This window comes from Vigna umbellata, chromosome 1, assembly GCF_029865625.1.
Source record: "Vigna umbellata cultivar VRB3 chromosome 1, Vumbellata_1.0, whole genome shotgun sequence".
NCBI classification, from domain to species: domain Eukaryota; kingdom Viridiplantae; phylum Streptophyta; class Magnoliopsida; order Fabales; family Fabaceae; genus Vigna; species Vigna umbellata.
In genome coordinates, this window is record NC_142165.1 from 7,348,183 (window position 1) to 7,607,432 (window position 259,250).

General features: G+C 33.2%; 21 protein-coding genes, 2 long non-coding RNA genes, 3 other non-coding genes and 4 pseudogenes across 33 annotated transcripts; 19 read left to right on the forward strand and 11 right to left on the reverse strand.

The window, feature by feature from the left end:
• The first annotated feature begins 3,349 nt into the window (after nucleotides 1-3,349).
• LOC124847796 (senescence-associated family protein) lies at nucleotides 3,350-10,278 on the forward strand. Its single transcript, XM_047325368.2, has 13 exons — nucleotides 3,350-3,575; nucleotides 4,700-5,093; nucleotides 5,284-5,382; nucleotides 5,702-5,775; nucleotides 6,214-6,290; nucleotides 6,385-6,456; nucleotides 7,735-7,803; nucleotides 8,019-8,065; nucleotides 8,142-8,271; nucleotides 8,385-8,453; nucleotides 8,532-8,635; nucleotides 9,460-9,535; nucleotides 9,618-10,278. The coding sequence occupies exons 2-13, from the start codon at nucleotides 4,762-4,764 to the stop codon at nucleotides 9,792-9,794; spliced, it is 1,326 nt and encodes a 441-aa protein (XP_047181324.1). The 5' UTR covers nucleotides 3,350-3,575; nucleotides 4,700-4,761; the 3' UTR covers nucleotides 9,795-10,278.
• A 2,297-nt stretch (nucleotides 10,279-12,575) lies between these two features.
• On the forward strand, nucleotides 12,576-17,759 carry LOC124847795 (myosin-binding protein 3-like). 2 transcript variants are annotated; one of them, XM_088092917.1, is made up of 6 exons: nucleotides 12,576-14,153; nucleotides 14,345-14,548; nucleotides 14,722-14,925; nucleotides 15,072-15,200; nucleotides 15,446-16,872; nucleotides 17,277-17,759. In XM_088092917.1, the coding sequence occupies exons 1-5, from the start codon at nucleotides 12,887-12,889 to the stop codon at nucleotides 16,813-16,815; spliced, it is 3,174 nt and encodes a 1,057-aa protein (XP_087949043.1). In that variant the 5' UTR covers nucleotides 12,576-12,886; the 3' UTR covers nucleotides 16,816-16,872; nucleotides 17,277-17,759. The 2 variants fall into 2 exon arrangements, with proteins under 2 accessions (XP_087949043.1, XP_047181323.2); XM_047325367.2 differs by having other exon boundaries at nucleotides 12,577-14,153; nucleotides 15,440-16,872.
• Nucleotides 17,760-26,147: 8,388 nt separating this feature from the next.
• LOC124847797 (HMG-Y-related protein A-like) lies at nucleotides 26,148-27,351 on the forward strand. The gene is made up of 2 exons (XM_047325370.2): nucleotides 26,148-26,346; nucleotides 26,688-27,351. Exons 1-2 carry the CDS (start codon nucleotides 26,296-26,298, stop codon nucleotides 27,168-27,170), a joined length of 534 nt encoding a protein of 177 aa, XP_047181326.1. The 5' UTR covers nucleotides 26,148-26,295; the 3' UTR covers nucleotides 27,171-27,351.
• A 13,497-nt stretch (nucleotides 27,352-40,848) lies between these two features.
• On the reverse strand, nucleotides 40,849-43,239 carry LOC124822406 (DELLA protein 1-like). Its single transcript, XM_047294434.2, has one exon. The coding sequence runs from the start codon at nucleotides 42,681-42,683 to the stop codon at nucleotides 41,028-41,030; it is 1,656 nt and encodes a 551-aa protein (XP_047150390.1). The 5' UTR covers nucleotides 42,684-43,239; the 3' UTR covers nucleotides 40,849-41,027.
• Nucleotides 42,919-56,143, forward strand: LOC148204499 (uncharacterized; annotated as a pseudogene).
• A 1,299-nt stretch (nucleotides 56,144-57,442) lies between these two features.
• On the forward strand, nucleotides 57,443-66,001 carry LOC148204500 (uncharacterized). Its single transcript, XM_088092936.1, has 10 exons — nucleotides 57,443-58,095; nucleotides 58,188-58,325; nucleotides 58,646-58,834; nucleotides 59,783-59,920; nucleotides 60,009-60,130; nucleotides 60,252-60,384; nucleotides 60,485-60,614; nucleotides 61,388-61,467; nucleotides 61,583-61,717; nucleotides 65,422-66,001. Exons 1-10 carry the CDS (start codon nucleotides 57,586-57,588, stop codon nucleotides 65,644-65,646), a joined length of 1,800 nt encoding a protein of 599 aa, XP_087949062.1. The 5' UTR covers nucleotides 57,443-57,585; the 3' UTR covers nucleotides 65,647-66,001.
• Nucleotides 66,002-69,205: 3,204 nt separating this feature from the next.
• TRNAN-GUU (transfer RNA asparagine (anticodon GUU)) lies at nucleotides 69,206-69,279 on the forward strand. Its single transcript has one exon. It is a non-coding gene; the product is annotated as a tRNA-Asn (tRNA).
• Nucleotides 69,280-70,621: 1,342 nt separating this feature from the next.
• Nucleotides 70,622-71,371, forward strand: LOC148204501 (protein RSI-1-like). Its single transcript, XM_088092976.1, has 3 exons — nucleotides 70,622-70,741; nucleotides 70,818-70,851; nucleotides 70,951-71,371. The coding sequence occupies exons 1-3, from the start codon at nucleotides 70,658-70,660 to the stop codon at nucleotides 71,130-71,132; spliced, it is 300 nt and encodes a 99-aa protein (XP_087949102.1). The 5' UTR covers nucleotides 70,622-70,657; the 3' UTR covers nucleotides 71,133-71,371.
• A 4,192-nt stretch (nucleotides 71,372-75,563) lies between these two features.
• On the forward strand, nucleotides 75,564-77,927 carry LOC148204502 (protein neprosin-like). The gene is made up of 7 exons (XM_088109028.1): nucleotides 75,564-75,707; nucleotides 75,811-75,897; nucleotides 76,027-76,221; nucleotides 76,310-76,483; nucleotides 76,929-76,982; nucleotides 77,086-77,232; nucleotides 77,403-77,927. The coding sequence occupies exons 1-7, from the start codon at nucleotides 75,564-75,566 to the stop codon at nucleotides 77,772-77,774; spliced, it is 1,173 nt and encodes a 390-aa protein (XP_087965154.1). The 3' UTR covers nucleotides 77,775-77,927.
• Nucleotides 77,928-79,075: 1,148 nt separating this feature from the next.
• Nucleotides 79,076-80,505, forward strand: LOC148204503 (nuclear transcription factor Y subunit C-3-like; annotated as a pseudogene).
• A 10,460-nt stretch (nucleotides 80,506-90,965) lies between these two features.
• On the reverse strand, nucleotides 90,966-93,376 carry LOC148204504 (protein neprosin-like). The gene is made up of 7 exons (XM_088110996.1): nucleotides 93,227-93,376; nucleotides 93,029-93,115; nucleotides 92,731-92,919; nucleotides 92,473-92,640; nucleotides 92,080-92,133; nucleotides 91,762-91,908; nucleotides 90,966-91,337 (listed from the first exon to the last, which is right to left on the reverse strand). Exons 1-7 carry the CDS (start codon nucleotides 93,374-93,376, stop codon nucleotides 90,966-90,968), a joined length of 1,167 nt encoding a protein of 388 aa, XP_087967122.1.
• Nucleotides 93,377-96,315: 2,939 nt separating this feature from the next.
• On the forward strand, nucleotides 96,316-101,858 carry LOC124824533 (protein virilizer homolog). Of its 3 annotated transcripts, XM_088092945.1 has the most exons (11): nucleotides 96,316-96,715; nucleotides 97,507-97,573; nucleotides 98,567-98,640; nucleotides 98,714-98,941; nucleotides 99,028-99,093; nucleotides 99,346-99,507; nucleotides 99,644-99,729; nucleotides 99,812-99,845; nucleotides 100,884-100,982; nucleotides 101,216-101,264; nucleotides 101,594-101,858. In XM_088092945.1, the coding sequence occupies exons 3-11, from the start codon at nucleotides 98,635-98,637 to the stop codon at nucleotides 101,599-101,601; spliced, it is 738 nt and encodes a 245-aa protein (XP_087949071.1). In that variant the 5' UTR covers nucleotides 96,316-96,715; nucleotides 97,507-97,573; nucleotides 98,567-98,634; the 3' UTR covers nucleotides 101,602-101,858. The 3 variants fall into 3 exon arrangements, with proteins under 3 accessions (XP_087949071.1, XP_087949076.1, XP_087949068.1); XM_088092950.1 differs by lacking the exon at nucleotides 97,507-97,573 and having other exon boundaries at nucleotides 100,884-100,993; XM_088092942.1 differs by lacking the exon at nucleotides 97,507-97,573.
• Nucleotides 101,859-106,297: 4,439 nt separating this feature from the next.
• LOC148204505 (protein neprosin-like) lies at nucleotides 106,298-108,813 on the reverse strand. Its single transcript, XM_088093839.1, has 7 exons — nucleotides 108,616-108,813; nucleotides 108,414-108,500; nucleotides 108,140-108,310; nucleotides 107,885-108,049; nucleotides 107,371-107,424; nucleotides 107,091-107,237; nucleotides 106,298-106,729 (listed from the first exon to the last, which is right to left on the reverse strand). Exons 1-7 carry the CDS (start codon nucleotides 108,784-108,786, stop codon nucleotides 106,358-106,360), a joined length of 1,167 nt encoding a protein of 388 aa, XP_087949965.1. The 5' UTR covers nucleotides 108,787-108,813; the 3' UTR covers nucleotides 106,298-106,357.
• An 11,270-nt stretch (nucleotides 108,814-120,083) lies between these two features.
• On the reverse strand, nucleotides 120,084-122,432 carry LOC148204506 (protein neprosin-like). Its single transcript, XM_088109995.1, has 7 exons — nucleotides 122,289-122,432; nucleotides 122,088-122,174; nucleotides 121,784-121,954; nucleotides 121,528-121,692; nucleotides 121,159-121,212; nucleotides 120,919-121,065; nucleotides 120,084-120,495 (listed from the first exon to the last, which is right to left on the reverse strand). The coding sequence occupies exons 1-7, from the start codon at nucleotides 122,430-122,432 to the stop codon at nucleotides 120,124-120,126; spliced, it is 1,140 nt and encodes a 379-aa protein (XP_087966121.1). The 3' UTR covers nucleotides 120,084-120,123.
• Nucleotides 122,433-127,465: 5,033 nt separating this feature from the next.
• LOC124824535 (protein neprosin-like) lies at nucleotides 127,466-129,651 on the forward strand. Its single transcript, XM_047296968.2, has 7 exons — nucleotides 127,466-127,609; nucleotides 127,712-127,798; nucleotides 127,924-128,115; nucleotides 128,196-128,363; nucleotides 128,801-128,854; nucleotides 128,982-129,128; nucleotides 129,277-129,651. The coding sequence occupies exons 1-7, from the start codon at nucleotides 127,466-127,468 to the stop codon at nucleotides 129,649-129,651; spliced, it is 1,167 nt and encodes a 388-aa protein (XP_047152924.2).
• Nucleotides 129,652-135,817: 6,166 nt separating this feature from the next.
• LOC148204507 (protein RSI-1-like) lies at nucleotides 135,818-136,495 on the reverse strand. Its single transcript, XM_088092955.1, has 3 exons — nucleotides 136,394-136,495; nucleotides 136,284-136,317; nucleotides 135,818-136,184 (listed from the first exon to the last, which is right to left on the reverse strand). Exons 1-3 carry the CDS (start codon nucleotides 136,475-136,477, stop codon nucleotides 136,003-136,005), a joined length of 300 nt encoding a protein of 99 aa, XP_087949081.1. The 5' UTR covers nucleotides 136,478-136,495; the 3' UTR covers nucleotides 135,818-136,002.
• A 2,949-nt stretch (nucleotides 136,496-139,444) lies between these two features.
• On the reverse strand, nucleotides 139,445-145,999 carry LOC148204508 (uncharacterized). The gene is made up of 3 exons (XR_015780286.1): nucleotides 145,858-145,999; nucleotides 144,293-144,394; nucleotides 139,445-139,650 (listed from the first exon to the last, which is right to left on the reverse strand). It is a non-coding gene; the product is annotated as an uncharacterized LOC148204508 (long non-coding RNA).
• On the forward strand, nucleotides 145,745-148,004 carry LOC124824545 (transcription termination factor MTEF18, mitochondrial-like; annotated as a pseudogene). Its single transcript, XR_015780277.1, has 2 exons — nucleotides 145,745-147,075; nucleotides 147,178-148,004. The product of XR_015780277.1 is annotated as a transcription termination factor MTEF18, mitochondrial-like (transcript).
• Nucleotides 148,005-157,992: 9,988 nt separating this feature from the next.
• On the forward strand, nucleotides 157,993-158,967 carry LOC148204509 (uncharacterized). The gene has a single exon (XM_088111095.1). It carries the CDS (start codon nucleotides 157,993-157,995, stop codon nucleotides 158,965-158,967), a length of 975 nt encoding a protein of 324 aa, XP_087967221.1.
• Nucleotides 158,968-160,485: 1,518 nt separating this feature from the next.
• On the reverse strand, nucleotides 160,486-162,075 carry LOC148204510 (uncharacterized; annotated as a pseudogene).
• Nucleotides 162,076-166,328: 4,253 nt separating this feature from the next.
• Nucleotides 166,329-168,849, reverse strand: LOC124824544 (uncharacterized). Of its 3 annotated transcripts, none has more exons than XM_088092965.1 (2): nucleotides 168,201-168,849; nucleotides 166,329-166,649 (listed from the first exon to the last, which is right to left on the reverse strand). In XM_088092965.1, exon 1 carries the CDS (start codon nucleotides 168,647-168,649, stop codon nucleotides 168,227-168,229), a length of 423 nt encoding a protein of 140 aa, XP_087949091.1. In that variant the 5' UTR covers nucleotides 168,650-168,849; the 3' UTR covers nucleotides 166,329-166,649; nucleotides 168,201-168,226. The 3 variants fall into 3 exon arrangements, with proteins under 3 accessions (XP_087949091.1, XP_087949088.1, XP_047152933.1); XM_088092962.1 differs by having other exon boundaries at nucleotides 166,329-166,655; XM_047296977.2 differs by lacking the exon at nucleotides 166,329-166,649 and adding an exon at nucleotides 167,866-168,078 and having other exon boundaries at nucleotides 168,201-168,848.
• A 3,030-nt stretch (nucleotides 168,850-171,879) lies between these two features.
• On the reverse strand, nucleotides 171,880-173,915 carry LOC148204511 (uncharacterized). The gene is made up of 4 exons (XM_088111203.1): nucleotides 173,085-173,915; nucleotides 172,770-172,993; nucleotides 172,436-172,693; nucleotides 171,880-172,279 (listed from the first exon to the last, which is right to left on the reverse strand). Exons 1-4 carry the CDS (start codon nucleotides 173,913-173,915, stop codon nucleotides 171,880-171,882), a joined length of 1,713 nt encoding a protein of 570 aa, XP_087967329.1.
• Nucleotides 173,916-182,492: 8,577 nt separating this feature from the next.
• Nucleotides 182,493-200,117, forward strand: LOC124824541 (putative fructokinase-6, chloroplastic). Of its 2 annotated transcripts, none has more exons than XM_088092984.1 (7): nucleotides 182,493-182,933; nucleotides 183,488-183,696; nucleotides 192,101-192,313; nucleotides 192,628-192,825; nucleotides 192,918-193,055; nucleotides 198,990-199,106; nucleotides 199,661-199,797. In XM_088092984.1, the coding sequence occupies exons 1-7, from the start codon at nucleotides 182,792-182,794 to the stop codon at nucleotides 199,700-199,702; spliced, it is 1,059 nt and encodes a 352-aa protein (XP_087949110.1). In that variant the 5' UTR covers nucleotides 182,493-182,791; the 3' UTR covers nucleotides 199,703-199,797. The 2 variants fall into 2 exon arrangements, with proteins under 2 accessions (XP_087949110.1, XP_047152931.2); XM_047296975.2 differs by having other exon boundaries at nucleotides 182,501-182,933; nucleotides 199,709-200,117.
• Nucleotides 200,118-201,427: 1,310 nt separating this feature from the next.
• On the forward strand, nucleotides 201,428-202,138 carry LOC124824542 (polcalcin Nic t 1). Its single transcript, XM_047296976.2, has one exon. It carries the CDS (start codon nucleotides 201,634-201,636, stop codon nucleotides 201,886-201,888), a length of 255 nt encoding a protein of 84 aa, XP_047152932.1. The 5' UTR covers nucleotides 201,428-201,633; the 3' UTR covers nucleotides 201,889-202,138.
• Nucleotides 202,139-202,497: 359 nt separating this feature from the next.
• On the reverse strand, nucleotides 202,498-205,205 carry LOC124824540 (putative serine/threonine-protein kinase PBL7). The gene is made up of 6 exons (XM_047296974.2): nucleotides 204,434-205,205; nucleotides 204,099-204,356; nucleotides 203,824-203,996; nucleotides 203,635-203,714; nucleotides 203,363-203,510; nucleotides 202,498-203,109 (listed from the first exon to the last, which is right to left on the reverse strand). The coding sequence occupies exons 1-6, from the start codon at nucleotides 204,945-204,947 to the stop codon at nucleotides 202,756-202,758; spliced, it is 1,527 nt and encodes a 508-aa protein (XP_047152930.1). The 5' UTR covers nucleotides 204,948-205,205; the 3' UTR covers nucleotides 202,498-202,755.
• Nucleotides 205,206-217,555: 12,350 nt separating this feature from the next.
• On the forward strand, nucleotides 217,556-217,637 carry TRNAS-AGA (transfer RNA serine (anticodon AGA)). The gene has a single exon. It is a non-coding gene; the product is annotated as a tRNA-Ser (tRNA).
• A 67-nt stretch (nucleotides 217,638-217,704) lies between these two features.
• On the reverse strand, nucleotides 217,705-217,778 carry TRNAN-GUU (transfer RNA asparagine (anticodon GUU)). The gene has a single exon. It is a non-coding gene; the product is annotated as a tRNA-Asn (tRNA).
• A 5,675-nt stretch (nucleotides 217,779-223,453) lies between these two features.
• On the forward strand, nucleotides 223,454-224,583 carry LOC148204512 (uncharacterized). Its single transcript, XR_015780291.1, has 5 exons — nucleotides 223,454-223,580; nucleotides 223,761-223,881; nucleotides 223,989-224,037; nucleotides 224,123-224,202; nucleotides 224,278-224,583. It is a non-coding gene; the product is annotated as an uncharacterized LOC148204512 (long non-coding RNA).
• A 1,410-nt stretch (nucleotides 224,584-225,993) lies between these two features.
• LOC124824539 (double-stranded RNA-binding protein 4-like) lies at nucleotides 225,994-229,896 on the forward strand. The gene is made up of 5 exons (XM_047296973.2): nucleotides 225,994-226,174; nucleotides 227,101-227,354; nucleotides 228,136-228,352; nucleotides 228,439-228,895; nucleotides 229,486-229,896. The coding sequence occupies exons 1-5, from the start codon at nucleotides 226,096-226,098 to the stop codon at nucleotides 229,541-229,543; spliced, it is 1,065 nt and encodes a 354-aa protein (XP_047152929.1). The 5' UTR covers nucleotides 225,994-226,095; the 3' UTR covers nucleotides 229,544-229,896.
• Nucleotides 229,897-249,796: 19,900 nt separating this feature from the next.
• LOC148204513 (transcription factor RHD6-like) lies at nucleotides 249,797-251,287 on the forward strand. Its single transcript, XM_088095055.1, has 5 exons — nucleotides 249,797-250,309; nucleotides 250,401-250,511; nucleotides 250,642-250,707; nucleotides 250,806-250,871; nucleotides 250,987-251,287. Exons 1-5 carry the CDS (start codon nucleotides 249,839-249,841, stop codon nucleotides 251,086-251,088), a joined length of 816 nt encoding a protein of 271 aa, XP_087951181.1. The 5' UTR covers nucleotides 249,797-249,838; the 3' UTR covers nucleotides 251,089-251,287.
• The last annotated feature ends 7,963 nt before the right edge of the window (nucleotides 251,288-259,250 follow it).

A 259,250-nucleotide genomic window follows, 5' to 3' on the forward strand; every position in this document is an offset into this window, starting at 1 on the left:
GACCATTAGAGTGTTAGGATAACCCCCAAGGCTGAGTTTCTTGCATTCATACTAATGATACTTGAAACAACCAACAAGGAATTTCACCTTAGAAACTCCTTTCAACCATACTTCAAATACATACATAACCTTAAGAATAAAGCATCATGTAATATAATAGATACTTCTACTCCATCCTCAAAGTCCTAACATAGTTCAAAGTTACAGAAAACAAAAGAGCGAAAGACTCAAAACATGTTCTCGACTGGTTGTTCAACGCCCATACTCGCTCAGCTATATATGGTCCTACTCGCTCAGCGCCCACACTCGCTTAGCAAAAAGAAAACTTTCTCGCTCAGCTGAGACTCTCGCCCATCCACTACTACAACCAACTTCTTCCCTAAACTAATTCGCTCAGCCTCATATCTCGCTATGCGACACAAAAATAGTGGGTTTTGCTCGCTTAACGACTACACTCACTCAGTTAGACATAGTTTTACTCGCTCAGTGGCTACACTCACTCAGTGAGACTGCATAATTCTGCAACATCAAAACTGCATAATTTGCACCCTTAGCCCCTCATGACTTATCTTAAACACTTTTACCAATTTCTAACACTCCTAAATTGGATTCTAAACGACTATAGACCTAAACAACTTAAACTAGTTCTTAATTGTTTTACAACAAGATTTTAACTTATAAACAACAAAAACCTCACCTTAGAGACCAAAATTGAATTCTATAAGTTCTAGCTCATTTTTGCTCAACTTAGGGACTCTAACAAATCAAAAATGACTGACCAACAACCTTCAAAATGACTATTTTGATATAAAACCTAAAATTCAAAATCTCACTAGTCAAAACCCCTAAAATAAACTTAAAAACCCTCTAAAATCAACATATTAACTACTCACACTTTATTCTATAGATTATTATCAACTAACAACCCCAACAAGTCTTAATTGATTCCAAATTACCTTAGAAAACTCAATTTTCTCTTTTCACTCCTAATTCAAAATTTCACCTATCAACACCTCTATTTTAGACCAAAAATACCTTGTAACTTAGTCTAGTTCATTCCTTATCAACTTTATACCAATTTGACACCATCAATATTCAACTAACAATCAGAGTTAATTTAATCTTTATAGCACTACTGGAAAAAATGGTGGTTAAAGTGTTATTCGAGTTTGACAAGATTGTAATGACAAAAAATAATGTTTTTATGGGAAATGGATATTGTGAGCAATGTTTCTTTGTACTCAATATTTCTGAAAATATTATTGAATCTTGTCCTTTTGCTTATATTATTGATTCATATGATATGTTGCATGCTGAATTATGACATGTGAATTCCTCATATGTTATCAAATTACAACGATCAAGATTAATTAATATGCATGATATACAAAGTACTAAATGTGATATATGTATAAAATCTAAAATAACAAAGAAATTTTGTTATCATGTAGATCATCAATCTGAATTGTTATGGTTAATTCACATTGATCTAGTTGATTTAAAACAAACCATATCTAGAGACGATAAAAATTACTTTATAACCTTTATAAATGATCATTCTAGATACACCAAAGTATACTTAATGAAACATAAAAATGAAGTTTTTGATGTATTTCTAATCTATAAATCAGAAGGAGACAATTAACTAAATAAAAAAAATAAGAGAATTGGATCAAAGGTGATGAATATATATTGTTTAATAAATTTTATGCTAGACAATATATTGTCCAGGAAATAAGTCATCATAATGAGTCTAATGAAGTAGTTGGAAGAAAAAATAAAACTATTAAAAAAATAATAAATGTCATGCTTATTAATTCTAGTGTACATTTATATCACATAATAAAAAATAACTTATTATTATTATCATTATAAATTTAAAGATAAAAGAATTTTTTAGTGGTAGGTACAGAATAACTTGTTTTTTTATGCAATTAATAAAGCAGGACAATTACTTCTTGTGCGATTGGATAAGGACGTTGAGTATAAAAAAAACGTCGGTCCAAAATGTTTTGACTTTCCTCACTCATTTTTTTTACCAATATCCGAACACAATAATACAGGGTTAAAAAAATTTAACCAGTATAAACTTGAATAAACAAAAAATGAAAACTGATTCAAATTTGATTGAATTTCCTGTTGAATTCTTTTTCTATTCAAACTTAATTTAATAAACTTTAAATGATGTGATGATTTAATAAATGATTAACAAGATAAACTTTAAATTCATTTTTATATATTATAAATCTAAGTAGTTTGATGGATTTTACATAAAGCTAAATCTTTTAAAATATATTTTAAACAAATTTAATATTGTAAAAAATAATTTTTAAATATAACTTAATCTTATCAAATTGATTAAGGTTTAATCTTTTTGACGTCCCTATTTGTGTAGGAATGTCTCAGATAGGTCCTCGTTTTCTAAAGTGTATCAAAATGGTCCTTAATTTTGAAAATTGATATCAATTGAGTCCTTTCCGTTAAGTTGGCTGGACGACATTAAAAAAATTGATGAGTGGGATGCTGAGATGACGAACGAACTCTCGTTCACCACCGAACGAACGCTCGTCCACCAGCGAACGAACGCTCGGCGACCACCGAACGAACGGTCGTCCAGTGTGGAACGAACGGTCGTCCAGCGGTAAGAGGTCGACGAGCGTTCGTTCGCTGGTGGACGAGCGTTCGTTCGTCATCTCAGCATCTCACTCATCAATTTTTTTAACGCCGTCCAGCCAACTTAACGGAAAGGACTCAATTGATATAAATTTTCAAAATTAAGAACCATTTTGATACACTTCAGAAAACGAGAACCTATTTGAGACATTCCTACAGGACGTAAAAAAGGATTAAACCATTCATTAACAAATGTAACTTACGGTTCTTTATATATTTAACAGTGAAAACACATACAGTACATTTCGTGTTTATGTATTTACTGTTTTTATAACTGTAAAAAAAACAAAATTATAATTATAAAAATAAATAAATAAATTTAATAATTCAATCCTAAATAACTTTTATTTATTTAATTTAAAAAATAATTAAATAAAAATGGTTATAAAATTAAAAAAGAATACATGCAGACACTACAGGAAGGGATGAATCCATATAGAATAGTATAGATATAATATAATAGTATCAATTATCCTTATGTAAAACAATTTTTTCACCTTCCTTTCCTTCTTAGGAAATCTAAATTCCACACAGCATTCATCTGTGATGGATAGGGTTGTTGCGTCGTTGTCCGAAGAAACAGGGCAATTATGAAAAATGTCTGAACCCAAATGACGTGGAGCTTCATTTCACTTCTCTCTCTCTCTCAAACACTCTTTGCTCCATCCCTTGTTGTCTCTATAACACCATTCTCAGTTATTGTCTGTTTCTTCGTTGTTGGCGTTTAAAGGACCACAACCTCACTTTGTGGTTCTCATGCCTCCTCTATTTTTTCTATGGCTTTTCGCCCTTCCTTCACTCCCTAGTCTCCATCACTCACTCTGATATCATACATATATGATGGTTCGCCTTAACCCACTATAATTCTTGCTTCCTGTTCCCCCTTTGTCTTTCTCACACAAGTAAGTTACTACCTTTCCACGCATTCTACCATTTTTATCAATTGGGTATTGTCATTTACCCTTCTTCTTGGGGATGTGTTCAACAGTGAGTGCTTCTTTGTGTTTTGAAAACTTTAGGGCATCATAGGGGGACGAGTACGATGGTGTCGGAAATTTCCCTATATTTTGGTGATCTGTCTGATTTTTTGATGTTGAAATGTTGAGGTTCCTCTTGCTATGATGAAAATTGTTGTTGGGCATGTCAATTTTGGGCTAATTTCATTGAAGAGTGTGGGATTTGTATTTATGAAAATTAGTGATATAATCTGCATCTGTAGTTTTGAACTTTATACCTTAATTCTTTGTAATCACATTAGTGTTGATATTGTTCAAGTATCAATATTTAGTACCGGATATTGAAAAAGGGACGAACAACACTTTCATCTGCTGCAGGGTTTTGGTTATCAATTGACTTCAGTAGTTATATAATTATATAAAAAATGGAAATTGCTCATCCAATTGTTTAGATCCTTGTATTTCAAACATTTGAGTTTTCTTTCCTACTTTAAATATGCAAATATGTTTAAATAATGGTATTTGTGATCAGAACCAAAACTCTCTATCAATATGAAACAAGACGATTGATTAATGGGAATTGAGACTTTACCGTTAATTAAGCCGTGCCTCTTTATCGAATAGATGTGTTTATGGGAGTATAGGGTGCAGAGTGGTGCATAAATTTTGATATTATCGTGTTTGAAATAACTCATGCTTAGTCTTGATTACTCTTTATTGAACTATTATTTCTATAAATAATCCACTAGAAGGTGATATAGACTTCACCAATACTTTAACCTATCCAACATACTCTTAAGTATGTATGAAATGAAACTCTTTAATTTATACCAGTCTTGATTTGATGATCATGATGATCCAGTCATGATTGACGCTAATGGACTTCCGATTATTTTGTCTTTTTTGTTAATCAATCCTCAATTGCATTTTTTTAAAAGACAAAGCATACCTATTTTCCTTTTTCTTTTGATATTCCTACTTGAGTGAAATTTTTGGTAAGGTGAGTACTCATTGTAAAATCCTCTACTTCTATTTAAATTCTGACTTTTTTCTCTCAATGTTTGTTACAGAATTGAAATATTTCAAGTGAAATGAACGCCGGGCCTATCTCATTCTTCCCTTGATCTTTCCAATGGCACTTGCTGCAAACAAAGTTTCAAGCAGTCCTATTGTGACTAAAAGAACAGCTCTCTGTAAATCACATGAAAAACATTATTTTTCCTCATCAACAAGGATCAATAGAATACAGTTTTCAAAGCATAGAGTGGAACTTAGACATCTGAATCATAGATGTCTCCACACACAGAGATCAACCATATTCAGTGACTGGTTTTGGTTCATTAATGGAAAACCAGTTGGTTTAATCTCCAAGAAATCTTCTATCTCATGTAAATCAACAGGAGCAAATAATACTGAAGAGAAAGAATGTATTAGAACATATGATGACATTACTGATTTAACTAGGTAAGAAAATTAGATAAAGATGGTACATCTGTTGCAGTTTTTTCTGCTTCCTAATTCTGAACATGTACCCCTTTATTAATGTCTTTCAGTTGCCAATTTTATTTTGTCAAACTAGAATATATCTTTTATACCCTCACAATGAAATTTCTGAGATCTAATTTACATATTAGAGATCCTTTCATGTGTACAGGGCACATACCAAAGGCGACAAAAATGATCACACTCTTGTTGTTCATGGCTTGGCTGATGCATGTAGATTTGTTTGTAACGATGCAAAGTTTCTCTCACGGTATTGCCACTAACCTGTTTTTGGTCATCTACAAAAAATATTATTTTTATTGGAAATTTGCTTCCACTACTTCTCATGATTCTGCTTTTTATGAACCATCACTATACATTCAATTACTCAAAAAAAAGAATTTGTTTTAATTGGTTTAGACATTTTATTTTAGTAATCAAGACATGAGGAATTGTAACATGGGCTCTCATGTCATTGTCGGTTCCTGTATTTGTATAATTTACACCATTAACTATTTCTCATTCAAGAAATAACAGTAAAAATTAATGTCTTGATGCAAAAAATAACTGTTAAATACTTGCTTCGTCAGAGGCATAATGAGGCTTGATGCTCGTGCACGCCAAGATGTTGCTTTTCTTGGAACCGAATTTCTCAAACTGGATGGTTAGCTCTCTACCCAAACAATGTATTATTGTACTTTAACTTTTTATTCACTTATTCCATGCAATGAAACAATTTTTCATAGTTAGTAATGATAATTTTCAAATTATCTGCACTACAAGTCAGTCATTGCATTTAATATACAAGGACAGTAATATCCTCCCAGTCCTTCCTCTCTTTCCAACAAAAAGGAAGTGACAAAGAAGTCAAACGATATAGGCAGTTTATCAAACAAACATCTGTAGTTCAAGTATATAATTTGATCGTAGTGAAGGGTGATTACTTATTGTAATTCTTCTTTCACTGGATATGTGTTGAATTTGTCTTCCAACGATTTCCTTTTCTTAAGTGGAAGGTTCAAGAGATGCAACTTTGTATTTAATTTATTCACATGTACCCATTATAAGGTCCACTAACATTTACTTTTCTTTTGATGCACAGCTCGTGCTAGAGAGGATACTGAAAAAATTGACCGTAATGTGAAGGAAAAAGCTAGTTGGCTTAGTCGTATTGCTACTGTCTGTATCATCTAGATCTTTAAATTTGCTAGTTGAAGATGAGAGTACAGACATGTGGTAAAATTATTTTTTAATCTATAAATTTACTCTGCAGTTGTTGAAGGATAAAGCTCAGTCCAGATTGAAAAATGCTGCTGATGAGCATTGGAGCGATGGGGCTTTAGAGGTAAATTTGTTCATTTAATCGCATAGTTTTCAACTATAAGATGCTATTTGTGATTAGTTTGGTAGTATAAAATCATTAATGGTAAAACTTGCATAATTTGATATTTTTCTTTTCTATTATCTTGTTTGGACCATACAAGATAAGATTAAGAATAAAGGTAATAAAGAGAAAGTTAGACGGCACCTATTGTGGGAAAAAAATAGTTGAAGTATGTTTTGGGAAGATTTGTAAAATTATTTGTCATGATTTTCATTAAAACATTTTGGTGCCGATAAAAAGAATATTTTGGCGTTGTTTGATCTATGTAGTGTGTGTATTGTATTGTACTCCATTGTTATTGTTTCCCTGGCACTATCATTGTTGTTTTTGAAGCACGTATAGGGTTTGTGATTGTCAATGTTTTTTCTTGAACTATTATTTGTTAGTTATCATTTAGCATTATGGTTGAATTTTTTTTGCTAAATATCTTAAACATGGACCTGTTTTTCTCTTCCGTTGACATTAGTATCTTTATTTAACAAAGAACTAAAGTCATTTGTGAACATAAATGATAATGTAAGACAAGGTTTTTTGCTATATGATAAATGTGGACATAAAATATGTTGATATTGTGCATAATATATTAACATCCATAGCAGTTATAGTAACTCGAGCAACTATAACCTGTTTCCATGCTCTCAACTTATAGTTCAAAATATTTTGGACCACATCAAGGTACAAAATTGAGTACATAATGCACCTTTTGAAAAGAGGAACAGCAAACCATTTGATCCCTAGCATATTTTTATTTTTAACTTACGTATGCACTATCTACACGGAGTTACTTTTAGTTCTTGTCGGATTGACCAAAATCAATTTTTGAGGAGATTGGGCCCAAATGTTTTAAAGTTGGCTAGAATTTTTTTATTGGAGTAACTTTAAAACATTGAATGTAATTTAGATGTGTGCCCGAATTTTTTATGGGATTAATTTTAATGTCAAGCATAGTCTTTACATTGGAAGGGGTGGAAGAGTGGGAGGAATTGATTGGGGCGTTAAAACAAGCAGGCCCTTAGAGGAGAATTTATCTTAAATGAAATGATGCTTTTATCTTTTTTAACTGAATATAGCAGAGCTGCTTACTATAGAAACTCAGTTTAGTTTCCTTCCTATTGTATGAATTGCTGGATCCTTTTGCAAGTTTACATCATGAAAATTCAAGAGTGTTTAATTACACAAAATATGTATGAATAGCCAGGAAATACTAGACTTCTATTGACATAACTCTTGAACTGTCAGGCTGATTTACGTCTCGCTGACTTCCGTGCTAAGCAGCGCGCAATGGAAGATGCCTTTATGGCCTTGGAGGTGATAGTTTATGCTCTCCAAATGTTTTGTGTTGAACTTTCTTGTGTTTAAATTTCCCAATTACGAGTTTGTGAATATGCTATAGTAGTTTATTAACTGCATATGCTATAGTAGTTAATAAACGTTCTAATTCTTTACTTATTTCTAAATATCATGCTCATTTTTTTATGCTCCAAAGGAATAACTCTACTTTCTACTTTTTGTAAATTTTGCAGCTTATAAAAAACATCCATGACAGGATGGTGAGCAAGATGTATAACTTGTAAGTCCAGAAACTTCGAATGCTTGCTTATATGCATAATAAGCTCTAAAATGTTTCACATGATGTTGGCATGTAGTCCACTTCGCAGAGATAAAGGCTCACTTTCGGAAAACAGTGTAAGAGGTCGAATAATGCTTGAAAAGAATGGAAAAACCACAAATTCCTTTCCAGGGGATGTGACCACAGAAAGGATTGCTGCTCTTCAGGTATTTGTCTTTTCCATTTTGTTCTAGTTCTGTTTATATGTAACCTGGTCCGCATACATCAATTGAATCAGGAAAAATACATCAATCATATTCTAAAATTTTAAGGCGTGCAGGAAGCATACTGGAGTATGGCATCAGCACTTTCTGAAGCAGATGGAATAGATTACACTGATCCTGAAGAGGTTTGATTCTCCATTAAATTGCTTCTCTGATCTCAATCATTATTTAAGTAATTACATACTCTTTTGTACTGGGAGCAGCTTGAGTTGTTGATCAGAACTCTTATAGATCTGGATGCAATGGACGGTAAACAAAGTGTATCTTTGTTGGTAGAGTGCTCCAGTTCCCCTGATGTCAGCACTAGGTATGCTTAACATGATATTACAATCTTTCTAGGAATTGGATTGAATTCTTTAATGTGCAGACTTAAAAGTGAAAAGCCATGTTTTTCTGTGTCAAATTCTGTTTTTATGGTATTTTTGGAAGGCATGAAAGTGGAAGAAATGAAAAGGGGATGGGAGGGAAATAACCAATTTTTCTTTTCTTCCATTGTTTGGTAGTACTTACAAGGGTAATGATGAAAAAAGTTGTCGGACCCACCTATATATTCAATCCTTTGAAATTGGAAGTAGAAACAACTTTTGTAATTAAAGGATCAATTTTCCATATCTATACACATTCTATTCTTTTGTTAGGGATGCTTATTCCATTTTACACACACATACACCTTTAACCTTCGATCCCACTAATCAATATACAAAATCATTTCACTTTCTACTCCTTTTTTGTCTTTCTTCTTGGATTTCTGGCAATGTATAACTAATAGGAAGGTTATTTTATTTGTGGTTCCATACGCCGTGATGATTTGGTTGGCTTCATGATTGGTTTTGTATTCTTCATGTTTAGCATATTTTCACCGTTCTATCTTAGCTGCAAACATTCACAAATATTGAACTAAAATTTCCTTCACATTAAGTTATGCAATATTGGATTTAAATAAAATTGTAGTGGTAAAAAAAGATGAATATAGGGTAATAAAATTCACTTGCAAAAATAAAACTACCAAAGAAAAGAAATGCAAGAATGCAATCTTAATCAATGCCTTAATTATGCTCTTCCTTGTTTATTTTCATTTTCCTGTTGGCTTTTTTATTGAATATGTGCATGTGTGTCATGTGCATTTTCTAGGCGTGCTTTAGCCAATGCACTGGCAGCCGCACCATCCATGTGGACTCTTGGAAATGCAGGGATGGGGGCCCTACAGGTAAGTGATTATAATTTAATTGCAACAAGTACTTTTCACAGCCAATATGGCTTCATTTTATTCCCTTTGGTTTCAATTGCAGAGACTGGCAGAAGATAGCAACCCAGCCATTGCTGTTGCAGCATCCAAAGCTATCTATGAACTGAAAAAACAATGGGAAATAGATGAAGGTGATAGCTGGAGGTTTATGATGGATGAAAACACCACCATGGAAGAAAAAGGAAGCAGAGAATCTGATAATAAAGAAGATAACAAATGAGAAATAATTGAAACACTGCACTGTACAGCATAGTTGCCTCCCATATATACTAACTAGTATAGGATTAACCCTCGCAATCACTAGAAACAAAACTATTGCTAGTGTAAGATGGCAATGTGTTGGGTATGTGCATCATAAAATGAAGAGCTTTCTTCATATATTCAAAGATCATAGATGCATATTTGTGATTATACTTGTTTGTATGAAGGAGCTTTCCGTACACTACACAATGCTCAGTTGCTCTTTCGTCTGCTACAGCACTGGGGTTGGGCCGTTCATTGTCATAATATACATGATGGAGGCACCTTAAACGCTGCATAGTGGACATTATTAGTAGTACAACAGTACCAAGGTTGTTTGAGCATTGCAGAGCAATTTCTTCCCTTGATGTTAGATTATTTGAACATTATTAGATTGATGCTTGGGACAATCATTCTTGAAATAAGTGTCTGCCAAAAAATGGGGTTGTTTCACCCCTTCATTATGTTACTGAGCATTTTATAATCATTGACTTGGATATTTTGATGCCATCTTTGGCACCATAGGGAACCAGAACAAGAATATTGAACATAATTCCCAAGAAAATTGTTGATCATAAATAACCATTACCCTGAGCTGACTGCCACCGTTGCTGATAAATCATAACCAGACACTTCGGCTGATAGGGTAACAATGATATCAGGTTTTTGAGAATCTCTTCAACAAAATTCTGCAGCCTAGAAAGAATAGTTTCTGAAAAGATCACGAATAACACCAGTAGGATACACTTTTTACTATTACTTGAAAGACAGCGTGAACAGTTGACCACAAAAGATTACACATTCTGTGAATGTTATGCACTTATCATTGATTTCTATTACTTAGAGTAACTTAATTCATCTTACCCCTGAATGAGTTGCTCTGGGTTCATGTGGGGCAGGCCTTGTTCTGCTATGTCACGGTTTTAACAAAGTCCTAATCATGGTTCCGGGCAAGTAAACGTGGCCTAAAGTTGTCTTCACCATGCTTTAATTTCATTAAGGTATCAGTTGGTGAGATATGATTTGATTATTTCACTAACAATGTCTTTGCATCTTAAATCCAGGAATGAACTTTTCAAAAGCTAAAGAAAACCGGGACCTAAAAAGCAAAAGCTGTGTGAGGCAAGACCGTGATCCCACATTACATTATTTTCAATCTTTATTCATACAAAAGACCTTAAATCACTGTCACAGCCCCCCAATTTGATTCAATCCCTTCCCTCCTTTCAACTCACTTTTTCTTTTCATTTTAGCCTTTTTATCATGCCAACCACTGTTGCACCCTAGTTCCATCATTTCTGCCCTTCACTTTAAAATTTTCAATAGAAGAATCCCAAGTTACCCACGATTCTTTATGATGTTTTCTTCCTTTTCTCATTAGAGAGAGTATTATGTATATTATCCTTAATGCTTACATAATCTTTCTTATATAACTTCCTTATTGATAAAAAAAACATCGATCAACTTTGTCAATGACTAATTCTTATTTAAAAAAATTTACTGATAATTTTTATTGCATCTCTACCTCCTAACCATGTTTTTCCTTCTATACTATTTGTTTATCTTAACTTAATAATTTGAATTAAAAGTTGAATGAGTGTGAAGAGAGCCTAAACTGAAGAAACCTCATTAGAGCAATGATAGCAACATGAAAAGGATGAAACATTAAGGAGAAAACAGCATACATTTTGTATAGAAAATGATATTGAATAATGAATTGTAGAAGTTTATGCCGTTGGTAAGAGCGTATGTTTTATGATTAGCAACGGTTGTGGGGGCAAAGTAACACATCACATATGTGTATGACCTACCAGCCATTTTCATGGATGGTGGTGGGGACCATCTTGCGCGTGGTGTGGCCCAACCCAAATTCATCCAACAACAACCTCTGTCATTGGTTTGTTTAGTGTTTCTCTTTCTTCTCTTTTGCTTTTTGCAGTAATTAGTCGTGTCTTAAGAGACTGCGTGGACAACCAAAACATCCACGTACGTTGGATGATCAGATAGAAGCAAATACCTTTCATCAGAATATTAGATTAATCTAATTCTCCCTTTTAATTCATACAATTTTCTTAAAAATTACTTTTAGTATAACTATTTTCTTTACATAGAGATATTAAGTTTATTTTTTACTCGTTTCAGTTAATTTTATTTTTCAATGAATAATGTTGATAGTTTAGGTGAGGATCTCGAAGTTTAACTTTAATGTTTACCATAATGTAAAATAAATTGCTGATTTTTATAAAAGCTGTTATAAAACTCGTACACAAGATGATTTTTAATTTGCATACATGTTTACATAGCATTGTACGAGTCCATAGTTATTATAAGTTTAATTAAAAATACACTAACAGTGTCAAATTGTTTTATATTATCATTTACAGAAAAACCATTTTAAAAATTATGATTAAAGGGATAATTTTTTTTATACCCAGTGAATCAAAACCAGGATCTTGTTAAAGGAGGATTTTTTTTTTTGTTGAAAGTGCATTTAAAAAACATGAAGAACATATAGTTCCAACAATTTTAATAAAATCCAAAACCGACAAAGTGAAACACTGATTAACGTTTGCATTAAATCTAAATTGTATAGTTATTGTGGAAAGAGGCGTCATTACTGTAATCTCAAATCATATCTGCAATTTCAGCAATGGGAAAGAGTGCATTAATTTTGGATGGATAAATGAGCATAATAGAATATGGTGCTGACAGATGAAAAAGAGTATTTTTTTTTATACATAACAGGTTATTATATCATGTCGGGTTGCCACTGAAACAACCTCAGATAATAAAATATAATATTACGATCAAAGTCACTGCGAAGATCCACTTTAACGGTGCATATTACTGATACAATGTGACAGAATCAATCCACTACTTGCACGTTTATCAGAGTCTGTTTCTCTTGCCAATTACTCATTCCTTGTTCTTCTCCAAACCAGAGAAGCATACCCTTTTTTTTATCTCAATCTTTTTTCGCTTCTATTTTGTACTTTTCATTCCCAATATCTGAATCTCTCAGTGTCACAAACCACACAAGTCACAAGGAAAACAAAGGTTGGAAAAATAACTATGGCTACAACCAGCAAGTTTGCAACCATGCTGCACAGAAACACCAACAAGATGGTGGTGATTCTAGTGTATGCAGTGCTTGAATGGGTCTTGATTGCACTCCTTCTTCTTAACTCTTTGTTCAGTTATCTCATCACAAAGTTTGCCAAATGGGTTGGCCTCCAACCACCATGTGTTTGGTGTTCAAGGGTTGATCACGTGCTGCAGCAAGAAAATGGCGCGCATGTGCACAAGGATCTCGTATGTGAGGCTCATGCAGCTGAGATTTCAAAGCTTGGTTACTGCTCAAATCATCAAAGACTGGCGGAAACGAACAGCATGTGTGAGGATTGTTTGGCCTCTCGGCCAAACTATCATGAAAATTCCTTTGGAATGAGGCACAGAATCGCTTTCATTTCGTGGGTGAGTAGTCACGGCAGACATGAAAGTGGAGATAGCTTGATAAGAAGGTGCTCTTGCTGCAATGAGAGCTTGAGCAGCCAGCTTTACCCTCCTTATTTGCTGTTGAAGCCTTCATGGGGCGATGAGAATTACACGAGCAAAGGGTCCCTGATTGTGGAAGAGGCAATAGATGATGAAAAAAGTGATAAAGACCTCGACTTTGAGAGAAACAACGAGGTGGGTCATGATGATGAAGGGGTGGCAGATGAGCATCAGATACTTTCTGATATTGATAGTTTTATCCTCAGAGAGGTTGCTGAGGATCGTTCTAGTTCTGTTTCAAACTTGAACTCGGATGAAAAGGATGCGGATAAAGATGAGAAGGAAGATGATCTCACCATTACTGAGCTGGATCCAAATGGTGATGACAATTTTGCTTGTCAATTCACTTCCACCATGCAGGGTTCAGTCTGGGAAGATAGATCACTTGAAGTCATCAATCTGCATTTTGAGAATTATATGGCTTGTGATAGCCACCGCTTGGTGCCTGTCAAGTTAATAGACTCTGTTACCTCTTTGAATTTTGAAACATGCAAACTGGATGAGGATTTGGGGGAGAGGGAACAAAAGATTCAGACTCAGACCTTTGTTGACTATTCACCAATTGAAGCACAATCAAGTATCTTGGAAAGGGAAGGATTACTCACATTGGATGAGAATGCAGAGAAAAAAAGTATGAGAGAAATTGAAAGCTCGGAAAATTCTGTAACTTGGGAATTTGAAGGGTTGAAACCGAATTCAGAGATTACCAATATGGAAGTTCAGACTTCGCTGAATGATGACAACAGTGTTGAAGCAGCTACTGAAGAACTAGATGATACACAAGGTACAAGGAAGTGCATGATTTAGGATTTCTGCTTCTTTACTTATTAACACTAGTGTTGTTCACGTTTCCCGTTTCTTCTTTTTCTTATTATTAAAGTCAGTCCTAGAAAACAAAAGGCACAGTATGCTTCTGTTGAGTGAGCTTATTATGTACACTGTGACTTTAAAAAATAACATTTTTTTGTCATGCAGTCGATCTGCCTCGATCTCAGGAACCAGTCTGCTCTAGTGATTGCACACAAGAAGATGAATCCTCATCAAGTGAAGATGATGCTGAAATTCAAAATGCCTTTGATGAATTCATTTCTCAGAATCATCTTAGTGAGACTCAAAGTTTATCTAATGATGACAACAATGTGGAAGCAGCTATGCAAGGATCAGAAAGTCCACCAGGAGGTACAAGGAAGTGAAGTACATGAATTTTAAAGATCAAACATTGTCTCTTTGCAATTGTTTTGCTTCTTTCTCATAGTTGGCTTGTTTATTAATAATGATAGCATATTTAGAAGAAAAAAACTTAGCATACTTAATCACAAGTGTTTATGTGACTTCAATATTTTCTCACACAGTTAAGTTGCCTCCTTCTCAAGAACCAGCCTGCTCTCTTCAATGCATATCAGAAGACGAATCTTCTTCATCAAGTGATGATGATACTGAAGTTCAAAATGCCTTTGATGCATTTATTGCTCAGAATCATCTAATTCAGCCTCAAAGTTTGTCCAGTGATTATAAAAGCATAGAAGAAGATATGGAAGAACCAGAAAATACACGAGGTACATGAATGAATCTTGTTTCATGTCTTCTAGTTGGCTAGGTCGATAATTATAACCTCATATGCAGTGGGAAAAAAAGGAAATTAGTTTAGAATACTTGAGAGACAATGTCTAAAAATTAATGTTTTCAGTATTTTCTTACACAGCTAATCATCCTCCATCTGAAGAACCAGCTAGCTCATCTCAATCCATACCAGAAGATCAATCTACCACAAGTGAGGATAACCCTGACGCTCCAAATGCCTTTGATGAATTCATTACCCAGAATAATCCCTGTAAGTTTTGCATCTAGCACCTCGTTTATTATTATAATGGTGATGGTAATGCTTTCAGTTTTGATATCTATTGGCAACAAAAGAACTTTCTATTTATTCATTCTTTGGCGAGCAACGGTTAGCATAGCAGTTTTCTTTTTACCTTGTCTAGGTGTGTAGCACTTAATTCTATAAGAAATGCAAAGATTTCCTTTTTCAGTTCAGTGTCTTTAAACTCTAATTGTACTGTGACATTGTAGGTACAGATAAAACAGGTGCAAATGATAACGAGAATGCTAAGATGAATGAGAAAACAACAGCAGTTGTGAAAAATCATGAAGAAACAAGCAATGAATCTTCCAAGTTCTCAGAGCCATATGAAGTAGAAGAAGATAAACTTCCTGAGACTCCTAGATCTGTAGATGGCCTTCAGTACCTGCTTAAAAGAGAACCAGTACCAGATGATTCTATGGATGGTAGTGTTGCAAGTGAGGTAGAATGTGGCGATCCAGCATCCACAGTTGATCGGCTAAAAACGGTTCTAAAAGCTGAAAGAAGGGCCCTAACAGCTGTATATCAAGAACTAGAAGAAGAGAGAAGTGCATCAGCAATAGCTGCCAACCAGACAATGGCAATGATTACAAGGCTGCAGGAAGAAAAGGCCGCAATGAAGATGGAAGCATTGCAATACCAGAGAATGATGGAAGAACAATCAGAGTATGATCAGGAAGCTTTACAGCTTTTGAATGAGTTGATGATGAAAAGGGAGAAAGAGAAGCAGGAGCTTGAGAAGGAGTTGGAAGAGTATAGGCAGAAGGTAATGGAATACGAAGCAAAAGAGAAACTGAGGGTGCTGAGAAGAATGAAAGATGGAAGTGTAAGAAGTAGAGACACCTCTTCTTCTTGCAGCAACATGAACTACAGTGATGATCTATCCATTGATCTTAACCGCGAGGTGCGTGACGAAGATAATGTTTTATTCAACCATCAGGAAAGCAGTCACAATAATGCATCTGAAGATACAGTTTCTAATTTGGAGGAGATGGCACTAGACTGTGTAAAGCATGTGAGTACTCTTGATGACACATTAGCAGAATTTGAGGAAGAGAGAGCTTCCATTCTAGAACAGCTCAAAGCATTAGAGGAAAAAATTATTTCATTGGGAGATAACGAGGAACTCCTTGATGATATCAAACTGATTGAGCATTCATCAATGTATGGTGGAGACAGAGACTTGAATGAGAATGGATATTTTAATGGGTTTTCAGATGATAAACAATCTCCAATAGGTTCCTTGGCAAAGAAGCTACTGCCATATTTAGATGCAGCTGAAAATGAGACTGAGGAAGCTTACACACTTGAGAGACAATTGGAGTCTGAATCATCTGATTTGCAAAACTCAGTTACTCTGCTTGAAATGGATAGCATGAAGACGTCCATTGAAGAGGAGGTTGATCGCGTTTATGAGAGGCTACAAGCTCTTGAAACTGATAAGGAGTTTCTGCAACACTGCATGGGTTCCATACAAAATGGTGGGGAGAAAGGAGTTGATTTGCTTCAAGAAATCTTACAGCATCTTCGTGATCTTAAGGATGTGGAACTCCGATTGAAGACCTTGGGAAATGATCCACTATAGTGAACATTGCATTCACCAACAAAAACAAGGAGGCATAATATGCACATAAAAAAAAAGGTAAGCTTTTATACTGCCTACACTTTGACTCAAAAGTGAAATTCGTCCTCGCTTCAAACTTTCATACAATTTGGTTTCCAAATTTTGAAAATGGATAAGTATAGCTTTTATAAGTTAAATTTTTTTACCTGATAACATTTGAATTATTTACATTCACTCGTTACAGCTCAAATATTAACTTAAACATTATTTAATAAATCCAAAAAAATTATAGTAATTGGATTAATAAAAGTATATTTATTCACTTTTTAAGTTGAAGAACCAATATGTCAAAGTTTGGAATATAGATAAATTTTAATTTTACTACCCAAACTAAAAACATATTCAATAAAAAAAACATCATCCTAACTCCCCAACATCAATGTTGCAAAATACTGAAATGTTTCACTCCTTGTTCAATGCAGATGTTGCTTCATGATGAATGTTCACATTTAGGATTTGTGAGAAGCCATTGCTCACTCTGCACTGTGTAGACCTACCTTAACCAAATTTTCTTGCAAGAAGTCAGAAAATTTCTCCAAAGGAGGGAGGAATTTCTGGTATCAAATGATGGCTTGTTAATTTGGTAAGAAGAGAGTTGAAGTCTGTTCATACATAAGGTGTCAGTTTGATGGGCTATCTGCAAAAAGTTGTGTGGCCCAAAATTTTGCAGGACTAAGGAGAACATAATTTGGTATCCTCAACTTGGTCCTATTTCTCAAACATCATATCTGCATATTTTGTTTTTCTTTCATTTCCTTACCCTATATTAGGTTTATTAGGTGGGAAAAGGAAAGTAGTAAAGTTGTAGGTGAAGAATGGGGTGTTAAAAGTTTGGGTTTGTAAACTTCAAAGCAAAATCATGTATCCATCATGATGTATAATCTGTATCTATTTCTTATCTTGTCTATGGTTTTTTTATTTGTTTTTGGTGTACATTTGTGGTTTGTGGTAAGCCATGTTTCATATTCTCAGATAAGTCATACTACTATAGAATAATTTGAATTATTGGCACTAGCTTATCCAGTTAATTTAAATCCAAACCTGATATGATTAAGACCCTGAATAAGTAAGAAGAAATTAGGTATGCCAATTGTATTCTTAGATATTATGTGGTTGAACTGGAGAATAAAATAAATATAAGAACTTATATTTTATGAAAAGAAACATGATTAAGAAGGCCTAACTAAGAAATGCACAAAAGTCTACACTCTGTATTTCTAATTTTTTTATTCCCATCATGGACTATTTTTAAAACTTCTATTCAATCTAAATTAGGGATGAAAAAGTTAATGGGACTTGATTGAGTTAGCTTTTCATTAATTTGGCGAAGCATATTAGTAACTTTAACTCAGTAATCATTCTTGACTGGTTGTCTCGTTTGTTAAAAATTAAAATTAATTTAAATAATTAAAATTTTTGGATTATATTGTTTGAAAGATATAAGTATACACTAATATTATAATTTAAATCATAAATAATTACAATTTTTATAATTAAATTTTAATGATTAATTATAACTAAATAATTTAATATATAGAAGTGTCATCTTAATTGAAAATATTAATGAACTAGTTAAAGACTAATAAAATATTACTTTATAAAATTTATATATATATATATATATATATATATATATATATATTTTAGGAAAATAAAAAATTTAGTAAGTTGACAACTATGCTGAGCCAGCCTCTTGTAACCATTTTTGTGGAGTCAAACTTGACAGGTTTACCTATTTTTATCATCTTTAATTTAAATTTCTTCTACATCTAAGCCACATGCCAACATTACCAATTCATCTTTTAGAAGTCCATTACATTAGAATAATAATTTCATCTATTAAAATTCCCTTTTTTAAGAGTTGTACATATCTACCCATTCTAGAACCAAAAATCCTTTATTCATAATCATGTATTAACACGATGATAAAGCCTAATTAATGATATTTTGTCTCTTTTATTTTCAAATACACATATTAACAACAGCATAATTCAACTATTTTATTTTATTTTAATGATACAAGATAGAAACAATCTATTCATATTAATATAAATATATTTTAAATTCAATTAGAATATATCATATTAGAGTCTTATTTGTAAGCTATCTCTTTTGTCCCGTCCTTTTCTTTTTCTCTTTTGCTTCATTTTTTTTCTTTTTTCCACTTCTCTTTAAACATTTATTTTTAATAAAACTGTTAAATGGGTTAAAATTAATGAATCAACTTGATCTACCATGGATTTAAGTCGAGTTGTGTTAAAAGAAATGACTTAATACCTTTTTTGGTCCCTTGAAAGGGGAGAATATTCAAATGCGTCCTACATTTTTTAAAAAGTTAAATAGGGTCCCAACTTGTGAAAAAACTGTTCAATTTACTCCTTTTTGGTCACAGCGTTAATTTTTTAACGGTGTAGCTGACAGCATGGACTGAACAAAACAACGTGTCTATTATAGGTGAATATGTGGCTGTCTGAGGGTAAATTTATGAAAATAAATAAAGAGGTTAAAAAAATAGGGGTTATAGTTTGGGTTGCAGAGAACTTGGTCTTTGAGGTGAGGAAAGTGTTTAGGGTGAGATAGGAATGGCTTCTTCCCAAGGGTGTTGTTCGTTTTCGAAAAGTTGGGCCAAAGGATCTTCTCGTTCGTCCCATGGTGGTGGTTGGAGGGGAGGTGGGATAATCCCTACTTGTTACTGTGGTGATATTGCTGTAACCAAAGTCGCGAGAACTACGAAGAATGCTGGGAGAAATTTTTGGGGATGTTCACATTACAAGGTTTGAAGTATACCCTTCTGAGTTTATGTTTTCTTCACTTGATGGATTTGTTCATAGATTCCCTGACTTGGTGAATAACAGGGTGGATCTTCAATTGGGAGCTCCTATAAATTTTTCAAGTGGTGTTCTGAAGAGAACGTTGATGAAAAAGATTGCACAATTGTGAGGAGGATAAGTGAGCTGGAAAATGCAGTGAAGGATTTGCATAAAAGGATGAAGTTGTTAGTTGTAGCTTTATGTGTGTGTATTGCGCTATACCTTGTGATATCCATGGGTACTTACCTTGGCCACCCATGCATCTCACCCTCACCCTATGGTTATCATTTTTCACAAATTTTAGACCCCTCCCAGCATGAACAACATACCTTCTAATGACATCCTTAAAGTCTTCCTTGCGCTAAAAATGGTGCCCACTTCCCACTTGTAATCTGCCATGGACTTATGTTTTGCATATTTTGAAAAAGACCTACAAATACTCTATCCTCGTTGTCATCCTCCTCACTTCCACTGTTTTTAGGAGTTAAAAGCACATCAGACTCCCAATCTGAATCTGACAAACCCCTACATTATTGTTGGGTTTCATTATCACTGTCTTCAATCACGTATTCATCACCACTCATATCATCCATTCCTGGTTCATCATCACTGTCCACTTCCACTTCTTCTTGACTATCAACCTCAACTCCATCCTCAATGTCCACTTCCACTAATTCTTCACTTTCAACCTCAACTTCATCCTCAATCTGAACCTCCACCACAGCCTCATTGACAACCTCCACTGCATCCTCGTTCTCAACCTCAACTCCATCCTCATTCTCAACCTCCACTACAGTCTCATTAACAACCTCCACTGTATCCTCCTTCTCAACCTCCACTGCATCCTCATTCTCAACCTCCACTGCATCCTCGTTCTCAACCTCCACTATCCTCATTCTCAACATCCACTAAATACTCATTCTCAACCTCCACTGCACCCTCCACTACGTTCCCAATTCCTTGATCACCACCCTCAACATGTGCTTCTCCTCTGATGCCACTACCCCCACCACTCTCTGCAGTACCTTCACATAGGTAAAGAATCTCATTCTCATCATTTTCTACAATAGCCGGTTCGTCCACCCCATGCACAACATAGAGGTTCACTTTCCCCAAATAATTAGCCACCTTCATCATGTTCACAGCTCCTTTATCATCATCAAGCTTATGTAAAACATGTTGGGTATTGTAATATAATTCTTTTACTTCCATGTAACCCAAATGTTTAAGTGAACCTAATACTCAAAAATAACACCATTTATCGGGGTCTACGTCCCAATAAACTATCTCCCCGCCTATATACTTAAAGGGAACTTCTTTGATCAAGGTCCCACCGTGGTAGACCACTACCTGAAACATGTCATCAGACATCCCTACCCGAACCTTGCAAATGCAAACGGAGACCACTAAATTAAGTTAAACTAAGACCTATGGGACCACTATCAACCATCAAAAGAAGACAACTTTTCACACACAATAATTTAACCTGTAGTTAAACCCCCCAAAACGCGACAATGACACATATACCATATCCAATAACACAATTTCATAAATTATAAAACATAAACACTAACCTGATTTACGTTTTTCAATTCATTCTGCAGATTTCAGCTTCTAGAACACCCCAATTTGAACACAATTCCTCCACAATGCTTAATCCCAATTCACGAATACTTTGTAACACAAACCCTAACCCCTATATTTTTAACCACAACCACTTTATCTCTATTTATTTTCACAAATTTACCCTCTGACAACCACGTATTCACCTATAATAGACACGTCGTTCTGTTCAGTCCACGTTGTCAGCAACACCGTTAAAAAATTAACACCGTGACCGAAAAGGATTAAATTGAACAGTTTTTTCACAAGTTGGGACCCTATTTAACTTTTTAAAAAAGGTAGGACACATTTGAACATTCCCCCTTTTGAGGGACCAAAAGAGGTATTAAGCCAAAAGAAATATACAAATTTAAGTATGGATTAAAAATGAACATGACTCGAATTGAATCCATGATGAACCGAGTTGGTGCATATAAAAAAACTCATCTCAAAAACTAATTTGTAAAAATGACAAGCAACAATGTAATAGAAACTACACAATACTCACAGTGAATCAAATCACACATCAACTATTTATAAAATAGAAACAACACCTCGATCATTCCATTTATCAATTAATAATATTCTCATTAAAATTCCACTTCACAATCCATACCAATCATATATCCAATCTCGAGGGTCTGCATTGAGCAAACTAAAACACAAAACAATCCTCCCGTTAGCACTAACATGCATAAACTCATTGCGAACAAAACCTTCCTCATCCCCTTCATTAACAAAAACCTTAACAAAGATCTCAGCCAAATTGATAGTAATTAATTAATTAATAAATAATAAAATATTTGAAGACGAAAAAAGTGTGAGAAATAGAGTGAAGAAAGGACCTAGAATGAATGAGAGGATCACTTAGACATAGATAATGAGTCATTTGATTCTAGGTTTTGTGTTTCGCATAGCTTTGGAGTCAATTTATGGCATAGAGGTTTATGTGTTTTCTTCTATGAGTTTTGAAGTTGATGGAGAATCAGAGATTTCAGCCATTATTGATCTAGGTTTTGCGAATTCAAAATTAAGAGGTTGAAAAAAAATAATTTTTTAATTAATTAAGCCAACCCGTTTAACCCACCAACTAGTGATGGGTCAAGTTGGACTCGAATTCTTGAGCTCATTAATAAGTCAGTCGAGTTGGATTGTCTCGCTAAGTGGTCAACCCTTGATGGGTAAGGTAGGATCGAGCCAAGTGACTCGTTTTGACAACTCTAACTTTTAATCCCCATCTCTTTCAAAATTTGATCACACTTCATAATAGGTTGAGAAGTTAAAGAACATTTCTACTATCAGATTTTCAAACAAAGTAAGTTTTTATTTATTTTATAGATTTTTTTCTTCTCTTATTTTTCTTTTTATGATTTTTTTCATCAATCTTTGTAGAGTTCGTTAAGAAAAGTGAACATCTCAACTTGTTTTTATCAAATATTGAAATTTTGTTATATTTAGGTACTTTGTTGTAAGTGTTGGGTACAAACAAAGTCCCACATCGGATAAAATAAGATATGGACATGAGTTTATATACACATAAGATATCTCCCTTGGTAAGAGGCCTTTTGGAGTGGTACCAAAAGCAAATCCATGAGGGCTTGGCCCAAAGCGGACAATATGGTTAGAAAACTATTTGTGTTTTTAATAGAATTATAAGATAAATGATCTAGATTTGAAGGTGACATAGTCGCAACATCTTGAGTTGTGTGAATGTTGTGTGTTGTTTGAACTTTTCTTAATGTTTGAGATGAAATGTGTATAGTTGAACAAATTAAACTTGTTGTAAGTTGTCAATTGTGTGTTACATTACTACTTTTGAGACAAACTAGTTTACGTTGTGGTTATTTGTAACAAAACCTAATTACTCCTTTGGTCCCAAGTTTTGGTTGAAAAATTTCTAGTAACTCCCCACTTATATTCTTGTTTCAAATACTATTAAGACGCTTCAATCAGGATCTTTCTGTTATATTTCCAAAAATGGCGTTTAGAGGATTGTGATGTGGCAAAGTGTAATAGATACATGTCAAAAATTTTAAATTTGATGTGCAATGTAGCAGGTTACGTGTCAACTTTGGCCTTTTTAGGAAGAATACGTTGTTTTCCCTAATGAATAGTGTGGGATCTCCATCAACGCCTTCTTCTTCCCAATTGTTGGTTGTTGAAATATGGCCCTCTCAATTTCTTGGTTGTTGAAGTTTGCTATGTCTTGTAGTTAGTCATGTTCATTCTATTCATGGGGAATACAAAACCACTACATATCCTCTCATGGTGGTGGATCTACGGGGTGGGTGTAACATCGATTTTCCACTTTGGGGAGGTTGCAATGTTAAGAATGGTTAGAATTGTTAAGAATGACTAAGAATAGTTTTGAGGTTTGCCTAACTACAAGGTTAGATTCATGGTTTTTTTTTGTTTAGTTTATGTTTTTAAAATAAAAAAGAGTTGTTGGTAGCAAATTTTAATTGTTTTTTTATTGTTTTTAAGATCAAAGTGGAAGTGGAGATTTAAAATGGTGCAGTGAAGATAATAGGGATGAAAAGGATGTTACTATTGTGAGATAAAGGAGAAAGATATACAATCTAGAGAAATCCCTTAAGGTTTTAGAAAAAAAATGGATAAAGTTGTTAATATGGATGATTTGTTTTGTTGGTTTGATTAACATAAACCTTAAGTCAATGTTGTTGAAAATTTCATAATATGTTGTAAAAGTTAGATGGGTTGTAATTAACTTGGTATGTAGTATGTGTGTTGAAGTGTATAGGATTTTTATGTTGTGATGTAAAGGTTGTAGTGTTTTGTTATGTAATCTTATGAAATTAATGAAAATTTTGAGTTATATGCAAAGAAACAATATATGTTCAAATTTTATGCAAATACATATGAAATATTATGCAAATGCATTGAAAAAGAAAATGTTGTTCTTCAAAATTACACGACAAAACGACTTGGTTAAAGACAACATTGTTCGACGTCCTAAACAAAAATAAGCTAGAAAATACATAATTAAGTTCCAAATTATATTTTCAAATGTCTATTGTAAACAAAGGTTGAAACTCCAAAATGTAGATAATTCAAGTGTCATAACTTTCAAATTGGGTCTTTCATATATGTCAATTTTTGCCTAATATTGGGTCTGCCTTGTGATGCGTGATGTGATGTAGAAGGGTGTGATGGTTCATTTGGTGGATGGCATGGTTTAAGAGAATATGTTGTAGTTGGTGGTAGTTGTGATGTGGGTGTAATCTAACCTCTTTGAGGTGATATTGTTGGGTCTGTTGAAGTTGGTTCAGGTTGTAGAGTTGGTGTGCTTAAAGGTTGTTCTACGTGAGTGGCTTATGGGCAACAATTTATTTTATGTCCAAGTTCTTTGCAGATCCTACATGTTTTGCGTGAACCACCTTACCATTGTGTTTCATCCTTCATTAAGTCCCAAGGCTATAGTTTTCTTTTCTTTTTTGGTCTTCTAGGAAATACCTTGTTAGTTGGAGGCAAAACATTAAGGTAAGAAGTAATTTCCCACACATGTTGATCGCTCATAGGGTATATCATTGAAATGTATGGGTATATAATTGAAATGTATGTTTCTTCATATGTTAATCTCCTAAACTAGTGAGGGGTAAAGTCTTCTTCATTCATATTCAAAAAATTCTTAACACCTAGTGAATGATAGTATTGAATTCCTGTTATACTCCATTTTTACAGTTGCATTCCCTATTGTCCATGTTCACCACAAAATTCTTCTCAATTACTGAGGTGTGTCTGACTTGAAACAATTTGTGTCTTGCCCAACTATCATATGAAACAAAACTCATAATCAATAAATCACAAACAATCCCAATTATATACAATTACTTGATATGAAATAACTATGATAGCTGCAAAAATAAATCACTATCATATGTAATTGTTACCTTGATGTTCAATATTTTGTTTTTTATGATTCCTTTTACAATTTACTCTTAATTTTGGAGTAAATAACGCCTTAGTGTGAATTTATCTTCTTTCTATTTTTTGTCCATTTTTTCATTATGTAAAGTCGAATGTCATCCATCATGGTTTATTATAGGCTTAGTCCTTGCACTAACAATTACATTGTTAAAAGTCTTGCACATACCATTTTTACTATTTTGTATGTCACTATTAATCTTTAAATAATATAAGTTTGTAAAAAAAATTTATTAAGTAGTCATTAAATAAATTAATCTAAATAAAATGTTTTTTAAATAAAAAAATAATATTAAAAAATAAATAAATTCTAACACCTAAAGGTTAATAAAATTTTAATTATTTATAATAATCTAAAATTTAGATGATAGAATGATAGGTTTTTTCTAAAAAAATATAAATTTATTTATATAGTAAAACCTACAGAGTTAACTCTATAAAACATCTTTAATCAATAAGTTAGTGAAAATTATTATATATATATATATATATATATATATATATATATATATTTTACAACGGATGTAAAATATTAAATTTAAAATATAAATACTGTAAACAGAAAAAAAAAATTCTGGTAGACTTTCAATTCTCAACCCTCCTAAAATTTAAATAAAAAAATGAAAAAGAGTTAAAAGTTGGGATGGTCTCCATCATAAAACCTAATGGGTAACAAGAAGGAAGCAAGAGACAACGGGCTACCTTCAAATGTTTCTGCGAACTAGCACATTCCTGCCACGTCATCGATCCGAGTGACCTTCAGCATAATATATCATCAGCCGTCGGATAATCATCTTTTTCGTTATTCCTAACCGTCCATTTTCTAAAAAAGATGAACAAAGGGAGTTGTAAAAGAGGCATGAAATTTTTTCCTTTATCTTTTTAATTAAATTTCTTTCCAATTTTTAATTTATTTATCTTCCTTTAAATTCAATTCTCAGATCTTTGAAAGAGTCATCCATATCATACTCTTCACTTTCCTTAAATTTTTTTAACCATCCTCTGTTAAAGTTTGCAGATTTTTGGTGGGGTTCGTTGAGGGTACTGTGCAAACTTTTCAACATCTTCACAGCCTGCACCATCAATGGCCACTGAAGAGGTTAATAAGCCTCAGTCACTTCCTCCATACCCCGAGGTAATTTTACACCAAAATTCAGATTCTACTTTTCAGTTTTTTCTTACCTAAATGAAATTTTCGAACAAATTTCCTAGCAAACCAGGTAGATTTCTCACTGATCTAACTGATCTATACATTTTAACCGACTTGGGTTTCTTGTTTTGTCTACCCTGCTCCATTTTTAGCACTTTTGGAAAAGAAATTAAGTGTTTGAGGAACTTAACAAATCAGGAAAAAAAGGGTTTTTAATTTATTTGGTTTGTATTATTGCAAAGTCAAGACACGAGCTATGATTTACAGATAGAGACTTGGTGTTTATGACAATTGTATTTTCTTAACTTTGGGTGGTGTTGATGTAGCTCATACTGAAAGCGCTTGAAGCTCTGAACGAACCAAGTGGATCCAGCAAATCAGCAATATCCAAGTACATAGAATCGACCTATGGTGAGTTGCCAGACTCAACTGTTTTGGGGAATCAACTGAACAAGATGAAAGACAGTGGAGAAGTTGTGTTCAGTAAGAACAACTACCTAAAGGCTGACCCAAGTGCCCCACCAAAGAGGGGCCGTGGAAGGCCACCAAAGCCAAAGGCCCCTGTGTCACCAGGCACCGTTGTGTCCCCTCCACGGCCAAGGGGTCGTCCCCCAAAGGACCCGAATGCTCCTCCAAAGTCCCCGAAGCCTAAGCCCACCCCGGGAAGTGGCAGGCCAAGGGGCAGGCCCAGGAAAATTCCTCGCTCACCAGCAACGACGGTGGCGCCGGCCACCGTCTCCAGCGGAAGGCCTAGGGGTAGGCCTCCTAAGGTAAAGCCTCAGTTGAGAGAAGTGAGTGTTGACTTATAGGATTGTTTCTTTATTTGGGTGGCAAATGTAGTGTTCCTACTCTGTATAAGTGGTGGGTGTGATTTTAGATTCTGTGTTGATGTAATCTCGTTGTAAAATTATGTAGTGTAGCTGACTTACTACGAGGCTTTCTTGTTTGTTTTCCTTTCTAATTATCAAAGAGAACAGTGACTTGGACTAATTCTTATGTTGTGGTGTCATCTTTCTAACTTGCAAACCGTGACGGAGGAAGGAAAGAAAAAAAAAACAGGCTTTTATTTCAGACATTAATTTTGTTCATTATCCTCGGTGGATCTCAGTAAAATTTTAATGGAAAATGGTAGAATTACACTATGATATAGAAGGAACCTAAAATTTATAATAGATATTTTTGGAAAGTAGGTTTATATGTATCATTCTAAAATTTGATAACCCATCAGTAGATTTTAAACAAGGGAATGGAGAGGGTAACCTGTGGTGGTGTCCCAGAGACAGAAAAAAGGGTGAAGCTAACAGTGATGATGTAATAAATTTGACTCTATGCTTGATATCTGGACACCAACCTATGGAGAACCTCGTACGACACAATCTATATTCCCACGTCTGTGTTGATAAGACATCTCCCAGTGTTGTGTGAAGTCGTTGTTGTTTCCTTGAGGGGGGTAATAGGCTGGCATGGTTTGACCACTAGCCTAGTGCGTGTTATCTTTCCATCAGCTTTAACCGTAAATTGGTAATATCAGCAATGTAATGGATCTGCTCAGTCACATTTTGGAATTAAAACTTGGGGTCACGAAAGGCCAAACCATGTTAAGGTTTTATTACTAGTTTTATTGTTATGGTTATTGATGTTCTTTTGACGAGCTTTTACAGGATTAGTTTGTGTTTTGTGTTGCGTTTGGGATGTGACACAATTTCATCTCTTAACCCGAGACTATGTTATATGTCATCTACGTATGTCAATGACTATTTCTTGAATTGTCTTGTCTTCGATTACAAAAAAATAATGATAAGTTGACCATTTTAAACTAGAATTATTATTAGATAATAATTTACGCAGTAAGAAATTCATTTATTTGTATGCAGGTTTTTTTGAGTAATATTTTACAGGAAATTATTATATGTAACGAATGAATTTTATAATGACCTATTTATTTAAAATTTTTTAATTAAGGATGTAGTTAAGCCAGGACATGGAGAAAGGGATGTAGTTTGTACTATAACACCAGTAATTTTGTTGATTTGCCTATACTATGTATTATTAGGTCACTAAATTATTGTGGTCAGTTAGCTTGTGTTCCCATGAACAGATTGAACTGTTCATGCGAATTTGAGAGCGACAATTTACCAATGCATGATTGTTTCTTTGAGCTGAAATGAACGGATCATCGAGGACAGATTTGCGGGACGTACTTCGTTTTCATCACTCGCAAAATTGAAGAGATTTGCGTGGATTGTTGATGAAAAGTCGTGTGTGCCCTCCACTTGATACGCAACACAAGGGTGGCGTAACCGGTTATAGGAGAATCGTAACCGGTTATAGGGGTATGAAGCACATGTAATGGGAGGGTGGCGTAACCGGTTACAGAAGCATGTAACCGGTTACAGGAGCATATGAAATTTTGGTGGCACGCGTAACCGGTTACAGGTTTTTTTTTTTTTATATTTATTATGCAAACTTATTTTTCAGTTTTTTTATAATTATTTAATATTATAATTTAAAAAAATCTACATCTTAATAAAATTAGGTATATTATATTTTTTAATTTATTAAAAATAAGTTGATTATTTAATTTTTATAATTTTTAAACATTAATTTTATAAATTATTCATAATTTTTTTTATAAACATTTTTACAATTAAATATAACATTTATAAATAACATTTTATATTATTTTTATAACTAGGGGCATTTTGGTAATCTTTAATTTCTACTAATTAAACTCATTTTTAAAATCTATCACATCAATCAAATCCTATACTAATTCTTACAAATTTTACTTCCAAATCCACTCTCAATTACCCACAAATCCACTCAAAAAAACAACAGAAAAATTACCCTCAAATTCATTCAAATCATCTCCCCCAAATCATCTCCCCCAAATCACTCTAAACGAACAAAGCCTTAAACTCGAATGTAAAACAAATTTTGAGAACAATTACAATTCTTAAATACTATTTCAATTATAGTAGTAATCATATAAATGTAGCTGCTGTTAGAATTAATTATGTGACTCATGATAAGAACAAGTGTGATTTAATGAAAATACAAGGACCTATTAGTAAATATAAGAAATCATAATAAAAATGAAATAAAAACAAACAGTAATCAACCTGATGTACTTGTTTAATAAAAGAAATTATGGTCATTTTAAACTATAAGGTTCTTTTATAGTTAATCATGAATAAAATTAGTATCTCATTGCTATGATTTATATTAATATACGAGGATAACAAATCTTAATATCCTAAAGTAATTTTGTGGAATAAAATTAAAAAAATTATAACTTTATGTTTATCATGGCATATGTTATTAAATTTATAATTATCTTGTTATGAGGTTTCTTCTAAATTAAGTTTTTTACTAAATTAGTATGAAACCTAAGAAATTTAGAGACTCTTTTACGAAATTGATATGAACCCTGATTTATGTTTTTTTCTAATTAAGATAAATCTCAATTATGAATTTAGGAATTTTATATCTTTCCGCTGCATTTCTAATGTGTGAGATACAACCAATTGAAATTTAATTGCAAATCATGTTAATTTCGCTGGGTTGAGAATGCGTATGCTTGAATCGTAAAATATTTGTAAGTGTGACAGGAATCCAAAACTAAATGCTTTGAAGGATAAATAATTTTCCAGTTACGTTTATCCGATTTTCCGTGAATTGAAAATATTGAATGTATTGATAATATTGAAAATATCCGATTTACGATAGGTGAAAGTTTAACGCATCACGTTTGAAGTTTAAATTCTTGAATTGGAAATTGGAAGGCAATTTCACTGAATAAAAGTTTGATATGACGTGGTTGCAAATTAATGGCATAATTGGAAAAGTGAAAACTCCTGTTACGTGATGAACATGTGCTTGGAATTGAATGAAAAGCTTTTTTAATGTTAGATGAGACATTAGTATGCATAGAATAGAATGAATATTTATGTTTGAATTTGTATTTATATTTAATTTTATAACTCAAAGTATTAATATTAAATGTGTTAATTGTAGTATATGTTATGGTGTTATTACTAGAAATGACAAAAAAAAATCGACAGATGCACTATTCGTGAATAAAATTAGGGATAGATAGTTATTATCGATAAATATTTATTATTTGTGGATAATGAATATGAGGTATTTTAATATCATTTTTAAACGGGTTGAGTGTGTATTATACTATCTGTGTCACGTCTCATTAATTAGGTGATGACTCACCTGTCAGCTTCCATTAATGCACTATGACACGTGAGCAGTGCCATCATGAAACGCACACACACCACTCTGCATGCAGTTGCCAAATGTCATGTTTAGAACATTCTAAAACGTTAATGGAAGACATGTGGCAGCAGAAGAATGGACTCACGTCCTGCCTGGGAAGAGAAAATTGATTTCTGGAAAACTCTTCCCCTTTCTCTGCACACTTCATCTTCTTCCTCAAGCTCTCTGATCTTCCAAATTCTCTCCCTTCTCTCTAAAAACCACTATCCTTCTCTCTTCTGCAACTCACCATTCTCTGTTCCGTTCACGTTTCAGCACCGTGAGGACGTCCCTTGCATCGTGAGCTTTCCATCAAATCGAACGGTTTTGGATTCTGAAACGGGTAAGTTTCACGTCCTTAACTAATCTTCATTATCATCATGCAAGCCTCATTCTGAATTGCATGTACCTTCTCTGAACCAATATTGGTTTTCTGTAATTTTAGTTTAAGAAGTTTTGGGTTGAACGTTAAGGGTAGAAGAGTGCACTGGAATCTAGTTTTCCTTCTGAAGAACGAACGCACAATCCAGGTAAGGGAAGCTTATTAGATTTAATTCATGTGATTGTGTTGTACTGCATGTGCGTTTAAGTGTTGCTTGAATGTATGATTCATGATATTGTATTTTGGTATGCGAATATGATTCTGAAATGATGTGTGTAAATGATGAAATGTGCTATGGTTGGATTAAATTGAAAAATGAGTTGTATGATGAGATGATGTATGAAGAAGTATGAATTTGTGCCATGATATGAGTGATTAAATGCATGAAAGTTTATACTGAAAAATATGGTTACTGAATGTTGAAATTGAATATGAAAATCATATGAAAATGAACGTTCGTTATCGAAACGGTCTTTGACCGTTCGGTAGTCCTAAGTAAATTCTTTGTAGTAGTTGAACCCTTTCATTTGGGAAGGATTCTCTTTGAGGACGAACGCCCTCTTATATTAGCCTTACGTTTGCGCGTTCGGCCAAACGTAAATACCCTGAGTGTTTGTGAGAAATTTGAGAAGCCTGAGAATATATTTAAACACTTAGTCATATTGTTCCAAATGTAACTTCAACATTATAACTTATGAAAAATCTTATTTCAAATGTATTGAATTAGCTATGGGTCTCGACCCAAAGCGTACGTCCTAAGTAGCGCTCGGTCTTATACCGAACGCTCGTCCAAATTCGTATGTGGTAAAGAACGCTCGGTCCTATACCGAACGTTCGTTCCTTCCGTAATTATCAACGAGCGGTAATAGCGTTCGTCCTGAATTGAAATAGCGTTCGTCCATAAACTTAAAATAGCGTTCGTCCTAAAATTCAGTAAATTGCGTATCGCGTTCGGTCATTTACTGGCAAGCGGTTATTCCAACTAAATGGTACTTAGTACATTTAGTACTCATATTTTATCTGCTTTCAGTTGAATTGAATCTGAAATTTTGTCAAGTGAAATCTTCTAAGTATAATTTGAATTGTTCTAGGATCAGTTCATTTAACTGATTCAACTTTAATAATGTTCGTCATGAAAGATGAGTTAGCTTTATTCCTTTGTAAATGAAGTCCTTTCGGTCTCGCTTTTGACGTTCGTCCTCGTTATGAAGAGGATTGAACGTTCTTCTTTTTATGAAAGTGGAACATAGAATGAAAATGTATTTAAGAGGAAGAATTAAGATGTGTGAACACTATGAAAACTGGAATTGTGATTGTGGAATTTGAACGAGCGTTCCAGGGAGGAACGACTCTTGGTTGGAAATTGAGATTTGTAAGTATGAACGTGGTAAGCTTAGATGGTGGTTCATCCTGATATTCCGTGAGTGCTCGTTCTCAAGTAGAGAGGAGTATGTCATGCGTGGGAATGGCAGGAGGTCTAGTCCATAACTGTAACTTGGACAGAAAAGACTAACCTCAGGTGGCTACTGATGAGCATTCCAGTTACCCCACCTGGGTGCACGGACGCCTTAGCTACACAGGATTCATACAGTCCGGACGGTCAGTCTAGTATCAGGATTTGGATGGAATTTATGTATGAATTGAATGTATATGTTGTGAATGTACTTGCTGAATTTGATAAGTATGAAATATCTGTTTGACTTGAATTAAATTCAATAAGCTTACCCTTGCATTTCCATTGTGTTGTCTGGTTATGTACATCCGTCTTGTCAAATGCAATGATCATCCGTGTGGATGTGAGCAGAGGGAGATGTGTCTCTGGAGCAAACACTGGAAGATGGGATCCCTGCTGAAGAAAATTTAGTTGAGGTTGAAGTGAAGGCCGAACAGTAGCGCGTTCGGTTTTTAGTTAGAATATTTAGGATATTGGGCCGCTGTGAGCGAGCGCCCTTTTACTGATTGTAAATATTAGGACGTTCGGTAATTGTTTTGTAAACCGTTCGTCCTCATTCTTTTGTAAACGCTCGCGAATTCATATGTGTTTATATATATTAGGCCGTTCGGCCACTTTTGAATCTCTGATTCCCTTTTTCTTTAAGACTGTTTTGCTTTATTGATACATGTGATTATTCGAAATATATAGTTTGATGACTGTATAATTTTGGGATGTTACAATCTGTTACTCAAAAACAAATTAATTTATATTTTTCAAAATTAAATTTAATTAAAAATAAAATTAATTTATGTTTTATTAGGTTAAATTTAATTAAAATTAAATTTTAATTTATATTTAATTTAATTTATTTTATATTATGTATGTATGTATGTATATATATATATATATATATATATATATATATATATATATTTTGTAATTTTATTTTTAACATGTATAAAATATTTTTTTTAAAATTTTTGCGGGTATTCACAGACTTTAAACTACCTACGAATATTTTTTAAATAGGTACCCATGTAGATAATGGACAGGTTGTGGATCGGATTTAACTTTGCTGGTCGGGTTGCGGGTATGTACTATTTGTATCCGACCTGACCCATTGTCATCCCTAATCATTACATTCTCTCACTATATTTGTTTTGCTAATTTTGGCAAATATAGATACCTAATTTTTCCACATGGTTATTGTGGAAACCAACACTCTCTTTCACAATCAATATTTTCTTCCAAGATACACCGCACGTGTTTGTGTAAGGGCCTGTAAATGAATAAGGGGCCATTGGGTCTTATGTGGGGCAGCCAAGCCCATCAGCCTAAGGCCAGCTTAACCTTAGGAAGGGCTTCTCAGAGTTCTTTTTCACTTTCCTGAGCTCTTTCCCTTTCTCTCTCTAAGACCCTTGCCCTAAAGGTTTTCTCTGACTTCTCTCTAGATTCTCAGCTCCTTGAACCATAGGAATTCGATTTTGGTGCTACCCAACCGTCCGTGGAGTAGAGGGCCTCATTTCTACCGAACGTCCTCTTCATTCTGATCGGTAAGTCATTTATTCCCTTCTCCTTCACTGTCCTTGAACCTAGGGCATGCAACGTTACTGTTTGCATGTTACTAGTAGATTTCGTTTTCGTACGTTCCGCCTAATCAAACTCTAAAAGCTGCTACGGTCACCACTTTGGTGGTTTGTAGGGGCAGGTTGAGTTCTTGTGTTGTCAAGGGTACTGCTAGGGCAGTTTCAGTAGTTGTGCTTGGAGAAACCCAGGTAAGGGGAGCTAGTGATATTTGTTTGAATTATATGATGTGCATGTTTGATCAGTTGTGATTTTTCTTACTGTTATGTGATATTTTTGGTGGTGAGCATGTTGAGCTGCATTTGTTGAATGTGTGAAAGTTGTGTAACCATGGTATACTGAATATTCTCTGACTTGGATGAGCTTGTTGGCTGTACTGGATTACTAGTTTGGAGTAAGAATGCTGTAAAATAGTCAATATGGATGGTGAGTGGGTGTACAAATACTGTTTTCGGTTACTAAGAAGGGAAGTGAAGTATTGTAATTGGGCAATCGGAGTCTAGAACACCATAGGACAGTTTTAATGACTTAGATAAATAAATTGTGACTTATTGAGAGTACTGTGTTGGTAGGATAGAGGAATCTTAAAAACCTGAGGCACATCCCTGATTATAGAGCAGCTCTGGTCTGATCCAATCAGTTGTAACTAGTCATATGTGTTAGCGCCGAAGGTGAGACTGATGCGTTCAGACATTTGATTCTTCTCCGATGACCAATTGGGTTAGTAAGGAGTGATTGAGGTGGAAATCATGTGTTAGTCGCGTTAGAAGGGTAAATAGTTAAGGGAGTACTGTTTTGGGTCTTTTGAAAGGAACTGAGGTAGAGAATTTGAGCATAGGTAGTCCTGAATGCAATTGGGCAGTTTGGCTAGCTTGGATGAGGCAATTAGAACAGGTTAGGGTCATAAAACTGAGTGAAGTCATGTTCAAAATGGTAGAATCGAAATTGGGTCCTTGGATTAATGAAAATTGGAAGTTTAAGTTAAAATTTGGTAGTGATCACTTTAGAATCATGCTAAGAACATTTATGATCATTTAGACAAGTTTAATTAGGTGTGGAATAAGAATTAGGAGGGTTGGAAGTTAGGGAAAATAACTAAAAATGGTAAAGGGAGTGTGAATTGCAGACTTATGCAGAATCTGCGTAATGCAGATTATGCAGACTCGCTATGCAAGCTGTCTCGAATAGCGAGACCCTGCAGAGAGTGCTCACTGTTTGAGTCACTCGCTGTGCGAGTGACCAGATGGGGTTGCTCTCTATTTATGAAATTCGCCTAGCGAATCCTGTCGCTATGCGACTAGTGGTGGTCTGGGATCACTGCCCATTTAATTCGAAGGGCGAGTGGGGCGCATAGCGAGAACTTTGGGGAGGTTGGTCTTTGTCTGGGTTCTCGCATAGCGACCTGGGTGCGCTATGCGAGAGGTTTGAAGTCTGATGTATGCTGCGACTTAATTCGCTATGCGAATTAAGGTGTGCACTGTGCGAGATCCTCCTGTCTCGCCTTGTGAATAGGATGCGCTGTGCGAATTCTTTTGGGTTAAGTCTCTTCTTTTGCTCTCTCTCTCTCTCTTGATTGATTCTAGTGTGTGCACTGTTTGGGATGCATAAAATGATATGATCATGTGATTTATGTGGGAAGTATGTGAATGTAAGGGATGTGTATGGATTCACTGTGATAATATGATGGTATTTGGTTATTCATATCTTGGGTTAAGTTTCAAAGTGACAGTATGGTTCATGGACGTAATTCCTTGATCCTCAAGGAGAGGATACATGGTGGTGCCCTGGTGGTGTGTAGAATGATTGCATGGTAGCTCAGTTTTAGGGATTTTCCTAAAACTACAATGATCAATCATTCTCAAGTAGAGAGGATTGAATCATGTGGTGAGCAGTAGCATGAGGTCCTAGTCTTGGAGGCTTCCAGTATGCTCCAGGGCGCGAAACGGACTAACCTCGTGAGTGTGGTAGGGTGGAACCCATTGGCAACGACTTTGCAAAGCAGTAGAGGCCACCACGAGTGCATAACCCGCCATAGCTTGGTAATCATTCTAGTTCGGACGAGTCGGTTTATAAAGTAACAAGTCTTGTGATGTCATTTTACCATGTTTGAGTGACTTTTGCATGTCGTGTGAGGTTGAATAACATGCTTTTTATATTTAGCTTACCCTTGCTTGCTTGTGTTTGTGCATGTTGTATGTGTTTCCTTTTGCGATGATCATCCACTTGGGTGGGAGCAGATGGCGAGGAGGATACTTTTGGAAACAACTCTTGACGGGGACGACAGTGCTGCAGCTTAGATTTGCTAGCTTTTATTCCATGAACTCATATTATTTTGAAGAACTTTAGTGCATTTAAAGTTTTAAATTCTCTGTAATTTTCAGGGAGAAACTCTAATACTCTAGTTTTCAATTCCACACTACTCTAAGGATGACTATAATCCTAATTACTCTTGACTGCTTTCCTATATTATGCATGATGACGTCTTTATTATATGTATGCCTTTTCTATATATTTTGGAACGTCAGAGTTTGAATCACTAGTTAAATCATCTAAGCATAAGATTTTGCAATTAAAAAATTAATCTAGTGCAATTATATAATTTAGTAGTGTTATTTAATAATAATGATAATTTTTTTTTAAAATTTGGAATAATTTATTAGTTGAATATGGTTGCAGCATATATTTCAAACACGTAAATGCATTTGCATTTATTGTGAAAAAAAAGGAAAAAAAATGAAGTTGTATAAGAAGTTTTGAAATTCCAAACCAGAATAGCCTTTTGTCTTTCCGCCTTAGTGGCCATCATAGTACTCTAAAAAATCTCATGCATTTTTACTCCTTTGTTCTTTTATAGCAATGCAACCTAAAACTGAAACAAAAAACTAATCGATCCTCCATATTATTAATTGCACCAAACGTCATTCTCGGGCCTCACTGTTTCCTCCGATCGCCACCACAAAACAATACCACATTGCTTTCAATTGAATTGACCTATCTGGATCGAGAATAATGAATGCCTATATTTTCGGTATCGTTGTTCCTCTCCTCGCCGCGGTTCCACCAAGCGCGGCGGACTCCCAGCCGACGTTGGCGGCAAGCGCGGCCTCGCGCTACGAAACCACCGCTTCACTTCGCCACTCAGTTCTGCTTGGGAGGGCGTCACCACGCTGGCGGAGCTCTTCGAGTGCGCATGCAGGGAGCATCATGACTGTGTGCTACACGACACGAGCGTGGAGATCGCGTGTGAACTGGACTACTCTTACGGTAGAAGACTCGAGAAGCTTCACTTGGGGGACTAGCACTAGCTTACTTACGGGAGAGTCTTCGAATCCGTCACGAGTTTCGCTTCCGGTTTGGTGTTGCTCGTTCATCGCAAGGAAGAGCGTGTGGCTATATTCGCTGAAACCAGAGATCGTTGGTTTATTGCATTGTAGGTTTTTGCTTCTCTGATTCGGACGAGTTTTCGTTCGATATTTGTGTTTCTCTGAAACCAGAGGAAGCTTTGTGTCACTCGTTGAATGAGGTTCGTTCTTTGTTTATCTTAATCGTTACAAAGAGTGAAGTGTTACCAAAACAGAACCAAGTAAATTAGTTTCTTCAAGCGGACACGCAGAAGACTGAACCTTCATGGAAAAAGCAATTAAATGAAAAATGAGAGGAGGGAAATGGAAGTATGATACTTTAAACTGAGAAGAGAAAGTGCAATTTATGGTACTTAATGGTGGCACGAAGAGCATAAGTTAATGGTGGAAGATAGAGAAAAAGGTGGCATGTAGTTAATGGTGAGAGAAATAGAAAAGAGAGAGAAAAAGGTGACACGAAGAGTAGAGGAGAGAGAGAAAAAAAGTGCAGCCATGTAAGCATGAAGTTAACGTTGTTTCTACCAACTTAACAGATAGGAATGGATTGATACAAATTTGAAAACATAGGAACCAAATGTCTACATTTTAAAACTGGGTACTAAACAAAAATTCACCTCTTAACATGGAGAAGAAGTAAGAATTTAAGCCTTAAATAAAATATATTCTCTTTTATTATTAGATAAAATTGCAATCACATATTCAAGGACACCTATGACCTAGGGTCTTACAAATCACGAAGCGTTTAACGCCTCTTTTCCAATGGTCATTTTTACAATAGGATGAACGACCTCTAGTACCATTCATGCCCACCAAATCGAGCAGACGCCATCACCCATTCACAAACCCCATCGCCAGTTGTTTCAAGCTTGGGCTTAGGAGGCCTGTGTACCGTATGACTGCTCAGTCAGTAGTTGATTGAGCAATCAATTTCTTTATACCCTAAGTTAGCTCCAAAAACTGGACTACTATTATTGAAAAATCATTTACTGATTGGTAGTTACCCTAATGATTGATCAGACTTGTAAATTAAACATGTTTACATGTAAAGTATGTTTATCAACTCTTGAGTCATTATTAAGTCAATGTTAATTAAAAACATATTTCGAAACCTATAAATACAGGTTTAAGGTAAGGATGTAAGTGATCACATTTATTGTATGGTTAAAAATGAACTCTGATCACAGTATGATCATCTACTAATTTAAGCATTGGAATACCAAATAACCCCTATAGTATTACGGAGTCCTGGACTGAAGATTTGGATTACTAAACAGTTTAAAAATTATTTGAAATTTGGTGTTGAAGACAGTTAATCTCTCGACCCACTATAAAACAGATAAATTTCAAGTAATTTTTTTAATAAATTAAGTAAATTTTAAAAATAATATATAGTTGATTATATCTTTTGTATTATGTATATAAATAATAATAAAGTATTTAACAACCCAGCGAAAAAGCAAAAGTGTATAAATGTGTTATGTTTGGGTCCATTTTTATCCTTGAAGCATCATTTATTGCATTCGTAAACAGGTAAAGTAACAATTAATAAAACTTTTAAGGCTTAACTTGAACCTAGCTGTGCCATTAATTGCCTTATTTTGTGGGCTACATTAAACTCATTTATAACGATTTGAGATTTACGTACATGTTGGTGAATTTTGAAATGATTAAACATAAAAAGCTGGTGATACTTTGTACTGAAACATTACTCTTTTGAAGTTATTATTTGACCACACTGTACCTTCAGTATGCAAAAATACTTTGAAGAGAAAGAGACATTAGTAAGAAAAATATTAAATATGAAATTCATTTGGTTGAAAAATAAGTTGATTAAAAAAATAAATAAGAAGTAATATTCAATATGAAACATATTTGATTGAATAGAAATAAAAAAGAAATGAAACGGCGAGATGATTTCAAAATGATGTGATTTGATTGATTTAAGAATAAAAGTATCGTAGAAACAAAATTACAATTTTTACTAAACGTTGCGATTTCTTAGGAAAACGCAGAACCTCACCCAACTTGAATCATGGTCTGACCAAAATTTTCATTTACCAAACTACTCTGACCAAAAGCAAAAGCCGAAAGGAGTACACAGCCCGTGACTTGGAGGGTAGGACAGTAATTTTCTTCAAAAGTTACACAGTAATTTTTGGGTTTAATATTTTTATACTTCTTATTTATTTTGGGTTTTTTTTTCAAATAGATCATTTTTTTTATTTTTCTTTTCAAATGATATCAAAATATGTTACGTGAAATAGGTTAGATTAAAAAATTAAATAAAAATGTTTTTGAAAATTAAATTTTAAATATCGAAATTAGGATTCTTGAAAACCAAATTGGAAATGAGATTTACAAAAATCAAATTAGGGTTCTTGAAATTGGGAACGAGATTCCTGAAAACCAAATTGAGAACGAGATTTATGTGATTACGGTTGTTGCGATTTGAAGCTTTCTATGTTTTTGGACTTTCTCTTTGCAGGTACGCGAAGAACGCAAAGGGATTTGGGTTTCCATTGAGTCCACGATTTGAATGGTGAATTAGAAAACACAATTAGGGTGCATGATTTCGCTTTCTGGTGTGCTTTTCTTGCTGGTGTGCATCACGATGAAGTGCGAGTTACCCGTGGTGGAGAATAAATGAGGCTCGCGAAGGTGTTTATGCTCATGGTTACGTTTGACCTGAGTTTTGGACTCATGGGTTCGCCATGGTTGTTGCGAGTGGTTCGATCTCGTGCAATGATGGATAGACTCGTTATTACGGCGTCGCGATTGAGTTTTTGCTATATGAGCTTTTGTTTTTTTGGATTGGGGTTCGCGATGATGATGATCGCAACTAAGGCTTGCCGTTGTTTTTGAGTTTTTTGAATCTAGTTTCTTCGCAGGTTTTCATGGTGGCGTGAGATGGTTGATGCAATGGAAACATGGAAGAACTTGCAATTTCTGATTAGCTCAAGAAAGAAGATGATTTTGCAATGGTAATGGTTGTGTGGCGGCGCATGGAGGCTAGTGGTGACATTTTTCGGTGGCTCCCATGGATTGTTAGGGTTTTTTTTAGGAGAAAGGTTGAAAATGATGACTTGACAGAATGTGGTGACAACTCAGCTTAATGTGATGATCATGTATCTGTCAGGTCAATTAATGATTTCACCTCACCTTTATTTTAACTGTGTTAATCCAATTTAACACAGAGATTCAATTGTATTGATTTTTCACTAAGGGATCAAATTTAGAAAAAGAAGAAAAAGAACTTTAGAAAAAATCCAACATAAATATGAATGATATGAATGATTAAATATAGTTTTTTGTAGTCTTCAATTTCGGTCATGATAATAGCAAAATTTTTACTTTTACAAAATGGGTAAAATGATTGTTTTTTGAATTTTAATGGATTTTATTTTTCTGTTCCTATTGTTGTAACTTCAAATAAATTATATTTGGGAACGCTTTAAGAGTGAATAAAAAATATTGAAAGTCTTTCATTAACTTAAGAGGTAAACAAAAAAAATATACTAGGAAGGGTAACCTATGGCAGAGTAATTATAATTAAGATCTTTTAGTTGGTTTTTTACCTTTCTATTTACCCTTCCTGTGTCTCTGGAACTCACTTACGATTCAGTCACTCTACTTTGACTTAACAGTATCGGGAATCTTGGTTCATCTCATTCTGATCTCTAACTGGGTGCAAACCATTGGGCGCGAGTCTCCACGCGGACGAGGCAACGAGTGGCCTCGTGTGCCACCCGAGCAAGAGGCACCCATTGTTTTCTTCCACTCTGTACCCTTCTCCCGCCTCAGGGTATAGACCAAGCAACATCCTCGCCTGTCTAAACGCGTTCGAACCCATGCGAACCGGTTCCAACCCGCCCAAACCGAGCCGCGCTCTCCACTGACCCAGCGTTTCGTGCCTCTCCACTCGTTCATCTCCCTCACACGCCACAACGTTACATATCTGCCTCCCCAAGTACATCTCCGCCATCACCAACGCCTGTTCATTCGGCGCCGCCACCGATCCCTCCATCGAGTCAAACAAACTAGAGTAATAGTACAATGCCTCCGTGAACCGCTCCAGAAAAACCGGACCGTTGTGATTCGCTTCTTGCTCCACCACGGTAACAATCTCCGGTTTAATCCTCTTAACCGTGGCTAACACCTTTTCAATGTCAACAGGTCGCGCCAGCAAGCGGTGAAGCTCGAAGATAGAGTTAACCGCGACGAATTCTCCTGCTCGGATGTCGAGAACGGACGGATCTAGATCAGCTAAACTGTTACACACGAATCCGCGGAACTGAAATTGAATCCTAATTTTTCGAGCGAGTTCCGCCAGTTTCAAACCGACCTGACTAAGCGTGTCGGAATCGGGGTCGTCGAGCCGCGGCGGTCCGATCCCGCTGAGGCGGAACGCTGGCGGACCCCCCGGACGGACCGCTAGTGCTTGCATGAACGCCGGCCACTGCAACCCCTGCTTCAGGCCAAAATCGATGACATGCACCGTGTCCGCGGTGGCGAATGCTTCGAGGATTGCGTGGTTCGCCGTGAAGTGCGCGAATTTCAGGTACGGGCTCGATTCGTAGAAATGTGTGTGAAGCATGTCGGAGTAGGAAGAGTCTAGAGTTTCGTAAGGATAGAATCCATAGATTCTTCGAGCCAGAGCTTGAGCGAAGAACGATGCAACCTTCCCCATTGAACCTCCTTGCGACACAGCGAGGGTTCCTGCATGCTTCACAAGGCTTGAAGCGAGGCTCGCGTTTCCTAATTGAACGGCCTCCGCGCAGGCCATGAGTGCATGGACGAGATACACGCCGGCTTCCTCCACCAGAACCACCGGAAGAATGTTGTCCGATGAAATCGCGGGCCACAACGGAGATGAAGAACTCTTGAATCGCTTGTGGCAATTCTGATTTTCTGTTTGTGGATAATCTTCGACGTATGGCAATGGAATCGCTGTTAGATCGTTCTCGGGGACAGTGATTAACGGCGATGGAATGACAGCGTTGTTGCTGTTGGTGGTGATGGTGTGATTGGGCGCGTTGTTGAGAATGTTCTGGACCCAACCGTAAAGATCGGTCGGGTCGTAATGCACAGTGTTGGAGGCGAGATGGGAAATCCCATCTTCCTCCATTACCATCTCCAATTGGTCGAGCTTGTGTGCCACGTCAACCATGTCCGAGGAACACACTTTGTATCCTACGCCTGCCAACAACTTGTCTTCATTTTCTTCTTCCTCAAACATCTTCTTCCCCTTCCCACTGCCTGAACATTCCCCTTTCACTTCACTTGCGTCTCCCATTCCTTCCCACTTCGTCTTACTAAGCGGGCTTCAGGAAAACAAGAAAACAACAAAAACAGAGAAACTGTTGCTGATGCTGTTTTTTTCTTGGCTCTCCAGATCTTAAATACTGTTACTTTTGGGCGGTGTATGTGCGAATAATAACATAATGTGATGATACGTGTATGCTAGAAATGAAGCTTTGTTTTAGGGTTATACAAGAGCCGTGACAGCACCGCAATGCTAAGAACGAAAGATGCTGGCTGATGGAGATGACACAGTATCTGTTCACATTACGTTCTATTTCAATCTTTCAATCACGCTCTACTTCACGCGCGTGCTTTAACGTTCCTATGTGTAAGTGATTGATTGTCTTTGATAATTTTTGTGGATTAGGCCAATCAACAATGTCCTAATAGCAACACCAACATTTATGATGGTGAGAGAGAATCTCTTCTCTCGCTCAACATTTGATTGGGCATAGTCATAATCTTTTATTAGTATTGAATTTGAGCAATAAGTGCTCTTAATATCCTCTTCATTCATTATATACTCTCTTTTGGCATATGATAGCATACATCATTGGATCAGCCGCTAACATTTAATAGATGTGAATGCTACTACGTGTAGGGACAGCCTGCCTGATAATACAGTGTAATGAGCTCGGTAGGATTTGGAGAATAAATCGACATCAGTTTGATAGGCCAAACGGTTTTTCTCTTTAATGTTGCTGTTGCCGAACAATAAATCTCGAGAATATGCCAGTTCCATCACAGGCATGGAGTCCAACATCAATTCTAACTCACCGTGAACTAATCATGTAAGATTTTCTGTTTTTTACGACTCTAATTCATTTTAAGCCTTCGTTCATTCATTCTCCACGCAAATATATTATTATGTTTGCTTATTCTCTTCACTTTTTCAAACTTACTTTTCTTGGTTTTTTTTTTTCTATCCGATTCTTAAGCTTTTTAATTTTATTTTGTTAAAAATTAAATATGAAACTACTCATTTTAAAATTAAAAACTAAGTAATTTAATATTTTGAAAAAACAAAAAATATTTTGAGAAAAAATGGATGATTGTGCTTCCTTAAAATCAGTGAATATATATATATATATATATATATATATATATATATATATATATATATATATATATATATATATATATATATATATATATATGGGTTTCTTAACGCGTCTACGCCTGTGTTTTTCAGTTGCTACATTTTAGCAATGTGTACTGAATTTTAGTAGATAAAAATACTCTTATATATCATTGATTCTAAGTTTTAAGGTTAAGGGTATTTTAATTAAATTTCATTTTTAAATTAAGTCACAGAAGGGATGAGAGAGGTGAGTAAGGGTTTGAGTTTTTTTAGTTTTGATGATGAAAATTATTAAAATACCCTTAACCTTAAAACTTAGAATCCATCATATATATATATATATATATATATATATATATATATATATATATTCATTAAATTTGTTTGTTTGTGAATGAATGAGTTAATAAATTTAATTGAAATGTTAGAGTACATTTAATGCAAGATATTCTCTTGAGTTGTTATAAGATATCGTTTTTACAAGATTTCCTATGGAAGCGACATTCAAGGAGAAAAAGAGTTCTTGTAGAAGGACTCTCAACATCTGAAGAAAAATATTTTTGTGTATTGTTATACTAGCAAATATTAAATTGTAAGACTAATAAAAATGTAATTAAAAGTCAGAGAGAGATTTACTATTGGAGATCAAATTACATGAAATTTTGTATACTATCTTGCACAATAAGACTCAATAAAAACTAATATAAGATTTCAAAATATAAAACTTTGTATCAAAATATTTCAGCACCTTGTTTAAAGATATTCTAAGATATCCACGATAACAACAAATATTATGAATAAGTGTTACTAAATTATGTAAGTAATAAAAAATATTTTGTCATACTTCAATTATCTGATTATTCTATTTTCTAAGGATGTTGTCTCTATTTCACAAATTTACTCAGTTCAATTATAATTCAGTTTATTTAAATTTAATTTAATTGGATGGAATGTTAACAATTTACCTATAATTACGTATATTCATTATTTTCTATTACACATTATAAAAGCAGGATAAACATGCCCAAAAAAGAGAAATAACACGAACACATCATAATATACAGAAAAAGAAAATAAGAAATAATGTATCAAACTTTTATAGAACTGCCAATCACTTAAAAAAACTGATTTTTTTACTAGGAAACTTCCCGTAATCTTCTAGTACTACTAGTGATGGATTTATTTGATCCCCAAATATTGTATGATTAATGATAAAATTTATTTATGGCAATTAAAATTTAATCTAAAAATGTCTTGCATGTGGGGGTCGCTTGCATTAAAGTTTAACATAATTTACAGAACGGGACTATAAATAAGAACAGCACAATACCTTAAAAATTTGTTTCGATGTTCTATTCTCAGATTTTATAACCTTATGTTTTACATAATTCTTTCTAATATCACGGTAATGAGTCGTGGGAGGATTTAGTGGAAGTTTCCAAAGAGTAAGCAAGATAATGCACAAAATTATACTTAAGCTTTGGTTGGATTCCAACATAACTAATCCAAATTTAATATTTTAACTTTTATATTTCAGTATTTGATTTATTGGGTCAATCGAATATGAATTAATTTTGATGGATTATTTGAGTTACAGGTTGATATTAGATCAGTTTTCTTAAAACTTCTATTTTAATTTTAAATAAATGAAATAAATATATATATTTTTTTTAAAAAAAACTTGTTTGATTTTAATAACGATATATAGTTTATTATTAAATTTTAATAACAAACATCATCCTAAAAATAAAATTTAAAATTTAAAATATACTTTCAAATTTTAAATATTGAAGCTTTACTTTTAAATTAAATTAAATACTCAAAATTATAATTCACTCAAATTCAACTATTATTGTGTATTTTACCAACTTTATTAATTCAATATTGCCTTTTTATTTATCCCAAATCAGCCGAGTGATCAGTTTTTTGGATTTATTGGAATACATAATATGATTTTTATTTATTCATGATACAATAAATACACTTGTGCAGGACACCAATTGAAATTAGGTTTAATCATTCACTAAGTCCCTATTTTCGCATGAAATCTCAATTTCGTCCCTTTCTTTCTGAAAATATCAATTGGGTCCCAATTTTATGAAAATTGCAACAAATCGATCCTTTCCGTTAAATAGTGTCAAACGACGTTAAAAAAATTTATGAATGGATGCTGAGATGACGAACGAACGCTCGTCCACCAGTGAACGAACGCTCGTTCACCAGCGAACGAACGCTCGTCCACTAGCGAAAGAACGCTCGTCGACCACCGAACGAACGGTCGTCCAGTGTGGAACGAACGGTCGTCCAGCACTAAGAGGTCCACGAGCGTTCGCTCGCTGGTGGACGAACGTTCGTTCGCTGGTGAACGAGCGTTCGTTCGCTGGTGGACGAGCGTTCGTTAGCTGGTGGACGAGCGTTCGTTCGCTGGTGGACGAGCGTTCGTTCGTCATCACAGCATCCACTCATCAATTTTTTTAACGCCGTCCAGCCAATTTAACGGAAAGGATCGATTTGTTGCAATTTTCATAAAATTGAGACCCAATTGATATTTTCAGAAAGAAAGGGACGAAATTGAGATTCCATGCGAAAATAGGGACTTAGTGAATGATTAAACCTTGAAATTAAGTATAGGCCAGTCATATTCCTCGTGTTTCACGAAATATTATTCCTTTTAGTCATCACCCTCCTCTTGACAAACTAAAGGATGAGTTATTTCTTTATATTTAGTTTCTGACTAATGCTAATGACATATTTTCCTACTCTCTCTCAAATTAGAAAATTATATAACTCACTTCTTATTTGATAAATTCCATTAATATATAGTTTTTAATTTTTGAAAATTTTTAATCAATGATAAAAAAATATTTAGAAAAGAAAAAGGATCAAAAGAGTGACAGATCTCTTGTCTTCTTATCGTGAGAAGGTAGTGTCATACCGACGAACTTGTTTCTCATGTTATAAACGAACAATTTTTTTTAGAAAAATATCCACTTTTTTTAGTGTTTTAATGCTTTAGAGATAATTAAGAAAAAAAAAAGTAATTTATCGTTTAAATTTTTTTTAGTTATTTTTTATATTTTTAAGAAAGAGTTATTGTTTTCTTGAATTAGAAAAAAGGTATGCAATTTTTTTAGGAAAATTACAATATTGTCTATGTCTATTGCCAATTTTATCTCATTTATTTTAGTTGTTAGTACTTGTATTGTTACTTTAGTAGTCAATAATTAATAATGGTATCAAAACTTGATGAGTTTGATTTCAGATTATATTTTGTTAATATTATCACTAAAATGTTGTAAAAAATTTAAGTATGTGATCAGAATTAGTATGATCCTTCACATAAAAAAAGTTATTTTTGTTAGTGGATGTAATATGGTAGGATGAGAATGCAAGTCTAGCAAAGTTATGACGGAAATAATTGGTATTTAAGTCTAGAAAAGTTATGACTAAAAAATAATTGATATCTAAGCTTGTCTGTTAGTGATCCATATATTTTTCTTAATGTCACTATATGGGTAGACTCATCCAGTAAGGCATGACAGTGTACCGAGTCTAATTGACCGAACGATCGGGTTAAAGTGTAATCAATACGGTAATGATTATTAATGACTGGTTAAGATAGATATTAACGATCATTAAGAGGTAAATTAGTTGGTCATATTTTTATAAACTTTATAAACATATATTTGATTTCGAGGTAATGTTTACGCTTTCATAATCGCATTACTTTAGACCTCAAGAGAAAAATTCTGACTTGAGCGTCAAAGTATATTCTGCATGTCTCTCCCTCTCCAAACCAATCGGTCACCCGAAGCATAAAGGAGAGCAGATGTTCGTCCAGGTACGAGGTTGAGAAGGAGTCATCCTCGTCCCATTCAGCAAAAGCACTTAAGAATTTACCTATTGCATTATTGGTTTATGATTTACTTTTTGTTGTTCCAATATATAATACTTTAATAGTGAGAAATGCACAAGATAATTTTAAATTTATGCCGACAAAATATGATATAGAAAAGTTTAATGTGAATAATTTTTCGTTCTGACAATTTTATCCAACATTGTGAAAAGACTATAGTAAAGAATATTTAGAACACTTTTATCAAAGTCTATGATTTGAAGTCACTTTGCACAAGAATATTATTGGAGAGAAAACTTTATACTCTTTGAATATATTATTTGCACAATGTACAATGACAAATTTCAACATAGTTGAAATGAACATGTGGAGCTTCTACGTTAGAGTTTACTTGATTCTTACTATCAACTTATCATCAATATAACAAATAATATATTGACACTTACACTGTGAGGATGTTGTCGAAGTTATTCTTGAAGAAGAATCTAGAAAAAAAAAAAGGTGAAAAAGGGTGGGATGTTTAAAACAAGCAAGAGTTTTGATGACGATTAGAGGTAAGTCCACAAAATATGAATATAGTGGGAGTCAAACTCATGATAGATCAAAGTCTCAAAATCTAGTAGGAGACAATGAGAAGCATAAACCAATCATTAATGCTTATGCTTAAAAGATTCTCAAGGTAAATAAAGCGATCATAACATGACCGACTTCACCATAGCAAATCACATTAGCACAAACTCAATTATGATGCAGAAGGATTCGAGTACTACCTTAAAGGAGTCTAATAAATAAGAGATTCGAGTACGCGATCCATATAATATATTAACTACATTAAAATAAAGGAAATACAATATTCAAGAGGACGATAATGACTAAAATATTGAGTTCATTCTTCTGTTGAGTTGATTCTCAACTTCAACCTTAAATGATTTAAACATGTCAAAAGATTAAGATTTTTCATGTATAAGATATAGGTATACATATATAGAATAATCATCTATGAATGATATAAAATCTTGTTAACCATTCCATGATGGTGTATGGAACACAAATGTTTGTATGTATTAATTTTAAGACGTTTGTAGCTCTATACGTACCTAATTTCTTTGTTTTGGTCTGTTTATCTTTAACGCATTCAACAAAAATATCAAAATTTATGAAGTCAATGAAATTCAATATCCCATCTGACACAAGTCGTTCAACTCTATTTCTAGATATATGACCTAAACACATGTGTCATAATGCTCCTAAGCTAGTATTGTCAATTTTACATTTAGTATCACATGATTTCGTATCTAAGGATTCATCATAGGAAGTGACAATGTCAAGCATATATAAATTATCATAAGTCAAAAGTGAACTAGTTTTAACAACAATTGAATTAAAAGACAAATTGAACTTATTCTCTCGAAATGAACTTAAATAACTCAATTTGTCCAAATAAGAAACTAAAACAAAATTTTATCTAAATGACGACACAACAAAAGTGTCTTTCAAATTCAAATAAAAACTAAGGTATAATAATAATCTAAAATGTTCTACAACTTCCATCTGCACTGATTTTCCATCTCCAACATATATCCATATTTTAGAATCAATTGTCTTTTGATAGCTTAAACAATCCTTTATTGAAACACTGAGGTTAGTAGTGACACTATAATCTAACCATCAAGAGATTTTAAGTATTGAAACTAAATTGACCTTAGAGTAGACCAAAAGAAACATGCCTTTCTTTGCAAGAAATTTTCAATTTCAGTAAGGAAATATCTGACACTTATCTCTTCAGATATAACACCCCTAAAGACCTCAAGAATGTCACACTTAATGATCATAAGACTTATGTGATTTTAGCAATCTCACTTCTCATAATCTTTCCTCTTTTTAGGGGTACTAGAGTCCGTAAGAGAAATGAGTTTCTCACTCCTTAATATAAGGCCAAGATCCATTTAGGCAAAAACAATTTACATGTTGTCTTTTCAATCCATAAAATTTTTTCCATTAAGAACTAGAACCGAATTCAGATTAACATATATTAAATCAATAGTAGCTAAATTTAGAACAAAACAAATAATGTAATTAAGCTCACATAATAATAATTATTAATAATCAATATATTCAAATAATATCGTAACCCATCTCATGATATCTAGTACACCATTAATATCAAGACTCTAGACTAATATTAATTGTTAGGGTATCTTATTACAATGATCAAACATTGATAATACAACATGTTCAACCATAAACCCATCTTTAGCTTGATTTATCTTTGACAAATAAAACTTTACAATTATCACACATTTACCATCATATGTGTGTATGCAATCTGACCAAACATTAATCTTCCTTTGGATAGATCAATACTCATTTAGATATACATAAATATTTAACATTTCTCACTACCAAGATACTAAAAAAAGTCACTTTGATGACTTCTTGATTCTATTAGCTCATTTAAAAATGCTAAACTTTAAAAATTTGAATTTATGTATATATATATATATATATATATATATATATATATATATATATATATATATATATATATATATATATATATATACTCTTTATTTTGGTAGTTTTCAAGGTACCAAATATCAAAATATCCATTTCCATTTATCATTAAACTCACATAAAACATCAAAATCACAAATTGTACAAATTAATTTAGCTAGAACACTAAAATTTTCGTGCAAGCCACATGCAATCAAATGATCAAAATGATACTAATTACACTTAACTCTATTTAGTTCTTACAATCATCAAGTTTTTCTTCTTCTATAAACTTCAATTTGTGAGTTTTGGATGAATATCAACAAAATCAAACTAATGATATGAACCTATCGTGTAATAAAAACATGTAGAGAGGTAAGAAGAGAGAAATTGATTCTCATACACTTAATTTTTGTTCACATGCAAAACATCTCCATAAATTTTGACCCAAAAAGGAGAAAAGGAAGACTTATCTTAACTATGATTTTGTTTGATTGGATTTTGTAGTGCTTTACGCCACAAATGCAATGATGGTTCCTAATAAAAGATTTGGTGAAAGTGAAATGAGATGATAAAGAGATAATGAAAAAAAGTTTGTGACTAGAATTTTGTACATGTAAAAAAGGAGGAAAAATTACTAGTTTTGTTTTAAGGTTTTCACAATTAATATATTCTTAATAATAATTTTAATTAGATATTCTTAGTATTATAAGTTTAAAAATATTTTCTAATAATCAAAATTCAATTGAAGAAGTAAAAAATATCAAATTTATTATACATACATTTAGTAGAAATCAACAATAACCTTTCATCTAATCAAATAAAGTGTACACGAGTTTGTTTATGGTTACATTCAAACCAAAAAAAATTCATCATCATAATCATCAAACTTATGTTAATAATGATGATGAAAAATAGTAACAGTGGTAATAATGATAATAATAATTACTGTTACTACAACTATAGGTAAAATGATTAATAAGATATTTTTAAAATTATTAAAATACTATTGTTATAAATAAAATATTTTTTATCACTAAATAATAACGAAGATAAAGAAGTTATTTTAAAGTTTAAATAGTCACCTTAAAAATCACAATTATTGAAAACGAAAGATATTCATGTTCACTTTTACATTTTTCTAATAAATTAAAACATTAGTTCATCCACCGAGAATAAGGCGAACTTTTTTTATTGTCGTATTTCGTCAACCGAAAAGAAAGTTAATTTTTTTCACTTTCCATCAAAGTATTCTTTATGAAAAATATAAAAAAAATTCGAAAACAGTTTTTCAGGGTGTTAGTTTCTAAATGTTCTTCTCTAAATAAATATTTTAACATTTAAAAAATTATTTTGATGTACCTTTATTTCTTTAACTAATAAAATTATTTAGATGTACCTTTATTTCTTTAAATAGTGGAATAATTGAAATCGTAATAAAATTTGTTTAGCTTTATTTGCGAAAAGTGGCAATCTGTTTAAAAAAAACAAAAAATAAAAATAATATTGATAATGATAATTTGATAACATAGTTGAGAACCGTTTCCTGAGCATATTTAAAAATTGGTTAAAAATTTATCAAAAACTCAAATACTTAATCAAATATTTAAAGAATAAAGATAAATAACTTTTAATTATCATATTTAAAAAGTTTCAATTATCACTTACTTTTCAAAGATGGAAATAAGTGATTCAAAGATAAAATAAATATAATAGATTACAATTGATTGGGTGTTAAAAAAGTACCAATATATAAATATAAATAATGATAAAAGATAAGTAACCATACATTTTCTAAACAATTAAATTTAAAAAAACTATAATATTCTAAATTATTATTATTCTTTTAATTTTTTTATTAACGTGACTAACATATACAAATTTATTAATTTTTCAAATAATTATGTTTAACATTCTAATTTTCACAAATTACAATTGATAAAATAAGAAATTAAAATATTAACAGACAAAGCAAGTTATCTAAAATTATAAATATATATTATTAATATAATTATCTAAAATAAATAACACAGTAATAAAATATATCTAAGATAACTTAGAAAAATTGCATCATCTCCTTTTCAAGGAATGTTTACATATCATCTGCTTACACCAATAAGGTAATTATTGCAAAAGAAACAAAAAAAAACACACAAGAAACACCAAAAAAAATGACATGGTAAGCTAATATGCAAAATAATTATTTAAGATAATTAAATCATATCAAATATAAGCTAAACATAGATTAAATACCATAAATAATATAGACACATAAACTATTGACACTAGACTCAATTATCTAGATACATGCCTTTGACATTGAAGTTCACGTAGGAGCACACTTGTAGTAGTATCTATGCTCTGAAGAGTCTATCACCCTGTCATTCATAAGGTTAATCCTCTTCGCACTTAGGACCAAAACAGTCCAATGACTAGGACCTCCTACCATTCTCCTCCCACCACTTCTCTTTCATGTGAGTTGAATAGTTGGTCGAATATAAAGATACATCCTTAGTGAACCCCAATGTCCATACATACACTGAGATCATCACCATAAAGAATATCTCCTTGAAATTCTCTCAACACCATCACCATACTTATCCACAACCATAATCATCACCAAAATATTCACAATCAATATTATAAACACACATCAGTTCCTTGAAATTCTCTCAACACCATCACCATACTTATCCACAACCATAATCATCACCAAAATATTAATAATCAATACTATAAACATACACCAGTTCCATCACAAATTTATTTCAAACAACCAAAAGAGAAGGGAATAACAAACATACACATTAACACTCAAAGGTGGCGTCCAATGTCAAACTTATCGCAAAAGGTGACGCTCAACGACAATGGCGCTCAACACCATTCTTCTTGCAAAAGGTTGTGCTTAGTGACACACTTCTAGCGCCCGACGTTCTGGAAAACAATTGCTTTAGACCTATAGTGCATGATGGTGCTCAACGAAGCTCTACTACCACTCAACGCCAAAGCATTCGCAAAACTGAACCTTCAATGGTGAAAAAGGACGATCAACAGTCTAAAGCTAAAATACTTCCAAATTTGTACAAATAAACTTGTGCTTAATGCCCAAGTAGTATTGCTTAACGCTATATCAGTTGACAACAAACACATTTTGTGATTTAAATGAACTTGGACTTGATCAATTGTTCAAATTGGTACCTTTTATTTTCAATGAGTTGGTTCAAAACAATTTTTACACATTAAAACTTATACCAATATGTGCAATTGCTCAGATCCTAAGTTTTTTTTGTCACACAGACCCAAACAACAATCAAACACATTTCAATCCTCAAACCATACAATTCAGTTCAGACATACATAGCAATCATATTCAATCAACATGCAAACACATCATATTTATTAAACTCACGCACACTAAAGCAACTACCTTCTCTTACCTGACCAACCGCTTACAAGACCTAACTAGCGAAATTCCTCACAATTTGCAAGATGTTCTATCTACACATAGAAACATCACATGAACGATAATGACATAATCATTGATCAGTAGAAACTTATATGAACAACTAAAAAGACATATTTAAATGAAAAAAAAAACTCACATGCAATAAATAATAAAAAAAGACTAAAAATATAAATAAAATTCAACTTACCCAAATAAAGAAATTAATTAATCAGATATCAAATAATTCTAAAAACATGATATATTTTAAAATAATAAATCATGTTGATAAAAAAACTATTTATATATATTTATTTTAATATTAAATTTTTTTAATATTCAAATAATAAAATCCCACTACAGCTTATTTTTTCTTGTAAAATGTCTTTTTCTTTTGGCTTAATATATTTTTTTATCCCCACTTGTTTGAATTTTCTCAATTAGGTCTCTCCTTTTAAAAGTGTGTCAAATTGGTTCTCACTTACTAAATTTTGCGTCAACGTCGTCCATCCCGTTAAATGCACACAAACAACATTAACTTTTTTTCTCTCTCTTCTGCTCCTCTTTCCCAAACTCTTTCCCAAACTCTTTCCCAAAGCAGACTTTTCTCTTTCTTTTGTCAGAAGCTTAAAACATTACTTGGATCCTGTGCAATGTGTCTTTTAATCATGCTAAAAGTTAAAACACGTTGCAACTTGTTATAGGTATAGGGCCTGACAGTGAGCAGTAAGAAAATATAGAAATATGGAAAGGTTTTCCTCTTCCTATAAAGCAAAAAAAAAAAAAAAACACGAGCAACAAGAAAACTCTACCCACAAAATATAACAAATTGAGTTTATGGATACAAAGAGAGTTTATGAAAGATTCAAAATACTTAAACTTGTATAATTGATTGCAGCTATTGAGCCTGAACACAAGAACAAAAACGCAAATTAATTAACAGAGTACTGAGTTTACCCTCATATTTCTCTCAAATTCTTCATAAACCATGAAAAATTATCATTTATTTAATTAATTAAAAGATACTTAACCAAAATTGTTCGAAAACTGTGGAACCAAATTGGTATACACTTGAAACAAATAAATTCAATTGCAAAATGAAAAAACAAAAGCTTTAAAAGATATAGTCAGTTGAATAGAGGCACCTGCAAAAGCCAAGAGTAAACACTATAAATTCATAGAGAGAGAAAATATAACACGCAAATTCTACAACCATAAGTCATATTGCATTAGAAAATGTGATAAAAAAAAGAGAGCTAAACACCAGGTATCATAATATGCAGAGAAGTCAAACTAATTATTCCTTACTGGTGGTGCACCCCCTGCAACATTAAGAAAAAAACCTAATTTTCTGATAGCATATACAAAAAGAGTAAAAGGGTATGGGCATAGAAATCAAACCTGATGGATTTTGGTTTATGGGCATAGACATCAAACCTAATTATACATGAATTTTGGTTTATGGGCATAGAAATCAAACCTGACAAATTAATTTTGCAGTGCATGCACATGTTGGAAATGTTGGAAATTCAATCGTGACGAAATTTAAATTTATTTTTACAAAATAAATTGGAAAAAAGGGTTGCAGGAGTAGTTCCTACACTACTACAAATTCATTGATTACCGAAGGATTATTACCGAAGGCCTCTTACCCCTCGGTAAAAATGACAATACCGAAGGATTTCCCGACGGTCATTAAAATTGGTCATTACCGAAGGCTTTTGCCCTTCGGTAATACACAGACGATTTACCGAAGGCTTTTGGCCGTCGGTATATGCATTCACTTAATAAAATCTGAATTTGGGATTTCCCTCCACCATTTTCCCAAATGCTTTTTGGGAAAGCTTCTCCCAAATTTTCACTCCCGTCCCCGCGCCACCGCCACCCTTCCTGGGATTTCCCTCTTCCATTCACCGGAACCGGACGTCCATGCGCCACCGCCACCCTTCTTGCTCCAGTGCCCACTGCTCCTGCAGTCCGCACCGCCGCTCTTCAAGCAGCGATCATGGTCGCCGGACGCCTACCGTGATGAAGCCTGGCTCCGCCGCAAGGGAAACTGGAAGAACCGTCCCCAAGACCACGACCACCACGACCACGCCGTCTTCCTCTGCCGCATCTGACTGCGAAGACACTCCTTCCCCGCATGGCCCACTCTGCCATCTTCACCACAGGTACTTAACACTTAGCTGATCTCTTGTTTGCTTTCTATAATAATGGCAGAATTATAAAGTTTGCATAAATAAACTCAGGTTATCAAATTCTTTGAGAAATATAGATAAGGACATTTAAATCTTGGTCTTTCTATGCTTAATTTGTGTTGATTGTGATTGAAGTAGATTAAGATGTGATGATATTTTTTCTGAATTATTGGGTTGTTTGATGTGAATTAATTATGAAGGTGATAACCCTCAGACCGTGAAGACAAGACTGAGGCAGTGGGCTCAGGTTGTTGGATGTGCAGTGCGTCAAAGAAGCTGTGTGATGAGATGATAATTGTTTATTCGAGTTGTTAAACCTAAACCATTGCAATAGAAGCTGTGTGTGATTGATATAAATGACAACCATTGCAATAGGCCCTCGGTAATTACCGAAGGCTTTTGACCCTCGGTAATTACCGAAGGCTTTAGGCCCTCGGTAATTACCGAAGGTCAAAAGCCCTCGGTAATTGTTAGCGACAAGGGATTTACCGAGGGCTGATTGGCCGTCGATAAGTCGTCTGTAAATGGCATTTTCCGAGGGCTTTTGGCATTTTCCGAGGGCTTTTGGCCTTCGGTAATGCCCTTTTTTTTTGTAGTGCTAATCCCATGATAGAGTGTCTTTTTTTCCTGAAAAGAAGCTTAAGGTTGGAAGAGTCAGAGACATGTCTTTGCTTCTGAAAAAGCTACAAATACCTTTGGCTTTGACAGATTTAAGAAAAAGTTTGATTTTTTCTGAGATTGTGATAGAAGAAAGAAACCCTTAGGTTTAGGCTTGGCCTAATATGCGTTCCACTGTCCAGAAATCGTTCATCTGCATGTGGGTTTTCTTCTCCATCCATTTCTTCTATGTACAAACACCGTCAGGGCAAGCTTCCTCTTGCCACCACCCCTCTATAATCGGCGATGTCGTTGACGTCGTGGCTCTTACAGACCCTAGCACTACCATTCAACCATTTTTCTCCCAATCAATTTCTTGTTCCCATTTTTTTCTCTCTGATTTGTGTGTATTGTGTTAATTGATGGCAACGATGTTGAGAATAAAAGATATTGATGGATGAATTAATTGTTGAAAATGGAGGTGGAGAATGAGTGGAAAAGAATAGAAGAGTCTTTGGGATTGGATAATCAACCGAATGTGATATAATGGAGGTGGAAAAATGGAGATTGTGCATTTTGCTTTGGATTGGAATTGGAAGTATTTTTGGATTGAAATTGGAAATATCACTGCATAAAAGGACGAAAAGATAGCACTGACAGAAAAGTCTGCTGCGTTGCAGAGAAACAGAAGAGAGAGAATAAAAAGTTAACGCAGTTATGAGTATTTAACGGAAGGGACTTGATTAAGGCAAAATTTAACAAGTGAGGATACAATTGACACTTTTTTAAAAAGAGAGACTTTATTGACGCAACTCACAAAAACTAGGGACAAAATAAGCTATTAAGCTTTTTTTTTTTTTTTAGTTTTAGGACGCTATTAACTATATTAAAATTTTTACAATTGGGTAAAAATTAAACTCTTTTCTGTTTTTTGTGTTATCTGTTAATTTTGTTTTTTAACTTCTACCAAAAAAAAAGTGACAACAAGACAACGGATAATGCAAATACAGTGTTATAATTGAGTGATGAAGTGATGCCAGACTTAAAAAGAAGAAGGAAACACCCACGTGTATTTTTTTTTTCACACATGAGAGTCCCTCTGTATGTGTTCTCTGTCATCATCTTCTACTTAATTACCCCTCTCTCTATATATTTGTCTCTCTCTGCTCCAATCTGTCTCCAACGACGCCGTCTCGATCTTCTTCCTCTGCATCGTAACAGAGCACGATGGATGAGACTTCAGCTCTCATCGAAGCCATTCTCAGGGAGCAAGAGGAAGAAGAAGAAGCTCACAGAAGAAGAACCCGCACCACGCAAAACACCGCCGCTAAAAACAACACTAACGAATGGCAAACTGTATCGTATCAGAAGCGAAACCGCAACAACAAGAAGTCCTCCTCCAAGCAGCCCCTCGTCAACGACAATTTTGCCGTCGATCATTCCTCCGACGTCTTTAGCTCCGTCGAGCGGCATTCCGAAGAGCGCCGCCGCCGCCTCCTCGAGTCTCAGATAGCTGCCGCTGCTGTGGATGCGGAAGCCACTTCGAGCAGATCGAAGCGGCATTCCGACGACGAAGACGACGGCGATGCAGAGCCGGATGCCGGCGTCGTCGAGAACGGTTCTTCTGAAGTGAAGAAGGCGAAGCAGAAGAAGCCGAAGAAGCCGAAGGTGACTGTGGCTGAAGCTGCTTCCAGAATCAGCGCCGATGAACTCGACGCGTTTCTCGCTGAAATTACCGTGAGTGTTTTGATTTCACTACTGATCTGCTGTAATTGCGTTTCGTTTTTGTTAGCTGTATGTGATAGGTAAGATGAATCCTGTTTCCGTAGGCTTCGTATGAATCGCAACAAGATATTATGATGATGCGATTTGCTGATTACTTCGGTCGCGCTTTCTCGTCGGTGAGTGGAGCTCAATTCCCGTGGCTGAAGACGTTCAAAGAGTCCACCGTTGCGAAGATTGTTGATGTGAGTTGTTTCTGTTCCTTTTTATTTTTTAATCCGGATTAAAAATTTGGAACCTAAAGTTATATTGTTTTGTGATGCGCGTGATATATGGTAGTATGGTTATAGAATTTTGAATTGCGCGAATGAATTCGATCTGATCATTGTTGTTTTGTGTTGCTTGTGAAAAATGTCGCTGATTTATGTGTCTTGAATTTCTGTAATGATTATCCTAATGCGTCACCTTTTTATAGTCATTGTTGTTTTTGATGGTTTGGATGCTTTGTGGTCCTTGGTCGGTGATAATTGTTAGTGTTTCTTATCATTTTTTCCTTTCTCAACAGATCCCTCTTTTGCATATTTCTGAGGATATTTACAAAATATCAACTGATTGGATCAGTCATCGATCATATGAAGCCCTTGGTTCCTTTGTGATATGGTCGTTAGACAGCATTCTTGCAGACATTACAAGTCATCAGGGAACTGTTAAGGGATCTAAGAAGGTCGTCCAAATATCATCATCGAAATCTCAGGTATCCCTTGAAATCACATCATGACTTTATGACAATTTGTCGTAGTTCTGTAAAAGATTTGCATTTCTTAAATTTTTGTGTTGATGAGGACATCACTACATTTTTCTGCATTTTTATAGTACAGAAATAAACTTTGCATCTTTGTTGATTTGTGACTCCATATGGGCAAGTATCTCTATATGAGAGATGGTATCTGCATTGCTGGCACTATTTAGTGACTTAAAGCTTGGTTGGATATTGTTGTTCTAACCTTTTTAGATGTCATCGATAATGATAACTTTTTCTGAATGTTGATGAATTTCAAAACTTCTTATTTTAATTACCATTGAATTTTTCTTAGTTTCTTTACCAAATTGTTTTCTATTTAATATGAAATATGGAAATATTCAAAATAAAATGACCATTTGTCGAACTGAATTAGATTTGATATTTTTCTTATGGTTCCTTAGCTTAGTGAATGACTAGTTTTTCAAACAGCACAAATGTTGGTTAATTATTTAATTCTCCTATGAGTCTGAAATGCATTGAGATTTAAGGATGGCAAAGATGTAGGGGGACAAGTTTGGACGTGGGGTATACCTTCTCAGACAGTGATCTATTACAGTCTGATCCTTAGCTTTGAATGGTTGTGCATCTGATTTTCTGTAAATGTAGCCAGATATCCATCTTAATAAGGAGATTTCGTAAATGTGGACCTTTCAATAAATTTATTGGTGTTCTAGGATCAACTTGGCTCATGTCAGACTTTTACAACGAAATTTGTATACTTTTTTTTAGTTTTTCTACTTATTGATGATTGCAGTATGCCCTCTAAATTTGATTGAATATTTATAAACTTGTTGAAATATCAGTTAAAAAATATTATAATGTTAATTTAATTCTGTAACTTGTTTACATATAATTCATTGAATATTTGGTGTGAATATTGTATATCTACTTGAACTACAGGTTGCCATATTTTTGGTTTTAGCAATGGTGCTTCGACGAAAACCTGATGTAATGATTAGTTTATTGCCAATAATCAAGGAGAGTCAAAAATATCAAGGACAGGATAAACTCCCTGTGTTGGTTTGGGTGATAACTCAGGTAGCCTTTTTCAACATGATATAGTGCCCCCACCCTGAACACATAAAATTTGTTATATGGATTTGTAACTGGATTAGGATTTGTGTAGGCTTCTCAAGGAGATCTAGTCATGGGGTTGTACTTGTGGGTATCCCTTCTTTTACCAATGCTGAGTGTGAAGTCTGGTGGCAATCCACATTCAAGAGACTTGATATTACAGTTGGTTGAGAGGTTAGGAACCTCTGATTCCACACCAACTTCCTGTGATTTATTGATTGTAACTAGTGCAGAATTCCTAGCTGCTCATTCTTGTCTTTACTGATTTATCTTCATCGTTCTTTATTTTTAACAGAATTATCACATTTCCTAAAGCTCGTTCTATTTTACTAAATGGGGCTGTCAGAAAAGGGGAGCGTGTTGTGCCCCCCTGGGCACTTGATTCACTATTGAGAGTTACTTTCCCTCTTCCTTCAGCCCGGATCAAGGTAGAATTTTAAGAGAATCCTGTATATTTTCTAATCACTTGCATTGCAATCATTGGTTTAGCTAAGATACTCATCTGGTATTTCTGTATATTTTATTTAGGCCACTGAAAGATTTGAAGCCGTTTATCCAACATTAAAGGAAGTTGCCCTTGCTGGTTCCCCTGGAAGTAAAGCACTAAAGCATCTTGCGCAGCAGATGCTTAGTTTAGCAATTAAAGCTGCGGGAGAAGGTAGCTTCTAGTTAATCTTAGTGACCATAGGACACGTTTAAAGATTTCACAAAAGCATTGTTTTCAGCTGGTTCGGTAACTGGAAAAACAAAGTATCCACATACCGCTATTCTTCTAAAACATTCCATAGTATTACATACATAAATACTGTACTAATATATCTTTGCTAATAAATGTAATTTAACACAAAGCATCATAGTAATTGTGTTAAACAATCTGACTTTTATATGACAAGCCCACATTACATACAACCACTTAGGCAATGAGACCCATTGCCCTCTCTATTCACAAAGATAGTTTGCTACCCTCGTTTCTGAAGGTGGTAGTGCTGTGTAAAAATGGGTTGCAATTCGTGAGTGGGCCTGGCTTATCTAACTGGACTAGGTTGAAAAAGCTAAGAATTTTTATTGTGGGTCATGGGTCTCAATCAACATAGCTCGCTTAACCTGTGAGCCAAACAGGTTTGAGCTGAGTTGTAAGTGAGTGACCAATTTCAATTTTATAAAAAAAATGCAATTTGAAATCATTTTATTTGCAGAAATAATTTGTTATTCCAGAACCTCGGAAATATCCTATAATTGATTGTTTCAAAACAAAGAAACACCCTATTTCAGAGCAAACACTAATATATATATATATATATATATATACAATTTACTAGTTATTTGCTTTCTTTGCTGTCTCTCGAATATTTTTAAGTATTTATTACTAAAAGTTGAAGGTGCTGGTGTTGTACTTCTGTTTGAAAACTTAAATGCTTGAATCTTTTACAGCTAATCCGGACCTATCAAAGGAGGCAAGTGACATCTTTATTTGGTGCTTGACTCAGAATCCTGAGTGTTACAAGCAATGGGTGAGTAAAAGGGAATGCTATTTGACAATTTATTTCATTCCTTTCCTACACTTTTTTCCCTTGGGACTCCTTTTGTACTTACTAACATAAACATGTGCTTTATTCTGGGAAGCAGGATTTGCTATATATGGATAACCTTGAAGCAAGTATTGTTGTATTGAGAAGACTTTCTGGTGAAAGGAAGGAATACTTTGTCAAACATACTACACTTGATCCTTTGAGGGAAACTCTTGAGAGCTTTTGTAAAAAGGTAAACTATTTTCATTTTTAGTAAATACAGTGGCACCCTTGCACAATGTTTTGATACACTTAACCTTTCAAACTGTACTGCTGCTTTTTATGTAAACTTTAATGAACACATTGTTATGCACATTGAAGCTTCTGTATATTGTACAGTATGTTATTGTATGATCGAGGTTGGTTTTGGATAAATGACTTAGTTGAGTGCTTAATAAATACGAGCTTGTCACCAAGAGAGTCACAAACCACCTTCTGTTCTTTTGTCCACTTCCGTCTTCTGTTTTTCCTTAGATATACTAGCAGTGGTTTTGGGTTAGCTTGTGGCTGACGTTGATCATCTTTCCTAACAATATGTACCCCCCCAAACAGAACTTTATCCTCAAGGTTGAATTTCGGAGATTGTTGTTGTATATTAGTTCTGTCTTCCTACGTTGCCTCTTCTGGTGATGTCTCTTGCTATTCAATCAACAATTGATGTGCCGATTGTAGTCCTAGTTCCTAGTACTTGATATGATCGTAATCCCGTGAAATGGTCTTGTAATCCTATTGGCAATTCTGCTTCTACTGTCTTGTAATCCTATTGGCAATTCTGCTTCTACTGGATCATCTTCTATTGCCAACTTGAGTTGAGAAACATGAAAAATTAGGTGAATTCTCGCCTGCACTAGAATCTATAACTGAAAAGCCACTAGTCCTATTTGCCTGATCACTTTATAGTGCCCATAGTACCTGGTTGCTAGTGTTGGATGCAGTCTTGTAGGCATTGAACTTGGTCAGTGAGGACGAATTGTTAAATACACCGAATCTCCCACCTTTATTTTAGATGTTACTCGATGAGCATTAGTAATCTTATTATGTGATCCTGAACCCTTAAATGATATTTCAACTGTTTTAAAGCTTCACCCCTTTCCATTAGGTATGGTGCTATTGCTTCTACCAAAATCTCTCCTGGAATAAATCTGGCTCTTAGTGTTCCATATACCACCTGAATCGTGTACACTTTTGCCCCCTTGGTAACTTGTGTTTTACCAATATTTTTCCCATGAACTCCATCCAAGCCTTTGGTTGTTCGAAGTGAAACATTGGAAATATGTTTCCAATGTTCTATTTAGTACCTAAGTTTGTCCATATTCTGGATGATAAGATGTACTCATCCTTGATGTAGTGCCTTGTCTTCTACAGAGTTCCTGCCAAAAAAGACTAAGAAATACAAATTCTCTATCACTTACTATAGAAGTTGGAATCTTGACAAGGATAATTGGCCCATTTAATTGGTTTAGTAACTCCTCAATAACAGGAGTATGAAACTTATTTGGTGTAATCACTTTGTTGAGAACTCGATCATTGTAATAACGCAACTGCCCCTTTCATTTTAATTAGAATAACTGATCTTGAATAAGGACTATTGCCAGGCGTAATAATTTCTGGGACCAACGTATCTTTAACTTGTTTTTCAATCTCATTCTTTTTACTGTAAGGATATATGCAGGGTCAAAAATTCGCTGGACCAACCCTTGTCTTTATGAGAACTTTATGGTCAATTTCTGTACTTGGCGGCAAACCTTGGGGTTCCGCAAAAGCATGTTGATACTTAATATTTGTTGTAGTTGCTTTCTCTTCATTTTCAATCTGTCTCGGTATATTTGAATTTGTGTCATCCTCGATTTCCACCACCTACAATAATGGCGTTACCTCCACCTCTGTTACCTTCATTAATGCTTGAGAAGAAGCCAAGGTTCTAGATAAGCCTGGGTCTCCTGTTGGGTATCCAAGTGTGAGTCTAAGTCCCACATTGAATAGAAATAAGAAAGTAGAGCAGTATATAAAGATGAAAGACCCATTAACCCATTGTCTTAAGGTTTTGGGTAAAGAGTGGTGTCGATCCCTTATATGGTTGGCTCTTTGCTAAAGTTTTCCAATTCACCTTAACTTACTCGTAGCTGATCATGCATTTCCTAAAATCAAGTCCACCCTTGTCATCATGTTTGCAACAACCTTGTGCTCTTTTTCTATTCCCATCTCCTAGCCGCTACTAAGTTGGCTCCACCCTCAATCCCAAACATTGTACTAATCTAGAAGAAAACAAATTGTGACTCACGCCACTGTCAACTAACACCTTTTTTCCTTGAATTATTCCTTCCAATTTCATATGTCGAGGTTATGTCAAACCAGCAGAAAACAAGTTAACTTTCGGAACCGCCTTCTTCATCGTCACTAGTTAATTTTGTAATTTTGCCTTCTTCATAAACATGCTCATCCTTTGCTAAAATTACAATTCTCGGACTATTCTTTGGACATCTGCGTCCTGTTACATATGGTGCTCCACACCGGAAACATAACTTCTGATCCCTCCTTCTAACATATTATAGATATGGTAAATTTTGCATAATGCGACTTTGTTGTTTTCATTAATTTCTGTCTTCTGGTTATGAACGGCAATCATGGTTGTAGTTCCTCTTAGTGAACCTTTACTTTGATAAGTCAAGTGTGTATACCACTTGCAAGAGCTATCACTCGTCCACCATCATGGTATCTCGAATTTGCCAGTTATGATTTTGAGCCTTCCCAAAAATCTTCGCTTATTCCAAGTCACAAGCTAATTCCTTAGCTGTCTCCAATTCCTTTGGATCATGACGGCTTGACTCTAATATCTTGTCACCAATTCTTGTCGTATCACTACTGATTGGTCCAATAATAGAACCGATGAACAGCGTTTCTGATACTTTTAATCTTCTATCATTTTTCCATCCAATCTAAAGGTTTGTTTCCCTCAAACATGGGTAATTTCACCTTCTTCTAATGGCGATCACTGTCTCCCTCTGCTTCGAGCATTTCATTCCCACTGCAGTTTCATGGCCGATTTGTTATCCAATATGAGTGATGCCTTGCCTTTGCATCCAGTCTTTAAGCAAATCTTTGATCCCGTCGATGTCTTCTTGCTTTTCTTTATTTTGGCGATTGTTCACCGGTTGTCTACTTCAACATTTTTGCCCTTGATTTCAAAGTAGATAACCTTGTTTCTTGTTTATCCATTATTTTTCTTTCGAACTCGGCAGGCTGGACCAATTGTTAGAAACTTTAATGGAATGAATATATAGTACAGAGGCTCTACAAAGGAAGCTGCTCTCCTTTTGGACAAGGGCCTATCCTTGTCACAACAATGTAATCTTTTCCTATCCCCAGAAACCCTTAAGTGCTCTATCCATACCCTTCCTCTCTAGCTGTCATAACTGACTCAACTGTCCCAACCATCTTCTGTTATTTTTCCCACCACCGTCTTCTATTTTTCCTTTAATATGCTAAAAAAGGTTGTGGCTGACCTTGATCCTCTTTCCTCATCATAACTCATTAAAAGAAGCTAACACAGGGGGGTCATTAGCCACTTTCATATGATTAATCCAACACCTTAAAATTTTCCACCTAAGTATTTCAATGATAAGTCCAAAATGCTCTGAAAAGTTTCTTCAAAAGGCTCCCAAAATGAGTTAATGAATTTGTGGACAATGGTATATTTAGGCTGTTTAATCTCTTGCAGCATATCCTAATGTTTCTTAACACGTTCTCAAAATCCTTAGGCGAGAGTAGAATCTAAATAACGTAGTTATCTTAGGTGTGACATTGTTCCAGCATCATTGTAGAGAATGCACTTTATCTTGAACCTAATTTAACTACATTTTTTTATCTTATGACATGTCACTCAATCTGTCTTTGTAGAATGAGAAGGCGTTTGCTAATATGGATGATGGTTCTCGCCATGCATTATTAAAGGATGCAGACAAATACTGCAAGGTCATTTTGGGACGATTGTCACAAGGCCATGGATGCTTGAAGAGCATGGCAGTTTTTTCTGTCGTACTTGCTGTTGGTGCCGTTTACATGTGCCAGAACATGCATCTATGGGATTATAATAAACTGACAGAAATGTTGAACCTGTCCTAGGTTGCCAGAGTTATCCTGTGGCTTAGTCGGTGCTTACTCCCGGCGTGAATCACTTAAGCCAATAGTGAGGTGTGAGGAATATTTAATTTATTTTAGTCTTCAACTTAGTGAAATCAAACCAAAATAGAAACAAAAGCATGGAAGCTTGTGCTGGCCATTTATATAGGCATTGATGTGTGTTCTCAAATTTTAGGTCAATTTGACAATTTTTTATTAAGAAATTTTATAGTGGCTTGTTATATATTGATTTTTAGATAAAGTGCCAAATGGCTTTATAGAAATGCAAATGAAGGTGAAATTAAGCTGTGCTTGAATGCTAATTTTGAAATATTATAATTCTCATATATTCTGACTTTATTTCTTTACATTTCTTGCTGTTATTTCATTACTTTTAAACTAATTTTGCAGAACCAATTATAAATTAAAATTATTTAGAAATTTTGTTTTAATATGCATGTGAATAAGTTGTCAATCAATATCAATTAAATTATTTAAAAAAATTCTTTAAAGACAAAACCTACCCAGTCAGTTAGGGTAAACATCTTCATCTTAAAAATTATATTAGTAGACGGACACAAGATTTGACCTGTTGTATATTTTAAATTATGTGCAATTAAAAATAACTTGTAAGAAGAAAATAGTCACACAGTTCATTAAGGGCATTGATTTAATATACATCTAGCAAAATCAATATAATAAAAAGTAAAAAAAAACAATATATTACTATTATAACAATACTTATATACGACCTGAATAAACTAATTTCATAATTTTTGGTTTTAAAGGTTTTTTAATCACAATTTTGCATATTATCTTATTCATCAAGTATTATATTATAGGGTTAAATATGTTTTTAGTTCCTATATTATCAAGCGATTTTGATTTTAGTCCCTCTTTCAAAGTAAGTACATTTTAGTCCTCCTTCTTAACGAAACTTTGATTTTAGTCCTCCAAAACTAACACCATTAAAAACTAGCTGATGTGGCTAACGGTAGACTGACACGATTTTTTTTTGTCAGAGTTTATCAGCTTTTCTTCCTCTCTCTCTCCCTTGTCTCTTCCTTCAATCCCAAAACACAAAACAGTAAAATCTTTCGGTCAAGCTTTTCTCTCGCATCTCCCATCACCGGTTAGACAACCATCATCATCAAAATCACGAACGCGAGCCCCGAGAGAAGAACCCACACCGAGAGAAGAGAAGAACCCACACCGAGAGAAGGGCTCTGATCTCCTAATGCCAACTGAAAACTTAATGTATGACTTGGATAATGCCAACTGAAAACTGTGTACATCTTGATACCCTCTAAATCTACCAGCCAAACCAACTGTTCTTTGTTTGGTGTTCTTTGCGTGGTGAAAGGTTTAAAATGGCATTCTCGAACCAGTGTACGAAATGCTTAACTTGTCTCTCTGTTGATTTGGAGTTCTGTAGCACAAATACAGACCACAAATGAAATAAAAACATGAATGTTATCGCTCTTAAAAGTTGTTCATAAAAATAGGATTCTAACTAACCACTTATCATATTTATAGAACCCTTGACCTCAATTTCGAAGCTGAGAGTAAAAGGATCAGCAGACACAACACTGTTATGTAAATTCATAAAATTAAGTGTGTTTCCTACTAACAAAAGCGAAAAACCTATTCTCATTCTTCCCTTTCATTCCAGTAGCCAAGTATGATACTATATGATTACAGTTTTAGGGCTGATTAAACTAAACAAGATAGAGATGAAATTGATCCTCAGAAGAAACCTGGCGTCTAGGTGTTATTACAATCACTGATCTCGTACTTGTCCTGATAATTGGGCCTGTAAATCAACCCCTACTCTGCATCAGCAGCAACATCTTCCTGCATCAACAAAAATTCCATGTCAAAAAACATTTCCGAAAAGTGACATACTCTATATTATTTTGAAAGAGAAGACATGTCAGCCATGCTTTATCTAAACTTGATAAAAGAAAGTGAAGACAAGTAGTAATTAACTTACCCAGCGGATCTCTTTCGGTTTGAATTCTTTTCTCCATTTCAGACTTTGTTTTAACATTTGAGCTGCTTTCTTAACATTCGAATTTCGTGACATTAAATACCTTGAAATGGATGCATCAGAATAGTACACAGATTCCTTATCTGATAACTGCCCTATCAACTCTCTCACCTCAGTGATTTGAGAGAAAACAATTCATCAAGAGCTACATCCTTTGGAATACATGGAAATTTCACATTGTGTCGTGATATTACTCAAGACATTGTGTCGTGATATTTTCACATTGAAAACTTTGGAATACATGGACAATTTCACGTCACGTTCTGATCTCCTGTTGACCATATTGGAACTACCTTGACTAGTGCCTTCAGATCTTCCACTTCCTCCACTGTGCAAAGATTCCATGGATTCCTAGCTCTTCCCTCTGGTGTTAAATCTTGTGAGGGATTTCTAACTGTGCATGCTTTGTTCAGAAACCTGGCAAACAAAGTCATTGCTTCATTAAGCCTTTTCTCTCAAAAGCATTTTACAAGACCATTCAAGTGAACTACATATCGAACAAATGAACCAAAGAAACAAAACATACCTTAAGTTTTCAGTTGGCATTAGGAGATCAGAACCCTTCTCTTGGTGGTATGTGCCATTCTCGGTCTCCTGGGATAACTGAAGAAACCTGTGCTATACCACGAGAGTGGGGGAGACCGTAATGGTGACAGCAGTGTTCAATGACGTGGTCACATGGATTCTGCTCGCGTTGGCAATGGCTTTGGCGGAGAATGGCAGTGGGTCCCAGAAGAGTCCTCTAGTATCGGTGTGGGTTCTTCTCTCGGGGCTGGCGTTCGTGTTTTTGATGATGGTGGTTGTGTGACCGGTGATGGGAGATGCGAGAGAAAAGCTTGACCGGAAGATTTTACTGTTTTGTGTTTTGGGATTGAAGGAAGAGACGAGGGAAAGAGAGAGGAAGAAAAGCTGATAAACTCTGACAAAAAAAAAATTGTGTCAGTCTACCATTAGCCACATCAGTTGGTTTTTAACGGTGTTAGTTTTGGAGAACTAAAATCAAAGTTTCCTTAAGAAGGAGGACTAAAATGTCCCTTACTTTGAAAAAAGGGACTAAAACAAAAACCGCTTGATAGTATAGGGACTAAAAACATATTTAAGCCTATATTATATTATCTAATCTTTCTTTTAATTTGTAGTATAAAGAGTGTTCTATATAACTCGTAACTTGTAAACACTTGACGAATTCATTAAACTCTTACTTTATAAAAGTGATTAATCTTGTTTCTTATTTATTTCATTCTCAAATATAAGGAAAAAAAAACTTTTTGTTTTAAAATTAGAAAGAAAATATTTGTTCATAAGATACAAAATCTATATAAATACTTTTTCATGAATAATTACAAGAATTGAAACTAGTTTGTTTTTTTCAAATGATTTACTTATAACGTTGTTTAATTGTAAATACTATCTTCTTATCAATATTCCACATAGACTATTCAAATCTTTTAAGAATCCAGTCATATTTTCAGTTATATTTGTATTGATATGGATATTTCCTTCTATTAACCAGCTGGAATAGCTCAGTTGGTTAGAGCGTGTGGCTGTTATCCACAAGGTCGGAGGTTCAACCCCTCCTTCTAGCGATTTTTATATGTTTTTTGTTAGATTTCCCATGTCAAGTTGTTAAAATGTAAACTGATTCTAATGATTCATTGTTTTGCTTACTTTTACTATAGATTTTGGAATTATATTTGACCGAGTTTAATTTCATGATTAAATTAATTGTTGTAAATAGGGATTTATTTGATTGAGATTACTTATGGTTAAATTAACGGTTGTCAATAGAAGATTAATAGGATAAAAATACTTTTAATATTCTTATAGTAATTAGAAAAATTATTTATATATTTTTATTTTTTTACAGTGTTGATTATTACAAGCAGAGAAGACAAGAATGTAAACTGTATGATTGATATTAAGTAAATAACCCTATCTTTTTATGTTGGTATCATATTTTCTGAGATTTTGATATCTCTGTTTCGTTGCTTTGTTAATTATCTTCATTGCTTTGTTAATTAAATGAGTAAGTTTTCATTTAATTTTATTCGCTCTGATTTTTAAGGACCTATTTTAGAATCTATTTTTAGATAAAATTGTTTTGTTATTTTTATTAATGTTTGTATATTATCAAAAGAATTAGCCAGAAAACAAAATATTTAGAGTTTTTTTTTTGTATTAATTCGTTTGTTTTCTATAAATGGCCTGTCTCCTTTAACACAAGATTTTGAGATGGGTGAGGTTATTTCAGCCGAACTTATTTAATTCAAATATTCTAAATTCTTATAGTTTTTTTTTTCATCCTAACACAAATGTAATAGTGTCAACTACTTTGAAATGAAAACTTGACAAAATTAAGAATTAATATGCGTGTGTTTATAATATATAGTGTATTCTGTTTTTCTTTAGGGTACTTTATTATTGAATACTGGTAGATAATATCTCAAAATAAATTTTTATCTCTTTTAAAAGCTTCGATTAACTTAACTCATTGCAAGTAAGGTCAATTTTAATTTTATCTCTAGTGAAGAACAAAAATAACATTTATCTTTGCATAAAGCACTAGCCCATATGATATACATATTAGTGTACAATTTCCATGATTTAGTGCTAAGTTTTGCATTTTGGTTTAGAAGAATCCTGGCTTTTAGCATATGTAATATTATTCTTTAGTTATGGGATACAAATATCCATTAATTATTGTCGCTGAATTAATGCATTCGGTAATAGTAAAGTGCATGTTCAGTCACATGTTGGTGAGTTGAAAAAAGAGAATAAAAACAAACAGAAGAAAAGATATGGCGCTGTTTTCGCTCACTTTATCATAAAACTTTTTCCAATCAGCCTTTTCAACGCCTTAAACAACGGGATTCATTATTAGGTTTCGTATTCGGTGGTGTTATTCCTATAAATATCCCTCCAATTCCTAACAAAGAAATAAGAAAAGCTTACATTCGTATAGCCATGGCAGCAGCTTCCTCTTACAGCCCCATGATGCTTGCCCTCTCTCTGCTTCTTCTGTTGGTATCATTCTCGAGTGTAGCTCAGGTACATTAGATTACATAATGTAGATAAGCAGAATGATTAAATCTCTGACAAGTGTGTATGTGATGTTTGAATTCAGGCTTATACGCGCAGCGGAACACTTGGGCCTTCAGGTATGGAGTGGTGAAAAAGGATGATGTTGGTTTTGGGTTAATTTGTATGATGATGATGATGATGAATATGATGATGATGAATATGCGATTGAATAACAGATTGTAAACCCAAGTGCACATACCGTTGCTCGGCAACTTCACACAAGAAGCCATGCATGTTTTTCTGTCAGAAGTGTTGTGCCAAATGCCTATGCGTTCCTCCTGGTACATACGGCAACAAGCAACTTTGCCCTTGTTACAACTCCTGGAAGACCAAGGAAGGACGACCCAAATGCCCTTAAACCCATCATACCTTCTTTCGTAGATTCTACTTTCTGTTCCTACAAAAATTATACATATATATATGTATAACTCTATAGTTTTAACTCTCCCTTCAGGGTTGAGGGAGTCAACGAGATCTTCTCTTTGATTGTCTTCATTGATATTTTTGTCAACTTCAACAGGAACACACTGTTTAGAAGACAAATCATTTTCATTTTTTTTTTTTATCAATCAAGCACTCAAGGTAATTGGTTTTTCACACCACTTTCTTAACAAATAAACCTTTATGTGAATATAAGTATCTATCAAAAGACAATTTTTATCTAATAACGAATACAATAAACTCATTGTCCTTACATTTTAAAAGTCATCCTAAACAATTAATTAACCATAAAACAACTTATTTAATTTTGTTACATTTAAATTTCACTAACAAATATAAAATTTATTTGTATACTATAAGTAAATTTTATTTAACATTTTTAATACCTTCAACAATCATTCGTAAAGTCTATTATTATTCTTTCAGCATTTAAAATTTTGTAGTTATTTTTTCTTATTATAAATACAACATCCACCTAATATAAAACTTAGTAATATAATGACTAAATTTATGATATGTAAGATGTAACATCCTAAATTATAATTTTAATACTATAATAGAAATTATTACACATTTCATAGTTGAGAAGAGTCAACTAACAAAGGACATATAAAAATATTAGAGTCATTCAAAATATAATCATACTAAAAAATAATAGTTCTGCATATAAGACTTGAACTGAAAAAAATAATGTTTGACAAAAAAAAAAGTAAAAACTTTACAAATGAAAGAAAAAAAATCTTACTAAAATAAAGAAACTTGGTAATTAAATGCCTCGTATCCATGAAAAATCGGAATAGAAACAAATTTGGAAAAGAATCTTAATCAAAACACCTTAAAACATTTCAAACGATGATGAACTTAACCAAAAAAGCATTGTAGAAAAAAGTTGAAGAAGGAATGCATTATATTGTGCGCTTCGGTAACAAAAGAAACTTAACAAAGAAAGAAAGAAAAATAAGACCTTACCAATTAAAATAAATTTAAGGACTCTTTAGAATTTAAGTTTCAGTTGGCGCTTAGTGGCACAAAGCAAGCACAAAGCTCACAACCAGCAGTCCCAGTGTGTCCATCGACACCCGGTTCGCACCCAACAACCTAAACTCCTAGAGCTTAGTAGAATAGCCTATCCAACGATAGTCAGCATTTTAGAACACTGATGTGTGTATCATATTGGCCCATTGAGTCTTTATGAGTCATTTTACTCTATTCTTATACCAAAATAAGTCTAATTCCATTCAAAATCTTCTTAGGTAACACCACAGTTTAGAAATAACATTTAATGTCACACGTTTAGCGTCTAACGAAAGAAAAAAAAATTCAACATAAAAAATGATCGGTGACAGTTGGGTGTTGCTCTCTCCACCATCCCAAGTGCTCTTACACCTTCCCACTATTTTCTTTTATTCCAAAAATACTGTACACCTCCCCACTATTTTCTTTTATTTTAAAAATGCTCTACACTTCCCCACTATATTCAACAATCTTTCTCTTTTTCTCTCCACATTAATGGAGCATTCACATGGCTCAGATTTAAACTTGTGATATATTGCAAAATTTTATTTACATTTTTCCTTAAATAAGTTTGATTCAATCTTATTTTCACTGTTCAATATATTTTTTTTTCTTCAAATTACTTAATAAATGGTAAAATTTTATTCTAAATTTCTAGAAAAATGTTTATATATATGTGTTTTTTTTACATTTAATATCTATAATTTTTAACATTATATTATGTTTTAACTTACCGACATGTTTGACTCAAATAACTTGAATAAAATATTTAATTTATTAGATAAATAATATAAAAATATTATTAAATACTTAAAATATAAAAGAAAAGTTATTTGTTAAAGCTTTGAATTTATTTAATTCTTTCGTCATTATAAAGTTAGTATATAATAATAATATATTATTTACTATTAATATTATTATGTTTATTATTTTGTATTTGTATCTAACTTTTTAAGTTTATAAAATGAAAGTGGTAGAAACACTAATATTGAAGTTTCCTCTAAATTTTATATTTTACAATATATCACAAGTTTAAATCTAAGCAATAAAAGAAAATAGTGGAGAGGTGTAAAGTATTTTTGGAATAAAAGAAAATAGTGGAGAGATGCAGAACCACTTGGGGTGGTGGAGGGAGCAACACCCGTGACAGTTTTGTAAATAAAATGACATTATAAAAGTCGGTTAAATGGGTCCCTAACGTCAAATAAGGTATAGACGTCGGCTTCTCCAGGGTCAGACGTCAAATGGTTTGCATACAAGATTGAAAAGTCACTATTTATTTCCTTTAGACGTCAACTACAAGCCCCTCGACGTCTAATTTCCCCTACGTAAAAAATCTTCGAAAATATCTCATTTGAGCGCCAATATTAATTTTTCTTGCCACTTAGACGTCGGCCCCCTTCCCCACAAACGTCAAAAAGGTTTGAAATTACCTCATTTTGGGTATCAATATTAATTTTTTTTACCACTTAGACGTCGGCTGGGAAGGGGGCCAACGCCTTAGAGCACTTAGACGTTGACTTGGAAGGGGGGCTGAAGTCAAATACTCTGCATTTTTACCCACTCCAGAATGCGATCACTAGTTAAGCGTTTTCTCTCTCTTTGCGTTCAACTTCTTCCTTTGCTTTCTTTAGTTTGGCATTAACGTCCAGGTAAGTTTTCTTCCACTTTGCACCGTTTAAATCATTTTACATCGATTATATTATGTTTGGAACCATTATCTTTCATTTACACCGATTAAAATTCGTTTTCATTGACTTTTGGTGCAGTTCTTGGGCGAGTTCTAGGATAACTACGGTGGCGATTTTTGGTTCGTTGTTGTGTGTGTTTTTCTCTCGTCACCCTCACAACGAGACCTGTCTACTTCCTCACCTTCACAATTAGTTTCATTTTTGGGTTTTTATGTATATTAGTTGTTGCATTTTCATTGGTTGTTGGACTTTTAATTGGTTCTTTACTACCTCTAAAATTCTAAAAAAAATTGTGGTGTATTCTTGTGTTTAATATTGATTTTTCATGGTTTCAGTGGAAGAAAATATTGGCAAATTTTTCTTAAAAAATAGCCCAAAAGTTGACGTTTGTTGACAACGAACGTCAATTTAACGTCTCCCGCTATGACATCGGAAATTTAACAAACGTCAAAAGCCTAAAATAACAGAAGGTAAAGGATTCAGAGAGGACAAAAAGGAAAATAAAGATTTGTTACCAGTAATGTGATATGTGGCTCCCGAGTCAAGAACCAAAGAGCCAAAAGAAAAAGGTGGACTTAGACCAATAAAAGATATGTTATAAGGTTGTTGATCCTTATAGCATTTGAGAAATTTACTGAAAATAATAGAGTCATCAATAATATCAGATGAAGGATGATCCCTAGTAAGTGATTATGACAGAGAAGCAGTCTGAACAATAACAAAAAATCTAGGAAGACGACCATATAATGCATAACACCTTTAAATTATGTGGCCTAGCTTGCAATAATAGTTACACTTGAGATTCAACATACGTGTTGTTTCTCTTATATTAGATCTTCTGTATAACTATCTTTTGAAAAAGATATTATTTATATTCTTAGTTGTTCTTTTGGTTTTGTAAATATATAATAATTTCATGGTTAGTTTAGATAACTGTATAAATATTTTATATTTTCTTTAAGTTTAACTGTTGTATTTTATTTGGAAAGGTGTTTCCTATTAGTAGCAATACTAATCTAAATGAGATATTTATTAATTATTACCAATATTAATAAAACACATAAAAATAATACCTTATATTTTTAATTAAAATAAATACAAATTTAAATATACTTTTATTATATTTCTGATCTGTTTAAAATGTACTAAAAAAATTCATGCTTGTATTAAAATTACATTTATAATAAATTTCTAAATATAGTTAATTTATTTAAAATGTATGGTAAAAAAATAAACTTGTTCGTTTAAAAATTAATTGTCAAACTGTATGTTTTATTATTTATTATATAATTATCTATAATATTGAATTAATATTTTAAATAATTAAAATTTATATTACTAAAAAATTAAATTTTGATATTATAAAGTTAATTAAAATATGAATGAGCGCTATCAAAGTTATTAATTTTAATAAAATAAGGTAAGATTTTTATTAAAATGCTTATTTGTGTGAAGTGCTCATTTAGGATTTTCATAATATTCTTCCTTATAAAAAAATAATTATTAAATACAAAGATGATAGAGAAAAATTGTAGAGAAATATTAATAATTTTCTCAAAAGGAGGTAATTGCTTTCATTATCCAAGTAATTTTCTCACTATATATATGATAGATCATCAAGTCATTTTTGTTATGAGAAGAGAATGATGAATATGTTATTCTTTATTATGTGCTTGTGTTTAGTGATTAGTCATAATGTTGATGGTATTCAAGATACATTGAAGAAAGATTTGGAGTTTGAGAGACATCCAAAACTCAGAGATAGGTCTCCATTCAAGACTATTAATGTATTTCATAATCTTCTTAAATCTTTTCATATCATTTTTCTTTTGCCTTCATATCATATTTCATGGATTACTAATCATATTATTTTTATTTTGGATTTGATAGTCAGAGTTTGAAGATATTATTGATTGTATTGACATTTATAAACAACCGGCCTTCGACCATCCTTTATTAAAGAACCATAAATTACAGGTAAATGATAAAAAACCTTAAATTATATAAAAAAAAAGTTCAAGTTTAAAATTTTAAGAGTTTTAGTTTAAAGTTTCAATTTTTCTTTGTTTTTTATTCTAAACTTTAATTTTTCTTCTTTGTTTACAGATGCAACCCAACTTTGAAAATTTAATTGAGAAAACAAGTGTGAATAGTTCACAAATTGAATCCATGTTTGGGATTCACAGAAAAAAATGCCCACAAGGAACTGTTCCTATCAAGAAAGAGCAAAAGATGATCTCACTAAAAAAGGAATATTTAGTAAATAATAATATATTGGTTAAAGACATTCCTGGTGTTCATGTAAGATATCTTAATGTTTAGTTTTTTTTTTTTATAAATTATATTTATTTGAAGTTGATTATTTCTTTTAATATGTTGAATTTTATAGATTGCAGAAACAACTGTCATATATGACGATGTAGTAGGTCCTTATTATAAAGTTAGCGCAATAAATAGCGTTTATAATCCAAAAATGACAGAGAAAAATCAACTCTCTTCGTCTCATGTATGGGTTGAAAATGGACCTATAGAATCTGTCAACAAAATATCTGCTGGATGGCATGTGAGTTATAATAATTACATTCATTATTTCTTTGAAGTCATTTAATCTGTGTCTTAAATATCAATAAAAAAATTAAGTATTTTTAATTATGTTCTTATTAAAGATTTTTATTCTATACATGAAGTATTTAAAATATTTTTTTGTTCAATACCTGTTTTATTTAAAATAATAGTTTTATTTTCATTAAATTTATGAGATATTTAAAATTTAATTAAGCCTGTGATTTTTTTATCTATCATTCTATAAATTTTAAAATATATTTTTTTTCCTTTTTATTATACCCATATATTTACTATGTTAGATGTAAAGAAAAATAAGTAAAATAAAAACAATACAATTATTTTATTACAGTAAAGAAAGTTTATCGTATTTATGAAAATAATTTTAAAGCATAGATAAAATAGAGCATAAAAAATTTGTAATTGACCTCATTCTTTGATATCAGGTGTATCCTGAATTATATGGTGATACAAAGACTCATTTTTATGCAGCATGGACGGTGAGAAGAGATAGCATTATATTTAATCTTAATTTAATTATAGAAATGAAAGATGGGAGAGAATGCATTATATGAAATTTAAGTGAATGTCAAAACATTACAGAAAGATAATTTCAAGACGACAGGATGCCACAACCTTCAATGTCCAGGTTTTGTTCAGACCGATAGACAGTATTCGCTCGGTTTCTCTTTCCCTAAAACATCTACCTATGGTGGACCAATCATTGAGGGTCTCATTTCTATTGCCCAGGTAAAAATTTTACTTTAATTAAAATTGAATATGCTTGATTAGTATCATTTTACCTTTTTTAATTACATTTTTAAGTAAATAAGACTATGGATTTGTAATATTTGATGATACATGCAGCAACATATAGGTTAATGATATGTTATTCACAAAAAGGTCTTGTATGTTGTCAGGATCCAAAGACAAAAAATTGGTGGATAAATGCAGGAGAGATAAACATTGGTTATTATCCAGCAGCATTGTTTTCGAACTTAGGATCAGCAGCGATGGTTGGATGGGGTGGAAGAACACAAGGTAAAGCTAATGGTCCTAGTCCTCCAATGGGATCTGGTTATTTTCCTGATGGAAAGGGTATCCATTCTGGTTATTTTAGAGCTTTAAAGATTCGAGATAATTCAGGAGAGGAGTATACACCCAATCCTATTATAACTAAAACCTCCACTGACAATAGCGATTGTTATCATATTGAGTACTATGGACCACAAGTAGGGTTTCCTGGTGTTATCCAGTATGGAGGACCTGGAGGAGCTAATTGTGGAGATTAATTTTTTATAATCAAATATTATATCAAGTTTATAAAATAGCACTCAATTTACTTCTATTTATTAAAGTTAAAGTGAAATTGTTTAACTCTTAATATAAGTAATTTATCACAATACTTATCTATACGTTTTAATTGAATGAATTGAATTAGTTACTTCAGAAGTTATTACATTAATTAAAAAGTTATAATTTTCTTGTTATCTTTGTTTCTTAGTTTTCAATTTTTTTTTTCTTAGATGGTTAACTACTTTATAATGTTTTCCATTTTGTAACGTGTCGATTCTAAAAGTAAAAGTTCTTGTAAGACCGAAATGTATTTAGAAGCACACAAATCTTATCATTATATCGAGATATCACATTGGTTGCACATGTTCGTCTTTCTTTCTTCACAAGAACTTTCCACTATGCTATGTTATTATATCCTATTCTTATATAGTCGGAGAGTCTCAAAGTATCTCTCAGAGTGTCTGCAAACAGAAAGAATAAGACATTATGTTACAAAAACTTTTTATACTAATTTTAGAATCAGTACAAAAGTTTTCATTTTTAAACTGGTTATTGATAGAATATATAAAAAATCTTATTTTTTATAATGGTTATGACTTTAATAAGTATAAAAAGTCTCACTTTTTATACCTATTCTAACAATAACTAGTATAAAAAGGACATTTTTTTCTGATACCAAATATGTATGTGCCACCATCTACATGGAGACATACATAAAATTCAATTTCAGAATACAATCCATATATATACAACGAGCAAAATAATCAATATTGTTTCTACTATTTATGCATCAAAATAATTCATAAACTCAATGTATAATGAATACATCTAATATATTACCTAACATCATCTACAAACACTTAAAAGAAATGCAACCCGCTGCTCCCAAACATCTTTTATGACTGGACGCAACATAGGAGGCATATTACCCAATATCTACTCAAGGAACAATTTGAGTTAAGTTATAATATTAATGATTTAAGATATTAGTTATAAAATGTTTACATTACCAAATCTCACGAGTCAACGACATTTGCAGATATAATTTTTGCATGTACCACATGACATAATATCCGCACTCAAAGCTCTCCGATTGACGCAAGCATTATAAGTTAAATTCATAAAGTTTCATAAAATTTATAATTATATTTTAATATTATGAATGATTAGTTACTTACATTTGGTACAATAAACTATAATTTTTTTTTTTGAAAGTGATATGTGTTCCTTGCAACCTTGAATATGTGGCAACCAATGCTAGAATGAAACTCTTGCAATCAAATAATCTAATTAAGAATTCATCATAATTATTTATTAAAATTCCAATTTGTAAGCTAAAGCAAACTTGGCCAACCATGTTATTAGAGTGAAACTATGAAAGATTCAATGAAAATGGTGTATATATAACATTGAAGCTACAATTAAAAGAGTATATCAAAGACCATTGAAGTTGAAGTTAACTTAGAAGCACAAAGGAGTGAAGTAGAACAGATATGAGACAAGCTGGTGTATATTCAAGGTTACTGTGTGGAGGGGTATTAGGAAGGACAGGGCCTCACTCTTTTCCCTTGACAAGGATCGAGAAGATCATGAAGAAGTCAGGGATGATGCTAAAATGATATCTGGGGAGGCTCCAATTATCTTCTCCAATGCTTGTGAGCTCTTCATTTAGGAACTTACTAGAAGGTCCTGAATCATGGCCATCCAAGGCAAAAGAAGGACTTTGCACAAAGAGGACTTGATCTCTGCAGTTATAGCCACTAATAATTTGACTTTTTTATCACTTTGGTTTCCAATTCTGACAGCATCCACTTGGTGGCACCACCACTACCACGGAGGTAGAAACTATATATTAGCCTTAAGCAACCTAAACACAACAGCAGCTATAGAATTTGAGTTCATGTAATTATTTTAATATACATATGTGTGTGTGACTTTATCTGTTGGTTATCCATCACTATACATAAATCCATTGCATTCATCTAAGATGTTGATTCAAGTGTAATTCAATAAAATGGTTTACCCTTTTTTCTGTGCGGTAGCTGAGATTCCAAGATCCATTTCTGGCCAAACAAAATAGTGCCCTACAAAGTTTACCTAACAACTATGGAAGTATTTGCAGTTGGAACGCCCAACACAGCATGCGACAACGACCAAACACTACAACACACCATTGGAGAAGAGCCCAACACACACCACACACTACAACTTACAAACCCATCACAACAGTGTAGCATTGGAGGACCAACCACGACGAGGGATTCATCCACCATTGACGAGAGCTTCAACCACGGTGACAAAACAAAGATAACTTCACTTATCCACCATGGCGATAACTTCAACCAATAATGGCAACCAGCGACTAGGAATAAAAGGTTGACCCATCCATCATGGTGAGAGGCTAGGAATAAAAGGTTGACCCATCCATCATGGTGAGAGCTTGAACCAACAATGGCAACCAGTGGCGGTGAACAACAACTTCACCCAACCACCATAGCAACAACTTCAACAATAACAACTAGTAATGACAAAGAACGAAAGCAAAGAGTGAACGAGAGCAATGGTAAGAAGCGTAGAAGAGAATGGATGTGAAGTGCGAGAACAAGAATGAGAATAAAGGAGAAGAATCTCAAAACAGATAAAGTGAAGTGTGAAAGGAGATTTGGGGCAAAATGTTAAATAATCTATATCGATTATAGAGTCTAACCGATATAAAAAAAGTTCTCCAATATATTATAAATTTTGAATATAATATTGCAAAATATCTATTTTTGAACGTTGATATTGTTCCACAAGTCTCTTGCAGCGTAAATGTTGCTGCCAACGTTCTTTGCCAATGTTCTTTCTTCATTTGCAACGTTCTTATTTATTAAAATAATTTTTTTCTCAAAAAGATATTTTGGAAGATATTTTGGATCATGGGTCTGGTTCGCCAACTCTACAAATAGAGTACATCATTCACTAAAAAACATAACATCATAAATCACTCTTCTCTCATTCTCTCTTCTTTTAGTTTCATTCTTTCTCTTTTCTTTCTTTCCTAAAAATATTCTGGGTTTATAATATTATCTCTTTAGAGATCCTTGATAGTTCTTTGCGTAATACACTGCAGATAAGTCCTTAAGGATAATGATCTACACAGGAAATCATTGTTCTTGATCTTTATTGTTTTATTGTCAGCTCTTACAACAATCTTAAAGACTTATAATTGACATCAACAACTCAATCTTAAAGGATTAAAACTTTGTTTATAGAACTCAAATGGTATTTGCGAAACCAATTACATAGACACATGCTGTCAAAAGTAAAAAAGGTATGGAAGCTTACTATAATTGTATGATGATGTGAATATATTCTTGAAAATTTTAGGAATATGGAAAGCTAATTTTATTTATTTATTAATTGATAATTTAGCTATGGATGTTTCGTTAGATATTTGTGTTTTGTTTGAATGATTAGTGATATTTTTAATATTCTCTGTAATCAATGAAAAATTGTTCGAAAGTTGTTGATTATTACCTGCGGATAAAACATGGACGGATAATTACTATTCGCGGATATTTATTACCTGCGGGTAGCGGGTATTTTAATACTCGCTTCTAAACGGGTAGAATACAAGTACTATACTATCCAACCCGGAGATATCCGTTACCCGAAAAAAACATAATAAAAATTTAATTAATATTTTTTAAAATTAATTTTTTTATTACTCTTAAAAAAGGAAATTTTAATAACAATGACTTAGGATTCCTTTCAATTACCTTTTTTTAAAAGATAAAAAAGAAAAAAAAGGGTTACATTACTTTTGACCTAACTCTAATAGAGATATCAGACATATACATTGAATCCCATCAGAAAATTCTCTCTTAACGGAGGACTCTTCTTCCTTCTGGTTCAGCTCGCACAGGGAGTAGGCTTCATTCCCTCTTCCCCTCTCTCTTGGTTCTGATTGGGGTTTTATTCCAATTTGGGATTTGAAATTAGGATTTTATTGTTCTCTGATTTTGGGGGTTTCTTTTGTACATTTTGATTTGCGTTTTCAGAGTTCGTTTCTTGATTTCTTCCCTATTTATTGGTGACGCGATTTTGGGGTTATTATTCAAATCAGTGTTTTGAGTTTTTTTGGATTTTAGTTCATTGATGCAGATTGAATTTTTGAAGACCCTGGTGGTTATCGCGGTTTGGAGATTTCTGTGATTGCGTTCATTTTCGGAATTTGGGTTTAAGGTTCCTGTTTGCGTTCTCTTGGAAATTCTTTATCTCTCTGTTTCATACATTAATAGATATTTGTGGGTTAATCCTCTGAATAAATTGAGACTTCAATTACTGGGTGTTTCTTCCTCATATCTTTTTTTTTTCAAAAGTTGTTACATTGTGTCTTTTTAATATGTAGCAAATATATTAAATTGTTCTCTTTAACTTGTAATTTAATTTAAACCTTATTTAAAAATTCACAAAATATATTTTTTAAATATTTGTGTGTTGAAACGGGTATCCAACGGGTATCCGCGGGTTAAAAAAAATCTGTGAATTTTTTTTATGCGGATATCCAGTGGGTAGTGGATCGGGTTGCGGGTACGATTTTTTGCATGCGGGTCGGGTTGCGGGTAAGCACTATCCGTGCCCGACCCAACCTGTTGCCATCCCTAGTGCGGACAATGTTGGGGTGGCAGGCGAAGGCGCCGGTGACGTGTTGCGAGGAAGGTCGACGCGACAATGAAGTGAATCGCGTTTCGTTTTGTTTTTTTAGGGTTTCTGAAATTGAGAACTGGGGAATTAGGTTTTCGATTCAAAAATTGGGTTTTCTTTTCTTTGTGCGTTTTGATTCACAATTGGGGTAAATTCTTTCCTATTGATTCCTAGCGTATTTTGGGGTCTGTGTTGATTAGCAGAGGGTCGTTCCTTTCCTTACGACGGTGAGAGTTCACGATGGCCACCTAGCCACGTGTTCTGAGGACTTTGGGTTGCTTCAGGTTAAACCTATCGGACCTAGAGGTCCAGTATCGAATTGGAACTAGAAATTAATTTGGTTTAAAAGGGAAGGAATGAAAGTTTAAAGGAATGTAATGAGATGATTAATTAAAATAATAAATGATTGATTTATTATTTTGAATTAATATTGAATTATATTTAGTTATATTTTGTCATTATTGTTTGAGTAGAATATATTCAGTACATTATATTTTTGAATGAGATAATGGTGAATGAATAGTGTTAGACAGAAAATGAGAATAATTCTTGTTAGAACTAAACAAACTTTGAAATGAAAAGCATGACTGAAGTATTTTAGGTGTTAGAATTATAAGGAAGGAAAATAGTATATTACTATCTGAAGAACAATATATTGAGAAACTTCTTGAAAAGTTTGGGCATTATGATTTCAAACTCGTGAGTATTTCTTATGATGCTAACTCTAAATTAATGAAAAAAAAAGGAGAATCTATATCTCAACCTCAGTATGCCCAGATAATTGGGAGCTTACTGTACTTGATGAACTTTTTTAGACCTAATATTGCTTATGTAGTAGGTAGACTGAGTATGTACACTCAATGTCCAAATCAAGAACATTGGGATGCACTTGCTAGGCTTATGAGATACTTAAGAGGTTCAATGGATTATGCCATTGAATATAATGGATTTTCCACTGTACTAGAAGGGTATAGTGATGCTAACTGGATCTTTGATTCAGATGAGACAAAATCCACTAGTGGTTATGTATTCACACTTGGGGGTGGTGCGATTACATGGAGATCAACCAGGCAAACAATTATTGCAAGATCAACAATGGAATCTGAGTTTGTCGCTCTTGAGATGGTTGGTAGTGAGGCTGAGTGGTTGAAAAGCTTCTTAGCAAACATTCCACTACGAAATTAAACCAACCCTATCGGTGTCAATACAGTGTGATTGCACATCGACAATAGTTATAGCTAAAAAAAAATTACAATGGAAAGAATAGACATATCCAATTGAGACACAATTTGGTGAAGCAACTACTAAAGAGTGAGACTATTTCCGTTGACTATGTGAAGTCAGAACGAAATCTAGCAGATCCTTTGACAAAACCCTTGGGAAGAAATATTATCTTAGAAACATCGAGGGGAATGAGACTTAAGCCACTGGCAAACAAACAAGTGATGGTAACCCAACCTTTGTGATTGGAGATGCCATGAATAAGGTTCATATGAGTAAAAATAAGTTATTTGTTAGTTCTGATATCACTAATTTGATTTTAAATCAAATATGTTCATTCCTATGGTGTATGTGTGAAAGTGCTAGAGACTACATTATTGAGAGGTTAAACTTTGTAATCAAACAAAGTTTTTAATGATCTTTATATCCCTTATGGGTGGTGTATGATTTGCAGCATACACTTGATGAAATCACCTATATGAGTGTCAAGTGGGGTCGCTTGCATGAAATCTTGGCATGATCTCTAGAGCACTCATGAATACCGGGCACGCGCATGGCTTAGTAAGCGTATCAAACCGATGACAACAAGGATTGTGGGGGTGTACTGTGATTGATAAACCTCTAACACACTCAAGTGTCTTTGGTTTATATAGCTTGCTAAACCAACTACACTGTGTGTTAAGTTTCTTTATCTAAGATTGGTTCATATAGCTTGTTATACCAGTTCTGATGCATTACATCTTGTGAAACCCAGAATAATTTCTTTTCTCTTTTGTTTATACATATTTGGCAATATGTGGGGGATTGTTATAAATTTTGAATATAATATTGCAAAATATCTATTTTTGAGCGTTGATATTGTTCCACAAGTCTCGTACAGCGTAAATGTTGCTGCCAACGTTCTTTCTTCATTTGCAACATTCTTATTTATTAAAATAATCTTTTTCTCAAAAAGATATTTTGGAAGATATTTTGGATCTTTTGGATCATGGGCCTGATTCACCAACTTTATAAATAGAGTACTTCATTCACTCCAAAACATAACATCAGAAATCACTCTTCTCTCATTCTCTCTTGTCTTAGTTTCATTCTTTCTCTTTTCTTTCTTTCCTAAAAATATTGTGGGTTTATAATATTCTCTCTTTAGAGATCCTTGCTAGTTCTAAGATCGTCAGAAATTATGAGAAGTTCTTGTTGTATCCTAGGGGATTTGCGCAATACACCACGGATAAGTCCTTAAAGATAGTGATCTACACGCCTCAGGAAATCCTTGTTCATGATCTTTATTGTTTTATTGTCAACTTTTACAGCACAAATTACATTTTTTTCACTACACTAATTCTATATCAGTTCTAGGTCTAACAGGTATAGAAAAACAACTTTCTATACCTATTCTGATGACAATGGTTATAGAAATCTTTCTATACCTATTCTAAATGCAACTGGTATAGAAAAGTTTCTCATATTTATGATATTGTCATTGCATCACTTTCTATAACTAGTGAATTTCAACACATATAAAAAGTTGCTATAAAAAGTACATTTTGCACTAGTGAGGTAACAATAATCACTAACATATGTCAAAAGTGATTGTTTATAATACTTGTATGGATGTGTCCTTCTTACGCCTAGGGTTAGTAGGTTTACTCCTTTTTAGGGTTTCCTAAGCATGATTATCCCTAACTCATTCTAATTTAAAGATTGTTTATACCTTATGTTGATGTTGCTTACGAGGACACTTATTCAAACACCTTTGCATTTACGTTATAGGCGATGCGTATTCATCCCTAGGTCTTCAGTGTTCATTGGTTGAGGTGTCTTCATCTCTAGGTCTTCAGTGTGCATTAGCTAAGGTGTCTTCATCCCTAAGTCTACAATGTGTATTGGCTATCGTGTCCTCATTCAACCACTACACAGTCTTTCATAATCGATGTCTTTCACTTAAAAAAAAAAACTAGAATTATCAACGGATATAACTTATCGGTAGTGTCCAAAATCCATTGATAATTCAAGTTTTTTCATGAATTATTGACCGGTTAAGATTTGTCGGTAATGCCTTTGTCAAGAATTATTACCGACGGCCTATATGCACTAATAACTACTGACGAGAATCATTTGTTGATAATTACCGCTGGATAGTAGATATATGGCATAACAGTTTCAAGTGTAGTGGGTAGCATTTGCTACCCACCACATTGGACCCAGACGTAATTAAAGACAATAAAAAAAATCAGAGAATGCAGATATATCCAAACATAAAGCAACCAATACCATGATAATGAAATTCATATCATTAAAAACATAATTATAATGTTAATAATACAAACGTATAAGTGTTTTTAAACTAAATGTACATAAACTAACAAAGTTCCTAATAATCATCATATTCATGAAAATTATTTCCTTCTTCTTCTTCATTCTTCTACTGTTAGGGAAATGGCTGGACTAGGGTGGGTTGCACTAGAGAGCGTCGTTGCTGGGACGATGCTGGGTGGACTGAGGCGGTTAGACCATATGTTATGTGTTTAGAGGCAATAATTTCATGACCAAATTTTGGAGATTCTCAAATCATTGCTTGAGATCATCATAAGCTTGTAGTTGTTGTCTTAATCATCATAGCCCTGGTCACCACTACTGGATGTAAATGGTTGATGCTTTAATGTACCTTTTCAATGTATCACTGTTGGACCATAGGTTTACGACAAAGGATATGCGAATAGCTCTAAGCGAATGAGAGAGACGAGGAACAAGGCTCTGACACTACGAAAGAAGGAATGCCAATCTGAAGAATGGAGAATGCTCTGAAGAAACAAGGTTTCCAAGAGAGAAAAGGAAAGGGAAATATAGGAAAAGGGAAAACTGATTGTTCAAATCCCTAATCAATTTCACGTTTACCAACATATCTTAGCCGTCAATTAGATTTTACCAACAACTTACAATAGATATTTACCCGTACGTGCATTTACCAATAGATCCATATGTTAGTAACTGAACGTCCATAATCTAACGGTAAATATACATTAACTACATATGTCGGTAATTTTATTAATTTTTATTGTATTTGGACTTAATATCTTACGGTCTTTAACTGGTATTGATGATGTCTTCTACGTATTGACCTAAGTGTTCTCCTCTAATCACTATAATATTCTCTCAAAGATGAAACCTTTAATTTGAAAGTCTTACCGTCTTTCGATAATATTACCCGAAGTATCCTAAGTAATGGTGTAGATGTCTTCATCTAACCATAGTAAATATCATTCTAAAAGATTTTACAAGAAAAAAACTACACGTGAGCAAAGGAGCTTGGTATTTATAATAACAAACGATTAATGAATATTTATCTAATGATTGTATTCAAATTTCTCGTACTCTATTTAATCATATCAGAGAGGCTTTATGTACCAGAGGTGCCGGATGCCGTACGGAAGGACGCCCACATAGACGGCGCCATATGTACCGATAGAGGACGTCTACCCAAAGTAGAACGTCCGCCCGAGGCTTGACGTCCGCGCAAGGTAAAATGTCCGCCCCGGAGGCTGGACCGAACGAGCGGCCAGCCATTTGAGAAGTGGACGTCCGCCTAAGATGGCGTGCCCGCCCAATAATCCGGACGTCCGCCAAACAGTCTGGACCGAGCGTCCTTAGGAACCGGACGTCCGTCCAAGGACGTCCGTCATCCGCCAGTCCGCCCAATAATCTGGTACGCATTCACGAGCCGGACGCCCGCCCAAGGATTGTACGTCCGCCCAAGAGCTGGACGTCCGCCCAAGGAGTGGACGACCGCCCAAGAGCTGGACGTCCGCCCAAAGAGTGGACGACCGCCCAAGAGCTGGACGTCCGCCCAAGAAGTGGACGTCCGCCTAAGTTGGCGTGTCCGCCCAATAATCCGGACGTCCGCCAAACAGTCTGGACCGAGCGTCCTTAGGAACCGGACGTCCGTCATCCGCCAGTCCGCCCAATAATCTGGTACGCATTCACGAGCCGGACACCCGCCCAAGGATTGTACGTCCGCCCAAGAGCTGGACGTCCGCCCAAGGAGTGGACGATCGCCCAAGAGCTGGACGTCCGCCCAAAGAATGGACGACCGCCCAAGAGCTGGACGTCCGCCCAAGGAGTGGACGACCGCCCAAGGAGTGGACGACCGCCCAAGGAGTGGACGACCGCCCAAGAGTTGGACGTCCGCCCAAGGATTGGACGTCCGCCCGAGAGCTGGACGCCCACCTAGGGTAACATCCCTGACCGACCATCATTCCCAACCGACGCACGTTGCTGATTACACGGTTAAATGCTAATGACACATTAAAGTCCTTAACGAAGATTAAGGTATTATTGGGCCGTCCCCAGGCCCCCAAAAGGTAAAAGCCCATTACAACTCACTATAAATAAAGGTCTCAGGTATGAACTCTGACCAACTTGAATAACGATGCATACACGCATCACAATCGCTCTGTCATATTACTGACTTGAGCGTCGGAGTGCCTTTAGCAGGTACCCGGCCCCTCCCCAACTGGGAGCGTGGAGCAGCGCTAAGTACGGAAGGACGCCCGTCCAGCTTGGAGCAGAGAACGAAGGATCATCCGCCAGGAGAGGAGGCCGTCCGCCCGGTTTGGAGCGCCATGGAACATCGATCGTCCATCTTGGTGCCGCCCGTCAATGCAGCTAGCTCCGGTTCGTAGGATTCAGCAGTGTCCGCCCGGTCCATGTATCTTCGCCGCCCGCCCGTTCGTCTTCGACAGTAAGTTTGTGTGTTTTTACAGGGTCCGCCCGGACTCAGCCGAAACACTTTCTATTCATTCTTCAACTATTCTCAATTATAAAAAACATAAATTTTAAAAATATAAATAAATTTTAATTTTTGTTATTTCATTTTGTAATATTTTTCTTAAAAATACTGTAGCTTTATATAATATATGATAGCTATTTACATTATTTAATATTTACTTTCAGCAAAAAATACATTTAAAGAATAATATCAATATATTAGTAAATTTGAATATAATTAATTGATATTTTTATATAAGTAAAAATGGAGTAGTTGGTAACGCTGGAATTAAGAAAATTAATAGTGCATTGATTGACAGGTTCATTGTGATATATACGGAATGTTGTTCACAAGACATGATTTTAATTGGGAATTTAGGGTGTGTTCTTTTGGGTGTATTTGGGGAAGATGATTTGGGGGAGATGATTTGAATGGATTTGAGTGGATTTGAAGGTAATTTTTTAGTTGTTTTTTTGAGTGGATTTGTGGTTAATTGAGAGTGGATTTGGAAGTAAAGTTTGTGAGAATTAGTGTAGGATTTGATTGATGTGATAGATTTTAAAAATTAGTTTAATTGGTAAAAAATAAAGATGACCAAAATGCTCCTAGTTATAAAAGTATTATAAAATGTTATTTTGTAATGTTATATTTAATTGTAGAGATGTTTATAAAGAGAAAAAAATTATGAATAATTTATAAAATTAATGTTTAAGCTAATGTGGAATAAGCTGTAACCGGTTACGTGAACCTGTAACCGAATACGCCATTAAGGCAAATTCTTCATGAAATTGTAACCAGTTACGCCTCCGTGTAACCGAATACGCCTCCCAACCTGCAACTCTATACGTACGTAATTCAGAAAATACGTGCAGGGCATATCAGTCTTTCTATGTCATTTCATCGCAAATCCACACACCTAAGGCGAGATGACTTGAACAGTGTATTCTCGCAAATCAGCGCTTTTACATCTGACCAAATCCTCGCAAGTCGGCCCAAAAGAACAACGCTGTTCTTCTAAATCAATCCTCGCTAATGCACCTGAACAGAGAAATCAGTCCAAACGAGCACAACCTTATTGATGAACTTATTAACGGACAAATTTATCGATAATGTAATCCATTTTGTCACGTTATTTATGGTGAATCATGGCCTTCGATAATTACAAAAGATCTATGATCATTGGTAATTACTGATGACTTAGACTGTTCAGTAATTACCGATGACCTATGTCTGTGAGTAATTATCGGCAAACTAATTCTTGGTAATTATTGACCATTGTGATCTGTCAATAAATATTTTTGACAAGGCATTTACTGATGGAATTTTCACTTGTCGATAATTCGTCAGAAAAATCACACTACGATTATGATATTTATCGATGGATATATTTTGTCGATAAATCAATTATTTTTGTAATGTAAATATTAAGAGTTTTTTTTTCTTTTAACAAATCAAAATGACGGGGATTACGTTTTTATTACCTATTTATTTGTGTGTCTTTTAATATTGTGTAAGAGTTTTTTAAAAAAATGGTTAAATCATTTTACTCATAAAATATAAAGGTATATTTACTAAATCTTTTTTTTCAGGTTGGGAATGTAAATATAAGATTTGGATTTGAAACTTAATTTGGAGAAGACCTATAATTAGAGCTGTCAGAATGTGTCACTTTGTTCGGCTTAACTTGGCTTGACTTACCATGCGTTGGCTACTTAGTGAGTCAACCCAATCCAACTCACTTATTAGCAAGCTCAAAAATTCAAACTTGATTTGTACCACTACCGGTTGATAGATTAAACGGATTGACTCACTTCATTACAATTTTTTTTCTTTAATTCCAAGAGAAAATATATATATATATTTTTTAATCGAGATCTAAATAAAGTTTAATCCAAATACAATCCAAAATGATATTAAACTCCAAATACAATCTACAATAAAAAAATACAATACAAACCAAATAAATTTAAAGATAGGAGAGCATTTAGGATTTTCGTTCTTTTAATATAATTTAATATTTAAAATTTATGGGTGCATTGGTGAGCCAAGTTCTTAATAAATCGAGTTCACTTTTAGCCTATGATGAAATTTGCAATTTTTCTTAGTCTATCCTAACTCAAACGTATGGTAGGTCGGATTGACTTGCGAGTTTAATTCATTTTGACAACTCACGTAAAATGGTGTGGGAAAGAACTGAGGAACAAGAACATAATGTTAGTTGGACAAAAAATTGAAAGAGATTGCGTGGATTGTTGGTGGGGACAGAGGAATAGGAAAGATTATTGCAGGTACTAATGTAAAATGAAGGATGTGAAAATGTGAAAATGTGAAAATGAAGGAAGATGACTAATGTAAAACTTGTACTCATTGGAAGCACAACATTCTAAGTGGATGCATACAGATGAAGAACAGAAGAAAAATAAACAAAAGAAAAGAGAGAAGAACAGAGAAATAAATTGTACTAAGTAAAGATGCTTATTCTTAAAGTGGATATAAAACATAATTATAAAGATTATTTTCCACAATCACCTCCAGGTCCTCCAAATTGGAGAACACTTCCACCAAACTCTCTTTGATCTCCATAGTAAGTAACACCATAACATTTATTGTTGTCAGTGAAGGATACGGTTTGATCAGGTTTAGGTCCGTAAATGTCTCTTGATGAATCTTGAATAAATACTGATCTAAAATAACATGAATTGAGACTATGTCCATCAGGAAAATGTCCAGATCCCATTGGAGGACTAGGACTACCAATATTAGCTTTTGTTCTCCCACCCCATCCTACTATGGCTGCTGAACCCAAGTTCACAAACAATGCTGCTGGAAAATAACCAATGTTTTTATCTCCCAAAGTTAACCACCAATTTTTTGTCTCTGCATCCTAAAAACACATGTCACCTTTAGTAAATAACATACCATACCCTTATGCATTTAAGACTATTATAATTAAATTGAAATTTAATAAGATAACAATTTTTCAAATTAAATATATTTTTAGTTCTTAAATTATCATAAAAAATTGTACTTGATTTTTAAATTAGATTATCAAATATTTAGCATCTTTATTTTATAAAATTTAATGAAAAATATTCTTTCCAAAAAATAACATATGAATATTATATTTTATTTCGTTATAAAACTCTTTTTATCACATGAAATATACTTCATACGTTGATCGTTGGAAAAAATAGTTTACAAACACTCTTATAAAATATAAAAACTACATATTATATAATTTAATTTAAAAAGCAAACATATATTTTTATAATAATTTAGAAATAAAAAATTATTTAACCATTATTTACCTGGGTAATAGAAATGTAAATCTCATAACTTGATACACCGTATACCGATACGTGAGGAAAACGAGAACCAAGGTAAATATTTCTGTCAGTCTGAACGAAACCTGGACATCTAACGTTGTAGCATCCTGTTTTCCTGAAATTATCTGACTGTAGTATACAAAAATTGAAATGAGGCTTAGTTATATTCTTCTATCATAAAATTCAGAAAAGCTAATACAATAAAGAGGAAAGAGAATATTATATCTGAAAATATATTCTCTTCCATGTCTAGTTTCTATAAATTAAGGTAAAACAAAATGTAATGATATCTCTTCTTACCGTCCATGTAGAATAAAAATGGGTTGCATAATCACTGTTTAATTCTGGATGCACCTGATATCAAAGTACAAGAATAATTAGAAACTTTTTATGTTCGTTTTCTCTTTTTGTTTATAATTATTTTCCAAAAACCAACAAATATGATATGTTTTCTTGATTATAATAAATAAATTATTATTTATTTATCTTTATTTGCTTCTAACAAAACATATGTATGTATGTATGTATATAATAAGAAATAAATAATAGATTAAAAAAGGACAGAAATAATTAATTTTTAATTACTTTTAATTAACTTTTAATAATTAAAAGAAGTATTTCATCCCCTAATCATTATATTCTCATTAAATAGCTTGATTTGGTAGGAAAATAAAAAATGCAATTGTAACTCACATGCCATCCTGCAGAGATTTTGTTGGTGGTGTCTACAGAACCTTTTTCAACCCAAATATGAGACATAGAAATTTGACTTTTCTGATCAACTTTCGGATTATAAATGTTCATTATTCCACTAACTTTATAATAAGGACCAGAACGTCGCTTGAGAGATACTTCTGCAAGCTACAAAATTAAATACGTTTAAATAATCAATAAACTTCAAAATTAAATAGTATATAATTTTGAGTTATAACATTATATAAAATATCTTACATGAACTCCTGGAATGTCTTGAACCAACATATGATCATTTGATATCAAATTTTCTTGAGTAAGATTATATTTCCTTGTTCTAAGAATAGGGACGGTTCCTTCTGGACAATTCTCCTCCTCAAGTCCAAACATAAATTCAATTTCTGAACTATTTTCAATTGTTTTTTCTATTTCAAAATTGGGTTTTAGCTGTAAAGAAATAAACAAACAAATTAAAATTTATTGTGAATATAATCAAAGTAAGATAGAAAGTTAAAACCAAAGCATTAATATATCATCAAAAGTTTTTATTATATACCTGCAATTTGTGATCTGCTAATAACGGATGTTCAAAAGCTGGTTGTTTGTTGATGTCAACACAATCAACAATGTCTCCAAACTTTGTCTATAAATTCCAAAATAGAAAAATAAAAATAATATCAGTAATTCATGTAATGTGATATGTTCAATGAAAGAAAAAGAAAGCATATAAAAAATATTAAATATTATGAAATACATGAATAGTTTTGAGAGGAGAATTAATAGTAAAACTTTGTTTTATCTCAAGCTTCACATCTTCCTTCAATGTATCTTCAATGCCATCAACAATATTATGACTAATATGACTGGTCACCAAACAAAAGATGAAAAACAATATATTCATCATCTTTTGAAACTGTATTACCCAGCAAAATCATCTATTATCTACCTATCAAAAAGACTTTATATATATATATATATATATATATATATATATATATATATATATATATATATATATATATATTAAGGTGATTAAAAATGTTATAAATATAATTTAAAAGTAATTAACGTACAAAAAATACCTTATAGTAAAATATATTAACATAATAAATTAATTAAATTGTGAAACCTTCTAATTAATATATTATTAAACTCCTTTTTTCATTATATGGAAACTAATTATTTCATGGTTTTACTGTATAGTATTGAATGTCCTATATTTTTATTTATGGTTTCTGTTGTCTATCATTTTTTTAATCGTTGAACAATTATGGCTAATCATTTTAAAATTAGATATTCTTATTAAAAAAATTAAAATACTTCTAGTATATGAGAAAAATTAATTAATTTTATTTTCAATGTTTTTAAATAAATTTTGAGATTTTAAAGATTTTAAGTTGAAGGATATGAACAAAATAAATAAATATGTTTGATTTAAAAATTAACTAAACTAACATCCTTTAAGAATTAGAAAATAATTGCATTTACACACTAATAGGTATAAAAATATTGCAAAATTATGTGCACGGAATGTGGACCAGGAATATGAGAACAAGCCTTAAATGAGTAACAGTAATCTACTGTTCTCAATTAAGAAAATAATAATAACATTTAAAAAAATAAATTTTTATTTCATTTAATAATATTTTCCTAAAATAATATAATTTTAATTAATATATGATATTCATTTACATTATCATAATATTTACTTTCAGTTTTAAAATACAATTTAATAATAATATCAATATTAGTAAAACTGAATACAATTAATTGATCTTTTTATACAAATGAAAATACAGGTAGTAGCTGATAAAGCTAGAATTAATGTTGTGTTATGTAATTTAGAATGTAATTCATTTATCAAAGAATTTAAATCTTTTTCATAATAGAATAATTTATTTTTGATGGAATAATAGGAAAAAAATTAAAATTTAAGAAATTTTGGAAGATATTTTTATAATATCTCAAATTTATAATACAATCTGTTTAATATGTATTGACCCGTACTCAACCTATACATAAGAGAGATAAAAATTTGACTTTTCTAAAAATGTGTGGATTATAAACACTATTTATTCCACTAAGTAAGATGGACCAAAATGTGTTTGAAGATATACTTTTACAAGCTACAAAGTTTAATATATTCAAATAATTATTCAACTTCAAGTATAATTTAGAGGTAACTTTGTATAATATATCTTACGGGAATATTGGATGTCTGTAAATAATATATAATAATTTAATAATAATTTTTCTTCAATAACATCATTTTCATCTTTTGTTATTCTCTGAATAAAAACCATTCTTATCGAACCCAAATAGGGATTCAATTTGTGAATTATTTTATAAATATAAAAAAAATTAAAGCTTAGAAAATATATAATAAAAAAATCAAAAATTAAAACATTGAAATATTTTAAACTGGAACTTTTTTCTATATAGTTAAATATTTTCTATTATTTTATCTGCAACTTATAGTTTTTTTAAAAAAAATGATCGTTGCTTGTAAATTTCAACGCAATCAACCATGTCTACAAACCTGATTTATGAAATCTAAAATAAATTAAAAAGTTAAATTAAAATAAATAATTTTCTCAAACTGTCCAATCGGACAATTCAAAATTTAATACAAACGATTAAAAGATTAATCGTTTGTGTTAAATTTCAAACGGAACTAAGTTTTACTCAATGATTTGATACTTATAATCTAACATGTGAATTATAATAACACAACTATCACATGCATATTCAAAAACCAATAACACATGCAGAGCTTAAAGTAAAAAACATGCATACGCAAAAGTCAATAACATGTATACGCAAAAGCCAATAACATGCATACAAAAAAATTATCAACAAAGAAGCTAACCTTTTTAGCAGATTCAAAAAGCAATGCAGAGAAATGGAGTAATGCAGGCCCAAAAACGTATACCAAAAACAGTCAAAAGCTCTGCCCAAGTTAACAAGCCAGAAATTGCACCAAAACGTAACGGAAACAAATTTTAATCGGTTCAAATGGAAGATATTTCATGAAAGAGTAATTTAATCGGAGTAAAAGTAAATTAAAACGTTCCAAAAGACAGGAAACGCACCTGGAAATGCAATGTGTAATAGAGAAAACGCGGGGAAGACGATGAACAATGAGCGTAACTCCTTGCGGGTTCACGTTTTCAATATAAATGACTGTAGATGTGGGGGGGTTAGGGGCCCCGACTATACTATTATAGACGTCGGGCCCCCCCTAACGACGGACATGTAAATAGCTGGAAAAAAAAACTTTTCACCTACCCTGTTAGCCATTTAGACATCCATTGGAGGGGCCCGATGTCTATAAAAATAAAAATGATTAAAAAAATATTTATAACATTCAATTGCTTCAAGGACCTAATTGCTTCAATTTTCAAAAAATAAAGATCCAATTGAGAGAGAAAAACAAGTAAGGGACCTATTTGAGTAAAATCACCAAAAATAGAAACTATTTGTATGATTAAACCTGTTATTAAATAATAATTTGCATATAATACTGCATTGGTAAAATATATTTTAAAAAAGATATTTGTACCATACACCTGTAGAGACAAGTGGGAGACCGCCTACTAGTGTAAAATAGGCTTTTTATAGCTATTGTTTATATTTGTTGAAATTTATAAGGTATAGAAAATAATGAAATGATAATATTATAAATAAGATAAATCTTTTCACACCGGTTATACTGAAAATAAGTATAAAAATTAATATAATAGCAACATCGTAATAAATGATAAATAATTCTAAACTGGTTAGATTGAAAATAGGTATAAAAGTTCATTTTTTATATCAACTACATCTACAACCAGTACGAAATATTTTTCATTTTCACGCTTCACTTCCTCTACGCGCGTTTTCACTCTCATGTTGCATTTCTAATTCGTCTGCAACACTGCGGCCCTTGCGCGCGTCTTCACTCTCACGTTGCATTTCTAATTCGTTTGCAACACTACGGCCCTTTCCAGTTAGCCAAATCACTGCTTCACTTCCTCTGTGCGTGTCTTCACTTTCATGCTACACTTCTTCTCCTTTGCTTCTAAATCGCCAAATCACTCATCAAAACCCTCGTGCTCTTGGACCGCGACTTCCTAGAAGGGCTAGATCCTCTCTTTTGCTATATTTGGGCGATTAGGGTTCTGCGACAACACAAGAACGAAGAAGGTGCGTGATTAAGAGGATGAAATGTGTTTTGGAAGGGTCTTTCATTGAAACTCAGGTACCAAAGCTCACCTCATAACTCACTTTTACATTGAATAAAAGATTATTGATCCACTAGGGTGTTTATAACCATCGTTTGGCTTTGTTGCCATCATCATTTTGATTTCAATGTTTCTTATAATTGCCAACATTTGTTCAAACCGACCGCACAATTCTCCAACCAGAATCTATGATTACTTAATGAAACTTAAAGAAATTATGAGGAAACCAGAATAAAACAGAGGAGAGAAAGAGAAACGTAAGAAAACCAATGCGGTTGGTGTGCGTTTCCTTTCTAAGAAAAACATAAAAACAACATAGAAGGGAGGAAAGCATGTAAGAGTGTGCTATAGAAATTTTCTGAACCTCTAAGAAAGTGAGAGCAATCAAGGGAGGAGGCTTGGGATTTAGAGCACCAAGAGTAGAGTTTTCTTTGCTGGAAAATGAGGTAGGGGAGCATTAAAATATTTTATTTTTATTTATGTTAGTATTATCATACAATAAAATGATACTGGTTAAATCACATCACAACTGATTAAAAACATGTTGTTGCTGATTTTAGCTTGAACAAGTGGCTCTTAGATTGTAGTTAGTTTTTATAAAAATTGTTTCTAGGCTCTTTTGTTTGTTTGAATGTGTTTAGAAAGTAGCCATTGGCCATGGTAGTTGTAGGTTTTTGTGAAACATCACCACCAGCTTAGTAGATGAAAATAAAAGTTAAATTGAGTTCTTTGAACAAGTGGCCATCTGCCTTCTGTCATTTAGAATTTCGTTATAAATCTTTGCATGAAAGGTTGGGTTCTTGTGCAGGGCAAGATGCCTCAAGATTACATGTGAATGCTTGAAAGAAAGCAATCTAAGCATTATCTGTATCATGGTACAATTTTGTATGCCAGAATTTGCGATTTAATTATACCATAATCAAATTTAGGCAACTTTAAAACCAATGTACTTTTGTATCATTCATTGAATTTTCTGTTTTAATGCTTTAAAAAAATTGACCATATATGTAGTTGCGTTTGCCTATAATTTTTTTAGCTACCATGGATCCACAACTTAAACCATGAAAGCAGTAATCTTAAATATTGTCCCTGCTATCGCGAACTGTTTGGTGGTCTGGACTAATATAATTGAATATTTTTTCGAGTGCAACTCACAAAAGTGCATTAGCTCTTCACAATGGTCAAGGAGAACCAAGTATGAGACCATTTATTGGAAAGACGTGAGAACTTCTATTTCAAGCATTATACCTTATTCAAATTTAAACTTTAACTTTAGTTCATTATATTCTTAGTTTCTCATCTTAGTTAATCAGGTTTTATATATAAAATATGTGCAAGTTATCAAACACTATTATCCAAAAGTTGTTATATAAAAAGCAAGTAGAGCTACAATTACTTATTTTGTCCTTATATGAATGAAATGGTGCAGAGATAATAAGGAGTTTAATCCAAAAGGGTTCTTCATTTTGTATTTTCTTTGTGCCGATTTTATCCCAAGTCTTTCGTTAAGTATGATGAAGAAAAAGTGGAGAGCAATTTTAGACCTTTTTCCTATAAGGAAAAAATAAATTGAAATTCAAATAGATAATATATTTACACATAAATAAGATAATTCTTAAAATTATACTAAAAAAAGTTATATAAGTTAACTATGTATAATTACATTCGCTCAATGTTCTTACTATAATTAATTACTTTTATTTTTTTATCAATGAAATTAATATATAATTACAGAGATTTCTAAGCGAATTAACGGAACAAGTAATTGTCTCTTTATTTATGCTTGTGAAGATTTTTAAATTTTATGGTTCATGTTAACTTTCTGTTCCCATTATACTAATAAAAAGTTGGACATGAGCACATGACAGGGTATCATTTACGAAGAAACAAGCAGATCTTTTCTTCCCCCTGATTTACTGATGATTTTCCAGTTTCCATGCAGGTACAGAAGTTGCTAGTACTTGTTCATTTTATAAACAGTGTAGATATTTGATCCCTACTTTGTTTTTTGGCAGATATCTCACAAATACAATTTGATTTATGTGATTACGAAACTTGGGCTACTATTTGTGTATGATTTGGAGACAGCTACAGCTGTATACAGGAACAGAATCAGTCCTGATCCTATATTTTTGACCTCAGAGGCTACATCTGTGGGAGGCTTTTATGCCATCAACAGGAGAGGCCAGGTCTTATTGGTTACTGTTAATGAACAAAACATTGTGAATTTTGTCAGTGGTCAAGTATGTTTCTGACCTTGTTATTTTTTTTGTTGTAAATTGGAGTATTAAGTGGTAATTTTACAAATTACATATTGTTATTGTAACAGTTAAACAATTTGGAGCTAGCAGTTAGTCTTGCCAGAAGAGGAACTCTACCTGGTGCTGAGAAACTGGTATGTCAATTGTGTAGAACTCACTTTTAGTAATACTATATTTCTTCAAGGATTTGAGTGGCCATGTCTTGTAACTCTTCATGGATGTCACATCATCAGTTGAGGCTGTGATCCTGTCTTTCCTTTTTAGTCATGCAGGTTGGTTACAAATAACACTCACATCAGTTTCATCGATTATTAGACAGTTGTAAGTGAGATGTCGAGTAATTTGATTAACTCTCTACCGTTTTAGGCTTGATATTCCTTTTGCAGGATGCTGAACTTTCGAGTACACTAATACTTGCTCTTAGGGGTGGTCACCGAGGCAATAAGGAAAATTGTATTCCTCTTCAATATGCTTCCATTTTGATTTCAAAGGGTTTCTTTTGTAGTCCACTGGAGATAGGAATGATAATTGAGATGCATTTAAAAATGGTTAGTTGTGGAACAAAATTATAATTTCACGCCCACTGTTTGCTTTGTTACTACTCTTTCTGTTGTTTTTTTCTCTGGAGTTTTAACTTTGTTTCAGGTTTGTATCTAATTGAGATGATTTTTGTGCTTGCTCTAGGCCAATGTCACTGACAGTCTGCTTTCATCGAATCCACAGTCAGAAGAGTTCCTATGGATTGTCTGGGAACTCTCTATACTTTCACGGTGCCAATTGCCTTATTTGAATTGAATCTTAAATATTCTTACACAGTTTAAGTTCTAAATTAAACTTGCGGATGATTTGTAGATCTGATTGTGGGCGTCAGACATTATTTCCTGAGGTATGCACCTAAATAATTAGCTGTTATAACACTGCATAAGGAGGCTTATGCTATATGATTGTATTTGTATGGTCTGTTGGCTTACTCACTGGATGGCTGGATTATTATTAAGTGACATGCTCATATGTTGTGAATTTTCGGCAGAATTCTTCAATGTCTGAGGAGTTTGAGTGAACAACTTTATTAAGCACTTAGGTAGCTCTTATCACATTAGAGATTATCTCAAATTTGACTGTTAAAAGGTGCTTATAAGGGTAGAGGCCCACATAATATTTGTGGAAGCTCTTACAAATACCTCCTAACATGTGTTGAAATTTTATTCTTTTGTCCATAATAAATTCATTGCTAATCTGCAGTTACAGAAATTAGATGTAAATGCTACAAAGATAGTTTGGGTTCCAGAACTTTTGTTTCATTTTTACCAAAGCCTTTAGACATAACCCGTAGAAACTATCTGAAAATGGAACATTTGGATTTACTAATTTGTTACTCAAAAATGTCTGGTGGGGAGAGAGGGAGGAATTGGAATGAAAATGTACAAGGGAAAAGTTGAAAAATCCGAAGTCCAAACTTGGCGAGATATTTTGAGAAGTTTCAGATTTGATTTCTATTGTTTTTAATTCTGTATGTTGGCTATATCTTGATTTTATTAATAGCATATCAATCCCACAATGTCAGGCATTTGTTTCCTAGAATAGGCAGTGCTTGTTTCCAAATTTATCCAATTAATGTATATATGTATATCATATGTATGTAATGAGACTATAAATTATTTTCTTCTAAACTTGAGAAAACTTTCTTATCTTGAATGGTAGTAAGCTGGGTTGAAAATAGGATCAGTAAAACCATATGGAGTTTAGTTTTACCAGCTTCCCTATATTTCAAGCTCTCATTGTACTGTCTATGTTCATATTTTCATTTTATTTCTGCTGACATATTTTCTAATGCTAAAAAATGGAATTTATTTCTGACTTGCTAGAAAGTTCTGTTTAATCTTGTTGAAAGGATGTTCTAATTAGCTTATATCATTGTTCCTAGATGACAATTGATGAGGTGAAGCGCACTGCACAACAACAAATGAACAGAACATTAAAGGATCATGCCGGGTTATATTCTCTGTCTTGCTCTATTATATATGTGAGCCACAAGTAAGAAACTGTTCTATCACTCATTTATAGGTGCTGATTGGATCCTCTTAGAACTAACTATGTACAAATATTCATTCGCTATTATAATTAGTACTTTTAACTACCTAAAATACTTTTTTTTTCTGGGGTAAATAAGTTCCACATTTAGTGTTAATTTCTTTATGATTCTTTTGTACTATTCATGCACATAAAAAGATTAAACAAGATATTTTCTGGTGACAGGATCAAATCAAGGTAGCAAAATTTGACTTTGAGAGGGTGGCCACTCACTGTGAGTAATTCTGTTTAATTTGTTTTTTTTATGTGAATTAATATTACTTATCCTAGTGAAGGCCATATTATGTCCTGTTGAATGTGATATCATATTTTGACAATTATTTTCTATTAAAATCACATGATTATAAATTTATGTCCCTGAATTTGACCGACCTGATTTTTGTACCATACAAAGAGTAGTAAATAGGTTCCTAACATGATTATTTGAATGCACCTTCAGGTTTAGAAAAAACAAATTGGTAACTTATTATTAAGCCATTAATATTATAATTAAGATATTAAGCCATTAATATTATAACTTGACTCAAAGTATTCATTGTGTAGATATTTGATGACACATTTCCAATGGAGCAACATGTCATAAAGGATGTTTGGGAGCAGTGGACTGCATTTTTTTTAACCATTTGTAAATGATTAGATGTTTCAATATTACATTTTGAATTTAGGAACTATTTTATATGTAATTATATTAAGTAACTATGTTAGGTAAATATATTTAGAAACTTTGTTAGGTAAATATTACATTTTGATGTGTTATTAATTGATATAATATTGATTATTTTAATCGTTATTGATTATTTAAACTGTATTCTGGGATTGAATTTTATGCAGGTCTGAATATGGATAGTAGTACATACAAATAAAATATTTTAAAAAAAACGTCACTTTTTACACTGGTTAAATCTATATCAGATATAAAAAGTCTTGTTTTTTCACACCGGTTATAGTACTAGCAGGTATAAAAGTGAGATTTTTATACCTATTCTAGCACCTGGTGTAAATATTAGACTTTTATACCTATTATAAACAGAATAGGTATAAAAGTAAAACTTTCTACATCGGTTCTAGAGTAGGTATAAAAATCGAAAACTTTCTATATCCTCTACTTCTATACCTACTCAAAAATAGGTATAAAAAGCCTTTTTAAGAGGTATAAAAAACCTTTTTTGCACTAGTCCCGACCATAGAATAAGGTGGCCAAGCGGCCCCAACACTTATGCAACCTTAAGCACAATCTTTGATCAAGTTTACTGGTAAGTTTAACTTATTAGGTATTGGATCGTGATTACAGTTCTGCTAATCATAAGCTCATCCTTAAACCTATAAATACAAGTCTAAGGTTGGAGGTAGGTGATTGCATTTATTGTGAATTTAAGATTTTATTGTAACCTTCGATCGATTAAATTACTGACTTGAGCATCAGAGTGCCTTTGACAGGTACCTGTCCACACTGTTTGTAGCGTAGACATTGAGGACATAGAAGAATTAGATTAAGTATACTCAAGATAACCTAAGTGGATCAGGAGAAAAGTGTAAAGGAGTGTTTGACAGTGATTCTCGACCCCACACTAGAAACATTTTAGCACCCACCAAAGGGAACGGTTTGTAGAGGATAAGGGCGATTAGGCTTGCTAGGAACGTGGACTGCCTAGCTGGAAGATGCCGAGAGGGGGTCCCGAGACTTTGGAGCCTCAATGGTTTTCTTAAACTTGGCGGTGGCAGCCACTTCTTCGAAGAGGCTCTTCTTCTTCGGTGGAGGGGCGATTATGATGCCTGAAAGAAAACCAAAAACCTAGCCAACTTAAGATTAATCACCTAATAAAATTAATAAAAAACAAAGACATCATATCAAACGCCTCAGCACTAAAGTCCTCATGGTCGAGGCACTCAATAAGATGGTGGGTGGGAAGGCGGTGTGGTAGGCTATTGATGATCCCGATCGCTTCAATCTCGACCATTGTCGTAGAGGTTCGGGACCAAGAGGTCATCTTCCGGGGACACTTCGTCCAACAAAGACGAAATTTTGAACACCTAACATCATAAAAAAAAAACTCTAAGCGCCTAGTCTCCTTTATTGCGACTTTGAAGTATTTGGTCTTAAACCCTTTGAAAAATCTCAAACAATTTAAACAACACTTCTTCTCCATTGAGATAAGAGATAACCAACCTCGCTTGACGATCGAACACAAACAAAAGTAATGGAGGAAGATGGCGGGGGTGAGAGTTAAGTCCAAAGTGGAGCATATAACCGTAAACACTTGCATACACACCTAACCGTTCGGATGTAATTGGGTGGGAGCCACATTTAACTCCCTCAACACAGCCGCCTAAAAAATGGTAAAGGGAACTCGAACGAATATTTGAGTGAAGAGATAGGTGTACACGAAGAAAAAATCTTCAACTTTATTCCCTTTACCATGATATACCCGCTTATTCCCCTTACAAACTGTGATCTTAATTAAAGCAATGTCCTCCATGTTCCGCATGATGCAGACTCATTCGGCCCATTCCTCCAGGTCTTACTTCAAGCTAAAGCAAGTGACATAGTCACCTAATTCACGAGACGTCTAGTCATAATTCGAGATCACTGGCAAGGTTTGCTGAAACTCATTCCCTTCATTTTGCCCATCAATCTCCACCCTTCCATAATGAAGATCAATCGCTATGCCAGAAAAGAACATATCACTATATACATCGGTCGAGCCGTCAGCCGAGCTGCTATCCTGCTCGGTTGTCTTAAAGATAGAAGAAGACATAAAGCTCAAAGACGAGGATCGCGAGTCATTGCCAATAAACCCTCTATTGCCCTTTCCTAACGACTCCTCAAATGAAGATAGTTGAACGATAGACATTTTATTACCTAAAATTAAGAATGAACCGAGCGGTAGGTAAAGGAAATGAGAGGAATTGGTGAAAATGATAGCCAAAGTTCACTCTTATATATAAGAGAATCCTACGTAACTACCAGTACTCATCCATCGCTGGATTTAACCATGATCAATGGTAGATCAAGTGCCTCTGCCACTTCTTCGAGGTGCAAACCACGAGGCAAGGTACACGTTCTCCCGCCAGTGCCCATCCACAACCAGGATTCAACATCAATTCGAGAGGTAGAACATCTATCCGAGCGAAAAGCGAACACCCACGAGCATGGTCTAGTACCCTGAAGGGCCTTTGTAACAAACCCCAATGCTAGGGCTTGGGGGACCTATGTATCGTACACCCGTACAGGTAAGTGGGAGACCGACTGACCATAGAATAAGGCGCCTAAGCAGCCCCAACTCCCATGTAACCTTAAGCACAACCTCTAATAAAGTTTACTAGCAAGTCTCGCTTATTATATATTGGGCCGTGATTACAGCTCTACTAATCATAAGCCCATCCTAAAACCTATAAATACAAGTCTGAGATTAGGAGGTAGGTGATTGCATTTATTGCGAATTTAAGATTTTATTGTGATCCCCAATCGATTAGATACTGATTTAAGTATCAGAATGTCTTTGACAAGTACCTACCCGTACAGTTTCGAGTATAGACATTAAAAACGTAGAAGACTTGGATTAAGTATACTCAATAATCTAAGTGCATTAGGAGAAAAGTGTAAAGAAGTGTTTGACCATTATTTTTGATTCCATATACAAAACAATATTCAAATATATTAGCATAAAAATAATAAATTAATTAAAATGTAAAAGTTATGTGAGCAATGGTTTTTAATTAATGTATAGTAAGAAACCTTCTGCGTTTATTCATTAAACTCGGTTTTGAAAGTTTACGTTTATTCTTTTGTTAGTTTACATTTCTTCTGCCAAACCTAAGAAATACATATATTGGCATTTATTACAAAGTAATTATTTTACAGTTTTATTCTATGTCTTTAACGTCCAATATTTATTTATAGCATTTACCGTATAGCATTTACTAATCATTGAAGAGTTATGATTATCTTTCTTAAAATTCTATATTTTTATTGATAAGTTTTCAGCATATTTCTGGTACATTAAAAATTAATTAATTATATCTGCAAAGCTTTTGAAATAAAATTTGAGATTCTAAAGATTTTAAGTGAAAGGATATAAAAGAAAGATATAAATATGTTCGATTTCATTATTTTTTAAATAGTACTTATGTTATTGATATAAATGAGTAATAAAATATTTATATTAGTAAATTAAGTGCTCCATCTAGTTATAATCACAAATAGAATCGTCGAAATCTCTTAAATATTAAGATTTTTTTAACAAATGAAAATAATGGGGATTACAATTTTATTACCTATTTATTTATGTGTTTTTCAATATTTTGTGTAAGAGTTTGTTAAAGAAGAACTAAATTGTTTATAAACAATGATGAGATTTTACTCATAAAAGATAAGATTATATTTACCGGCTCTTTTTCTTAATATGTTGGGAATGTGAGTACAATATAGGGTTTGGAACTTAAGTTGAAAACAACCTAAAATTAGAATTATCATCACGAGGACTTAGTAACGCATATTTCACCTATCGATGACTAAAAAAAATCCGTTAATAAAAATTACTAATTGTATTGTATGATATATTGACGGTTATCAAATATGACCGATCGGTTTATCAATCATTGGTCAATCTGGTCAAATGATTTTCAAGAACATTGACTGTAATTGGGCCCACAACGTTAATCAGCTGCTTCAAATGATATTTGAACCAACGTTTTAGTTTTTACTGGGTCAATGGCCATCACAAATTAAAATGATCAAAGAATAATCAAGAATATCTGATTAAAGATATTAGTCAGATTTTTTGGTAAGTTTGTTAATATTTTATTCTATTTATATTTTATTGGGCTTATGTCATTTTAAGGTCCATGAGATCACCTATAAATACAAGGTCAGGACCAAAAGTCAGAAAGCAAAGAAGACACGTCAGAAAATGTTAGTCTCTCGATCCTATAAATTTCTACCAAAACACTAATAATGATTTTTATAACGAATTTTATTATCTATAATTTTAATTTATTGGCAAATTTTATGCATTATCGATAAATTTTAACTATTGATAATATTGTTTTTTTGTAATGATTTTACTTATTCTTTTAATAGTTATATATTTATTTATATATACAAAACTAGGTATTTATGTTGTTTTTCACAATAAAAAGGTAAACCATTTTCTTGTTAACTTCAAAATTTAAGTATTATATATAAATCATTTGTTGAACTTGATTTAAAGAAAAATTAAGAAGAGAAAAGAGAGAAGAACATAGTAATAAATTGTACTAAATAAAGATGGTTATTCTTAAAGTTGATAGAAAACATAATTATAAAGATTAAATACCACAATCACCCCCAGGTCCTCCAAACTGGAGAACACATCCAAGATTATTTCCTTGATCTCCATAGTAAGTAACACCATAACATTTATTGTTGTCATTGAAGGTTACGATTTGAGAAGATTTAGGTCCATAAATGTCTCTTGATGAATCTTGAATCTCTACTGATCTAAAATAGCATGCATGGAGACTCTTCCCATCAGGAAAATGTCCAGATCCCATGGGAGGACTAGGACTACCAACTTTACCTCCTGCTCTTCCACCCCACCCTACTATGCTTGCTGAACTCAAGTCGCTGAACAATGCTGCTGGAAAATAACCAACGCTTTTATTTCCCAAAGTTAACCACCAATTTTTTGTCTCTGGATCCTGAAAACACATGTTAAATTTAATAACATAACAATTTATCAGACTAAATATATTTTAATTCTTAATTTATCGTAAAAAATTGTATTTAACTTTTAAATTAAATTATAAAATATTTAGTATCTTTATTTTTATAAAAGTTAAGGAAAGAATAATCCTTCCAAGAAATAACATACCAAGATTATATTTTATTTCATTATAAAACTTTTTTATCACATGAAATATACTTGATCGATTGTTGGAAAAAATAGTTTACAAACACTCTTATAAACTATGAAAACTACATATTTTATAATTTAATATAAAAAGAAAACATATATTTTTATAATAATTTAGAAATAAAAAATATTTAATCTTTATTTACCTGTGTAATAGAAATGTAGATCACATAACTTATTACATCGTATACCGATATACGGCCAAAAGGTGCACCAAGGAAAACAGTTCTGTCAGTCTGAACGAAACCTCGACATTGAAGGTTGTAGCATCCTGTATGTTTGTAATTATCTGTCTGTAGTATCCAAAAATTAGAAAAGCTAATACAATAAGGAGGAAAGAGAACATTATATCCTAAACTATATTCTCTTCCGTCTTTAGTTTCAATAAATTAAGGAAAAACAAGATCTCATGATATCTCTTCTTACCGTCCATGTAGAATAAAAATGGCTTCGATTATCGTTATATAATTGTGGAAGCACCTGATATCAAAGTAAAAGAATAATTAGAAACTTTTTATGTTCGTTTTCTCTTTTTATTTAAAACTATTTTCTAAAAACCAACAAATATCATATGTTTTCTTGGTTATAATAAATAAATAATTAATTATATTTTTTATTTGCCTCTAATAAGAAATAAATAATAGATAAAAAAAGGACAGAGTTAATTAATTTTTATTAATAAAAAGAAGTATTTTATCCCCTAATCATTATATTCTCATTTTTTTCATCTTGATTTTGACCATTAATCTTTTTTTTTTCTAACTCAAATCACTGTTAAAAGAAGAATGAGAAAGTTGACATAGGAGTTAGAATGAAAACTACCAATTGATTGATTACTTGAAAAAGATTTAAAAGTTATTAACATTTTTGTTCAAATTTAAAATATAAATTAAATGGCTTGATATATGGTAGGAAAATAAAAAATGCAATTGTAACTCACATGCCATCCTGCAGATATTTTGTTCATGGTTGCGGCGGTTCCTTTCTCAACCCAAATATGAGCCATTGAAACTTGACCCTTATTAACTTGTGGATCATAAATGCTCATTGTTCCAGCAACTTTATAATATGGACCCAAACGTGGTTTGAGAGATACTTCTGCAAGCTACAAAATCAAATATGTTAAATAATTAATAAACTTAAAAATTTAAATATCATATAATTTTGAGTTATAACATTATATAAGATATCTTACATGAAGACCAGGAATTTCTTTACTCAACATATGATCATTTAATAAAACAATTTCTTCTGTTCTAAGAATTGGGACAGTTCCTTCTGGACAATTCTCCTCGTCAAATTCAAACATGAATTCAATTTGTGAACTATTCGCAGCTGTCTTTTCAATTTCAAAGTTGGGTTTTTGCTGTAAATAAAGAAACAAATATAGAAAGTTAAAACCAAAAACATTGAAATATTATAAAGTTGAACAGATTCTATACTATAAAAAAAAAATAATTATTATATACCTGCAATTTGTGATTCTTTAATAACGGATGGTCAAAAGCTGGTTGTTTGTAGATGTCATAACAATCAATAACGTTTCCTAACTTTGTCTACAAAATTCAAAATAAAAAAATAAAAATAATATTAGTAGTTCATGTAATATGATATCATGTTCAATGAAAAAAACAAAATATATAATAAAAGAATTCAAATATTATGAAATACATGAATAGTCTTGACGGAAGAATTAATTGTAAGATTTTGTTTTATCTCAAACTTCACATCTTCCTGCACATCTTCCTGCACATCTTCCTTCAATATATCTTGAATACCATCAACATTATGATTAATATGACTGATCACCAAACAAAAGATAAAGAACAATATATTCATCATCTTTTCTTCAACTCTATTCTCTAAGAAAATGACTTGACTATACATACACACACATATATATATATATATACTAAGGTGATTAAAAATGTTATAAAAATAACTTAAAAGTAATTAAAATATATTAATGTAATAACTTAATTAAAATGTGAAACCTTTTAAAAACTATAGTCAAATATATTAACATAATAAATTAATTAAAATGTGAAACCTTTTAAAAACTATAGTCAAATATATTAATGTAATAAATTAATTAAAATGTGAAACCTTTCTAATTAATATATTATTAAAATCAATTTGTGATTGTGGTATTTATTATCACTAGTGGAGTCAGGAAAAACAACAACGATTATTTTCGTTCATAGACAGCGGTTCTTGAACTGAGACATATAAAGACGAGGCAAAAAATATATACTTGTATGTCTCGCGGTTGTGATTTCGATTGATTAGATTACTGATTTAAGCGTCAGAATGTCTTTGACATTAAGAACATAGAAGAATGGGATTAAGTATACTCAAAATACCCTAAGTGTATTGGGAGAAAAGTGTAAAGAAGTGTTTGACCATTATTCTTGATTCCATATACAAAACAATATTCAAATATATTAGCATAAAAATAATAAATTAATTAAAATGTAAAAGTTATGTGAGCAATGGTTTTTAATTAATATATAGTAAGAAGCCTTATGCGTTTATTCATTAAACTCGTTTTTGAAAGTTTACGTTTATTCTTTTGTTAGTTTACGTTTCTTCTGGCAAACCTAAGAAATACATTTATTGGCATTTATTACAAATTAATTATTTTGCAGTTTTATTCTATGTCTTTAACGTCCAATATTTATTTATAGCATTTACCGTATAGCATTTACTAATCATTGAAGAGTTATGATTATCTTTCTTAAAATTCTATATTTTTATTGATAAGTTTTCAGCATATTTCTGGTACATTAAAAATTAATTAATTATATCTGCAAAGCTTTTGAAATAAAATTTGAGATTCTAAAGATTTTAAGTGAAAGGATATAAAAGAAAGATATAAATATGTTCGATTTCATTATTTTTTAAATAGTACTTATGTTATTGATATAAATGAGTAATAAAATATTTATATTAGTAAATTAAGTGCTCCATCTAGTTATAATCACAAATAGAATCGTCGAAATCTCTTAAATATTAAGATTTTTTTAACAAATGAAAATAATGGGGATTACAATTTTATTACCTATTTATTTATGTGTTTTTCAATATTTTGTGTAAGAGTTTGTTAAAGAAGAACTAAATTGTTTATAAACAATGATGAGATTTTACTCATAAAAGATAAGATTATATTTACCGGATCTTTTTCTTAATATGTTGGGAATGTGAGTACAATATAGGGTTTGGAACTTAAGTTGAAAACGACCTAAAATTAGAATTATCATAACGAGGAGGTACTAACACATATTTCACCTATCGATGAATGAAAAAAATCCGTTAATAAAAATTACTAATTGTATTGTATGACATATTGACCGAATGGTCATCAAATATGACCGATTATCAGTCATTGGTCAACCTGGTCAAATGATTTTTAAGAGCATTAGATCGTAGTTGGGCTCATAACATTAATCAGTTGCTTCAAATGGTATTTGAACCAGCGTTTTAGTTTTTACTAGGCCAAAGGCCCAGCATAAATTAAAATGATCAAAGAATAATCAAGAATATCTTATTAAAGATATTAGTCAGATTTTTTGGTAAGTTTGTTAATATTTTATTCTATTTATATTTTATTGGGCTTATGTCATTTTAAGGTCCATGAGATCACCTATAAATACAAGGTCAGGGCCAAAAGTCAGGTACGCTTTGCTCACACTCTACTACTCTAAAATACTCACATAGTAAAAACTCTTCACTAGCGGTCAAAGCTTGAAGTCCACCGAATGAACAAGACTGAAGGTAACTGAGCGGTCCACACTGAAGGCCGAGCGGTCCAGGCTGAAGGAAGGCAGGCGATCCAAGCATTCGGAAGCAAGGAAGACACGTTAGAAAATGTTAGTCCCTTGGTCCTACCAAAGCATATATTTTGAATAAAAAATATATTAAAACATAAATGCATTCAATCTAATCATAAATCAACTTCCTTGAAGCATAAATCAATCCAATGTAATCATAAATCATATTTGAAGCATAAATTAATCCAATGTACAAAGTTAAACTAATAATAATGTACAAAAGAATAAAACAACTTAGAAGCATAAACTTATAACTTACTATATCTTAATATCTACTACATACTATTATATAGTTGAATTATATTTAGCCAGTGTTTTCCTCACGAGTTTAAGTGACTTCTTTGGAATTGGAGTAGTCATATTGAATCTCTACATAAAACACACTGATTTCAATTAGTGTATATGAAATCTAAACTATAGAGAAAATAAAATTCAAACCTAAATATTACCGTTTCCCATCCACTGGTGTAACGTGCACGAATAGTGGTCATCATCCAATACATGACGTAGTAACCACACTCATATGACCTGGTTTGTCTATTACAATATAATATATCATCATAATTATAAAATGTTAAGTAACATCATTGGAATGGTACAAAATGTAACAAAGTATAGACTAAAATACCAAACCTTAAGGGGAACCTATGCAAGCTTTTTAGCTGTAGCAGTAGATCTCCTAGACAACATCATATGTGTTGCAAGGGAACTATTAAAAAAAATGGCTTTAGCATACATTTATATAATAAAGAAAGTTGAAACATTGAGGTTCTTACCAATCTACTACATGTCTAAGAGGGCTGGGAGGAGACTTGTGCAATGAACAAAACCAGACAACAGTTTTCTCTGGTATGGAGATCACAAGTAGTTGTCAATGACGCTTGAAATTGGTAATAACTTAATTGTCATATACCAAAATTCATAAATGAAACTTTAAAGTTAACAAACTTCACTTACCCAAGTATATAAGGGAGAAAATATATGGTGTTCCCCATTCCAAAGCAGGTGGTGATGTATGTTTGAATTTCATCAAATTTATTTCTTTCATGAGTCATATAGGGGTCAATGAACCCATATACATCATTGAATCCCCTCTTGTTACTGACACCAAACATATACCTGAAATGAAGAAATGATATGATATAAGTAACTTGATAAAAAAAATTTATATAAAAAAGTTCTCATAAACTTACATCATCCACAGTTGAATGATTGTAATATTAATTTATTCTCTCTCCGAAACAAGCTCCCTAACATCTTGGGCATGCAAGTACAATGGGATCTCAATATCTCTTCCAAATGTAGTAGAATCCCATGGTACAATCATCGACATATCTGAAATGAAGTTAACAAGCTCGTCTAACGCTCCAAGAGGGTCATCCTCAAATAAATGAGTCTTCTTCGGTGTGGAACTTCCCTCTTGACCTGTATGTTGTAACATGAAAAAATGGTTATATTCTAACGTCAATAAGAAGTAAATATTAAAATTTAGAAGTATATAGTAGGAGTGTTTATCGGGGGTCAGATACATCACCAACCAAATGCTAGGTCAGGCGACGAAGGACTTTAATGCCTCTTCCACAGTGAAAAACTCCTCTGTAGGCATAAGAACAAGGGCATCTGGTACGACAAATTCATCCACCGTGACCTTGACCTCATCTTCTGCTAGCTGTACACCATGCACTATAGTGGCCGTCTCATAAACTGTGCCACGAGCCACTAGCATGGTCCCGGTAGGAGAGATAATATATATATAAGGCAATTGTTGACATAAAATTGATACCAAAACAGAGACAACAATTGTACTCATTGTTTGCAAATTTCATTTCATTAAACAGCTGAAAGTGATACATCTGAAAGTGATACACTACAACTAATACATTAAACAGAACTACATTAACATTATCAAGCCTACAATACCAAAACAGACCTACATTAAACCTACACATACATTATCAAGCCCTTCCCATCAAACATTGCAAATATAATGATGTTCATTACACATAGAACACTAACAACCCCAAAAAATTTCATTGACCTTTGAACATCCATCACAGCTTTATGCACACCAACTATCTTCTTATCACGTTCATTTTCAAAACTCTTCAGTAGCCTCTCGTCATTTGCTTCCAACACCTCACAGCTAACACTTTCGTCAATTCCCCAATTACTGGACCATCTAAAGTAGTTGCATCCAGCATTTTCACTTCTACCCTTATACCTAGGGCAACCCCAAAATTGCTTGCCTCGATTCTTACTAGTTTTCGCAGTCCTCAACACAGACTTCTCTCCACAATAGCAAATCAGCGAAGTGTCATTCCTGTTCCACCCTCCATCTCCATGAGAGCTCACAGACCATAGTTGCTTTCTTCGACACTCATTGCAAGTGGAAGATGAACACGAATGACCCATCGACATTGTTGCGTCTTCTGCTTTCGCAGTTTCCTGTTTCGAAACTTCAAGTTCTTTCCAATCTTCAACAACAACGAATCCTAATGGGTCTCCACTAAAGACTTCGCGCAACGTTCACAAGCACATTCCTCTCACAAGCACATTCCTCTCATATTTTTAATCATGAATGAAATCTCACTTTTAATATCCTTGAAGCCTAAATCCCATTTCAGAAATCCATATTATTAAAAGCTAACAAGTTGCCAAATTCCATGGATTCAACTCTCAGCATGCCACATTTAAAAAAATTGACATGTCAACCTCCAACCTCAGCAAAAACTTAACTCTGTTAAGCCAATTTAATGGCACCTCCAACCTCAGCAAAAACTTAACCTCGTTAAGCCAATTTAATGGCAGGAGCTCAATTGTTTCAAATTAGCACTATTTATGACCCAATTGGAGATTTAAAAAAAAAAGAAATCAAAATAGAAAAATCCTACATAAATATGGACAACTCTTTAACCTAAAACATAATTATAAACAAATTAATTAGCATCTCACCTATCATTTATTATGTTAAATAAATTATTATCGATATAATAAATTATATTAAAAAATTATTTTTTCACTAGTGTTCTTATTAAATAATATTTTACATATAATTCATGTATAAAATATATTTTAAAAACAATATTCAAATATATTAACATAAAAATAATAAATTAATTAAAGTGTAAAAGTTATGTGAGCAATGTGTTTTAATTAATTTATAGTAAGAAATCTTTTGTAGTTTACGTTTCTTCTGACCAAACCTAAGAAATACATTTACTGGCATTTATTACAAAGTAATTATTTTACAGTTTTATTCTATGGTCTTTAACGTCCAATATTTATTTATAGCATTTACCGTATAGCATTTATTAATCATCGAAGAGTTATGATTTTCTTTCTTTAAATTCCATATTTTTATTGATAATTTTTCAGCATACTTCTGGTACATGAGAAAAAATAATTAATTATATCTGCAAAGTTTTTGAAATAAAATTTGAGATTCTAAAGATTTTAAGTGAAAGGATATCAAAAAAATAAATATGTTCGATTTCAATTTTTTTTTAATAAATCAAAATAATGGGAATTACATTTTTAAATCTCTTAAATATCAAGAGTTTTTTTTTAATAAATCAAAATAATGGGAATTACATTTTTATTACCTATTTATCTGTGTGTTTTTCAATAGTTTGTGTAAGAGTTGTTAAAGAAGAATTAAATTGTTTGAAAACAATGATGAAATGATTTTAGTCATAAAATATGAGTATATTTACTAGATTTCTTTAGATATTGGGAATGTGATAATAGAATTGGGTTTGGAATTTAACTTGGAGAAGACTTAGAATTAGAATCGAGTCACCTAGTTCAGTCCAACTCGGTTTGATCCACACGCGTTGATCACTTAGTGAATCAATTTAACTTGGCTCACTTATTAGCAATTTTAAAAAATTCAAATTTGATTTGTGTCATTACGAGTTAGTAAGTTAAACGAATTGACTCACTTAATTACAATTTTTTTTCTTTAATTCTAGCAAAAGATATTATTTTTTTTTCTAATTAAATATAAATAAAGTTGAATCCAAATATAATCCAATATGATGTTACACTCCAAATACAATCCACGATATAAAAAAATACAATAAAATCCAAATACATGAAAGCATTGAGGGTTTTCATTCTTTTAATATAATATAATATTTAAATATTATGGATTGACTGGTGAGCCAAGTTCATTTTTGGGCCATGTCGAAATTTTCAATTCTTTTAACCCAACTCGAATCAAATCTATCGTGGATTGGGTTGGCTTGCAAGTTTTAACCCATTTTAACAACCCTACCTAAAATAGTTTGGGAAACAATTGAAGAACAAGACTTATTGCAACTCATAACTGGGCAAAAATTTAAAGGAGATTATGTTAATTGTTGAGTGTGGACAGAGGAACAGGAAAGGTCATTTACGGTTAGATTTGCATATAATATTGATAGGTAATCTAAGTAGGGAAGATATTACTGTATTCAAATCCTTTTGGAGTGTGAAAAGCTATCTCAAAAGCACAAATTGTAGGATAGAGGGTGTTGTTGGAAAAGCTGACAACTAAGAAAAAGCTATCACATATAGGTGTTCAACAAGGAAGTATTGTTAGTGAGTTGTGCACCGAGAATGAGGATGGTACCAAACATCTGTTCTTTGTATGCAAAATAACTCAAATTGTCTAGCATATGAATGACAAAAATACTCATGCCTGCAGGTTCTCACGGAAAAGCTTTGCGACTAATAGTTGGTATCAATGGATATTTTTTAATATTGTTTATAAACTAGTCAATTATGGGTATCATACTACCTAATGTTGTTAAAATGGGTTCGAACTCGTGAGTCAACTCGATCCACAATGGGTTTGGGTCCATGTCGAAATTTTCAATTTTTTTAACTGGTGAGTCAAGTTTATTTTTGGCCCATGTCAAAATTTTCAATTTTTTTTAACCCAACCCGACTCAAATCTGTCGTAGGTCAATTTTCAAATTGACTGGTGAGCCAAGTTCATTTTTGGCCCATGTCGAAATTTTCAATTTTTTTAACTCAACTCAACTCAAATTTCTCGTGAGTAGGGTTGGCTTGCAAGTTTTAACATATTTTAACAACTCTACCTAAAATGAGATATGGCCAAGCTCACTAAGAACCCGATTCACATAGGTTGAAATCATGGTGAGCTAGGTTGGCTCACTAATGCACCTAATTTTTCTAATAAGTACTTTTTGTTGGGTTAGTCATTTTACAAAATATTCAAACGGAGACTCACGTGGAATTATTTTTATATGGAATAATTAGACAACATGAAAAATCCACAAATCTATACTTAATAACTCAATTTATATGTAAAAACAAATTTGAATCGCTATGAAACTACTAAAAATTTTGTTCAGAAGATTTTGTGATTTATGTGTTAATGAAATCTTCTTATGATTAATTAATCATAAATATAATTTAAGACCCTTCTCCTTTATTTAGATTTTAATTAGAAAATATTTATTATTTTTTAATTAAAAAAAACTTGTAATTATGCTAGTGATTCAATCTGTTTAACGCATTAATCCATGGTGGATTGAGCAGGATTCAAATTTTTTCGGCTGACTAATATCTTTTTGTAAATAACTATGGAAATCTATGAATACTCACGAATTTAAAAATACTCGCGTATACTTTTTAAACAGGTATCTGAATGGTAAGAGAGTGGGTAACAGGTACATTTTTTTGTTACGGATCAAATAGCAAATAGACTGTATTCGTACCTGATCTGAATATCATCCCTTAGCTGGGATATGTGTGATAAGTGAGTTGGAGTGAATGTAATTAATGGATCATGGTAACTCTAAAGTCAACTTTTAACACTCACCTTATGCAATCAAATGGAAAACAAAATCAAATTCGGAAAACTGGTTAGCTATTATTTGAAGAATTTGGAAACATAGAAACATGGTGATTTTTATTCCTGGGAGGAATAGACCTAGAGTAAATTTTTTGCATGACACAAGTGAATGATGATTTTGGATGAAACATAAACTACCAAATGCTATTTTCCTACAATAATTGGTATCAATGCCTAAGCCAATGCTTAATGTCATTGTGAATTATGATCAATGTTATAGAGTACGGAATTGTTTTGGAGTATGCAAAGCTAGTGGGAGGGGAGGCTCCGCTGGAGCAAGTCTTATTATTACATGTACTACAAGTATATAGGTATTCTAGTGTAGAAGGGAGCAGGTTGTTTGCGACTTCAGAAAGAATGTGAAAATGAAGGAAGATGTTTAGTGAAACATTTGTAGCTTCCTCATAGGAGTACAACATACTAATAGGATGCGTATTGTTGAATAGTGCAGGAAAAATAATAGTTAATTAAGATTATACAGTTTACCATAACAAACCTTATATGTCATCGTTTCCAATCTTTTTAATAAGATGAATTTTGTAAGATCCATGGAAAATATTTACCTTAATAGTAACAATTTTATTACTAGTTGTAATAAATTTCATTGTGAATGGAAAATATAATAAATTTATAAAATGTGAAAAGCTAAATAAGAAATTTTGGTAGCTTAAATGGTAAAAAATTGTGGAGATTTCAAGAAGTTCAAACTCTTTTCTACCTTTTTCTAAAAAAAAAATAAAAATAAATAAAAATAAATAAAAATAAAATAAAAATAAATAAAATAAAAATATTGATAGTGGATAAAACACTCAGATTTTAAGGCATTATTGAGAGATCCAATATGTCAAGTGGTGATTAAAATATTAATATAATAAATAATATTAAAATAATAAAGGTTTAATGTCTCAATAGGTTCCTATTTTTGCTCAGAATTTGCAATAGGTCCCTTTATTTTTTGGCGTCTCAATTGGGTCCTTATTTTTGTTAATTTAATGCAAATAAATCCTTTCCGTCAATTTCATCAAACGACGTTAATGAATGTGTGACGTGGCCTTACACGTGTCAATACTGTCCTCAGGCAACGTCACACATTCATTAACGTCGTTTGATGAAATTGACGGAAAAGATTTATTTGCATCAAATTAACAAAAATAAGGACCCAATTGAGACGCCAAAAAATAAAGGGACCTATTTCAAATTCTGAACAAAAATAGGGACCTATTGAGACACTAAACCAAATAATAAATAATATTAAAAAATTTGTGAATAGTAAAATTTTTGGACTATAAATAGCCATGAGAGAGGAGGTTATTCTGCATAAAGAGAGGAAGAATCAAGTGAGAAAGCTTGAGAAATAGAGAAGAAAGAGTTAGAAAGAAATTTTTAGTTGCAAGAAGAGTAGAGATTCTAGAGGGTTTTCGGGGAAACAAATTCTGAGCAAGAGATTAGGTATGGAATAGAGGTAGGGGAGCTAACCTTTCTAAGCTTTTATATTATGATATTGTTTTATTAATATTCATGTCTTGAAATTCTGTGTGAATACTGTTAATGAAAAACATAGGTGTTTGTTATATATCTATCTATATTGAATTTCTGTATTAATATTATATGTTGTTGTTTTGAATCTGTAAAATAAGAAATTTGTTAAAACTAGTTGAGGAACACTTTGGCTAAGGAAAGACTTAGTACTTAAGTTGTCCATTGTGACACGCCTCTCTTTCCTAGAAGTCTACTCGACAAGTTTTTAACTTAAATATTGTTGAACAGATTATGTACTATTAAATTATTGTGCAATATATCTTGTTGGAATAAAAATTTCTGATGAATTCATGTTATTGTGGTAGATATGAAATTATGAATTATAATTTTGATGGTATGATAGAGGAATCTTAAAAACCGGAGTTGGTATATCCCTGATCATAGAGCAGTCCTAGTCAAATCCAGTAAGTTGTGACTAGTCATATGTACTGGCGTTTATGGTGAGTTTGATTCGTCAAACATTTGATTCTTCTCCGGTGACCATATTTGTGGTGATGTTTTAGTATTGTTAATTTATTTTGTGATATATTCATTTTGTATGATTTTTGCGATGATTGGACTTTATTGAATTTGAATTTATGCATATGAACATGATATGAGTATTATGGGGAGATTTTGTAAGGGTATAATGTGAGTTGGGGAATATGAGCATGGTATGAGTCTCGTGGAGAGATTCAGTAATGATGTGGTATTTGTGTATATGTTGATGTTGAGGGTTCTGTAGTTGGAGGTTATCCTGATACTCTAATAGTCATCCAGTCTCAAGTAGAGAAGGATGAATTATGTGGTGAGAGGGGCAAGAGGTCCTGGTCTATGTGTCGATTTTGGACATAGTGTTGAGGACTAACCTTGTGGATGATATGGAGTATTTTGGAAATGTATTTGTAAGAGGAAGTAGAAGTCATCACAAGTGCATAACCTCCCGTGACCGCTCATCAACGTATCATCCGGATTAGTGTCTATTGGGTATTGTGGGATGAGTGTCCATTGGGTATTGTGGAATGAGTGTCTATTGAGTATTGTGGAACGAGTGTCTATTAAGTATTGTGGGATGAGTGTCTATTAGTAATTGGGTATTGTGGAATGAGTGTCTATGATGCGATTGTTGTATGATGGTATAAGTATCTATGATGTGATTGTTGTATGATGGTATGAGGGTGTCTGACATAATTATTATATGAGGTTTGTTGAGTGTGTCAAAGTAATGAATGAATATCTATGATGCGATTGTTGTATGATGGTATGAGGGTATGACATAATTATTATATGAGGTTTGTTGAGTGTATCAAAGTAATTATGCATGTTTTATAAATTATTGGTTCCATGTTAGCTCACCCTACTTGTTTGTGTTTGTGTATGTGCAATGATCATATAATTCGTTATACGGGAGCAGATGAAAGAATGTCGTCTGATTCAGTGCTAGTGAAAAAAAAGATAAAAATGTGAAATTACGAGATGTTACGACTTTTGATTTTGAGTATGCTTTTCATCCACTCTTAATAGTCGGGGTCTCCTTTAGGTTCAATATAAGCAAATGGTGATTTTCATCAAAACATTCAATACTTATATCCATATGCAGGTATCTTAAACTTATACGGGTTAGAACACTCCTATGACTCTATTTTTTATATTATTTTATTTTTTGCTGATAAAAAAATCAATTAAAACAAATACATAGTTTTTTTTAACACAACACTATTTATTCTTCTTATTCTTCTAAGAGTTATATATTTATTTATATATACAAAACTAGGTATTTATGCTGTTTTTACACAATAAAAAGCTAAACAATTTCATGTTAACTTCAATAACTAACTATTATATATAAATCATTTGTTGAACTTGATTTAAAAGAAAAATTAACAAGAGAAAAGAGGAACAGATAAATAAATTGTACTAAATAAAGATCTTTATTCTTAAAGTTGATACAAAACATAATTATAAAGATTAATTACCACAAATACCCCCAGGTCCTCCAAATTGGAGAACACTTCCAAGATTCTCTCCTTGATCTCCAAAGTATTTAACACCGTAACATTTATCGTTGTCAGTGAAGGATTTGGTCTCATCAGGTTTAGGTCCATAAATGTTTTTTGATGAATCTTGAGCCAATACAGATCTAAAATAACATGAATGGAGACTATGTCCGTCAGGAAAATGTCCAGATCCCATTGGAGGACTAGGACTACCAATATTAGCTTTTGTTCTTCCACCCCATCCTACAATCGCTGCTGAACCCAAGTTGTTGAATAATTTTGCTGGAAAATAACCAATGTTTTTCTTTCCCAAAGTTAACCACCAATTTTTTGTCTCTGGATCCTAAAAACACACAGTTACCTTTTGTAAATAACATATCATATCCTTGTGCATTTAAGACTACTAATTAAATTTAAATTTAATAACATAACAATTTATCAAATTAAATATATTTTCAGTTCTTAATTTATCATAAAAAATTATATTTAATTTTTAACTTAAATTAAAAAATATTCAGTGTCTTTATTATATAAAAGTTAAAAGATAAATATTCTTTCCAAAAAATCGTATATGAAGAATATTATATTTTATTTCATCATAAAACTTTTTTCGTCAAATGAAATATACTTCATACGATTGTTGGAAAAAAATAGTTTACATACACTCTTATAAAGTATAAAAACTACATATTTATAATTTAATTTAAAAAGAACACATATATTTTTATAATAATTTAGAAATAAAAAGTATTTAACCTTTATTTACCTGGGTAATAGAAACGTGAATCACATAACTTGCTACACCATATACCGATAGGCGGGGGAAACGAGCACCAAGGTAAACATTTGTGCTAGTCTGAACGAAACCTTGACATTTAAGGTTGGTGCATCCTGTCTTCTCGAAATTATCTGACTGTATTATACAAAAAAAATTGAAAGAAAGATTAATTATAATTTGGTTTCTATAAATTAAGGTAAAACAAAATGTAATGATATCTCTTCTTACCGTCCATGTAGAATAAAAATGTGTTCCATAATCATTATATAATCCTGGATCCACCTGATATCAAAGTACAAGAATAATTAGAAACCTTTTATGTTCGTTTTCTCTTTTTGTTTAAAATTATTTTCTAAAAACCAACAAATATGATATGTTTTCTTGATTATAATAAATAAATAATTATTTATTTATTTTTATTTGCCTCTAACACAACGTATGTATGTATATAATAACAAATAAATAATAGATAAAAAAGAACAGAATTAATTAAATTTTAATTACTTTTAATTAACTTTCAATAATAAAAAGAAGTATTTGATCCACTAATCATTATATTCTCAATTTTTTAATAATAAAAATGTAATTGTGACTCACATGCCATCCTGCAGAGATTTTGTTGGTGGTGTCTGAGACTCCTCTCTCAACCCAAATATGAGCCAAAGAAATTTGACTCTTATTAACTTGTGGATTATAAATGCTCACTGTTCCACTAACTTTATAATAAGGACCAAAATGTGGTTTGAGAGATACTTCTGCAAGCTACAAAATTAAATATATTCAAATAATTAATAAATTTTAAAAATTAAATATCATATATTTTGAGTTATAAAATATATAAAAAATATCTTACATGAACACCAGGAATTTCTTTACTCAACATATGATCATTTGATAATAAATTTTCATTTGTTCTAAGAACAGGGACGGTCCCTTCTGGACAATTTTCCTCATCAAATTCAAACATGAATTCAATTTGTGAACTATTCTCAGTTGTCTTTTCAATTTCAAAGCTGGGTTTTTGCTGTAAATAAAGAAACAAACAAATTAAAGTTTATTGAACATATAATCAAAGTAATATAGAAAGTTCAAACCAAAAGCATTGAAATATTATAAAGTTGAACATATTCTATATTATCAAAAAAAATATTATATACCTGCAATTTATGATCTTTCAACAAGGGATGGTCAAAAGCTGGTTGTTTATAGATGTCAACACAGTCAACAATGTTTCCAAACTTTGTCTATAAAATTCAAAATAAAAAAATTAAAATAATATTAATAATTCATGTAATATCATATATGTTCAATGAAAAAAAAAGAAAATATATATAAAAAATTCAAATATTATGAAATACATGAATAGTCTTGATAGATGAATTAATTGTAAGATTTTGTTTTATCTCAAATTTCACATCTTCCTTCAATATATCTTGAATACCATCAACATTATAAACATCACTGATCACCAAACAAAAGATAAAGAACAATATATTCATCATCTTTTTTTCAACTCTATTCTCTAACAAAATGACTTGATGATATATATATATACACACACACTAAGTGATTAAAAATGTTATAAAAATAATTTAAAAGTAATTAAGGTACAAAAAGATATCTTAAAAACTATAGTCAAATATAGTAAGATAATAAATTAATTAAAATGTAAAACATTCTAAGCAATATATTATTAAACTCATTTTGTCATTATATGGTATTTATTACATAGTAATTATTTTATGATTTTACTGAATATTTTTAATTTCCTATATTTTTTATTTATAGTTTTTGTTGTATATCATTTATTAATCTTTCAACAGTTATGATTATCAATTTAAAAAGTATATCAATTTTAAGTTGCAGGATATAAAAATAAATAAATAAATATGTTCGATTTAAGAAAATAAATTTTTTAAATGAACTAAAATATATGAAATATTAATAAACATTTATAACATCGTTTTAGAATTAGAAAATAATTGCGTTGACTCATGGTACTAATAGGTATAAAAATATTGCAAAAAATGTGGACCATGAATATGAGAACAAGCCTTAAATGAGTAACAGTAATCTATTATTCTCAATTAAAAAATAATAATAACATTTAAAAAGAATTATTTCTTTTAGTAATATTTTTCCTAAAATAAGATAATTTTAATTAATACATGATATTAAGTTATATTATCGTAACTTTTACTTTCAAATTTAAACATCATTTTAATAATAATATTCAGAAATGATAATGGATCGGCTCACACGGATAATGTTTATTCGACCCGCAACAAAAAAATTTGTCTATTATTTACATATACATTCGTTTAAAAAATACTAGGTATTTTAAAATTCATGAATATTCGTAATACTTGTGATTATTTAAAAAATATTTTATAAACTTTAAAATAAAATTATAAAAAGTATAAAATATAATATAAATTAAATTAAATAAAAATTTAAATTTAATTTTAATTAAATTTAACTTAATAAAATATAAATTAAATTTTTATTTTTATTTTTAGGAGTAATATATACTCACGAACGTGTATAGTATGACGCTCGAATCCAATCAATTAATAAGAAAGTATTAAAATATCGACCGTTACTCGCGGATTTTGTACGAATATTTTTTCATCCTAATAATATCATAAAAACTCAATATAATTTATTTATATTTTTATATAAATAAAAATAGAGGTAGTAGCCGATAGAGTAAAATTAATATTGTGTTATGTAATTTAAAAAGTTATTCATTTATTAAAAAATTTAAAAACTTTTATGTTAAAATGATTTACTTTTAATAAAATAATCGGAAAGAAATTGAAATTTAAGAAGTTTGGGAGATATTTTTGTAATATCTCAAATTTATAATACAATCTTTTTAATATATAGCGTATTAGAGTTATATCATAAATAAATTATAAAATTTTCATTTGTTATATATATATATATATATATATATATATATATATATATATATATATATATATATATATATATATATATATATGGGTTTGCTAACGCGCGTACGCCTGTTTTTCAGTTGGTACATTTTAGCAATGTGTACCAGATTTTAGTAGACAAAAATACCCTTATATATATGGATTCTAAGTTTTAAGGTTAAGGGTATTTTAATAGTTTTCATTCTCAAAACTAAAAAAAAAAAAAAAAGAAACCCCGAAACCCATACTCACCTCTCTCATTCCTCTCAACGCTTTCTCTTTCATCTTTCTCACTCCAATCTTTTCTCTGTCATCCCTACTGTAACCCCAATTGAAAAAATTTGAAACACTTGCAGTTAAACAATCTTACAAAAAAATGATTTTATAATGAGTTTTCATCTTATAATTTTTGTCTTATATAATTTTATTCAATTTTCACAAGCATAAAGGAATTGGTAATTGACCTGGAAAAAATCAGAAATACCTGCTGTTAAACAATTTCTTACAAACAATGATTTTATAATGAGTTTTTATTTTATAATTTTCGTCTTATCTAATTTTGTCTAATTTTCACAAGCATAATGACATCAAAGGAATTGGTAATTGGCTTGGAAAAAATCAGAAACACTCGTTGTTAAACAATTTCTTACAAAAAATGACTTTAGAATGAGTTTTCATTTTATAATTTTTGTTGTATATAATTTTATCTAATTTTTACAAGCATAATGACATCGGAAAAAATTGGTAATTGGCCTGGAGGGTTATTTTTAGAGATGATGATTCAACATATGCAGATGTTGAAATTAGAGAGGTTAGTGAAGATGGTGAAATTGAAGAGATTTTGAATGAACCTTTGCCTGAAGGTGAATATGTCAATGACTCAACTCTTTACAAAGGCAAATTGTTTAACAACAAGTGTTTTAGATTTTTTTCAATTGGGGTTATAGTAGGGATGACAGAGAAAAGATTGGAGTGAGAAAGATGAAAGAGAAAGGGTTGAGAGAGGTGAGTAAGGGTTTGGGTGGTTTTTTTTTTTTTTTTTAGTTTTGAGAATGAAAATTATTAAAATACCCTTAACCTTAAAACTTAGAATTCATTATATATAAGGATATTTTTGTCTATTAAAACCCGGTACACATTGCTAAAATGTACCAACTGAAAAACATGCGTACGCGCGTTAGCAAACCTCATATATTTATATATATATATATATATATATATATATATATATATATATATATATATATATATATATATATATATATACTATCGAGTTTGACATGATTTATTATTTTAATTATAACTTTTTTTATAAAATATGAATTGAGTTGATTCTTTTTTTATATGATAGTAGACTCAAAGAGCTTCGATTTGAGCATTCATGAGCGTATTTTCGACTTCGGGAAGGGGGTCAACCGGACTGTCAAAGTTGTGACAGTTGTGTTGCTGGGGGACTTGCGCCCAGCGCCCTATCTCCAGAGGCACCCCAGCGCGAGCGTGGTCAGTTTTCACGTTTTCAGATCTGAAATAAGTGGGGATTGCGTGGAAAGTTGGAGAATATGCTTCAGACATATAATGTTGGTCCCTTGGGCCAGAGAGGAGCGTGGGCATACCTCCTTTCCAATTATTAAGTGCTTCTTAGTGGATTAAGGGGCCATGGTGTCTCTTGGACGGATCTACAAGTGTGAGAAAAGGAGAAATGGGTTCTGCACTTGTGGGAGTGAAGTCCTTGCTGCAAAATCTGTGAGAGAGATGAAGTTTAGAGTTTCTGGAATTGCAAGGAGGCCAAGGTGCTGCAAGTCTTGTGAAGATTGATTCAAGGTTTACAAAGAAAGTCTTCAAGAGGTAAGGGGAGCTACATTCTTTTCTATGGATTGTATGAACAATACATGTGCTGAAATCTGTAATATTCTGTTATTTGATTAATAAGTTTGTATTTATAGTGATTTTGTTTTGTATGGATCTGTATAAGTGAATGTGGAACTGAAAATTTCTGTTGTAAATGGGTCTAACTACATCAAAAGTCGAATTTCGTGATTGCTGTCAACTGGTATAGGGCTAGACGTCTCCCGGGACGCCCAGGCCAAGGTCTTCACAAAAAGTCGCGCCCAGTGCCTCTACTGGGGCGCCCGGGCGCGAGGTGTTCGCAAAAAGTGGCTTTGTCTTTGTTTTTGATAATTTTTGGGGTTCCTGATGTCCGTTTTGGACGTTCCTTAGGTCGTTTTGGAGGTTTTGGACCTGCCTAGAACTGTTGATGATGGTTTCAAAGCCATTTTCTTTGTCTAAGTATGAGTTACGGGGTTTTGTGTTGTTTAGTGGTTCTCTTGGGACTATTATTGTCTGGTAATGTTTATTGGATTGATTAATGTTGTTTGCTTAACAGATTGTCATGTACGTTTATGTATGAGACTTGGGTGATTGGAAAAAACATGGTTGTGAACTATAATGATGTATTTGAGTATGAATTGGACATCTCAGGGTGAGATGATTAGAAGTGGTTGTGCGAGGTGTTGTTGTTGTTCTGTATAACTGTATGGAGCTTTGAACTGCTATGTCTAGCCCTACACTCAAAGCATTGTTCATGTTCAAATAGAGAAGAACAATGTGAGTGGTGAGAGTAGAGGGAGGTCCTCGTCTATAGTCTTAGAGTTTAGACATAGATAGATTGGGGGATTTACCTTGCATAGTGCTGGGGAGGGCCAGCTGAACTATGCAAGTGCAAAAACGACCAATAGTTCGACAGTTATACCAATCTGGATGAGTCTTTTTGAGTGTTTGAGTCATGGTTTAAAGGTTATGCTTTAATTGTTCTTTTATATGTAACTAAGCATGATGACATCGATTAGTTGTACTATATGTTTATTGCTTGTTTATCTAGCTCACCCTTGCTTCTATGTTGTGTGCTACTTGTGTATGTTTTTCCTTTACGATGATCATCCACTTGGATGGGAGCAGATGTTGTCGAGGAGGTTCCCTTGGAGCAAGAGTTGGAAGATGCTGATGCTGCAGTATAGTTTTTTTTTTAGGATTTCTAAATTTAAGTTGGTGTTATTTTGAAATACTCCAAATTGTTTAAGTTTTAAGTTTTGTCCTTTATGTGGATGATTGTGATGTCAACTACGAAACTACTATTCTACTCTGACTGTTCTCTTTATTTGAATGATGACGTCTTTATTATATAAGTTTATATATTTGAGGATGTCACATATATTATTAAAACAATACATTTTTTGTATTAATAAGTTAATTAAAATAAATATAATTGTTATCAAAGTTATTAATTTTAATGAAATAAAGTAAGAATTTTATTAAAAGTGATTTTTTTTGTGAATTATTCGTTAAATTTTCATAATACTTTTCCTTATAAAAAAATAAGTATTAAATACAAAGAGAAAATTTGTTGAAAAATACTAATGATTTTGTCAAAAAGAAGTAAATGCATTTATTATCCAATTAATTTCATGGGTTATTTCAAAATAAAATGAAATATTAGGATAAAGAGTATTTAATTTACCTTATTCTCAGAATAGGGGAATCGTTAATCTGTCTCTATATATAGATAGATCATTGAGTCATTTGTGATATAGGAGAAAAGAATGATGAATATATTGTTCTTTATATTTTGCTTGTGTTTGGTGATTAATCACAATGTTGATGGTATTCATGATATTTTGAATGAAGATTTGGAGTTTGAGAGAAATTCCAAGCTAAGTGATAAGTCTCCACTCAAGACTATTCATGTATTTCACAATTTTCTTAAATCTCTTCATATAATTTTCTTTAACTTCATTTTCATATTACATGGATTATTAATTTTATTATTTTTATTTTGGATTATATAGACAAAGTTTAGAGATATTATTGACTGCATTGACATTTATAAACAACCGGCCTTCGACCATCCTTTACTAAAGAACCATAAGTTACAGGTAATTAATAAAAAACATTTAATTATATAGAAAGTGAGAAGCTTTAAAATATTTCAATGTTTTGGTTTTAAGTGTTAATCTCTTTTTCATTTTATTTTTATTCTGAATTTTTTTTTATTTTGCAGATAAAACCCAACTTTGAAAATTTAATTGAAAAATCAAGTGTAAATAATTCGCGATTTGAATCTATGTTTGGGCTTCAGAAAGTAAAATGTCCAGAAGGAACAGTTCCTATACAAAGAGCAAAAGATGATTTCACTAAAAAAAGATTATTATTAAATAATCATACATTGGTTCAAGACATCCCTGGAGTTCACGTAAGATATCTCATTGGTTGTTTATTTTTGTAAATTATATTTGAAGTTGATTAGTTTCTTTAATATATTGAATTTTATAGATTGCAGAAATATCTATTCCCACAAATTATGCTCCTTTGTATAAAGTTAGCGGAATAAATAGCGTTTATAATCCAAGAGTTACTGGAAAAGGTCAAAGTTCTATCTCACATATATGGGTTGAAAATGGACCTCTGGAATCTACCAACAAAATAACTGCGGGATGGCATGTGAGTTATAGTGATTACATTTATGATTTTTTTGTCAATTTAAGTTATTTAATTTGTATCTTAAATATCAATAAAAAGAATTAAATATTTTTAATTATGTTTTTATTAAATATTTGTATTTATATATGAAATAGTTAAAATATTTTCTGTTTCTTTCAATGCCTGTTTTATTTATATTAAATTTATGAGATATTTAAAATTTAATTGAGTCTATCATTTTTTATCTATCATTCTATAAATTTAAAATATACTTATTTTTTCCTTCTTATTATACTCATACATTTACTATGTTAGACGTAAAGAAAAATAAATAAAACAAGAACAATATAATTGTGAAGAAAATTTATCACAGTTATTATTTTTTATGAAAATAATTTCAAAACTTGATAAAACAGAACATAAAATAGTTTCTAATCCTTCTCATTCTTTGATATCAGGTGGATCCAGAATTATACGGTGATACAAAGACCCATTTTTATGCAGTATGGACGGTAAGAAGAGATACCATTATATAAATAAAAATGAATCTTATTTATTTATTAATGCCATTATTCATTTTCTTTTTATGCTACACACGTTCCATTTCTTTAAATTTAAAATAATGTTAAAAAATTGCAGAGAGATAATTTTAAGAAGACAGGATGCTACAATGTTCGGTGTTCAGGTTTTGTTCAGGTTGATAAAAATAATTTCCTTGGGTCATATTTTCCCAAGACATCCACCTATGGGGAACGAAGTTACGAGGTTTTCATTTCTATTACTCAGGTAAAAGTTATGCAATTAAATTTCACTGTAATTGAAATTAAGTTATGCATTATCAATGTCCATTTTACCTTTTTAAATACATTTTGAAAGTAAACATAATTATAGATTTGTAATATTTGATGTTATTGAGAGTGTGATGTGTTTTCAGGATCCAGATACAAAAAATTGGTGGATAGCCTTGGGACATTCAGATATAGGATATTATCCAGCAGCATTGTTCTCGAATTTGGAATCAGCATCGATTGTTGGGTGGGGTGGAAGAACAGAAGCTAAGGTTGGAGATCCTAGTCCTCCAATGGGATCTGGGCATTTTCCTGATGGAAACGAACAACATGCATGTTATTTTAGATCTCCCATGATTGAAGACGCATCAAGAGAAATTTATGTACCTAAATCTATTATGACCAGACCCTTTTCTGACAACACTAATTGTTATGGTGTTAATTACTATAAAGATGACCAAGAGGTTTCTGATGAAGGTGTTGTCCAGTTTGGAGGACCTGGAGACAAATGTGGAAGTTAATTTTCTTTATAATTATATTTTATATCATTTTATATTTTATTTATTTTTCTATCATTTTTTCCATTGTCTTGGTAGTTTAAAATATCTTTTATTTCTGTTTAATGTCTATAGTTTTATTATCAATATCACTAAGATGATATGTTTCTTACTTCAACTCACTCATTAACTGGTTTATTTTTCAGTCCTTTCAACTTGTCAATTAACTCGTTCCTTCCCTTGAGTTAGTTGAAAGAGACTAGATAAAATAAACGAATTCATAAGTGAATTAGAAACAACAAAACAGAAGTAACTATTTGTAACATCCCAAAAATACAGTAATAAACCATATAATAGAATAATTACATTTAATAATAAACAGTTCAGTCTTACACTAAAATAGCGTACGCTTGCGGTCGAACGACCTTACATAAAGATTTAAAAGTAAGCTGTACAATATTTAGGGAAAAACATAACCGAACGGTTTACAAAAATCCAAATACCGAACGGTCAGATAGCAAACGAAAAGAGGAGGTGATCGAACGATCACCTCATACTAAACTACTAACTATCAATCCGAACCTCCTACGGCTCGGCCTTTACTTCCACTTCGACTAAGTTCTCCTCTTCTAGCGTCTCTTCCAACAATGCATCTCCATCTGCTCACATCTACACGAATGATCATTGCAATGACAAGACGAACGCACAAGACGATACAACACAAGGAAAAACACAGGGTAAGCTTATATAATTTAATTCATACAATCAACATATATAAGTTAAACAATCACACAAGAACATTTCAATGTACGTATCATACAAAACCTATCACTAGACTGACCGTCCGGACTGTATGAAATCTGTGTAGCTACAGGCGTTCGTGCACCCGGGTGATGTAATAACTGGGATACACTCAACAGCTGCCACCCGAGGTTAACCCTATCTGTCCAAAGTACCCCTAAGGACTAGGATCTCCTGTCGTTCCCACACATGACCTACTCTCCTCTACGTGAAGACGAGTACCCACGGAACATCAGGATGAACAGCCAGCTTAGCATGCCCACAGTCATACTTTACCAATTTCAGTATTCAAGCATGAGTCGTTCCTCCCCGGAACGCTCGTCCAAAAATCACAACCTTTCAAAATCTCATTTTCTTCATCTTTATTTAATAATCATCTCATTTTGAACATTTTACACTAAGATCCGTTCGGGTACAATTTACCGAACGTCCAACCCTGACTTAGAACGAGACTGAACAATTTGGAGCTAGACCGAGGGCCTCAAATTCCAGAATAAATTTAGACCAAGAGGTTTACTATCGGTTTGAGAAAGAAACGAAGTACAATCTAATATTAGCGCCAATGAACAGAACGAACGTAACTTGCAAAATGAGTCAATTAGATGAATTGACTCTTAAGAACTTTAACCGAGCATCTAAAAAGAAAATTATATTCAGCACTAAAGCTCCAGGCCGAAGCCAATAGACTCAGACACTTCAAGAGATTCAAAGAATAATACATAGAGGAATTCTAATGAATAAACCGAGCGTTTATGAGGACTTAGATTATTTAGATTTAGTATTAAGAAATACGAATGTCAGTTAAAGTCTGAACACTATAGGGAGTGAACTTTAGTGGTTTGAATGAATGCTAGTATTAGAAAATTTTGTTTAAGGAGATAGAAAGAGTGCCCGGTGTAAGACCAAACACTTTATTAGGACGAACACTTGATATAAGACCAGGTGTTACTAACAGGATATCAAGACAGAACTATGCTTGGTCGAACGCTCAAGCACAGTCTTTCGAAGTGTAGACGCTCGTCCTCAACTAGGATCCTTCCCAAATGAAAGAATCCACTACAACTCACAATTCACTAGAAAACCGAATGGTAAAGGACCGTTCAGTAACGTACGTACCCTTTCTTAGAAAATTTCTTACCAGAATCGTTATTATTTAAATTCAGTTCTTAACATACAGTTTCATACCTTTATACATTCACACAATAATACATTTTTCATATCTCATAGCATCCAAACATAGAAATTTCATACATTTCATGCATCATAACATAGCACACTCATTTTTCATATCCAATCAAAACAACGAACGCTCATGCAACACATAATCATATAAATTAAATTAATAAGCTTCCCTTACCTCAGAGCGTGAACGTACGTCCTACAGAATGAAAATCACTTCTCCGAACTACGATCTTTTCCACCCTCAACGCTCAACTACTCTTCGAACCCAAATAAAACAACAGACTGAATTCATTCAGAATGAAACTAAGGACCCATGCAACCAGAACTTGGTTTCCATGTTTACAAGAACGAACGGTTAAGGAAAAAGGAAACTTACCAGTTTCAGAACACAAAGTTGTTCGGTTCAGAATGGAGCTCAGGGCGCCGGAAACGCTTCCACGGTGCCTGAATGGTGATCGGAGAGAAGAAAGGGTAAGATTTCTTAGAGAGGAGAGTTTTCTAGTGAGAAGGAGGAGAAATGGAAGATCAGAGTTTTGGGAAGAAGAAGGTGCATGCAGAAGAGAGTGGGTACGAATTTTCAGAAAATCAACTTTTGTTTCCCACGTCCCAACGGACGTCCGCTCTCCTGCCGACACCTGCCTTCCACTATCTGATTTTCGAATCCTCGTTGATTGACACCTGGCGTCCGCGCAGAGGGTTTTGGGTGCGATTTAAATGACTGACAGGAGGGATTTTGGTGGTTTTTTCGAGGTCTGACACTATTCCATCATTTTATTGATTAATAAAATCAAACGATATATTCTTAATTAAATTAAAAATATTTTAATAAAAGGAAAATGTATAATAAGAATTAAATTGAATATACGCAACTTTATGAGATATTTAACACTTAATTAAACTTATTTTTTATCTATCATTCTATATTTGTTAAACTATACTTAATTTTTTTTCTTATTATACCCATACATTAACTATCTTAAGAAAAATAAAAAAAATAAAAATTATATAATTATTTTATTATAATGAAGAGAATTTATCATATATTTATATATTTATTAGTTTTTGTGGAAATAATTTTAAACTATAAACAAAATGGAACATAAAAATGTTTCTAATTGATCTTTTACTTTGATACAAGAACCCGATTGTTTGCAACATGGACGGTAAGAAGAGATATTATTAGATTTTATTTGATTAAATATATTTTGATCACTGAATTATAATATAAAATTAAAATTAATATTTTCTCAAACTTTGATTATATATCTAAAAGAATATATACTTTTTGAAAAATATAAATTTTTTATATTTATTTGATATTATCCTTTTTTTTCAATATATATATATATATATATATATATATATATATATATATATATATATATTATAATCATTTTAGTCTTATATTATATATGTTAAATAAAAATAAAAATGTGCCACTACCATTTATGAACCTAAACCATCTCAAACTGCATCCTTTAGTGATAATACTCGTTGTTATGGTGTTAAATATTATGGTTATCAAGAAGCATACAGAGGAAGTGTTCTCCAGTTTGGAGGACCTGAGGTAATTGTGAAAATTAATTCTTTTTTAATAATTAAACTTTGTATGAGTTTAAAAATACTCATATTTATTTTACAATAATATATCATTCTCTTTTTTGTCTAGATAATTTTCAGAATTCTCTTCTATAAAATATTTATTGTTAAAAATTTGTAACAATATTAAGTATTATTGGAATTGTAATATTTATTGGAGATAAAATAATCTAGAATATATAAATGAGTATACACCTCATTTTATAAGTAAATTTTATAAAATTAAATTAAGTTTAAAGTTCTCGATGTAAAATAGATACAAACCTCGTTTTTTTATGTAATTAAGTTAGATTTAAAGTCTAATTCTTATTCAATACAGCACAAATAAATACTTTTTTATATATTACATGTGAACGTAATTTATTTCATATATTAAATAACGTTATATAAATGTAAACTTCAAAACATACATTTAACCTATAAAATATACAAATTCATTCGTATTTATTTATAAACGTCAGTTATTAAAATTAACGTGAAATTGTTTAACTTTTAATGTATATATAGTTTATTATAATACTTATGTATTTTTTTTAATTGAATTATAGTTACTGGTGGTCTAATATTTAGGAAGTTATTACATATCAAACGTTACAACTTTCATGTTGTACTTATTTTACTTTAGAATAATTTCGTTTCTTTATGAAAGATGCCTATTCAAAAAGCAAATGTCATTTTAAATAGTGAAAAGATTTTAACACATGAACATCAAAAGAAAAGTTAAAAGACTTGCATACAAAACACTACTTGTTTTAAGTTATCCATCGGTGTATTTTAAATCATTGTCAACAAATAAACAGCCAACTATGTTATAGATTTAGTAAAAAAAAGCATTCTCTAAGCTGATTGTGAAACAATTCAAGTGAAGTTTGGGAAATCAATCGCAAATTAATTTTCACGTTTGATGATTGAGTCAACTAGAAGTACACATAGGTGACAAAATTGAAGAAATAAATATTGTGGTTGAAAATATATCTAAAGTTGTGGTGGAAGATAAAGTAGTAAGGAGTGAATATGATATGTTGGTTTTGATTTAAAAATGGGGTTTTGAGATGTGAAAATTGGAAGTGAGGGCTGGATGAGTAAAACTAAGGTCTAGGACCGGTTAGTAGGTCATTTAAGATTTGTATAACTAATTAGTTTACTAAAATCTGGTTAATGGAGTGTAAAATCTGATTTGGGTATTTTTGGATAGTTAGGTTGATCCAATACGCCAATCCTTTAACCAAATGAGCCAATTAGTATCAAATTCGAAAGATGAACATGTTTTAAATCAATTTATTGTTAAAGATACTAGTTGGGTAATTGGAATGGGTTTTGGGGTATTTGGATCAAATTATGGAGTTTCTAAAGCTTCTGGTGTGGCGTTCAGCGGTGCTCTAACACCAACGAGTTAAGAGCTTTAACGCTCAGCTTCATTAAGGTGGCGCTTAGGCACCCAATTTGCAAGAGAGTTGGCGCTCAACGACAAGAGTGTGTTGCTTAGCGCCACTTTGTTTTCCTGGTTTCACTTGTTTTTGAACTTCTCTTAATTCTAGGGTTTCACTTAATTAGTTGCCTTATAATGTATGTATGTTTATGAGCTATATAGAGTTGTGATAAAATGTGAATGATTGTGAATGTAATCAATGAAAAAGTGATTTGTTAAGTATGTGAAAAGGGATTCTACGGTGAAAATCCTTATGTGGTGTTTGTGTAATGTAATGTCGTAGGAGCTTTCAAATGAGAGAATATTTTTTTACTCCAATAACTACCTAATCTCAAGTAGATAGGGGTAGATATATGGTGAGGAGTAAGAGAATGTTTGAATGGTTATGTCTAGAGTCTAGATATATATGTGTCAAGTTGTGCCTGATTATAATTGATTTGATGCTAGAACTTTATGTTTATGAATTGTATTAAAGTATGTATGATTCTTTTAAAATTTGTTTAATTTTGCATGTGTTTTTATTTGATTGGTCTGAGCACAAGGAGAAAAGTCTTAGTTGAGCATATGCTAAGAATAGAGGATGTAGATTATAGCTCGTTAGCCTAATTAGATGATATTAGAATTAGAAACTCTTATATATAAAAGTTTGAATTATGATTATATTTTGAATGACTTTAATATTTTTATATGTCTTTTGTTAGTTGACTCTTCTCAACTATGAAATGTGTGATAATTTCTTTTATAGTATTAAAATTATAATTTAGGATGTTACATCTTACGTATCATAAATTTAGTCATTATATTACTAAGTTTTATATTAGGTGAATAAGAAAAAAAAACTACAAAATTTTAAATGCTGAAAGAATAATAATAGACTTTACGAATGATTGTTGAAGGTATTAAAAATGTTAAATAAAATTTACTTATAGTATACAAATAAATTTTATATTTGTTAGTGAAATTTAAACGTAACAAAATTAAATAAGTTGTTTTATGGTTAATTAATTGTTTAGGATGACTTTTAATTAAATAAGTTGTTTTATTGTATTCGTTATTAGATAAAAATTGTCTTTTGATATATACTTATATTCACATAAAGGTTTATTTGTTAAGAAAGTGGTGTCAAGAACCAATTACCTTGAGTGCTTGATTGATAAAAAAAAAAGAAAATGAAAACGATTTGTCTTCTAAACAGTGTGTTCCTGTTGAAGTTGACAAAAATATCAATGAAAACAATCAAAGTGAAGATCTCGTTGACTCCCTCAACCCTGAAGGGAGAGTTAAAACTATAGAGTTATACATATATATATGTATAATTTTTGTAGGAACAGAAAGTAGAATCTACGAAAGAAGGTATGATGGGTTTAAGGGCATTTGGGTCGTCCTTCCTTGGTCTTCCAGGAGTTGTAACAAGGGCAAAGTTGCTTGTTGCCGTATGTACCAGGAGGAACGCATAGGCATTTGGCACAACACTTCTGACAGAAAAACATGCATGGCTTCTTGTGTGAAGTTGCCGAGCAACGGTATGTGCACTTGGGTTTACAATCTGTTATTCAATCGCATATTCATCATCATCATATTCATCATCATCATCATCATACAAATTAACCCAAAACCAACATCATCCTTTTTCACCACTCCATACCTGAAGGCCCAAGTGTTCCGCTGCGCGTATAAGCCTGAATTCAAACATCACATACACACTTGTCAGAGATTTAATCATTCTGCTTATCTACATTATGTAATCTAATGTACCTGAGCTACACTCGAGAATGAGACCAACAGAAGAAGCAGAGAGAGGGCAAGCATCATGGGGCTGTAATAGGAAGCTGCTGCCATCGCTATATGAATGTAAGCTTTTCTTATTTCTTTGTTAGGAATTGGAGGGATATTTATAGGAATAACACCACCGAATACGAAACCTAATAATGAATCCCGTTGTTTAAGGCGTTGAAAAGGCTGATTGGAAAAAGTTTTATGATAAAGTGAGCGAAAACAGCGCCATATCTTTTCTTCTGTTTGTTTTTATTCTCTTTTTTCAACTCACCAACATGTGACTGAACATGCACTTTACTATTACCGAATGCATTAATTCAGCGACAATAATTAATGGATATTTGTATCCCATAACCAAAGAATAATATTACATATGCTAAAAGCCAGGATTCTTCTAAACCAAAATGCAAAACTTAGCACTAAATCATGGAAATTGTACACTAATATGTATATCATATGGGCTAGTGCTTTATGCAAAGATAAATGTTATTTTTGTTCTTCACTAGAGATAAAATTAAAATTGACCTAACTTGCAATGAGTTAAGTTAATCGAAGCTTTTAAAAGAGATAAAAATTTATTTTGAGATATTAATCTACCAGTATTCAATAATAAATCTTTGTCAAGTTTTCATTTCAAAGTAGTTGACACTACTACATTTGTGTTAGGATGAAAAAAAAACCTAAGAATTTAGAATATTTGAATTAAATAAAGTTCGGCTGAAATAACCTCACCCATCTCAAAATCTTGCGTTAAAGGAGACAAGCCATTTATAGAAAACAAACGAATTAATACAAAGAAAACCTCTAAATATTTTTTTCTGGCTAATTCTTTTGATAATATACAAACATCAATAAAAATAACAAAACAATTTTATCTAAAAATAGATTCTAAAATAGGTCCTTAAAAATCAGAGCGAATAAAATTAAATGAAAACTTACTCACTTTATCATATATATATATATATATATATATATATATATATATATATATATATATATATATATATATATATATATATATATATATATATTATATTTGCTAAGTAATATATTAAAGTGTACCAAATTTTATAGTGAAAAAAAGTTCTATTTATTAAAAATGACATACTTTAATAAGATATTTTAATCATTTTTATTTTTAATTTAAAATAAAAAATAAAATTAAATTAAAAATTATTTAAATACCTTTAACTTTAAAATTTATAATTCATTATACATACGAAAATATTTTTGTCAATTAAAATTTGGTATAGTTTAAGAGATCATATAAAATAACCAAATATATATATATATATATATATATATATATATATATATATATATATATATATATATATAAAAAGATAAGATGCACAATATTTTCACAATTAATAAATATTACATTACAGAAACTTAACAACCTTGTTATTAAACAAATGAGAGAACGAAGGGAAAAAAAACCTTGGTGAACACACCTTTCTGTCTCACCTCTAACCTTAACTCTATGATAGCAATGATGATAATTAACAAAACAACAGAAATTAATAGTTATTAAAATTTGAGAAACTATTATACTAACATAAAAAGATAGGATTATTTAATTAATATCAATCATACCATTTACATTCTTGTTAATTATCTCTGTTTGTAATAACCAACAGTATAAAAAAATAAAAATAAAAATCTAAAAAAAAATCTAATTATTATAAGAATATTAAAAATATTTTTATCCTATTAATCTTCTATTGACAACCATTAATTTAACCATAATATAAATCCCTATTTGCAACAATTAATTTAATCATGAAATTAAACTCGGTCAAATATAATTCCGAAATCTAAGTAAACAATACAATATATGTAAAAGAGAAGAGGTATGAAAGTAATCAACAAAAATTATAATATAAAAAAATTGGTTGATATGTTGTAATAATTTTGTAAAATATATAACCATTTTGTTAAAGTATTTTCGCCGCAGGTAAAATTAAATTCTTATAAAAACTATTGTTAAATATATTGTATGAACGGAGCGATGTATGTCTATCAGTTGGTCAATCATCAAGGAAATCAATTCTTATAAAAACTAGTCTTAGATACTTATTTCGTCTTCACGTGAATTTCTGTTTAATATTCGATTTTAAAAATGAATTTATTGAGTCTTAAAATTGTAAAAATTGTATAAATGAAGTCCCCTCCGTTAAATTAGCATAAACGGAGTTAATTTCGTACTGACCTTGCTGTACTTTTTTTCTCTTTCCTCTGTTGTTGCTGCCATCTTTTTTTCTCTCTCTTTTTCTCTTTTCCTCTCCCCAATACCCATTCCCAGCCAACCCTTCTGCAAGCCACCATGCCAGAACCAAGCAACCACTTCTAGCCAACCCTTTTCAACCATGGGCACACCCAATTCCCTCCACCCATTTCTCCTAACATCATATCCCACAACACTGTACGCTCTGGCCGAGGTTACCCAATACAGAGTTTCTCCAATGCACACATTCTCATTGGGTGTCCACACCGTCAGTCTCACCGTGAATTCCACTGCAAAAAAGAAGGGCATTACCGAAGGCCAGAAGCCCTCGGAAACAGCCCAAAACCGTCGGTAAAAGGTAATTACCGAAGGTTTATCGACGGCCAAAGAGCCCTCGGTAAATCCCTTGTCGCTAACATTTACCGAGGGCTTTTGCCCTTCGGTAATTACCGAGGGCCAAAAGCCTTCGGTAATTACCGAGGGCCAAAAGCCTTCGGTAATTACCGAGGGCCAAAAGCCTTCGGTAATTACCGAGGGCCAAAAGCCTTCGGTAATTACCGAGGGCCAAAAGCCTTCGGTAATTACCGAAGGACAAAAGCCTTCGGTAATTTTCGAAGGGCGAATTTTCTGCTGTCCAGTAACCAATTATGGTGTAGTTTATGACCTGCTTTGGTGCTAATTTCGTGTGATTTTTTATTACTCTCCTGCATTGTGGTGCAGTTTATGAAATTTTTCATGACATCAAGTCAAACTAACCACTGATATTTCTATTGGAGAAGGATAATTGAAAAAGAGATATCAAATTATATTGCATAATATGTTTGTAGTCTTTTACATAAGATACTTGTTGCCACAACACTACAACACTACAAGTTTTTACATCTCAGTACATAGGAAAAACATTTAAATTCTAAGAACAAATGTAAACAAGAACTAATAATAAAGACTATAAAGACTATCCAAGTTCAAGCGGCATGATGAAGCAGAATTTGATCAAGGTGTCACACACCTGCAAACCATAAAGTATAAATGTAAGTAGAAGTCATAGGTATTGGGAGAAAATTACCATACTGCTGGAAATGTACATCAAAGGTATATTTTTTCAACCAATATGAGAAGTAACGGTAGCAAAACATACCTAAATCCAACTTTCATAATAGTATCAACCAATAGAAAATTAACCGAGAATTCATAACTCAAGGTTATAAACTGGATTACAGCAAATCATAACAGCACTACGCTCGGCGTTAACTTATTCTCTTTTAAAGCATCCTTAGCGTCCATACCATTCACTCAATAACATTTCAGTGCAGTAAAACATATAATTTATGTGCTTAAGGAATGTTTAAAGATCTAACAATGTTATGTCAGATTAGAAACTCTAATCTTCTCTAATTATTATGTAGTAAAATTCCTAATTCTATTTCCAGAAAGAAAAAGGACAGCTAGTAAATTTTCTTCATACAACATACTCACACTACAACCAAGTTTATCATACTTTGATTAGCATGTCAAAAGTGAGAAATAGAGCATCATTCTCGGTTCCTCCAATATTCCACTATATTTCCATAAATCATATATTTTCAATCATACATAACAACCACAAATTCTATCCTAGCATCAATTCACACATAATGACTTTTCAAGAATCTCGAAACCATTCATAAAACTACAACAACCAGGGAATATGCAACGCTATAATCATTTCCCTACATCATATTTCATCCAACATATTCAAGTATATATTAATTCTGCATCAACATTATGTTGTTTAAAGATGATCCTTATATAAGTTTTCCAAACACCTAAGCACATCCAGTCACGGTCTAAACATCATAAAACCCAGTGCATTAATATACATATATATATATATATACCAACCAGAAAAATACACATAATAAACCATAAATTTCTAGTTCTTAATTTATAAACCCAAAATCAGAACTCAATATGTACACTTCCTACATAATTTTTCTGATATTATGTACAACAGAGCAGGGGTATGGCATTACTGAACTGGAACATGATAATAATGAGATTATAACAGCACTGCTACACACCTCACAAATATCTCTCTAAGTTCTAAAACAGATCAGAATTTCGAGAAAGTAGCCATTATTAACTCTAAAATACAATTAATGACATATTCAAAGACACAAGCATGCATACATTAAGTTATAGAATCATTCAAGCATACATTAATCAAATTTTTAAAACAAGCTCAACATTTGTTCCTCGTCCTCATTTTCTCTTCCTTTTTATATTCAAAATAAAGCGGCAGCTAATCAAATGCAACCTGTGGAAACCTGATAGATAACACGACCAGATAGAAGTTAAAAACATAACTTCCCTATACGATAACAATTTCATAAACCAAAATCATTTCAAAATCAATTTATCCCCCCTACACACTAGGAATTTCATAAATCAAAATAGGTGCAAAATGAAACTGCAAATAACGACACCGTATATCTCCCAACTAGGTTTATCACTTTATCCCTTTTTTTTCTGCTGGTATCCTCTTTGGAAGACAATCCAGTTCTCGATGTTCAGTTGAGCACCATTTTATCCCTTTCCAATTTCATGAACTTTTACACATACTGCAATACAAAAAGTAAACTGCAACAAGTTTCAACGCTTTTGATTGGAAACAATAAATTACCCTCTCTTCCAGGTTTGTTAGAAGTTAATTGAAGTTCAAACCACTATTTTTACCCTACTCTGTATCTAAATACTATAACAACTGCCACCAATTAATCATTCTAATCAACAGAGTTACACCCTCATGTGTCAGATCCATTAAGAAGAAAAACCTAATAGTTACACAATAAAAGCAACAGAATAATCAGAAACCAGGGAACAAAGGCAAAGTGTGAGAAGAAGGTCTCTGACCTGGTACCACCCGAACTGTGGAACAAGCAAAACACCCCGTCATGCGGTTTCCTTTGTCAACTTCTTCTCATTTTATTTCACCCCCTCCCACTATATATATCCGCCAACACTTCCCTCTCTCACAACAATTCACCAACAACGTTTCACTTCTTTCTTAGACAACATAAACTAATGGCCTCTCTTACATTCTTAAGCTTTCTCCTATGTTTATTTCTGGCTGTTTCAATTCTTCCTTTCAGTTCAGCCAGGAAACTCAATGACTCAGAGCCCCAACTGAAGTTCCAATACCACAGAGGACCTCTTCTCACAGGTAAAATCTCTGTCAACCTCATTTGGTATGGCAAGTTCAAACCTTCCCAAAAAGCCATACCCACTGACTTCATCACCTCCCTTTCATGACGGAAAACGGAGGCAAACCCTAGATTGAATGGTTTGATCGGTGTACATTCTAGGGTTGGGGATTTGGGACGTTTTGATCAGTGGAGAGAAAGGATTCAACGATTGAATCGATGGAATGGAACGAACAGAGGTTTTAATCGGGCAAAAGTGAAGATAGAACGGTGAGGATAGGTTTAATTGGTGAAAAATGGATTCTTTGGTGGATTAGGCAGAGGTAAGGGAGAAATGTACAGGAGAATGAAGATATAGAGACTAACCATGGCTGGCGGATTAAGATCTGAGGTGGAGGAGCTCGAAATATGGATCGGAGACGAGCGAAGGTTCGAGAGAAAAAGAAATGTGTGCGGGTGGATCTCTCTAGAGAATGACTAAATGAAGATGTGGTTTGTACATGAAGAGGCATCGCAGGCATTACCGAAGGGCAAAAGGCCCTCGGTAATAAGCCTTCGGTAATACGCGATTTTATTGTAGTGTTCCACCGGCCGAGGTTACCCAATACAAAGTTGAACTCGAAGACTCCGAGACTGTGACTCCAACGACGGGGTTGGTCCTCGCAACGGTCAACTTCGAGAATGTGACGTAGCGAAGAGGTCACCAAAGTTCGAATCTTTAAGGCGGATCTCGCAACGGTCCCGACGAGATATGACGCGGATCTGCCTCGACTAGATCTTGTCGGACTGGAGTCACTCGCCCCTCTCTTCACCGACTTTCGCGGCCAGACATGCTGGCCCAAGATGCCAGGCTTTGTGGGCCTTGCCTTTCTCGTAGTACTGGATGTACTCTTCTCCGTCAAGCTCCATGAAGTTTTTCACGATGAGACCGTCGCTCTTCATCTCTGTTTCCAGAAGCCTCTCCATGAAGACGGTGACCCCTTTTGGTGGTCTGGAGCACAAGGTGATGCAGTGGGGAAAATGGGGGATCACGAAAGGGCCGGCGTCGGAAACAAGTTCGGGATTCGATCTCACGGACTCCATAGCGGTCACGGTGAAGAGGGAGAAGCCGTTGAAGGCGAGTTTGGGGATGCGGAGATTGTTCGCCACGTCATGAACCCAGGGGCAGAGGAAGTCGACGACGACGCAATCGGGTGGGTGCTGCAACTTGTAAACAAAACAAAATACCGAGCAGTCACATGCAGTGGGAGCAGAAGGGACCGAGTGGTCACAGGAAGTGGGAGACGCAGGGATCGAACGGTCACATGCAATGGAAACAGAAGGGACCGAACGATCACATGCAGTGGGAGCAGTAGGGACCAAATGGTCACAGGCAGTGGGAGCATGAGGAGAACACCAAACGGTTGGATGAACCAGACTACTACTTTGAATAATGAGTGAATCTGTGTTCGAAAAGATAAGCTTTGGAGGAAGAGACAGAAAAAAAAAATATTTAATAAAGATATAGAAAACAGAAAAAAAGCTAGGACATTGCACGAAAAGCAGAGGAGAGAGAAGAAAAAGTGCATATTCCTTTGTCACGTCAGTTGGAAGTTAACTCCGTTTATGCCAATTTAACGGAAGGGATCTAATTGATACAATTTTTACAACTTTTGGACTCAATAGATTCCTTTTTAAAACCGAGTATTAAAGAGAAATTCACCTCATAACATGAAGATGAAGTAAGCATTTAAGCCTAAAAACTACAAAAAACCACCTAACTTTACTTAGTAATCATTCGGTCTTATGGTCTATTTTTTTATTAACAAGATAAAAACATACTTAATAGGTATTATGTCACAAGGTAAGTAATTATATTTATTGAATATTTAATACTTAAACTATAACAACCAATTAGTACCTTAAAAATTAATTTGAGCGTCGGAGATCATTTAGTAGTTTGGATTTAAACTCTATCGTGAAGACTTGGTAAAAATAAAAGAATAATAAAACAAAGGGTGTTGCTCCCTCCACCTCCACAGCCTTCTCCCTCCACCTCCCCAATTATCTTTAATTCCAATTATATCCTTAAAGTTAAAATTTTTTATTTTTATTATTTTATTATTTTAATATTTAAATATAAACTAATATAAATATACATTATTAAAATACATTAAAAAGATATTCAAAAATAATAAATCAAAATATTAAAATATCTAATAAAATAATAACAGAAACATAAAATTAAAACAAAGCTTAAACGGATGACATCCTTCAACGGATGTCAACATCCGTTTAAGGCGAAACAGATGTCGACATCCGTTTTGCCTTAAACGGATGTTGACATCCGTTGAAGGATGTCATCCGTTTAGGCTTCGTTTTCATTTTACGTTTTAGGGTTAAAGGATTATTGGAAAGATTATTGGAAGGATTATTGGAAGGGGTTAGGGTTTAGGGTTTAGGATTATTGGAATGATTATGACTACGTACCTGGAGAGGAACCACGACAAGCACATTACACCACAAACGCACTGCACCACGTACTGCACCGAAAGCAAGAGGAAGATTGCTTGATAATTCTTTTCACGATCACTGAGCTTTGCAGAAAAATATTTTACTCATACAAGGAACTACGTAGGTTATCAGTGAAATATGTTATAAATGAGTAAAATTAAAAAACAATAATTCTAAAAATAAAATTTTACTTAAGGGCAAAATAGTAAAGAGAAGGTGAAGGGAGAAGGCTGTGGTGGTGGAGGGAGCAACACCCTAAAACAAAATAAAGAGAAGTGATAAGATATGAAGAGGTAGTTTCTCGACCTTCCATACTAAAACAATAAACCAAATTAATCACTTTATAAAGTAAGGGTTTAATGTATTCATCAAGTGTTTACACGTTACGAGTTCTATCAAACACTCTTTATACCACGAATTAAATAAAATATTGGGTAATATAATACTTGATGAATATGACAATATTCAAAATTGTGATTTAAAAACTTAAAAACCTTTCAAACCAAAAATTATGAAATTATTAGTTTATTCAGGTCGTATATAAGTATTGTTATAATAGTAATATATTGTTTTTCTTAACGTTTTATTATATTGATTTTGCTAGATGTATATTAAATCAATGCCTTTAATGAACTATGTGACTATTTTCTTCTTACAAGTTATTTTTAATTAGACGTAATTTAAAATATACAATAGGTCAAATTTTGTGTCCGTCTACAAATATAATTTTTAAAATGAACATGTTTTACTCTAACTTACTGGTAGTTTTTGTCTTTAAAGATTTTTTTTAAAATAATTTAATTGATATTTATTGAAACTTATTCACCTGCATATTAAAACAAAATTTCTAAATAATTTTAATCTATACTTGGTGCTGCAAAACTAGTCATGGGTTTATGTTGCAAGAATTTCATACAACAATGAATCTCATGTCACATGTAATGTAACTAATCATGATTATTAATAAACTATAAGTCAAATTATTATTAAGATAACTTAATCACTTCTTACAAATATAACTTTTTGTTTTCATAAAAAAAAATCTATCTTTCCGACAAATATATTTTATCTAACATTAATCCAACAACATAATGAAAACCATTAATAATGTTCTCAAATAAAATTTTGATTATGCAAACTAATATGTTTTAGAAGCATTATAAATGCATAATCTCTTTCAAAAATTGTTATTATAAATATAAATAATTGTTATAATTTTATTATTATAGTTTTATTTATTTCTTAAATAATTTTTTATTTTAGATAATTATTTTTGTTTAAAAATAAAAAGGATGGTTAAATTAAAAAAAACAATTAAACTAAAAAATCATACTTAAAAGATAGAATTAATTAAAAATATTAAAAAATGTACATAATCATTAAATGATGATTATTTCTATAGAAGAAAGTAATATTGTTTGTGTTTTTAGGTGAGACGATATTAGAGATGTTGGAAATGGATGCACAAAACCTAAATTACAGCTCCTTTAATTTATTTTACGACTTCTAACAAATAGATAAAATAAGTTGATTTTTTTTACCAGTAAAACGTTTTCCGGTCTCGTGAGCGGTGGAAGCGGTGGCCGTAGCTTCATTCTGACGCCATGAACACTGTTATCTGCCACCGCCTAAGGCTAAGTGCAAAACTACTTCTCTATTCTTTCCCCAAACCCTCTTTCTTGTTCTCAACAACTACTTCCGATTCTGTCTCCTTCACCATATCCTACCTCACCAACACCCGCGGCTTCACACTAGAGGTTGCACTGAAACTATCCAAACGACTTCGTTTCAACACCGCCCAAAAACCCGATTCCGTCATCTCCTTCTTCCAAACCCACGGTTTCTCCGCCCCCCTGATCCACCGCATCCTCAGCAAATGCCCCGAACTCATGGTATGCGACCCCACCCGAACGCTTTTCCCCAAATTCCACTTCTTGGCCTCCAAAGGCGTTTCTGCATCCGGCGTCGTTTCCATTGTCACTAGGAACCCCTGATTCCTCTGTCGCAGCCTCGAAAACTGCATCTTCCCCACCTTCCAACTCCTCCGAAGGTTCTTTCCCTCCGACCTCAGAGCTCTCGCTGTTTTCTTCACCTGTCCCTATGTCATCGGCAACTGTCACTTGGCATCAAACGTTGAAAGGTTGTTCGACGCCGGAGTCGCGCACGTCGGCATTCGGCACTTGCTCTCCTCTCGGTCTTTTGTTCTCTGCTCCAACCTGAGAACCCTTGTGGAGGAAGTGAAGCTGTTGGGGTTTGACCCTCTGAAGGTGACCTTCGCTGTGGCCCTTGAGGCCAAAAGTACAGTTTCGAAACCCCTTTGGGATGCCAAAGTCGACGTGTTGAAGAAATGGGGTTGGTCCGAGGATGAGGTTTTGGTTGCGTTTAGGAAACAGCCTAAAATGATGCACTGTTCCATGGAGAAACTTGATGCAGTGATGGGGTTTTGGGTGGGTTGGCTTGGATGGGATCGTTCTACGCTTATTGCGTACCCTTCGTTGTTTTTGTTCAGTTTGGAGAAAAGACTCGTTCCGAGGGCTTTGGTTCTGCAGCATCTTCTCTCCAGAGGATCGGTGAAGAAGGATGCTAGCTTCGTCACACCGTTTGTAAAGTCTGATGAGGGTTTTCTGAAAAAGTATGTGAGATCTTTCACGGAGGAAACACCCTGGTTACTAGAGCTATATCAGAAGGGACAGGGGAGCATCCTAGCATCTGGTTGTTGAGATTTAATTTAACTCATGCACATACATACAGATTTTGGTGTAATTCATCTCTAACCACTATCTCTTCTCCGACGATCGTAATGTGTTGTTTATTCACTATGAACATTTTCCAATTAAGTCCTAGTTGTGAATATTTTATAGGTGATTGATCCAGGAGAGCAAAAGGTGTTGTTGTTAGAGAAAGCCTTTGCAGGTAATATTGATATTGATTCTCATTAATCCTTCTCTTGAGTTTGTTTCATTCTATGTATTATTTTTCAATGATGCGTACCTTCATGAATTGTGGGATTGGAATGTTGCTTGAATTTCTAGTCATTTCTTAACCTGTTGAGCACGAGAGCGAGAGGCTATGCAAATCAAATTTCTTCCGACTATTCGATTTCCTCCTGAAAATAGAACTATGAAATATCAGAAATGCATGTGTCCTATGCAAATCTGGGTGATTGAATGGTTTGTCAGAGATTTTTTTTTAACAAATTTTGTTGTTAAAAGCTTTTTGGATACTCTATACAGTATTCCTTCTAGATTTTCTCTTGCCAAATGAACGCTGATTTTGTCATGAATTTGAAGAAAGGTTATGCTTCTTACAGGACTGCTACTGTTTTGTGTGGAAGAAGAGAATAATTTGCATCATGTTGTTTCGTTGAATATTTCTTTGGAGAAATGATCCTGATCACGTTTATTATTAAATATGACAATAAGAACACTAATATTATCTATCTCATTGGCAATGAGAAAATGAGCAAGGTGCGAGGCATTTTCAAATGGCAAGATGACAAAACAGAACCAGAAACACCCAACACTGCAAGCAGGCAAAGGAATAAGGGAACAAATTCTTAGTGAATTGAGAGAGAAAGGATGTTACCACTGCTATAACTTAGTTTTGACATAATTATTTGTTCTTTAATGTTCTCTCTTCTTATTCTTTAGAATATTTTCCCCAATTCCTAATAATATTTTGCTTGCTATATTCGGTACATAATTCATTATAGGTTCTTTAAGCGCCCATAAAACTGAGTTGTAATAAGATTACTTCTTAGATTTTCTGCTGCAATTGCCACTGTCCATCAAGATGTCAAATACATATTTCTGCTGTAAGATGAAAACTGCAGCAGATAGAAACTCTGCAACCTAGATAGTATGTGAAAAACGCATGAGAAAGAAGAAACGGAATGGGGAACCAAAGGAGAATAGAAGAACGAAAGAAGAAACAAGAAAAGGAAAAAATTGATAAAGACAGAATGATTTAGAATTACACAGTAAACAGCAAAAAATAAAAATTGCTTAATATAAGCATAAAACGGAGAAAACAGTAAAGCGCTAAGTTATGCTAGCGCTTAGCTATAAACATAGGCATTCAGAATTAAGAATACTGAGAGCCTCCCTCAAGTTGGGAGTAATTATTGAGCATTCCCAACTTGAAATATAACGTGTGGAATATTGAAGTTGGTAGAGTTTTTGTTAAAATTGACGGTGGTAGAATTTTGTTAGAATATAAGCTTGTTGAAGATTAGAGCATATAGGAAGAAGCTTGTTAAACCTGGGTGAAGTCTTTTTTTCAAACGATGTGACAATTAATTTCTGTCTTTGGTTCGTTCATGAAACAATTGATTATAAACGATATGCGTGATAGCTTAATTGTCACAGTAGAGAAGAGTAAGTTGTGAATGAGAAATACAAAGATCTTGCATGAGATGAATTCTAAAGAGCTTCTAGAAATTGTTGGTTGTTTCTTTGATCACGAAGCAGTGTTGCGGGATTTTAACTTGAGTGAAGATATAAGAAACTATGAACATAATGGGTTGTGTTAAATCTTCATACATTGTTAAGTAAAGAAAAGCAAGAATCACCAAGAAACAAGAAAGGAAAAACTGAGATGAAAGATCAGAGATACATAGCAGAGCTCTTATGTCATCTTAGATTTCCAGCTGCAATTGCCACTAAACCATCAAAATGTCTATATACGTTTATGCTGTAAGATGGAAACTGCAGATAGAAAAACTGCAACCAAGATAGTAAGAGAAAAACGGAAGGTAAGAGGAAACCAAAAGAGAATGAGTAATGGTTATAAGAAAGAAAGAAGAAACAACCAGCTAGCCAAAGTAATATTGTCTTGTCTGCTGCTACGTGTACAGTATGCATGCACTGTCGCTTTGTATCTTCTGCATCCTTTTGTTGACTGATATGTTGTATAATTAATGTCAATCAGATTTCAATTGCTGCTAAATATTCAGAGATTGAACCAAGAGTTTTCGAATATACCATGTTATTGCTTGGCCATACGTACACTTCTTGATTTAAAACATTTCTCATACTCCCAAACTAGCACGTATGAAATATTTGATGTAACATCTCAAAAATATATATACGTGGAAGTTAACATATAATAATATATTAAAACAGTTATAGGAAAATAAAATTAACCTTAAAGTTATTACAAAATAACCATAAAATTTAAAATTTTACAAAATTCCTATACTACTACAAAATTATGTACCTAACCGACCGGTTTATATACCGCTATTAACAAGATTAAACAGTAAGGTACTAAACGGCTAGTCTTTCTGTTTCTTTCAAAACTTGCTCCACCGAGCACTCCTCTACCTCTGTTCACACCCAAAGGTAATCATTGCAAGAGAAGAATCAAACAGGAACATGGACAAAACAGGAAATAAACACTAGCTTAGCACATGAGTTACTCCTCTCTACTTGAGAATGAGTAATCACAGAAGATAAACACTAGCTTAGCACGATATCCACATTCATACTTTACCATTCAATGACCATCCACAAGACATTCCACCTTGGAATTCTTCCACAGTACTTAAAAACATAATCCTCATCAATTAACATATAATTTCTATCAACACCCAATTTCGTCCGGATAGGTAAATAAGTAAAAATAAAGAATAAAAGAATAATAATTAATGGTGGGTAAAAAGAATAAAATAATAACTTTAATACCAAACACAATATTTTTGAAATGTTAGTTTAATATGGTAATAATTTGAATCAATATTATGCTAATAATTATAAACAATAATTAAAATAGTATATTGATATAATTTCATGCATCAATTGCTTTTAAAGAGGAAAATAAGATTTTTAAAAAATGGACAAATTTTCTGACAATAATGATAATCAATGTTTTGAATATTATTTAATTTGTTTTCTGACAACCAAGACCATTTCTTTCCATGTTTTGTTCATTGTCAATTAATTCACAATTAAGGGCAAGATTATCATAATATTACAATGTGTGTATATAAATACGCACACTGCCATAGAAAAAGAACGAAAAAAAAGAAGGAGAAACATGCAGAAATAATAAAAAGAGAGAAAAAGAGGATAGAGAAAAATAGGTTCTCATTCATAAGGGTTCTGTCAACGGCAATCATCAAAGAAGAAATACGAGAGTACTGAAAGCTAAAAAGGTATGTCACCTTTACACCATTCTTTTTCTTTTTATTGTATTCTGAAGTTTTTCTTAAAGGGTTTATTTTTCCACAAATAATTTTTTTTTAAATCATAAATTTTTTTATAAGTATGTGTCGGCTTATGGCCAGTTTCTTTCTTTTTTCCACCATTCTTAAATAATAAAAAAATACGAGTTCTTTAAAACAAAAAAAAATGTCGATCTTGTTAAATCAAATCTTTGTTGGGTTCGCTTTTCAAAAATCTAAATCAATCTATAATAATTTTTAAAACAAACTCACAAACATTTTTCTACACAAAGAACTACACGATCCCTGATTGTCCATAAACCATGTCAACTTTATACATTTAATTAAAGGTACTGCTTTTAGGCAGGCGTAGTAGGGTGCTAATACCTTCCTTACTCGTAACCGATTCCCGAACCTAAAATTTACTTTTCGCAGACCATGTCTTTATTTTTTGGTTTTCCATAGTTTTGTCCATAATAAATTATGGTGGTGACTCCAAAATCTTTTCTTAATCCCGTTTGTTTTTCGGCTCGTCGTTCCGTCGCGATCTCGGTTGCGACAATTTCATTCAACAATCATATGCTCATTGATAAGACCGAGAACCCTGTGAACGATCGAGACTCAACGATTTCTCACTACCCAAAGGATAGAACCGAACGGTCCATAATAGATAGAACTGAAGAAGTGGGAACACTATTAAACACCAACCACTAGAAGAGACCAAACACTAACACTAGTATAAGTGCTAGTATAAGACCGAGCGCTAACACTAGCATAACTGCTAGTATAAAATCGAGCGCTAACACTAGTATCACTACTAGTATAAGATCGAGCGCTAACACTAGCATAACTGCTAGTATAAGAACTAGCGCAAACACTAGCATAACTACTAGTATAAGACCGAGCACTAACACTAGTATAACTGCTAGTACAAGACCGAGGGTTAGCACTAAGAAACCCACCCTTCTAAGACCGAACAATCATGAATTGGTAGGACTCCAAGAAGACCGAACCCAGTTAATGACCGAGCACAGAACAAGACTGAGCAGTCAATAGTAACCCCTCGGTGTTCTGCATAATTCTGCAAAACTTTTGCAGAATTATGAGTAACACCCAATTTTGACCAAAACAAGATATTTTTCTTAACTTCTAATCCTCTAAACTTGAATCATAAATCAATTTAAACCTATCCTACTGAACCTAAACCTTTCTAACACCAATCTAAAGGATCTCTTTAACAAATTTCACCTAAATTATGCAGAATCAAGAACCTAATGACCAAAAATCCATTTTCCTACTTTGTACATGTTTTTAAAGCAACTTAAAGATTCTAACAAGTCTAAATAAACTTGCCTAGACGTACCTTACCACCCAATTTCACTCCTAACCTCAAACTCTCATTTTCCCCTATTCTCTTCTTAAAAATAGAACAGACCGAACACTTTTCTGCAGAAAACCCAACCAGTTCATAGGTTTCAGTCATACACAGAATTTCAAACACAATTCAATCAAACATCCACTTATTCATACACGCAAACGTCCAAACAGAAATTACAAACATAGAAAAACATAATTAAATTACTAGCTTCCCTTACCTCGAATAAACCAGACAAATTCTACACTTCCACAATCTTGCCTAACCCGCAAGTAACTTCTAAGGCAGCCTACAAATTTTTGATCGGTGAAAAGGAATCAATCAGAGGACCAAAGACAAAAAACAAATTCAGAGGAGTAGTTGATGAACACATGCAAGCTAAACACATGTAACAGAAAATGCAGGAACCTCAAAGGACGAAGGAATTGAACTTACCAACTCCAAAATAGCAACTTGATCGGTGAAAAGAGAAGCTCTTCACATCAGGAAAGCTCAAGCATGACCTGATTGATGATCAAATGAAGAAAAAGTGAGAATTTCTAAAGAGAATTTATAGAAAGAAGGAGGAGAAAAGAGAATTCAGAAATTTGGAAAGAAGAAGTGCATGTAGAGAGTGAACGAAATTTTGAACTTTTTACTTATATACTACTACCAAAATCGTTTGGTCCAATCAGTTGTATATACCTGGCTTCCTCCACTTTTTCTGAATTTCTCGATCCTTACATTTGAAGTGGGATTAAATTAAATCTCTCATCAAATAGTTTTGATTCTGACTCACATGAATTGGATTAGAAAAATTCACAAGATGAACAAGTTTTCATTGAAAAAACTAGTTATTGGATTTTCTTTTTAAAAAATATATTTATTTTAACTAAAAGAAAAAATAAAATTAAATCCTAATTTGTCATCAATATAAGTGTTCTTAATTTGTTAAAAAAATATATACAAACATTTTAATTCTATTAACAAATTTTGTAAGAAATTTCAAAATAAATTTTAATAAGTTGTTTACTTATTAAAAAAATGACATAATAACATAAAGAGTTGATATTTAATTTTTTATATTACCTAAACATATTTTTCAGATAATCATTTAATTTTTTTGTACGAAAGATTAATTTAGATCGAAATTAAAACTAAATAACACATCTTAATTTAAAAATTTAAAATAATAAATTTATGAATAATAAGTTGATGAATTATTTTATTATATGTTGTTTATTTTTTATTTTTAATGTATAACTTAAACTTATATTTAAATTTTAACAATTTTTTTAATATAATATAATATATATATATATATATATATATATTTATTAATTATAAAAAAATAATAAGAATTTTATTAAAATTAATTTAATATTCTCATTGATTGGATTTCATGTTTGTTGTGTTTAGAATTTTATTATAATATACTAAGTTTTACTTTATTAAATATTATAAGTTTTTTTTAATTGATAAAATTAATAAATAGATTATACTCAACTTTATTAAATTATCTATTGTATATTTTATTTAATAATATAATAATAACTATGATATAAAATATTAAATTAAATATAATATAATCACAATTTATCTAAATAAAATATATAATTTTATATGTGTATATAAATTATATTATTTTTAAAAATTAATTAAAACTTTGTAGAATAATTAAATTTTTATTTATTTATGGTCCTAATCCATTTAAAAAAAGTTTAGGTTAGAGTTTTTTGTTTTCCACTAAAGGGAACTCGTAAAAAAAAGAATTTTAAAGATGAGATAGGACTAAACCATTTAACATGGATCAAGTTCACAATTCTAGGTTAATATATTTAAGTTGTTAATTGTTAAAATTGAAGTTATTTAAACGGACAAAAAAATATCCTGATAATGAAAGTCATTAAATAAATGCAACACTATCAAAATTAATATATCAACACCATTAATTTAAAAATAATAGGATAATTTTTAAAACAATTTTGCATCTGTATTAATATTGATATCAAAATCACTTTTTGTTAAGTTTTTTTTCTGAGAAAATAAAATCATTTAAAAATACTCGAACTAAATTTCTTTATACATGTTAAGCATTTCAATTTAGAAAAAGAAATTGATGAACAATTTTTCGAAAGATTAAAATATACATTAAAAAAACTTTTTTTCCTTTTACAAATGTTTACCGATAAGTTTATCCAAATGTTATCTCATCAACTCTTCCAAAGGTAAAAGCACTCATAAAACCACGATAATCAGGTCAGTGCACGTTAAAAGTCAAGCGACATTACGACACTCAATCAATCCGACCAAGCTAGGTTTAGCAGACGCTCAATTACGTTAAACGGTATTGGACCAATTAATCCAACACTTAAATAATTGAACCAATAGTCCAACAAAAGAGGAGATAGTAAAAAATATATAACTGTAGTAACGCGGATTACGGGGGCAACTAATCGGATCCCCAGAATAATGTGGATCACGGGTAACTAACCGAATCTCCAAAATAACGTGGATTATGGGCAATTAACCGAATTTTAAGGTAATCATTTTGTTTTACATTTTTAAATACAAGAGGAGCTAAGAAAAAAAGATACGTTTTGCTCTAAGACTTGGGAGAAAAAGATCACTTGTTTGAGAACTGAGGTTCATAACTCATATATGACTTTAGCATCGGAGTATCTTCGCAGGTACCTCCACTTTCATTGAGGAGGAGGACGCATTACACCAGTGAAAGGAGTGTGAACAAGTTACAGAAAGGTGAGTAACAGATATCCCAGGAGGAAGAACAATTATCCTAGACATTCAGAAATAGTAAAGCATCATCAACAAGGTTCGTATCTCGGTCCTAAATAATCATACTGAAACATTTGGCGCCCACCGTGGGGCCGAGATTTGGAGATACCCAAAGAAGACCACAAGAACTATGGAAGAAAGCAACACCAGAGATTTGATCAGGCAGCTACAAGCCCAGATTGAGGCGCAGGCAAGGACCATACAGGAACAACAGGAGACTCAGCGCAAACAAGCAGAGGAAATTGCAACTTAAGAGCGCAACGACCTCCACCTGAGGTGTCTGCCTCAAACAGGCAGGAAGATAATGAAGGTAGCCGTCATGAGGGGCATTCTAAACCTGGCGGGGGGAAGGAAGGGACCCACATCCCTTTGGCTCACCAACCTACTTCCGTTTACGGAAGCCATCATGCAAACTACTATGTCGGAGAAACCTCCTCCAACATTAGAAAGATACGACGGCTCAGCGAACCCAGATAACCACCTTAGAAACTTCATCGATGCGATGGCATTCTACACGGATAGCGACCCAGTCATTTGTTGAGCTTTCTCCTTGTCTTTGACAGACGAAGCATTTGAGTGGTACCATACTCTCCCTCCAAACACGGTAGATTGTTTTGCCACAATAGAAGCTCTCTTCATAAGACAATATGCCACCAATAGAAAGCAGAAGATGACGCCGACAGAGCTGGTAAACACTAAACAGGAGAAGGATGAAACTCTGAGAGCGTTCATGCAGAGGTACAACGAGACTGCAAGACAAGTGAAAGACGCGAATAACACCTTCATAATAAGCAATTTACCCTCATGTTTAAGACCGGGGTATTTTGCTAAACTATTATACGCTGAACCACCAAAATCTATGGAAGAACTCTAGGAAACGATCGCTAAATTCATACGCATCGAGGATCTCAAAAACTCAAGGAGAAAGCAACAACAAGAAGTTCCCAACAACGGGAACAAGAAGGAGGCGAAGCGATCATCTAATGACAACAAAGGTGAAAGGCCTCCTCGAAAGAAGTTAGCTTGGACACCCAAATATGATCGCTATACTGCTCTTAACGCACCCAGAGCAAAAGTACTCAAAGAGGCCCTGCAAACCAAACTCCTTACAGTTCGAAGGAAATCCTCACCAAAAAATACTGATGAAAGTAAAACCTGTCGTCTCCACCAAAACCATGGTCACGACACGGAAGACTGCAACATAGTAAGAGATGAGATAGAAAGACTTGTCCGTGCGGGATATCTCCAAAAATATGTAAAACGGGAAGCACACAGGGCAATGAGCCCCTCTAGGAGAGGAACTTCGCATAGAAGTCCCGAACGTCTATCTCATAGAGACGATCGACAAAGGCGACGTTCCCGAAGTCGCACTCGAGACCCTATGCGTGAAAGGTCGGTCCGGGGACGAATCGACACCATATCTAGAGGCTTCGCTGGAGGAGGGGCATGGTAGATCGACAATCTCAGTCTACGCCAAATATCACATTCACAGATGCAGACTTCCATGCTCCTGATCCTGATCACAATGACCCCATGGTCATCACTGCCGAGATAACACGATATGATGTCAGTAAAGTGTTAATCGATCAAGGCAGTTAGGTCAACATCTTGTACTGGACCACATTCCTTAAAAGGATATATCCGAAGATCTGATAGCCCCTTTCAATGTGCAGATTGTAGGATTCGCAGGAGAAAGAGTAGATACTCGAGGATATCTCGACTTAAGAACTCGACTCGGGACAGGTAAAGAAGCAAGAGAGCTCAGGGTAAGGTTCTTGCTCATAGAGGCGAACACTTCATACAATGCACTACTAGGACGACCTTGTTTGAACGCCTTCGGAGCCATCGTATCCACCCCTCACTTAGCTATGAAATTCCCGTCGAAAAGAGGTACTATATGTACAGTAAGGGCAGATCAACGGACGGCTCGACAATGTGATGTTATTGGTCTAAAAGTCACACTCTTCGTATCACCAAGAAAAATTAGAGGGGCGGAAACAACAGTGATCGACCTTGACCAAGAACCAACGTTGACAATCGCATTCAACCTCAGGGCGACCTCAAGGCATTCCTACTGGGAAAGGACGAGTCACAAACCACGACCATCGGTGGTAACCTATAGCCGAACGATGAATATAATTTGGCAGAGATGTTGAGAACCAATGCTGACCTATTTGCTTGGGTAGCCGCCGATACGTCGAGAATTCACCCGGAGTAATGACACACAGGTTATCCATTTTTAAAGAAGCACACAAGTCGCTCAAAAGAAACGGAGGTTCGATGAAGAAAAGTGAGGCATCATACAAACAGAGGTCACCAAGCTACTGAACGCTCAGTTCATCAGAAAGGTAACCTACACAACGTGGTTATCAAACGTCGTCATGGTTAAAAAGTCGAACGACCAATGGAGAATGTTTGTCGACTTCACGGATCTCAAAAAAGCGTGCCCTAAAGATTCTTACCCCCTTCCAAGCATTGATCGGTTAGTGGACGGAGCCTCAGGGCACACAGTGTTAAGCTTCCTCAACGCGTATTCAGGGTACAACCAAATCCCCATTTATCTACCAGATCAGGAGAAAACAGCCTTTATAACCGAACGCGCCAATTACTATTATGAGGTAATGTCGTTCGGCCTAAAAAACGCAGGCGCCACCTATTAGTGTCTTATGGATAAAGTTTTCCACCATCAAATAGGAAAATGCATGGAGGTATACGTGGACGACATGGTCGTCAGAAGTCAATCTGTAGAGCAGCATTTCAAAGATCTGGCAGAAGTTTTCCTTCAGGTACGACGATATAATATGCGATTAAACCCATCAAAATGCACCTTTGGTGTACCGGCTAGAAAAATTTTAAGCTTTATGCTAACCTGCAGGGGAATTGAAGGCAATCCAGATAAATGTCGAGCTATCCTAGAAATGCAAAGCCCAACTAATTTGAAGGAGGTGCAGCGTCTAGTTGGCCGACTAACTACTTTATCACGTTTCATTCCGAAATTGGCAGAGCATATCAGACTCATCCTTAAGAACATGAGGAAGGGTGTCACTCAGCATTGGGATGATCAATGCGAAAAAGCTTTCATTGCAGTCAAGGATATCCTCACCAGTCCTCCTATCATGGCTCGACTAGTAGCTAGATCTGATTTGCAGTTGTACATAGCTACATCCAACAATGTTGTAAGTGTCGCTCTTATTCAAGAGACACCGAGTTTTAAGTTGATCTATTTCGTCAGCAAAACTTTACAGGGGGCGGAAGAAAGGTATTCCCAAATTGAAAAGGTGGCTCTGGCTCTGCTAACAAGTAGTAGTACGAACAAATCATCCAATCGCCAAGACTTTCAGGAAGCTTGACCTGACAGGTAGGATGGTCTCATGGTCTGTTGAGCTTTCTGAATTTAGTTTACGCTTCGAACCTCGGGGATCTGTCACGGGCCAACATTTGGCAGATTTTACAGCTGAATTAACACCCATACCCGATAGCTCAGAGCCGCTATGGTATCTTAACGTGGATGACTCCTCGGACAGAAGAGGTGGTGCATCTGGCATTGTGCTGGAAGGACCGAATGGTCTTGTCATCGAGCAAGCCATAACATTTCGATTTCAAACCAGCAACAATCAAGCAGAATACGAAGCTCTGATTGCCGATTTGATTCTAGCCAGAGAATTAGCAATTGCTCGATTGGAGTGTCGAATGGACTCTCAATTGGTTGTCGGTCATATGAAAGGAACTTTCCAGGTCAAAGATAATCAACTACTGTGCTATTTCCATAAAGCTAGTAACCTCCTCAAAGATTTTGTCAACGACAACATTGTCCACGTGCCTAGGGAACAAAATTCCAGGGCAGATCTCCTATATAAGTTGACTCGCTCAAAAGAGAAGACACAACTGTCTTCAGTCATCAAGATGACGCTCGACAAACTTGTAATCGAAGCCTTTGCCACTGATACAGTGACGCCCAAAGCCGATTGGTGGCAAAGCTTACCAAAATTAATGATGAAACAGGAACAGGGAGAAAAGGTTAGTATAGCCGACTCTAAACTCATTGCTCATTTTCTGTGTATAGGTGACGATTTATACAGGCGAGACTATACCGCGCCGCTGCTAAAATGCTTATTGGAAGAAGAGACAGATTACATTTTACGAGAGTTTCACAACGGAATATGTGGTCTACATTCAGGAAAGTGTACGCTCAAGGCCCGAGTATTGCGAGCAGGTTACTACTGGCCAACGATCGACCGTGATTGTGAAACGTTCGTTAAGAAATGTATATCCTGCCAGGCACACGACAAAGATTTTCGAGTCCCTCCTGAAGAGTTGCATGGCATTATCTCGCCATGACCGTTCGCTCAATGGGGAATGGATATAGTTGGACCATTACCAATCGGAAAGCCTCAAAATAAGTTCCTCTTTGTAGCGGTCGATTACTTCACAAAATGGATTGAGGCTGAGGCATTGGCGGTCATAAGCGCTCAACGGGTACAGAAATTTATCTGGCACTTGATCTGCCGATTCGGTCTACCTCAGAAAATCATCAATGATAATGAACGACAATTCATTGAAAAGAAGCTGGAAGAATTCCTTAAGAACTTAGGAATCAAACATGTTACCAGCTCGGTAGAACACCCTCAAACAAATGGGCAAGCTGAAGCGGCCAACAAAGCTGTAATTATAGAGTTGAAAAAGCGGCTCGGTGAAGCCAAAAGCTTATGGGTAGAAGAGCTACCAGAAGTACTATGGGCGTACAGGTGCACCCCTCACGGATTCACTGGAGAAACTCCATTCAACCTCACATATGGCACAGACACCATGCTTCTAGTGGAAGTAGGAGAACCATCATTAAGGTGAGGCATACAAAATATGAACTTCAACAACAAGCAGTTGCAGATGAACCTCGACATGCTACCTGAACGTCAAGAGGTCGCCACAATTCGCGAGGCAACTCAAAAATGAATACTCTCCCGCCGGTACAATACCAGGGTCAGACCTAGAGCCTTCAAAGAAGGGGACCTCGTATGGTGAAAAAGAGGGGAAGCAAGGAAAAATTAAGCTCATGGAAAGCTACCGGCCAAGTGGGAATGACCGTTCCACATCACAGAAGATTTAATGAATGAAGCATATAACCTCGAGCTCCTTGATGGACAAGCTATTCTAAACACCTGGAACACAACTCATCTTAAATTTTATTTCAGTTGAAAATTTTTTTCTCATGTTTATGAAATATTACTCCTCCATTTACAGTAATAAAATTTTATCCATTTTCACTTCTATCGTATAGATCATCTTCAAGAAAAACACAAGCAGGTTGCTTTCAATCTACAAGTTTCACAAACTTGCTGAAACATGATATAATTACTCAATGATCACACCTCGAACGCAAACAATGAGAGCGGACGCTAGAGAACCGTTCATGATAAGGCACTCAACCAAGGAAACACTCACAAACCTGGTAGATGTTCGCCCTAGAACACTCAAGCGCATTGCATATAGGGATACACTCCCTCTGGTAAATGTTCGCCCTAGAACACCCAGGTGCATTGCATATCGGGATACACTCCCTCTGGTAGATGTTCACCCTAGAACACCCAGAACATCAAACCTAGGGAACCATCCCTTAGTCTACGTTAAGTTCACCCAAGAGCACCTAACCCGTACTAACATAAAGGCAATCTACCGATTACTAAACGATAATAATATTCGACAGTAGATAGTCATCGCAGTTATATTAAGTAATCGACACAAGTAATTACCACAAGTATATACAAAATAGGAAAATGCAAAAGTCATGGAAGCAACAGGTACCTAGTACCTTAAGTGCATGCAAAAAAGTACGCGGCGTAAACACAACAATTCCAAAGCCTAATCTATTACAACATTAGCAGCATTAGAAGAGGGGACTACAAAAGCCTCTTCCCTGATCTCCTCAGCAACGGCCATTTCTGCGATGACTTCTTCTTCAACTCCAACAGGATCAGATTCCAGAAGAGCGCCTTCAGAAATCTCACTTAAGGGTACCAGACGCCCCTTATATACATCTTTCCTTGGGTCGAAATCAACCCCTTTAGTAGATATGTTGATGAGATGAGATACTTGTCTCAAGGCCTTCTTGAAACCCCAAGTATGCTCTAACACAATTGCTTCACCCATCTCCTCTTTTAACTCCTTATCTTTAGCAGTAGTAAGGAGTAGGGCGTCCCTTTCTGCCCTCAACGCAGTAACGTCGCTCTTCTGGTTAGAGACCTCCTTCCTCGCTTACTCTAAATCAGCCATCAGTTGGTCGCACTCTTTCTTCAGCTCGAAGCCGACCTTCTACACGTTCCCCAACAGTACGCAAGCCTCATTCAGCAGCTCCTCGGACTATTTTTGTTTCTGCTCACATTGAGAATGAGCATCCACTGCTTCCTTCAGCTGCATCTGAACTTTTTGCAACTCAACTCTCAGGACGCCTCTATCTGAAGCATACGCCAGATGCCAAGTCACCATAGCCGCTCGACTCGCAAACTCCAGGGTTGTATCAGCCATCTGTTGCTCGGTCATTTTTTCGATTACCTTCTTCTCAGGTTCGTCCAGATTGAAGGCAATCTTGTGGCCTAAATTGAACGTTGGATCCCACACGCCACTTGGAATATGGCGATTGCTAGGCTCTTCGACATCCTTCATTTTCTTGGAACCCGCTGGCTGGTCAACGACTTGTCCTCCCTTACGCTTCCTTATCAACTGTCGATCTTCGACGACCATCACATTTGGGGAAGGAGGACGCTCGACCTGCGAAGGATTGGTGGCCTTTTCTTTTACAGCACATTCAGCAACCGTCTGACCATCACGAACGCTGCTCGGTTTGGGATCACTCATGGCGTTAAACCAATCACGTATGGGACCTTTTCTTCCCATGATATCGGCAGGCAAGTAGCAGTATCCACAGATCAATCACGGTTAGATAACAATCAAAGATGTCAGTAAGAAGAACATACCAAATACCCTTGAGCCAAAATCATCATGCTTAAGACAATTTATAATTCGGCGAGAAGAAAAGGGGCATGGCAGCGGGGTCAAAACATTCAAAGCATCCAGTTTTTCCATAATCATTTTATCTTCAGACCACGAGGTAAATTTCAGAGGGTCTTGCGTCCAGTAAAGCGGAAACCTAGGGTTGTTATCTTCATTGAAAAAGAACGGGCGACCTAACTCCGCGATCGTCACTCTAAAGAATTTATCCTTAAAACCTCTAAATGATTGGGAATACAATTCTAAAATGGCATTCCCAGACTCAAAAATCAAAGAAACCCAACCCCTCTTCGCGACTGGGGGAGCCCTAAAGAAGTGCAAAACCAGGGATGGGGTCGGTCTAATGGCCAAAGCTTGGCACATAGCGGCGAAAGCCTGGATATACCCCCAACTGTTTGGGTGTAACTACGTGGGGGCAAAGTTTAGGGCTTTCAACACATCCATCTGAAAAACGCTCAGAGGCAACCTCACATACATATCATAAAACATACAAGAATAGATATAAAAAAAATCGTCGACAAAGTTCTCTTTCCCGTGAAAAACCCTTTCATTCCCCCGACAAGTATTCAACTTTATGCAAGATTTATAACCTAGGGTTCTAAGGATACAACTATTCTCTACCCAATCTTGCAATACAAGTTTGCTCTTAAACAGACTAGCAAAATCACTTACATCGCGGGATGCCCAGTAGTAACCACTAACACTAGGCGACAACAAAGATGGATTTTCTGGATTCTCGGTGACGACATTACCGTATAAAAGCGCACTTTCACCACTAAGTATTGTGGTGATTTCGCGATGAATTCTGGCAGACGACGCTCCCAACGCTTCGACGTTGCTACTTTGCCCCCTTTCTTCCCCCGACTCCGGAGTGCAATCTAAAACAGTGCAAGGATCCATGGTTACTTGATAAGTGCGGAAGAGAAGGAGAGGGAAATCGGAGAAAGCAGAAACTGACGCAGAAATGATAAGTGACGGTTGAATGCCTTAGGCTTTTCTCAAATATCCTTTCGCATTAATGAAGGGAAAACTGACATACAGCGTTGTATGCTGCAGGATCAAGACAATCCAACAACTCTGTTTTTTAGCCGTTACAACTGCCTCCAAAGTGGGAAAACCTAAAGCGTCAAAATGAAACGGTGCGCAACAACTACTCACCCAACGAACATAACTCAGAAGTCTTGTAGTCAACCTACCCGTACAGACCGCAATGGTTAACTCGGACTTGGGGGGCATTATGTATAGTATGATATCTAAACCGAGCGGTTATCAACCAAAACCGATCGCTCTACCCACTGTAGAAACGACTCGCCAACTCTACCAAACGCTCGTCAACTCTTCCAAAGGTAAAAGTACTCGTCAAACCATGATAATCAGGTCAGCGCACGTTAAAAGTCAAGCGACACTACGACACTCAATCAATCTGACCAAGTCAGGTTCCGCGAACGCTCAATTATGTTAAACGATATTGGGCTAATTAGTCCAACAATTAAATAATTGAACCAATAGTCCAACAAAAGAGGAGATAGTCCTAAATAATCATACTGAAACACAGTTAATAGTAAAAGTATATTTAAAATTAAATAAAAAAGTATAATATTTTTAATGAATTTTCATAATTATTTTGAATGGTGTGTATAAAAAGAATGTAAAAAATAGAGGGAAAGAATGATAAAATATTAAAGAGAATACTTGAAACATGTGAGAAATAATTGAATATGATCCTATTTTTAATTAATTTATCATTATTTTATTTATTAATACTGTTGTAATAAAAAAAGTGAAAAATATATATAATTAATTATAGTGCCCGTAATTATTTATATATAAAACACTATTATTTTTAACAATGTAATATAGATTATAAGTAAAATTAGTGAGTAAATTTTTTGTGATATGCTTATAAAAGCTCTCTCTCATCTCTTTTATTAAATCATTGAAATCAGCAGTGATCTCCACTTTCGTCACAGAACTGCTGCCTGTGGTGAGATATGAAGGTGTTTATTGTTTATTTGATTACAAAGACTAAAACACCCTCATCACACCAACGAATCTGATTGGAGAAGATCGGATGATTGGTCTTCTCCGTACTCTAAGCACTCCATCTTTATTAACCATAATAATTAATTGATATAATTTTGGTTAATAATAATTTAAATAATAATATACAAATTATTATTTAAGAAAATGTATTTAAAATTTATTCCAACAAATTTCTTTTATAATTTTTATTTTTATATTTTTATTTCTTAAAATTATAAAGAACAGATTCAATTCTATTTTAATATAAGTTTCACTACTTACATTTAAATTCATATTATCTTTCTTTATAAAAGCATTTTGACAATCATCTATTTTTATCGATTCAAATATTTTTTTTTAATCTATTACGTTATTCATAAATTTTCAAACTTTTTCTTTCAAATCTTTTCATCGATTCCTTTAAATCTTTTAACTCAAATAAAATCATAATTTGTACTTCATTTTCTCAAAATCATCCACCATCCATCCTCTCTTACGATTGTATTTTTGTGTGGAGATGGATTTGAGAAAGAATGAATGGATGCATTTGAATAGATTTGAAAATAGAGTTTGTGTTTTTTTAAAGAATTTGAAAGCAGAAGTGAGTGAATTTGGAGATGAAAGTTTGTTATTGATTTGATTGTGTGATAGATAAAAATAAATAAATTTTAATATATAGTAAATAAATATCTCTAAATTTTCTCCAACGATAAAAGTAATACGAAATGATTTTTGGATAAGTGGATATTGTTTTTTTGGTATCCAATAAATTTGAAAACAAATTATTAATAATATTAATAAATAAAGAATACATGTATTTTGATATAAAAAAATAAATATTTAGATATTAATTAATTGTAAAAGTTGGTTAAACCAGTAATATTCAATTTTGTCAATAAAAATAATTGTACAAGTTATGCTTTTTATTCATAAAAATTATTATTATTCTTAAACAAACCATTTTCAAAAAATCGATTCCAAGTTCTAAGAGAATGGATTTCCATCGTCCAATATGATATCATGGAATTAATTCTAATAAATCAGAACCGATTTAATCAGACCTTAAGAACTTATAGAATTGGTTCCAAAAACTCCTTGAATATATTCCCTAGTTGTTCAAGTCATGGTAGTTTCCATCCATGTCATTTTTGTTCACCGTTATCGCTGTGTTTATTGCACAATGCAACTCACTCTTTGTCCTTCATGGATTCCTTACCATGAACCAAGAACAGCTTCCATGTGATGCTTTTGTAAGCTTAGTTTTCTAAAATAACATCATTCACTCGTAAATCTCATCACATGAAGTGAGATGAAATAAGTGGCTTATCCCATTAATTTGCGCCACCTTTTTCATCCAAATTCACGTAAACAAACACATACAATCATGGCTAATCTGTATTTGTCATTCTCTTTTAATAGTGAACCCACACAAAATAACACAGTCTCAAATCCAACCCTCAATCCAAACACAACCTTACGCTATGATCACACGAGGAAACACAACCTTACCCTATGATCGCACAAGGGAATTTAGAAATTACACTAATTTGGCATAACAATTTTGAAGTGTAAATTTCATTCCAATGTGTTGATTTGAGGACAAGGACAAATATTTGCTAGATTTCCTCAAAATCCCATCTCTCTAAACTTATGAGAATAAACTATCATTTTATCATTATCACGTGTCATCAAATTTATTCAAGTTTTATATCTGTGTAAGTATTCTGTGTTGTTTGTGGTAGGAGAGAATCAATTTTGTAACTGATTCTCATTCATATGTGTGTGAGTAGGAGAATCCATTATGAAACCCATTACCATGAGTGAGACTATGTAAGTTTGCATTGGGATTGAATGGGAGGAACCATAGGATCCTTGGGTTTATATTACAATAGGAAAATCTTCTTTTAACAACTTTTTTTGATAACCTTTTTATAACACCTTACGTAATTTGTGATTGGTCCGTTTCAAATATACAAACCAATAAAACATTGACATATAATCTATTATCAAAAAATTGTTAAAAAAATTGTTAAAATATCGAGATCCATTACGATAATAATAATATATATATACATTATAATAATAAATAATAAAAATGTTAATATATTATGTATATAATAATAATAATAATAATGCATTACATAATAATAACATATTATGTATAATAATAATATTATTATTAATAACTAATAATAATATTATTAATTAATAATAATAATAAATAATATATAAACTTTTATTATAAAAATAAGATAATATTATTATATTTTAATATATTAAAACTTTTTTTATCTAGCATATTAAACAAATTATTCATAAATTTCACCTTCAAATCCATTTACTTTTACCACCAAATCTTTTCAAAAAAAATTATACAAATTTTATCTTCAAATCTACTTAAATTCATCTATTTATTATTTAAAATCCATTCTCTTAATTAAATAAGCATATCCTTGGAGTTATGAAAATCCTATAAACTTTTATATATACAAAATAAGGAAAAAATAGATAAAATACCTAATAAAATTACGAAGGCTTACCAAAGAGAACAGTAACTATTTATTTAAAAAAACTAATTTTAATTATATAAACAATCATCACCCTATAAACTTTAAAGATATATAATTGCTTAGTATCTAAATATATATGTCAATTTTATGTCATGAGCTTTATAATTTAATTTAAATACTCATTCATCAATAAAAGTTTATGATTATAGTTATTTCTACATATCGTCTTATTAAATATAAAAGACATAATCGAATACTTTAATAATTTAAAACTAAAAATGTGTTCAAACTATTCATGTATTGATATTTTCCTCTGTACATTTATGCTCAGCAGTGTAGTCCTTTTTCTTTATTGCACCTTTTAAATGTTGTGGAGTCTTCAATGACTTCAAGTTGACTGCTAGCAGCGATATCATAAATATTTCTAAACCTTTTGCATCGGACTGTGTTTTTCTTTTAAGATTGGACTGAGTTCTTGTCCCAATTCTGTAACTATTAAAGATATTTATCTAATTTTAGAGCATCTTTGAAATGATCAGTAGACAAAAAATTTATATAGATAATTATCTAAAAAAAGAAAAAAGTTATATATTTTCTACTTTGAATACTCTATAGGAATAGAATTTATATGGATAAAGTTATTCTTAATTAATTTTAGGAGAAAACAGTATAGGAAGCTATATAAAAACTAATTATAACATATGAAAACTTACTGTTTTCTTTCTTTTTATTTTTTTTAAAGGTTTATGAAAACCTGTTAAAAAATGTAACTTTTTCTAAATTCCCATGATAGTTTTTTTTTCCATACAATAACCTCCATTGATTACTTAAATTATATTAACCTAACACCATACTGAAATAAAAAAGAAAAACACATTGCATAAAGTTGAAGAAACAGATTTTGTGGATTTAAAATAAAAACATTAAGTGCCGACAATTTGTTACAGATATTTTAGAACATTAAAACTTAGATCATAATTTAGCCATAATTTTTAAAATAGTCTTCATAAAAATTAAAGAAAAAAAGTTAGGTATTTCAATTAAATAAATTAGAATCATTCAAAAACGTCAACATATTTGGATAGAAGACTACTGAGAGAAAAGTTTAGCTCCGGACTTTTCTTATATATGAGTGATTCCTCCTTTAAGTTAATATAATGAGAGAAACAGACCGTTGGGAGGTGTGGACCAAAAACTGAGGAAATTAATACAAATGAGGGAATGGCTATATTGCAGGTTGTTGGCTATTAAATTTCCTATTCTTTTGACTCTCAAACCAAACCCACCCTATTCAATTTCAATTCAACTCCGCGTTTAGCCCAGCAACACCACCACTCCCTTCACATCATACCTCATGACATCACGCAATGAACCGTCCCAGGCCGTTCACGCGTTTTCGTCTATATTTTCTCAGTTTTTAATTCTTTCAATTCCAAATTGCAGATATCGTACACAGACAATTTCAACCAATCATTCAAAATCTCTTATTGTATTATATTATAATAATAAAATTAAAAAGAACAAGTCAAAAGTAAGGGTGATTGCTTGTTCCTATGCAAAACTGAAAAAGAAACCTATGTCCGTTACAAGTTTTTCTCTTTCCGTTCCTGATACGTAGGAAAAAATATCTTATATTATTCCAGTCTCGGCTCCCCGCACAAAAAAAGTTTAAGGAAGAAAAAAAGTGTTGCAGTCCATGAAATTAAGAATGGTAGCTCGATTCATATTTGAAAAATAATAGTGCAGTGACAATGGAATTAAAAAAAACAACATAGGTTTTCTATGAAAAACAACTATAGGTTTTCCATGAAAAACAAGAGTTATTATCATAACAACTAGTGAACTTAGTCCTACAAATTTTACTTCTTCTACTACTACTTCTTCATTCTTCAATCTTCAGTCCCTAACCTAACACCTAAAAGCCACATGTCACGGTAGAGGATGTACAGAAGATGTTAACAACTACGTTATGTGCAATTTCATACTTTCCTAATAACGGCTTAAACGAAACCCTGGCATCACGAAACTTAAACGTACCTTTTAACAATGGAGTCGCGATGATTTTAAGAGCGAGCCATCATCTTCTTGAATTCCTCGAAATTAACGCTGCCGTCACCGTCAGCGTCAACGTTGCTGATCATTCTCCGGCAGTCGCTGAGGGAGCACTTCTCGCCGAGCTTACAGAGCACGTCGTGCAACTCCTTCGCGGTGATGAGGCCGTTCTTGTCGACGTCGTAAAGATCGAACGCGTCGCGCAGCTCCTTCGAGTCGTCGTTTCCGGCGTCATTGCAGTGGAAGTCCGCGAACTCCTTGAGATCGATGTAACCGTCGCCGTTCTTGTCGAGCTCCTCCATCATGCGCTTCAGTTCCTCTTTCGTCGTTTTGGATCCGAGCGTGCCGAGCATGTCTCGCAGCTCTGTGATAGAGATTTTTCCGTCGCCGTTCGTGTCAAACTTGTTGAAGATCTGGCGCACTTCGTCATCCATGGCGTTGTCTCACTGCTCCTTGACCTTGAGTGAGAAACGAAAATGAAAATCTGTCCTAAGCTCGGATTAGGGTTTGCTTGTTGGAGTTTTGTTCTCACGCTAAACGGAACGGCGTTATTTATGGTTGGGTTGTTGTATTTATAGTGAGCCGTTTTTTTCACGCGGTTTCTTGCTTAACGCGTCCATGACGATGTGAGAACCCTACAAATAAGAGAGTGGGGAGTGGTGAGTTTGATCAACGGCAGTTGAGTGTATTAGAAGAGAAGGAATAGCGACGTGACACTTATCCAATAACATCGTGACGCGTGTCAGTACACGTGATGGAGTGCACAAGAAGATATTTTGTTCTGGGAGAATGGAAACAAGATATTCAAAAACAATTTTGTCATTAATCATTTAAAAGGTGATCTTATCTTTTGTTATTAAATTTAGAAAAGATTAACATGTTTCAAACATAAAAAGTATTAATTAAGGAATAAAATAAATAATATATATCACAGAATTAAAATGGTTTCGATTTTGTGAATTTATTTAATATCTAAAAAGGAATTTTCTAATTGCGTTGGAGCAAATTTCTTTTTATTCAGAAGGAAAAAAATAAAGATAATTAAAAGTATCTACTATCATGAAAGCGTGAAAGTTATTTAATATTTTTTTCATTTAAAATATTTTATATAACATACTTCTTATTATTACACGTGAATGCGCATTAAAAATTTGTGTGAAGTAAATTAATCCTTCGTAATTGAAATAAATCAATAAGCATGGTTGTGATCCGTATACAAAAGAATCTTCAGTATTATGGTACGTAGTCACAAGATCACATTTACTTTTTTATTGTTTAATTTTATGATAATCTATATGTTGACCTTAATTATTGGATTATTTCAATAAGTGTATCAAGTTGAATATATAATTTTACAACTTGTAATACTTGTTCACATGCTTACGACATCATTTGTAATTGATAATTAAATTTAAATTTTTCTCGTTTTTCAAAATTTAAATGTGAAAATGATTTATGAGCTATTATATATTTATTGTATTACATAAGTGTTAAGGCACCTTTTTGGCATTCATGAATATTAGGTTTAATCCTTTAGTACATCCCTATTTATGTACGAATGTCTCAATTGGGTCCTCGTTTTTTAAAGTGTATCAAAATGGTCCTTAATTTTGAAAATTCATATCAATTGAGTCCTTCCCGTTAAGTTGGGTGGACGGCGTTTAAAAAATTGATGACTGAGATGCTGAGATGAGGAAATGTTACTGACGTGGCATTGAGCTGGCTTTAAAAAGAGTTTTTTTATGGTAAATCAAAACGCAACGTTTTGATTTTGAACACAATCAGTGAGTGTTTTATGAGAAGGAGAAATCCCTAAATTGCAGAGGGTTTTGTCGAGGGTTTTCGGATGTCTTTTGTGGTTCGAAAAGGAGAAATCCCTAAATTGCAGAGGGTTTTGTCGAGGGTTTTCGGTAGAATCAGGAAGGTGTTGGCGGTGAAGCACGTGGAAAGCAGTGGCGAAAGTGTTCCAAGTGAACCATAAAGAGAAGGAGAAATCCCTAAATTGCAGAAATCCCCAAATCGGTTGACGCAGGTGGGTGGGTTTAAGAACGCAGTTCTTCGACGCAGGTGGGTGGGTTTAAGAACGTAGTTGTTCGTCGCAGGTGGGTGGGTTTAAGAACGTAGTTGTTCGAAGACGATGTCGAAGGAGCATTCTTGTTGTTCGTCGACATGCAGTGTGTGGCGGAAGGAAAACCGTAATTTGTGTTCACCGATTTGCCACTGTGGACTGAGATGCGCGCTGAGAACTGCTAAAACTTTGAAGAATCGTGGCAAGCAATTTTGGGGATGCTCGAAGTATAAGGTATGATTTATTTGACGTTTGTATTATGTGGAAGTGTTTTTGAGAATCAATTGTTGTTTATACAGAATGGTGCTGAAGAGGGTGGTTGCAACTACTTCAAATGGTTCAATGATGTTGTGGAAGAGGAAAGGGGCAAATGCTTAAAGTGTGAAGGAAACAAAGAAAGTTCGGTGCACAGTGAAGAAATGGATAGTAATAGGAAAATTTTAGTTAAGTTTGAGAAATCTTTGTTGGTTGTTCAAAACTGGATGAAGGTGTTGATATTTTTGGTTTTTCTTTTATGTGTAATAAATACAATTTGCGTATCAATGTTGATGAGAATGGGCTGATGGGTTGTAACCGTGTTGTACTTTTCTTCCATTTCAATGAAAGTCAGACTTCTTACTACTGAAAACTTTATTTTTGTTATGAAATGTGATGAGTAAAAATAATGTTATTATGTTGAAGTTGTAATGTTTTTATGAGTCTAAAAAATTCTGCATATCTGAGGTGTTTTTATGAGTCTAATACAATCTGCATTGGTCAGGGTCACTGTTTTATGAGTGTATATATTGCTATCATAGACCTCCTTTGTGGACGAGCGTCCTATTATCGCTGGCCGACCATGCACCGAACGTCGTCTGTGGACGAGCGTTTTTTTTCTCGCTGAGGGAGCGTTGTCTAATGCGTCCATAGTGGACGAGCGTCCACAGTGGACGAGCGTGCTCTTATCGCTTGGTCAGCGTCGTCTCGAGCATCCACAGTGGACGAGCGTGCTGTTATCGCTTGGCCAGCGTCCTGTCGAGCGTCAACAGTGGACGAGCGTGCTCTTATTGGTTGGCCAGCGTGGTCTCGAGCATCCACAGTGGACGAGCGTGCTCTTATCGCTTGGCCAGCGTCCTGTCGAGCGTCAACAGTGGACGAGCGTGCTCTTATTGCTTGTCCAGCGTCGTCTCGAGCATCCACAGTGGACGAGCGTGCTCATATCGCTTGGCCAGCGTCCTCTCGAGCGTCAGCAGTGGACGACCGTGCTCTTATCGCTTGGGCAGCGTCCTCTCGACCATCCAGAGTGGACGAGCGTCCTCTTATCGGTGGGCGACGAGTTATTTAAAAAAGAAGACATCATAATTATTTACAAAAGAAGACAAAAAAGAGGATTTAACATCAAAATTAGCATTAAGTTGCTGTGTAACCAAAGTACTGTCTAATACAAAAAGAGCACCAAGTTGCTGTGTAATACAAAACGAGCACCAAAGTACTGTCTAATACAAAAAGAGCACCAAGTTGCTGTGTAATACAAAACGAGCACCAAAGTACTGTCTAATACAAAGAGACATTAAAAGTTGTTCATTTATCCCCTTAAACTGCAGCTTCTTCTTCATTTCATGATGGGATGTTTGGTTGAGTTGATGGGTTACTTTGTTGTGTTTGTTGTGCTTTGGTGCAAGAAGTCCTATTGTGGCCGACTTCCTTACAAATGCCACATCTTTTCTTGAAACCACCCTTCCTCATTCTTTTGTCATCCTTCACCAACTCCCATTGCTCCAACCTTCGCTTCTTCTTTGGTCTTCCAGGCAAAGTTCTTTTTGGTGGAGGGAGAACATCTTCATATGTGGTAATCTCCCACATATTGTTACCATTTATTGGATAGATAATTGAAGAGTATGTTTCTTCATATGTTGACTTCCTAAAACAACATGGAATGAATTCCTCTGCATCAAGATTTAGGAATTTCATAGCAGCTAACGAGTGGCAACATGGTATGGCAGTGATTTCCCACTTCCTGCATGTACACAAATTTTCATCTAAATTGACTACAAATTTGTCACCGGCTTGGGACACATGTCGAACTTCAAAAATCCAAACAAGAAACACATTATAATCATAAACCACTAACACATTTAAAAAGAAATCATAAGTCAACAAACCTCATTCTTACCACGGTATCCAATATTTAGTTAACTGAGACTCCTTCTTTAGTCTAGTCTTTATTTTTGGACAAATGTTCCCAGAAAGTGATTGACTTTTTGTCCTGTTAGTTGCCCATCTCTTCATCAAGTAAAGCCGGATTTCCTCCATCATGGTTACGATTGGCTTAGACCTTGTATGCAGCATTACACTATTGAAAGCCTCCGACAAGTTGTTAACCAAAGTATCACACTGAGCCTTGCTGCTGAATCTTGATCTTGACCAGTACCTACAACATATATATGTTCATCAATGTTACTGTGAATATTTGGCAGATTTTTAAGAATAGAAATTTAAATAAACACCTGGGAGGGATTTTTAACAAGTATTTGAAAGCCTCATCGTTAAGCTGTTTAATATTTCTCATTTCTGCTTCCCATGCTTGTGGATGGGTTGCTGTAGCTGCCTTCCACATCAAACGCTTGAGTTGTTTTCCAGGGAATTTCTTCCTAAAATTAGCGTATAAGTGCCTAACACAGAAACGTTGATCAACTCCAGGCACGACTTCTTGTACAACTTGTAGTAGTCCCTGTTGAATCAAATTATGACAGTGTTGTTAGAGATATGATTTCAACCTCAAAGATAATTAACATAATCGGGGAATAGGTCATGTGCATTACCTTTTGCTGGTCCGACATGAATGTAAATGATGAACTTACTTCCTCCCCACCGAGATCTTCAACCAGAAGTTGAAGGAACCATTTCCAAGTATCCTTGTTCTCTACTTCGACCACGGCATACGCAAGAGGTAACATTTGATCATTTGCGTCTCTACCAACAGCAGTTAACATTTCACCACCATACTTTCCTTTCAGAAAAGCACCATCCAACCCAATTATTGGCCTGCAGGACACAAAACTATCCTTGCAGGCCTTCATACATGTATAAAACCTCATAAAACTGATTCCATCCACATTCTCTTCAACTTTGACTTTTACTGTGGATCCTGGATTACGAACTAAAACCTCATTGGCATAATCATAAATCCTTCTATATTGGTCTTTGAAAGACCCATCAACATTTTCTGAAGCAATGGCCTTTGCCCTATAAGCCATACATCTAGATACACCCACATTCCATTTTCGATTTATCTTCTCACGAATTTCCTTTCCCTTTACTTGTGGATTTTCTCTAACAGTTTTTTCCAACCTTTTACTGAGCCATTTTGCATTAACTAATCCTAATTTGTGCTCTCTACTACATTTGTGGTCATCAACAATAGTCCTTAATTGCCACGTATGAAAGGCTTCCATATAACCACAATATGCCATCCAGGGGCACTCTCCTTTAGCACCCATACATTTTACCCTCATTCTCTTCTTATCATTTTTAATATATTTAATATTTCTGCCATTTTCTATTGCATATGTTTTAATGGCATCCACAAAGTCTTCCTTGTTAGCAAAATAAGTTCCCACATCCCATTTATAATCTACCATTGTCTTAGGCATGCAGAAGGTTACAAACTTCCCATAACCCTCCTCTTCCGCATCTTCTGCTTCACTTTCTGCTCCACTGTCTAATTCATCAGATTTCCATTCATCATCGGACAAACCTCTATGATGATCACTATTGATTCCATGATCCACATCACTATCATCAGATTGCACATCAACTTCAACATTACCAAACCAATCTGCCACTCTATCTCCTACCTCCTCTTCTAAATCACACTCAACATTAACATGAACCAGACCTTCCATACAGTCGTAATTAACCTCCTCATTGCCATCATCATGACCACTACTGGTCCAGCTTCCAACATCACAACCATCCTCTTCAACCTCACCCACACCAACATGTGTTTCAATTTCTCCTTCAACAACATCATCATCCTCACCTCTCTCACCTTCATTAACAGCCACCTCAAATTCTCTTTCACTGTGTTGTTCACATTCTGTTTGAATTTCTCCTTCAACAACATCATCAGCCTCAACTCTTTCTTCTGACACCACAACAGCCTCAACATCATCACCCTCACCAACCTCTGTTTCAATTTCTCCTTCAACAACATCATCAGCCTCAATTCTTTCTTCTAAAACAGGTTCAACAACCATACCCCCAACTTCCTCTTCACCTTCACCCATAACCATACCTACAGGTTCAACTTCTACTTCATCTGTATTTTGAGGAATATATTGTAACATATTTATCACCTCAGGTTCAGAGACATTGTGAACAACAAATAGATGAACCTCACCATTAAGCCTGGCTAAGGTAATCATGTGCATGGCTCCTATGTCATCCAACAAAGGTTCCAACCTATTTTCCAAAACAGAATCACCACCAACGCAGTACAACAACTCCTTAAACCCATCATAACCTAGACCTTTTACTACACTGACTACAAGGAAATAGCTCCACATGTCTGGGTCAAAGGATAAACTTGTACTCTCCCCCTCATACTTAAGTTTTCCTTCATTTATGAACTTCCCACCATGGTGAAAAACAACTTCAAAATTTCCTTCCATTACGTACAACACAACAATTATATTTTAACCTATAAAGTAAGAAAAGACTTTAACAATGGGGGACCACAAAAAAAAGCATTAACAATATACACAACCCACTGAAAAAGACAATCAAACAACGCTTTAATAACGAGGGACCACATTGCAATCGAAAACGAAACAATATACAACATACAACAGGTTACGACAACCATAAACGACAAAATCATCACAAAATTCAATCAAAAGCACATTTACTAACCTGAACACGTGGTTCACTTCGAACACTTTCGTCACTGCTTTCCACGTGCTTCACCGCCAACACCTTCCTGATTCTACCGAAATACCACCGATAGATCACTCGCAAATCTAGAAACGATACCTATTGTCCGCCAAATTGGAACCACAAAACACAACCGACAACCCTCGACAAAACCCTCTGCAATTTAGGGATTTCTCCTTCTCATAAAACACTCACTGATTGTGTTCAAAATCAAAACGTTGCGTTTTGATTTACCATAAAAAAACTCTTTTTAAAGCCAGCTCAATGCCACGTCAGTAACATTTCCTCATCTCAGCATCCCAGTCATCAATTTTTTAAACGCCGTCCACCCAACTTAACGGGAAGGACTCAATTGATATGAATTTTCAAAATTAAGGACCATTTTGATACACGTTAAAAAACGAGGACCTAATTGAAACATTCGTACATAAATAGGGATGTACTAAAGGATTAAATCTGAATATTATTGTTCATTTAAATATCATCATATTCATTTTACCTTGTATTTAGATTGAATAGTGGATTTAAAGAGAAAGAGATGCGAGAATAAAGTTGTTTAGATTAAAGAATTTGAGATAAAAATTAGTTAATGATGTGATAGATTTATTAGATTAAAATATATTTTATTTAATAAAAATAGAAAATTATTATTACTTATATTTATTTTATTAATATTATTATATTGTTTATCATTATTGTTTATAATTATTTTATTATTATTATTTGATTTATTATATATATATATTGATAGAGCAGAATTGATATGGACAACGAGTCTCACAAAAGCGTGTTACCTTTGTTGGTGCGTGGTACGAAAAAACAAAGCCGCGTTGCACTTTCATTTTTGTATAATGATTTATCGTGCTCGCTTATGTCAGTCTGTTAATGGATTGCTGAATGCAGCATTTACGTTTATATATATATATATATATATATATATATATATATATATATATATATATATATATAAAAAACTTATCTCATATTAATCCTTTTGTTTGGACTTCAGTTAAAAAATAAAACCAGATGAATTTATCTAAAGTTAAAATAAAAATAAAATAATTTATTATGTTTCTTAGATTTATTAGAGTATGATGTAAATTTTATTTTATATGGATTTTAAAAAGAGTAAAGTATATTGAGACAATATTTAATAAAAACTAAAAATTAATTAAATGTTTCAACTGAAATCCATATATATATATATATATATATATATATATATATATATATATATATATATATATATATATATATATATATAATATCTAATATAATTTGATCATTTTAATTGAAAATTTAAAAGTTTTATAAATAGAATATTAGAATAAAAAGAATAATTAAAATTTCAAAAATATAATTTTATAACTCAAAATTCAAAACGATATAAACATATAAAATAACTAATATTCAAGTTAGAGTTTTTAATAACAAAACATTTTCTCTCTCTTTATTTATATATATATATATATATATATATATATATATATATATATATATATATATATATATATATATATATATATATATAAAGTATAATAGATTTAGATTAAATATTGAGATCATCGTGGATTATGTTCATGTAGGAGAAAAATATATTAAAAAGTAAAAAAAAAAAAGACATAAAAATATAAGTTAATGTATTATTTATTGACCCAAGTCACTCTTCACTCTAACCATTGATGAGACTCGATCTACCTATTAACTGTATTGGTATATTTCTTTTTATAATAATTTTATAATATACTTTTAATTCATTTAACACATAATGTAAAGATGAAATAGTTATAAAAGATAAAATAGTTATAAAGGTGTAAACTTTTATTTTTTTAATAAAAAAATAATTAACAAATAAAGAAAAATAGTGTCTAATAAACATAAAAAAATTTAGTTGTGTCAAAAAAATATATTTATTTTTTCAATTTTGGTAAGTACCACGTAACAATAATAACTTACGTAAATATTGACAACGAAATCGTGTTGCGTGTTTACGTTTTTCAAAATTTGAAAAATAATCTGTCATTATTAAATATTATAATTAAAATTACTAAAAATTAAGTTTTTAAAATTATCTTATTTGTTTTGGATTTAAGAGATATTGAAAAAAACAAATCGAATGAAACAGTTAAATGATATTTGAGGACTATGTACGTTACTTTACATGAAAAGGAATTAATTATATTTGTGAATACATTTTTAAAACTAAAGTATAATAAATTAAGAGTATTTATTAGATAAAGTCCGTGCACTACCTTCACTTTCTTTAATTTTTTATTTCTCTTTCTTCTTTTGTTCTATATTTTTTTTTCTCTCAACTTTATTTTTCCTCTTCCATATTTTATCTATTGGATAACATCTTTTAGTATATCAGAACCTAAGAAATATTTTTATTCGGCTAGATTTTCAAACATTACTTAAAGATTATTTCTTCATTTTCTTTAAGATTGTGTTATAAACTTTAGTGAGATCAGTTAAGAAAAATAAATATTTTAACTTGTTTTACTGTATATTAAATATCTTTTGTATTTGAATAATTTGTTTTAATTCCTATATTTTGAGTGACTTTACCGTAGGTAAGGAAAATTATTTTTTTCTACAACCTTATGATAGATGACATATATATATATATATATATATATATATATATATATATATATATATATATAAACGTGACATGATCTTTAGATTTTGATTACTATGTAGAAATTGTGATTGGTTTGAAAATTGAATGAATGTTTTAGCTTTACTGTGAATTTTTGTTTGACATTTAAAATGTTTTGAATTAGATATTTTTATTGATACATTGATATAGTGACTAGGTTATGTATATGAATTCTAGAATTTTAGTGGTTTAAGTTTAGAATTTTTCTTTACGATAACTTACAACATTGATATAAGCATAAATAATTTAAGTTAAAAGAATCATCCAAGGTTGAGTTGATATGAGTAAAGAATTAAATTTGAGCAAATTATTTTTTGAATTAATCATTTGTATTCTTTAGAACTTGTATTATATAAAATGTTTTAGAAATTATTCTTGAAATCTAGTTTGATTGTTTGTTAAAACTAATTTTTCTTATATTTTTTCTTAAAGAGAAATATAACAGAGACACAAAAATATTATTCTTTGTCCTATTTTTGGTCAAACAAAATATTTTTCGCTTCAGTAAAAATAGGATTAAAAATAATATTGTTTTTTACCTTATTTTTCTTAACAGAAAATAACACTCCCACTAAACCAAAATTTTGTCCAATTTTTAGTGTAGTGAACATATTTTCACTCAAATAAAAATATGTTTGCTCAAGTTGAAAAAAAAAGTTATTGATTTGATCTTTTTATTAACTCATTGAATAATACAAATTGAATATTGATTCTTATATAAAATTGAAGAAGTTTGCATGTTATATGAAAATGGTTGTCAATGATGAAAATTATATGAATTTGTGAACACATGAGATGATAAATAAGTTATTTAATTTAAGTATTAAGCATTGTCACCTAGTAAAAGAAATATCTTAACTTCAGTAATGTTTAAGTCACATTAAAATATTAAGGTAAGAGAAACTAAGATAAGAATTCTTTCACATCATGTGACTTAGGTTGCAATAAACTTATTATGATCATTTGATCTTATATTTGCGAGTAAATCTAAGATATTAAAGTAGATATTAGTTTTTGATGAAACTTAATTAATACATATACTGTATATTAAATTTTGAATGAAAGTAAATGGTTATAACTTATTAATTAAAATAGATTTTTATAACAATTGAGGTAAATTTTTTTCATGTAGGCCTTTAACTAAGCTTGAATTTATCTTCTGAGATTATATATTTTATTCTTTGTAAAGTTCAAATACTAGATTTTTGAAAACGCTAAATAACATATAATCATAATACAGTATACAAAAGTGACTATATATATAATATAAATATGTTCTTAACTCTTTCTAACATTAGGAAATATATAGATGAGATAGCACAATCATATAATTGCGTGAAGGGTGAAAAGCAGAATTGATGAGACAAACCAACTTATACTTTTTATTCACAAAAATTGTGATAACTACAGTTGCTTTTCTCCAAACGTGTTGATGCCAACGAAAGCAACACGACAACAATGTTAAATGTCATACAATTTTCTCACGTATGCAGGTAACAGAACATAGAAAATGATGAAGAGGACATGGTAGTTACTATGAATACAAAGTAGATGCCCATTTATTGCAAGAAAACTTGGTACCATCGGCTAAGCAATTTCACATGGCCCGCTTGATTTAAGTTGTTTTATGGTTCAACAGCTCTGTTACTTGACAACCCATCCCTCAATTACTCAAGTCTAAACACGTTTAACCATGCAGTTCTTATAGATTAGACTACCAAAAAGTAAATGCATTTTGGTGATATAAGTAGTCAAATCAATCCTTTTAAGCAATCCTTCAACAGTATAGTCCCGTACTTATACAGTCTCTAGATCCCTCTCATTCTGGTGCATGTTCGATTCATTCATGTGTCCCTTCTACTAGAAGCCTGCTAAGAACCGCTCTTTGTTTGTGTCTCTTGCACCAATAATCACTACCCGCCCTCATCAGTGTCCGGATGTCACAATATGAGTATTCTTCTTCTTTATCTAACTAAAGTTTATGATTTTAATACCGAACTTAACAAAGTTACCAAATATAAAAGTGAATTATATCCTATAGGTTGACTTCAACTTTCTCGGTAAATTTCAGATGATATTTTAATATATACGTGGATTTGCATTTTTTACATAACTATAGTCAATTTATTTTATAGAATTTATGTGATTCATATAATCGCCTCATTCATGTGATTCTCATCATTTTACGCGCTTTAAGCTTTAAACACATGTAATACACCAATACATTCTTAGAGGAAGACTCATATATCACATTAGTAAATTTACATTATATAAATCAAGTTTAAAGTTTATTTTTTTAATATAGTAATAAAATCATTTAACATTTATCTTGATAAAATTTATTTTTAGTTGAATTCATCATGTAACATGTTATTTAACAGTTATTAAATCACTTATATATATATATATAGTGATAAAATAAATTTACAAAAAACATAAGTAAATTTTATAAAATTAAATTAGATTAAAATTTATTTTTTAATATTTTTGTTTTTAAATTCTTTAATTAAATTTTTTAAATATTTTTTTCTCGCTCTTATTATTGGAAACACATTTTATAGGATATATCATTGATATTAAAAGGGAGAATTTTTGTAGGAAAAAAAAATGGGACAACTAGTGACGGGCTGGAACCTACAAAAAAGTGATGATGGGCTTCATTACCTTGAGAACATTGGCCTGTACAAAGGGCCCAACTTGAACTGGGGATCATGCTGTTCTGAGTACCTCCCTTTGTTCTATTCTCACACCCTTTCTTTTTAAATTTTCTACCCTCTTTTCTTATATATCCCTTTCCCCTTCCACTCGCTTCTTTTAACCCGTCCACCTCCCAATCTCTTTTCTCGTCACCCTCATATAATGAAATTAATATTAACATATACAATTAAAATACATTATATTAATATATCTCAATAAAAAAACATTTTCATTGTTTATCTAGAAAATAAAAATATGTATAATTCTGCATCTGAACAAAATGTTATCAAAGTTCCTAACAAAAGTACATTCTAAGAATGTATGTTGAAAAAAAATTTGTTTACATAGATGCATATGTATCTTGAAAACTTAATACCAACATAATATGTTTTATGAATACTTTTGACATATTGTTAAAAATTAATTTGGTTAATTGGTGTGTATTCTCAACAAATCTTAATCAATAATTGGGCTTAGGTCACTTATTTAAGGTTATTGCTTCTAGCACTTTCATAATTACTAATTACATCCTCAATAAAATAAAAAGACTCAAACACCCTTCACTATCACTACTGTTGCCGTCATCCCTTTCATCATTATCCTGTTGCAAAGGAAGAAAAAGAGAGGCAACGTTGCAAAGCAAAGGAAGAAGAGGAGAGAAAATAAAAAAATAAAAAAATAAAAAAATGAAAAAACTTCTTTCAAGAGGCTCTTTCCAAAACATATTTCACGTATTTTGGAAAATTCTTTTTCAAACAAATTTTATATAGGAGTGTTTAGCAAAATTCATTTGGAAAGGCATTATTCGAAAATATCATTCCAAAAAATTAATACCGAAATATATTTTACTGTTTCGGAAATTCTTTTCCGAAAATCACATTCTAAAGTTTTTGTTATGAAAATTTTATTTTTAAAATCGGATTCAGGAATGTTTTCAAAATATGTATTTCAAAAAGTCGCTTTTACATAAAGCAAAATGTCATTTAGAAAATTTGAGGGATGCATGAGAAAATTGTAAGGATACAGGAAGTAAAAACCGTTATTTAAAATCCAAAATGAGAATGTCCTAGAGTTGGGCTTTGTGGTCTATGTATTATATGAGTGTATACTTTCCTCCCAAAGAATATAGGTGTACATAAACTATAAAATAGGTAAAAATACAGAATTTGTATTTATTATAGTCTAATAAATACAAATTAATTTAAATTTTCTGAAATAGAACAACTTATTATGTAAATTATGTCAGAAAAAGTGTGTACGACACTATTTTGACCATTTTATGACCGCCGTTAATTTTATAAACATGTTTAAGTGAGTTTTTCCATAACTTTCTTTCAGAAAAAAAAGAGTTTTTTAGGGTGAAAATTAACTTATACATGAATTAATTAAAATATATATATTTTTACATAATATATACATGAGTTAAATCAGTTTATTAAGAAGTTAAATTCAATTATTTTTTTAGAACTTGTCCGAAAAGATCTTTAATGTCTTATTTTTTGGAACTAATACTTTTAAAATCTTTTTAAGGGACTAAAAAACATTGTTTTGATGATAATCAATCTTCTCAAACTTCACCAAATTTCTCTCCCTGTTTTTCATATTACTATACCACAGTACTTATTATTTGCCTACTTTATTAATCTTTATAAATAACTTAATTGACCATCTTTGTTATAAAATCCTTCTTCGCAACAATATATATTTTTATCATAAAATTCAAATCGAATATTTTCTTACACAAATCGACTCAAATATAAAAAATGTTTTTACATTGTATTTACTCATACTTTCTGTTTATCATTTATGCATGTGTAAAATCTTCGTTGTTTTTCAAATATTTGCTTACAGGTGGCAACGGTAAATAAACTTGGTTTGTTATTTAACGGTTATAGTAACATGACATGATTCTCAGTTGAACAGCGTCAGCAATAAGCAGTTCAAAACGTGCAGATGCTTATGAATCTTTCTATTGTCTGATAAACAAATAAATAATAAAAAAAGCAGCAGAGAAATTGCACAAATCGTGCATTCTGTTTCCTTTGCTTACTCCGCAACACAACGTAACCCAGATTTCGTCCATTCCAAAGGCAATTTTCACACAAACCCCATCAATTATCTTGCCCACATTCCAAATTCAGAAAAAATATTCAATTTCGGTTGATAAAGAGAGAAAAGAAACGAATTTCAAGAGCCAAGTCCTTGAGGGGTGTTTAGTAGTGATTTCCTTGTTTGATGGCTCTTCACTGTGGCGTTTTCAGCTTCAGGAGTGTAGCTTCTCACCCTCTATGTTCTGTCAAGTTCAGTCAGCCCACTGTCCAAGCTTCCACCTTTGCTTCCCCTCTTACCCCTCCTACTGTCAAATTGAATGTCAGAGGTAATCCAAATTATGGGTCTTCATTAAATCTTAGTTTTATGCATGCTATGAAGAAGAGCAACTGTTTTCTGTTCTGTTTGAACCTTTGCAATGTTTTCGAATATGCTTGTTGCAATTAGGGGAGGCTGCAGTTTGTGCTATCAATATGAGTTGTGTACATGTGAGCTTTTAGGTGTCTTTGGATAATAAACTTAAGACCTTATTTAGTAAACTTTTCTCTGATAAATAATTAAGGCAAGAAACTAATAAGCATGCATTGTCAATTTAAAAGTCTTTCATTATTAACAAAAAAAAGTCCGTGCTTGAATTTAAAAACAGTTATTATAAGAATCAATAATTTTGTTGGTTTTTTTATTAGTTAATAGTGTAGAAAACATAAAAATGTTCTTAAAATAAGCTTAAGATGTTAGTGATAGCCATTAAACTATTTTCGTAAGTGCAAATAAGCTTGCAGAACCTCATTCAAAGTCGTCCTTGTTTAAAAGATCTTGTTATCTAGGGGTATCAAGTTATGATATGAATGCATTTTCACTACTCAACTTTTCTTTGTACAGGAAAGGCTGTTCCTGGTGATGGGACACCTGAAACAAAGGAATCACCTCTTGTGGTTTGTTTTGGGGAAATGCTCATTGATTTTGTCCCAACTGTCAGTGGCCTTTCTTTGGCTGAAGCACCTGCGTTTAAAAAGGCTCCTGGAGGTGCCCCTGCTAATGTTGCAGTAGGCATATCTCGATTAGGGGGTTCATCAGCTTTCATTGGAAAGGTATTATATAGGTACTTCTCTAGGTTGTTTCTATACTTCTGTTATAGGAAGCATCATATTTACTTGTTCGCTTTGGCATACTGCCAATATTGTCTTTGCTAGCAAACTTGATATTGTCCCGGCATCCTTATCCCTGTGCTGTCAAACTTTAGGCTTGTAATGTTAATCAGCATGTTTGTTACATAATCAGATTTTATGAAGAAATAGATGATAAGGTTAATCAATAGTTAACTCCTATTTTGGTCCTTGAAATATTTATGGGATAACAAATTGGTCCCTACAAGATTTGTGTCATTTATTAGTCCCTCCATAGTGAAAGTATCCACCACATAAGTTTCTGTTAGTCTCCAGAAACAATAATGAATTCTGAAGTGATCTAGTAATTGCTAAGATGGCTTGTTAATGTCATCTAAGCATTTGTATGACAACACCATCTAGGCTTTCACTTGGTACGCATGTTGGCAAAATGACAAATTAGTATGATGGGATGTCAAATTTTAAGGAAAGGAATTCAAGTCTGGCATGTGAACCTTTGAGTGGCAAAAACATGGGTTAACCCTTTCTTGACTCACAATACTACTGTAAAGTACCCGGGCAGTGTGAATGGTTTTGGGCATTCGAGTTCTTTTTGGGTGGCTCGCAAGCTCTGTACTTTTGGGGATTCAGTCTCTATTATATAATGGTGTGTGGGTTTGGATAGTTTCTAGGCCTAATTGTTCATGGAAACGAGTGAAAAACAGTATGTGGTGGTACCACATTGTGGAATGGTGACCTAAGCAAGTGGTAGTTAATTTTTTTCAGGTGGCTTGATGCTGGCTTTTGGTTGTTGCTTAGTCGGTTTGGTTAACTTGGGTGGAATTCCTGTTTAGATATTACTGAGTAATGTATTTCATAGAAGTTTGTGTGTCTCTTTGTAATGAACAAAATACCATTGCCTACTCAGGCATAATCAAGAGAGAAAAAAATTTCTAACTGCACTATGGTATTAATCAGCGATCTGAAGCATACTGGCACATAGATAAAATCGTTAGTTAAGCCTCATTTTTGTCCCGCAAAGATTCACATGTCATCACTTTGTATAAGCATCAAATCTGTGCCTGTCTCAGTTTCCTACACCATCAAATATGTGCTTGTCACAGCTTCCAACACCTTCAAAATACACTCCATGCTCAAAAATGCACTTTTTTAAGCCAATTTGGCTAAGAAAACTCTATCATTTTTTTCCAAGTTCTTGCCGCTTGATTGAGGCCATACAAGGCCTTCCTCAGTCTGTGCACCTTATCTTCTTGCCCTTTAATCATAAAACTTACATATGCTTCCTCATCAAGAGATCCATTTACGAAAACTAACTTGACATATAATTGGTACATGGTCTAGCCTCTTAAATCTTTAACTGCAACCATCAATCTTAATGTTTCCATTCTTGCCCAGGTGCATAGGCCTCGTCATAACCAGTTCCTTCTCTATGCAAGAACCTCTTAGCAATTACTTTGACTTTTTGCTTCATCACTTCACCATATGGGTTTACTTGATCTTTGTATACCCACTCAAAAGCGATGAACCTTTTCTTAGATGACAGACTTACTAATTCTCATGTTTGGTTCTTCTCAATTGAGCCAATTTCTTCTTTCATAGTATTGACCCCACTTAGGTTCTGGAATTGATCTTTCAGAGTAAATTGGTCTAACTTCAGACATCAGAACATAGTGCCCTAGTTCACTTTCAGAATCTACTGCAATGTCTGGCATGATAACATAGTCATTTAGATTAGGTGGAAGTTTCCTTACCCTTATGGATCTTCTAAGATCTGGTGGAGCATTTATGTTAATCTCAGATTCAATTAGACTAGTAGATTCAAACATCATTTAGCTGAGTTGCTACTTGCCTTAGATTTCTAATCCCATCTTTTAGTTTCATCAACCACCATATCTCTATTTACTATCATTTTCTTCTTGCCTCTTGTAGAATGATAACCGATGAATATCATCTGCTCTTCCTTGTTGCCAAGTTTCCTTCTAAACTGATCTAACACATGCTTGAAACAAATTGATCAGCACTAGGCTTTCTACCTGTCCAAGCTTCCTCGCGTGTCTTTCCTTCTAGCTTCTTAGTGGGTGATCTCATTAGAATATATACATATATAGAGACTTTCTCACCCCATGGATAACTTGGTAAGCCTTTTCTCCTCAACGTCTCATCATGTTCATGATGTTTTTTTTTTCCTTTCTACAATATCATTATATTCTGGTGTATAGGGAGGTGTAACTTCATGGATAACATAACACCCTCTCTGTTACGTGCCTGACCACGTAACTTGCCTTACACCGTGAATGGAACGAAACTCTCGTGAATAAAAACGCTTTATTATTGAAACTCTGGAAATCACGAACCAACTAATGACTGGGAGCAGGTTCTCCTTCAGTCACACGAGAGCATAACCTCTCTTACAATATTCAAAATAATCAAAAACATATCCTGACCCTAGGTGCCTCTCCTAATTAATACTAATTACTCCTTCCAGAAATGGTAAGGAATAATCATAATTGCCAATTTATTATAATTAAACTTAATTGCCTAATTAATATAATTATCTGGAAAGAATAAATCTGTCCTTATTAACTCTATTTATTACTGCCTTAATTACAAAAATACTCTGCATATCCTTCCGCTAGCCAGCTATTTATTATGGACGCTCGTTCCTGTTAGGACGCTCGTCCTCGCCCATCGTAGGGACGCTCGTCCTCTCGTCCCTGTTAGGACGTTCGTCCATGTTCTGCTCGTCCTCGCTCGTCCTCGCCCCTTGCTCCGAACGTTCGTCCATGTTAGGACGTTCGACCTCGCCCACCATCTCCCTCCTGTATTTCTTCCTCTCATACACTCGCCAGGCCCTAACATTACCCACCCCCTGAAGATCAACCTTGTCCCCAAGGTTGAAGTCAGGATATTGGTCTTGGATGGTGAGGGCATCTTCCCATGTAGCCTCGTCAGGTCCTCCCTCTTGCCATTCGACCAAGACTTCCTGTCGTGCGTCCGTCCCCTGGTGCACTTGCCTGTTGTCCAACACTCTGACCGGTCGTGGAGACGGTTCTTCCACCTCCAGATCTTGGGGTAACTCTGACTCGACCTGGTGGTCCCCTGCTGCCTTCTTTAATTGTGACACATGGAACACGGGATGTATTCGGGCGGTCTCTGGTAATTGCAGCTTAAATGCGACTGCTCCTACCTGCTGAATGACCAGGAAGGGACCAAAATAGCGAGCGGCCAACTTAGACTGCACCAGGGACGACATCGTCGTTTGACGGTGAGGTCTAATCTTCAGATAGACCCAATCTCCCACTCCTACTTGGGACGGTCTTCTTGCCTTATCTGCCTGCCTTACCATTAATTCCTGTGCCCTGGCTAGATGGAACTTTAGCTGTCGGAGGGCTTCGTCTCTGGTCTGTAATTCCTGACTGACGGACTCCACTAAAGTTTCTCCTGGGACGAACCTATGCAGGGAAGGTGGCGGTCGTCCGTAGACAGTTTCAAATGGCGTGCATTTGGCTGATTCCTGATAGCTGGTGTTGTACCAATATTCCGCCCATGGAATCACAGCGCTCCAGCCCTTGGGCTGCTCAGAACAAAAACATCTCAGATACCCTTCCAGGACCCTGTTGAGGACCTCCGTCTGTCCATCCGTCTCCGGGTGATAGGCTGTGCTCATCTTCAGTCGCGTGCCTTGTAACTTGAACAACTCCTTCCAAAAATTACTTAAGAACAGTGGATCCCGGTCACTTACGATCGAGAGTGGTACCCCATGTAAGCGGACAACCTCTTTCACGAAAATTTCGGCTATGGTGCGAGCGGAATATGGGTGTTTTAGGGGTATGAAGTGACCGTATTTGCTGAGTCGATCCACCACCACTAATACAGCATCATATCCTCTAGACTTGGGTAGTTTGACAATAAAGTCCATACTTATCTCCTCCCAAATGGCGTTGGGAATGGGTAACGGCTGCAGCAGTCCTTGCGGAGATGAGGTTAGATATTTATGCTGTTGACAGACTAGACAGTGGGCCACGAATTCGGTCACTGCTTTCTTCATTCCCACCCAATAAAGTGATTGTGCCACCTTGCGGTACGTCCGGTAAACCCCTGAATGGCCCCCTGTGTGTGTGGAATGAAATTCGGCTATCAGCTTGGGCACCCAGGCCGAACGCGCTGACAGCACGAGCCTCCCTTTATAGTGCAAGCGCTCGTTCTCCAGCGTGAACGAGGGGTGGGAGTTGGGGTCTTTCTTTAAGTCCTCAATCACCTTCCGTAGCTCCTCATCCGCCTCGACTTCCTCCAAAATCTCTCTGAAATCTTGCCAATATGGCCGAACCACCACCGTCAACTCCTTCTCGTCCCGCAGCTCATCCTCATCCTTGCGGGATAGGGCGTCAGCCACCTTGTTGGTCACCCCGGATTTGTACACGATCTCAAAGTCGTATCCCAGGAGCTTTGCCAGCCAATTCTGCTGATTTTGAGTGGTGATGCGTTGCTCCAAGAGATACTTCAAACTTCTCTGATCCGTGTGAACCACAAACCGTTGCCCCAATAGGTACGGCCTCCAATGTTGTATGGCCAAAACCAGGGCCATGAGTTCCTTCTCATAGATTGACTTCCCTAACGTTCCCTCCGATAGCGCTTTGCTAAAGAAAGCTATGGGCTGCTTCCCTTGCATGAGTACCGCTCCTATCCCTCTTCCGGATGCGTCACACTCAATGTGGAATGGCTGGTTAAAATCCGGAAGGATCAATACCGGTGCTGTCGTTATGGCCTTCTTCAACTTAAGCATGGCGTCCTCTGCTTGCTCCGTCCACGCGAACTGTCCTTTCTTGAGGAGGTCGGTCAAAGGCCGGGCAATCTTCCCATAGTCCTTTACGAACCTCCTGTAGTAGCCTGTCAGCCCTAGGAAACCCCTCAAAGCCTTTACTGTCTTCGGTTTCTCCCACTCCATCACTGCCCGCACCTTGTCCTCGTCCATCTCCACCCCTTTCTCTGATATCCGATGGCCCAAATACCCTATTTGAGTTCTGCCGAAGTCGCACTTCTTCCGGTTGGCCACCCATCTATGTGCCACCAATTCCCTTAGCACCGTCGCCACCTGTTCCAAGTGCTCGTCCCAGGTGCGGCTATACACCAGTATATCATCAAAGAATACCAGTACGAACTTCCGCAAGTAAGGCTGTAACAGTTGGTTCATGGCACTCTGAAAAGTGGCTGGCGCGTTGGTTAGGCCGAACGGCATTACCATGAATTCGTAGTGGCCCTGGTGCGTCCGGAAAGCCGTCTTCTCTATGTCACCAGCTCCCATTCGTATTTGATGATAGCCTGATTTTAAATCCACCTTCGAGAAGTACTTGGCTCCCCGCAGTTCGTCCAACAACTCCTCTATCAAGGGAATAGGGAATTTGTCAGGCACGGTGGCTCGGTTTAGGGCCCTGTAGTCCACACAAAACCGCCAGCTGCCATCTTTTTTTTTCACCAAAATTACAGGGCTTGAATACGGGCTGGTGCTTGATCTTATGACGCCTGCCGCCAGCATTTCCGCCACCTGTTTCTCAATCTCCTCCTTCATTACATGGGGGTACCTGTACGGCCTTACATTTACGGGGTCTGTACCTTCCTTCAAGGGAATTCGATGAACCATTCCTCTATCAGGCGGAAGTCCCTCCGGCTCCTGAAACACTTCAGCGTATCGCTCCAGTATTCGCTGCATGTCGAGCGTCTGCGTCCGAGTCAGTTCTGGACCGAACGTCTCTTTTTCCGGAACGTACGGTTTGGGTTCCTTCTCCTTCTCTGCCTTTCCTAGCTCCCACACTAATAACCAGACCTCGACTTCCGTCATTTTAAGCAAAGCTGACGGTTCCACCAACCTCCTAGTTAGCGTTGGATCTCCCTTGATAATCACCCTGTTCCCTGCCTGTACGTACGCCATGGTTAGCTGCCTCCAGTTTATGACTACCTCGCCCAGCTTAGCCAACCATTCGACCCCCAGAATCACATCCACTCCGCCCAATTCGAACAAGTGAAAACGTTCGTTGATCACTATCTCCCCTACCTGGATCGTTACTGACTCACAACATCCTCGCGTCTCCTTCCTCCGTTCATCCCCCAAGCTCACCCGGTAGGGTGGTGTATCCACTACGGGTAAGGATAGTTCTTCCACCAGCTCCCTGCTTATGAAGTTGTGGCTGGCGCCACTGTCAATCAGGATCAGCACCTGATGCGTCCCTATTTGGCCGTGCAGCTTCATCGTTTGGGGCTGGGTGAGCCCTCCGGCTGAGAAAGCAGACAGCTCCAGTTGTTCGCATTCTACCTCCACCTCTTCTTCCCCTCCTGGCTCCTCTTCTTCGGCCAATATCAGCGTCCGAATTCCTCTTTCTGGACAGCGGTGGCCTGGACCGTACGGTCCTCCGCACCGGAAACACTTCCCCTCCTCCCTTCGCTTGACGTACTCTGCGTACGGTAAATCCCGTACGTTCCTGCCTTGCGCGTTGGAGAACGTACGCTCATCCCCTCTCCTGGGGCCTCCTTCGGCGTTCGTCCGGTTCTGGGTGTTGCGGCTAGGGTCCACCCTTGCCACTGACCCGCTCGTCTTTCCCCACGACTGCCCCTTGTTGCTGATTCCTCCACTCACCCGCGTCCCTGCTTGGAACGCCTCTACGTCCCTGGCTAGTCTCATGACATCCATGAAGTCCTTTGGGTCTAGCAACCTGAGTTGGTTACGAATCCCCTCTTGTAGGCCGGCCATGAAATACCCCATTAACTGTGCCTCGGGCATTTGTTCTGCTTGACTCGCCAATACCTCGAATTCCTGGATGTAGTCTCCCACGGAACCCGACTGTCTGCAGGCTGCCAGTCTCTCAAAGACCGTTCCTTGGTTTCGGCCTCCAAACCGAACCACTAATGCCTCCTTTAACCCAGCCCATGACCGGTTTCGGGCTTTCTCCCTCCAAAACCTGAACCAGTGTCCTGCTATTCCCTCCATGCTGATGTACGCCAGCCGCAACTTCTCGTCCTCGGGCACCCCTTGGAGTTCGAAGAATTTGTCCGCCCTATAAATCCAGTTCATAGGTTCGCTGCCTTCGAATACGGGCAATTCAACCTTCTTCCTCCAATAAGGTTGCTCTTCTCGGTGTCCCCCTCCTAAGCCTCCTCCAGCTCTCTCATCCTCGTCATTCCTTCTTCCATTTACTGACCCCTGGCTACTATCCAGGCGTCCCTCCTCCCGTCGACCTCGCTCGCCTAGTATCCTTACTAGTTCCTGGACTGCCGATTCCAGCCCGCCCATGGAGATTTCTAGGGTCTCGATCCTCCCGTCCATAGCAGTCATTTTTCCCTCCATTACGCTCTCCACCCTTCAATAAGATCCGGCAGGTCGGACCAATTTGTTACGTGCCTGACCACGTAACTTGCCTTACACCGTGAATGGAACGAAACTCTCGTGAATAAAAACGCTTTATTATTGAAACTCTGGAAATCACGAACCAACTAATGACTGGGAGCAGGTTCTCCTTCAGTCACACGAGAGCATAACCTCTCTTACAATATTCAAAATAATCAAAAACATATCCTGACCCTAGGTGCCTCTCCTAATTAATACTAATTACTCCTTCCAGAAATGGTAAGGAATAATCATAATTGCCAATTTATTATAATTAAACTTAATTGCCTAATTAATATAATTATCTGGAAAGAATAAATCTGTCCTTATTAACTCTATTTATTACTGCCTTAATTACAAAAATACTCTGCCTATCCTTCCGCTAGCCAGCTATTTATTATGGACGCTCGTTCCTGTTAGGACGCTCGTCCTCGCCCATCGTAGGGACGCTCGTCCTCTCGTCCCTGTTAGGACGTTCGTCCATGTTCTGCTCGTCCTCGCTCGTCCTCGCCCCTTGCTCCGAACGTTCGTCCATGTTAGGACGTTCGACCTCGCCCACCATCTCCCTCCTGTATTTCTTCCTCTCATACACTCGCCAGGCCCTAACACTCTCCTTCATAGTTGCTATTGAATTCATCTGAAACATATTCACAACCACCGTCAGTTATTATAATTTTCAGTAAATTGCCACTTTGCCTCTAAGCTAGGGACTTGAATTTCTTAAACATATCAAACACATCACTTTTGTTATTAATCAAGTTGACTCACACCCTCCTATTCAAATCATCAATAAAGTTGACCACACCTTTTTAACTGTCTAACACCTTCTATAATTTGAATTACAACCACTAACAGTTTGGTTTGAAAGTCAAATGAGAATCTGATACCTAGATCAATAAACTCTGATTTTGGTATTTTATTCTCTTACAAGTTAGAAGTCATTGTTAAAATGTCTCTTCTAAATTCGAGTAATGTTTTTTGCAACGTGAACAGGTCGGCGAAGATGAATTTGGATATATGCTTGCGGATATACTAAAGGAAAATAATGTAAACCATGAAGGGATGCGTTTTGACCCTGGTGCACGTACTGCCTTGGCATTTGTTACACTGAGGAGTGATGGAGAGCGAGAGTTCATGTTTTATCGTAATCCCAGTGCTGATATGCTGCTCCAAGAAGATGAGCTTGATTTGGACCTAATCAGAAAGGTAAAACCAAAAGCAGAATTTGTGGTTGTCAAACTAAAGCAAAATGTACCCCGAGTGGAATAAAAGGGAAATCAAACCTCTATCGAGCATGTTACTCAACATTCTTTCTGTTGCACTTTTCTCACGTAATATTTGTTCAGTTATTTAATATCACTTCTTTCAACTAATACTTGGTGAATTTGTTTAACTATTAGTATCCCTTTGGATGAATTTCTTCACTGCCAAGTCTATGTTTCACTTCTTAATATGTTCTGCTCTAACTCTTCTAAATTTATGAATTATAGTAATATTGTTCTATTGTTTCATGCTACAAGGCGAAGATTTTCCATTATGGTTCTATAAGTCTTATAACAGAACCATGCAAATCAGCACACATTGCTGCAGCAAAGGCTGCAAAAGATGCTGGTGTAGTTCTGTCTTATGATCCTAACCTGAGGCTTCCTTTATGGCCTTCTGAAGATAGTGCAAGAGAAGGAATTCTGAGTATATGGGAGACTGCAGATATCATTAAGGTAGAACATATATTGATTATAGTCTTTAGAAATAGGCTTTTCTCGCTCTCTTTTCTAGAGTATGGAATGTAACAATATGATGACTGTTTCAGGTAAGTGAAGAAGAGATTTCTTTTCTTACAAAAGGTGAGGACCCATACGATGATGCTGTTGTACGTAAACTATTCCACGAAAACCTCAAGCTACTCCTAGTTACTGAAGGTGCAGAAGGTTGTAGATATTACACCAAGGTAAGCCTTCCAAACATGCCATTTTCCAAAATTCATTTCAACTCTTGCTAATATTTGTTTCATGGTCACCATTTGATGTATCACGAGGCAGTAATGTTTACTAATTAAGCACTTGTTGCATAAACTGTACCCTCATATTCCAGCAGATTAAGAATTGAAGCAGCTTATTTGTAGCACAAAAAAGCTGCAAATCACATTACAGTGTTTGTGTCATTTAGAAAAAATGAATCCAAGAACTCTTCTACCAATAGAATGTCCTGTTATCCCTTGAAGCCAAAGTTAAGGCAAAGCAGCTTGTGGGATTTGAACGCAGCACCAAGTGTCTCACAGAGAGACTTGGAGCCACTTGAGCCAAGGTTCTTAATCTTAGCAAAATTTTCAAAGTAGGATGTTGATGAAAAAGATATGTAATAATAAACCTTCTGTTAGGTTCTTTTAGGCAAAGAGCCGTAACAGATAATTCTCCCTTCTCACAACACTCAAACAATAACCAAGAAATTAAATGTATGAGTATTTCATTAATTCTGTAAAGTATGTCAAACAGAATGACAAGTAAGAATCCCAAGGAAGCCTCCCTTCCTCCACTGGAAAATGTCCAGTCTAATTTCCCAAGAGTAAAATATCTCATAAAAAAAACCCCTCTCCACTTATTCTACTACTATTTATACTATCTTGCCCCTCTAACAAACTTCTAACAGACTTTCCCTCTTAACTTCCTTTCCCGCCTTTATTTCTCCTAACATACACTTTTATTCCTCTATCAATACCCCCCTCCATCTCAGCAACCTTGTCCTCAAGGTTGAAATCCGGAAACTGGTGCTTGATGTACCGTTCCTCTTCCCAAGTTGCTCCTTCTACTCCACCCTCCTGCCACTGGATCAGAACTTGGGACACCTTTTCTCCTTGTTGATCTTTGTCTCGCCTCTGCAATACCTTCAAAGGTCTGTATAATGGACCTTGCACCTGTAATTCTTCCGGCAATTCTCCTTCCACCTTATTCTCCCCTACAGCTTTCTTCAATTGTGACACATGAAAGATCGGGTGTATTCTGGCTGTTTCTGGCAGCTGCAATTTAAAAGCCACTGGACCCACTTGTTTTTCAACCAAGAAAGGTCCGTAATAACGAGCAGACAGTTTGGGATGCAACTTGGTTGGCATTGACACTTGTCTATGGGGCCTTATCTTAAGGAAGACCCAATCTCCTTCTTTCACACTAGACTCCTTCCTCTTTCTATTCGCATACTGCACCATCCGTTCTTGCGCTCTAGCCAAATGATGTTGCAATTGCTTGAGAGCTTCATCTCTCGTTTGTAAGTCCTGTGCCACCGCTTCTACCACCGTTTCTCCTGGAATGAATCTGTTTAGTGTAGGTGGGGCTCTGCCATAAACCGTCTCAAAAGGAGTGCATTTTGCTGCTCCTTGATAGCTGGTATTATACCAGTATTCAGCCCATGCTAACACGGTGTTCCATGCCTTCGGTTGTTCTGAACAGAAACACCGTAAATAGGTCTCCAATATCCTATTCAATACCTCAGTTTGGCCATCCGTTTCCGGATGGTAGGCAGTACTCATTCTCAATTTGGTGCCCTGAATTCGAAACAGCTCCTTCCAAAAAATGCTAATGAAGAGAGGATCCCGGTCACTAACAATTGATACGGGTATCCCGTGCAATCGCACCACCTCTCTTACGAAAATTTCTGCAATTACCTTTGCTGTATAAGGATGCTTGATGGGGATAAAGTGCCCATATTTGCTCAACCTGTCCACCACCACCAGTATCGTGTCGAACCCCTGAGATTTTGGCAATTTAACCACAAAATCCATACTTACTTCTTCCCATATTGCCTTGGGGATTGGCAATGGTTGTAGAAGCCCCTGGGGAGATGATGCCATATATTTGTGTTGCTGACAGATCAAACAAGCAGCTACATAATCGGTCACCCTCTTCTTCATACCCCTCCAGTGAAAAGCCTGAGCGAGTCTCCTATATGTTCGATATACCCCTGAATGGCCCCCTATAGTCGAATCATGGAATTCTGCTAAAAGCTTGGGTATCCATTCAGACTTCTCTGAAAGCACGAGCCGTCCTTTAAAATGTAATCTCTCGTTCTCCATGGTGTAAGCGGGATGGGAGTCAGGATCTTGTTTTATCTCTTCCATTATTTTTTTCAGTCCTTCATCATTCTCTACTTCCTCCAAAAGCTCTTGAAAATCAGGCCAATATGGCCTGGATATACCTTGCAGCATCTTATCCCCTTCTCCCCCATCTTCACCTTTTCTAGATAATCCATCGGCCACTCTGTTTGAAGCTCCCGTTCTATAATAGATATCAAACTCATACCCCATGAGTTTTGCTAACCAGTTCTGCTGGTTTTGAGTGGTTATGCGTTGCTCCAACAAATGTTTCAGGCTTTTCTGGTCTGTAAATACACTGAAACGTCTTCCCAGTAAATACGGACGCCAGTGTTGAATGGCTAGCACCAGTGCCATCAACTCCTTCTCATACACCGACTTGCCCAATGAGCCTTCTGACAATGCCTTGCTGTAATAAGCTATGGGCTTCTTGTTTTGTGACAATACCGCTCCTATTCCTTTCCCGGAAGCATCACATTCCACTTGAAACGCCTGTGAAAAATCAGGCAGAGCTAGTACAGGAGCAGTAGTGACTGCCTTCTTCAATGCTTGCATGGCTGCCTCCCCCATTTCCGTCCACTCAAACTTCCCCTTTTTTAAGAGATCTGTGAGAGGTCTCGCGATCTTCCCATAATCTTTTACAAATCTTCTATAGTAACCGGTGAGTCCTAAGAAACCTCTCAGCTCTTTGATACATCTGGGCGCTGGCCAATCAGTCACCGCTGACACCTTCTCACCATCCATCTCAACTCCTTGCTTTGATATCAGATGACCCAAATAGCGAATCTGTCTCTTACCAAATTCGCATTTTTTCTTGTTTGCAAATAGCCTATGTTGCCGCAGCACCTCCATCACTTGTCTGAGGTGATCTTCATGAGCTTCCCACGATTTGCTGTACACAAGGATGTCGTCAAAAAAGACCAACACACTCTTCCTCAAGAAAGGTCTCAACAGTGAATTCATCATATCCTGGAAAGTGGCCGGAGCGTTTGTGAGGCCGAAGGGCATTACGAGGAATTCGTAATGTCCCACATGAGTCCGAAACGCTGTTTTTGGGACATCGTCTTCCTTCATCCGTATTTGATGGTACCCCGATTTAAGGTCCACCTTGGAAAAAAAATCTGCTCCATGAAGTTCATCTAATAATTCTTCAATCACGGGTATGGGGTATTTGTTTGGGATGGTAACTTTGTTTAAAGCTCTGTAATCAATACAGAAACGCCAGCTCCCATCTTTTTTTTTAACTAAAATAACCGGGCTAGAATATGGGCTGTTACTGGGCCTGATAATGCCCAAGCCCATCATCTCCTGTACCTGTTTTTCTATTTCAGCTTTCATCAGATGAGGGTATCTATACGGTCTTACGTTTACAGGTTCGGTGCCTTCTTTAAGGGTTATCTGGTGATCAACCCGCCTGACAGGAGGAAGTCCCTGCACTTCCTCGAACACTACCTCGAATTCCTGCAAAATTTCCTCTAAATTTTGTTTTTGCATGATGGTTAAGTCTTCTTCCCTTAGCTGTCCCTCTGCTGTTTCAGCTTTATACATACTCCATACCACCGCCACTGTCTCTATCTCAGCTTCCTTTTGCAACATTTCAGGGGTAATTAATTTTTTCATTAATGTGCTGTCCCCCCTTAACACCACCTCAGCATCTGCTGACCCATACTTCAATGTCATCTTCTTCCAATCCACCCTTATCTCTCCCAATTTTGCTAACCACGCCACTCCCAACACTACATCCACTCCACCTAAATCAAATATGTAGAAATCCTCTCGCACTTCCGCTCCCTCCAACGCCACCGACAGCCCTTTGCAACACCCTTGTGTCTCCTTTCTCTGGCCATCTCCCAAACATACCCGATAGGGTGGCGTCTCCTCTTTCTCTAACCTCAGTTCGTCGACCAAGTGAGCTGAGATAAAATTATGACTCGCCCCGCTGTCGATTAATACGATGATCCTCCGCTCTCGAACCCATCCAGCCATCTTCATGGTGTTGGATTGCGTCACCCCCCCGGCTGAATAGACCGACAGCTCCATGCAACACTGTTCTGCTTCTTCCATCGTCTCCGCATCTTCCTCGTCGTCATCGGCTCCCATAATCATCACCTTAAAACTCCTCTCTGCGCAGCGATGCCCGGGACTATACGGTCCGCCACAGTGAAAGCAACGGCCCTCCTCCCTCCTTTTGAGATATTCCGAATATGGCAGTGTTCGCACTCCGCGATTCGACCCGCCACCACCGGACGTACTTTCGACTTTCGAACCGGCGGTTCTGGTCGTTGCCTCTTTCTTCTGACCCATACCTCCATTGCTGCTTGTGCGTCCCTCCGATGGCCCCCGATAGATCTCCGTGCTAGCCACTGTTCCCCCACTGACAGCGTATTTTCCCCACGTTGGTCCTCCTTTACTCCCCGCGCCTCCTTTGATCACCCTCGATATCAGCCCCGATTGTTCTACGTCTCGTGCCCTCTCCATTGCGGTTAATAAATCGCGAGGGTCGTATGGTCGGACAAGATCCCTTAATTCCTCTTGGAGTCCCGCAAAGAAATACCCCAGCAACTGTTCCTCCGTCACGCCATCCGCTTGAGCCACCAGGATTTCGAACTCCCGAACATATTCCGCCACCGATTCTCGTTGTCTCACTGCCGCTAATTTTTCGAAGATCGTTCCCCGGTGTCTACCTCCAAATCTCCTGACCATCGCCTCCGTTAACGTCGCCCAGGTATGTTTCTTAACTTTCTTCCGCCAAAAACGAAACCAGTAGTTCGCTTCTCCCTCCATGCAAATGTACACCAGTTTCATCTTCTCCTTTTCAGTTACACTCTGTATTTCAAAAAACTTCTCTGCTCTCGCAATCCATCCCGTCGGATCGATCCCTTCGAAAGTGGGTAATTCCACTCTCTTCATCCAACTCTTCTGTACATCCGCCCTTTCTTCCTCCGATTCATCCTCCGATTCGTCCTCCTCCGTCTCTCGACTTCCATTAACCGAATGACTGCCCTCCGAACTCCTTCCCTGGTTCCTTCTTCTCTCATGTTTCCCCAATCGTCTTCCACGGTCGCGATTCCCGTCTCGAGCCCTTCCTCTCATCTCCTCTCGAATCTCTTCCAACATGGCTTCCATGGACTCGAACTTTCCTTCCCACCTTTCCTCCAGTGCATTCATCTTGTTCTCCATCGCGCAACTCCTCCGATCTGGATCCGGCAGGTCGGACCAAATCTGTTAGGTTCTTTTAGGCAAAGAGCCGTAACAGATAATTCTCCCTTCTCACAACACTCAAACAATAACCAAGAAATTAAATGTATGAGTATTTCATTAATTCTGTAAAGTATGTCAAACAGAATGACAAGTAAGAATCCCAAGGAAGCCTCCCTTCCTCCACTGGAAAATGTCCAGTCTAATTTCCCAAGAGTAAAATATCTCATAAAAAAAACCCCTCTCCACTTATTCTACTACTATTTATACTATCTTGCCCCTCTAACAAACTTCTAACAGACTTTCCCTCTTAACTTCCTTTCCCGCCTTTATTTCTCCTAACATACACTTTTATTCCTCTATCACCTTCAATGAGTCCTTGTTGTAATTCTTGAATACAATAGTGGGAACATAAAATTGTTGAAAACAAAATAGGGAATATTTGTTTGGCATCCTCTCTTCTTTTGGAAATTGATTGTTGAAGATAACTAAAAGAAGTATTGGAAAAGTTATTAGCTACAAATTCTAATGGCATTTCTGCTGCTAAACATAGTGTACTATTGATTATTATGATTTGAAACCTGTCCTGGTATTTCTTTGCAGGAGTTCAGTGGCAGGGTGAAGGGATTGAAGGTGGATGCTGTTGACACTACTGGTGCTGGTGATGCTTTTGTGGCTGGAATGTTATCACAATTATCTGTGAATCTTTCATTGATTCAGGTAAGGAAAATGTATTTGCTTTTGTTATTAACACATCCCAAAAGTTTACATCTCACAACTGCAGAAACTCTTGCAGTATGGAGCACATATTATTGTTTAAATTATTGAAAGAAATCTCAATCTCTTGCCTTAAATTCTGTGATTTTATGGCTGTAAATGTAAAACACGGAAGAATTGGGAACTGGAATAAGGAAAAAAGTGTTCTTAATCTTTATACTTTCGGTAACACTAGAATTTAGTGTTTCTATTTTCAAAATGGATGAGTTTACTACTCCAACTTCAGAAATATGTGCTTTAGTATTGCCCAGTGTTTAAACTTTAGTAATAATTTTTTTATTATCACTACAAAGTTAAGTTCACTTATTTTAAAATTGGAAAACTAAATTCTTCAATTTGAAATATAAAAGCCAAAACTGAAATTGGAAAAACCAAACATACATTTCCCCTGAAAATAATCACTCTGCAAATGGGTGCCCACAAGTGAGTTTAAGGCTTTAGAATTTAACTGAAATGTGCTAACAATATAATAAGTTTTACAATGTTATTTATTATAGATTATCATGCATGGTGAGACTGGCAACTTTTATGATTTATGACTGTAGAAAGAAGAAGAGTTGAGAGATTCTCTAAAGTTTGCTAATGTCTGTGGTGCATTGACTGTGACTGAGAGAGGTGCAATTCCAGCTTTACCTACCAAGGAAGCTGTTCTTGATGCTATGCTTAAGCCAGTCTCCTAGCTTTGCGGCCACTCAATGTAATTATGTGGTGAGTGAGGATAATTCTTTCTGGAGAGGGGAATTTAAATTCTTCTGGGAAATTGTGAGCTAGGACAATGAATAAAAACTGGTCATTTAGTTCAGGCAAAATTCTACATTAATCAAGTTCATTTCTAATGGAGAATTGTTCTCCATGTATCCATTTGTACTTGATCTATGATGTAGAAGTTTCTATGTAATTTGTGATATATTTTTTAATTCAACTAAAGCATAAAACGGAATTTTGTACATAAAATACTTGATACTATAAAAAATATATGCACAGTTTAAGTAGATTAGGTAATATCAAATTTATAAATGGTTTCTATAGTGAGTCTCTTATGTAGTTTAACAATTATTAAAATTTGCTTTCCAATACCAATTTTCATACATTTATGATCATAATAACTTGTATTTAAAGAATTGTTTTTAATTTTTATATTACTTTATTTCATTTTTAATTATGTTTTTTTAGTTATACTTTTCATTCTTCAAACATCTATATAATATTATGTGTAACAATTTTTTTTAATTATATAAGTGTATACGACATATATTTCTCAATAAAAAGTATATTAATTAACCTTGTTATACTACAAAGGATTAAATTTAACACCAAATAGCATTAAACAACATAATAGTGTTAACTTCATAAAAATTTAAACGGATATCCTCAAACAAACTTGACTTAAAGACATGAACTATTCCATTTTAAGAGAAATATTGTCACTTTAAGAGAAATATTGAATTCAAATATCCATTCTTTATTATATTAGTGACCTCATTTAGTCTCTCTTTAAAGTTAGAAACTTTTGTCATATTCTCTTTATAAGATAAGTACTTGATATAATTTATAAATATGTTTAACAATAAATTCAATAACATGCATTCATCTAGAATATTAATATATTTTCAAGTTTAATTCGCTATCAACCTTATCGCTAGAATATGCTAATCATCAATATTGTCGGTCATTTGATTGTGGCCTAAAAAACTATGCCTTCTAACTTTATTTTATGATTTTCATCAAAGTGGATATTCTAGAAAACTCAACATATTTCTAATCAAATTCTTATTTAGCCTCTTAACTAAGAACAAAATAAGTAATAACCAAGTAAAAAGCACTACACCGAATTACAGGCCATATATGTGAAGAAAAAATGTACATTTTGAAAGATTGTATAGATTCTTTCCTGTCTTTCAATAACAGAATTTTGAGTTAGAGATTTGTATGAGAAAATTAATTTAAAATATATAACTTTTGTATAAGGGTTGTGTCTATTGTATAAATATATTTTATTTTTTGCTGATAAAAAAAATTACTTAATATGTTAATGTTTGGTAATGAATATTTGAGTTTAAGATAGCTATTTAATTACAATGCTCCAAGAGAAGCTATGGTTTAAAATTATCCCATAGCAATAAATTGAACCAAAGTTAGAGCACTTTCCATTTTCAACCACAAGTCAGAAACATTCTCCATTCATGTCCCAAACATTTTCATCCATAAAAAAGTATAGTAATAAAACGGTTGTAAACCATGACTATGTCTGATGATGATTGCCAAATAGGACACCAACCCCGACATTAAAGGGTGTCCTTACATCAAGTGGCACCCCACCTCTTTAAGAACCAAGTTCCACACCCTTTGACCAATCTGCAATCTCAGTGCAACTCATCCAAACCAAACAAACCATAAGGAACTCATTCATTGAAACAAGACATTAGTATAATTTGTTATTCTTACATTTGTGTCTGTCTAACCAACCACAATGGCTGATGATCCTCAAGACGTGGCTGACAGGGAGCGCATTTTCAAGCGTTTTGATGCGAACGGCGATGGTCAAATCTCTTCAGCTGAGCTCGGAGAAGCACTGAAGGCACTTGGATCAGTAACATCAGAAGAGGTGCAAAGGATGATGGAAGAGATTGACACTGATGGAGATGGCTATATTTCACACGAAGAGTTCACAGAATTTGCAAGAGCCAACCGTGGCCTAGTCAGAGATGTTGCAAAGATTTTTTAACTTGATTCATTAACCACCATCCTATTGTAATTAATTAATTAATTAATTAATTCATTTCGTTCTTACTTCCTTTGTTCTGTTCTATTGCATGTTGTCACCAATGAGAAGAGAAAACAGCTTTTGTGTATGTATGCATGCTTTCTGACTTTCTACATATAGATAATGATCAAAATCAGAGGTTTTTCATTTCATTTTGTAATCCTCTTTTGGACCTTTTCTACATTGTGTGTATTATATAACAAGGTGCATGCCCTTGACGCCAAGATAGGTGCACCAACATTTATCTTATTAAATGGAGTCTACTTAAAAGCGTGCAAATTTTAAGTTTGCACGTCATGTAAACACCTGTTTAGCACATTATCTTAATATTTAGGTGATCTTTTGTCAATACAAAATTGTCTTGGTTTTGTGTATTAATTAGTGTAAATATTAGATTTTACGACTGGCTTATTATGAGTTATAAATTACTTGTCAAGTAAAATGGTGACAAAATTGTAAATATGATAAGATTTTCTCAACAAATTATTACTAGAATCGATATAAAAATTAAGAGCTATGAAAATTTTATAATAAAGTATAAGATGTTCTATATTATTTATACTCAAAATCTGAATAAAAAGTAACAGTCTTAACAGTTTTATAATAAAATACAAGATAAAACTATCCATGACAATAGAATTTAGAGAGAATAGTTTATCCATAGAAATATTTATAAACTCAAGAAAATATATTACACTTTACTCCTTGGGGTAAAGGAAGAAATGTACAAACAAGCAATGTTCCTCTGAGCTTCTGTTTCTGCTAACAACTTGAAAACATTGACATCTAAACCCTGCACTATGGTGAGAATCATGGAAAAAACAATTCTCAACGATCGTAGAGAAAATCCTCATCCTCACACTCTGGAACTCCTAGCATTGCCAAGGCCAAGTGACTTTTCATCTCATTGTTTGTTTGTTGTAACTGAGGGTAATAATCAATCACAAATCCATTACCAAGATAACCAGACTTCCTTCTTCTAGAGAGCACAGGTTCAACTTCACCTTTCAGTATTGCAACAATCTCACCTATGCTTGGCCTCCTAGATTCTTCATTTGTAACACAGGCAGCTGCTGCATCGACCATTCGAGCCATCTGATCTGTGTAACTCGAATTGTACTTGACTTGAGGATCAAGCAACTCTTGAATCGCTCCTTTCCCTTTCCTGAGCAAAGGTTTAGCCTGAAAATCAATGTCATGGATAAAAACAAGATGAAACTTTAGTGGTTACTAGTGAAATACAAAAACTGAACCTTAAACATTTGCTTAACCCAAACAGTCTTAAATGTCATGTTTTGCAGCTAGATCGGGCAATTTTATTGTAGAACCAGATAAACTGACAAATTTTCTACTTTGTTGTAGTCTTGTAGGAGTCAGAAATTTAAAATCTGTGTGTTAATCATTGATATGACATTTTATTTTATCATTTACTCACCCATATCACCAAGTTTTCCTCTCCTGGGGGTCTTTTTGCTTCAATTGGCTTGCGGCCAGTTAAGAGTTCCAATAAAACAACTCCCATAGCATAAACATCAGTCTTATCTGATACTTTCCCATGTTGGAAATACTCAGGAGCCAAATAACTGTCGAGTAAAAGAAGATAGAACAATTTATTTGAATGATCAAAGTATGAAAATAAAGAAAGAAAAAAGCCAACCCCCTCGACACAAAAATTGCTAAATCGATATGAAGGAGTTAAGTTCACACCCAAATGTTCCTTTCACTGTTTTGCAAAGAAAAGGAACTGATGGGGCAGAAGTCCATGAAGCTAATCCAAAATCACATAACTGCAATTTAGCAAAAAAGAACTAATCAGAATGACTTGTAGGGTGTTCTTTATATACAATTTCTACTACATACGGTATACTACAAGTTATCAGCAAAAGGGAATCTTACCTTGGGAATCTTCTTAGAGGAGAGCAGAATGTTTGAAGGCTTAATGTCTCTATGAACAACACATCTTTCTGTTCCATTATGCAGATAAGCCACGGCTTCTGCAATCCCAATTGCAACTTGATATCTCACAGACCATGGAAGTGGTGAACTACCCTTCACATTTTTCTTCTTCCCTATAAAAAAGGTCATCTATAATCAGTGAAAAACATAAAATTCAATGGAAACCACTATGTGGCTTGCATTAGGAGTCAAGCAAAATCAGGTAAAATGACTACCATGCAGGTGATGCTCTAAGCTGCCCCCAGACACATACTTGTATACCAAAAACAAACCCTCTTCTGAGTCAATACAAAACCCCACAAGAGGAACAACATTTGTGTTATGAAGAGAACTAGCAATCATCAATTCTCTACAAAACGCCTTAGCACACTCCTTGTCTTCCTTGTCCAACCTTTTAATAGCAACAGCAGTTCTCCAAAACCCAACTCTTCCTCTATAAACACAGCTCAAGGCACCTCTCCCCAACACTCTCCCTGTCCACAGAAAAAAACATAGAATCACAATCTCACACAAGGAATCAAATTCAATGCCATCAACAGAATATTCACACCTTTGGAGAAATTGTGAGTGGCTGACAGAATTTCATCATAGCTGAACCTGATCAAAGGGTTGAAGACTGGAGACATGCTTTTCTCCAGCGAATGTATTCTCCATTTCATCTCCTTAACTTGAGATTCACATTCCAAATTTACCATCAAAAAGGTTGCAGCGGCAGCAGCAGAAGCAGAAGAGCTCATGTTGAAGGACTCAACCTCAACCTGAGAGCAGAAACTGAACCTGAAAGATGAGTGAACCGATTGAGGGTCAGCAGTAGCCAATTCTGCTCCAGACTCCGCCAGCAACCACGCCTTGTTATGCTCCGAAGTTTTCTTCCTTTGACCGTTATGGTCGTTGCTGCCACCACAAGGACCAACACCAACACACGCCAAGGCAAAGTTCCACATGGTTTTTCTCAAAAAGGCCATGAATTTGAGCCTTTTGTTCTCAGAAGAGTCATTTCCAACTGCAGAGGAAACATGTTCATTGGAAACACCCTTGGTGTGATCAGAACAGAAACTCATCATGAAGTAGTGAGAACAAAAGGGTCAGAGAAAAAAGATAAAGAAGAAAAGTGGGGAGAAAGTTCTTTGCTTGTTGGATTGGAGCATATTTTCTTCTCAACTGCACAGAAAAGAAGAGAGAAAGATGGGAAGTGGTTGGGGATGTCTTTGAATAATTGAAATTGGATTAATGTAAGGTTGCATCAGAGTGAAAGAAGGTTAAGAAAAGTTGGCTATCATCAAGGGTAAGTGTGAGAGTGTGGTGATGATGATGACAGCACCTTTAAGTTATAAGTTATGTTAAAATGATTATTATAGTATAGAAGGAGGAGAGAGCATGAATTGATGGTGAGAATTTGAGAAAGAGAATCTTGTTTTTCTGAGACTGAAGGTGACACAAGGTAGAACACACACCAGGGAACATTTTTCTGCATAATTTAGTTGTTAGGTGGGGACTCCTGAATAAAAAAAACCATACATATAAAAATAAGAAGAAACTACTTATAATGTAATGATTCCATTATGCATGCACGTAGAAACTCAATTATATCATAAAACATATATGAAATATTTGTAATTCAAAGCATGGAAAACAACAACTAAAATGTCAATAATCTTTTCTGGAATTGTAAAAAAAATTTTACAAAGTTAGTAAATATATTATTAAGGAAAACTACCACTGAACTCCCGTTTTTAAAATGTAAATAGATTGAGAAATATGATAAGAATAAAATGGAAATGGTTATAATAATAATGATGATAAAAATATTCTTATTATTTATTCTTTAAGTAATTATCCTGGGCTGTGATGATGCAATGACTGAATTAAAAATACATTAATGCTTATGTAATGTCTGAACAAAGCATTTGAGGTGTCTTATATACCACATGTTTTTCTTATATAATATTTTTTGAGTACTTTAAAAGGGTTGAGTGGAACGTCAAAGAAAAAAAAATGAAATTTCAATATTCTTATTTTATTTTCATATCCTACGGGAAACAACTTGTGAAAATAATTATGTTATGGTGAAACTTGTGAAAATAATTATGTTATGGTGAAGCTATTAATGGCTGTGAAATATCTATTGAATTATTTTTCCATCGCATTAGAAAAATGATGAGAGAAGAGTCAAAAGAAGTTTAAATCCAGCAAAATCAATATCGAATATTCCATTGGCTTTGCAGTTTGGTAACCTTACAACCAATTGCTTCAAATCATGTGTTTTTTCGTATTTTGATACCATGACATGATGTGTTTCTTTATATAATTGTTTACATATATAAGTTTTAAAACGTTCTAATAGATTCAGATTTATATATAAATTACTGTAGTCATTTTAATGATGAATCTACTTGATCTCTTAAAAGTTAAAACAGTAATAAAGTGATTATTTTCATTTCTATGTTTATTTTATTTAAATGTATATTTACTCATATAAGAGAATAAATATTGATAATGAAGATCCTTATTTTTGTAAAATTTTAGCAATTAAAGGTCTGCCTGCCGTTAAATTAAGCAAACGACAGTTAAAGTGTTGATTACATGGCATGGTCAAACTTCAAGTTAATGAGACGTGGCATTATAAATTAATTAATTTTGTATTAAAAGTTATGAATGCATGATGGTGTAATAAGCTTTTTGAAAGGGCAAAGTGGGAAAATTAAAGACTTTCTACTTCTTCTACCTCCACATTCTCGCTCTTGCGTCCCAAATTTCCATGGCTGCGTTTTGGTTTTTTGAATTGGGAATGCACGAACCTTGAAGGTGGTTTCCCTTGCAGGTTGCGATTGGGATTCTGGCTTAGAGGAGGTGGATAGAGATTCACAGTGGTGTTCTGGATGCTTTTTGAGGGTTTCTGTTGTGGCCAGATTTGGGGGTTTTTGGGTTTTTCTGGTTTGGCTTTGCTAGTTCGGTGATGGTGGGGAACGATAGTTTTAGTGCTTGCAGTTGGAGCGTGGAGGAGATTGAATCTTGCGATCTGGCATAGAGGAACATGCTACTGGTTATGCGATAGTGGAGAAGACAAAGATGTCGCGGCGCACTCGCGATGATGGAAGGACATGGTCTGAAGGTTCTCGCGACGGTGTCCATGGTAGCGCGAGGTAAGATTGGACGAACTCTGTCTGTGTCGCGGTGGTCATAGAGGTTGGCGATTTGGGTGGTGCGACTGGGTTGACTGCTTTGCGCGGATTGGGGTTCATGGCGTTGGTGGCGGCGACTTTCGCTCCGACGAGGATGATGGTGGTGGAGGCACGCGATGATGATTTTGCGAATTGGTTTTCTCTGTTTAGGTTTCTGCGATTTTGTGCTTTGATTGACAAAGAAGATGATGGGGGTGTGCCGCGATTCTGATGGTGGTGGCTGTGGAGGCTCGCGACTCTGCAGCGGCACTAACGGTGTAGATGAACAGCGGTGGTGGGCCACGGCGAGATGAGCAAGGTGGTCGTGCTTCAACTTGTTTCAAACCGATGTTCTTCCCCACCAACACTTGCATCTACTTCAACAACAACGATTTTGTGGATGAATGATGAGGCCTATGACTCAAATTTCCCCAATTTCATTTCGACATAGCAATTGCAGAGAGAATGTATAATACCAATTTCCAACTTTGCCCTTTCTTTAATTGAATTTCCATTCTGTTTACTTAATTTTTTTAAGGTTTAATCATTTAGAATATCCCTATTTCTGTAGGGTTTTCTCAATTAGGTCCTCGTATTGTAAAATATCTCAATTAGGTCTCTGATTGTGAAAAATTGGATCAATTGAGGACTTGCCGTTAATTTGGGTAGACGGCGTTAAAAAGTAATGTGCGTAACAGGGTGACATTAGCAGATTTTACTGACATGGCGGCACATTGCGGTGAACTGAGTTGAATTTGTTGTATTTAGAAATTGAGGGCTTCCCATTACCAGAACTGACATTAGGGTTTTGCAGATTGGGGGAAAGACGTTCTCTTGCTTCTGCGACGGCTGCATCTGGTTTCTTGGTCTTCCTCTTTGTAGGTCATGTGAATGAAGGAGATGGCAGTCGAGGAAGATGACGAACATCGAGAAACACGATCTTGTCGTTGTTGATGCACCAGTAACTTGGATGCGATTTAGGGTTTCTTTGATTTGGGATTTTGTCTCCTCTTGGCTGGTTTGAATGCTCGTAGAGGAGAAGATGCTATGGCTTCTGTTGTAGTTTTCTGGATCTGGGTTTAGTTTGATTTTTCAGGTTGACGTTGCTGGTGAGTTGCGTTGCGGTGGTTCACGCGAAGGAGATGACTGTGTAAACTGGGCTCGATGGAAACGTGAAGGCGATGATGGAGGTTCGAGGATGCGAACACGACTTCTCGCAGGATGCGAACTCAAACTCAATCGCGATTGGGTTTTCGCTTGCAGGTACGACGAAGAAGCAAGCTTCCATGGTTGTGCGAGATTGATGACGGAGGTGCAGCGTCCATGGAATTTGGATGAGAATGAAGGCAGCGACGCTTTGGCGGAGGCTTGCGTTTGACGGGATCTGGCGACGAAGATGGTTGCGCGTCATGGTGGCGATTTCGATGGAGGGTTAAGGTTGTTGGACGTTGTGCGACTGTGGGTTGCGGTTGCTGGTGTGCGTGATGCGTTGGAGAATTGAGGGTCTCCCCCAAGCGTGATAAATGACAATTGCGTATTGGTGCAACAGACTTCAATTTCTTACTCAAACACATCTTTCTAAAACCCAGAATTCAATTTCTTACTCAAACACATCAAACAACTCTCATTTTCATTAAAATGGAATAAATGTATAACATAAGTACAAAACATCATCCACTCTCGTCATCATTGAAACTAAAATTGTGTTTATTGTACATAAAACACAAACCAACTCAGTTTACCATAATCTGCCACGTCACTAAAACCTGCTAATGTCACCCTGCCATGCACATTATTTTTTAACGCCATCTACCCAAATTAACGGCAAGTCCTCAATTGATCCAATTTTCTACAATCAGGGACCTAATTGAGAGATTTTATAATATGAGGACTTAATTGGGAAAACCCTGCAAAAATAGGGAGGTTCTAAATGGTTAAACCTTTTTTTAATTCAAAATTTAAAATAATAGAATTAAGTGACGTTTTCAATGACACATACGTTAAAACAACACTGTCAGCATGTCAGGTGACACAATCCTTAACGCCGTTTGATTAATTTGACGGAAAGTCCCTATTTGATTCAATTTTACAAAAATAAGGACCCAATTGAGACGCTAAAAAAAAGGGGTCCTATTTAAAATTCTGGATATAAATAAGGACTTATGGAGACATTAAACCTAGTTTTTATAATAACTATTTTAAAAATCGTATTTATTATAGTTTTCATTAATTGACTTTTAAAACATTTACATTAATATATTACTAAAATCTTTAGTTATGTTTAATATTTACGTAAAAAAAATAAACGTATATTATTTAATATAATCATTTTAAAATTATTGTTATAAAGGAAATGGTTAAAAAAATATAGATTTTCGTATTGACTCTTCAAATTAATTTAAATAGTTTAAATGACCCGTTTTATTAGAAATATTTATTATATTGCAATATTTTTGTGCGATAAAATACTTGTTCTAAAATTTTAGTTTTAAACATTGAACAAAATTGACATATTTTTGTACTATTTTTTAGGAATGTACTATTTAAATAGATGAACAAGTAATTGACTTGAGGGTTCAATCCTATTAATTTGAAGGGATGCACAATAATAAATTTGTAGGATGATTCTTTTGGAATATCTTCACTCCAATAAAAAAAATTTGAAGAGATTTAGAGATAAACGTGTGGCTTTTACGTAACTACTCTTCCATTTGTTAATCAATTTTCAATGTGCATATAACATAGAATCGATTCTATTTCTTATAATAATTTATTCTAGACGGATACAATATTGGAAGGAATCGGTTATAGTTTCGAGGAACTGAGTTTCATGGATTGTGTATCCTTGAAAAGCATATGTTTGCATTGCACTATTCATTTTGTCTTTTGGTTTGAATGAGATATAGATTTCAGATACTCCATGTTTAATCCTTTGGCTTGACTTTCTGTATTTTATAATTTAGAGACTAATTTCACATTCAGATTTTTACACAGAATTGATAAAACATATAATTACACTTATTAATTATTTTTTACTTAAAAGTAACTTATTTTATTTTTTATTTTTTACTTAAAATTAATCATCCAAATTTTATTTTAACTTTATTTTAACTAATTACATTTTATTTTATATTAATTTTATTTACAAAAAATAAAATTGTAATCAAATAATTTTATTTATTAAAATATATTTTTTATTTATCACATTCATCAAATCATTCATAAATTTTTACAAACTTTATTCTTAAATTTATTCACTTTCACCTATAAATCTCTTAAAATTATTCACTTTCACCTATAAATCTCTTAAAATTATTCACTTTCACCTATAAATCTCTTAAAAGAAATAATACAAAATTAACGTTTAAATTTAATCATTTTTCTCCAAATTCATCCTTTAAGTTGTATTATTAAATAATTAGTACTTTTTACATCTATTTCTCTGTTACATTATGTAATGCATCTCATATTTGTTTTTCCTATTGATTTTAAATTTTATTTTATACTTAGTTGTCAAAAACAAAAAAATATCATACAATAACAATTTTAATATCATTTTTGCATAAAGTAGATTAAAAATGGTGATGGTCCAGATCTTTGTTTGTGGTTAAGGGTCTAAGTCTAATCATGACACGTGGAGGGCGATTCTCTGTCCTAATGGACCCCACCATCTTCATTAAATATATCTGTCTACGTGGACCGTCCATTCATCTCCACCCATGTTTTCTTCAGCATTCAAATTAGATCATAGCTTAATAATAATTTTATTAAAGTACAAGAATTATTAAAATAACTTTTATTCTTTTAAAGGCTATAATTCCATTGCATTGAGTTTGTATGCTATAAATATGAAATGATTTGTTGAGAAGGATGAAATAAGTTTATTTAATCTTATTACAAATGTTTCCATCCACATGTCCACAAATTTCATTTCAAATTTATTTGAGAAGATTGAATCTAATACCTGGTGATGTGAAAATATGCAATGAAATAATATCTTTTTATTTGGAATGTCAAATTGTTAGATTCTGCGCTATTGTAAATTTTGAAATTTAAGTTAGATACTGAGACGTCTAATATAAATATTTTCTTCGTAGTTTGCTTGGAAAGATTTATATTTTATTGGATTATGATTTAGGGTTAGTATTTTAAATTTTAATTTTGTTTTTAAAATTGATATTATGATTGTTTAAGTTATATAGAGTAATAGCAACCTTCTTCTTCCAAATAAATTAAGTTATGTTTTTATTAAATTAGACTATTTTATTGATTGTTTTGGTTTGAGCCAAAACCAAATGAGTTTAAAATAAAAAATCCAAGTTTTACATTAGATCTACCCATATTTGATATAAATTTACATCACTTACATCTACATTGAAATGTTACCTAACATGAAAGGCTAAAATATATTATGTAATGGTAGGTACTTACTAAAACATTATATTCTAATATAACGAATAGTTTTTATAAATACATTCTAGAAAAATAAAAAAATGATAAATTAAAGTTATGTTAACCATTGTTCCTAAAAAAAATTTATGTTAATAAAAAAAAAACTAATAGCAGTGCATAGAGATCAATTTTAATTCTCCTTAGCTAAATATAGCGGGGCATAAGGTGATGTATGATTTTAAATGCTAAAATACAAATACTTATGTAATGAGTTATTTAAAGTCAGAATAATAAATATGCTTATGGAAGCTCTATAAACTTTTTACTAACTCTTCTTTTAGAGATATAGACCAACTTTTATTAACGACAACTAACACATAATACAAAAAGTTATTCGAGTTGAATTGGGTTTGTCATGTTTTAATTACGTAATAAAACACATAAGTTCCAATTAAAAAAATATTCACGTTATTCACTTTTCTATGATTTTAAGTATATATATGCTTTAAGCACAAAGTTTAGTTTTTACAGTAATAATGAATATATATTTTTTGTGAATTGCAATTATATGTGGTTATGAATATGAGCTTAATTGGGCATAACGTAATCTAAAGAACTTTGAAAATAACAAAATACAAATGTTTATGTAATAAGCTTCCCGATAAGTCAGAGTCATAAAATAACTTATGGAAGGAAGTTCTACGAAATTTAACTAACGTGAATAATCAAATGTTTAGAAAAGTTCTTCTGGTTAAATATGGGTTTGACATTTATTAACACTAATAAATGATTAGTTATCTTAAAAATATAACTTATTGCAAATCATGAAACTGTATAGACAAGCTTTTATCACCAATTAATTATAAAAAACTTATATATCAATTTAATAAAGTAATTTAATATCTCTTATAAAAATTTAGAAAATAGAATTTTAAAAATATATTACGATACTCTAATTATTTAATATTAAATTTTTTTAATATAAATAGTTTTGTTATGAATGAATTTTATTATTTTAAAATATATCATTTTTAGAAATCATTTATTTAAAGTTTTTTTACTTTTTTCTAAGATTTCTTTTTCTTTGATTGAAGAATCGAGATTATATGATTGATCCTTGCGATGAGCTCTTTAATTTGGATTGATCAATTTCTCTTTTCACATAAGTGAGTTTCAGCTCTTTTTCTTGGTTGGTATGTTCTTTCATTGCACGTGAATCTTTTTAGATGCATGTATTGTTTAAGTTTTCTATATGAGTGTATACTGATCAGTGGCTCTAATAGTGTGTTTTGGTCATGTTTGTGTTATTCCTATGTATAGATAGGACATCCTGTAAGTTGGAAAGGGATTTGAGATTCCTTATAGCAAGTTCATTTGTCTCTCTAATAAGGGAAACTAATTGCACTATTTTAAGTTATGTATACCTTGAAATATAGAATTGTATGATTGTATGGTAAAATTGACAGGATGATTAAACTCTATGTTGAATATGACTTGTTGATTCATGGTTAGACTCATAAATTTGCATGATTCTGTTGTATGATGAAGTTGGATGAATTGAGAATTTTGTTTAAAATGTTTGACTTATAAATAAGTTGGATTGGATTTTATTTTGTGTGTTTAAAAGAGTTATAATTGATAATGTTAATTATTATCATTATCTCAATTTATTGACAAAATTAGCTTTTCTATTGTTTATAACTTGTCTAAATCCTCAATTTTAACTTGCTTTTGTAAATATCTACATTTTGGGCTACTCTAATTTATTTATACATCTAATCCCCTCTTTTTGTAACTAATTTTGTGTTATGAAGACCTCTTCCAAATCGAAGAGCTTGACAACCTAAAAAACAAGAAAAACATTAAAAAAGGGAGTTCTTAAAGTCTATGTGGCGTTGGGCACCACCTCCTTGCCATTGGACGAGAGCATTCCAGAGAGCCCACTACTAAGCGGCATGTTGCTGGTATGCAAGTTGAACCATATTTCTTCTTATTTCTCAAAGTGAGATGCGTCTTTGGATGGCTGGAGGCACAAACTCACTTTTGGAGAGCTTGGAGGGAGATTAAAACTCATTAGAACACTCCCTTATTCCTATTAGTTTCTCCATCTTCTTCCATGTTCATTTTGTAAGCTTGAGGTTCTCCATCGAAATGGAAAGTCAAACTTATCTTGTTAGGGATAGGTGTAGCTGCTGAACGCTCTTGTATTTTTGTGAATGCTTTGAATATATATAATATGCCTTCAAATGCTAGTTTTCTTATTTCTATGCTTAATACTTGCTAAAATGGGAAAGTAGATAACTTGATTTATGATTAATTAAATATTGGGAAATATCTTTTGAATCCTAGACTTGGAAATAAATGCCTAAACTTGCATCTAGGGATGAAACTTGACTCATTAGTTGTCTTAAATCCTAGGTCTTTATGTGGGTTTGTTTGTTGAGTGATCAAGGGATTGATGCTTAATAAGGAAACTTAAGCTCTTAGGGATTATGGCTTGAGTTTTCTTGTGGGTTAACATTATGTTCATCTTTGACTATTTGAAATGAATTCATAATGGAGTTTATGTATGTTTATGAGTATTATGGTGTTTATTTAGGTATTGTTTTGTGAAGGTTAAAACAATTGTTGATTTATGAAGTTATTGTGAGAATGATTGATAGATTTATAGATAAATATGCATGTGAATATTGATGTATGAAATGGTGATGATCTTGTTAAGAGATATAAGCATTGAATGTGTTTGGCGTAAGGGATCTTGTAATACCTATGAAAATATTTACCTTAATAGTAACAATTTTATTACTAATAGTAATAATTTTTTCTTTATGAATGGAAAATATAATTAATAAGTTTATGTAAAAATAAAATGTGGAAAGCTAAATAAGAAATTTTGGTAGCTTAAATAGTAGAAAATTGTGGTGATTTCAAGAACATGGGTTCAAACTCTTTTCTACCTTTTTGTTTAAAAAAAAGAAAAGAAAAAGAAAAAGAAAACAAATGGACAAAGAAACTTTCGGTGATTGAAATAGCAAAACATCAAAACATCTTTCGGTGATTGAAATGATAAAAATAAAATATATATATATATAATAATAATAATAATAAAAAAGAAAAAAGAAAACACCAAATAGTACCAAAATCTTGGCCTATAAATACCAAGCAAGGGGGAGGGGGATTTTGCACCAAGAAGTAGAGAGAAAACATAAGAAAGAAAGATTATGAAGAATCTAGAGTAGGAAAGATTTTAGTGCGGAGATTCTGAAAGTTTTCCGGGAACAACCTCTGATCAAGAAACTAAGTCTGGAATAGAGGTAAGGGAGCTAACCTTTCTAAGCTTTTATATTATGATTTAGTATTGTTTTATTATTATTCATGTCTTGAAATTTTGTGTGAATACTGTTAATGAAAAACATATGTGCTTGTTGTATATCTATCTATATTGAATTTCTATGTTAATATTATATACTCGCGTTTATGGTGAGTTAGATTCGTCAAACATTTGATTCTTCTCCGATGACCATTTATAGTGATATTTTAGTATTGTTAATTTATTTTGTGATATATTCATTTTGTATGATTTCTGTGATGATTATATTTTATTATATTGGATTTGAATTTATGCATTTGAACATGATATGAGTATTATGGAGAGATTTTGTAATGGTGTAATATGAGCATAATATGAGTCTCGTGGAGAGATTCTGTAATGATATGGTATTAGTGTATATGTTGAGGGTCCTGTTGTTGGAGGTTATCCTGATACTCTAATAATCATCCAATCTCAAGTAGAGAAAGATGAATCATGTGGTGAGAGGGACAGGAGGTCCTGGTCTATGTGTCGGTTTTGGACATAGTGTTGAGGACTAACCTTGTGGATGGTATGGAGTATTTTGGAAGTGTATTTGTAAGAAGAAGTAGAAGTCATCACAAGTGCATAACCTCCCGTGATCGCTCATCAACGTATCATCCGGATGAGTGTCTATTAGGTATTGTGGGATGAGTGTCTATTAGGGATTGTGGTATGATGAGATGAGTGTCTATGGTGCGATTGTTGTATGATGGTATGAGGGTGTCTGACATAATTATTATATGAGGTTTGTTGAGTGTATCAAAGTAATTATGTATGTTTTATAAATGATTTGTTGCATGTTAGCTCACCTTACTTGTTTGTGTTTGTGTTTGTGCGATGATCGTATAATTCGTTATACGGGAGCAGATGAAGGAATGTCGTCTGATTCAGTGCCAATGAAGAAAGAGATAAAAGAATAAATTAGAAGAATTCGAGTCATATTTATGAGTTTGTAGTTAAAATCTAAGTTTAAAACATATATATATATATATATATATATATATATATATATATATATATATCAACTATGAATTATCAAGTGTGAGATTATGGGATGTTACCTTAAATGTAATGCTACAATATATCAATTATGAATTATCAAGTGTAAGATTATGGGATGTTACAGATCTTATGGGAATGTTCAATGTATGGATATATGAATTAAGTATTGAGACTTATTTTGTTGCACCAATAACCATCTAATCTTAAGTAAAGAAGGGTGTGGTATCTGGTGAAAGGTGTAGGAGGTCTTAATTTAGGGACTTTACCTTAGTCAAAGTTGGTTGACGGACTAATATTGTGTGTAATAACTTGGGTGGTGAGTTGTTCCACCATCACATGTGCATAACTCACCAAAGTCTAATATAAATACATGTATATGGATAATTAAGTCTAGTGTGAGTATTTATATGTGATATAGTTCTTTTTATGAATGAGTGATCTATGATAATATATGTTAGTTTTATGAAAAATTCTTTTTGCATAGTAGTTTATCCTTTCTTTTGTGTTGTTTTGTTTATGTGTTTCTTTCTTTTGCGATAATCACCTTATCGATGTGAAAAGATGAATGACAAATGTTGATGCACCTATGGTGAAAGGCGATGATGACACATAATATTTTTCTTTTGTTTGTAGTAGTTATTTTATATAAAAGTTTTCTAAAACTCTAAGTCATCCTTAGTTGTTTTACATTTGAAACAATATGTTTTATTTATCTTAATCTTATAATGTTTTATTTTTACGAGTTGTAAGTTGCGAGATATTACATCCTAGTTTATAAAACTTTATTTTTATCAAAATATTTAGATTTTGAGTAGGTTTATATTGATTTTTTTTTTTCATGATTTTCTTTCATAGGATATTGTAATGTATAAGTACTTTGCTATTATTTTAGTACCATATAACTATAAATCCATAACTTTAACAAAAACACTTCGGGTTTATCTTTCTAAAGAAATTGTAACTTTTTATTCAATTTTATTTTTTACAAACAAAACAATATCACAATACTATTTCCAAAACTGAAAAACAAGCAAAACAAAATCACTGCACAAGTTATTTATTATTTATTGAATTGATGTGGATAGGAGCCTGTGAAAAGATTTCATATTGATAACAGATTGAAGGCAATTAATGAAGTTTGTTAGGCATTCCAAAATTAATTTTGGAAATGGATGTAAATCAGAAATAGAGGTCGGGCTTTAAGAATTGGGCCCACTGGTAAGATATTTTATATTTTTAAACAGCGAATTAAAACTAAACCGTAACTCAAATGTGTCAAATATAATTTTATATGATTTTTAATAATAAACAAATGTATTTCCGGAAGCCAATGCAAATCCAGTATAATTGTTTTGGATGAAGACTCAATTATAAAATGGAAAATGACACTTGAACAACCATTTTTGACAACATTTAGACACGCGCACACGTGTCAAAATCTGAGTGGTCCATTTTCATTTAATTAATCCAACTGGACCACTCAGATTTTGACACGTGTGCGCGTGTCTAAATGTTGTCAAAAATGGTTGTTTAAGTATCATTTTCCTTATAAAATATATAACAGATCGAGGAGCATTAATGGTAAGTAGTTGAAAGCTATTGATAAAATTACATTAAATCATTTAATTATGGAAAAGCACATGTTAACCTTTATTTAACCTGCAATATATTTTTCAAAGAAATTATACTTTTATTTTTTTAAATTTGATAATATTATCCATATGAGTGCATATATATATAAATAATTTTACTTTTAACAACAAAAGTGGACGTGCCGGAGTGGTTATCGGGCATGACTAGAAATCATGTGGGCTCTGCCCGCGCAGGTTCGAATCCTGCCGTTCACGATTTTTTTGTTATTTAAACAGTTTATTTGTTTTGCAATTAAAAGCTCATAAAAAACATATTAAAAATCGCTAGAAGGAGGGCTTGAACCTCCGACCTTGTGGTTAACAGCCACACGCTCTAACCAACTGAGCTATTCCAGCTTATTGGTTGATGAAGGTATGAACGTTTAGAAATTTAAATTAAGTTGTCACTGTATCTCAAAAGAAAAAACTTTATTGTTAGCAGATAAAAATGTGAGAAACGAGAATTAGATACCTGTCATGTCGCTCTGCAGAATGAAAACTATATTTTAGGGAACCTGATTTTGTCTCATGATCTAAAACAATGTTGTAACATCTTTATGGATAATGATATTTTGATAACATTTTTCTGTAATATTTTAATATTATTTATGTATCATTTTATGATTGATTTATATTAGTATTTATGATTATTATTACTAATTGTAATGTAATTTTGGATCAATGACAAAATAACACGTAAAAAATATTAAAATGTTATCAAAATATTATTATCAAAATATCATTATCCTTTATGAATAGATGGCTGTCTCACAAATACTTTTTTGAAGTAAATTTTTTTATAGGATCACATTTTTTATGTTATAATTAATTATAAATGTTTTACCTCTATATATAATCTTATAATTATTTTTAGTTTTTTTTAGATTAAAGTATTTTAGAGATTTTATCTTAATTTCTTTAAATTATAAATTTGAAAAATATATGATTAAATTAAGTTTTTACATAGAAAAGATAGTTGTGTTTTGAAATGACAAAAATATCCATTTGTAAATAAAATTCACATCAAATGACTGATACTTGCGAATATTTTAATACTCATTTATAAATGGGTCAGGTAAGGGTCAGAGTCAGATACTGGTATCATACTATCCGTACTTGGGATATCTATTTTCAGCAAAAAAAAAATTCATTCATATTTTATTAAGTTAAATTTAATTAAAATTAAAATTAATTTATATTTTATTATATTAAATTTAATTGAAATTGAATTTTAATTTACATTTAATTTAATTTTATATTATATTTTATATTTTGTTTTGTAATTTTATTTTAAAAATTTATAGAATATATTTTTTAATATTTACGGGTATCCAAGGATATCTACAAATTTCAAAATGAATATTCACATGTATTTTTTAAATAAGCATCTATCATGTAACAAATAGATATTTTTTATTGCGAGTTAAGTAGGTTATGTATGTACTATTATTACCTATTCTGTTTTTCTCTCTAATTGTGTTCATCAAAATTAGTCTATTTATTTCAATATATATATATATATATATATATATATATATATATATATATATATTAGTTGTGTTTATTGGTAAATAATGATTTGCATTATTACTAATATGGTTTGGAAATTAATATAAATTTGAAATATTATGTCACAATTATTTTTTGATTTATTAATTGTGTTTTTTTGTCTTTATTTATTTAGAAAAATAAAATTCTATTGAATTTTCACTTTATAATTTTTTAAAAAATATTTTTTTTCATACAAAACTCATTAATCAACTAAATGAATAATTGAATATGTATATCACCTTGAGATTGACAATCCAACTCTTGTTAAAAAATTGATTTTTGCAATTAAATGGTCAATTTGTATTAATGCTTATATGTCAAATGTAAATGTGTTTAAAAGATCTACAATGCTCATTTATCCTAATTTTTTTTCTCTTGCGTGAAGTTTCCTTTCGACGGTAACGACCATTTTATGCGACTTAGGACATCCATTGATGACCAAAAGTTGCATTTTAGTCATTCTCGTGTGCGATTTGCTGGGAAACATCTTTTCCTCCAAATAATTTTTTGCATTTAGATCATCTCTCGTTCTTCTTGCTATAGTGTTGGCGTGCATAAGTGTTTTTAGAGGAATTGAGTCATTGTTATACATGAATGTCCTTCTTGTTTGTCTTGAATGTGGGTTTTATGATTTTCTTTTTGTTTATATTAGATGTTCGATTCCTTTTAGAATTTTTAGATGAAGAAGAATGACAAGAAGGAGAAGAAAATGAAGAAGGAGAAGAAGAATAAGGAGAAGAAAAAGAAGAAAAGGGAGAAAGAGAAGAACACGAAAAAGAAGAAATTCGGTCTAAATTTTAGAAAAAAATTACATAAATTTATGTTTGTTACAAAAGCAAAAGACTTAAATTAATGCTTATTTTAAGCCAACAAACATAAATTTACGTCTTACCTATAAAAAATGTAAAAAGCCTAAAATAACTAATGTAAAAAAGCTCTTTTTTTGTGTTAGTGGAACGAAACAACAATGTTTGTTGTACTTAAGAAATAATTGGCAAACTTAATAAAGAGAAGTCAAGTGAGAAAGAAATAAACATACTTAGGTTTAAAAGTACACAAATAAGAAAAAAATTAGAGAAAAGAAAAACCATTAAATACCCTTTTAATATTAAACAATGATCACTTGAGGTGTGTGAAAATCATGTTCATAAGGCAACAATGTTGATTGTATTGTGAAAGAACTGACAAACTTAAGAAAGAGAAAAGTGAAGAAAGTAGACACACTAAGGTTGAAAAATGCATAAATAAGTAGAAATTTATTAGAGGAAAGACAAAGTATTCCATACACTATTAATATTGACCAACAAAAATAGGAACTTGTTCAATAACCGTGCGAAGATAGAACCCTCTCTTTCATTAATGTCATCTATTTATTCCATTTTATGTTTGAATGAGTAAAAAATTGTGGTGCATTGATATGAGCATAAGGGGTTGTGGATAGTGTGTTATTGAAGTTAGGATTCACAATTATGAAGGGAAGAGAGAGATTTAAGGTTTGTGAGAAGAAAATTGAAGAAAGAGGTGAAATAATATGAAATGGAGAAGACTATGGAATTTAAAAAAATTAATTAATTTTAACCTCCCACATTGATTATTTGGACACATGTTTTAAAGGTGTGACACACCCCCACATAAGATAAAAACTAATTGTGTTAGTTGTGAAAAAGACTTAAATGTTTACTTGGTCCCTACGTTTAGTAGTAATTTTCAGTTTAGTACCCGATTTTAAAAGTGTAGACATTGGGTCCCTATGTTATCAAAATTGTTTGACTTTAGTCATATCTGTTTAACAATGTTAAAATTGATAACGTTGAAGTTAGTGTGGAGCTGATATGTGCAAGAAATGTTGACGTGGCACTTAATGTAATATCAAAAACTTTTCCCAAGCGTGACTTCTTCTTCTCGCATATAGACCCAATCCTAGGCTATCTCTGTGATCTTGCACAAATCAGGGAGGCTTTCTTCCTTTTCTTTTTCTGCGTTTCGTGTTGGGACCTTTGGAGGTGACGACGACGGCGTGGAGAGGGCGCGACTCCGACGGCGTCTTCGTATTCTCCAGGTGGCTCGCGGCGGCACGTTAGCCGTTCTTCCTCTTCTACTTTCTCTCGGTTCAGGTTTGTTTCGCGTAGGGAAGGGAGGCCGGTGCGACTTCGTCTCTGCGGCGTGATGATCCCCGTTCATAGGGGTGGCAACAATGGCGTCATCGCAAGGTTTCGACTCTAGCGACTTGGCAACATAGGGGTTTGTGCTCACTGTTGGCGCGTCTCGCGATTTAGGGTTTCGTTTGGAGATTTTGGGGTTTTCTGTTCTTATTTTTTATTCTGATTTTGGGGTTTTCAGTTTTTGCGTGAAGAGCTCGTGATTCTAAGTGCATGAAGTTGGTGAGGGCAGCGATAACATTGCATTTTGGGATTGAGTTTTCTCTGCGCAAGTGGTGGCACATGGATTTGGGATCCTTGATTCTGCGAATAGGGTTTTTGGAATTGGGAATTTGAGCACTTTGGGGATTTTGGTGTATTGGAATTGGATTCCTGCAATTGTAGTTTTTTTCCCTTGAATAATTTAGTTTGAAAGGAAGGATTTTTGGTTTCTTGATTGTTTTTCATGAATTTGTATTTTTTGCGTTTTGGATTCCTGTGATTCGTGGATCTGGGGTTTCATGGTGGTTGTTGGTGGCTGGAAAGTGACGTCAATGGAGGGTTGGCGGATGCTGCCATGGGGTCGCGGTGGCAGCCAAAGTTTCCCCAATTTACATACACATAACCCAAACTTTGGTTGTCACATTAACTGATTTTATGTCAACTAAATGCCACATCAATATTTTTTGCACAGATAAGCTCCACAGTAACTTCAACGTTATCAATTTTAACAGCGTTAGACGGATAGGACTAAAGTCAAACAATTTTGATAACATAAGGACTCAATGTCTACACTTTTAAAATCATATACTAATATGAAAATTACCACTGAACATAAGGACCAAGTAAGCATTAAGCCTTGTGAAAAACTAAAACTCACATCTTCTACAAAGAGAAAAATGAAATGAATCAAAGTTTAAAAAAGAAACCAAAACAAAAATTGTATGATAGTTTATTAACAAAAACATATTTAACTCTTAAAAACAACTTTTACCTTTATTATATATTTCTTATTTATCTCAATAAATATGATTTCTTTTAATTTATTCGTATTTATTTAAAACAACAACAAACAAATAATTAAAAAATAATAATAACAATCATGAAAAGAGTGAAATTTACAATGTGTATTTAATATAAAACAACGCGATAAAAATATCTTATAAATATATTCATATTATTGCCATATTTCTAAACTACAGTAAGACAAAGAAGGATTTCTACAACTTAATTACAAACATTCAACATACAACAAAATAAAGGATTCATTAGAGAAATCTTGTTTGACCACACATAAATCAACATGGTAATCTATACTATCTATTTAAATAAACACAAAACAACTCCAATTTATATATAAAAAAATACTTTTGAACAAATTGTAGTCTGAATCACAATCATAATAACTATAAATATGAATAATATAAATTTATTGTTTAGGACACTAACTTTAGAGTCATTTTGTTGAAAAGTAATTTTATATTATTTATGTAAGATTTATTTTTGTTTTTTAAATTGTTTCTTTATTTTTTAGAGAGAAATAAAGAAGATTCTTAAAGACATATAAAAAAATAACGTTTTTTTTCATGTTTTAAGGAAGAAAAATAATTGTATAGATAAATTGATTATTTTATAATTAAAAAATAAAACTCATTATAAATAGTATGATATACCACATAGGATTACTCTCGATATTTTTTGTAATAGATATAAGTTTTTTATGTTTATAATTATTTAACTTCTTTTTAAGGATGTTTGTTATTATTTTTTAGATTAAATCCTCGTATTATGGGAATATTATTCTATTTTTTAAACGGTCAAAATTGAGTTTATATATTTGTAAAATTAAATAATTTTATCTCTTCGTTAAGTTTTGATAAATAGCGTTTAGATATGCTAAACTGTATTTTTTTAAAAGGGTGTAGTATTATGTATTAAATTAATGATCATGTGTTCTAGAATAAAAAAGGTATAATACCTTATTTTGTCCCCAGTTTCGTTCGAAAATGTCAAATTAGTCCATCCTTTAAAAAAAGCGTCAATTACGTCCTCACTTAATAAAATTTGCATCAATGAAATCCCTTCCGTTAAATCCGTACAAACGGCGTTAATTGAGGAAGTAGAAGAAAGAGAAAAATAATTAACGCCGTTTGTACGGATTTAACGGGAGGGATTTCATTGATGCAAATTTTATTAAGTGAGGATGTAATTGACGCAATTTTTAAAGGATGGACTAATTTGATATTTTCGAGCAAAACTGGGGACAAAATAGGATATTAAGCCAATAAAAAATTTCACGTGGAAAAGTGAATTATTTATGATCTTGGTCTTCGGCTTCTTCTCTGTCTCCAGCGTCAATTGCTTCACCGCCTTGCGTTCATCAACTATGGTCAGACTTTGTTGTCTGTCGGGACAAGCACTGGCCGCGCGAAGTTGTCCGAAACTGCGAAGTTCATGGATCAGACTCTGGGTGAGTCCGACATTGCAAACCCAACACTCAAATACTCTTCTTCTCGAACTCACTCTCATGTTAATGTCGAATTCGAAATTCAAATTTTAAACCTTTTAAAACAGAATAAAAAAAACTATTTATTTTTCGATAAGTAAAGTTTTGAGATTTTGAAATTTTAGTAGTGGGACTCCTTGACAGGTTCAAATATTAGTGATGATTTTTCATGGTGGCTCTTGAAAGGAAGTGGTGGTGCTGATTTGAAGTTCGCGATTTTGGATTTAGGGTTTATTTGCAGGTTCGATTCGATTTGCAACTAAAGGTAACAACTTCAACAGGAAAATCTTGCGGGCCAAAAAGATTTCTCCTTTCTCTCTCTTTCTCCCCTTCATATTGTTAAACTAGTGTCTGTATTGTCTTGTGTTGCAGAGAACCTGGAGCTGACCAAAAGTTTAAAGAAATCAGCAACGCATATGAGGTAAAACTACAAATTATTGAACTCAGCTTGCCATTATGCCCATGCCTAATAACAACTTGTCTTCTGTGAATAATTTCCGTTACAGGAGTTATGAGATGATGAGAAACGATCCATATATGACAGATTTGGAGAGGCTGGACTTAAACGTTCTGGAATGGGGATGGGGTAAGTTACCTCTGATGATGTATGATTTAATTTTTTATTCTCGTTTCTCAACGAAGGATTTCTCTGTTATGCCAGGATCTCAGCAATCCATTTGATCTGTTCGAATCATTGTTTGAAGGCATGAATCGCAGTGCAGGGTTCCAGAGGTTCTTGTAACGATGCAATTGATGGTGCCGTGGGCAAAACTTGTTTGCTTATTTCCTACACCAGCAATACTTTTCCACCGTTAGTTTCTTTCCCCGCGGTGGACTCACGATTCAAGGTTTTGTCTGGTTCTGTAATTTCTTATTTGTAGTGAAGAAGGCGCGAAGGCGTTTTTGCTTTTGGGTCTGCAGGTCGTGATGCTGTGAAATTTTTATTTTAGCGATACCTTTAAATTTTTCCAAAGTGAAATTAACACTCAATTTTTTATAAGCATATGAATCCAATTTTAACAGTTTAAAAAATAAAGACTCACCTGAAATTTTCGTATAAATAGAAGGTCATATTTCTTTATGGATTTTGGTTTGATTTGTTTTGAAATATTAGTAACATTAGTTTTATGAAAAAAAAAGTATTGATAACTGTTGCCTAAAAATCCAATCATATAAACCTTTTTATTTCTCTAAAAAAATTAAGAGAGACTTTATTATTTTTACTCATGAAAATGATATAATATTTAATTCATATATTTCTATTTCTCTAAATTTAAGAGCACGATTAGTTAATATTAATGAAGAACAATTTTACTGTTTTTATATTTACTTTTTATTATTTTAAAATGAATTAAAAAATTAAAAGTTATTATTGAACAAATAAACGTAAGTCATAATTATTCACAGTTCAATTATCATCATTTTTTAAATATTTACCACTAAAATTTTCTATTTATATGTCTAAAGGTGAATAATTGATTTAGTATAATAAAAAAGTTACAATGAAAAAGTTTGAACTATGATAATAATTAAATAAATCTTTTATTTTTAATGATTATTTTAATAAATAAATTAATGTTAATATTTAATTAATTTTGAAGAGAATATTTTTGTTTTATAAATTAATTTTTTTAATTTTTTTAATTTTTTTTAAGATTAATTTTTTTTATTTAATAAACACATATAATAATTATAAAATATTTTGTATTTTTTTTCGTGTGTTAAATTTTTTACTTTATTGTACTGCATTTTTCTATCAAGATATTTTAGGATAATAAAATTAAGTAAATGTTCACAAAATCAGTTAAAAACATTCAAGAATTCACAAATATTTTAACTTAACATTCTAAAGGATATCATGTACTTACTAGAAGATTTCACAACCATTAAACAAAATAATAAAGTTGTAAAACATACTCAAATAATTTATCCGACACAAAATATGCTTAATTTATAGTTACAGCAATGATTTTATAGAAAATCAATTATTATACATTCAAGTAATTTTAAAGTTGTATGAATCAACTGTTACTAGATTTTTTTAAATAATAATCAATATTAGACATTTATAAAACAATATTGAAGAGATTTAAGATAAAAAGTAAACAACTTAAAATTAATTTATATATAAACAAATTTGACAAAGTTGTTTTATATAACTCTTTTTTAATTCACAAGATTTTTTTTTCTTATTTTCTTTTAAATAGTTGAGGTAATTAAAAAGTTGAACTGACCTGTATTTAAAAAACAAAGTTAGTTTTTTTATTACATTTTTATAATAAATTTACCGCATCACTTTATTTTCCCGAAATTGCAGAATGTAAAATGTTGGAGTTGCTCTCAAACCAATACTGGGAACCACGGGCAATAAATAATACACTCTTCCTTTCAACATTTTACCTTTCTTTTCCCTCTCCCTCAGTATTCTAGTGCCCATTCATTAAACCCTAGCCACAGATAAACTCCTCCTTCCTCCACCATGCCCTTGTCTTCTTCCGGCGCTTCTTCCGTTCCTTCACGTGCGGCTCCTGTTCCCTTTCCTTCTCATACTCCCGGTGGTAAGTCTTTCGTTTCTTCGTAACCAGGTTATTAGTATTACTCTAGTACTGTATTTGGGACTATTTGAGATTTCGATAATTTTGATTTTGATTTTTTTTTAATTATTTTGACTGGAAGTGAATTTGACCTAAAACTGTTTGGATGTTTGGAGTTTGTTACATCTACCACTTTCATTTTTTTGAAAAGGTTTCTGTCATGGTCATGGTCGAGACACCTTTTCTGATAGATCATTGTTTCTTCTGAAATAATTGTAGTTTGAACTCAGGTTTGCTTTAACTAAAGGTGTTCAACCGCTGGTGTTGTTTTTTTGAGATCTTTGGCTGCAGTTCTATTTTCAGTTAGTTTCAAAACCTTGATGTAGTTTATATACCTTTCCTTGAAACATTTTTAAAAAAAAGTTCAGAAAGTTTTAAAGTAAATTGTTTCACCAGTAAGAATGATTTTTTTAATACAGCTTTTATAATTTTAATTGGGAACATTCATGTGCAATTGCCTTACATTGCATTTTAATGGTTTTAAACTGTGGTTGTAACTGTAATTGCGCTACATTGTACATGATTTTTTACTCATGCAATGAAATAAAATTTTCTATAAGTTAGCATTAGTTTGTGTAGAAGTTAGAAATAACAACTTAGAGAAGTTATACGAGAGATTTCTAAAGTTAGTTTATAGTTTATGAAGAAAGTAATTTAAATTTTTCCTCTTATTTTTCTTTTATAGAAGTAATTTATAAAGAAGGCTGTCCTAACAGACTCATATTCTATCTACATGTTAGATAAATTATTTGATACTTATACTTTGTATGAGCTTATGTATAGGTCTTGCAATCACATCTTTTCTTTTGATGAGAGTCTTTTAGCATACATCTATGTTAAATGCATGAGGAATCACCAATGGTTTGAATTGTTGTCATGAAAATTTTCAGAGCATGTAATGTACAAAAATCGTTTGCAAGAGTTTACGTCAAGGTCAGGCAATGAAATTCCTGTGTATCAAACCATCAATGAGGGAGTGCAGCATATTCCAAAGTTTAGGTCGACTGTGCGGGTGGCTGGGATTGATTACACTTCCAAATCTACATTTCCCCAGAAAAAAGCTGCCGAACAGGATGTAGCTAGACTTGCTCTAGAAGCTATCCTTGAGAAGACCAGAGAAGAAGGACCCTCTCTTGTTAGTGAGGTATGATGTATCACATCTTCTTGTTAGTGTTTTCAATAGATGCAAGACACATATAGAAATTGTGAAGTAATTCTGAGGTGATGTTTTTCAGTAATACCTTTCAACAGTTAAGACACCAAACATTGCTATAATTGAGGTTTGATTTTGCTTACTCTGCATCTAATTGACGAAAAATGATTTGTTCAATTTTGTGAAAATGTATGCTATTTTCCCTTATGATTAGATATAATGTAGTTTCTCTTGTTTATCAAATAAAATAAGTTGTTTTTGTGACATTTGATATCTTGCATACTCTGTCATGTTCAGTTAGTGTACATAAATGTTAAGATGGTTTCTGCCTATTTTGAATTCTAAAATAAATTTATTTGTTCTTCTGCATGTGATATCTTTTATTGGATATATATCTCTGTAATGATGAAGAATCTTAGTTTTCAGCAGGTGAGGTAGCATTATAAAATAATGATGCGAGTTTGGTACAATTGAAGTATCATGATGATAAATATTATTTGTTAATGGTTTGAATTGAAACTGTATAACCTGAATTAATCATTCTTATATTTGTATCTTGCAAAAGCTTTTTCATATGAAGTGGTTCTTACTGTCATAGCAATTTATTGCCAACTTATGAAAAGCAAATAGCTGGTGAAATAACATTGATCTTAATTATGTATTTATGTTTCAATTAAGATTTTTCATTGTTTCATTTTTTTTGGTTTAGTATTATCATTCAATATTATCTTGTTTTTTTAAACTGTTGATTTTTTTTTCATTATCTTTCAAGATTTCTCCATTATGCAAGTCTATCGTAAATGAATATGCTTCTAAATTGCATATTGAGGGACCTTCATACAACACTGTTCAGCAACAATTAGGAGGTGTACTTCCGATTTTCACATCATCAGTAGTTTTCAATGGTACAAGTTACACTGGTGATCCTGCAAGAACCAAAAAGGAAGCTGAGCAGTCGGCAGCACAAGCTGCTATTCTTTCAATTATGGGTATCCTTTTGTGTATGCTTTATTACATATTCTCAATATATTTTATATAGCTATGTGCTTACTTGCTAAATGACCCTTTAATGTAGGTGATTCTAGCACTGGAACTAAGCTCATTGAGATAATTAAGTCGAAGTCTATATTTTATGAAGCAATCAAAGGGAAGGGTCTATTTCTGTTACAGGCTAGTGAAGTGTTACAAACACCAAAGTCAAAAGATATTTCTGTTACACCGGATCCTAAAGAGGCAGTAGTTCCAGATTCTGTGCCTGATAAAAGTGAAGTTAAAGTTGAGCATACCGAGTCTTCTAAAATTCATTCTACATGTCAAAAGCAAGAATCCTCCCTTCAAGCCACCCTGCCTTTGCAACCAGGTTCTGCACATTCCATTGATAATGATTTAAGTTCAGAAAGGCAAGAATCCTCACTGCAAGCCACCCCGCCTTTGCAACCAGGTTCAGCACATTCCATTGATACTGATTTAAGTTCAAAAAGGCGGAAGAGGAACAAGAAGAAGGCTAATAAGAAGCCACGGTTGGAATCTCCGTAAGTTTCTATAATATCCCATGATATTTTGTTTGGTGTTTCTCTTACTTCCTTGTCTATTTATTTTTTTTCAGTTTTTCTACCTGTTGTGTATGTCTCGGTGTTATTGTCCCCTGCAAACGAAAAAGCTATCCGGCATTTAGACCACATTTTTAAGTTTGCATTGTCCAGGTGGATGTTAATGCATTGTCTTGAATCAATTCCCAGTGAGGTGAAATTGCAATGAATATTTTATGTAAACGAGAGCATACATGTTAGTTTTTAGTATCATGCAATATGTAACATTTTATAGAATTATGAATTATGTTATATTATATTTATTTAATAATTCCTAGATACTCGTCATTCTAAAGAAAAGTTTATCATCTTACTATCTGATTGAGATCATACATTGGCCCTGGTAGTAAACAAGTGTGTTTGTATCATATAGTGAGGGATGATATATAATATTGTTTTGGGGGGCTTTATTTGTGACTTGATTTAAAGCCAGATAGATATGTTCATATATATCTGCTTGTCTGTCTTTTTTTCTCCTTCTCTGAATGTGTCTTATGATTAAATGAATGCTGCTCTGTTGTGAAACGTTGCAGGTTACCGATTACTGCACTTCCTATGAACCAAGCCCCTCCTTGCACTTCAGTTCCTTGAACCAGGTTCCTCCTTGTTCGGTGGCACAGTAAAAGTGTAAAATCTGATGCAGAAAAAACCGTGGATCTGTGTTAAAATTCACCGATGTTGTTAAAATTTTATTCATGTGACCTCTCTGTTTTATTAGGCCCTTTTGGTACTTGTTTTGCCTTCAAACTTTTGTTGAAAAAGCACAGGTTTACTCTCCTGGGGCTGTTTAACAATCTTCTCCCGCTTACCTGTCTTGACTAGAAGGTAATTTTAATAATTTTCGTAGGACCGTCAAAATATATTTTGTATTCTGAAATTTATGTTTTTGATAATTTTGCGTCAAGATTTCTTCATTTATGATATTATAATGATTTTTATATTTATTTTGAAACTTCATAATTTTTAATTCTACTATTTAGATTTCAATCATGTTAAAATTGATATTTTATGTTTACATTGTTGGATGGATTTTAGTTTAAATAAATATACTTGTTAAAAGTTATGAACTTGGTAACATTAATGAGAATTTGTATAATAGGGATGGTATGATCTACTTAAAAAGTATTTGAATTAGACAATGTAATTTGGTTTCTGAAGTCGATCATTTCTGAATTGATTCTTAACTGCATTTTAATCGTACTAGTTTTAAATCGGGTTTTAAAGTCAATTCTTATTTTTTGTTGATTTATATTGCTTACTGAAATCTTTTAAGAATCAGTATGTTATTTTTTGGATTTTTCATGTTTTCTTTTTCACGTCAAATAGGAAATGATTTAAGAGAAAATTACGCAAATGTTAATTAAGGATTTACATCATATACACTGTTTTTTTTTTCCTTCCAACAAAATAGTTTTTAAAAATAGGTGTATCATTTTCATTCTTTCAGTGATATGCTCACTTGCCATACAACTTTGAAAAAACAAACATTAAGGATATTAAACAATTTAGAAATTTTCTAAAAGCTATAAGCAAATGAAAAGAAAAATGCATTTGGTAATTTTATTCACGTGTCACTCAATGGGCATACTAGGGAGGAAACCAAAATTAAATTTTTTATCACTTATAAATGTGTGGATTTTGCAAATGTCTTTAATATATATATATATATTGGTCATCAATAAATTTTTTATTTTTGTTTATATCTTTGTTACAATTGTTAAATGACAACTAATCAAATATTAGCACAGACAGTTTTCCTTTTACTTTTTGTTAGAGCAAAGTTTGGATACCTTATATCATTCCCTATATGTTATCTTTTCTTGATTATTGAGTACCTTTTATAGTCAAGGGTTTTCTTGAACTAATAATTCTTATGCTAAAATTAAAATTAAAATATCTAAATTTTTGTCTTGTATTATCATTCCTTTTCTTATTTGATGATTATTTGATTTAATTATTCATGTTAGAATATGCAATATTATTTAGTAGATTTATTCTTAATTACATATTTATTTCTATTTTAATTGTGATAAAAAAAATTCTACGTTTCTATAATAAAATATATATTTATTTGATAAATTTTGTATTCTATGGTTTTTATTAGACTTATATGATAAGACTTTTATTAAGATAGGTTGGAATGCTACTTATCATTATATATTTTTCCAACTCTTTGAACTATTCAATATATTTTAAAGTAAACTAGAATACTAATTATCGCCGTACAACTTTTCAAGTTTTTAAGTGATATGATTTATTTGAGGTAGGTCGACATTCTATTTATCATTATATATCTTCTTAAGTTTTTGAGTAACTAAACATACTTTAAAGGACTTTGTAGTTATAAAATTTACTTTAAGGTAAGTTGATTTATCACTACACAACTCCTCAAATTTTAAACAATATGACTTACTTTGATATAGGTTAAAATTCATATTATCACACTTTTATTTTAATAAATCAACTTATTACTATTGATTAAGGTATGATTGGACCTTGATTAGGCTAACAAAAAGTAAAACTCATAACAACTATTATAAATAAAAGTCTAAGGTATAACTTTTATATATATGCACAATACATGCATAATCGTAATTAATGTTTTTTTGCTTGGGCATCTACTTACTTTCTACAGGTATCATCCGAATGACTTTCACAAGCAACACTTGGATTTGGAAGCGACTAGTTAGAGATCAATCAATTGACGTGAAGGTCGCTTAGAGTTTGATCAGTTGATGTGAAGACTTGTTTAACCAATCTTGAAACATTGACGTCCACCGTGAGGCCAATAACGAGGTTTTCAAACGAATTATTGGTCCCTTGAGTCATCATTGAGAATATCAGTCAATCCTCTTAAATCTCAACTAGGGGACTTATGTTCCTACTATGTTCAATAGTCTCATATTACTTAGGAGTCGAGACCTAAGCTTGTTTAAATAATTCTTCCTCCTTCTACTCTCTGAGACGCCTTTTAAGAAAAAAACAGTGACAAAACTTCATTCCCCAAAGTGGACAATACCTTGAAAATGTAATAATTGACTTTAACTTAACGTTATCATTCGACGAACTTAGGATTAAAACACGAAGAAATATATATAAACTTTAAAAATTCAATGGAAAACCTTTTCTTTATACTAAGTTTATGGAGACTATTTATGTTTGTTGACGAATTAGTTAATTTGACTTTTATTCATAAGAAATTGTATAAATGATTTAATATTTTATCTTAATGTATTCATTTAGATTTTTTTTATAACAGATATAGTTTGTTTGTGTTTCATCAAATATAAACTTTGTATGTGTTTGATATATGTTTTGTATTTTTTTATTTTATTGTTTTTCAATACATTTTCATATAATAATACATTATTAATGATATTTGAAGCAATATATTAAAATTTCCCGTGATAATTAACATAATTTTTTTAAAAAAGAAAAAAAAATACTAGAATAATTACTATGATGTCACAAAAGAATAATATAATAAATCGAACCATTTACTTACCAAAACTTACATCAGCATATATCAGTGTAATGTTTTGTGCATCAAAAGATTACATTTGTTATGTGCCAACGTCATTTTATTAAGTACCGACATTAATTTACGTGGTTTACAACAACTCACGTGAACTACGTTTTATTCACCTTATAAATGCTTGTCACAATGCCAATAAAACATCTAATTAAATTAACAAAAACACATTATTACATCTATCCATAGTCGTTGGTCTGTATTATAAAATCAAGATGAAAAAAGGTTGAAATTTTGAGGATACCATGTGATTACTTGAATAAAAAATATTACAGGGATCATTGAAATAGAGCACTGGAAAATACAACACAGGTATGCTTAATGATGTTTTTAGCTTCAACGTTTTGTTAGAAAAAATTATTTTCTTGTAGTCCGTGACTTTAAAAATCAACATTTTTTGTTCTTATTATATTTTAAAAAACATCCAAACTATAGCCACTAAAACTAACATTTCTAACGTTTTATGTTAAAGAAAATACAAATCAAGACCAATATTTAAATTTTTTAAATAAGATTTTGTTAAGCATAATTAATTTTCACATTTCGTGTTATAAGATTTCAAAGTCTATAAAAAACTTAGAAAGTTTTTAAGACTAAAAATGAACATTAAAATGTTTAATACATCGTTTGGTCTCTATTTTTGAGAGTTTGGTTCAAAATGGTCATACCTTTTGAAAAAGTTTAATAAGGCCCCATATTTTGTTTAAAAATGTTCAATTTGCTCCTTTTCGTGGACGCCGTTAAAAACATAACGGTGCTGATGTCACTGTGGTCAAATCTGAGTGAGGTGTTATGTTGGATGATTATGTGACACTGTGAAGTGAAGTGTGAGTTCTTTTATTAAAATCAAAAGAAAATTCCAATCTAAAACCCTAACGTTTTAAGAACCCTAAAGTGGAAATTAAAATAAAAAACCCTAAATTGGGGAAAAATCCCCAATCTTTTTATGCATTTTTGCCTTCCTTCCTTCTTCACCAACAGTGCATCATCGAACATGGCTAATCCTTTCACACTTTTAACCCAGTGATCCATGGGTTTTTCCTCTCTCTATCGTGGGTTTCATAAAACCCCAATCTTGATCCCTTTTCTGGTGCGCCGCCATGTTTTCTATCGTGGAGCTCTCGCAAGCAATGGTGATCATTGGAAACATAATGATTTTTGGTTGTGTTCGAAGTGATAGTGGTTTTGATTCTGGTTTTCTTACAGGTCTGGCGAGACACTCTATTTTAGGCAGTGACGTTCCCTTGTTAGTGGTCTACGTAATCATGCATAAAAAGATTGGGGATTTTTCCCCAATTTAGGGTTTCTGATTCTAATTTTCACTTTAGGGCTTCTGATTCTAATTTCCACTTTAGGGTTCTTAAAACGTTAGGATTTTAGATTGGAATTTTCTTTGATTTTAATAAAAGAACCGACACTTCACTTCACAATGCCACGTAATCATCCAACATAACACCTCACTCAGATTTGGCCACAGTGGCATCAACACCGTTATGTTTTTAACGGCGTCCACGAAAAGGACCAAATTGAACATTTTTAAACAAAATATGGGGCCTTACTGAACTTTTTCAAAAGGTAGGATCATTTTGAACTGAACCCCCAAAAGTAGGGACCAAAGGATGTATTAAACCTATAATAAAAATATATGTTAGTAGTATGAGTGATATAGTGTTAACAGTTTGACTAATACGGTTAAAACTAATCCTTCATTGCCAAGGTATTTTTGAATGAGTTCTATTTTGTAAATTATTAAAAAAATAATTTCCCAATAAATTAAAACAACAAATTAAAGGAATTTTATACAAAGAGAAATTTTAAAAATTAATTCATACACAAGTTTAAATACTATCATAACTTATGTTCTTACATAGCGGAAGATGTACTATCTGAAAGACTCAAACTCTTCGAAAATTTTCAACTTTTACTTCCCAAATTACTCATTATTCTATTTTTCAGTACTCGTCCTCTGTAAAACGAATAAATATTGTGTTTGTAGAACATACTACAACGTTCATGTCAACCTTTAACGCCATGGAAAAGTCAAATTATAATTAATGTGAACATAAAAATAAGTTATCTAAACTACTGTTATATTTATACAATAATTTAGTACTCATGGGCCCTTACTTCGATGGGCCTGATTTTAGATCCAATGCCCTGATGACCCATTTGCCTTGATCGAGGTAATGCTTAACCATATTATGCTAAGTTTCAAAGTAAGTGGTACACCATTAGATTTGGTAAGCCAACATGTACTTGGTTAGACCGCTTAATAGGTGGTTCATTGTTAGCTCTAACAAGTGATGCATGGTTTTAGTAGGTGGCACCTAGCTCTCAATAGGCGACACCTAATCCTTGATACATAGCTCCTAACCCTCGGCATATGACACCTTGTTTTGGTAGGCAACACATAGCCCTCGATAGGCAGGACATAACTCTTGGTAGGTAATATATAACCCTTGACAAGTGGAACATAACTCTCAGTAGGCGGCATATAGCCCTCGGTAGACGGAACATATGGTATGTTCTGTACTAAGTTATTCTAGGAAGAGATCAATGTTGATAAGGCTGAAGGGTAATAAGTAATCTATAGTACACCAATCCTTTAGTCTTTTCATGTCTTGAAGGCTTGTGAAGAGTTTCAGTAAAGCAATGGTGGTCAACCTTCTTTTGACTTACCAAACGTGATATCGACAACAAGTACTCAATATTCATCTTGTAGAGTTTTTCATAGAAAGTTTGTATCTTTGGTTGTAACCTTACTGGTATAGTAGCCCCCCAACCTCGAGGAGCATAGAAATGAAGAGATTGCAATGGTTCAGTGTTGAGGCTGAGGTAGGGAGGAAGGTGTAAGGCTAAGTCTAACATGTGACACATGGAACGAAGCATTACTTCAAAGGGAAGGAGTCATGACTTTTTATCCGTGCAGTTTAAACCTTATTCTTTTTGGTCCATTAGGATGGGGCGAACCATCACCAAACTCCTTATAAATAGAGGTGTCAATTGTCTTGAATTTACCACCAAGGTTTCATAAGGTTGCTTTAAGACCGCTATCTTGCAAGGGAAGGATGCATCTTTGCAAAAGTCGAGTAATATTCAAGTGTCAAGGTATGTCCTGTATTAGTTCAAACGCGAGTTGTGGCTCTAGGAAGGGATCTGATAGTAGTAGTAGCGCCGTTAGTCGAGTTTCGGTACCATTAGATACAACCTCGTCCCAGCGTATGGATGTATGTATGGAGGTAGTTCTAGAGAATAGGGAGGATCCTTCTAAGAGGCATGTCAAGTCTGAATGGGCTAGGAGGGAGGGTATAAGTGGGTGGACCCCATGGTTAAGTTCTAATATTAAAAGTTTAGGTGGTTTAGGATTTTAAATTCCTGATTGAATAAAATACATGTTTTTTATAGGCGGTGTCCGAGGAGATTGTGTCTCTAAAAAGGGAGAGTGCCATTAACAACTTTTGTCATAATTGAAAGAGGTATGAGGATGATTTCTTCTTTATATATATGACACTTTTTTTTTATAGTTACATGTTCGTATACCTTTTGATGACTTTACCATGGGTGTCCTTAGGCTTTTTGAGTGTAGCTCCAACATAGTTACATTCAAATAGTTGGGGTTGCCTTTAGGCTTTTAGGTTAGTTTGCAAAGCGTTATAGTTGTTTCCTTTTCCAGGATGTTCCCTATAGTTTGCAAAACGTTATATCTGGTTACTTGACTGTCTTTGGTGAGAAGGCCTAAAGCTTCTCCTCTGATCCCATACTTACAATCCTTCAAAAAATTTAAGTATGGGTTTTTAAGGGTGGTGATTAACCCTACTAGTCAGTCACACTTTTCGGCGAAAATGGTAACAAAAATTTTCCCTTTTACTGGATTACAACCCTCTAAAATACTAGGAATGACCGAATGACATCCTATCTGAGAAGGATAAGGGAATTGTGTGGATCTTGGAACAACTGTAGAATAAGTTGTCGGCTAGAAACATTGTTAGAGTTTACCTGTCAACTAGGTCAGTTACCGAATTGGAAGGTAAGTTGAAGAATAATTTTAACTTGAGCATTTTGTAAACTGATATAAGCATTTTGGGGCGCTTTCAGGTTACATGACTCATCATGTTGCAAAAGTGGGAGGAGATGGGGACATATTTCGTTACCTCAGGAATCAACTGGCCGATGAGGCTAAGAAAACAAGTAAAATTGTCATCCCCAATCTATATGGTGTGAAGGTGGAGACTCATCGGCCTGCAAGTAGCAGTAAAAGGCTCGTGCCCCCTAAGCACAGGGGGTGGGAAAGGAATAGAAGAAGCTGAGGGCAAAACTACTCGGTCCAAGTTGAGATGCGCCTTCAAGGAGCAAGTCATCTGACATAGTCGGCTTAAAAGGTCCTATCGTTACAATATGTAAGGGGCTGACGATCAACCTAAAAGAGAATGACCTGAAGTTGATATAATAGGCCAAATTGACTACTCTCTTATGAGCTATGCTTGAGTTTCAAACTAGGTCATTTGTTAATCGGTCGGCGAAAAGCAAATTTTTTGCATAAGGAAATGAATGAAGATGAGAAGGTGAAAATGGTCTACGACCTTGCAGTTGAAAGGAAGGCGCCAAGGAAGAAAAGAGTTTCTGGGCTAAGCGAAAAAAGGGCTTTGAAGAAGGGATCAAACAATCAAAGACCTGAAAGACCAAGTGTCTCGACTTTCAGAAAAAGGCCAAGGATAAGTTGAAGGATTTGAAAGAGGAGAACGAAGCCCTAAAGAAGAAGATGGAGGAAGAGAAACAAGGTCGAGAGGTAACAAAGGCCGAGATGGTCGTGTTTCAGAAATACATACTTATGGAGTAGATCAATGACTTTAACAAGGTAATTTCTTAAGTCAAGTTCCTTTACCAGGAAGTTTCCTCGTTAGACGTGAGATTTTTTTTCTAATAAGGACATCTTTGATGATTGAATGCTCGAAGTCAATGAGATAGCGACCGCTAAAGTGGTTTAGGAAGTGGCTATAGTAGAAGGTGTTGCAGAAGAGTCCGGAAAGGAGACCATCAGGGTCTGTATGTTAGTTGTTGTTGATGCAATGATTGAGGGTGATGAGAATGGAGGTAACAAGATAAATAATTAAGATCAAACTTGTACTTGTAGTTGTTTGTTTTTTTTTGTTGGTGACCGAGCATAAGGCCATAAGATGTAATTACACTTCATTAATAGGATCAACTTTCATCTTAATCATATCCTACTTGCATAACTTGCGTTTCTACTCATATTTTAGTAGTAAATGTCTATTATAAGTATTGTGTTTCTTCCACATAGTAATTATGTTGTAGAGTGTTGGACTCTACATGTTGTCAAGGTTCAAGTAGGTAGGTGGTAGGAAATTGCATGTAAAGTTCATCTAAGACTGCTTAAGTAGATGGTAGGGAATTACATGGAAGGTTCGACCATAACCGCCTAGGTAGGCGACAAGGAATTCCATAGAAGGTTTGACTAGGACCACCTAGGTAGGCGACTGAGAATTGCATGGAAGGTTCAACCAGGACCATTTAGGTAGGAAGTAAGAAATTGCATGGAAGGTTCGATCAAGACCACCTAGGTAAGCGATATGGAACTACATAGAAGGTTCAACCAGGACCGCCTAGGTAGGCAGTAGGGAATTACATGGGAGGCTTGATCAGGATTGCCTAAGTAGGAAGCATGAAACTTACTTGCCTGCAAAATTGTCAAAGAAGTTTGAGTGAAAACCCCTTTTTATTTGATAAAGTGTCTCGTTAAAACCTTCAATGCCTTCATATTTGACCAAAAGTACCCGACTCGAAAAATTTATGTTGTCATAGTTCTTGTCCTAGGGTGGTAACCATATATCCCCTCATGCGTCTCACGTATAATGTACTCAACATGTTTCAAGGTCACACATTTGAGTAAAGGCTGACTATAACCTCTTCTTAAAAGGTCATTTCCAAGCAACATGTAATGAACAACTTTTCTTACCCAACTTTTGTCTTTCCTTTCCATAGTACCTCTAGTTTTCAAATAATGTATGTAAGGCTCCATCCACGTTGCCTCTCCCATGCCAAATCTCATACATTCATCCACTTTATTAGTGGCTGGTGACGATATCACTTGTTGTAACATAGATTTATACATCCCTTTTGTCTTGGTGTTGGCCAGTTTGAAGAACACATCAATCCTTATGTTGTCCCCACAGGGTATGTGCTCGATCTTAACTTAGGTAAAGGTGTCGAGTAGATTCGTCACGAGATGATGGTATTGCACTACAAGTGCATCTTTTACTTGGTAACCGTTTATGAGCTGGTCAATTATAAGACATAAGTCTATTCAACATATTAGACGACTCACTTTGACCTCCTTCGCCAGATTGAGGCTAGTTATGATAACATCGTACTTGACCTGATTGTTCGACATTTTGAAGCCAAAATATATGGGTTTTTCAATTAAAATCTCGCTCAGTCCTTCAAGGACTATGTCGCCCCACACCTTTGGATTGGAAGATTCGTTTACATATAAAGTCCACCATTCATCATCAAATTGTAAATCGCTAACGAAATTCGCCAAACATAACACCTTTACGAGACTTCTTGATTTATACTGAATGAAAAACTTAAATAATTTCATGTAAATGCCAATTAAAAAATTATTTTTCAGAGTAATGATATATGATTTAATCACAAATGCACTCTTTTTATAAAATAAATAACAAAAATTTTCTATCTCTTATAATTAAAATACATTGAATTTTAATTAATATTATTTTAAATTATTTTATTTTACTATGTTTACTAATATTTATTAATAATTAATTATTGATGAATTTCGACAGTTATTGATAAATTTTGATCGTCAATAACTATTAATAAATTTTTATTATTTGTCGATAAAATTTATTGATGAACATTTTACCAATAAATTTGTTATACCGTAGATAATTATTAATCATCTTAATTAATTGACAAATTTTTGTAATTACAAATAAATTTGATTTTTTTTAGTATTTTCTGTATACGATTACTTTAATAGGATAGGTGAATATATGCATTGTATATAGTAATAAATAAATGAGTAAATAATAGAAAGCTAATGACAACTCTAACGAGGAGATTTGGAAGATATGGAGAACTGTGATTAGGAGTTTCCAAGTTGATGGGTAAGAAGGACAGAATTAGACACTCTCCATGAAACAAGGAAAAGGAACTTATCGTTGATTTTGAATGCCAGCTCTGGTTTTTCCCCCTTTGCCCCAAAATTTGAATGTGAAGAACTAATTAACATGTGGATGATCTTCTTTGTGTCTACAAAAGATCTACTTAACTGTATTTCATCAGCAACTACAAACACTCCTGCACCTTGTCTCAAACATAACCCTAAAATATCACACCATTTCCTCAACTCAGTTGACCATACCAATTCCTTCTGCTTTTAAAAATTCACTATATGATGGAATCTGTTCCAGAGAATGTTGACTTTTTTCTTTGCTAACAGCTAATTAATGGAGAAAAGCCAGCTCTTAGATGATAAAGGCAGAAATACTTCACATATTAATTCATCAATGGTGTTTATTATAGAGTTAATTAAGAGATTAGGTCATTAATTAATATAATGTCATTGCATGCCATTTTTAATGTTTTATAGAAATAAGTACAAGATTAGGATCCAGTTAAATAATATATGTGAATCTGTCATTTTATTTCACTTGTTTTAAAATTATGTTTGAGAATATTTATTAGATTTAAAAAATTTATCCTGGTTCCCCTCCTTTAAATCTAATCTACCAAAGATCCTTTCATGTTTGGTTTCGTTTCAAGTAAAAAGAAAGTACATGTTATTGTGAGGGAGGAAAATCATGGATAATATAATAACATTAATAAAAGAGTAAGAGAGAATAAATTAAAATAATTTAAATGAGACTCTTCTAGATATATAGGCATAATTGTTAAATTAAAATTATATTAATTGTTCGATAGCTTTCTTTCTTAATGACTTTGTAAAAATATTTGTTACATTCAACTTCTTGAATACATATATTATATATCAATCTTTTCAAGATCATGTGTGATTTTTCTTTAAAGATGCATCTCATTTTATTATCTCCTTTAATGTATCATTATTTTCATGTATATAGTTATCGATTCTATTTGCATAAGATAAACCACACATTTTATACATATTTAACAAAATATTTCAATAAAATACATTATGTAATTGTACATTCGTTATATTTTTCTTGAGGATCAAAATTATCTTTATCAACGTTTAAAGACCTTACCAACAATGAATAAGTCTTATCCTTTAAGTATATTCGTTATATAAGTCTTCTTTATATACAAAAATATATTTACTTAAACACTCGATTTATAATATCAAACAACACTTTAACCTTTTAAGATTTTCATTTCAAATTATTTATTTGTATATTGCCTTTATAAACTCTTTACGAGTTTCAAATGTTATGACATTAATATAAATATCAGTTATAACAAAGTTTATATTTTAATCTTTTTAAATAAATACAAAGACAAATACTATAGTAATTTTTATATAATTCTTTTAACAAATACTCACATAGGCTTGTACCATATGTGTCCTGACTGTTTTAATCTAGAAAGGCTTTAATTCAATTTGGTTGAGTATTCTTCTCCAAGATTTCCATTATTGATAAATTAAGTACATGCTTTAATTATGACAAATCCATTTTTTTATGCTTTTTGTAGATATATAAATAAGAATAGAATATTTTTTAATCATTCCGTTTACTTATTGAGACAATCATAGTGTACATATTTTGATTGTTTTATGAGGTTTGTTAAATTTTTATTGAATAATTCTTTTAGTATTTAAAATGTTGAACAAATTAAATCATTTATGAAGTTTCATATAAACATCATTTTCAAGAGAAATGGTTGTAATATTCTTTACATGTATATGGAGTCTTTCATATGCAAGTAGACTAACTAAAAATCTAAAAGTAATTAAATTAAAGGTTTCTCTCTTTTAAAAAAAAAAAACAAAAACCATTTGTATTCATCCCGGTTTAACACCTTTAGATGTAATGACTACAAGCAAAAATCAAAATTCTTATTAAGCAAGTTTAAACTTTAATTTCATTTTTCCATTTTAACCAATATTTTTTTCTCAAAAATCATTAATAAACTTTGGTTCTTGATCATCTACATTTGTAACATTTAACATTGTCTAATAAGCAAATATATGTTAAAATTGACTTCACTTTTGTTTCACTTGATTTCATTCATAACATAATTAATTAAAAGATTTCTTAATTTTTTTTTATATTCAAGAACTTTAAATATGATAGAAGAATATTTTGGTGTTTCCATAACTTCTTATGGGTCATTTTATCTTTTAACTTTTTTTTCTCTTATTTATAAGGACTTTTATTCTTAGAAATAACAAGTCCACCACCCTTACGATGTGTTTGATACCCTTTTGCTATATTAGATTATCAAAGAGGGACATCGATTCTAGTTGGTACATGTAACTTAATTACCCTTTTGTGTCACTAAATATATTTAGTGATTTGACTTACTAATTATGTTTAAAATTTCTAGTTGAGAATCAAGGTGATAATGATGATTAATTTAAACCAATAACCTTTCAACTAGTATTTTCTCTTTCACTAAATTTGAAAAAAACAGATTCATTAATTAAAATGACAATTAAAAATCCAACTATAAATAAATCTTAAAACATTTTACTGGAGATTTGATATTCAAGAATATTCCTTATTGTCTTTATGGACCTATCATAGTAATTCTTTGTGGGACAATAAAAATATGGAAAATGCTTCTTTAACAACATATTTTTGACAATGACATGTGTTGTACTGTCATTGGTTGTTTTTATTAAATTTTGTTTAAAGATTTATTTTGTCTTGGAGGACATTTTTGGAATAATCTTCAGAAACATTTCGACACTTTTCAATTTCCGAAACTCTGACCTTGCGAAACTCTCTCTCTCCTCCTTTCCAAAGCTCTCTCTTCCCCTTCGTTGAGAGATCCTTCAAAACTCTCTCTCCGCCACTGAAGTTCCTTCCTGCGAAACTCTCTCTCCCCCTTTTCGAAACTCTCTCTTCCCCTTCGTCGAGAGATCCTTCAAAACTCTCTCTCGGCCATTGAAGTGGTTCTCCGTCAATCGTTGTTCGTTCGCCGCTTGGGTCCACCGTTGTCTTTGGAGGAAGTCGTCTCTCTCTACGCCATTGAAGTGCTTTCTGTGCGCCATTTCTCCAAAGCTTTGTCATGTTTTTTTCCTTGGAAAAGGGAGTTCCCTCATCATTCAATTGGGTTCTTTATTCCAATTTTTCTTATGGATGAGTGAGTTTCATGGTCATGGGCGGTGTTTATTGCACCAATGGACACGTTAGGCCATTGAATTGTTGAAAAAAGGTCGTTTATGTGCTTTCATATAAGCTAGATGAGATCCATCACATTTTTGCCATATATTCAATGGCCTAATGTGTTCATCACATCCATTCACATGGAACTCAGTCACCCATTCACAAGAAATGCAAAAAGTCACAAACAAGAGCAATAACCACCATGGGGAGTAGTGTTCATCTAGCTGGGGAGTACAATTGAAGTTTATGTACAAAGGACCCTTATGTCCTTATGGGTGATTTTTTCCGGTTTTTGCATGTATGTCTCATGTTGCTGATCATTGATGGTGTCAAGTGCATCAAAACACAGTTTGGCCCACTCAATTGTGGATGAAACACATGTTGCTCATCATTAATGGTGTCAAGTGTATCAAAACATAGTTTCCCCCACTCAATTATGGAGGAAAAAACTCCTATAGGTGTTTGAACCAAGGTAGTTCAAGTTCATGACGATTTTTGCACAACTCGTAGAGCAAGAACTTATTAACTTCCACAATCAATTTGATCAACAACCACCTTCTTAGATTACATTTCATTGTATTCTGTTATGTACCTTTTCATTTCAAAACTTGTTGTTTCGTGAACTATCGTTATGTTTTTTTATTTATGTATGTGCTTTTTAATATTGTTATAATTTTTCATTAGTCAATACCCTTCATTATTCCTTTTATATTTGTTTAATATTGAAGTATTCCAACTTGAAGTGTTCCATTAATTATCCACCCACAAAACCTTCAAAAGACAGTCATAACGAATCCAAAATATTCCTGGGGAGTGCTTAAGCCACGTCTGGGTAGCACTCTTCAACTTTTGGTACAAAAGGAGATTTTTCTACTGGTAAGCGATTACCAGCTCCCTGTAATCGATTACAACAACATCAGTCATGTTTCAATGGTGCAGGAACTCACCTCTCAACCTAGAAACACCTTAACTTGGTCTTCCATCCACATAGGACAGACCTAACTTGAAATTTCTTGTTGTGGACACCTTCAACCATGGCCAACAAGGATAATCAATCCACACAACATTGAAAACACACTCGTAAGGACCCCTGGGGAGTGCTTAAGCCATGTCTGGGTAGCACTCTTCAACTTTCGGTACAAAAGGGGATTTTTGTAAAAACCATCCAAAGTGCGTCTTCGAAATAATGGACTTGTGCTCCTCACTCAAAATTCCATTCAAAGTAGCAATACACTTTGTTTTCAATGAATGACGAACAAACAACTGCAAAAAAAAAAATTAATATTTGTTGGTACAAATAACCAACAAAAGTCACAACCCAAAAGCAAAAACCAGCAAAATGACCAACAAAGGCCAAAAGCAAAAACCCAACCCCAAAATATAATACGAAAAGGAAAAAAGTTCATACCTTGTTAGAAGAACCAATGTCAGCGGACAAACCCATTACACAAAAAAAGCTCAGAACTTCGACAAAATCGACATCGAACGAGACACTTTCAACAGACCAACCACAGAGATCGATGAACGTATATCGTTGAAATCACGAACTCGAGAGAGAAAGAGAGATTTCGAGGCCAGCGACGACAGAACTTCCTCAACGTCCAGAGAGATTGCTCAATGACCACTTCGAGGCCTTCACCAAATGGAGAGAGAGAAGTTTTCAAATGAAAACTGAAAACCTAAAATGGAGAGAGGAGAGAGTGTTTCGGAAGAAGGAGAGAGTGCTGAAAGGAAGGAGGGTGGTTTCGGAATAAGCAAATGTCCAACCCTGACCCCTTTTCCAAATCATATTTTTTTAAAAAAAATAATTTCAAAATGGGCCAATACAACGTTGACATGTGGCGTTGTCAAAACGTTGTTAGATTCACATTGTCAATATATCGCGATCCTAAAAATATGTACGATATACTTGAAATTTCTTAAATGAAAAATATTATATTATTAAGTATACACTAAACGGAAGTATTTGTAATAATTGCATACTTGATGCAAATCAATATGTATAAGATGGAAATTTTCACATCTCCAATTAATCATTAGAATATTAATTATGTGCTAATGCATATTAAATTTCAATTTTAGTGGACATAGAAAGCTATTAAAAGTATGAGATGTGAATTTACCAACATTGTTAATGTGAATTTCCTTAATTAATAGTTCAACTAATTAAGCTATGACAATCTCACTTGTGAGTTAAAACATGTCATCGTCTAGGTGATGCATAATTAAAATCATAAAATATTTAAATGGTCAACATGGTGATTGTATTAATCCACAAATATCATCCTCCATTTTGTTGGGTCTATTAAGGAGGAGGTTCATCGAGAAAACACAAATATCAAATTACATTTGAGCCCAACCATATAAGGGATTAACACTATCTCTATCCAAAATCTTAAGGCAATGAGTTAATGTATCTTTCACCTTTATATAGTGTTTCCAACCAACCACAATCATGACTAGCTCTTTCCAACCGTCGTTCATCTTAACGGGACTTGCTTACCTAAATACCCTTTGCCATGAGGACTTTTGGTATAGGAACCATTAACTCATCTGAGCCGGTCACCAAGACAAACTATCGGCTCAGTTCACTTGGGAGACACAAACATCAATGACATCTGAGCCTAGCCATATAAGGGATTGACACCACTCTTTACCTAAAACCTTAAGACAATTGGTTAATGTGTTTTTTGCCTTTATACAGTGTTTTACTCTCTCATTTGTGTCCAATGTGAGACTTAGACTCACGCTTGGATTCCCAACCCATCTATTATAAAAAAGAAATGTGTTCCTTCTCCATATTTATTGTTGATTATTTAATTATTAACCTCCCATTAGGACAAATGATACATGGTAAATCTTTAGATATGGGAGAATCTCACAAACGCTTTAATGAGTATTCATTTAAATTTTCAATTATTTTCATAGATCCAATATAACTTAACATGTCATGCCAAACAATAAACTTATTGTGATTCGTAAACTTCTAATTATGATAACATGTATCTTAGTTACACAGTACAAAGGAAAAGCTTGGTATTTTCTAATGTTTGTTTTAGCCTCATAATACAAATATATGTATTTTCTTTGTAATATTCCTTATAATATTAGTAGAGGGACACAGAAACTGTATGGAGAACATATTAAGTCTATTTAGTTTTTTGTTTTGTTTTTTAAGATCTCAAGTTAATTAATAATATATATATATATATATATATATATATATATATATATATATATATATATATATGAGTTTGTTAATTTATGTAAAGTCTTTTTTTACTTGATACACTTTTTAGTTAGTACATTTTAGCATAGTGTACCAAATTTTAGGTTATAAAAATATCCTCATTCAAATAAAAAGATACTTAAATTTAAGGGTATTTTAATAATTTTAAATTTTAATTTAAAATAAAAAAATAAAAGTTAGTTATTTACCATAACGAATTTATAGTTGCTGCGACGTGTATTGGTTGTTTTTTAAAATAAAAAAAGGTAGTTATTTTGACTTTATAGTTGTTGTCAAGTGTATTAATTGTTTTTTAAAATAAAATAAAAGGTAATTTATCTATCATCCATGACTTCATAGTTGGTGTCAAGTATATTAGTTGTTTTTTTAAAAATAATGTCATCTACCCGCAACATCTTGTAACAGATTTCTTTTGCAACTTTTACTTATATTTTTAATAACATATTTTCTTTCTTTTAAAAGTAATGGTTATTATTTCATGAATCTCCTCCAAAAAAGTTAATTACTAATATCTCATGTGTGTGTATATAATTTTTAAACGTATTTTTGTCGTAATTGAACTGAATAATTATGCATAAATCAGTTGACATATTTGTGATTATTTCAACTAATTTTTAAACTCTTATGGATAATAATCTATTAAAAAATATATAAATGTCAACTTTATTTGGTATTATGATATTAAAAGCATGTGCTTATAATAACTTGTTTGCTAAACACCCTGCTAAGGTTTTCTCAAAGTGCACTTCTAAAATAATATGTATTGATCGTTTCTAAAATTACACATTTTAACAAGGTTTTACATTAAATCACCAACTACGTGAATGCTATACGTGAAAAGTTATAATAAAAAGTCTTATTTATTTTATGCAATCACATTCATTTATGAAAATTATATATTCCTAAAAATATTATAATTAAAAATATTTCTAAAGCCATGGATGATAGATAACTATCTTTTATTTTATTTTTTATTTTAAAAAAATCCTAATACATGTGGCAGCAACTATAAAGTTATGGATGATAAATAACTACCTTTTATTTTATTTTAATTTAAGTTAAATTTTAAAATTATTAAAATACACTTAGATTTAAAATATGTTTTTATTTGAATAAGAATATTTTTGTAATCTAAAACTTAGTACACTTTGTTAAAATGTATCAACTAAAAAAATACCTTACATAAATTAGCAAACCCCATATATATATATATAAAAAAAAATTTATTCTTTTAGATTTTCAAAATTTAATTCACACTCAATTCTAATATATTATAATGAGTTGGATGTTATCAAGTTGTTATAATTATATTAGTTAATTTTATAAGATTGAATTAAATTTAAAAGATTTTTTTAAATATAATATCAAAGTAATCTAAAATTTATTTTTATTAGACTTATCATACCAACTTTTATTTATTAATCGCTGTAAATATCTAATTTTAAGGTCCTTTATTACTAAACAAGAGAGAAACTTATACTAACATATGTTTACTGACAATTATCAGCTCAGTTGTGAAACTTAAAGAAAAGAAGAATTGTTACAAATGATGGTTGGACAAGGGAAGAACCTGTATGAAAGGGCTATGAAGAAGGAAGAAATGTGTTAGGCAGGAGTTGCCTATTACAACAGCCCACTAACAAATATTTCATTTTGTGCAGCAGTATTATTATTCTCTAGTGAAGAAAGAAAAGAAGTTTTGGTGGTGTGTCATTGTGATCTAATCTCGTAGAAATATCATTATTTTAAAGAAGGTGAGCCAAACGTAATGTACATGATGTACCTTATTAAATTTATATCATACATAAAAGCTTTTTCTAAGTGATCTTCAACTCCTATGATGTGTATGAAAATAATGTGTAATTTCTACTTTATATATCATATAATTACTTATATCTATTAAATGTTTCTTTGACTGATAAAAAATGTAAGTAGCAGAATTTCTCCATCTTTATTATGCTAACGATTTTGTTTTGTGTGTTTTTACTTCTTAGGTTATAAGAAAATAACAACGACATTAACACATCTAATAGCAAATAAATAAATACCTATCTAAGCATAATTTTACATACCATTTCCACGAGTAACTACATCTTAATTTCTTATATTTACGTACTTACACTTTGTATAAGCTATTATTATTATTAATAACATATTATCCCGTCTATCGTGGTTTATTTTAATAACTAAAATGTAAATATAAATATCTAATTATAAATTTATAATTTTGCACTCTACAGAATATGAAGTAACATACTATTAACAATATTTTATTACAAATCTTTTATTTATATAGGTTGAATATATGAAATTAATCTCTATTTATAACATAAAATATGGGATAAGTTCAAAATATAAATAAATAATAATAATAAATTAATTAAAGATAAAAATAAATATAAAATAAAGATAATATATTTAACACTCTTTTTCAAGATAATACATACAGATCGTATGTATCAATCTTGTTACTAATATAATCCCTAAAGACGGTGAAAATATCTCCTTCTGCACTCGTGATACCAAATTATTAATTATTTGTGAAGACAACATAGAAGACGAAATATTAACCTAAAAAACTTTCCTAAGCAACAAATGTGAGAGGTTACTCTATATAAATATCTTCTTGCAAATCGCCATTGAAGAATGCATTGTTGACTTTCCGAGGATAAAGAGATCATTGTTAAAGAGCTACCACGGCTATAAATAAATTAACAAAAATCATATTTGCCACAAGAAAAAAACATATATAAACTAATCAAAAACAATGGTGATAGAAGGAAGGTGAGAAGAGACAATAATGAAAAATGTCATTGATGAACAAAAAATAAACCTTAAAAATCTAAAATTTTTCGATCAAAATGCATCACGAAAAGAAAAAAAAAATGACCTCATCACTTTGAATCATTGTCTAAAAGAAGATAACACATACTGTCATACACAACGGAAAAGGGAACATATTCTCAACTTAAAAAAGCGTAGTATTTGTACATATATACTTTATTTTTTTTTAATCTAAAAGGTTCCAGTTGCATGTACTCACCGTTTAGTAAGTGAAGAAGTAGGGCTAGAACACATACTATATGGTCGTAAGCAAATAAGTTTAATTAGTTATTTGTATATGAATTAAAAAAAAATGTTCCACGTTACTTCTCCCTGCACATTTTTCAATCTTGGAGAAAATAAAAAGAGAAAATAAATAAAATTATGTACAGAAGCCATCATGCATGCCAATCAGTGCTATCTTAGCCAGTTCAATAACTAACGCAGACAGCTACACAGAATGTTATAACATATATATAATATAGACTTCACAAAATAGAGTATGAATCCACGTGCTTAAGTTTTAAAAACGAAGCATGTGAGAAGCTAAGTTAGTAGCTACAACTTCTTCATCAAAGTGAGACTAACCAAATTGGAATCAATCAAAGAGAGACGTGGGTTTTGCGAAGGATCCGGCGACCCTTATGCTACTTTCCATTCTCTTTTGCCAGCTAACAATCCCAATAAGAAGATGAATTAAACTAACACTTTTTAAATTCCTAAACACACATCAATATTTTAGTATTCTACTTTGATTTTTGCTCCCCATCATACTAAAATATTTCAGTTCCAATTCCCATCAATGCAATATGGTAGTTGCTTTCTGAAGGCTATATAGAGAGCTCTTCTTCACTAGTTCTGTCATGCTCATTATTGACCTTAAAAAACCTTAGCTAATTCTACATTTGGGTGGGTCGTTTACTTCCCTAATGGCACTCTCTTTGACATCTCATGGGGTCAGTGAGTACCAAAAGTGTGGGGTTGAAGAGGAAGATGGTTCACAAAGTACTAATGGCTTCAGCAATGATTCAGCTTCAGCCATAACTCAATCTCTGATTAACTTCAAAGCTGACGAGTTCGGCAGCCTCATGCAAGGTAGTGAGTCTTTTCTTAGCTTTCAGCAGAGCTGGATGTTTTCCAAAGAGAGTAATTTGCATGAAGGTTGCAACCAATGGAACCATGTTAGTCCCAAAAACAACACTGCAGACATGCGCCTAGTCCAAAATTTCAGCTGCTCTGAAACTGCTACTTGCTATAGCTCCATATTCAATGGTGAAAAAGAAAAGAAACAATGTGAAAGTTCAGCTTCTGGGTGGCTATACTCAGAACCAAATGTCCATAGTTCTAGCCTGAATGAGTCAGCAGCACAAGAATCGGTCTTGCGAAAGCGATCTTTTATGGTATTGTTGGTTCCTTAATCACATCTTAACTTCATTTTTTTTGTACGTATATTCTTAGAATGGAAGATTGATGTGAGATTGGTGTCTATAGGGAGAGACCATGCAAGCTGCCAATAACGCCAAGAAGCCTTGCACAACTGCAAGCAAAGCAACAAAACCAAAGTCAAGCCCTTCTAAGGATCCTCAAAGTGTTGCTGCCAAGGTTTGCTTAATTGCTTCAAACCTAACATAGATTATGTTGCATATAAGTGTACGAAGTTTTGATTGCAAATTAAGAGAACTTAAAATATGAGATTCAATGCTGATAGAATGTTTGTATGTGTGTATCACAGAATAGAAGAGAGAGAATAAGTGAGCGGCTTAAGATACTCCAAGAACTGGTCCCCAATGGCTCCAAGGTAGATTTTTCAAACTAGTCTGAAATGCTGCATTCTTTTGCATTTCCTTTGCAACAATAACTATGATTATGATTGAACTCCATTGATGAATTTTGCAGGTTGATTTGGTTACCATGTTGGAGAAAGCAATTAGTTATGTGAAGTTTCTTCAGTTGCAAGTGAAGGTGGGAATAGCACACAATGCACTAATTTCCTTGTTCTTTTGATATGCATATATATTTTTTGGTCATTCAAGGTCATCATGGAATCTCACCTGTTCTGTGAAACATCTTTGTGAAGGTGTTGGCAGCTGATGAATTTTGGCCTGTCCAAGGTGGAAAAGCTCCTGACATTTCTCAAGTAAGACAAGCCATTGATTCCATTCTTTCATCTCAAAGATGAATTGTAGGTCAGAGATCCAATGAATAAGTATTTCAGAATGCATGACATTTCTAATTTGTAAACATTCTTTCTGAAGGACATTTTAGTATTTCAGAATGCATGACATTTCTAATTTGTAAACTTCTGAATTAAATCAAGATCTGGCAGAAAAAAAGGAGCATAGTGTTTGAATCACAAACTGTTGTACTTTTTCTCTGTATTCCAGGGATGATGGAAGTTTTTTTCTGATAAATATCTGACTACTGCATAATCATGGAAAAAGAGAAAACAATATATAATATACACACTGATATATATATATATATATAATCTTATAATGTTCTTTGACTTTTTCTCTCAATTGAATATCACCGTACCAATTAATTTGGTAATGGTAGATGAAACATCTTGGAAGTCAGGTTTTTTATTATGTTATCTAATGGATGTATAAGTTGGCAATGGGTACATATTAAAGAAATCCAGTTGGGAAGAATTGTTATAAAGATTATCCAGTTCTAATAAATAAATCAAAAAATTATTTTTTAAATAATTATTACTTATGTGTTAATAACTTTGCAATACTATTTTTATATATAATTAATTTCATTTACTGTAAGATAATCTTATATCTACCTAAATATACATACAACAATCCAATCACAGCATGCATCACCAATCTAAACGAATAAATGTAAATATTAACTAGTTTCACCTAGATACAACGTGTCTATACTAGCTCAAAAGCTTCCCTTCGCACTTTCAGAAAACCAGCATAAATCCATATAAGTTTTCAAATATCAAATCCTACATACAAAATATCGTCTCCAAAACACTTAACTCCAGTTAGTCAATTATCTCTTAATATATAATTTCCTCTTCGAAACTATAATCAATAGAGTTAAAGTAATTATATATATATATATATATATATATATATATTTAAACTTAGAGATAGAGCTAAAGGAATATGTGCATAAAATTTTAAATATATATATATATATATATATTATTCATTTAAAAATGACATTTAAATAAAATTCAGGTTTTACTTGTTGTAAACTACTCTTTTAACTACTTAAAGAATTTTGACTCAAATATTTCTAATTCTTATAAGAGAGTTTTAATTCTTTGAGACTTTGGGCCTAAGACCCATTCTCTTTTTTCTATCTCCTTTTCCCTTTTTTTCTTCTTTTGTTGCTTTTTTTCATGCTTCCCCTCCTTCAAAATTTTTCTAATCCTTTTGAAGAATATATCGTTCCATTGGCAGATGTACAAGTATAAACAACTTTATCCTATCAAAATTTTATATATATATTTTTATTCTTTATAATTCAGATCTATACGTGATAATTATGAATGATTATATATTATATACAATTATATATTTTTTATTTACAAGAAGGATCTTATACTACATCACCAGCGATTGGGTAGTACGTTGTTTTATATACAAAAGAAAAATTATGAATACAACATCAACTAAAAATTAAAACAGAAAAAAATTTCATAATAAAAAGCCTTGTACACTTTTCTCTGAATTAATGAATGAATTAATTGTCTTGTGTATGAGTCGGACTGAGCAGAACCACACGAATTATGCGTTACAAAAATGAAAGAAAGAACCACATCAACTAAGACTTTGTCAATTAATCCATAATTTGTTATTTAAAATTTTATTGTTCAACTCAATTTGTCTGGTTTGATGGCTATAAAATTGACTTCATCACCTACCATGCAAACACTGTAAAATATGTATTTTATGACACCTTTGAAAATATGGTTTTTATCGAGGACCACCATAAAAAAAATGTAATAACAAATTTAATTAAACATTTTAATGACATTTAATAATTAGTTTAATAACATTGTCATTTGTTTTTTGTTTAACCTTACGTTGCGTCATTCTCCTCGTTTTGTTTTCTTTTGTTCTTTCCATATTCTTCTCTGCAATTCTTCTCTTTTGTTCTCATCAATGTCTAACACAACAACACACCATGAAGGATGCTAACAACTCTTCTCATGTTATCTCCTCTTACAGTTATCTTTAAGCAAATTTTCAAGTTAATATTTTTTTATATTCTTTTCATAGTAGTTGGTGTATTATTTATATGTTAGAGTTACTACTAAGATTCAATTAAGTATCATTAATGCAATCAAATTGGATTATATTATAAGTATTTCATATACCTTAAATTTAGTTGAATTATTTGGTTGGATTCGAAATCCAAAACCTTTTAGCTAATATGAATTGTTACTTACTTATTTTGTTAAAATTTCTGTTATCTGAAAAAAAAAATCTTTTTGTTATGTGTAACATCCCAAAAATACAGTATAAACTATATAATAGAATAATTATATTTAATAATAATTCAGATCAGTCTTAAATTAAAAAGAACGTACGGTTATGACTGAACGACCTTACAAAGAGTTACAAACTTAAACTGTACAGAATAAGCAAACCTGACCGAACGGTTTACAAAACCAACATCGGACGGTCATACAAAACGAAAGGAAAAGGTGATCGAACAACCACCTTACAAAATAACTAAACTACTGACCGAACATCCTACGGTTCGGTCTTCACTTCTACTTCTACCAAATTTTCTTCTTCCAGCGCCTCTTCCAGCAGCTCGTCTCCTTCTGCTCACATCCACACGGATGATCATTGCAACGACAAGGACGGACGTACAAAACCAGACAACACAGGAAACACAGGGTAAGCTTATGTAATTTAATTCTAGTATAAACATACATTTCTCACATTCAAACACATAAGATACATTTCAACATAAGTTTTCAAACAAGGCCTACTACTAGACTGACTGTCCGGACTGTATGAAATCTGTGTAGCTACAACGTTCATGCACCCGGGTGATGTAGTAACTGTAATACTCTCATCAGTTGCCACCCGAGATTAGTCCTATCTGTCCAAAGTACCCCTAAGGACTAGGATCTCCTGTCGTTCCCACACATGACCTACCCTCCTCTACGTGAGGACGAGTACTCACGGAACATCAGGATGAACCGCCAGCTTAGCATAACCATATTCATACTTTACAAATTCAGTAATCATTCATGCGTCGTTCCTCCCTGGAACGCTCGTTCAAAATCCACAACAAGTTATCCATCTCATATTCTCTTCCTCTTCTATTATCCATCATTTTAATTTTATCTATGTTCACCGATTTTAAGACATCAAATACCGAACATTCAGTCCTCACTCAGAACGAGGATGAATACTTGAAACGAGACGGAGAATTCTCTCGTTCCAGAATAGAATAAGACCGGAAGGATTACTGTCAGATTGAGAAAGAAACCGAGTACAACTATGCAATATAGGACGAACGTTACTTACAACATGAATCAGTTAAATGAAATGACACTCGTAAACTCAAATCAACGCTTCAGAGAACACATTAAGTATTAAGGCTCTAGGCCGGAATCAATGAATGTAGACACTTCCAAGACGTTTAAAGAACCATACTTAGAAAAATTCTTATATAGGAACCTAATGCCAGTAAATGACCGAACACGGTAAAAGGAAATTCTACTGAAGTTGGATGAGCGCTATTTCATCAAGATTGATCAACTATAAACGAGTACAAGCGCTTGGTATAAGACAAAGCACTACTCATTTCGAGAGCTTGGTGTGAGACCGAGCACTACTAAACTTATAATAGAAAGATTAATAAATATAATAAGATACTATTGGAATTGTGTTTAAAATAACTAAAATATACAAATACATATATTTACAACATTTAGGTTTATCACTGGTTACTCAGATGCAACTACGCTTGGCCGAACGCTCTAGCATAGTATTATCTCAGGAAGACGCTCGTCCTCAACTAGGATTCTTTCCAAATGAAAGAATTAAATTTCAAACAAGTTTACTAGAAACACCGAACGGTCAAGGACCGTTCAATGACGAACGTACATTATCATAAGGAAATTTCATATTCAGAATTCATTTACATTCAAACTCATTTCTCAGCATATAAGTTCATAATGTAACACATTCATATCATAGCACATTTCATATTCCTCATACATCATAACATAATAATCATCCTATATCAAATAATCAGATATCACAAAAATCATGCTTCATGCAACTCAAAGAACGTCCATGCAACACATCAAAACATACCAATTAAATTAAATAAGCTTCCCTTACCTCTGAGCGTGAATGAACATCCTAAAGACCGAAATTCAGTTCGCCGAACTTTGATTCCTTCTACCCTCAACGCTCAACGACTCTTCGAACCAAAATAAAAAAACAGACCAAAATGGTTCAGACAAGATACAGCATGCAACCGGTACTTGGTTTGCATGTACCAGAGAACGAACGGCTAAGGACAAGGAAACTTACCAGTTTCAGAACTCGAAACTGTTCGGTTCAAATTGAAGCTTGGGACGCCGGGAGTGCTCCTACGGTGCCTGAACGGAGATCGGAGTAGAGAAATGATGAGTTTCGGTAGAGAGAAGGGAGAACTTTTAGAGAAAAGGAGGAGAATTTGAGAAGTTCAGAGTCTTGGAGAAGAAGGTGCATGTAGAGAGTGTGACACCACTTTTCAAAAAACTCAGTTTGCTTAAAACGGACGTCCGCTCATCTGCTGACACCTGCATTCCACTATCTGATTTTCGGATCCTCGTTGCTTGACACCTGACGTCCGTTCGGAGGGGTTTTTGGGTGCATTTTAATGAGGTCTGACATTATGTATATATTTATATTTTGTTTAATGTAAATTTGCATTTCTTTGTTAAGCTGCGAGGAAAATGTTCATAAAAGATTACTTTGCCAACCTTACTTAAATTATTATTATTATTATTTTTATCGATTCTTTTATTAAATGTACTATTAAAGTTCGAAGTGTTAACATTCAATTCTTAACAAATTATATTATTTAATTTTTTTCGAATTCTATATTTTAAGTACTGTGTTATCAAAGTTTCAAAATATTTATGTGATAAAGATTAACTTTTTATTTCAATTGTTCATCTATTTCCTTTTTATATATGAATAAAAAAAGAGATTACTAATAATTAAATATTTGTGGTTGGATATTTTGAGAAGATTATTGTTTTATTATAATTTGTTTGTATATATATTTTAATTAATATTTTATATAGTTCATAAAATTTTGCATGTGTTGGTATTTCAGTCTATTCTTTTATGTAAATTATTTGATGCCACCGCTTTTATTTAATGTCATTTGAAAAATGTGAAATTTTATCAAAATTCTTAGATGATGTAGAATAGATGATATCATTACAACGTCTAATTTTATTATAACATCATTATGTCCAGATTTTAATATTATTTAATATTAATTAAAAATAATTTTAATATGATAAAATTGTTTCATATGCTAATGTTTTAGTATTTGTGATGTTGATGAAGATATTAAGACCTATCAAGTTTAAGAATATTATTTTATGTTTAAAATTTAGTAAAAATGATTATTTTATTTTATTAGAAGTTTTATAAAAAAATAACCTTTTAAAAGTTATTTACTTTTATAATATACACTTAGTTGATTTGGACTAATATTTTCATAACTAAAAATAAATAAATTTAGAATAACTTATTTATAAACAGGTGGATTAAACTTCTAATAAAATTATGTTAGAAATTAATATAAATTTTGATATATTACAGATATGCTAATGTTTATTAATTATTTATTATTATGAAAATTTATTAAACATAAAATTTGATTTTTATATTTTAATACTTTTAAAATTGTTTGCAATAACTATATGAAACAAGAGATTTACTGTTCCTATTAGATACTAGTGCAGCGAAAAAAAACGATAACAATTATTTTTTATATTATCCAGCGATTTTTGAATCGTAAGATAGAAAAAAGTTGTCTCAGTTAACAACTGAGGTAATAAAGGGAGGGTTTCTACTTCGATTTCTCAATCATCGAAATAGTAAACCAAAAAAAAGGTTAGGAGAGTTTAGTGGTTGTTGTATAGGGAACCCTGCCATAGAGTGCACCAAAATAAATAATAATAATATTAATTTTAAGGGGCTATGATAGCGATTCAAGCAAGAATCGTTGTCATAGCTCCTTAAAATTAATTTTTTTTTAAATCTGATACACTTTATGGCAACGGTTGTCGCTTGGACCGAGGCCATATACCTTTTCCTCAATTTTTACCACAATTGTTGCCTAAAGTTTGCGTTTTTTTAATAATAGGTTTGTTTCTGTGACATCCCTTATCATAAAAACATACATGCATATAAAAGCACAATATTCACAACATAGAAAAACAATCCAAATAATTCTTTTCAATGAAATACATAATTATAACCATAAGATATCTTAATATAAAAAGTCAAGATATCTTAATATAAAAAGTCTAATAACTATAAATCAACTCAACTAAAATATGCAAGTGTATACTTATTAAATCCTATTAACTACGCACTATTGTATAGTTTTATTACATGTTTTGCAAGTACTTCATAGGTAAAGAAGAGACTTCTTGGGAATTGGAATAGGAGTCTTAAATCTCTGCACAAGACACTTGATTTTAATTAGTGTATTCCAAACGATGGAGAAAAACAAAATTCATTAAATCCAAATATTATCGTTTTCCATCCACTTGTAATATGGGCACGAATAATGTTTGTAATCAAATACATTACATAGTAATCACACTCATGTCAACCAATTTGTCTATTACAATATAACTTATCATTATAGCTATAAATAATTAATGAAGATCGTTAGAATAAAACAACTATAAGAAAGTATGGACCAAAATATCAAATCTTGAGAGTCAACCATGCAAGCTTTTTAGACTTAGGAATTGATTTCCTTGACAACATCATATGTACTGCAATTGAACTATGAAAAAACAATGGCTTTAGGATACATTTATATAACAAAGAAAGTTCAAACATTAAGGTTCTTACCAATCAACTACTTGTATGGGATGTTTGGGATGAGACTTATGCAATGAGCAAAATCACACAACAATGTTCTCTAGTATGGAAATCACAAGTAGTTGTCAATGGTGCCTGAAATGGATAATAACTTAATTGTTATATATTAAAATCACATATAAAACTTTGAAGTTAACAAACTTCACTTATCCAACTATATATGGGATAAAATATATTTCTTTCCCCCTTCCAAAGCCGTTAGTGAGATATGTTTGGATGTAATCAGCTACTTCACTAAACCCACAGACATCATTCTCGGTTGCTAGAAAAAAAATTCAAAAATAAATTAAAATGACATTTTGAAATTTTGTTCAACTTTTTTGTCTCGGTTCCTCGTCAAACCGAGGCATCAAACCCCTATTTCCTTAGTTCCCAAGTAATCGGTGCCAAAAACCTGCAAAAAAATTATATTTAAAATATTTAAAATGGGTCCGAGCAGAGTTATGACATCGGTTCTAAGATAACCGAAGCCAAAAGTAATATACTAGTTCGGTTATAAGGAGAACTGAGGCAATAGATCCTGAAAAATCTCTTTGCAAATCTGACGTTTCAACTAACAACCTCTTGGGATTAGGGTTTATGGTCTCGATTCTGCAGGAAATCGAGGCAATAAATCCTTTTCGAAAAAGTTGTCAGTTGATAGCCAGACTTGCAAAAGGATAAAAGGGATTATGCAGGGTCTATGGCCTCGATTATGTAAATAACCAGATAACTGGAGCCAAAAGTCTTACACAGAGATTTGGTTTGCTAAAATGTCACTGTGACAAAGAGTTTATGGCCTCGATTATACAAATAATCGAGGCCAAAAATCTTACAGAAAGACTTATGTCAGTTGATAAGTTTTTGCTTATCAGTTTCACATACCCTATGACAGATTTTAGAGAACCGAAACCATATATGATCTATTGCTTTGGTTAATATTGAAATAAAATATATATTTTTATAAAAATTTCAAAAGTATTTTCATTGATTTCTCACAAACCGAGACATAATGAACACGTTGATATTTTTTTTACTAGTGAAAATTGACATAAAATAATATAATTTAAATTTTACCATTCCTATTTGTTTATTTTTGTTTTGTACCATAACGTTTGAGTGACTCTCATTATCTAATAATTTAATATGCCACGTTTTAAAGCTATATTGTAGTTTATAATTTTTTTCATTTCTCCTAAAGAAATAAGGTGCACATTCAATTTACAGTAAAATAATAAATAGA

Coding starts and splice junctions, on each gene's coding strand:
- LOC124824542 (XM_047296976.2), top strand. CDS start 201,634: ATGGCTGATGATCCTCAAGACGTGGCTGACAGGGAGCGCATTTTCAAG.
- LOC124824535 (XM_047296968.2), top strand. CDS start 127,466: ATGATGAATATATTGTTCTTTATATTTTGCTTGTGTTTGGTGATTAAT. Junction 127,610..127,711: donor CTCCACTCAAGACTATTCAT/GTATTTCACAAT, acceptor TGGATTATATAG/ACAAAGTTTAGAGATATTAT. Junction 127,799..127,923: donor TAAAGAACCATAAGTTACAG/GTAATTAATAAA, acceptor TTTATTTTGCAG/ATAAAACCCAACTTTGAAAA.
- LOC124824541 (XM_047296975.2), top strand. CDS start 182,792: ATGGCTCTTCACTGTGGCGTTTTCAGCTTCAGGAGTGTAGCTTCTCAC. Junction 183,697..192,100: donor CATCAGCTTTCATTGGAAAG/GTATTATATAGG, acceptor CAACGTGAACAG/GTCGGCGAAGATGAATTTGG. Junction 192,314..192,627: donor ATTTGGACCTAATCAGAAAG/GTAAAACCAAAA, acceptor TCATGCTACAAG/GCGAAGATTTTCCATTATGG.
- LOC124847797 (XM_047325370.2), top strand. CDS start 26,296: ATGGCCACTGAAGAGGTTAATAAGCCTCAGTCACTTCCTCCATACCCC. Junction 26,347..26,687: donor CACTTCCTCCATACCCCGAG/GTAATTTTACAC, acceptor GTGTTGATGTAG/CTCATACTGAAAGCGCTTGA.
- LOC124824544 (XM_088092965.1), bottom strand. CDS start 168,649: ATGGATGACGAAGTGCGCCAGATCTTCAACAAGTTTGACACGAACGGC.
- LOC124847796 (XM_047325368.2), top strand. CDS start 4,762: ATGGCACTTGCTGCAAACAAAGTTTCAAGCAGTCCTATTGTGACTAAA. Junction 6,291..6,384: donor GGCTTAGTCGTATTGCTACT/GTCTGTATCATC, acceptor TTTACTCTGCAG/TTGTTGAAGGATAAAGCTCA. Junction 6,457..7,734: donor GGAGCGATGGGGCTTTAGAG/GTAAATTTGTTC, acceptor TTGAACTGTCAG/GCTGATTTACGTCTCGCTGA.
- LOC148204500 (XM_088092936.1), top strand. CDS start 57,586: ATGGATGAGACTTCAGCTCTCATCGAAGCCATTCTCAGGGAGCAAGAG. Junction 58,835..59,782: donor TATCATCATCGAAATCTCAG/GTATCCCTTGAA, acceptor CTTGAACTACAG/GTTGCCATATTTTTGGTTTT. Junction 60,615..61,387: donor AATTAAAGCTGCGGGAGAAG/GTAGCTTCTAGT, acceptor AATCTTTTACAG/CTAATCCGGACCTATCAAAG.
- LOC124822406 (XM_047294434.2), bottom strand. CDS start 42,683: ATGGGAGACGCAAGTGAAGTGAAAGGGGAATGTTCAGGCAGTGGGAAG.
- LOC148204505 (XM_088093839.1), bottom strand. CDS start 108,786: ATGATGAATATATTGTTCTTTATCTTTTGTTTGGTGATCAGTCATATT. Junction 108,501..108,615: donor CTTCCGTCAAGACTATTCAT/GTATTTCATAAT, acceptor TGAATTTTGTAG/ACAAAGTTAGGAAACGTTAT. Junction 108,311..108,413: donor TAAAGAATCACAAATTGCAG/GTATATAATAAT, acceptor CTTTATTTACAG/CAAAAACCCAACTTTGAAAT.
- LOC148204502 (XM_088109028.1), top strand. CDS start 75,564: ATGATGAATATGTTATTCTTTATTATGTGCTTGTGTTTAGTGATTAGT. Junction 76,222..76,309: donor AAGACATTCCTGGTGTTCAT/GTAAGATATCTT, acceptor TGAATTTTATAG/ATTGCAGAAACAACTGTCAT. Junction 76,983..77,085: donor ATTTTTATGCAGCATGGACG/GTGAGAAGAGAT, acceptor AAAACATTACAG/AAAGATAATTTCAAGACGAC.
- LOC124824539 (XM_047296973.2), top strand. CDS start 226,096: ATGCCCTTGTCTTCTTCCGGCGCTTCTTCCGTTCCTTCACGTGCGGCT. Junction 227,355..228,135: donor GACCCTCTCTTGTTAGTGAG/GTATGATGTATC, acceptor TTATCTTTCAAG/ATTTCTCCATTATGCAAGTC. Junction 228,353..228,438: donor TGCTATTCTTTCAATTATGG/GTATCCTTTTGT, acceptor CCTTTAATGTAG/GTGATTCTAGCACTGGAACT.
- LOC148204507 (XM_088092955.1), bottom strand. CDS start 136,477: ATGGCAGCAGCTTCCTATTACAGCCCCATGATGCTTGCCCTCTCTCTG. Junction 136,318..136,393: donor CATTCTCGAGTGTAGCTCAG/GTACATTAGATT, acceptor GTTTGAATTCAG/GCTTATACGCGCAGCGGAAC. Junction 136,185..136,283: donor CGGAACACTTGGGCCTTCAG/GTATGGAGTGGT, acceptor ATTGAATAACAG/ATTGTAAACCCAAGTGCACA.
- LOC148204506 (XM_088109995.1), bottom strand. CDS start 122,432: ATGATGAATATATTGTTCTTTATCTTTTGTTTGGTGATCAGTGATGTT. Junction 122,175..122,288: donor CATCTATCAAGACTATTCAT/GTATTTCATAAT, acceptor TGAATTTTATAG/ACAAAGTTTGGAAACATTGT. Junction 121,693..121,783: donor AAGAAATTCCTGGTGTTCAT/GTAAGATATTTT, acceptor TTAATTTTGTAG/CTTGCAGAAGTATCTCTCAA.
- LOC148204511 (XM_088111203.1), bottom strand. CDS start 173,915: ATGCCTAAGACAATGGTAGATTATAAATGGGATGTGGGAACTTATTTT. Junction 172,994..173,084: donor TCATGTCGGACCAGCAAAAG/GTAATGCACATG, acceptor TTGATTCAACAG/GGACTACTACAAGTTGTACA. Junction 172,694..172,769: donor TTGTTAAAAATCCCTCCCAG/GTGTTTATTTAA, acceptor TATATGTTGTAG/GTACTGGTCAAGATCAAGAT.
- LOC124824533 (XM_088092945.1), top strand. Junction 98,942..99,027: donor TGAATTTTGTCAGTGGTCAA/GTATGTTTCTGA, acceptor TTATTGTAACAG/TTAAACAATTTGGAGCTAGC. Junction 99,846..100,883: donor GTCAGACATTATTTCCTGAG/GTATGCACCTAA, acceptor CATTGTTCCTAG/ATGACAATTGATGAGGTGAA.
- LOC124847795 (XM_047325367.2), top strand. CDS start 12,887: ATGGCTACAACCAGCAAGTTTGCAACCATGCTGCACAGAAACACCAAC. Junction 14,549..14,721: donor ATCAGAAAGTCCACCAGGAG/GTACAAGGAAGT, acceptor TTTCTCACACAG/TTAAGTTGCCTCCTTCTCAA. Junction 14,926..15,071: donor AGAACCAGAAAATACACGAG/GTACATGAATGA, acceptor TTTCTTACACAG/CTAATCATCCTCCATCTGAA.
- LOC148204509 (XM_088111095.1), top strand. CDS start 157,993: ATGGTCTCATGGTCTGTTGAGCTTTCTGAATTTAGTTTACGCTTCGAA.
- LOC124824540 (XM_047296974.2), bottom strand. CDS start 204,947: ATGATGAGTTTCTGTTCTGATCACACCAAGGGTGTTTCCAATGAACAT. Junction 204,357..204,433: donor CACTCACAATTTCTCCAAAG/GTGTGAATATTC, acceptor TTCTGTGGACAG/GGAGAGTGTTGGGGAGAGGT. Junction 203,715..203,823: donor CCTCTAAGAAGATTCCCAAG/GTAAGATTCCCT, acceptor GCTAAATTGCAG/TTATGTGATTTTGGATTAGC.
- LOC148204513 (XM_088095055.1), top strand. CDS start 249,839: ATGGCACTCTCTTTGACATCTCATGGGGTCAGTGAGTACCAAAAGTGT. Junction 250,310..250,400: donor TGCGAAAGCGATCTTTTATG/GTATTGTTGGTT, acceptor TGGTGTCTATAG/GGAGAGACCATGCAAGCTGC. Junction 250,708..250,805: donor TGGTCCCCAATGGCTCCAAG/GTAGATTTTTCA, acceptor TGAATTTTGCAG/GTTGATTTGGTTACCATGTT.
- LOC148204504 (XM_088110996.1), bottom strand. CDS start 93,376: ATGATGAATATATTGTTTTTCATCTTTTGTTTGGTGACCAGTCATATT. Junction 92,641..92,730: donor AAGACATTCCAGGAGTTCAT/GTAAGATATTTT, acceptor TTAATTTTGTAG/CTTGCAGAAGTATCTCTCAA. Junction 91,338..91,761: donor TTTACATTTCTATTACCCAG/GTAAATAATGGT, acceptor ATGTGTTTTTAG/GATGCAGAGACAAAAAATTG.
- LOC148204501 (XM_088092976.1), top strand. CDS start 70,658: ATGGCAGCAGCTTCCTCTTACAGCCCCATGATGCTTGCCCTCTCTCTG. Junction 70,742..70,817: donor CATTCTCGAGTGTAGCTCAG/GTACATTAGATT, acceptor GTTTGAATTCAG/GCTTATACGCGCAGCGGAAC. Junction 70,852..70,950: donor CGGAACACTTGGGCCTTCAG/GTATGGAGTGGT, acceptor ATTGAATAACAG/ATTGTAAACCCAAGTGCACA.